This window comes from Sminthopsis crassicaudata, chromosome 6 (assembly GCF_048593235.1).
Source record: "Sminthopsis crassicaudata isolate SCR6 chromosome 6, ASM4859323v1, whole genome shotgun sequence".
NCBI classification, from domain to species: Eukaryota; Metazoa; Chordata; class Mammalia; order Dasyuromorphia; family Dasyuridae; genus Sminthopsis; species Sminthopsis crassicaudata.
Window position 1 is genome coordinate 146,683,814 of NC_133622.1, and position 266,619 is coordinate 146,950,432.

The 266,619-nt window shown below is 35.7% G+C and overlaps 2 protein-coding genes and 2 long non-coding RNA genes across 9 annotated transcripts; 3 read left to right on the plus strand and 1 right to left on the minus strand.

Moving 5' to 3' along the window:
- The first annotated feature begins 19,490 nt into the window (after positions 1-19,490).
- On the plus strand, positions 19,491-167,446 carry LOC141547081 (uncharacterized). 3 transcript variants are annotated; one of them, XR_012483502.1, is made up of 5 exons: positions 19,491-19,638; positions 152,679-152,816; positions 152,895-153,046; positions 158,118-158,199; positions 163,333-167,446. It is a non-coding gene; the product is annotated as an uncharacterized LOC141547081 (long non-coding RNA). The 3 variants fall into 3 exon arrangements; XR_012483501.1 differs by having other exon boundaries at positions 152,895-153,010; XR_012483503.1 differs by lacking the exon at positions 152,895-153,046.
- Positions 167,447-178,068: 10,622 nt separating this feature from the next.
- Positions 178,069-219,207, minus strand: EIF4E (eukaryotic translation initiation factor 4E). Of its 4 annotated transcripts, XM_074275427.1 has the most exons (9): positions 219,193-219,207; positions 218,621-218,819; positions 217,629-217,675; positions 191,156-191,262; positions 188,330-188,425; positions 181,662-181,725; positions 181,136-181,249; positions 180,349-180,488; positions 178,069-179,469 (listed from the first exon to the last, which is right to left on the minus strand). In XM_074275427.1, exons 3-9 carry the CDS (start codon positions 217,644-217,646, stop codon positions 179,355-179,357), a joined length of 654 nt encoding a protein of 217 aa, XP_074131528.1. In that variant the 5' UTR covers positions 217,647-217,675; positions 218,621-218,819; positions 219,193-219,207; the 3' UTR covers positions 178,069-179,354. The 4 variants fall into 4 exon arrangements, with proteins under 4 accessions (XP_074131528.1, XP_074131527.1, XP_074131530.1 ...); XM_074275426.1 differs by lacking the exon at positions 219,193-219,207 and having other exon boundaries at positions 218,621-219,152; XM_074275429.1 differs by lacking the exons at positions 218,621-218,819; positions 219,193-219,207 and adding an exon at positions 218,120-218,559.
- On the plus strand, positions 218,772-219,645 carry LOC141547080 (uncharacterized). The gene is made up of 2 exons (XR_012483500.1): positions 218,772-218,876; positions 219,558-219,645. It is a non-coding gene; the product is annotated as an uncharacterized LOC141547080 (long non-coding RNA).
- Positions 219,646-225,255: 5,610 nt separating this feature from the next.
- LOC141547079 (malignant T-cell-amplified sequence 1) lies at positions 225,256-226,756 on the plus strand. Its single transcript, XM_074275430.1, has one exon. It carries the CDS (start codon positions 225,553-225,555, stop codon positions 226,096-226,098), a length of 546 nt encoding a protein of 181 aa, XP_074131531.1. The 5' UTR covers positions 225,256-225,552; the 3' UTR covers positions 226,099-226,756.
- Positions 226,757-266,619: the final 39,863 nt, after the last annotated feature.

Here is a 266,619-nt window from a genome sequence, read left to right on the forward strand (position 1 = left end):
CAAAGACAGAGTGGATAAAGAAATCAAATCATTGAGAAACAAGATTAGTGAGCTGGAAAAGGTAAACAACTCCAAGGAAAACAGGATTAGTGAGCTGGAAAAGGTAAACAACTCCAAGGAAAACAGGATTAGTGAGCTGGAAAAGGTAAACAACTCCAAGGAAAACAGGATTAGAGAGCTGGAAAAAGAAATCAGCTCTCTAAAAAATAAAATGGATAAAATGGAAAAAAATTCCATAGAAGATAAAAACTCAATTGAACAATTACAAAGAGATATAAAAAAAGTGAGTGAAGAAAATACATCATTGAAAATTAGACTGGAACAAGTAGAAATGAATGACTCAAGGAGAAACCAAGAGGGAGTCAAGCAAAACCAGAGAAATGAAACAATTGAAAAGACTGTCAAGTACCTTACCAGAAAGACAACAGACCTGGAAAACAGATCCAGGAGAGACAATTTGAGAATAATCGGACTCCCTGAAAAATGGGAGGAAAAAAAGAGCTTGGACACCATTTTCGAGGAAATTATCAAAGAGAACTGCCCAGACGTTTTGGAAACAGAGGGTAAAATAGACATTGAGAAAATTCATCGATCACCTACTGAAAGGGACCCTAAAATCAAAACGCCAAGAAATATAGTGGCCAAGTTCAAGAACCATCAGACAAAGGAAAAGATATTGGAAGCTGCTAGAAAAAAACAATTCAGATATGGAGGATCCACAATAAGGATAACACAGTATCTAGCAGCATCCACATTAAAAGAACGCAGGGCCTGGAACATGATATTCCGAAAGGCTAAGGAACTTGGTATGCAGCCAAGAATAACTTACCCAGCAAGAATGAGCATCGTTTTCCAGGGAAGAAGATGGACATTTAACGAAATAAATGAATTCCATCTATTTTTGATGAAAAAACCAGACCTACATAAGAGGTTTGATCTTCAAATACAGAACTCAAGAGACTTCTAAAAAAGGTAAAAAGAAATCTTGAGAACTATACTTCTGTCAAAAAAATATGTAAAGAACATATGTACAATTTGTCTTAGAAACTAGAGGTGGAAAGGAGATTATATCATAAAAAAGTATAAAGTGGTGGTACTACATCTCATGAAGAGGCAAAGGTAACCTATTATATCTGAGAGAAAGAAAGGAGGGAGATGAACATAGCGTGTATCAATAGACATATTCAATTTATGGTGAAACTTCTTCCACTTCATTGAAAAGTGAAAGGGAAGGAGTAAGCTAAGGGGAAGGGAATACAGTAATTTAGAGGAAAAGGGGTAAAATAAGGGGAGGATCTTTAAGGTGGGGGAGGGATCCTAAAAAGGGAGGGCTGTGAAAAGCAAGTGGTGTTTACCAGTTTAATACTGGATAGGAGGGTAAAAGGGAAGGAAAGGGGAAAAGCATAAGCAGGGGTTAATAGGATGGCAAGCAATATAGAATTAGTCCTTCTAACCATAAATGTGAATGGGGCAAACTGCCTCATAAAGAGGAAGCAGTTAGCAGACTGGATTAAAAGTCAGAATCCTACTATATGTTGTTTACAGGAAACACACCTGAAACAGGATGAGACATTCAAACTAAAAGTAAAAGGGTGGAGCAGAATCTATTATGCTTCAGGCAAAACCAAAAAAGCAGGAGTAGCCATCCTCATCTCAGATCAAGCAAAAACAAAAATTGATCTAATTAAAAGAGATAAGGAAGGGCATTATATCCTGCTAAAGGGCAGCATCAATAGTGAAGCAGTATCAATATTAAACATGTATGCACCAAGTGGTGCAGCATCTAAATTCTTAAAAGAGAAATTAAGAGAGCTGCAAGAGGAAATAGATAGCAAAACTATAATAGCGGGAGATCTCAACCTTGCACTATCAGAATTAGATAAATCAAACCACAAAATAAATAAGAAAGAAGTCAAAGAGGTAAATAGAATACTAGAAAAGTTTGATATGATAGATCTTTGGCGAAAGCTAAATGGAGACAGAAAGGAATATACTTTCTTCTCAGCAGTTCATGGAACCTATACAAAAATTGATCATATACTAGGGCATAAAAACCTCAAAATCAAATGCAGTAAGGCAGAAATAGTAAATGCATCCTTTTCAGACCATAATGCAATCAAAATAACATTTAATAAAAAACCAGGGGAAAATAGACCAAAAAATAATTGGAAACTAAATAATCTTATACTAAAGAATGATTGGGTAAAACAGCAAATCATAGACATAATTAATAACTTCACCCAAGAAAATGACAATAATGAGACATCATACCAAAATGTGTGGGATACAGCCAAAGCAGTAATTAGGGGAAGTTTTATATCTCTACAGGCCTACCTGCATAAAATAGAGAAAGAGAGGGCCAACGAATTGGGTTTACAACTAAAATTGCTAGAAAAGGAACAAATTAAAAACCCCCAGACAAACACAAAACTTGAAATTCAAAAAATAAAAGGTGAGATTAATAAAATTGAAAGTAAAAAAACTATTGAATTAATTAATAAAACTAAGAGTTGGTTTTATGAAAAAACCAACAAAATAGACAAACCCTTAGTAAACCTGATTAAAAAAAGGAAAGAGAAAAAGCAAATTGATAGTCTTGAAAATGAAAAGGGTGAACTCACCACTAATGAAGAGGAAATTAGAACAATAGTTAGGAGCTAGTTTGCTTAACTTTATGCCAATAAATTCAATAACTTAAATGAAATGGAAGAATACCTTCAAAAAAATAGCTTGCCCAGATTAACAGAGGAAGAAGTAAGTAGTCTAAATAGTCCCATCTCAGAAAAAGAAATAGACCAAGCTATTAACCAACTTCCTAAGAAAAAGTCCCCAGGACCAGATGGATTTACAGGTGAATTCTACCAAACATTTAAAGAACAACTAACTCCAATGCTATGTAAACTATTTGAAAAATTAGGGATTGAAGGAGTCCTACCAAATTCCTTCTATGACACAGACATGGTACTGATACCTAAACCAGGTAGATCGAAAACTGAGAAAGAAAACTATAGACCAATTTCCTTAATGAATATTGATGCTAAAATCTTAAATAAGATATTAGCAAATAGACTTCAGAAAATCATCCCCAGGATAATACACTATGACCAAGTGGGATTTATACCAGGAATGCAGGGATGGTTTAATATTAGGAAAACTATTAGTATAATTGACCATATTAATAATCAAATTAATAAAAACCATATGATCATCTCAATAGATGCAGAAAAGGCATTTGATAAAATCCAACATCCATTCCTACTAAAAACGCTTGAGAGTATAGGAATAAATGGACTATTCCTTAAAATAATAAGGAGCATATATTTAAAACCTTCAGTAAACATTATATGTAATGGCGATAAACTAGAACCTTTCCCTGTAAGATCAGGAGTGAAACAAGGTTGCCCACTATCACCATTACTATTCAATATAGTACTAGAAACTCTAGCCTTGGCAATAAGAGCCGAGAAAGAGATCCAAGGAATTAGAGTAGGAAATGAAGAAATCAAATTGTCACTTTTCGCAGATGACATGATGGTATACTTAGAGAACCCCAAAGACTCTGCTAAAAAGCTATTAGAAATAATTCAGAATTTTAGCAAAGTCGCAGGATACAAAATAAATCCACATAAATCCTCAGGATTTTTATACATTACCAACACAATCCAACAGCAAGAGATACAAAGAGAAATTCCATTCAAAATAACAGTCGATAATATCAAATATTTGGGAATATATCTACCAAAGGAGAGTCAGGAATTATATGAGCAAAATTACAAAACACTTGCCACAAAAATAAAGTCAGATTTAAATAATTGGAAAGACATTCAATGTTCTTGGATAGGCCGAGCGAATATAATAAAGATGACAATACTCCCCAAACTAATCTATTTATTTAGTGCTATACCAATCAGACTCCCAAGAAACTATTTTAATGACCTAGAAAAAATAACAACAAAATTCATATGGAAGAATAAAAGGTCAAGAATTGCAAGGGAACTAATGAAAAAAAAGTCAGAGGAAGGTGGTCTAAGTGTACCTGATTTAAAGCTATATTATAAAGCAACAGTCACCAAAACCATTTGGTATTGGCTAAGAAATAGACTAGTTGATCAGTGGCATAGGTTAGGTTCACAGGACAAGATAGTGAATAAAAATAGCAATCTAATCTTTGACAAACCCAAAGATCCCAAATTTTGGGATAAGAATTCATTATTTGACAAAAACTGCTGGGAAAACTGGAAATTAGTATGGCAGAAACTAGGCATGGACCCACATTTAACACCACATACTAAGATTAGATCAAAATGGGTCCAAGATTTAGGCATAAAGAACGAAATCATAAATAAATTGGAGGAACATGGGATGGTTTACCTCTCAGACTTGTGGAGGAGGAAGGAGTTTGTGTCCAAGGGAGAACTAGAGACCATTATTGATCACAAAATAGAACATTTTGATTACACCAAATTAAAAAGTTTCTGCACAAACAAAACTAATGCAAACAAGATTAGAAGGGAAGTAACAAATTGGGAAAAAAATTTTACAGTTAAAGGTTCTGACAAAGGCCTCATCTCCAAAATATACAGAGAATTGACTTTAATTTATAAGAAATCAAGCCATTCTCCAATTGATAAATGGTCAAAGGATATGAACAGACAATTTTCAGATGATGAAATTAAAAACTATTTCCACTCATATGAAAGAGTGTTCCAAATCACTATTGATCAGAGAAATGCAAATTAAGACAACTCTGAGGTATCATTACACACCTGTCAGATTGGCTAAGATGACAGGAACAAATAACGATGAATGTTGGAGGGGCTGTGGGAAAACTGGGACACTGATGCATTGTTGGTGGAGTTGTGAAAGAATCCAACCATTCTGGAGAGCAATCTGGAATTATGCCCAAAAAGTTATCAAAATGTGCATACCCTTTGACCCAGCCATACTACTACTGGGCTTATACCCCAAGGAACTAATAGAGAAGGGAAAGGGTCCTGTATGTGCCAAAATGTTTGTGGCAGCCCTTTTCATAGTGGCTAGAAGCTGGAAGATGAATGGATGTCCATCAATTGGAGAATGGTTGGGTAAACTATGGTATATGAATGTTATGGAATATTATTGTTCCATAAGAAATGACCAACAGGAGAAATACAGAGAGGCTTGGAGAGACTTACATCAACTGATGCTGAGTGAAACGAGCAGAACCAGAAGATCATTATACACTTCAACAATGATACTGTACGAGGATGTATGCTGATGGAAGTGGATTTCTTCAACATAGAGAAGAACTAATCCAATTCCAATCGATTAATGATGGACAGAACCAGCTACATCCAGAAAAGGAACACTGGGAAATGAATGTAAACTGTTATTTTTACCTTCTCAATCCAATTCTTCCTGTGCAACAAAAAATTCGGTTCTACACACATATATTGTATCTAAATTATACTGTAATATATTTAACATATATAAGACTGCTTGCCATCTGGGGGAGGGGATTGGGGGAGGAAGGGAAAAAATCTGAATAGAAGTAAGTGCAAGGGATAATGTTGTAAAAAAATTACCCATGCATATGTACTGTCAAAAAATGTTATAATTATAAAATAAAATAAAAAATTTAAAAAAAAAAAAAAGATCACAGGGTCATAGATAGATCTAGGAAAACCTTAGAGGTCACTGATTCCAAAAATTTCCTTTTAGGTATTGGGGAAACTAAGTCTCACAGAAGTGAAGTGATTTTTTTGAGGATCCCAAAGCAAGTGACCGAAATGGGATTTTAATTCCTGTCTTTGTAAATTCAGTGCTCTATCAGGATGTTATACTATGAAAAAAAAAAAAAAAAAAAAAAAAGAAGGAAATGGCAAACCATTCCAGTATCTTTGCTAAGAAAACCGCATATGGAATCTCAAAGAATTGGACATGCTGAAATAACAGCAGCGATGTAATAGGCCCTGTACCAAGCACTGTAGATATAAAGACAAAAGATAAGCTCTATCTTTAAAGGAGCTCACAATCTAATGGAAGAGTAACATACAAACAACTATATGTGAACAAAATATATGCTGTATAAGTTGGAAATAATGAACATAGGGAAGGGACTGGAATTTTAAAGGGGAATGGGAAAGGCTTGCCTGTAGAAGCTGGATTTTGGGCTGGGATTTGGAAGCCAGAAAATTCAGGAGGCAGAGATGTCCAGGAGGAGAGAATATGAGATGTGCAACCATGCAATACTATCCCCAGCAGGACTTTGAAGAAAGGCCTTTCTCCAGATCATAGAGCAATTTGAAATCAGCAAATGACAAGAACTTTTAAAAAAGCTTTGTTTCGGGATCTGAAAATAAAGATATTAATTTTATTTCAACTGAACACTGATTTGGTGAATATTAAAGGCTCCTAGTGAAGGACTCCTTCTACCAAAGTTGATTAGCACCTTCTCTGAAATTTACAGTAGTAGAGAATTGCCTGTGTCATTGAGAATTCAAGTGACTTGTTCAAGATCATGCCTTGTCTAGGACATTACATGTCTGAAGTAAGATTTGAATCTAGCTCTTCTTAACTCCCAATCTAACTCTTTAACACTACTCTGTGCTACTTTGCCTCATGTCAATATTATACCAATTTTAAGGATTTTTTTTTACATAAAGCTGTCTTCTAGTGCCTTCCAATTATAATGGGATACTTAACTCTTTGTCAAACAACAGAGACCATAATTGTTTTTCAAATTATTAGGATCCTGTGAAAATGGAACGTTTAATGACTTTTCTAATCACCTTGATTTACTTAAACTCCCTTACTGTCCAGAAGAGACTGCATTGACCCAGGAATCATAACCAGCTGAGCAAGAGATAAAACTGAGCATTTCTTAAGCTGGATGTGTGACAGAAAACCAATTTAGACTGATTCATGTCATTTAACAGTTCTGAAAATTAATCCAATCCAGGGATGATCTGATAAGACCCCTTCCCCCATCCTCTATTTCTCCCTCCTCCCCTACTCTTATCTACCCCATGACTTTTGTTTTCTATTGTCTATGGTCACGCCAAGCTCAGTTCTAACTATGGTTCCATGTATAATCATACTTTCATACTTAGGAATAAATCCACAGATACAAATTAAATGTTTTGTCTTTCTGAACTAAAAAAAGAAAAAAAAAAAAAAAAAAAAGGTTGACAATCCTCATGGCAAGAAGAGCAAAAATTTCTGCTCAAAGTGCATTCTGTGTGTTTGTGTGTGTGTATTTTACTGGAGTATTTCTCTATGAGTCAGTTAGTGCTAAATTATGTTCAGTCCTTGTCTAAAAACAGTCATAATCTTCAGTAACATAAGGTCAGAGCCTGTAGTTGAAATAACTTCTATGACATTTGGGAAGCTCTAATTCTGTCCGTCATTTTCTGTTCTTTTATCAAGTTTTTCAAAGGGAAAAGTTGTTTCCCTGCATGTGAGAACATTCTCTCCTATCTAATGCTGTTCAATTGTCTTCTCTATTAGCACTGAGGAAAATACCTGGGCATTCCAGAGAACTCAAAGTTAGCTGTCAAAGGGTCTCATTGTAGATTTTCATGTAGCTGTTGGTCAGGAGACCAAAGATTTGTCTTTCATGAACATAAATCATCTTCAGCAATATGACTATAGAATTTAAATGAAGAGAACTAACAAGTTATATATATTTAGCATTATATTTGCATATTATGGGTCAGGACTGTGAAAGTCAAATAGAAATTGGTCCACTAAACTATAGGTTAGGATCCCTACGGACCACATATTGACTTAGTTTCAAATTTATTTTGTTAAATATTTGCCAGTTATATTTTGTGAGGGGCCTATTTGGAAGTGTGGGATATATGTCTGATGCCTTTGCTCTAGAGGCTAATAATGGCTTGGTTTTGATATATAGTCTAATACCTCTTCTCTCCCACATTTTTTCTTTGAAGCCTACGATGTTTTGAATAAATTTTGTACTTAGGAAACATTAGGGATGGTGAGTAGAGTTAGGATAATGATGTATAGAGCTTTGGCTCAACTTACCAAGAAATGTCCAAAAATAAATTAGATCATTTAAGTGGAGAATGGGACAAAAAATACATTTGTCAGTATAAATGTCTATACAAAGGTGGAAAAAAATGAAATGTTTCTCCAATGCCTCATCCTAACATGGAGATGGTTCTTAAAGGTCATATAACAGTTGTACCAAGCTATAAGAACTTCCATTCATATATATAATACATATAATGTATTATATAAATTATTATATAAATATTATATATTATATATATTATAATATATATAAATATTATATATATGTTATATATAATATTTATATATATTAAATATAATAATTAATTAAATAATATTATATATAATATAAATAAAATTAAATAATAAAAAATAATTAAATATAATATATATTATATATAATAATATATATAAATATTATATTTTATATATATTATATAAATAAAATTCATATATATAATACATATAATGAACTGATTGTCAGTCTCTATATTATGATCTATCCCATTAGACTACATATGAAGTACTAAACTTAGTGTATGTCTAGCAGTTATAGTTTAGAAGGATGCCAATAAGTGGAGGGCATGTAGAATAGGGTAATCAAGATGGCAAAGGGCTTTTGAGTTCATGCCAGATGAGGGCCAGTTGAAGGAAATAGAGATGGTTAGCTGGGAAAAGACTCAAAGAGTACAAAATAGCTGTCTCTAAGTATGTGAAGATAGTATATCACAGAATCTGGCCTTCTAGCCAAAGAAAAATTTCAAGGTACCAACCTCAAAAGTTTCTTTAAGAGTATTCCCAAGTTTCAAAGATCATGACTCAAATCCTCAGAGAGAAAAGGTGTTTTCTGATGTGTTTTGGAGAAAATTAGGGAATAATTGGTAAAGGTTAAAGCCATGCCATTAAGAGATGGGAAAGGAGGGATGTGAGAGCTGATCATGAATTGTCAAGGGATCTCATGTGGAAGAGGAATTTGCTGTCTTTGGTCCAGAGAGAAAAGGCCAGAAACAATAAGGAGAAGTTGGCTGAGAGGCAAGTTTAGGTTTGATGTAACTGGTTAACAATGAAAATGAGGGGCAAAGCCAAGGTGGCAGAGAAGGCACACGTGACATTCTGAGCTCCTCTCATACCCTCACTACTAATTATTAAATTCAGCCTCAAAAATAGTGCTTGACTAGTAAAAGACTGGAAGTACAACAACTTATTAGTCAAAGATAATCTGGAAGATTGCCAGAAAAGGTTTGTCCTGAGTGGCAGGAGCAGGCTAGCGCAAGCAGGGAGATAGGAAAGGCTAGCATACGGAGGGCCCCGGGCAGGGGTGGTCTCCATGGCTGGAAAATTTACAGGGAGGACTCTACCACAGGTTGGCTGCTCTGCTTTGGTTGCAAAGCAGTAGATCAGTAGAGAAATTAAAGCCAAAGGTAGAGGGTATTCCAAAAAACTCCAAAACCTAACAGGATCTGGCTATACACATCAAAAACCAGAAGTGAGTGACTCAGCACAAACCACAGTACAGCTGTGCAACTGCATTCTGCAGCACGGGGATTTTACCTGGGGCAGTCATAAATCTGTACAGCCAGGCAGCCTATAATCTGCACAGTGGGGGTAAAGCCTGGGGCAATAGAATTTTAGCAGTTGGACTGTGCTTCCCTGGGAAGAGACACTTCTGGTGGCCTGCAGGGTTATTCACAGGGTAACTGCTAATACCCATAAGCCTGTGATAGTGACACTTTTACTGCTCAGCCTCTAGCCCCAGGGCAAGCTCTAATCCTCACAGTAGGGCTCTTCTCAGAGCACTTCCATAGCTTGGCCATACTACCCAGGCCTGAGTCACTTCCAGTGCAGAGCTTTTCCCAGAGTACTTCTGCAGCTTGGCCACTCTTTGCAGCCCATTGGTAGGATAGCTATTCTCCATATACCTATCCCTGCTCTGCAGAGGAAGCTGGTAACCTCCTTGCTCTGAAGGCAGACCCTAAGGGCTTTTAAAAAAAAAATGAGTCAAAAAGCCAAACAGACCATTGATAGCTTCTATACAGAGAAAGAGAGAAAGATGGTTTTTCAACCCTGAGGAGACTAATAGCAGACAGTCTCCAGACAAAACCCCAAAGGGGGATTAACTTGGTCCCTAGAAGGCTCTCCTAGAAGAAATTATAAAAAATATTAAAAGAGAACTAGAAGAAAAATGGGGAAAGGAAAGAGAAGCTATGCAAGAGAGTAACAATTTCCTGAAATGTGAATTGGAAAAGGTAAAGAACTCCCAGGAAAGTAGGATTTGTGCATTGGAAAAGATAAAGAACTCCCAAGAAAGTAGGATTTGTGAATTGGAAAAAGAAAATAACTCTGTAAAAAAAAAAAAATTTTTTAAATAGTGAAATGGAAAAAAAAAAAAAAAAAAAACCCTCCACAGAGCAAAACAACTCATTTAAAAACTCAATTGGACATATACAAAAAGAAGTAAAAAAAAAAAAAAAAAAAAAAAGAAGAAGAAGCTAATGAAGAAAATTAACTCATTAAAAATCAGAACTGAACAAGTAGAAATGAATGATTCATTGAGACACCAAGAATTAGTCAAGCAAAACCAAGAAAAATTAAAATTAGAAAAAAAAATGTTAAATATCTACTTGGAAAAACAGCACACCTGGAAAATAGATCTAGGATCTATTAATCTAAGTATTATTGGACTTCCTTAAAATTATGATGAAAAAATCATCAAAAAGAACTGCCCAGATGTAATAGAATCAGAAGGTAAAATAGGCATTGAAAGAATTCACCAAACACCTTCTGAAAAAGACTTAAAATAAAAACTCCAAAGAATGTTGTGGCTAAATTTAAGAACTATCAGACTAAGGAAAAAATATTACAAGCAGCCAGAAAAAACAATTCAAATACTGAGAAGCCACAATAAGGAACACTTAAGATCTAGCTGCTTCCACATTAAAAGATCAAGGGCCCGGAATCTGATATTCTGAAAGGCAAAAGAACTTGCAATGCAGTCAAGAATAAACTACCCAGCTAAGCTGAGCATTTTCTTCCAGGAAAGAGGATGGACATTTAATGAAATAGATGAATTCCATTTGTTTCTAAGGAAAAAAACAGAACTAAATAAAAAATTTGACCTCCAACCATAGGACTCAAGAAAAGCAAAAAAAAGGTAAAAATAACTCTTGAGAACTCTATTTCTGTTATGGATATATATGTGTGTGTGTGTGTGTGTGTGTGTGTGTGTGTGTGTGTGTGTGTGTGTGTATGTGTGTGTGTGTGTGTGTGTGTGTATAATTTGATTTTACTGATATAACATAAAAAAGGGAAGTAGAAATGGAAAGGGAAAGGGATTAAAAAAGGGAAAAGGGGAGATAAAAAGACGGAAACTACATCCCACAAAGAGGCAAAGGAAACCTATCATATCTGAGGGAATTTAGAGAGGGAGAGGAACATTGTGTGAATCTTACTCTCATCAGAGTTGACTCAAAGAGAAAATAATTGACATATTTAGTTTACAGAGAAACTTCTTTCACCTCATTAAAAAGTGGGAGAGGAAAATGGAAAAGGAAAGAAATAAAAAGGAAAAGATAGAAGAAAGGGGAAGGGATTCAAAGGGGGGTGAGAGGGATCCTAAAGAGGGAGAGCTACATGAGGCAAGTGGTGCCCATAAGTTTAATACTGGGAAAGTAAGGGGGAGGCAAGAAAAAGAAAAGCATAATCTGGGGATAATAAGATGGCAAGAAATACAGAATTAGTAATTTTAACCATAAATGTGAATGGGATGAGCTCTCCCATAAAGCAGAGGTGGTTAGCAGACTGATCAAAAGTCAGAATCCTACAATATGTTGTTTACTGGAAACACATTTAAAGCAGGGGGATACATACAAAGTAGAGGTAAAGGGCTGGAGCAGAATCTATTATACTTCAGGTGAAGTCAAAAAAGCAGGGGTAACCATCCTTATCTCAGATCAAACAAAAGCAAAAATTGATCTAATTAAAAGAGATAAGAAAGGAAACTATATCTTGCTAAAGGGTAGCATAGACAATGAACCAAAAGCAATACTAAACATATATGCACCAAGAGGTATAGTATTTAACTTCCTAAAGGAGAAGTTAAGAGAGTTGGAAAAAGAAATAGACAGTAAAACTATAATAGTGGAAGTTCTCAACCTTGCACTCTCAGATTTAGATAAATCAAACCACAAAACAAATAAGAAAGAAATTAAAGAGGTAAATTAGAAAAATTATGTATGATAGATCTTTGGAGAAAACTGAATGGTGACAGAAAGGAGTAGACTTTCTTCTCAGCAAGTCATGGAGCCTATACAAAAATTGACCATATATTATGACAAAAAGACTTCAAAATTAAATGCAGGAAGGCAGAAATAGTAAATACTTTCTTTTCAGATCACGATACAATAAAAATTACATTCAACAAAAGTAGGGGCAAATAGACCAAAAAGTAATTGGAAACTAAATAATCTCATCTTAAAGAATGATTGGGTGAAACAGCAAATTATAGACATAATAAATAATTTCACCCAAGATAATGCCAACGATGAGACATCATACCAAAATTTGTGGAATGCAGCCAAAGCAGTAATAAGAGGAAATATCTTTATATCTTTAGAGGCCTACTTGAATAAAGTAGAGAAAGAGAAGATCAATTGGGCTTGCAACTTAAAAAGCTAGAAAAAGACCAAATTAAAATCCCCCAATCAAATACTAAACTTGAAATTCTAAAATTAAAAGGAGAAATTAATAATCTTGAAAGTAAAAATTTCTATTTTGAATTAATTCATTGAATTATTGAATTAATTCTATTGAATTAATAAATAAAACTAAGAGTTGGTTTTATGGAAAAAAACAATAAAATAGATAACCCTTTGGCAAATCTGATGAGAAAAAAGAAAGAAGAAAATAAAATTGTTAGTTTTAAAAATGAAAATGAAGAACTTTCCATCAATGAAGAGGAAATTAGAGTAATAATGAATTACTTTGCCCAACTTTATGCCAATAAATTTGATAACCTAAGTGAAATGGATGACTACCTCCAAAAATATAGGCTTCCCAGATTAACAGAGGAGGAAGTAAATTGCTTAAATAGTCCCATTTCAGGGGAAAAAATAGAATAAGCTATTAATCAGCTCCCTAAGAAAAAATCCCCAGGACCAGTTGGATTTTCATGTGAATTCTACCAAACATTTAAAAAACAATTAACCCCAATGCTATATAAACTATTTGAAAAAAAAAAAAGGGAACGAAGGAGTCCTACTAAATTCCTTTTATGACATGGACATGGTACTGATACCTAAACCAGGTAGATTGAAAACAGAGAAGGAAACTTACAGACCAATCTCCCTAATGAATATTGATGCTAAAATCTTAAATAAAATATGAGCAAAAAGACTACAGAAAATCATCCCCAGGATAATACACCATGACCAAGTAGGATTTGTGCCAGGAATGCAGGGCTGGTTCAATATTAGGAAAACTATTAGTATAATTGACCATATCAATAACCAAATTAACAAAAACCATATGACCATCTCAAAAGATGCAGAAAAAAGCATTTGATAAAATCCAACATCCATTCCTATTAAAAACACGTGAGAGTATAGGAATAAATGGACTTTTCCTTAAAATAATCAGTAGCATCTATTTAAAACCATTAGTAAGCATCATATGTAATGGGGACAAACTGGAACCATTCCAATAAAATCAAGAGTGAAACAAGGTTGCCTACTATCACCATTACTATTCAATATTGTATTAGAAATGCTAGCTTCAGCAATAAGAGTTGAGAAAGAGATTAAAGGAATTAGAGTAGGTAATGAGGAAACCAAATTATCGCTCTTTGCTGATGCTGATGATATGATGGTATACTTAGAGAACCCCAGAGATAATCCTCACCTTTAGCAAAGTTGCAGGATACAAAATAAATCCCCATAAGTCATCAGCATTCTTATATATCACTAACAAAATCCAACAGTTAGAGTCACAAAGAGAAATTCCATTTAAAGTAACTACCAATAGTATAAAATACTTGGGAATCTATCTGCCAAGGGAAAATCAGGAACTATAAGAACAAACTACAAAACACTTTCCACACAAATAAAGCCAGATCTAACCAATTGGAAAAATATTAAATGCTCTTGGATAGGGCAAGTGAATATAATAAAAATGACAGTATTACCTAAACTAATCTATTTATTTAGTGCTATACCAATCACATCCCCAAAAAACTATTTTAATGACCTAGAAAAAATAACAACAAAGTTCATATGGAAAAACAAGAGGTCAAGAATTTCAAGGGAACTCATGAAAAAAAAAAATCAAATGAAGGTGGCTTAGCTGTACCAGATAAGGTCAAAATGAGTTCATGAATTAGGCATAAAGAATGAGATTATAAATAAAATAGAAGAATATAGGATAGTTTACCTCTCAGACCTGTGGAAGAGGAAGGAATCTATGACCAAAGAAGAATTAGAGATCATTATTGATCACAAAATAGAAAATTTTGATTATATCAAATTGAAAAGTGTTTGTATAAAACTAATGCAGATAAAAGGGAAGCAATAAATTTTTACATTTTTACAGTCAAAGGTTCTGATAAAGGCCTACTTTCCAAAATATAGAGAGAATTGACTAATTTATATGAAATCAAGTCATTCTCCAATTGATAAATAGTCAAAGGATATGAATAGACAATTCTCAGACAAAGAAATTGAAACTATTTCTAGCCATATGAAAAGATGCTCCAAGTCATTATTAATCAGAGAAATACAAATTAAGATAACTCTAAGATACCAGTACACACCTGTCAGATTGGCTAGAATGACAGGGAAAGATAATGCAGAATGTTGGGGGGGGGGGTGGGAAAACTGGGACACTGATACATTGTTGGTGGAATTGTGAGAATACATCCAGCCATTCTGGAGAGCCATTTGGAACTATGCTCAAAGAGTGATCAAATTGTGCATACCTTTTGATCCAGCAGTGTTACTACTGGGCTTATATCCCAAAGAGATCTTAAAAAAAGGAAAGGGACATGTATGTGCAAGAATGTTTGTGGCAGCCCTCTTTGTAGTGGCCAGAAACTGGAGACTTAGTGGATGCCCCTCAATTGGAGAATGGCTGAATAAATTGTGGAATATGAATGTTATGGAATATTATTGTTCTGTAACAAATGACCAGCAGAATGATTTCAGAAAACCTGGAGAGACTTACATGAGCTGATGCTGAGTGAAATGAGCAGGACCAGGAGATCATTGTATACTTCAACAACAACACTATATGAAGATCAATTCTGATGGATGTGGCCCTCTCCAACAATGAGATGAACCAAATCAATTCCAATAGAGCAGTAATGAATTGAACCAGCTACATACCCAGTGAAAGAATTCGGGAAAATGATATGAAGCACTACACAGAATTCCCAATCCCTCTATTTTTGTCTGCCTGCATTTTTTATTTCCTTCACAAGTTAATTGTACACCATTTCAAAGTCCAATTCTTTTTTGTACAGCAAAATAATTGTATGGACATGTTTATATATATTGTATTTAACTTATACTTTAACATATTTAACTTGTATTGGTGAACCTGCCATCTGGGAGAGGGGGTGGGAGGAAAGAGAGGAAAAATTGGAATAGAAGGTTTTGTAATTGTCAATCCTGGAAAATTACCTATGCATATATCTTGTAAATAAAAAGCTATAATAATAAAAAATAATTAAAAAAAACAATGAAAATGATATTTGAAAGCAGATTGGGGGGAGCCAAGAAATAGCAAATTCCCCTTAATTGGAAATCTTTAAGGAAAGTCAGATATGGTGCAAAAAATAATGTTGTTTGTTTTATTGGTTTGACCACTGAAGTCCCTTCCACAGCCCTAAACTTTTGTGATTTCACTCTAGTGATGGATCATCTATCAATAGAGTATTGACACTATTTCAAAGTCCAATTCTTTTTGTACAGCAAAATAACCATTTGGACATGTATACATATATTGTATTTAATTTATACTTTAAAATATTTAACATGTATTACTCAACCTGCCATCTGGGGGAGGGAGTGGGGGGAAGAAGGGAAAAAATTGGAACAACAGGTTTGGCAATTGTCAGTGCTGTAAAATTGCACATGCATATATATGGTAAACAAAAACTATAATTAAAAAAAATTAAAAATAAAATAATTGTTAAAAAATAGAGTATTGAAAGACATTTGGGATGGAACTACTTATTTGAGATTAAGACAAGTTTGCTTTGTCTCACATAGAGAAGAGAAAGGAAGGAATAAACAAATATTTGTATAGCATCTACTATGTGCTGTCTTTTTTAAAACAAGTATTATCTAATTTAATCTTCCCAATTTGAAAGGTAAGTATTATTATTATTCTTATTTTAGAATTAAAAAAATTGAAACAGAGCTTAAGTGACTTATGTAGGTCACAGAGCTAGCTAGTAATATCTAAGGTCAGATTTAAGCTCAGATCTTTTTTACATTCATTCTAAACCATCAATACCTCAACTTGTAGAGGCTTGATCTAGAACTATTGAAGCCATTCAACAGAAAGTGAAAGTGATTTAGATTTAAAGGCTTAATTAAGCAGCTCCATTTAAAACACAATGGGCTTTTTTAAAAGGCCTGCTTTTCAGAGATATAAAAAAGTATTATAAAATAGATTATTATAGCTAGTGTTTAGGTTTCTACAAATTGAATAATGTGCCCCACATGCTCTCAAGGTAATAAATGTATTTTGCCTACAGGATAGCTGGTTTTCCTGCCTCACAAAAAAGTAGAAGAAACAAAAGGGACCTTTAAACAGATACAGAAAACACTTGAAGCTCTTGCAGTAGTTTCCTTGGAGGAGATTGAACTAGAGCTTGCCAACAGGTCAATATTACAAGATTCTGGTGAATCCTTAACCCTCACACAAGATTCTACACAGTCTTTCCCAGTTCTATAAAGGCAGCTAGATCACTTAGTGAATAAAATGTTGAACCTGAAGTGGAGAAGAACTGAATTAAAATTTGACTTTACTTGCTTATTAGCTGAGTGATAATAACAGTACCTACCTTTCAGGGTTGTTGTAAGAATTAAATGACATAATAAGTGTAAAGTGTTCAGCACAATATCTGGCATACATTAAGCATTATGTAAAATTTTTAATCATCATTATTATCCTGTGTTTTGGATTTTCCACACCTCTTTCATCTTCCAAAGAGAAATACACTTTGGGCCTGTTACATGGTCACCAGTTAAACTTGAACTGTCTAAATAACTCCCTGTGAAAGCCCCTCCTGTCTTTCCAGTCTTCTACTATCTATTCTCTGTGATCTTAGATCAGCAACATTGGTCCCCTTGTTCTCCACTTCTCTCCACTTCTTGACCCTGCGCATTTTCTCTGGCTGTTCCCCATAACTGGAATGCTCTTCTTCCTCATCTTTTTGTACTAACTTCCCCAACATCTTTTAAGTGCCAACTAAAATCCTATCCTCTATAGGAAGACTTTCCCATTTCCTTAATTCTAGTATTCCCCCCCCCATTTAAATGTAGTTTGTTTACACATACATATTTGTTAGCTTGTTGTCTTCTTCATTAGGTTATAAGCAACTTGAGGGTAGGAACTATTTTTTTCTTTGGTTGTTTTTTCTATTCCCAGTGCTTAGCACAGCACCTAATATAAATTAGGTGCTTAATAAGGTTTATTAATTGAATAACAGATAGCAAAGGAATGTGATCTAATGGAGTTCTGGAGTGCAGTCAGACTCTCCCCATATGGGCCAAAGACCAGGCCTTTGTTGAAATCATTTTGTTAGGGTTTTATTCACCCCACCATACCTACTCCTCATCCCTCTTGACCTGACTTTAATCTTTATTGTTCTTCCTCTCTCCTAAAGATAAATTGTTCAGAAAATCTTTATTTTCTTCCTGAAGGTTTGGTTCAACAACTCTCAAATTTGAGAGTAACTCTCAAGGAAATCTCCAAATTGAAATTGGTATTGTATAACAAATCTTTCTCTGATTATAAGGTTAGATTCTGGATTTAAGTTACTTAGGACATCCAAACGCTTCCTCTTCTATTCAGGAGGTGGGAGCTCAACAACATTATACATGAATTCCCTCCTTGGGCCACGTGGGTCAACATGTAAATATTTCTGCTACATATTTCGGCTGGAATGTTATCATTGGGCTGCTGCCTTCTGAAAGGGGAAGCAGAAAGCAGATGGTGAGAAGCTGGATGTCCAGGAATTCCTTTTGTGAGCCACTTTGTCAAGCACCTGACCAGATAGTGTAAGGTTCAAATTCTGGTTCTATTATTTACTAGCTCTGTGACTTTAGGTAGCTAACAACTTCTCAGGAATTCATCTGTAAGATGGGAGAAGAGGGAATCAATTAAATGGTCTCTGGGGTCCCTTCTAATTCTACCACTGTAGTTTGGTGATTCTTTGTGTTTCATTGTGTATCATTGATTAGTTATTCCTGGAGTGGAGAAGGGAAAAAAATGCCCTCCCTTTTCAGAACTCTGGAAGAAGGGAAAAGTTAATGAACATAATGGGGACGTAAGAGGAGGGACAAAGACAAAAGAGGGCCCAGAGTGGTCTGTGACTCTGTTTTAGTCCAGCGCTGAAGGGTAACTCCTTAAACGATATTCTATCCTCCGCAATATTTTAGCCAAATAACATCTTAACAATCTTAAAGGGGGAGACGTACTCTCACCAAATTAATGATGTTGTTGTTCAGTTGCATCTAACACTTTGTGACCCCTTTTAGGGTTTTCTTGGCAAAGGTACTGCAGTGGTTTTCCATTTCCTTCTCCAGTTCATTTTACAGATGAGAAAACTGAGTCAAACAAGATTAAATGATGACTTTTCTAGGGTCACACAGGTAATAAGTTCTGAGGTTGCATTTGAACTTCCTGACTCCAAATTTCCACAATAGTTTCTAAATACTTATCCATTTTCCAGAATGTTGTCCTGAGTTGAGAGGAGACTTAAAAGTAAGTAGTAGGTTAAAAATAATAGATTTAGAATCAAGGGATTCAGGGTTCAAATCCCTTCTCTGCCACCTATTATGTGTATAACCTGGGCAAATTAATTAACTTCAATGAGTCTCAATTTCTCCATCCTTAAAAATAATATCAGATTGGATTATCTTTAAAGTTTCTTTCAACTCTAGCTCTGTTTGTGTGACCCTGAACTAGTCATCTACTTTCCACACCTATAAAATGAAGTGGTTGGATTGAATTATTTCCAAGGTCCCTTCTAGGTCTGGATCTTATGAGTGCCTGTCTTGGTTTCTCTCTACCTTAGTTCTCATTCCAATGATGCAACGAGATTGCAAAATACTGCATCCCTGAAATGCTTTGAGAAAAGTGGCAGCCAGGAGCCCAGGAATAGAACAAGATTTATTTTGTTGTGTTTCACAACAAGGCCAAGTTTCTCTTAAGTGGATGGTTCAGGCAAAAATAAGATGCTGATTGCAAAGTGCCTTAGGGAACAGAGAACATCAAACACTTCATGTCAAGCTCATGAACAAAGGTGAGGGAAAGTAATGACTACTGCATTGGCTTGTCCCTGAACTAAACAAGGGGACAATATTGAGGCCTCCTTTAGGATCTGAGGCTACCTACGAGCAGGTGAGTCTACAAGGGTCCCCATCAGTTTTGTATAACTGCCAACATCAATCAGCTTTACAAAATACTTCTGCCAAGGGCATGCTGGAGTCAGCTCAAATGGGGAGAGCCTTCCATTTTTAATATGAACATTGCTGCTTCAGAAATTGGTAAATAGTATGAATCAGGGTTTTGAATTATTGTTTTGTCAATTGTTTTCACTTAAGAAATGACAGCAAAAATGTTAATTATACATATTAAATTTAAAAGTTTGTCTTGTTTACATTTTTATTTCCAGAGGGTTGTTAAATATTGGTGGAAAGATCCCCCTTTTCATTTGTAAGACTATCAATTTGATTTTCCTCTTTCTTTTTTTTGATCAAATTTACCAAAGGTTTATCTATTTTATTGGCTTTTTCATAAAACCAACTCTTGGTTTTATTTATTAATTCAATAGTTTTTTTACTTTCAATTTTATTGATTTCTCCTTTTAATTTTTGTATTTCGAGTTTAATTTTTGGTTGGGGGTTTATAATTTGGTCTTTTTCTAGCCTTTTAAGTTGTAAGCCCAATTCGTTAATCTTCTCTTTCTCAATTTTCTTCAAATAAGCCTCTAAAGATATAAAATTTCCCCTTATTACCGCTTTAGCTGCATCCCAAAGATTTTGATATGATGTCTCATCATTATCATTATCTTGGGTGAAATTGTTAATTGTTTCTATAATTTGCTCTTTCACCCAGTCATTCTTTAAGATGAGATTATTCAGTTTCCAATTACTTTTTGGTCTATTTACCCCTAACTTTTTACTGAATGTAGCTTTTATTGCATTGTGATCTGAGAAGAAGGCATTTATTATTTCTGCCTTCCTACATTTAATTTTGAGATCTTTATGTCCTAGTATATGGTCAATTTTTGTATAGGATCCATGAACTGCTGAGAAGAAAGTATATTCCTTCCTATTGCCATTCAGTTTTCTCCAAAGGTCTATCATACCTAGTTTTTCTAATGTTCTATTTACTTTTTTAATTTCTTTCTTGTTTGTTTTGTGGTTTGATTTGTCTAAATCTGAGAGTGCAAGGTTGAGATCTCCCACTATTATAGTTTTACTGTCTATTTCTTCTTGCAGTTCTCTTAACTTTTCCTTTAGAAAGTTAGATGCTATACCACTTGGTGCATATATGTTTAGTATTGATATGGCTTCATTATTTATGCTACCTTTCAGCAGGATATAGTTTCCTTCCTTATCTTTTTTAACGAGATCTACTTCTGCTTTTGCTTGATCTGAGATAAGGATAGCTACCCCTGCTTTTTTGGCTTTACCTGAAGCATAATAGGCTCTGTTCCAACCTTTTACCTTTACTCTGTATGTATCTCCCTGCTTTAAGTGTGTTTCCTGTAGGCAACATATTGTAGGGTTCTGCTTTTTGATCCAATCTACTATCCGTCTCCGTTTGATGGGATCGTTCATCCCATTTACATTTACAGTTAAAATTACTAATTCTGTATTTCCTGCCATCGTATTATCCCCAGATTATGCTTTTTTCCCTTGACCCCCCTGATCCCCCTCCCCGATATTTAATTTACAGACCCCCCTTGTGACGCGCAACCCTCCCTCTTTTTTTTTTTTTTTTTAGGATCCCTCCCCCCTCCCTCCAAGTCCCTTCACTTATTCCCCTTTTCCTTTTCCCTTTTCCTCTCCCCCCTTTTAATGAGGTGAGAGAAAATTCTCTGAAAAACAAATATGTTAATTATTTACTCTTTGAGCCTCTTCTGATGAGAGTAAGATTCACACAATGATTCTCCCCCTCACTAAGTTCCCTCAGATATGGTGTATTTTCTATGTCTCTTCCTGGGATGTAGTTTCCCTCTTTTTATCACTCCATCCCCTTTTTCTGAACCGACCTCCTTCCCTTTACTACACCCCCCTTTTTTTCTTTTATATCAGTAAAATCAAATTATCCTTGAGTATTTTTTATATACCCACAACAGAGTTACAGTTCTCAAGGGTTCTGTGTACCTTTTTCTGTTTCTCTTCAGTCTTGTGGATGTAGATCAAATTTTTTGTTTAAGTCTGGTTTTTTTCTTAGAAACATATAGAATTCCTCTGTTTCATTGAATGACCATCTTCTTCCGTGGAAAAAGATGCTAAACTTAGCTGGGTAGTTCATTCTTGGTTGCAGTCCTTGATCTTTTGCCTTACGGAATATCAGGTTCCAGGCCCTTCTATCTTTTAATGTGGAGGCAGCCAGATCTTGGGTGACCCTTATTGTGGCACCTTGGTATTTAAATTGTTTTTTTCTAGCTGCTTGCAGGATTTTCTCCTTTGTGTGGTAATTCTGCAGCTTAGCCACAATATTCCGTGGTGTTCTTTTTTTAGGGTCTATTTCAGAAGGAGTTCGATGAATTCTTTCCACATCTACTTTCCCTTCTGTTTCTATTATCTCTGGACAGTTCTCTTTGATAATTTCCTGTAAAATAGAATCTAGGCTCTTTTTTTGGTCATAGTTTTCTGGAAGTCCAATAATCCGCAGATTATCTCTCCTAGATCTATTTTCCAGGTCTATAGATTTTCCCAGTAAGTATTTGACGTTGTTCTCCAGCTTCTCATTTTTTTTGTTTTGTTTGACTGATTCTTGGGTTCTCTGTGAATCATTCATTTCTATTTGTTCCATCCTGACTTTTAAGGAGTTATTTTCTTCTTTCACAGTTTTTAGTTCTTTTTGTAAATGCCCAATTTCGTTTTTAAATGAATTATTTTGCTCTATTGAATTTTTTTCCATTTCCCTAATTTTTTTTTTTTGAGAATTATTTTCTTTTTCCAATTCAGAAATTCTATTTTCTTGAGACTTTTTTATCTTTTCCAATTCAGAAATCCTACTTTCCTGTGTTTTTTTAACCTTTTCTAATTCACTAATTTTGTTTCCCTGCATCTCCTGTGAATTCTTTATTTTTTCCAACTCCAATTTCAGGACGTTGTTATTCTCTATCATAACTTCCCTTTCCTTGCCCCATTTTTCTTCGATCTCCCTCAATTTTTTAAGCGTTTCTTCTAGGAGAGAGTTATGTGATGGGGGGCAGGAATCGTTCCCCTTTAGGTTGTTATCTTCTGAATCTTTGCTGTTAACTTCCTCGGGGTTGGGTACCCGCTCTTTCTCTGTATAGAAGGAATCTATAGTTTTTCTAGCTTTTTTGCTCATACTTAAAAAATGTTTTGGGGTCTGTCCCTGGGGTAGGAAATTATTTACTTCTTTACCAGCTTCCTCCCAGACGGGATGGATGCAGCGGCTCCTGAGCCGGAGCTAAGAGAGAGCTCTGGGAGAGAGTTCCCCACCCCCTCCCTGGAAGTGCCTCAGAGGTGATTAGCACTGCTGTGCTTTGAGGGCGTAGAATAGTGAAGACAGCAAGAAGCTCAGCCTATGTGTCCGGGTGGGGAGTGGATGTCTGCAGCAGGTGACGTGAGAAGCCCCTGCGCTCAAACTGGAAGTGTCTGCCAGAAACCGCGGTCCCTAGTTCAAAGGTTCCGCTTCTCTGGGACTTCCTGGAGCTGAGTTCCACTCCCTCCAGCTAAGCTAGGCAGGGTGTGTTGCCTTGGGCCGTATCCACCCACTTGTCAGTCTCTTAACTATTCTCAGGAGGTAGCTGAGGCCACACCCCCTGGTGAGTCACCCCCAGGATCGGGGAAAATCTAATTTGAGTTTTAAAATATTTTGGCTTTCTCTTCTGAACTGCTAAATAATTAGCAGAGAAGAGCTAACAGCCTGTGCCAGATTCCTTTACCTCAGTGGCTTCTCTGATCCCAGAGCCCTTCCCAGCGCAATGGGCGCAGTGTGCCCCTAGAGGGTTGTTAAATATTAATCAGTATACCTTTGCTATATCAAATACTTCATACATAGCAGATATTTAATATGTTTGTTGAATGGCTGATGTGCAAAATGGATTCGAGAAAATAGGCCTAGTCTGAACAAGTTGTGGTATGTGATTGAGATGGAAGACTCTAAGAAATGACAAGTTAGGATGCTTTCAAAAAAACTTAGGAAGACTTATGTGAGTTGATATAAAGTGAAATAAGCAGAACTAGACCATTGTATACAGTAACAGAAATATTGTACAATAATAAATTATGAATGACTTAGCAACTTTCAACAATATAATGATCCACGACAAATGTAAAGGACATATGAAAAATGCTATCAACCTCCTGAGAAAAAACCTAATAAAGTCTGAATGCAGATCAAAGCATACTTTTAAAACTTTATTTTTCTTGTTTATTTTTCTTTTTTGGTTCATTGTTTGGTTGATTTAATTTGGGTTGTCTTTTGCATTATGGTTAATATGGAAATATGTTTTTCATGATTGTACATGTATAACTTACAGTGCTTCTCAAGAATTGGGGAAGGGATGGAGGAGGAAAATACTTAAAATTCAAAAATTATTTTTAAAATGTTAAACATTGTTTTTACATGTAATTAAAAAAAATAAAATTAAAAATGGCTAAGAGTTAAAGATATTAAATACAAAGAATTCATAGACATATAATTTCTTACATTTCATGCTAACATTTATAATAAAAGGATCTCAATATACTTTTAAAAAAATGTTATGTATCCTAAATGTGCTAAATATTCTGTTAAAATATTTGTTTCAAAATAGTTGTTGAGCTTAATTAAAAGTATAATTTAAAAAAGAAACCCCAATGGTCCCAGGAGCTTTAGAGAAAAGAGAAGCTCCTTATTGGTCCATTGGCCATATTCCCAGGTGTGGATGACAGATCTTTTTTTTCTGATTCTCAGCTCCTCATCATTTTTCTTCCTTCCCTGAACCCTGATGGTACACACTGCCAAAGTTATTGCCTTTCAGGGTCACCATTCATGTCTGGATTAAAAGATATATAGTCCAATGCTGTCCTTAATTCATGGGCACTTTTTTGAGGCTAAAAGGCACTGATGAAGTATGAAATGATACATATCTTACAAAAGCCTGACCTAATTTCAGTCCATAAAATTGTTGGACTCATTATTTATGTGGATTATACCCTCATTATAAATCTTCAGTTCTCATTTCATGTTCATCTTGTGTTATTAGTTCAAATTCTTAGTTGCTTCAAAAATAAAATTGCTTCTAAAGAAAGTCTTGTGGGTGAACCTACCAATGGGAGTTGGGAGAGTGAACCTTAAAGGGGTATTACCCAGACCTAAGCCAAACTGGGTTTATTATTTGTGACACATGTCATCAACTGTTCATGGATCTAATATGTATTCCTGCTCTTTTTCATATCTTAAAGTCTCTACTCTTCCTCAAATCATGATCTCACTTCTATAGGAAACTCAGTGATTTTTTTCTTTATTTGGGATCAATCCTCAAACACATCCACATTCACTCTTGCAGGGGCACTTCAAATGAAGCTAAGCATGCACTTAGGTTCTTTCCCATATTTTATGCTTTGGGATACTTCTAATGACAGGTATGTACTGGACTTTTGCTGAAGAGCATGTGAAAAGAGAGTCCTGATTGGTCCATTAGCCATATGACAGAAGGGCCATGACAAAGAGAATTGGCCACTGAGCAAAGATTCCTATGTATAGATACTCTGTCTCTGTCTTTCTCTCTCTCAGGGAGATATGATCAATGACAGTGAAAGTGGGGAGAGGAGAGAAGGGAGAATAAACTAGCGCCATGGCCTTGCTTTCTAGAAATTACAGACTTCCAGAGAATAACTCAGATTATGCAGAAAAAAAATGTAAGTAAAATAAATTCCTGCCTCTTCAACAGTCCAAGCATGGCCCTATTTGCTATCCAGTCTCTGAAGTTTCAGAATAGGTGGAAGTCCTTATTCTGAGTTTTAGTAGATGAACATATGGCTCACTAGAGCTCTGGGAAGGAATTTACATTAGTTTTGTGATCCCTGGTAGCATTTAATTTTTAATTTTTTAATTTAATAGTATTTTAATAGCAATTATGTAAAACATATTTCCACATTAGTTATATTGTGAAAGAAGAAACAGAACAAAAGGGAAAAAAATGAAAAGTGAAAATACTATTCTTTGATCTGTATTCAGATTCCATCAGTTTTGTCCCTGAATGTCAACCGCATTTTCCTTCATGAGTCTTTTAGAATTGGCTTAGATTATTGCATTGCTGAGAAGAGCTAAGCCATTCATAGCTGATCTTCATACAATGTGGCTGTTACTTTGTACCATGTTCTCCTTTCTGCTCACTTCACTCAGCATCAGTTAAGTCTTTCCAGGTTTGTTTGAAATCCTCCCAGCATCCCGGTTCTCTAACTCATTGTTAATTTCCTCTGCCTTTTTTTTTTTTTTTTTCATTTTAAAAAAGCTTGATTGTTTGTGTGGCTTTATCTCAGTAGTGAGAATAATATTTTATGTTTTTATGTGACCTTTTCTCTCAAGACAAGCGTTTCAAGTTTTTAAGTGTCACTTATTGCCCATCCCTCCAACCCCACCCCTGTATAACAGGAGGAAAGAATCTGCTATGTGCATTTAAGATTCTTATAGGTTAAGTATCTCTTTTTTGCTGTTGGAGGAAATAGCTGCCTTATACCTAATCTATTTTGGACATTGAGAGCTATTTTTAGAAGGGACTGTGTTAATCCTTTTGAGAAAGATTCTAAATATAAACAAACTCGCCATAAGGAATTTTTCCTGGGGTGCAAGGGAGAAATATAATGAGCCAGAGTGGGAGAAGGCTTGGTGCCCAATTAAATGGGCTTCCTTCTGCATCAGTATGATAGTCCAATGCTAAGTCCTCTTACGCAGAAAGGATACCCTATTCCTGAACCAGATGCCTATTATATTTTTATTTTTTATGTAATTTGTATGTGCTTATGTGTGCTGTATGTGCTTATTTATTGCTTCCTCTGGTAGAACATAAGCTCTTTAAAGGTAGATTTGTTTTTGATCTCCAGCACTCAAAACAGTGCTTTGGCATTTAGTGCTTAATAAAGGATTGCTGACTATTTATTGAAGTTAGAATGTGCCTAGTTAGGGAAGAGGGGTGGGTTTGCCCTTGAGCAAATTTTGTATTTTCATATTTAAAACATTATAGATGGTCTTTTATAGGAATGCTCACTAGAGAAGCATTTTCCTTCAAGTATCTCCTTCCCTGGATGCCATTCAAAAGTTATTCTTTTTGGATTAAGCAATTCCTCTTTAATCATATGTCTCTAGAGAGAAGTAGCTCATACTACAGGGGAGAGAGTGCTGGGTCTAGAGTCAAGGAGATGAATTCAAATCTATCCTCAGACTTTTGCTAGTTGTGTGATCCTGGGCAAGTCACTTTAAAAAAAAATCTGTTTGCCTCAGTTTCCTTATTTGTAAAATGGAGTTAATAATAACATTATTATTATATTATATTCCTCACAAGGTTGCTTTGAGGATCAATAAGGTAATATTGGGGAAAAAAAGTGCTTAGCACAATGCCTGGCACATACTAGGTAATATATAAATGCTTATTCTCTCCCTTCCTTAAAATTTCACTGTCTTTTGGGAGAAGTAGAATATGGTTATTATCACCTTCATCTAAAAAAGATCTTTCATTAATAAAGACAGCAGGAGAGTTTTGTGTGTGTGTGTGTGTGTGTGTGTTGAAGAAGGGGTAATGACTGGAGAAAAAAAGAAACTGCCTTACAACTTTGTCGAGGGTCAATCCTGTGTTTTGCTATTCAATCACCATTTTGCCAATTCAAGATATGGGGAAAATCGGAGTCTCAAAAGATGAATATGTGTATGGCTGAAGTTTTCTGAGTTCCAATTAATCTTGTGCTCCCCTTGGCAGCACTTTAACAGAGTTGGATAAGTCATTGTTAGTTTCCTCTGCTTTTATCTCATTTTAAAATGCTTTATTGTTTGTGTTGCCTTATCTCAAGTGATGTGAATGCTTTACTGTTTGCCAGGAATGAAAGAGCTGGAAGCCCCATATGCCCCTGCATATGTGCTGAAATGTTAGGCTTGGGCCACCTGCTTATGCTGTTATTTTCTATGCCAAAAATGTGATTGTATGCCGTTGTACACACATGACTTTGTATCTCTGTTATTTTCCAATTGCTTAAAAAGTTAGTGTTTGTATTAACTTTAACAAGGCAGTAATAGTCATCTTATTTATGTAATGTGACTTTTATTGTTGTTGAATGTTTTCTTTATTTATATAACTGAAGTCAGTGTATACAGAAGAGCTGCATCTTACTGGGGTTCGATTCTAAAATCAGCATTTAATGAGGAAATCACGCTGTTAAAATTGCCTTTGAAAGTCCCTTAAATTGCTGTGAAATATAGTACAATATCTTAAAACAGTTATAGCTGGAAGTGCCCTAGAGACCTTTAAAAGAAGGCAGCCTGAATTAGTCATTCAGAAATCAATAAGTATTTATTAAGTGCTTATGTGCCAAGCAGTGTGTTAAGCTAGAGGAATAGAAAGGAAGGCAAAAACAAGGAGCCTTGCCCTATATTTAATGGGAGAGACAAAGATGAAAATAGCTAGGTGCATATAAGATACACCTAAGAGTAGAAGGAAAATAAGTCTTGAGAGGAGCGAGCACTAACAGCTGCTACATAAGTTAAAGGCCACCTTAAGAAAGGGAAACTTGAGCTGAGTTTCCTGAAGGCAGCCAGAGAAGCTAAAAGATGAAGATGAGGAGAGATAGCATTCCAGGTATGGGGGACAGTGATGGGAAGAGAAGCAAATCTGTCTATCAGAGAGCAGCTGGATCTGAAGTGGTTGCTATGGAAACAATTGAATATACATTTTGTTTTCCTCAATAGCCAGGATCTATTGATCAGGAGGAAAGCAAAAACTTACATTTCTATTCAAATTTTTAACAATACATACATAAACTATCAGAAGGTTTGTCTTCAATACAACCAGTTACATTAAAAATTAGCATTAGTGACTCCATTTTGCTTTTATCCACCATTTTGTGAAATTTCAATTCCATTTAAGTCATCTGATTTAGAAAGTTTTCAAGAGTGCTTCCCCTCCCCACTGATTTATAGACTGTCATAAGAATATCCCTCTCCTTTTCACTTTAGTGTCTCACACACACACACACACACACACACACACACACACACACACACACACACACACACCAGTAAGAAACTAAATGTCTCAATCCCCATCACCCTTTGTTTCCTGTTTTCCACTCCTCCAAATTAAATTTTAATTGTGAAAAACCACACTTCTGGATCTTGACTACTAAGAGCCTTGGTCCTGGTTTGTTTTGCAATCAAACCTTTGTTTTCCACCATAACAATCTATTTTGCCCCCTTCATCTATCTCAATAATCCCTCATTCTGCCCTCTCCCTTCTTTGGTCTCCTTCAAGTCAGCCTCTTGGGGCAGTTATGCCTGGACTGTAACCTAATAATCTGATGCTGCGAATCTATCAAGTCTCCACACCTTGCCCCTCAGATTACCTCAAGGTAACTTTAGGTCTCTCTCAGGGAGCTGACTCTATGCCCCAAGGCAGTGGTGAGGACCCTGATATTCCATTTTTCAGTGGAAAAGAGTGAACTGACAGCAAAAGCTGAGTAGATGTGGATGGATTGCTGTATGTATTGCAGATCTCATTACATTACCTTTCCAAAAACCCTATTCCTTTTAGTTTATGTATTTCCCCGGAGGGCACGGCCATCTTTCCCAATATCTAGGATCTCAACCTTCTCATTATCTTTGACTGCTCTTTTAAATGAAGCTTCTTTCTTACATGTTACCAATGATCTCTTAGTTACCAAATATAATCTTTTCTATAGCAAGCTCATTCTCCCAGAACAAAGTCAACTGTGTCTTTCTTTCAGGTTAAAGGTGTACTTCTGAGGGGTTGGAAAGGAGAAAGCATGTATATAGCTCCTACTACATACCAGGCTCTGTGCTAAGCACTTAATAAATATTATCTCATTTGATCTTCACAACAACCATTCAGAGTAGGTTCCTGCAAAGATGAAGAAATGCTTTTAGAGCAATTCAGAGGTAAGCTGATAAATATGAATAACTGAGCTTTACTAAAGAAAAAAGTATGCACACTTTTAAAAGTTTTATTTGTGTTAGTAACATTTTCTTGAGTATGGATAATCAATAAAATAATAATAATTTAAGCTTTGGTTTGTAGTGATTGCCATTTCTGAAGTGAAAATGCTCTTACTGAAAATTGAAGAATCAAACAAGGAATTAGAATGGGCTTTAGCCCACCCCTCTTATAATGATGGCTCTCTTTTCACTCTGGAATAACCCAAGGTGGGCATGATGAGTGTGTGGTGTAAGATATGGTGAAGAACTTACAGATTAAGCACATATTGATCAGAGACTGTTAAGTCAGACCTATATGCCCCAGTCATGCAGGCCTAGGCTGCATTCCATTGTCCAAATAGGGCATTCAGTGACCAAAGGTTGTATGTCACCTTTTCCACTGCATTCCACTGACCAAATAGGGGAATAAAGGTTTATGGGACCAATCATAACCTATGGAGGGTGGGATTTTGGAGGTTCTTTGTCTGAAATGTATAAAAGCTGTGAACATTTTCAAGGGAGTGGCTCTCTGCTGCTGTGAATTTGGCTCACAGACCAGGATGGGGTTCGCTTCTCGAGATTCTAATAAATAATTCTGCTTTTCTATGAGTGATCTCTGAGTAGTAATTTTTGGATAGGATTTTCTATCCCTCACATGAGGTTCGGTGCAGGGCAGAGAATTGTGGGACCCCTTCTGGTCAGTGGAGGTCCTTCATAAAAGAATTTGTGAACCTGAAAAATTAGACTGGCAAAAAGAAGTTTATTGGCACTGGGAAGTTGGCTTTTGCTAGGGAGACTGACTTACTTTGTGTCAAGATCCTGACAGAGAGAGAGAGAGAGAGAGAGAGAGAGAGAGAGAGAGAGAGAGAGAGAAAGAGAGAGAGACAGAGAGACAGAGAGAGAGAAAGAGAGAGAGAGAGAGAAAGAGAAAGAGAGAGAGAAAGAGAGAGAGAAAGAGAGAGAGAGAGAAAGAGAAAGAGAGAGAGAAAGAGAGAAAGAGAGAGAGAAAGAGAGAAAGAGAAAGAGAGAGAAAGAGAAAGAGAGAGAGAAAGAGAGAGAGAGAGAGAGAGAGAGAGAGAAAGAGAGAGAGAGAGAGAGAGAGAGAGAGAGAGAGAGAGAGAGAGAGAGAGAGAGAGAGAGAGAGAGTTAGAGTTCTTAGCAAAGAAATCTCCATCAGAGAAATCACTACAGAGAGGTAAGGAGGGGTGCAGTCCTGTTAGGGAAATAGAGTCTGGCACTGAGAAGAGAATGCCTTCTCACCGGGCAGGGTCCTAGCAAATCACTTGGGGCTCTGCTAGGAGTGAGTCCAGAAACTGCCCTTTAAAAGCAGTCTTGAGGCTTCAGGACTCAGGTTCTCAGGCTTAGATACTTATCAGTATCCAGCCCAGATCTCCTTTTGGAATTAACAACACTTCCAAGAGGTGCTTTTTGACCAGGATTTCTAATTGAATCAAAGCGTCTAGCATTCCCAAAAGATAACTTATCTGGGGGATATGCCTTCCCCAGGAGGAGCTGAGACACCAAAAGGGATCACAGATCATAAAGGAACACGGTTTCAGAGTGATACTCTTAAAAGGGAACACAGCTTCAGGAAAGAGAACAGTTTCCCTCCCACTTCAGGCAGAAGATGAAGCAAGAGAAGGAAGAGGTAATGGCCTTTTTAATGAACACCCAGTTTGGGTTTTTCAGTGAATCAAAGAGGCTTCTCTTGACTACTTGGTTAGTAGACCAAAACCAGAGCATGCTCTAAAATCCAGCAAGGGAGAATGTCAGCCTAGCAACCACTTTGTGCATCTGGCTTATTGGCCAATTCTCTATTACATCTGAATCCTTACTTTTCTTGACTTCTATGATGTATTTAACAATTTTAATTATCCTCTTCTTTTTCACACTTAACTGTCTCTTCCCTGGGTTGCTAAAAATGATGTTAAGGTGTTGTTATTAAAAGCTCCCTGTAAATTTTATTTTAAGTTGGGAATAAAATTTTCTTATTTTTAAAAATTAGCTAATTTTTTAATAAGCAAAAAATTCCCCTCATTTCCCTCCCACCTTCTCTACTCTTATGTAACTTTTCCTTCACTTTTATTGGATCTACATTTAGATTCCATCTGGAAGGTATGGGGAAGGAAGTAGTGCAATCAACAATAATAGGGAAGATGGGTTGAGGGGTGGTTTGGATGTAAAGAAAAGGAGTTTTATTTTGGAAATGTTGACTTTGAGATCTTTATGGAATTCAAAATGTACAAAAGTTTAGATGGTGTAGGATTTAGGAGAGATTTGAACACAGGACCAGATATATAGCTTGGGAATCATCCACAAAGGGAATCATTCACAAAGCTCCTATGGGAGCTAATAAGGTTGCTTCTAACTCGGCAGGTATAGGAAAAGAGAAATTTTAAAAACAACATTGATAAAGTCCCATACCACTCACCTTGGACCTGGGCCACGAGAATTTGAAACAAGGAAGTGTTCCTTATCATCATTTCCATAACTAGAGAAGAAATACCTTTCATTCCTCAGGGGATTCTATATTGTTTGGTATTAGCTACATGGCATTATGTATATAGGATGTTAACTGCTTGGGAAGTGTTTCCATTTATCCTCACCCACAAAAACCCACAGAGTCTTTGCTGAGAGCAATCTGCAAAAATACTGACTATTTGGAGCTCATGATACCTCTGCACTCCATAACTTCCTTTGGATGGCCCAAATGGGACTGAGGCTTTAGGAAATGCTCTAGGCTCCCTTCTACATTGCTGTTGTTCAGTGGTGGATCACTTTTCATGACCCCTTCTTTTGGGGGGCAAAGATACTGGAGCTATTTGCCATTTCCTTCTCCAGCTCATTTTATGATAAGGAAACTGAGACAAACAGGGTTAACAGAGTCACACAGCTAGTAAGTGTCTGAGGCCAGATTTGAATTCAGGCCTGGCACTCTATCCACCGTACCCCCTAGCTGCCTTGATTTAAATGGGATTAAAGGACTCCTAGTATCTTTGTTTTGGATTTCATAATAGAGATTTATTCATAAGACCCCCATAAGTTGGCTATCAAGTACTTGTTCAACTTTGTCTTTCAAGAGTCATACCTAAGAGAGGAGTTGTCTTCCCAATCTCCAGAGCAGCAGACACTCTTCCTCTTCCCACCACTGTTCCCAGAGAGTCTATTTGCCTGGACAGCCCAAGGCACTATTGCCCCAATAGTTCCCCTCATATTTCACTAATCAATCAGCCAGAAGCTCTATGATTATATAGTGGAGGCGACTAATAGCTAAAATTATTCTGAATAGAGTTCTACCCAGTAAGTGGGATCTAACCACTGGAGTTAGTCTAGTCTGGTCACAAAGTGTGGCAAGGGTATATGGGGAAAGAGAGGTTAGTGAATATATACAATCTACCAAACCCATTTCCTTTAGAAACTTATACCACACACTCATCTTTATGGGACCAGATACATGTATAGGGACAAAAGTCAGTTTTCATGTGGAGCAGGGTGGGCAATGTCTGGCCAATGGGCATAAGACCTACGAAATAATTTGATTTGCTAAGGCAACTGCAGGCAATGGTGAGCTAAAAGTTAGCTACAACAAACTCGCACTGCTTGAGTTCTCTAAGTTGATAATTTAAATTATGGCCCACAAATGATGTTAAAAATATCCAAATGGTCCTTGGCAGAAAAAAAATTTCCCCACCCCTGACATAGAATGGATTATTGATTCAACTAGCCTTATAATAGTCCTCAGAGAGTTCCTCAAGTCAATGGAACAATGGTTAAAAGAATCTCTGCCTTGGTTTCCACTGGACTGCACTTCTCCAGCGTTTTGTCAGATTTACTTCTTCGTGATGAAAGCCCACCAACTCCCTTCTTTCTTGGTGGAAGAAATCGCTCTCTTCCTGGAATAAGTCCAGGGTTTTTTGCCATGGATTTCCAAGTCTTCTCTTCACTCTCACTCTCATTCTTCTGTCTTATGCCTCTGTTCTCAGACGCAGAAAAAAAAGCGCAAATTTAGAGATGTAATTCTCACAAAAGATCCATGATGCAGCCTGTTGCTCTTGACTTCCCTTCACTTGCACTGTTACCAGCTCCATTAGCTAATTCACAGCCTTCATTGAACAGTCCTTAAAATCTGATAACTCTGCTTCCAGTATGCTGGGCCAGCTTATTTTCAGTCTCATCATGCTACCAATCCAATTTATGCAGGAGAGTTAGCAATAAACAGGGAATTCTGAACCTAATACTTGGTTTATCCTTCCTGGCAAGATCCTTTAAAATATATATATATAGATATAGACATATCTACAGATATATACATATCTATAGATATATCTATAAATATATAGATATATATAGCTTGTTATTGACAGAACATATTCATGGGTAATTTTTCAACATTGTCCCTTGCACTCACTTCTGTCCCAAATTTTCCCTTCCCTCCAGCCCCTTCCCTAGATGGCAGGCAGTCTTATATATGTCAAACATGTTAAAGTATATCTTAGATACAGTATATGTGTGCAGATCCATACAGTTCTCTTGTTCTGACAACATCCTTATACCCATTAAGCTAAGTGCTCCATGAAAATGGAGGCTTTCTCTCTGTTCCATTGAAAGAATTTTATAAATCACAAGAAGAGCCTTTGCCATAGAGTACTACAATAACTCTGATCAATCTTGCCCTCCCCCACTTAGCAACCTTCCCCACTTAAACCATAATGTGAGCCTTCTATGGTTGTATGATGGAGGAGACTAACAGCTAAAGCTATTCTGGTAGGGTTCCATCTAGAAGGTGGTCTCTAAGTGCTCTTGAGCTAGTCTTTATCCCAATTACCAAATATCATTATGCTAAGAGTGAGTCTGACTCAAGCCCATATCTGTCAATTCAAGTTCAATGTTGGAATGAAATTAAATATGAAGTACTCCTAGCACATTTAGTAGATAAAAAAAAGGTTTAACTATCCATACTGTAAAAATTATCTTCCACAAGAATTCTCTAGCACTAATTTGGGTAGATGCAGTCCCTCTGTCTCTGTGGAAATGTGTCTGGTCAGCAAGGCAGGAAATGGTGATTCACATGGTCTCAGGACATCCACCAATTTGAAGGGCCCCAATTCCACATGGGTAGACTCATTTATGCTTTTACTTGACCAGGAAGCCACATCAATATGATTAAAATGACCAGAAATCTGTTTAAGGGAAACATAACTTGAGTCTTAGGGGACAGCTTTGCCACCTTTCACGATAAAATTGACCTAACTCATGTTGTGGAGGAGGGAGGCACTTAAGTTGGATTAGGACCTCCAGGCTCCTGATTGATTCCACATCCATTATATCCTGCAATTTTATTTACTTTCATTCTGTTAAGCAAAGATTTCAGTCTAGGAACTGTCTTAATATTACAAATTCAGCATTAATGAGGTCCTTCAGTTGGAATATATTGTCAGGTGTGTGACATAAGAGCTAAGAAACTATCAGTTTTCTAAAGTTTATACTTTTTAGACCATGATTAGTGTTGAGTTCAGTTTAGGTCTCTGAGTTTTCTAAGTGATAGCAAGAAACTGGAAAAGAGCCAGAGAAAGGCAATAGAAATAATGAAGGATGTAGAAAATAACGCCTCTAAGAAAGGTTAAGAAAGTTCTATTTGTTTATACCAGAACAACACTGATTTAACGAATGTCTTCAAATATATGGAAGATTATTTTGAGAAGTGTTGGCAGCCTGGCTTCCCTCCATCTCTGGAGAAATGGAAACCAGGACAAATAGGATCAAAATGCATCAGGAGAGCTTCATTAGACTGAGGACAGAATTTTTTGGCTTCTAAATCAGTGACATTCCCATTGGAGATCTTTTAAAATAGAATCAACAAACATCTATTAGAGCAGGAAAGTGAAGATGGTGAACTTTTCAGGTCTGTGAATTTGGCATTTTGCAGATTCTCAAAACCAATGTTAAGACAACCATGTAAACAGAAAGGGTAAAAAACAAAAAAAACGAAAAACAAAAAAACAACCCAACAACAACTATAAACTGAAAGCTATATAATGAACAAGACCAGTCCTGAAGAATATTGAGAAAATGAACCTCCTCCCTTCTTTGTAAACATGGAGGAGTGTGGGTATTAAATACTGCATATGCTGTTATTTTTGCTGAGTGGATGTTTTTCCTTTTTCGATTGATCTATGGGTAGGAGATAAGAGAGGGAGACATTTAGATATAAAGGTAATATTTTTTAAAATGAATAACTTTTTTGCAGTATATTATTATACTTTAATGATATATCACTTGACATATATATATGTATATATATATATATATATACACACACATATATGTATATAAAGATGATATCAAACATTGTTGGCCTTTAGCAATAAATGGATGTGAGTCTTAATGAGATTTCTCCAAAAATGCTTTGCAGTATACCTCATGCCTTGCTCACATACAGTCTCAAAATTAGTGTTTTCCATAATATGATTCTTCAATAATAAGTTGTTTCTGTGGATCATAGCTTCCAAGAAGTTCAATTTTAGCTTTGCAGTTTTTTACTTGATTAACTTTTCTATTCAAATCTCTCAGATTGCTTTCAATTATATATAGTGTTTAATCAAAGGTGAGGAAAGCTTTCATAATCTGCTTGGCAATATGATTCATAATAATGCCATATTTCTTGATGAGAGTCAGCCCTTGATAATAATCAGGATTTTCTTATTCCTTGTGTAGATATTGCCCCACTGTGTAGCTTCCATTTATCTGAAATATTTTGATCATTTTCAAGTTTCCTAAAAACTGCTTCTTTTATCAACGAGCAACAAATACTAGCCAGGCATATAAACAGCACAGAACTTGTTCCTCCTAGGCTCATTTTTCATTTCTACTTAAATAGTTTTTTAAAGAACCAGTGTAAGTACTTGCTATCTGACAAAGATTGATGGGACATCTAGATAATAATCTGGCAGAAATTAGGTTTCTGTCAAACCTCACACTATTCACACTATTTTTGAAAATATACTCCAAATGGATACCTAGATATAAAATGTCACATCATAATCAAATCAGAGAAGCAAGAAAGAAATTACTTTTTAGAGCTACAGATATGGGAAGAATGACTAAATAAAAGACAAGAGAGGATCAAACAAAAGACAGTGGACAATTTCTATAATATAAAATTTAAGTTTCAGCAAAAACAACTAATATAGCTAAAATTAGAGGGAAAATAGGTAACTGGAGGAAACAATTTTTGTAGCAAGTTTCTCTGATAATGGTCTCACATCTAAGATAACTAAGGAAATTTATGAGATTAAGACCCATTCCCAGTAGACAAAAGGTCAAAGGACATGACTAGGCAATTTTCAAAGGAAGAAATCTAAGCCAAGACCAACTATATGATAAAGTTTCTAAAAATTAGGGGAATGAAAATTAAAGCATATATAAGGTTCTATGTCACATCCACCAGAATAGCAAATTTTTTTCAAAAAAGGAAAATGAAAAATGTTGAACAGGTTATAGAAAAAAAGGTCAATTTTTAGTGCAGCTATGAATTGGTGCAGTCTGCAAAGTAATTTAGAACTATATCCCAAAAGTTATTAAGCCATATATCTTTGACCCTGCTATATCATGGCATATAGATGATTCTTAATTTTTTCTTCTCCTTGACTTGTTTTGCAGTCAGTTGTTTTTGCTATGAAATACTTTATATTTTCTCCTACTTTTTCAGTCTTTTGACTTTGTTTTAATAATTTATTGTGTCTCTGGAGTCATTGGCTTCTATTTGATTCATTCCAATCATCAGAGAATTTACTGTTTTGTTAAGATTTTCTACCTCTTATGCCAAAGTATTAATTCCCTTTCCAATTCTTTCTTCCATAGATTTCATTTCTTTTCCATTTTTCCCCTCAAGTGCTTTCATTTCATTTATAAGAAAAAAACAAAAAACATTCTGACCTTTTTTTTCCCTTTAGCTATCAAGGGCTCTACCATCCTAATCCTCTAGGCTTGCAATTTAGGTGTTATTCTTGATTCCTCACTATTCTTCAATCACCATATCCAATCTATTGCCAAAGCCTATGGATTTCACCTTTGCAACATCTCTTGAATATGTCCCCTATTTTTTTCTGATAATGCTACTCTGGTGCAGATCCTCATCATCTTACATCTGGACTTTTGCAATAGCCTGCTGGTGAGTCTGCTTGCCATGTCTCTCCCAATTGTACTCCATCTTTTATTCAGCTTCCAATGTGACTTTCTTAAAAGTACAGGTCCAATCATGTCAACCCTCCCCCCACATACACACTTCAATGACTCTTTTTTCCTTTTAGGATCAAATATAAAATCCTTGATTTGGCCTTCATTACCTAATTTCTCTCCCCCTCACCCCTTTCTAGTTATCTCATACCTTAAACCACCACATCCCATCAGATATTCTTTGATCCATTTACACTGAATAAAATAACTTCTTGGCCCCACTTCCCTAACTCTTACCTTTCAAGGAGGTCCTTTTGGCAATTGCCTGATTAATGCTTAGCAACATGTTCTGTGATAGTTGTTGGTGTGTTTTGATTTTGATTTTGTAAGATCTTGTTATTTTTGTCTTTGCAAAATTCCAGGGCATTTGCTTCAGTATATGGCTGTGAATCATAGAATTCCTAGACTTCTAAAAGAATTGTGATATTAGCTCTATGGTCAAATTCCTGGGTTCAAATCTTATCTCCAATATTAACTATGGGATCTGGTCTTTCTGTTCCTCAGTTTTCTAAATTGTAAAAGGAGATTAAACTAGATGGCCTCTTAGGTCTATCCCACATCTAGATCTATGATGCTGTGAAAATGGTGTGTGCCAAAATTATACATTTTGAGCTAAAAGGGAACTTACAGGCCTTTAACTTTCTGGGGCCCTGAGCTAGGATCATCCAGGCAGTGTGTCAAGACAGGCTGTGAACTCAGGAATTCTATATGTTATGACTGATTCAAGAATTGGAAGCTTCATGGCACAGATAAGGGGTCTAGACATTGAATTCAAATCTGGCGAAGAAGATGGGCAGATCACACTTAACTGCTGTCTGCCTCGATTTCCTCACCTGAAAAATGGAGATAATAATAGTAATTACCTCCTGGAATTTTTGTGAAGATTAAATAAGAATATCTGTAATATGTATAACAAAGCCCTATGTAAAAGTTAATTATTGTTATTATTATTATTAAAATTTCAAAGAAACTCTCAGAAAAGGGGGTGGGCCAATTGTAAAGGTCTCTAAGAAAAGAGTATTATAAAGATTGTTAGAAATATGCTACAAAGATAAAAAGGATTCAAGAGTGTATGAAGTAAGTTGGTTTATTTACAATTCTTGCAAGAAATGGGTGATCCCTAGACAGTCCCTGGACAGGGGCAGTCCCTAGACAGATCCATATTTATAGATGGAATGAGCTTTTTAATATTTATCCTGAAGCACAAGATCCCTCCCTCATCATCCCAAATGGCTGAGGAGGAGGAAATTAACAGACTTTTTTGGTCCTCTCATTGCATGTTACTCTGACATGTTCCCCCTGCCTCATCATATAATCCATGTTCAAAAACAGCAAAAAAATTTGGGGGAGAAGTTAATATTAACTCATTATTCATGAAAACAATGCCTACAATTACCTTTTACCCACTTCTTGTTTTGGGGTGATTTTTATTAGTTTATCAATTCATTGACTCAATAGCTTGTTTTATATAACTCAGTCAGCTGACATGACCTTTCTTTAAGTCTTTGTCCCAATATGGAAATAGAACTCTATAGGTTGCTCACAAGATCAAATTAGATAGGTTTTGCAACCTGAAAACTCTGTTATTATGGTTTTAGTTATTGTTATTATTATTAGTCTCCCAACTCTACTGCAGAGAGCTCAACTCCCTTGGGCTGGTCACATTGTTTAAATGTCAAATGTATGTTTGCTAAAAAGGCTATTTTATGGAGAACTCAAACAGTGCTTGCGTGGTCAGAAAAAAAGTGATACAAGGACACTCTCATGATCTCTCTGAAGAAGTTTAGAATTGATTGTATGACATGGGAGACATTGGCGGAGGACCACCCAACATGGCGTGTCTCATCAGAGAAAATGCTGCCTTCTGTGAGCAAAACAGAATTAAATTAGTGCAGAAGAAACTGGAGATGCACAAAGTTAGGTGATCCACTCCAAGTGTTGATATGGACTATTTGTGTCTGATCCTGCAGAGCGTTCCGAGCATTATTGGTCTGATTAGCTATAATCAGACACATTGTAACTCGACTCTAACATAGTAATATCCTTTTGGTCCTCGTTAAATATGATGGACAATGATGATAACCACTGTACCCTGTGAGCATGACTTTGCTTCCACTGCAATCCTGCTGAGCTTAAGCAAGGGTTCTACAGCAATGTGCTAGCCTGGGGGTGAAGACTTTTAAAATTTAATATGTGTTATTTACACATCTTTAAATCAACAAAACAATAAATCAAGCACAGACTTCTAAAGAATAAACGCTCACACTGCAAATTTAACAATAAGCTTTGCAGGCTTAGTAGAGCCAGCTCCAGTACTACTGATGTGGTTAGTGGCAGTACAGAGAGTTGAGGTGTGAGAATTCCCTTCTGATTAGCACAGGTTCAACGTGAAAGAATTCACAAACCCGAAATATTAGTGGCAAAAGAGGAAGTTCTATTGTTGGCATTGCAAAAGCCAGCTTTGCTAGGAAGACTGACTTCCTCAGTGGCAAAGTCCTGGTAGGGAAATAGAAGTCCTTGCAGAGAATAAAAAGGGGTTATTGCTGAGAAGAAAATGTCTTCATAGAGGGCAGGAGTCCTGGTAGGCAGCTCTGCCAAGGAGAGATGTTCCTTGACAAGGCATAATCCTGCTTCAGACAGTCTGCAAGGAAATGAGTTTAAAATTGCCCTTTAATAGGAAATCTGAGACTGAAGTTTCAATTGAATGAGATTCCTTCAATGTTGTCACTACTCCCCAGGCCTAGATTTTCAGTTGAATAAAACCACTTAAGTTCCAGCAACTAGGGTGGTCCTGGACCACCATTTTCAGCTCAATAAAGGGTGTAGCTACTCAATAGAAATATCAGATCCAGATCTCCACCTGAATGAGACCATGTAAGTTCAAGCTAAGTAGGGAATGGTCCTGGACTAATCTTAAGGAAACCACTTAACTGCCCTGAAGGGATGCTTCCCCCCTGAGTCAGAGAGGACAGTTTCAGGTATCCCTCAGCCTCCCCCCACTACACACACACACACACACACACACACACACACACACACACACACACACAGATGTGTACATACTCTAAGGGATAACAGTCTGCCAGAGTAACCTGGTAACCATAGAAAATTAAGACTTAACAAATTGGGTAAATCCTCAGTGGAAGATATGTGGGAGGTCATAGACCAGAATAGCACAGGATGAGAAGGCACCTCATGGATGGTAATCTGCATTGAGGGAGGTTTGAGGGGAAAAAAATCAGATTTTTATATCTTTTCTTTTTTTTAAGAGCCCTAACACTCTCCATCGTCCCAGTTGTTCATTTCTCAGAGCCAAGTCCAAAGGCTTAATCCTGCTATGTTAACGGAACAGGAAACATGCTAGTGGTGAGGAATATGTCATTTGTGATCAGGGCTCTTTGGGGAACTGGGGAAATTTTGGTCCCAGAAGTTTATACCTCATGGCTTTGAGCCTCTCTTTAATCCTGTCTCTCTTCCATCCCGGCTTTCTGGGTTTTAATTTCCAGATTCTAACTCCAACAGGGCTTTATCTATTTTCCCCAAGGCTTTTTTAAGCCAAATGCATTTCCCCTTCCTTTTCTCACAGAGAATTCCATCAAAGAACTGCAGCCCAGAAGGAAAAAAGTAACAATAAAAGAAATCCCAAAAGGAGTGAGATTTGCTTTGTAGGCCCCTTGCCAGCCCTCTAAGTGGAGGTGGATGCCTCTCCTCCATCCCTCCCCTTCCCACACCCCTCTGCCTCCACCTTCCCCTCCCAAGCCAGCTTGCCACAGATGTTCTCTCTCCGCTGAGTTTCTTCCTGCCTCTCCGTGTGACTCCATTCCCTTGACTTCCAGGGGGCTTATGTAAATTTCCTCTGGGTCTCAGCTGCTCTCGACTCCTCAGATCCCTTTATCCAACGCCAACACAAAATCTTAATCCCGTTCTGAATCTTTGCCACTCTGCTCGGGAGGAGGCTGCCTCCCAGACTCAGAACTTTCATCCAAGTCCCCTCCTGGAGAGGCCATTTACCTGTTTGTTTTTGTCTTTTCTCGAGAGACCATGGTCAGGGGTCTAGCCTCTCCAATTCTTCTTTGGCTTGGAGAGTTGTTTTGCTGTGTTTACTAGAACAGAAATTCTGGATCCATCATCTTCACTTCTTCCTTTTCCAATAAGTGAATAGAGTTTTTTTTCTCAGGATTTGCTCATTTCCAGTGCTTTTGACAATTGTTGGAACAAAAAGCTCAGAAAGCAAATCAGTGTGCTCTTTCTCTAAACAGGCTGAATTCCTGTTTCCTCAATAGCTATCTCAAGTCAGAAGACCTTGACTTTAGAATTAGAGGGACCTTAGAAATTAATAATCCAACTTCTCCCTTCCCTGAGACCAAGACTCAAGTTGAGTCATCCTAAAATCACACAGGCCGTGAATTACCAAATTGGGATTAGAATCCAAGTCTTCTGACCTTAAATTTAAGCAGTAAACTCTTCTATTTACTTGTAGCACCTGGAGCTACCCCATAACATGTACATGGGTTCTGAGACAAGGCTACTCCAGGTTCAAATTGCGCTTTGTTTCTGCTTCATTTCAATATTGTGACTTATAGGCTGCCATGATGTCTTTACTTTTACTAGTCATCTCTCAAGTATAATTCATTCAAAAACATATAATAAAATATCACGATAAAATAAGTACCTAGAATATTTCCTCTTGTAATCAGAGACAAGTGATCCTCACTGGGCTCCTAAAATGATCAATACTGATTCTATATAATTTTATTTTATTTTATTTTTTGTATTTTGGCAAGGCAATTAGAATTAAAGGAGTTGCCCTAGGTCACACAGTCGGTATTAATTGTCTGAGGCTGGATTTGAAATCAAGTCCTCCTGACTCCAAGATCAGTTCTCTATTCACTGTGCTATCTAGCTGCCCCTCCATATCATTATATTGGTCCTATTTGTGGTTAATTGACTTTGGTCCTGTAATTTCTTAAGCCATGGCTCTAGTTGGGGCTAGGTTCAGAAATTCAGTTCTATTGCTTATCACTATTCTTTCTTGCCTCAAAAAATTTTGCTAACTTTGGGGGATGCATGTGAATCCAGGAGAGTTCTAATATTTTTACACTTTCAAGTTATCCTTCAAGAATGTCTGGTTTATCGTCCAAGATGTCTAGACTACTATCTTGCAGGATACTCAAATAATGAACACTTCTTAGTCATTGGGAAGAAGGAGGGGTCATTGCTAGGCCCCCATCATCAGATTTCCAATCAATCATGTTGTTCCCCATGCCTTAGCTCTGTAACAATCATATTACTCCCGGAGCCTTAGTTATGCCATGATGTTACCTACCCTGTTCTGTTCTTTATGCTGTACTCTCCCAAATCTATAAAAGAAAATTGTCCTCCTCATTGGGAGGGAGGAGGAGGTCCTCAGCTTCCCATTTATTGGTAAATGTGTACTTTACCGACAAATGAATGATGCCCAGAACTTTTGTACCTCAGTTTACCTTATTTCAACTGTTACTACACATACCATCAATCTGAAAAGTGGCTACATTTAGCGTAAGCCAGGGGAGATGCTGCTCATGTCTCCGACATTGTCTTCAGGTGATTTGTTATGTTGCTCCTGCTCTCACCAGATTTCTGCTTAGCAATACTCCATTAATCCTGTAGTTGCTGTTGGTCAGCTTCCAAGTGTGGCTCCATTGAGCATCTAGTTTTGAAGTTTTTCTTGTTTTCCAGATGCTGACCTCAGATAGGACGCTCTTTACCTCATGGAGGTTAAGTAGACTCTACCATAGTCTTTTAATTTAAGCCCTAATGTTTTCTCTATATAATTCTTTGGGAAATAAAGTTTTCTCAAAATAACTCCTTAGAAAAATTGAAGTCATTGGACTTGATTGGAAAAAGGGTGTGTGTGTGGGGGGGGGGGAATCTTTTTAAAGAAAATCCTTTCTACCTGTTTCTTTTAGCGCATTGGGCTTTCCTTTCCAGGAGAGTTTTTGCAGAAAGTATCTCTTAGTTTCCTGGCTTTCTTCAAGATTCAACTCAAATCCTACTTTGTGGAGAAAGCCTTCCCTGGTTACCCTCCCTCACCCTCCATTCTCTTACAGTGACTTCACCTCGGACATTATCTTTTCTCTACTCGGTCTACATCCGGTTCGTGCTTAGTAATTTACATATCGTCTCTCTCATTTTAAAGTGAGATTCTTGAGGGCAAGGACTTTTGCCTTTCTTAGCATCTCCATTGCTTAGCCCAGGGCCTGACCCATAGTAAGCACTTAATAAATACTTGTTGACTGACTGATGATTTGGGTCATAGAATTGAGTCAGTCCCATATAACTGGTTCCTTTTGACTTATTTCTATTTTTGAACTATAATTTCTGCTTACAGAGACCTATAAATCTCTGCCAGAGACCCATTCCTTCATTCCCCTCCCCTTATAGCTTAGAGCTAGAAAGTCTATGGGGTTCACTGTTTAATTCCTAATTGGGAATCCTGTGCCCTCAAACTCATTGAAGCTGATCATTATTAAAGAAATTCCACAGAGCTCTATGGGTCTGATCCTCTGATGTATCTTTGAGAATTTAATTAAAAATAAATCTCATTTGCTTTTTAATGAATCTAGATAACAGCAAAAGCCCAGGAGGCAAGGTCAAAGTCCATTTCCTCCAACTTTGTCAAGTCAGGTAATAAATATTTATTAAATAGGTACCTACTAAGTGTCAAACATTATACTAAACACTGAAAATACAAACAAAGGCAAAAGACAGTTCCTGTCCTCAAGGAGCTCATAACATAATAAGACAGGTATTAGGTAGGGGATAGGTATCGCTTGGGGACTGATGAAGTTCTGAGAAGTACAGCTCAGTGGGAAATTAAGAGACAGATGCCCTGAGCCCTGGCCTCTATTAATGGAAGATCTAAGAGGAGTTCTTTGTTTTCCATGAACCAACCTCTCCAATCAGAGGATGATGACTGATCTTGCAATGTCTATCTATCTATCCATCTTTCATATGTTATTTTATATATGTAGAAATATATACATACACATGATACATGTATTTATCGTGTGTGTGTGTGTGTGTATATATATATATATATATATATATATATATATATATATATATATATATATATATATATATATAAAGAGAGAGCGAGTAGTAATGCCCATTTAGGCTTTGAATCCCATTTATCCTGCCTGAATGACTTAAACTTTATTATTTATTTAATTTTTAGTTTGATTTTGATTATTTAATTTTTCTTAATTTTATTTTTCTCACCTGAAAAACAAGTGATGGAAAAGATCATAGATTTAGACTTGGAAAAAACCTCAAAATCATCCCATCATTTTATTTTATTTTAAAAATGTATTTATTTAAAACTTAAATACAAAATAGTTTTCTATTTTGAAGATAGAAAAAAACAGAAAAAGAAAAAAAAAACCGTCATGTGCACAGCAAAACATAAGAGAGGATTCAAAATATGTAACAATAAATTTCCATTTCAAGAAAGCATATATAATAATGGAGTACATGGTATTTAGAATTGTCCTTCCCTTCTTTGCTTCCTTGGAGTTTTTCTTTTGTTCTCAGCTGTGTACTTTATTCTTTTCCACCCTTCTCTCTTCACAACCTCCCCCAAGCAGGCTACAGTTAAATAGATATATTTATGCACATATCTACAAACATACATATGTAGACATGCACATATACACACATGCATATTTACTCATATACACTATACACAAATACCTTCATATGTGTGTGTATGTGTGTGTGTGTGTATATAAGGTTATACTATGCTTATTTGTGCTGTTTCTCTAGTAATGGATAACAGCCTCCTTTTTAGATTCAAATCTTTCCATATTTTTCTAAATTTACCAACTCATCATTTCCTATGCCACAGCAATATTCCAACCTTATACTATTTTCAATAGCCTAAAACAATATTTATAAGGCTGATATAGTTTCTCTATTTTCCTCATTTGATTGAAACTATGTTAACTTTAACTTTGAGATCAATGATTATCACTCCTGCCTTTTTCTTCCTAATAAATTCTACTCCTGATAACTATTATTATGTTTGTATGTATTTCTTGTTTCCTATCCTTGCTAAGTCTTCTACTCTTTCTGGCTAGTTTACCTTGCTATTACTTAACCTTCCCACATCTTCCACTTCCATCCCAGAAAGGATCCCTCCTCCCTTATCCTTCTCTCCCTACTTTTCTCCTCCCTCTTTATCCCATTCCCATTAATCTGCATAGCTCCTTCATTTTTAAAGCAAGGAAACTGAGGTCTAAATAGGGAAGTCATTTATTCAAGGTCACATAGATATAGTACACCAGCTCTAAATTCTATGTCTTATAACTTATCTTCTCTACTAGTTTTATTTAACCTTTTTTTTGGGGGGGGACAATAAATAAAATAATAAAACATTCAAAATTAAATGCTGTAAAATTATAATGATGAAGCCTTGCCTCTGTGTGGGACAAGACCACCAGCTCAAATAAATTAAATAAATTAAGGAGATTTCTCAAGGCAAAAGCAGACAGGAATTTTATTACGCTCTTTCGAGAAAGGGCATCTCCCTCCCCACAAATAGGCAAGGAGAGACAAGGCCCAATTAACATTCAAGAATTATATAGGGCCCTGATTAACCAGGACAAATGACCTCACATTCTAAGTCATAAATGAAGAAAAGCTTTCAACCCAATTACATTATTAGGATTACTAAATTATATGGGATTTTCAATGCCTAGGTGGCCCCAACTTAGTCTCACAAAAAAAAGATCCTGAGGGGGATGTGAAACTGTGTTCCCTTTAATCTGTAAAATTAATCACTCTGAAATTGTGTCCCCTTTTGATGGGGGCAGGTCCCTCGTGAAAGAATTCATGAACCAAAAAGTGGCAAAAAGGAAAGTTTATTGTTGCATGAAAAGCCAGCTTTGCTAGAAAGACTGACTTCTTCAGTAGCAGAGTCCTGGCAGAAAAATAACAAAAGGGGTTTTTTTTGCTGAGAAGAGGGTCTCTCTATAGTGGGCAGACGTCCTGGCAGGCTTTGGACATTATGCAAAGAAGTGAGTTTAAAATTGCCCTTTAATAGGTTATCTTGAAGCTCAGGTTTCCGGTTGAAAAGAAAGCCAAAGTCCCCAGGCCTAGATCTCCAATTGAATGGAAATCACTTTGAAGGCTTCTGGAATTTGGAATTTCCTGAAAAGGGTCTGCAGCCCCAAAAATCAGTGGGGTGATTTGCCTTAGAAAAGCCCAGCCAAGTCTCTCTCTCTCATAGATTCTCTGGAGTCTAGGAGACCCCAATCTCTCTTTTTTTTTGCAGATCAAAAGGGGACACAATTTCAGAGTGACTAATTTTGCAGATTAAAGGGAATACAGTTTCATACTACCTTCAATCCCATTCCTTGTAAACTATGTGATTTCTGGAGAAAGAAACCTGGCCCTGGGGGAAGTTGACCTTCACTCTTTAGAACACTTGTCTCCATCTTGTGAGACAGCTTTCATAGTTCACTTCACCTCCAAAGGAGGAACATCACAAGATACCTTCACTTGTCTTTAATGAAGGACTATGATTATGGAATACTATATATAATGTCAGACTTTTTTGATATTACTAAAAAATTTTTCTCTTTTTTAATTCTTTATTAAAGAAATAGCTCCCTAGGAAGAGGAAAGAATATACTGGGAAGTGTAGGAAATGTAAAAACAAAAGATATTTTAAATTATTTTTTAAATGGTTCTATGAGCCAGAGGTGGCAAGTGAAAATGAAAATAAAATTATCCCTTCCACATCATGACTTTCCCCATTATAGTTTCAATATATCTCAGACTGACATAATTAAATGGGAATTTTGAGCTTTGTGGAAGTTGCAGACAACACACAAAGGTCAACAAATGACACACAAAAAAGTTTAGCAACTCAGAAATACATAAAATGTATGTATATTATTGTATAACAGCAACATATTTTATCTTTTAATACCCATAATAATTCAGACTTCTCTGGTATGGAGAACTAAAAAATTTTATGTGGATTTTCCAAATCATGGGGACATACCTCTAACCCCAATGCTGTAAAAGAGATAATTATTTTGGAAAATGACTGTAACACAAAAAAACTCAATAAGCATAAATAAAGCATTAAAAAAATAAGTAAATCCTTTGTCCTAAATCCAATGCTTTTTCCATTAGATCAAGCTGCCTTCAGAAGATAAATTTACTTTGGTGATTTTCTCTGAGCCTGAGAACTAATGGAGCCAACTTACTTCCTCTAAATCAGCTGAACAATTTGCTGACGGGAACAGTTATTTTCTTGATAGGGTGGGGATGTTAGGACACCTGCTGTTCCTTTTCATTCTTTCCAGAGAATGTTCCCACTCCCCATGGATCTCCTCTGTTGGCCTCTTGTCTGTTTGTGCCCTCCCTTGGCCTGCTGACTCACCACATGAAAGGTCAGCACAGCTGGACAAACACTAAGTGACCAAGTTACAGTAACAAAAAAAGGCCTTTTTCACCTGAGTCTTCACGTTTATTTATGATTAGGGATGGGGTCTCAAAAGCAAACAGTGCCGTGGAGTCTGGAATCATCTGCTGAATTGTCTTTCCTGCAGGCAGATAGACTGCGATCTGTGACCAAAACATGGCACAGAGGGCTTTGTAAATGATATTCAGCTGGTAATGAGGCATTCCAGGGCTGTTGGGCTACCTTAGAGCTGAGAAATGAGGAGTAGATTGGTAACTGAATGAATGGCTAATTTACAAAATTATGAAACAGGGACACACATTCTTGGTTCTGGAGGTACTTGCCAAAAAAGACCACTATTGGCAGCAGGAAATGGGAAGGCAATCACACTTTAATTGAACACAGGTGGTATAGGGACAATAACCGCCCAGAAAGGCAGAGATAAGTGGTAAAAAGTGGTACAGAGACAGATGACAGTGTGGGGACAGGAAACCGGATGATGAAGGAAGGCAATGAGGAGAAAAAGATGGGAAGGGGAGAAGTAGAGAATATCCCATGTTCTAGAGTTGGGATCAACTTGAAAGAATGATGGGGCAGCAGGAAGTTGGAGGGTGGCAAGGGTTTTTGTGGGAATTTATTTTTAAAAATTAAATCAAATTATAATAAATTATAAAGGAATTAAATTAAAGCTCTCTGGGAAGAAGGAAGAATATACTGGGAAGTATAGATGTAAAACAAAAGATATTTAAAAATTATTCTATGGACCAGGGATAGCTAGTAAAAAGGAAAATAGTTATCCCTTCCATATCATGACTTTCCCCATTATAGTTTCAATATATCTCTTATCTGTGCTATGTTGGGGATTAGTTCATTAACATAAACGTCAAAATTGTCATCCCAAAGTTATTACCAGGATTTTGATGTTCTATTGGTCTGGATTTTGTCTGGAATTTATATATCATAGGACCAAGTAGCACCTTGATGTTTTCTTCTAATTTGGCACATGTTACCAGGATGTGAATTTTGGTTAATGTATGATACTATTTGTAAATCATGCTCCTTTGATCTTTGGGGTGGTTTATATATGACTTCCAGGTTCCTCTTTGTAATTTGATTTCCTGCTATTGTCCTTTTATGCTGACTGCCTATATATTTATTATACTAACTAGAAGCAGGCAGGGCAAGAAGTTGTGGTCAGGGATTAAAATAAGATTTAATTTTAACAGAAAAACAGTAGTAAGCAAAACAAATACCTTTCCAAAAAGTGGAGGAATGGAGTAGGGCTATCACTGCCTACTACCAGAATACTGCCCCTAGTTGGTCTAGCCTAGTTTTGTGGATAAAATCTATGTATGCTTGACTTTCCTGCCATAGATAGAATTGAATCCTCCTTGGGAGAGCCTCCAGTCTAGATGATCTTACTTAATCTGTCTCTTTAGGTTTGTTCTTGAATCTATTCTTCATCAAGTCATTCATTCATTCCACAAATACTTGTTAAGGGCAAACCATGGACCAAACACTGTGCTGGGTTCTTACATTTTGTTGGGGCTTAGGGGGGGTGAGGATAGAACAACATGCACAAAAATAAGTAAATACAAATGTGCACAAACTAAACCAGCAACTGGGTTGATCAGAATAGGCTTCTTCTAAGAAGTTATTTTTGAAGTAATCCTTAAAGGAAGAGGAGTATTCTAAAAGAATGAGAATATACAAGGGACAACCTTTGGAAGGGTGCAAAGGTGGGAAATGGAAGCCTTTGGATACAGTTTGTTGTTTTTTTTTTTTTTCTGGAACAGGGTACATGAATAAGAGCAATGCATAATATGGCTGAAAAGGTAAATTAAAGCCATATTCTGAAGAATTTCAACTATGAAACAAGAGTTTATTTTGTATCCTGACTGTAGTGGAGTTTCCTGAGCAGGGGCATAGTATGGTTAGAGTCACTCCCCTGCTAAGAATGACATGTATTTTAGGAAATTACTTTAGCAGCTATATAAAGAATAGTTAGAGATGGAAAAGGCTTGAATAACAAAGAAAAATTAAGGGGCTATTGCAATAATCCAGCAAGAGAACTCAAATGGTGACTATGAAAGGAAGAAGTAAATGAGACAGAAGTTATGGGAGCAGAATTGACATGATGTGGCAATTAGTTGTATGGTCAGAGTATAAGGGAAAAGATAAATTTCACTCTAAGGCTTCTTATCTGGGCTATGAAGATAGTACCCCTGACAAAAACAGAAAAGTTTGGATATAGGGTTGTAATGTTCTTGCCAAAATGAAATGTTCTCTTGGTGGGTTTTCTTGGGGTCTCTGAGAGCAGCCTTCATTTCAGTTCAGTAATCACCATACAAGTAGCCAGGGATTAAAGTCCAAATCCTTTATTGTCTCCTTTCCTGGGGCCCAGTTAGCTTTCTTAGAGGCCTATCTCTCTCCTTGGTTCTGAAAGCTTAAGCTCCTGCCACCAGTCCTTTGTCTTCTCTGCTTCTGCTAGTTTCTTGAGGTCCTCCTGAATTTGTCTTGGTTTCTGTGGGGGAGGCAGGAGGACCACTACCACAATCTCTGTCTTCCAGTTCTGATTCTGGCTGAGTTTGTTCCAACTTATATCCTCTCTTATCATAGGTGTGAATCTTGTGGAACTATATTGAGTACTAAGTACATTTACTGAATTAGAGAACTGTTAAGCACCATGCTAAATAACCATTGTCTCTATCAATTCCACTGACTTAGCCCCTTGTTTCAAGTTCTGGCCCATGACTTCTCCCTCTTTCTTTTGTTTTTAGAACATAGGTGGTTACTCTCCCTGACTTCTCAAGGAGGTGAGAACTCCAAAGAAGGAGGTGATCCCTGGTTGCTCAAAAAAGGGGTGAAAATACCATAAAAAGAGGTGATCACCCCCTCCATCTCAGAAAGGGAAATGAAAACATCAAAGGAAATGAGAAATCAAACCAGATTAGCAGGCTTCTGAAGGGTCTTACTCTTGAAACAGGTATACATAAATCCATCAATATGGGAGGTGTTGGTAATGCACATAATTATATAAATTACACAAGCACATAGTAACACAGATTAGTAGTGATGTGACAAATAATATGAATCAACATGAGGAATTATGCATTTCCATAAGGACTAGAAATAGTCCAAAACCAATCTATTGTCCATTAGTTCATGTGCCAGGAATCCAATAATTCCTGCAAGTTTTGAAGTCCTGCAATAGTCTCATCTTGTGTTAAGGCATCCAATGATTCCTGCAAATTTAAAGTTCTGCATCAGTCTTTATCATGTCTCAGAAAATCCAATGATTCCTGCTGGTTCTGAAGTCCTGATTCTCTCAGTGTCAAATGTTTCTTAGGCCTTCTCCTTTATTTCAAGGCTTTTGTCCTTTTCTGTCTCTCTCCAGGTGTTCATTGGCACCCATCTGATTCCTTCTCCATCTGTAGAAATACAAGTAAACCCTTTCTCCCAAGCAGGCAGCCTATCTAGTCCCTTCAATTTACCACTTTCTAGATTTCTCCTCATCACCTGGCAATTACATTGGAGCTACTCGGACTGGACACTGCCCTTCTGTTGGGTTAAAAAGACTGTATTCTTCCCAGTTGTAATCCCTTTCTGCCATGTGATTGCTTTTCTGGTGATTGATCACTTCTAAAGATTCTCTAGGTGTAACCTTGGCTGCCATCATGCCCCACCTGATATCTTGAAGCTGGGCCCCGCCTCGGTTGCATTTTGGACATAGGGTTTTAGGTCTTTTCTCACCCTGTCTTCTCACTCTATCTCTTTGCCTATATTGAGCTCTCAGATGTTTTTCCACACTCAATGAGTTTCTCTGAAATTCCCTTGCCAAGAGGAACCCTTTCTTTCCATGTTCATCATAGTCTGCGTATAATAAGCATTTGTGCCCACTGTGGCACAGCATCTTATGATCTCCTCTAAAGGAGCATCTTTGTGTAGTCACCATATAATTCTTCTGCAAACCTCATTGGCATTTTCCTTAGCCAGATGTCTGGTCATTGTTTCTATAGCTGCATTTTCTCCAATCGTTCTTGTGACAGCTGTCTGCAACCATCCCACAAAATCCGCAAAGGGTTCATTGGGACCTTGCTCTATTTTTGTGAAGGCTTTACCTCCATCTTTCCCTGGGAGGGAGCCCCAAGCTTTTGTAGCAGCAGTAGCAATTTGTTCATAAGCTGCTATGGGACAATTAGTCTGTGCTGAATTATCTGTGTACTGACCTTCGCCTGCTAGTTGTTCAAAGGTGACTTGTATATTAACTCCAGTTTGCTTATTTCATTGGGCTTGTATCTACATAATTCATGATACTCCGAAAGCCACAACAAGTTTTGTCCAGGTTCTAAACATGTCCTTGCTATGGATTTCCAATCACTAGGGGTTAAGCCAAATTCTCTAGTAACATCTTAACATAAGATGATGCAGCCCCATAAAGAGTGTAACCCTTTTTCAAATCCTTAATTTTTTCTTGATCAAAAGGAGTATATCTTCTCCTTTGTTGACCTGAAGAGTCAAGCTCTTCAATTATAGGGTATGAATTTATTAAATCAGATATATCCTGTCCTTCTTTTTCAGCCTTAACCAGTGCCTTTTGTAATGTTGTTATCGGCTTCTTCATAGGTGGTGTTAATTGTGTTACTGCCTCTCTCCCTCCTCCTTCTCCCTCCATCCCTGCAGGATTAATTGAGGGAGGGAGGTCAGGGGATGGGGAATGCCCTAATTTCTCCTTCTGTGAAGCACCACACTCAGAATTGTACTTAACTCCATTCTTATTTGATTCTTCATCCTTTTCACCTTGTTTATCTGGATCCTCCCCCTCCGCTCTTTCTTCTTTTTTCTTGTTCTAATACTTATATAATTTCTTAAAGTCAGTTGTATTCAATTATATGTATAAAGTGTTTCTTTGGAAATTGAGTCAGGTCCTTAATCATTGTAGTATTGACATAGTTACTCTCCTACTAATTTCCACTCGTCTGGATTTAATTCTTTTTCCTTAAAGAACCAAGGGGATGTGTACTGTACAGTTTCTAAAAGATCAATGATCTACTCCCAAGTTATAATCAAACCTTGTTTTTTCATAAGTCTGACAATGCTCTCTACACATTTTCCTTGAACTGGAAAAGAAGGCTGTTTTCTAAATATCTGTCCCATTTTAATTGAAACACTACATTAGCCCTTTAACAAAGTTTCCTTGTCTATTTTTGTACTCATCCTAATTTCTGGGTCGAGGAGACTTTTCCGCCGAACTCAGGATCGTGTCAGTCCCACGTTCGGAGGCCAAAATGTGTCGTTCTCTCTAAAATATAATGTTCTCTTGTTGGGTTTTCTTGGGGTCTCTGGGAGCAGCCTTCATTTCAGTTCAGTAATCACCACTCAAGTAGCCAGGGATTAAAGTCCAAATCCTTTATTGTCTCCTTTCCTTGGGCCCAGTTAGCTTTCTTAAAAGCCTATCTCTCTCCTTGGTTCTGAGAGCTTAAGTTCTGCCACCAGTACTTTGTCTTCTCTGCTTCTGCCAGCTTCTTGAAGTCCTCCTGAATTGTCTTGGTTTCTGTGGGGGAGGCAGGAGAACCACCACCATGGTCTCTATCTTGCAGTTCTGATTCTGGCTGAGTTTATTCAAGCTTATATCCTCTCTTATCAAAAGTGTGAATCTTGTAGAACTATATTAAGTGCTAAGTACATGTATTGAGCTAGAGAACTGTTAAGCACCATGTTAAACAACTATCAATTCCTCTGACTTAGCACCTTGTTTCAAGTTATGGCCCATAACCTAGGGTTGTTTTTGGGAAAAGATAATGAATTCTGTTATGGATAGGATGAGTTTGAGATATCCCTGGAATATCTGGTATGAAACATCCAAAAAGCAGCTGTGGATGTGGGCCTGCAGCTCAGGAGAGATATTAGGGATAGATAAATGTAAAGGCTGCCTGATTAACTTTATTCAGCTCTATCCCACATAAAATAAAGACGTTCAATTAGTGAATTATAGGGTGAAAAGTCCTTTAAATTGTAGTGACATTGGACAAGAGCTGTGCAGATAGTTCAAGAAAATGCTTTATTCTTACCATATCATTTTAGTTCTTACCAGATCATTTTACTGAAATGGACAGTGTTAGCAAATGATAAAAAGAGAGAGGAAAAAATGTAAATAGAACATTACAAATGAAAAAGAAGATGCTGTCACAATCACAAAAAGAATTTAAGAACATCATGAGGGAATGCTAAGAACAACTAGAGCCTAAAAAATTTAAGAACTTAAAGGAAATAGGTGACTATCTATGAAAATATAAATAATCTGAAACTGACACAGCAGGAAATTAATAATTTAAATACAAGAATCTGGGAGGAAGAAATCAGACAACTCATCAATTAATTATCCCACCCCCAAAAAATCCATCTGGCACAGATGGATTCACAAATTAATTCTTTTAAATCTTTCAAGAATAAAAAAAAACATAATAATATATAAATTTATTTATAAATATAGAGAAAAAAAATGGAATGCTGCCTGTACCTTCTGCAGTTCTTTTTAATCCCCTCTGCCAAGGATGCTAGTTTAGCTAGTAATAAATGTTTTTTTCCCTCAAGATGAAAATTCTCCTATTATGGCCCATGGCCTAAAGTGGAGTTTTGACTTAAAAGGATATTGTTATTTTTCTCCTCGTCTGGAGAAGATATCAATACAGCTAATGTGTACCAAATCACAAGGATGGGCAAGGGTTGCATACTCAGTTTTAGAAGAAGAAAGAGAGGGATGCACAGGAGGAAAGAAACTTGAAGAGTGACATGGAAGTGACTGGTTGACGCAGATTGAATTTGAGTAGCTGCCTGTGATGTTGCTTTAGTTACCACTATTGCCACTGCTTATTGAGACAGTGAAGATAAGTATGTCCGGAATAGACAGATCCTAGGGAAACTATTCTCTTCTGGGATCTGATAAAGATGATGAGGTACCTGATTCTAGTTTCCTCTCTCCCTTTCCCATTCTTGCTTCCTGAGAAGGCTGATGTTATATCTAAATTTTTCCCTACTCTCTAAAGCTAAATTTATAATTTCTGTTTTAATTAGTATTCATGCCAACTTCCTCTAAATAAAGCTATGGTAAATCATTAGTGTACTTTATTATTTATGATTGGAGAATTGTAAAATAAAAAGGGGAGAATGACAAGGGGAGGGAAAAGGAGGAAAAGGGAAAGGGAGAGAGCAGAAGCAGGAGTTAAAAAAAGACACAGAGAGACAGAGACAAAGGCATGATAGAGGCAAAGAGAGAAAGAGGGAAGGCAGAAACAGAGGCAGAGACACAGAAAGAGACAGAGACATACAGACAGAGAGAGAGAAACAGTGAGAGAGAGAGAGAAGAGAGAGAGAGAGAGAGAGAGAGAGAGAGAGAGAGAGAGAGAGAGAGAGAGAGAGAGAGAGAGAGAGAGAAGGGAGGGAGGGAGGAGGAGGAGATAGAGAGACAGAGACAGAGACAGAGACAGAGAGAGAGAGACTTTGCCTCTTTTCCTGAAATGTTGGGCTGGAAATTTTTTTTTTGTTCTCTCCCCAAATGGGGATTCAAAAGCTCTAAGAAAGAGAATCTTATATTTTTTAAACTTTTCCATAGCAGAGAGAGATCAAGTAATGTGGAGCCAGTTCTTTTCCCCCTAGGCTAAAATGGATAAGCATAAAGCATACACTTTAAAATACCAGTATTACCATCTGGTGGGGCTGGGGCTGGCCAATCAGTTGGTTATCTTGCCTTTCTCCCACTGTTTCTTTTCACTCATGCTCTCAAACACCCTTTACAGATGGTATGGACAGTGGCCAAATAGTAGATCATCTGGTGAAAGAATGCCTGGAAAAAGAAGGAAACAAGTGGTATTTATTAAGCACCTACTATGTGCTAGGCACTTTTCAAATATTATCTCATTTGGTCCTCACAATAACCCTGGGAAGCAGCTGTAATCATTGTCCCCATTTTACAGTTGAAGAAACGGAAGCTGACAGAAGTTAGTCCCCTGTTCATGATGGCAGAACACCTGAGGCTACTCATTCACTATGCCACCTAGCTCCCTCTAGGAGCAGTGACCCTCACAGTCTAAGGCTGGAGGCCCGCCAAGGAGTAGAGAGCTTTTCTTCTGAGCTTCTGCAACTGGCACACTGCCACACCTTCTATTCTTCTCTGAGATAATATGGTGTTGTCTTTAAAATTTGGCAAAGATAACACTAAAAATAAAATTATAGTTCTCTATCCATAATGATGCAAAGATATCGAAATGGGAAAGTAGGTAGACAGCATCCATGTGCTTCCTAGGAAGTAACTAGGGGTGTAGGTACTCAGGGGCATCTCTGTGTGAACCATCAAGTGGTACTCCAAGTCTGTAGCACCTTAATATTTACTCACTATGAGCCAATGGAAATTAGTGGGGAAACTGACCTTACTTCTCTTCCGCCAGGCTGTTTGAATTCCTGTATATTAAGTGTGGTTCTAACTCATCTCATTTAGTCTAAGGTTGAAAGTACAAAGAGCATCATCTTTAATTTACAGTTTATGAAAATAACTCATTCCCCATTCTCATTAAGATTTGCATCTAAGTTACTTCCCCATCTCATCCCTGCCCTAAAAAACAAAACAAAACAAAACAAAAAAAAAAAAAAACCGCCAACACTTATTTTCTTACATTATAGGTGTATTATTAAATGGAACAAAGTTAAAAGCTACAGTATTTAAAACTCTCGAGGGGGTAGAAGCCACTTCCAGAAAGGGCTCAACTTGGATTACTGCCCCTTCCTTTTAATATCTGAGTTCCTTATTTCACCTTCACCAAGGGAACAGCAGCTTCCAGAGGGTGTCCAGCATTATCTAGTATCTCCTGCAATCGTGTCCACTTCATACCAAAGTCACAAAGGAGAACAGAGAACAATCTCATCCTATGGTGAATGGCACAGTACCACCCCTCATCTCCCACTCACTACTACGAGGATATATATTTCCTGGCCAGAGTCCTTTGACATTTCTAACAGCATCATGTGCTGTATCATAAATTCATTCTGTAGCATCTACATCTTGTCCCTCTCTATCAAGTCCATAGGTAACATGTCCCACTCTAGTCCATTCTTAGAATGTTTTTCATGAAGCAGACACTTTAGGTAGCTTTTGGGTGCCTACTGTATATTATTGAATGACTTTGTTAAATTATTTTTTTTTAATTTTCAATTCCAAATTTTTTCTTTCCTCTATCCCTTCTCCCAACCTATTGAGATAGCAAGAAATATAATATACATTGCATGATTTTTTGACAGCTTTATTAATGTTAGTACCCTGAAGCTATACAAGCTACACATTTCCCACACTTTGTTTTCAGGATGCAAGGGAATACTAAAGAAAATAAAATTCAAGCTGTTTCAAATATAGGTTATGCTCAAACATTTTCAAAGACAATAGAATGAAATGACATTTTTCTAAAAGGTATTATATCAAAAAAATTTTACAGTAAATTTTCCTGTTTCTCAGATTTATAGGGAACTGCATGAAAATTATAAAAATAAGAGCCATTCGTCGACTGACAAATGGACAAAGGATATAAACAAGCAGTTTTCAGAAGAAGGAAAGAAAACTGAAATCATGTGAAAAAAATGATCTAAATTACTGTTGATTAAAAAAATGCACATGCTACTTTAACATATTTAACATGTATTGGTCTACCTGCCATTTAGGGGAGAAGGTGGAGGGAAGGAGGGGAAAAGTTGGAACAGAAGGTTTTGCAAGGGTCAATGCTGAAAAATTACCTATGTATATATCTTGTAAATAAAAATCTATAATAAAAAATTTTAAATACATATTAAAACAACTCTGAGGCACTACCTTACACCTATCAAATTGGCTAATGTGATGGAAAAGGAAAATGACACATATTGGATGAGATGTGGAGAAACAGAAACACTAATTCACTGCTGGTAGAGTTGTGAACTGATCTAACTACTATGGAGAACAATTTGGAACTATGCCCAAAAGACTACAAGCTTTTTTTGACCCAGCAATATCACTACCAGTTCCATACCTCAAAGAGATCGGTGAAAAAGGGGAGGGGGGACTTATACATTTAAAAATATATCAGCTTTTTTGTGGTGGCAAAGAATTGGAAATTGAGGGTTTACCCATTAATTGAGAAATGGCCCAATAAGTTGTGATATGTGATTGTGAGGTAATACTATTATGCTATAAGAAATGATGAGCAGGATGGTTTCAGAAAAAAAAAAAAAAACAACAACCCAGGAAGACTTTTATGAATTAATGCAAAGTGAAGAGAGCAGAACTAGATCATTGTACACTAACAGCAATATTGTAACTATGACTTAGCTATTCATAAATCTTTTTAGTATTTATGGAGCCTGTTTGTTTTTGGCCTACGCTGCCTGATTCTTCAGAGCCTAAAACTGTTTGAATTCCCAGAGCCTCTTATTCCTTGGACTAAGATTTGATCAATTTATAAAATTTTAATATTTTTTTAGATTAACCATGATGGTGCTGGGAACTTCCATAAATGGAAATATCTAAAGGTAATCCCCAAATCTTACTTTGGCAACCAGGTTCCAGTTCACCTTTATTCTCAGGGTTTAAGGCTTTCTCCATTTTAGTTCCAACCTAATTTGTCACTTTGCTATCAACTATTATTTTTACTCTGATTCCCAGCCAAATTGGACTCTTTCCCAAATTTGATCCATCTTTTTTTGCTTTATTTCGTTGTGTTAATGTTTATTGCGACAAAAATTCACCTGTATTTTTGAGATGTTTAAGGTTTAAAAAAAAAATAGCTACTCTAGTCAACCCAGTGGTCTAAAACAATTCTAAAGGAACCAGGATGAAAAAGTGCTATCCACCTCCAAAAAGAAAAATGATGAACTTAGTGTAGATTGAAACATATTTACATACTATTTTTCTTTATTTTTCTTGCTTTAAAAAAATAACTGCTAATATGGAAATATATTTTGTAAGACTTCATTTGTATAATTGGTATATCGCTTGTCTTCCCAAAGCATGGGGGAAAGACTAAAGAGAGGGAAAGAATTTGGAAAGCAAAATGTAAAAAAAAAAAAAAAAAAAAAAGTTTAAAAAATGAAATTCTAACTGGGGCTCAATGAGTTCCAGAAGGTACAATGTGTTAATTGTGACCGTCTTGTTAATTGTAGATAGTGAGGTGGGAGGCAAGTTGATATAGATGGGAGTAAGAAGTAGGAGTTGGGAATAGGGATTTGAATTCAGCCACAGGTTCTGAATCTCAGGTTAGGAAGTAGATAAGGAGGTCTGAGGGTGCTACTCATTAAGGAATAAATCCAGGTAGATTAGTGGTTGCAGAGATCCACTGAAGGAGGCAGATTCCTCCCTACAGGTTCAACCTTGATATGTCCCAGGAGGCCCTAGGAGACTTACCTAGGAGACTGTCAGAGTGGAGAAGATGGTGAGAAGGTCCAGGAAATCAGAGAACTCAGTCATGAGAAGAGTGGCTCATATGGTACCACACAAGCTGCCTGGGTCTGGTGCAGGAGACATCCCAGGGGGAGAGGACTTTGAGGAGCTTTAAAGGTGAATTTGAAATACGTCAGTGACTACCTTTAGATAGGCAGTTTTAGCATTTTCTGTGTCTTCCAGATGCTGCACTAAATAAAGAAAATACAGGTCAGAGATAACTTAAATGATTTATAATATGGAAAGGGAGCATAAAAACCACAAGATCCTCTTTCTACAAAATGAGAGGGGTAGATTAGTTGACCTCTACGAGTCTCTCCCTGCTCTATATCTATTACTCCAGTCCTGGGCTAGCTGGGCCCACTTCAGCTGATGCTGTTGACATGTATCAATCCATGTCCATTATCTGCCATCTCAATTTGTCCTATATTCATTCTCTGGGATTCTCTGATTTCTCAATAAGGAAATAAGGTTCAGCCAAGCTTCATTCTACCCCCACTTCATATTTCTGAGAAGTCATTTCACCTTTGATGAGGGTTGGAAGGCAGTGGGGAAAAGTAAAGGAATTATTCAGTATAAACATGAATTGGCTATAAAACAGGTCCTTTTACCTCCTCAGAGAAACAATGATAGCCATAAAGACCTCAGTGCCCATTAAAGACCATTAGAACCTAATTCAATAAGCTGGGTTATCTTTCCTAAAACACTCAGCTCAGAGGCAAATCCTTATGCCTAATTGGCTGTTTGCAAGTCTTCTAATTGCTAAGGCTGCATTGACATTGTCTAAATATATGACTTAATGTTTTAACTCTTCTGGACAAGTTTCTAAGGGGAGAAAAGAGATTCATTTCTTTTATTTTTTTTTATTAAATTGTCTTGCATCTATTAGGTAATTATCAGGCAAGTACAGGAGACTAAAAAAAAGTAGTCTAGTATTTTATGTACTGCCACTTCATTGTCCAAAAAGACAACATCAGTGTAATCAAGAAAAAGATTCCTGTCATTTTGCAGTTGCAGTGCAGATTTGTGACTCCACATTTACTTCCCTCTTTCCATTACATTTCTCCTGATTTTCTCTTCTCTTCCAACAACACATCCCCCAACTTCAAGAGTTTATGCCATGTGACCACTGTTCCAACAAATGCACTGGTCCTGAAACAAGGATGGTTTCTCCTTATTGCACCTGTAATAATAAAAGAGGGATGATATTCATCTCTTTTTTCACATGCAATAAGCACAAATTATCATGATTATGGTGATGGTATTACAACTCTTTAGGATTCCTCATTGGTTTGATTTGGCATAGGAACCTATTTCTTCCTCATTCAAATGAGAGTGATAAATTGGGTGATCTCTAAGGTTCTTTCAAGCCCTGAAATATTGTGCCTATCTCATAGTGACACCCCCTTTGGGAGTGCCCAATTGGCATTCTAGTTGTAAGAAACAAAATATTTTACCAGGACCACTGACTCACTCATGAGTACAGGAAAGAAATAGTTTATTTTACATTTTTGTATGAATGCAAAGGTACCTAGGTTATTAGACACATTTTTGAAACCACAAAGACAGTATTTTATTTCTATATCCTGAAGCACAAGTCCCTCCCCTGATTCCCCACTAATTGGATATTACAGAAATTACAGAATGTGAATCTTCACTTCTCATTACATAGCCAGTCCCTAAAGAGCTTACATTATTTTGGGGGAAGATCACTATAAAGGGGAAGGGGGCAAAGTCCAGAGTGTTCCTTTTCAAATCTACGACCACCATCTTCTGATTACAAAAGCTAGATCCTGTCTTCAAGGAGCTTCCATTCTTTAATTTCCTTGTGCGTCTCAGTCTCCCATTTCTTAGGTTTCAATTTTCTAACTTAAGTTAAATTTCTCTGATTTAATTTTTCATAATTCTGTGGAAACCAAATCATCATCTGGTTCTCCCATAGTCAAGGTCATGAACTTTCCCCATCCTAAGAAAATGCTGAGATATCTTCTAATTGCTTCTTATACTCTTTGATAATTTAGGGGGTTGCATTTATTAAGCAGCTACTGTTGTTCTAGGTTCCCGGAATAAATACAAAGACAAAAATGAAACTGTTAGTTGACCTTAAGTAATTGTATTGTAAAGGTAAGACAGCTTATCCATGGATAAGTATATATGAAAGGTACATTTGTAGGTGAGCTTGTTTTTGGCCAACTTCCTAGCCCAGGAAGTCTTACAATGTAATCACAGGTTATGAATGAGGCATTAAACTAACTGCAAAAATATGGCCAAAGCTGGTGAGACCTTTATGAGGTTTGATCACCTGATCACCTCTCTGACTGAGTCAAGAAAGGAACACCAAATTGGCTGAGCAAAGTAATTAGTCACACATCTAGGGATTTTAAATAGCTAAACCCCGCAAGAATTATAGCGATTTGATAGTAGAAGGCAGCAAAAGCTCAGGAATGCCATTAGGAGCCCCCAATAAGGGAAGAGGAGGGGATTTCTTGTTCTTGACCCTCCTGATGGTCTTGGTTTCTAGCTGTGACTTGCTCAAAGAGACTTTCTATGTAGCCATTTAGGGATATAAGTTAGGGGAGTAGCCATTAGAAGTGATACATATGCAAAATATGTCTATATAGAGTATTTGTGTCCAACCTGTGGCAGAGCATTCTGAGCTCACATTGATCTGATCAGCTACAGCTGGACACACAATAACTCAACTCTAACACAGTGATCTCATTTTGGTCCTCTTCCAGAATGGAGCTCAACAATTATATGCAAAATAGTTAGACTGGTGCTATGATTTCATTGATATAGCAAGCTTCTTCCCTCCCACCTCCAAGAAATTCTCTACTGATACAGGTATAAAAAATGTATGGAAAGTACAAAATAAATACAAAATAAGGTTCTAGCAGGTAGGGAATTTGGGAAAGACCTCATGTAGAAAGTAGCATATGAACAGAACAATGAAGGAAATGAAAGATTAGAGGAGGTAGAGGATTCCAGGCAAGGGTGGACATCCCATCCAAAGGTATGGATACCTTCATTGTCTCAAAGGTCCTATAGTAGGCACCACAAGACAGATCCAAACTAATTAATCCACATTTCTGAAGTACCATTTGCCAAGACTTAATTAGAATTGTCTTTTTTTAAAATAGCTTTTTATTTTTCCAAATACATGCAAAGATAGTTTTTAACATTCATCTTTGCAAAATCTTGAGTTCTAAATTTTTTTCCCTCCTTCTCCTCCACTCCCCTTCCCTAGATATCAAGCAATCCAATAGAGGTTAAACATATGCAATTCTTCTAAGCATATTTCCATATTTGTCATGCTGCTCAAGAAAAATCGGATCAAAAAGGAAAAAAATGAGAAAGAAAAAAACAACAAGCAATCAACAACAACAAAAGGTGAAAATACTATGCTTTGATCCACATTCAGTCTCCATCGTTCTCTTGGGATGTGATAGGCATTTTCCATCCCAAGTCTATTGGAATTGCCTGAAATCACCGCTTTGTTGGGAAGAGCTGAATCCATCATTGATCATCATATAATCTTCTTGTTACTCTATATAATGTTCTCTTGGTTCTGCTCACTTTACTCAGCATTAGTCATTTAAGTCTTTCCAAGCTTTTGAGGTAGCTAGATGGTATAATAAAGTGCCAGGCCTAGAGTCAGGAAGATCTAAATTCAAATTCTGTCTCAAATACTAAGTACAGGATTCTGGACAAATCCCATAATCTCTGCTTTCTCAGATTCCTCACCTACAAAATGGGAATCATAATAGCACCCACCTCCAAAGATTGTTGTGAAGATCAAATGAGAAAAACATTTGTAAAGAGCTTAGCACGCTGCCTGGTACATAGTAAGTGCTTAATAAATGTGGGTTCCCTTCTTCTTCCCCAGACTTACTGTGTGACGCTGGGTACTCTGAGCCTGTCTCCTCATCTGCAAAATAAAGGATCTTTAAGATCCCTTTTAAGTTTAAATTAGTGACCCTGTGATATTTATTATTCATCAAGAAACTAAAACATTCAAAAAGTAGCAAAAGAAAGACAAAACAAACACAAAATCTCTCCAATCTCCTTTCTTCTCTTTAAGGATCCTTGAATTTTCTTTCCTTGAAAATATTGCATTTAATCAACAATTATATGCAAGAGATGATATAGTATTATCCTCATTAAGATGGGTCATCAGAGTGTCGCTTTCCACTGTAGCAAATTCAATAAACTAGATCTAAACAGGCTTGAAACAATAGCATCTTATGACCTTGATTTTTAAAAGAATCCTTCATGCTACAATGGACCAATAACAACCACAGGGTGCTTTTCTCCCTCTGGGGTGTTTGGTACTAAAATAGCATGCTAAACATATAATGACAGAAGCTTAATAGATACCTGTTGTAGCCCATTCTCTGACTCGTGATTAAGAGGCCAGGAAACTCCAAGAAGAATCATAGACTGAGCCAGAAGGTCCAACCCCTTCATTTTATACTTTATTTATATATTTTGTTATATATGCAGGAAAGCTGAAGCTCATAAATGACTAGTAATTGTCAGAACCTCATCTTCAATCTAGGGGAAATACCCGGGAATACTCCAGGGATGTTTGCACTACCCTACCAGCATTCCTGTGTAAATTTATTGTTCATTTGTTTCCGTGATGTCTAACTCTTTGGGAACCCATTTGGTGTTTTCTTGATACTGGAATAGTTTGTCATTTCCTTCTTCAGCTCATTTTACAGATGAGGAAACTGAGGTTAAATAGGGTTAAGTGACTTGTTGAGCAACACAGAGCAAGTAGTGTCTGAAGCTGAATTTGTACTCAGATCCTTCCAATTCCAGGCCCTCTTCATTACCTAGCTGCCCTGTGAAATACTGCCATTTCTTCTCTCTGTACTAGTGATGCCGACCTACAACTTTAGAATTTTGCATGAATTTCTTAGAAAAATGTAAGCAGATCTGCTCTAATTCATCAGTTCTGTATTTAACCCAAACTATAGATTGACCTGGATTGAGTAGAGATGGGGTCAAGGATATTTAAGCCAGATAATTGGCCAGAGGATATGCAGGCAAAGGAATATAATTCAAGTTAACCTAACTAAATAAATATTAGAAGTCTCTAGTTCAAGAGAGAGAAAGCATGGTTTGAAATGTCAACATATCTGAAATTAAATTGTGCTGGAGGTTGATCCCAGTCCAATGCAATCAAACATACTTATTAAGCACTTTACTATGTTCCAAGCATTGTACTAGGAATTAGGGATGCAAAGATAATAGAAATCAGTCATTATTCTCAAGTTTCTTATATTCTTTTTTGGGAGAAGTGTTATATGCACAGGCAAGTATATATCATAATCAGGGGAGAAGGGGTTGAATATCAACACCTAAAGAAATCAGGAATGCCCTGATGGGAATACACGAAGGGGAGCACAGAAGTGTGGAAAGAGAACTGGAGATAGACTTTTGCATCTGAGTCTAAGATCTCATTCTGAACAGCATGCTCCAACAACCCAGCTCTGATTTCGTCCCCACCATGACATGACACCATGAGTCTGTGTTATTGTTTTGATGGAGAGTTGGAGTATTCCCAGATCACCCAACAAGGAGGCACCTTGCTCTGCTGTGTTCCCCCACCACCGTGGATAGTCTTTCTATAGCACAGGGGACAGTGAACAGAATTAGGAAGGAAGTGGGACACTTTCTATTTTCTTCTCTTTTAGGGCTCAGTCTGGAGATATTTGTTTCTGTTCTGTTTCCTTTATCCTCAGTTTCCAGGAGCAGCCAGCAAACCTTATCAGGCCTGCTCAAATCAACCTTGGAGGAGGGAGCAAATGCATCCTTGGAAGAGGTGAATATTTGGAGGATCCAGGATATCGGGTAGAATATTGACGCCAGCTACTGGCAGAGAATCCCAGAGAAGCCAGGGACTCAAGGATGAAGGGAAAGGACTTGGACTTTAGTCCTGTGCTCTATAGGAACCAAGCTAAGCTGGGTACTAGTCCCCATCCTCTTTTCAGTAACTGAGGTGGTATGGGGATGTAGGGCAATTATTGTGGATAAAATCAAACAAAATCAGTTCTTAATTCCCCACCTCCATCAAACCCTGAATTTTCTTTCTCCCAAGCCTTAGTCATGTGGCCATGACTCCTTACATGCACAAATAAAATATATTTAACTGCATGTAGCAGTTTACTTGGGGTAGAATTAATAACAATAAATATCAATGCCAAATAATGTAATAGCAGGCTGGTTCAGGGAGCCAGAGAGCTTTCTCCTCCTAGGGCGTACCAGTTTGGGGCTCATATAAGGACTAAGGTCAGTGTTTGGGGAGCAAGAGGGGATTTATGCTCTTTTCTCATGGTCTTGGTTGAAGACATATTTTGAGACTTAGGGGAAAATATTTGACTTGATCTTGGATGAATATTCAGAAAGGTATTCAATGTACAATGTAGACCAGTACAGTACAGCTATTTTATTTCCTCCATGCAAAAGAAATGCTTACACACACACACACACACACACACACACACACACACACACACACACACATCAAAACATGAAAAAGTAACCTATAATTTGAATTTTTCCAGGAGATTGATACTTAAATCATGAAAACAATGGAACGGTTGAATATGCATTTTGCTTTCACCTCAGCTCTGTATCGTCCAAAATACTGTTATTCACAAACCCTTCTGGAAGAGCAGGCCATGGTTTAAGGTCATCATCCTATCATTTTCTCCAAGAAAGTTATCAGTAAAGAAAATTCCTCCTGCTGATAATCAGTTCAGTAGCTCCCAACCTTTTTAGCTCATAAAGCTATAATTACACATCCCAGGATTTCCAAAAGCACCCTGAAGCTCGTGGTTAGGTTCACCTAAGGAGAACCTAAGGAGCACATGGGCTTTCTGCCCCATGTAACCAGCTGCTGTAGCTGCCAGGGAATTACATGTTCCCCAGCACCTTCCTTTCCACCAAGAAGTTCAAGAAAAAGATCCACATGCTCCCTAAATAGGGAGAGAGAGAAAGTAGAAGTTGTCTCTCCCATTAAAGTCTTTTGAGTAGATGGCCCTTCTTGGTTCAGTGGCCAGTCTTTTACATAACACCTTCTTCCTTCCTCCTCCTTGTGTGGAGTAAGATATGGGGAAGAACTTACAGATTAAGCACACATTGATCAAAGAATGCTAGCTAACGTAAACCAGACCTATAGGCCCCAGTCATGTGAAGGCCTAGGCTGCATTCCATTGTCCAAAGAAGAGATTGGGAACATACGTGTGGTCGAAGAGGCTGTAAATCACCTTGTCGGCTGCATTCCACTGACCAAATAGGGGGGTGCAGACTTGTATGACCAATCACAACCTATGGAGGGTGGGATTTTGGAGGTTCTTTGTCTGAAATGTATAAAAGCTGTGAACATTTTCAAGGGAGTGGCTCTCTCCTGCTGTGAATCTGGCTCACAGACCAGGATGGGGTCCACTTCTAGAGATTCTAATAAATAATTCTGCTTTTCTATGAGTGATCTCTGAGTAGTCATTTTTGGATAGGATTTTCTATCCTTCACATCCTCATGTTTCTCTTCCTCTTCATCTTCCTCTTCTTCTTCTTCCTTCTCTTTTTTTTCCTCCACCTCCTTCTCCTTCTCCCCTGTAATTGGGGGAGGGCAGGGGAATGGTACTGGTGGTGGTGGTAGAATAAAGTTATTATATCTCAAAAAGTAGGTTCGAACCAGATTATGACAGGCTTTACTAGTGTAAGTAATGCTTAATTATTCATAATTCAGTAATCAGTATATTCATAACATGGTTTAAATAATTCCCTCAGAAATTTTGTCAGATGTGACTCTCTTCAACAATGAGATGATTCAGGCCAGTTCCAATGATCTTGTGATGAAGAGACATTACACCCAGAGAGATGACTGTGAGAACTGAGTGTGGATCACAATATAGCATTTTTATTCTTTTTGTTGTTGTTCACTTGCATTTTGTTTTCTTTCTCAGTTTTTTCCTTTTTGATCTGGTTTTTCTCATGCAGCATGATATTTGTGGGAATATGTATAGAAGAATTGCACATGTTTAACCTATTTTGGATTACCTGCTGTCTAGGGGAGGAAGAGGGAAGAAGGGAGGGAAAAAATTTTTTTGCAAGGATGAATGTTGAAAATTATCCATGCATATGTTTTGAAAATTAAAAGCTTCAATTTAATTTTATTTATTTAACAAAAAAAAATTTACAAATGAAAAAAATTTATCAGAAATATCATAAAATAGCATTTTTCATAGAATAATAATACACAAACAACACTTTTACAACATACTTCATCTGCTGCTTTTATTTTATAACAGTCTACAAAAAGAAAGAAAACAAGACAGAAAGAAAAACAAAATTTAAAAGTACCTCTCAAATCACAGAACTTAAAACACAATGAATGACCCTGCACCATCTATTGGCTAGAATGATACATTATTTTAAAATAACACTTCAACGAATATGTTTGAACTTTCCTCGTCTACATATTACAGAAGGCCACAGCTGTCTCATGGAAAATTAAAACTTCTCATTTGAACTACCCAGCTTTGCAAAATTTTAATAAACAATGAAAATTATAGACCTCCTTCCATACATTGATTGACAAGGATGTAAATAGGGAATTGGGAAAGCAACAATGTGGTTCATGAATTTGACTAAATGAATGACTGTTAGGCAAAGATATACCATATAATTATTTGTAAACCTAAAGAAGGTGACTCTGTGATCAAGTGCAAGTATGGCAGGTGGATATATTGTATTTTAAAAATATCTGTAGCCGTTGTAATATGATAAGAAAAAATATGTGATTTCTATTGGGGACAGCAGTTTGTTGTTTATATTCATAATTTAAAGAGATGCTAAATTTCAGTTACAACTTAGTGAAGAAAAACATGTGATTTTTCCTCATCTAAGTTTATATACCCCCTAAATTTTATCCATGATCTCCAGGTCTGAGCTCTATCTTTACGTGCTCTATCTTGACACTCAGTCTCTTTCTGTCCGTCTGTCTCTCTTTCTCTCTGTCTCTCTCTGCTTCTCTCTGTCTCTGTCTCTGTCTCTCTCTCTGTCTCTCTGTGTGTCTCTGTCTCTTGTCTCTCTCTTTATCTTTCTCTCTTTCCCTTTCTACCTAGCTTCCATATCATTTATATGCAAATAACTTACAAATTTAATTGTTAGGTCCTCTTCTCTCTTCTGAGCTCCAAGCCAGCACCTTTACCTTGTGTTAAGGCTTCTGCCAGTTATGGGCAATTGGTTGCTGTTCCATTTCATAAAAACAAGACTCCTCGACACATTAATACTGAATGTTTTCTTGTTCATGTTTACCTATGTCATGCTTTAAAGCAGGGATGCTTATCCTAGAGAATCTGTGGCTGTGTTTTTAATATGTCAATAACTATATTTCAGTATAACTGGTTTCCTTTGAAATCTTTTTTTGGGGGGATGGGCAATTGAGATTAAGTGACTTACTCAGGTTCACACAAGTAGGGAGTGTCAAATGTTTGAGGTTGAATTTGAACTCAGGTCTCCAGAGCCTGTGCTCTGCACATCAAGCTGCCCCTGAAATCATTTTTTTAAATCTTATACATTTAAAAACATGATTCTGAGAAGAGGTCTGTAGGTATCATTGGCCTTCCAAAAGGGTCTATAACTAAAAAGCAAAAAAAAAAAAAATTAAGAAACTTTGCTTTACACTGTGGAAGCTGGTTTGGGGAGAGGTAAGAGTTAAGCCAGAAATTCAGACCATGAACAAACTTTGGCACCTTTGTTCTTTGTATGAGCTCATAACTATCTTGTAAGGGAACATTTCTCTGAGGTCCAGCCAAGGTCAAGAAGAATAGGCTCCTATCTTTATGAGAACAAGCACAAAGCTAGCTTAGAATGTCAGGCTCTTTCTCCTGTTGCCTTTCTCTCCACTTTGACCCTTGAACCAATAACAGTGCTTAAAAATCTCCTGGTTTGGTAGTGCAGCTAAGAGATAACACCTTGTTTCCCAGAATCAGTCACTATTCTGGAACCTTCAAAAAGGGAAGGAATATTCCTGACACTTGTATAAATGGAGAACTTCATCTATAAAAAAGGGAGGGCCTCAGCTGCTCCAACAGCACTGCAAATTGCACACAGCTAGAAGAAATGCAATCTCCTTCCCTGGATTTTCTTTTCCTCTTCCTAATTTAGGAGATGCTGGATTAGTACCTAACCACTCATTAGGAGAGATCTTTGCACTCCTGTGCCAGAAGTGGGTGGGAGAAACTGATCATATTTCCTTTTCATTTTAAAACTACTAGATCTCACACAAATAGTGTACATGCAAACTGTAGCAGTGAGTAACGCATTTCACACCTGGACGTTCCATAGGATGCTCTCTTTCTTTCTGAATCTGTGTGTGTGTCTCTGTCTTTGTGTGTGTTTGTCTCTGTCTTTCTCTCTCCTTTCTCTTCCCCTTCCCTTTCCCTCTCACTTTCTTTTTCCCCTTCCCCTTCTCCTTTATTCCCTCCCTTTCTCTGTCTTTCTCTGTCTCACTTTCTCTGTCTCTGTCTCTCTCTCCTCTTTCCCTCTCTCTCTCCTTCTCTCTTCCTATCCATCTCTCTCTTCTCTCTTCTCTATTCTCTATTCTCTCTCTCTCTTCTTTCTCTTCTCTCTTCTCTCTTCTTTCTCTCTTCTCTCTCTCCTCTCTTCTCTCTCTCTTCTCTCTTCTCTCTCTCTTCTCTCTCTCCTCTCTTCTCTCTCTCTTCTCTCTTCTCTCTCTCTTCTCTCTTCTCTCTCTCTTCTCTCTCCTCTCTCTCTTCTCTCTTTCCCTCTCTCTCTCCTTCTCTCTTCCTATCCATCTCTCTCTTCTCTATTCTCTATTCTCTCTCTCTCTTCTTTCTCTTCTCTCTTCTCTCTTCTTTCTCTCTTCTCTCTCTCTCCTCTCTTCTCTCTCTCTTCTCTCTTCTCTCTCTCTTCTCTCTCTCTCCTCTCTTCTCTCTTCTCTCTCTCTTCTCTCTTCTCTCTCTCTTTCTCTTCTCTCTCTCTTCTCTCTTTCTCTTCTCTCTCTCTCCTCTCTTCTCTCTCTCTCTCTCCTCTCTTCTCTCTCTCTTCTCTCTTCTTTCTCTCTTCTCTCTTCTCTCTCTCTTCTCTCTTCTCGCTCTTATTTCTCTCCTCTCTTTCTCTCCTCTCTCTCTTCTCTCTTTCTCTTCTCTCTCTCTTCTCTCTTCTCTTTCTCTCTCTCTCTTTCTCTCTCGGTCCTCACCTTTCTCTCTATCTGTCCAATCAGGGTACTTGCCCAGGATCCTACAATAGACTCTGGGACCAATGCTCTATCCACTGTGCCACCTCACATCTCAAACTTGTTTAAAACATACCTTCTCCTAGTTTATCTGTTCCTAAGACACACACCATCATTCTTTTGCTCACCTATGGTTACAACCCAGAATTCATTCTCAATTCTTTGCTCTCCCCATCCCCATATATGATCAGTTGCCAAGACTTATTCATTCTTCATCTATTACATCTCTCCCATTCATCTTCTCTCAAGCTATCACCTTAATTCGGTCCCTCATTACCTGTCACTTGAGCTATTGTAATTACCTCCTAATAGGTCTCCCTGAGTCTTGTTCTCCTCATTCCAACCCATCATTCACACACAGTTATAAATGGCTAATCAATAAGCAATCGATCAATAAACAGTTATTATGCATCTACTACCCAAGTCCTGGGTGCATGAAGACAGAAATGAAACAGTTTCTGCCCTCAAGCAACTTACATTCTGTATAGAGATAAGAAGTACAAATATAAGCATATGTGGAATAAATGCAAAATAATTACAGGGTAGTTGAGGATGCAGTTGAGGAAATCATGAATTTTTACCTAGAAGATGGCATCTAGGCTGAACTTTGAAGCAAGTAGGGATCCTATGGCAGTGGGTGGAGAAAGAACATAGGCATTAAAAATAAAAGGGATGGCCAATACAAAGACACTGATTGAATCAAGTGATGGAATGTTTTGTGTAAGGAAGAAAAGACTCGTTTGACTAGACTATAAAAGGTAATGATGTACAATGATTCTGGAAAGATAACTTAGAACCAAATTGTAAAGGACTTTAAAACAGGTGATAGGCTTAGAGGACAGATTTATATAGAAATTTGGGATATATAGAGATAGAGATATATCTACCCCCATATATTTATTGTTCTGACTTTTTGTATTCCCATTTAGGATTTTCTTGGCAACAATACTGGAGTGGTTTTGTGCTTTGCCATTTCCTTTTCCAGCTCATTTTACAGATGAGGAAACTGAGGCAAACTGGATTAAGTGATTTGTACTTACATACATAGTGAGTGTGAGGCCAGAAGAGAAGCCTTTCCTGACTCCAAGCTTGGCACTTTATCTACTGCACCATTTAGCTATGGATGTGTTTATAGCTATATCTAATTTAACCTATATACCTATCTAGTTCTAGTTATACATATATATATATGCATAGATATAATGGAGAAATTTATTGTGTTCAACTATACATATACATATTTGAAATGGTTTTGTTTTTCTTTTGTTCTTAATGGGGGATATACAGGGAGAAGTGCCGATTTTTAATGATTGAAAAAAATTTAGTTAATTTAGTTAAAACAATTTAAGAATTAAAATTAACATGTTCTCAAATACAATAATAACAAAAACGATCCTTGGGAACAAAAAGTATTTCACTTTTTTTTGTATCTCCAGTACCTCGAGGGCACCTGGCACAGAGTAGGCACTTAATGAAAACTTTGTGAATGGCATTTTAGAAAGCCAAGTAGCATTTCTATTTCATCCTAGAAGAAACAGGGAATTATTAGAATTTATTGAGCTGAGGAATGACATCTACACTTTACAGATCTACACTTTTAACAATTGTTCAAAGGGATAGGATTGTACAAAAGAAAGAGATTTGAGTCAGAGTGACCAATCAGGAGACAAACACAATATTCTTTCTAGTCAATGGGAAATGAAATGGTTGATATGTGAGCATGTCTAGCAAGGGTAATTGTTCATCCTTTGTTCTTGGTGAGGACCAATGATATCATGACCATGATGTCTTGATTTGCTTATGGTTGGAGTTGAGTGAGACAGCTGCACAAAGTTGTTAACCTTGCTCTCCCCTCCAGAATCATTGGAATCCAGTAGCAAGACAAAGGTCAAGATCATGAGCAGGGGGAGAGAGATGTAGACAGTGGCAACTGATAAAATGTAGGAGGTGAAAGACAGTAAAAATGCTCAGAATAACATCCAAGTTATGATCCTGCATTTGGAAGAGAGATGGATCTTAGAGTTACATTTAGCCTATTTAATACTGTTCTGGAACACTGAGTGTGAGATGCTTACAGGACCCGTAGTTTAGAAAAGAGAAACCGAGGACAAGGAGTTGGGGCATATCCCTACTTAGGGAATGAGACATGATAACACAACAAAGGGGCAATCAGGTAGGTTGGAGAAGAATTAGTAAAGAGTGTGTTCTTCAAAAACTCCAGAGAAGAGAGAATATTTAAAAGGAGAGGGTGTTAAATGCTACAAAGTCAAGAAGCATGAGGATTGAAAAAAACATCATTTTCCAGCAATTCTTAAATCATTGGTAACTTTTTATTTGTTTTTTTTTTTGATATTTTAATTGAAGCTTTTTATTTTCAAAACATATGCAAGGATTTTTCAGCATTGACCCTTGCAAAACCTTATGTTCCGATTTTTCCCTCCCTTCCCCAAACCACCTCCCCTAGATGACAAGTAATCCAATATATGTTAAACATGGTAAAAAATATATATTTTAGATTCAATACAGGCATGCATATTTATGAAATTATCTTGCTGCCCCCCAAAAAAAATCAGATCAAAAAGGGAGGAGGAAGAAAATAAAATTTACATTGGTGACTTTTTAGAGAACAAGAGAACAATTTCAGCTGAGTGATGTGGCTGGAAACCAGATTGCAAAGGGCTGAAGACTAAAATGAAAGAAGTAATGGAAAAAGTGAGAGTAAATAACTTTTCCCAGGAGTGTGGATAAGAAAAACAAAAGGAGAAATATAAGACAATAGATTGTGTGTATTGGTAGAGTATAATTAAGGGTTTTTGTTTGTTTAGGATGGGGAAGACTTGACCATATTTGTGTGTGGCAGGGAAGGAATCAGTAGATTTAAGTTTAAGAATTGGGAAAGATATGAAGAAGCAACCTGCTGGAAAAGACAGGATGGGGTGGATCCAAAGTCTTAGCCAGAAGGGCCATTATCAACAATTAGAAATAAAGAAGATAGGATAGGGGAGGATGAAGAGCTTTTTCGTGATCAGAAAGGAAAAGGGGAGAGTAAACAGCTTCTATTTTCTCAGCTAACTAGGAGATGACATTCTCAGCTGAAAGAATGGGAAGAGTGGGAGGTGGAGAGGTTTGAGATATGAGAAGCTTTGGAACAGCCTCTCTAGGAAGTGAGGTAGAGAATCAATTATAAAGGGGTCAACTGATTGCCTTGCAGCAGTGAGGGTCTGATTAAGGTTAAATAAAATTCAAATTCCTCTGTGCTTTTCACAACCTTGACTCCAAATTATTTTCCAAGGTGATTACACATTCTTTTTCTGGGTAAATGTTATTTTTTCTTAATAGAACATAAATTTCTTGGGGCTATTTTTATCTTTGTATACTCAGTTCCTACCACATTATACACTGATAGCTACAAAACTGAATTGAATTGAGTCTATAGTTCACCTCCTTTTAGATCAGATTTTGTGGCCTCTTTCAACTTTTCCTTATTCAGTGATATTTTTGATCAGTTATTGTAGTAGATTTTCTTGACATTGGGGGAAGTGGTGGGAGAAGCAAAAGAGGTCAGAGGGTAAAATGCATTAGTAACATTGAGCTCTGTCCTTGAGTATACAATCTAGTAGCTAAAATCCAATTTCAAGCTATTTAAAGAACATCTCTGTGTGATGTATTAAGACAGCCTTTATCTTAGATGTATGGAAGATGATGAGTGCATTATCTTAATGTGGGGCCGATTTCATCAGCAAGGCAAAGAAATGTACTTTGTGGAGAAAATAGATTTTGTATTCAGTCCCAGGCACCACAGTTAAGGAAGCACTTTGATAGCTAGTTTGCCTTTCTTCTAACAGGTGTGTAATTATAGTCCTAAAATGCAGATTGAAACACGGCATTCCCTAGCCTCAGTAGTCCCATGTTGCCTCCAGGATAAAATCCTACCTCTTCTGGCATTAAAGCCCTTTACACCCAATCTTTAGTCAATTTTCTTAGTTTTTCTTTTTTTTTTTTTTTTTACTTTCTCCTTTACTGATCTTCTTGTAGTTACTCTTACACGATCATCTATCTCCTGCCTACTTTCTTGCCTTTGCATGGGCAGTTCCTCCTGCCAAGAATGCCATCACTTTTCACCTCTACCTCTTAGGAAATCTACTTTCCTTCAATGTCAAACTCAAGTGCTATTCTCCTATGAGATTCCTCTTGTGCCCCCCCCAATCAATTAGTACATTCCCCCCAAATAACCTTTCTCTCTCTCTCTTCCCCTCTCCTTCTCTCTCCCCCTCTCTTTCTCCCCTTCCATATATATGTAAAATGCATATATGTACACATGCATGCATACATATATACATGTACACACATATGTTGTGTGTGTGTTTAATTTTTACATGTAATTTCCTCTGATAGTGATGCAGTCAGGGAACCTAATGATGCAGTTAGTGGCAATGCAGAGAGTTGACATGTGAGAATCCCCTTCTGGTCAGCACAGGTCCAACCTGAAAGAATTCACAAACCCAAACTATTAGACTGGCAAGAGGAAGTTTATTGTTGGCACTGCAGGGAGACTGACTTCTGAGTGACAAAGTCCTGGCAGAGAGATAAAAGTCCTAGAAGAGAAATCCTGGCAGAGAGATACATAGAAGTGTTAATACTGAGAAGAGAAAGTCTTCACAGGGGGCAGGGGTCCTGACAGGCAGCTATGCCAAGGAGAGAGAGACCTTGACAAAGTGTAGTCCTGCTTTGGGCCTCTGCAAAGAAATGAGCCCAAAGTTGTCCTTTAATAGGAAATCTGAGACTGAAGTTTCAATTGTATGAAATTATAAAAGCGCCATTCTACATTAGGCAGTTAGTCAATAAACATTTATTATGCACCTACTGTGTGTCAGGTACTAAGTAAAAAAGACAAAAGATAGTCTCTGATTTTAAAAACTTCACAGCATAAGGAGGGGAGACAACTTGCAAACGAAGGATAAATTAGAAATAACAGTTGGAAGGCACTGGAACTAAAGGTGATCGAGAAAGGCTTTCTGCAGAAGGTAAGATTTTAATTGAGATTGGAAGGAAATCAGGAAAGTCAGGAGGAAGAAGTGAAGAGGGAGAATATTTCAAGCTAGGGGGACAGTCTGAGAAAATGAGAGGATGGAAGGTCAATGTCACTTCATTGCAGAATGTCTGTCTGTCAGCAGGTGGGGGGAGGAACTAAGTATAAGAACCCTGGAAAGATCAGGAGAGCCAGGTTACAAAGGGCCAAGTGAAATATTATAAAGGGAAAAGAGAAGGGAGCCCAGGAGAGATTCTGGGGGACACTCCTAGTTAATTAGTAAAATCTGGATGAAGATTCAGATAAGGAGAGTGAGAAGTCAGAGGGGAAGAGAAGAAACAGGAGAGAGCAGTGTCACAAAGAGAAGAAGATGGTTTTTAAAAAAGGATAAAGATTATTAGATTTGTCTATTATTTTCCATAAGAGATTAGTTGCACGTGTTTTGAAAATAAAAAGTTATTTTTAAAAAAATTTTAAATAAAAATAAATATTAAAAATATAAAATAAAATATAAAAATAAAAAATAAAAATAAAAATAAAAATTTTAAATAAAAAGTAGATCATGAGTGAATGAGACTGATTGAATGAAGTATTACTCAGTATTGTTCCCAGAGCTGGGACCCTGGAGGAGTCACATGATATCTGGAGGGATGGACTTTGAACCCTGGGATACAGGAAATTAGTGAAGTTGCAGGAAGTGATGTGACCTGTGGGAGGCAGCCAACCTTGGTGACCATTGGTCAAGGATGGTTATGTCCTTTTAGTCTATCCAATGAGAAGGCTCGAATCTTTGCTTTTAAGTCCTGGACTTGGGGAAGCTGGCCAGGTTCACAAGAGCATGGTGGGAGCTGGGATGGCTCCCAGCTGTGTCTGGGCCTCTCCCTGCAAGGACTAAATAAATGCTTTCTCTTTGTACCTGATGATGTCTCTGATTAGTTAAGTTGGGGAAGGGGGTCTGGCACCCATCCCACATATTAGTAACTCAGGAGAGAGAAGTTTGATGAATTGATGAGTCGAAAGCCAGACTGTTGAGAGTTAAGAAGAGCATGTGAGGAAAGGAAGTGAAGGCTCCTATCAGAGGGGATCTTCTCGAGGAGTTTAGTCACAAAAGTCAGGAACAATATGGAATGAGCTAGAAGAGATGGATGGATAAAACAAGAGCTTTTGAGCATGAGGGAGACATTTGTGGGCAGAACAGAACAATAAAGAAGCAAAGATTGATGAATAGTGGTGATGAAAGTTGTGACATTTAAAAAGTTAGAGATAATTGCTGCGTAGTCATTTTATTAATAATACCAATATTTTAATAAAGAGGTCAATGGCACTGTCAAATACCAAGCCGGATGACGGCTATGGACTCATGGCCGACGCACCCTTGGAATGAGGGTGGCAATCAAAGCTGGTTAACAATTAGTGAGATAATGGATATTACCATGCAGGTCTGGGCTACTCTAACGAATTACTTCTAAATTACCCTTAGCCTTGGGCAATCTAATCAAAGAGTTTATCCCCACCCAAACCTGAGCAGAAGACAATGAGCTGGGAGTTTTCCTTAAATTCTTTGCAAGGCTGAGTTGGAGTCTTACCAAGATTGAAGGGAGCTTATTGGATCTCATGATCAGTAATGTCCCCCCAAGAAATTAAACTTTGAAATGAAGACTTGGAAAAAAGGAGAAACTCTGGATCTTTCAAAATCTTTGGTTATTAATAGTTATTTCTCTCAGAGAAGGGGTAATGTGCTGGAGAAGACAGGATGCAATGGAATCACTCGTGCATGTAGAAGTGTTTGCGTTGGCATTTGATTATGTGATACAGGAGTGAAGGAGAAGATAGAATGAACAAGAAATGTTTAGCTTGGAGAATAAATGACTGAAGGGGTGGATGGGAGCAGTCATCAAGTGTAGGAAGACGGAGCTTCATTTATTTTGTTTGGCAAAAGAGGGCAGGACCAGAAACCAAGGGCTGGTGTTGGAGAAGGAAATTAAGGCTTGATGCTTTGCTATAAAATCTTTTTACTACTAGCCACTAGAGCTGGTCCAGAAATAAATGAGCTACCTAAGGAAATGATTGGTTCCATTCCATTTGAAGCCTTCAAGTAGATGTTGGATGTCGATTGCATTGTCATATTAACAATGGTAATAACAATGGCTAACATTGATATCATGCTTACTATGGGCTAGGCACTATGCTAATTGCTATACAATTATTTGCTCCTCACAGCAACCCTGGGAGGTAAGTGCTATTATTAATCCTTACTTTGCAGATGAGGAAATTGAGAGTCAAACAGGTTATGAGATTTGCCCAGAGTCATACAGCTAGTAAAATGTCTGAGGTCTGCACTCGAGTCTTCCTGCGCTGGGCAGCCAGGGAGTGCAGTGGATAGAGCACATGGTAACCACTTAATAAACCCTTGCTCCTTCCTGTTCTCCCTTTACATTGTTGTACTATTAGGCCAGACTTGGAGGCAGCTAGGTGATTCAGTAAATAGAGCCTTGGGGCTGGAGTCAGAAACGTTCTAGGTTCAACTCCAGCCTCAGACACTAACTTGGACAAGTCACTTAGCCTTGTTTACCTCTGTTTCCTCATCTGTAAAATGAAGGAAATAACAAACCATTCCGGGATCTTGGAAGACCCCAAGTGGTGTCGTGAAGAGTGGGACAGTAGAATGAAGAAAAACAATTTACTGACTTGAAGTCACCTACCCCAACTAGCTGTGTTTTATTAGGGTTTTACTTTTCAGAGATCGGTTGCACAGGATAAAAGGGGCTAGAATTCTGATTTTTTGACTTGATTTTCAGTGGCTCTTGCCGCCCCCACCATCCCTCTCAGCACTATTCTGTGATGCTCTGAACACTTCATAGCTTAAGTCTGGAGCACAATGAATTTCCTTTTGAAAGAAACAAGGACGATGACTAATACAATTCTGAGTTTACTCAGACTTATGGGTGGTACCAGAAAAGGCCTAACCCGCCTCAAGCAGTACTGAGTCTCTAACAAAATTTTGCAAGCAACTGGGTTCAGCCAAACTACTCCCCTGCCCATAAACTGCATGAGTCATTCCCATGGCACCCTATCAATTACAGGCCAGGGAAGCAGGCAGGTTCCCCTCACCATCTCCCAGCTTTGCAGAGTCAGCTGCACAGGAAAGAAATCATCTCTGCCTTTTTTCTCTCCAGCAAGTTTTCACAAGTGTTTGAGGTGGCCATACAGAAATCTGAAGGAGCTCAGAAGATGATTGGGCCAGAAAGAAACTGCCTTCTAGGAGTAGTTGGAAGATCAGGAGCGCACAACTCTCTCCCAAGGAACCTGAAATTCTTCCATTAAAAGGTCATTTCTTTGGGTTTAGAACACCTTTCTGCTCTCTGAATAAAAATCCTGGGAGAGATCAAAAGTTGAGAGCTAGAAAAGATCTTAGAAGCCATCCATGATTGACCTGGAATTGTTAAATAATTCAACCAAGATCACACAAATAAGTAACAGAGGCAAGACCTGGATGCTCTGGTTCTGGTGTAAAAAGGCCTGAGTTCTATCTCTGACTCTGTGACCTTGCATATATCACCGGGTCTGCTTTCCCATTTATAAAATACAGAGGCTGAATTAAATGTCTTCTGAGGGTCCTTCTAATTCTCTAGGTCTGATCCTGTAACTTGAGAAATGATCAGTGAATGCACTGCTAGGAATTCTAGATCTTAATGGAATAGGATCACAGAATTTTAGACCCAGAATGGACTTTAGTCTGGACTTCTTATTTTACTTTATAGGCTAAGAAACTGAGGCTCTGAGATTCCCACCATCAGACAGCAAAGTCATCGACAGAACCAGGTCTAGGAAATAAGTTTGCTTTGGGGCTGAGGGATGGAGGCAAGCGGCTGGGAGGAAGCCCAAAAGTAATTTCATAATGTTTATAACTTGTTCACCACTAACCAGGGACATACGTGGACATCTTGTTCTCCTTGCCTTGATACTTTATTATTAAAAGCTTCTTTAATGAGAAGAGGGTTTTATAGGCCTTTCTGAGACTGTAGAAATTCTCAAAACAAATGATTTCCTAGGAAGTGAGCCACAAAATTGAGTTTTCAAAGTTATAATCTCCCTATCTCTGGAGACACAGGGAAATAACATTAAGAAAGAGTCTACCGCTTGTTGTCTAGTCATGTCCAAGTCTTTGTGACCCTGTGGTCACCAGCATGCCAGTGGGGTTTTCTTGGCAAAGATACTGGAGAAGTTTGCCATTTCTTTCTCCAGTGGATTAAGGTAAACAGAGGCTAACTGACACAAGGTCTGAGGCTGGATTTGCATTTAGATTCTTCCTGACTTCAGGTCAGTTCTCTGTCTACTGAACCACCTAACTGCTTCCAAGTCTACAACAATATAAATGAAGAGGAAAGGAACAAATATTTATTAAGTGCATACTATGTTCCAGGTACTATACTAAATGCTTTACAAATATTATCTCATGTGATCCTTACAACAACCCTGAGAGATTATTCCCATTTTATAGTTGAGGAAACTGAGGTAGATTCACTATTACTGCTGCTGCTGCTTAGCTAACACTTATATAATCCTTAATTTGTGACAGGCACTTTGCTAAGCATTTTACAATTATTACTTTATTTTATCCTCATAACTACCCTAGGATGTAGGTTCTTTTATTAAATGTACTTCACTAATGAAGAGGTTAGGTCACTTGGGCAAGGTCACACAGCTAGTAAGCTCTTGAGAACCAGCACTGTAGATCTAGCATTCTATCTACTATGTCAGCTAGCTGCCTCTAAGCAAAAATTCATAGTATCATAAGTTTTAGAGCTAAAATTTTAGCTATCACCTAATCCAACTTCTTCATTTTACAGGTAATGTTCATGGATAACTTGAAGGCAGGAAGACCTAAGTTGAAATAGTGCCTCAGATATTTACCAGCTGTGTGATCATAATTATACTGCCTCTCAGGTTGTTGTGAGGATCATATGAGTTAATAATAATACAGGTATTTCCAAACCTTAAAGAGCTATGTAAATGCTAGCTATCATTGATTGAAGGATAGAAAATTGACTTGCCTAATATATTTGGTAGCTGAGGTGGAATTCAGATGTAGTCCTCTGACTCTAATTCCAGGGAGCTTTCCCATCACACCTTGCTGCCGTTGTTCAGTCATGTCTAAATCTTCCTGACCCCATCTGGGGTTTTCTTGGCAGAGATACTAGTGGTTTGCCATTTCCTGCTCCAGCTAATTTTACAGATGAGGAAACAGATAAATATGGTGAAGTGTCTCAGGCAGGATTTGAACTCATAAGTATGAATCTTTTTGATTCCAAACCCAGTGCTCTATGCACTGTGCTACCTGCCCCCACCACAGTGCTCTCAAACAATTAGTGCTAGACCACAATGGAGTAGGCTGCCTTTTGAGGTAATGTTTCCCATTAATGGAAGTATTCAAGTTGAAGTTAATAGCCACTTGGGGATAAATTGTGAGTGTTAATACATATATAATAGTTTCAAACAATCAAGACGTATTACACAAGTGTAAGACACATCCTTCAGAACCTTACAAAAAGTAGCATATAGTCAGTCGAGGGTTAGTCTTAGAGTCAAAAAAAACCTCAGCTCCACTACTTACTAACTAAGTGATCATGGAAAAATGACAATCTTCCTGCATCTCAGTTGCATCATTTGTAAAATAAAAATGTCGGGCCTACCTTCTAGAGTTGTGTGGATCAAACAAGGAAATAGAGAAAGAGCTTCACAAACCTTAAAAATACTCTAGAAGTTTGTTGAGTGTTATTGTTGCTGTTGTTTTTTTTTTTTTTTTTTTTTTTTTATCATTACCTACCCCCTCTAGGCTTTTACGAATAAAAAACTTTGTAAATTTTTAAATAGTAGATAAATGTGAGTTATTTTTAACCTGGATTTTCTAACCATATGGACTATACAAGGTTATTACCAGAAAACTGTCATTTTTAGACACTTTTAGAAAAGCAACCAATTCTACATTTGGAAATTTGAAAATTCTAAAACATGAAATAAGAAAGGATTTGCAGGTTGCTGATTCCCTCCCCCCCTTACCTATGGTTTCATTGTCTTAGAAATTCCCAGAAAGGAAGTTTTCTATCAGGATTGATCATTACTCTAGAGTGTTAGAATAGTCTAAGACACTGAGAAATTGACTTATTCAAGATCATTCAGTGTGTTTTAAAGACAAGACTTTAACTCATGTTTTCTTGACTCTGAATGCAGTTCTCTATCACATACATCATCTTGAACAACTTACTCATTTCTCTAAGGCAAGATTTGGTAATCCGGTATTTAGCATTTCCTTTCATTATGAATACAGGTTAAAAAAAAGTGTATTACATTTCCCTAAACTGGGAAAGAATCCATGAGACCAAAAAAAAAAAAAAAAAAGTTAACAACTCCTGTTCTTTTTTTAAATTGTATTTTATTTTTTTCCAATTACATGTAAAGCAATTTTTAACATTCATTTTTATAAAATTTAATGAATTTTTATAACTATATAAATATATATTTGATATATATTTATATAAATATAATTTATATACATTTTAATAAATTTATATATAATATGCTTATATATAAAATTATGAATAAAATTATTTATAAATTTATAAAAATGTATAAAATTATAAAATTTAGGGAGGGTTCCCCTCCCTAAAATAGTTAACCAAATTGATATAGGTTATATTTTATGTACAATTACATAAAACATATTTCTATTTTAATCATATTGCAAAAAAAATGGAAAAACTAAAATGAAAATTATATGCTCTCATATGCATTCAGACTTCATTAGTTCTTTCTGTGGAAGTGGATAGCATTTTCCATCATGAGTCCTTTGGACCTTGGATGATTGTGTTGCTGAGAAAAGCTAAGTGATTCATGACTGATCATCGCATAATATTGTTATTTCTATTACAATATGCTCATTTCATTTTGCATTAGTTAACATAAGTCTTTCCAGGACAATCACTATTCTAAGGTTGACTGATAAAGATAAATAACTGTCCTTCTCACCAGGTGTCTGCAAAACAGAAGAGTCAATAGCAAAAGGATGGCCAATGATACCAATAGTTAAACAAAAGAAAAGCCAAGATAGCTATATATCTTTCCTTTTTTTTTAAATTAAGACTTTTTATTTTCAAAACATACATGGATAATTTTCCAACATTGACTCTTCCAAAACCTTGTCTTCCAAATTTCCCCCCCTCTTCCCTCCACCCCCTTCCCTAGATGGCAAAAAATCCAATATGTGCTAAACATGGTAAAAATACCATATATCTTTTAAAGAGCTTTTAGAATCTGGTCCTGACATGGCATCAACATTCAAATCAGTCTGAAAATCTATACAGCATTTGGTAAACAATGCTACCTCCCTACCTTTCTATTCTTCTGATACTGTAAACTCCCCAAAGACTGTGATGGCCAGTGATACTGACTTTCTTGCTCCATCTCCAGACTCCATGAATTTTCTATGGTTAGCTTCTTTGTCTGGAATGCTCTCTCTTCATTTAAGCCATTTGGTTTCTCTACTTCCTCCAGGTTCCAGCTAAAATCATACTTTCTTCAAAAAACCTTTTCTTTATCACTTTTAATTCTAGCATCTTTCCTCTAGTGATTCTGCCCAGTTTGTCCATCTATATATTGTGTATGCATAGTTGTTTACATGTTGTCTCCCTTATTAGACTGAGCTCCTGGAAAGCTAGGGTTTTTCTTTCTATTCCCAGTACTTAGAATAGTAGCTAGCACATAGTAGGCCTTAACATGTTTACTGACTGACCGATTTTAAAAGCATTGGACAAAGAATCAAAAGACTTGGACTCTAGTACCACCTTTGCTATCAACTAATTGGGTGAGGTTGGATAGAACATTTTAACTAATCTGAACTTGTTTCTATATTTGTAAAATGAGAAGCTCTTGAAAATCCCTTTTCTGCCTTTCTTCTCTCCTTCCCTCCTTCCTTTTTTCCCCTTCCTTCTTTCCTCTTTCCCTTCTCCCCTCCTCCCTTCTTTTCTTCTTCCCTCTATCTTTTCTTTCCTCCTTCCTTCCTTCACTCCTTCCTTTATTTCTTCCTTCCTTCCTTCTCTCCTTTTTTCCTTCTTTCTTTCAAGACAAATTGAGGTTAAATGACTTGTCCAGGTTCATACAGTAAATAAGTGTCTGAAGTCAAACTCAGGTCCTCCTGATTCCAGTCCTAGAACTCTATCCACTGTACCACATATTATTTTATAAACTCAATTTATTTTATTTCATTTTCAGTGATATAATTGTTTAATCATTTATCAAATAATCAAATATTAAAAATTAGATCCAGTTCTAGTAATAATAAAAATGAAAATAATAACTAGTATTTATAAAGTATTTTAAGGATTAAGAAGCACTTTATGTTTTTTCATTTCATCCTTATATCATGAAGTAAATGTGATTATCATTCCCATTTGACAGATGAGAAAACTGAGAATGACAGAGGTTAACTACCTCGCACAGGATCAGACAGTTAGTAAATGTCAGAGACAAGGATTTAATGAAGTTTCCTATCTCCGTGTCTAGCAGAAATAGGCAGACTTATAATGTGTATATGTGTGTGTGTGCATGTATGCACAAAAGAGAGAATTTTATAATATATTCAACTCTTGATGTAAAAGGCAACTTAATTAGCAGAAAACAGCAAGATAGATAAGAACTAGCCTTAGAGTGAGGAAGACCTGGGTCCTACCTCAGCACCCGGGCAACTCTTTCAGACTAAACATTGCAGAGGAAGTGCCATCCTAAATTAGTAGGAATCTCTTCCCTAGGATTTCCCTATACCAGAATGGGAATCCTCTTATTAAGCACTTACTATGTGGTAGGCTCTGTTCTAAGCACATAAAAAATATTATCTCATCTGAGAGTCCTAATTCTGGGAAGAAAATGATATGCTATTATTATTCCCATTTGACAGTTGAGAAAACTGAGGCAAAGATTAAATTACTCATACTTTCCACACAGCTAGTAAGAATGTCTGAGGACAGATTTGAATTCAGTTCTTCCTGAGTCCAGGCCTACCATTCTGTTCACTTGTACCCCCATATGCCTCTAAGAAAACAACTGGTACAAAGCAAAATAATAATAACAAGAATGTTTTCAGTGAGTTGACAGAACAGCTGGTATCCAATGTTTTTGTTCAGCTACAAAAACCAATCATCCATCCAAGCCACTGTTTTCTCATTTATAAAATGGAGAAGGCTAGAATAGATGACCTTTGAAATCCTTTCCAGCTCTTATTCTATATTTTCTAATATTAAGTAGAAAAGAATAAGAAAGAGACAATAACCAGTCTCAGGATCATTTCTCTAGGAGCTCCATTGGGGGGAAAAAAAGAGAGAGAAAGAGAGAGAATGAAATAATATCAAAACTTCAGTGTAATAACACATTCCTGTGGTGCTTTAGGATCATCAAATTTTATAGCCATATGAGATGTACTTTTTGAGTTCTAAAACAATAAAAATTAGTCTCTTGTTGAAATAATAATAATATTGGTGACAGATGCCAGTAAAAAGAATAGCAAAATTTCAAATTCTTTAAATGCATGAACCACTTCTTGTCTTAACATAATGAGCTCCTACTCAGCATCCAGAGAGCTATGAAGCAATTGAAGTCTAGAGCTAGGGTGTGTGGAAGGAAGGAGGGTTATCTAGTTGACTGAAGGGCATGTAACCTGTTAAAACATCTAGGAATCTAGGACTTATGAATTCTAATTTCCTAATTAGAATCTGCAACTTAATAATAAACTGTCTATCAACTCCCCACCCTGCCTTTCATAACACAATAAACATTTTTGCAAAATTTTGGGCCAAAACTCAGCACATGTACAAAGTATATGTGTAATGTCTTTGTAGGTTATACATATTTTCACATGAGTTTGCCTAAATGTGGCTCTCAGGGAAGAATGAATAAATATCTCTATAATCTCACCCATATTGAACCAAGGAAGGAAGATTTTTATTTCTGCTTGGGGGAAAATAGGAGATTGGGGCCATGAGGTGAACTACTCTGTTCTTCTTGAAAAAGAAATACTGGATGAGAATTATTTCTACCAGGTCTCCTGAATATTGCCAATCTAGGGGAAATTATTTTTAGATCCAAACTGCTCACCTGGTTGCTTTCCTTTAAGGGGGAAGGAATAGTCCAAGTAATATCCAAAGGCTTAACTCATTCTTACCAAATTCTTCTCTTGTTTTGTCCTTCATTCTTGACAAGGACCATGACATCAGGGAGTTTTTTGCCATGACATGCAAGTGGATTGGATTTAAGTGAGTGAGGGCTGTGCAAGATCACCTGCCTCACTTTCTTCTCCAGAGCCATCTGCATCCAATGGCAAGATCTAAATCAGGACAGTTGGAGATAGCTCTTACTTATTACTAGTTATACAAAAACTATCATACATCATAAAGAACAAATAAAATCATTTATGCAAGCTCAAGAGCAAACAGAATCAGAGAAATCATAAAGAGTAGAATACATCAGAAAATACACAGTGAATGAGCTTCCCCAGGAGGGAGTAAGATATCTCACTTTAACATAGAGACAGAGACAGAGAGAGTTAGAGACAGAAACATATTCCCATGTTTCCCCAACTCACTAAAGAGGAAAATTTCCCAAAGTCTTTAGCAGCAATTTGGAAACAGGTCCAAAGGACAAGCTTTTTTCCTCCTTCCAAAAGCTCTCCCTAAAGAGAACCTGGAACATCATATTTCCCCTCTCTAAACAGAAAAAAAGAAGCAGCTCTTTTTTTCCATGCTCTCATCAACTTTTCCCATCATGCAACTATGGTCCAACAATAAATCTCCCACCAATGAAGAGAGCAAATGTTCAAGCTTGGCCCCAAGTTATATGCACATGTGTAATACATATATATGTATGAACATTAACATAATCATCTATATTAAACAGGAAATCTAACTTAAAAGGCTTGTCATAGTTTGGTCTCCACTGAATAGTAAATCCATGTTAGTCTAATGCTTATTATAGGAAATACTACTTGGGCTTCAATCCAGCCACATGTAAAACTTGGAACATTGGTCAATGGTTGTTAGTCTACTTGTCAATAAAAGCATGCTTTTGTCCAATTTGACTCTTTGGAGTCATTGCATTCTAGAGAATGCAAATTGTCATGTGCATATGATTTTCACAGGACCAATTTTGCTTGGTTAGTTATTGAGGCCAAGGTCATTATTCAGATCTCCGTGATTGCAAGAGGCATAGAAAACTATGTCCCATGACAACAGATTGCTTTCCTTGCTCAGGAACCTCACATGAGTATTTTCTAGGTCACAAGAGAGAATGGGTGAGTGTGGAGATGAATCAGCACAATTCATTCCCTATATTAAAAAAGCAACTCAAACTACATATCCACCTGACATGGGACAGTTGCATAAGCTCCACAGGCAATGGGCAACACATTTTCTGGCAATTCTGAAAGTGATGTGTCACCAGCACAGTCAGGGTTTACAGGGGCAACAGTCAGGATACCCAAGCAGAGGCAGAACTATAAGGAAATCATGTTTGAGTTGGGCAAGAAGAGGACCTAGTAAAAGTCGGCAAGCTCAGAAGTTTCTGCTAATCACAGAGCTAAGTCTGTAAATATGAAATTTATTCTGTGGTAAGTGTTCAGAGCACGCCATATGAAATCATCAAAAGACAACATTAACTTCTTTTTGTTCTTTAGACTTTAACTCCTACATCTTGTAAAGTTGTCCTTCTTATTCTGCCTTGAACTTTAATTCCTGAGAATGCCCAGTTTTTCCCTGATGTTTCAAGTAACCAAGAGTAGGAGTAGGAAAATTTTGTAATTTTGAAAGCAAGATGAATTGAATTAAATTAAATTAAATTGAATTTGGAGTTTTAGTAGGTCACAAGCTTACCATGAGTTAGTACTGTGAAATGACCAAAAAAGCTAATGGAGTCTTGGGCTGTATGAAGAAAATCATTAACTTACAACTAGGAACAAGATGATCCTAAAATATTTGTTGATGGATTGGTTAATTAATACTCCCATTTTAATCCTTCCTAGTCAAACTGTGTATGGAGTACTGAGCTGAATTCTAGGCACCATATTTTTGGAAGATTATTGCTAAACTGAAGTATGTTCAAAAGAAGGTAACCAGGGTAGTGAGAAGACTGAGAACATACCATGTGAGGATCAACTGAAGTATCCTGATGTGCTTATTTGGAAAAGGAAAGACTTGGGGAATACAAAATGTTTGTCATTGAGTCATTTCAATCATATCCAAATTTTTGTGATCCCATTTGGAATTTTCAAGGCAAAGATATTGGAGTGGTTTGCTATTTCCTTCTCCAGCCCATTTTACAGATGAGGAAACTGAGGCAAACAGGATTAAATGACTTGCCCAGAGCCACACAGCTACTGTCTGAAGCCAGATTTGAATTTAGGAAGATGCCTGAGTTCAGGCCAAACCTCTTATCCACTGTGCTCTCTAGCTGATTCTAGTCTTCAAGTCCTTTCAAGGACTTGTGGAAAAGAGACCCAAAGTGTGCGGAACAGGTATAGTCATATTTCAAACAATTAAAGTTATCCAAAAGAGAGAGCTTAGCATAACCTCCCAACTCCTGTGCCATCCTGTGCAGGCTGCCTTAGATGAGGGTGGGATAGAGGGGAGAAATTTGAAATATAGAGACTGGCACTTGGGCACAACACCAAGTAGAGGGGCCACGGTCAAGGCTTTCTTTTCTCCTAAATATATTATAGTTGGGAGAAGGTGACAGAATTCAAAGCTAATAATCCTGGACAAGAATTAGTTAAATTAGACTAAAGTTTGGGAAGTTAAGGTTGGGCCAACCAGAATGCCCCAGCTAAAGGGGCACTAATCCTGGAATCAGGAAGATCCGAGTTCAAATGTGAACTTAAGCACTGACTAGCAAGTTGTTTAACTTCTGACTGCCTCAATTACTTTAACTATAAAATGGAGATAATAAAAGAATCTTTTTCAGGGTGATTGGGAGAACCAAATAAAAAAGAATTTGTAAAGCATTTAGCACACAGCAGGCACTAAAATGCTTATTCCTTTCCTCCCACCTTGACCTTTATTTAACTCTAGCATAGGCATTCTGATTAGGTTGCAGTTATGCATGCTATGTGTTGATCTAAGTCCTAATATTGAATTGGGACAATAAGGAATATAGAGAAAGTGCCCAAAGGGGTAAGGCACTAAGCATTTATTAAGTGCAACAGGATCCCCATGTCAAGTCCATCACTCTCTTTTTACTCCTCTCTTTTTTACAGCCTGTTTTCCAAAGCTAAGGTCCAGCAAGCAAGCAGTCCTTGGTGCTCACACTCTACATGATCTCAGCCACAGCAAAATCCCAGAACTGTTTCATACCAGTTTCAGATGGTCCCTGAATTTGAACAAGCACCTGTAATACCCACGAAGTCCTGATATGAATCAGATTTGTCTCATTGTTGCTGTTACCCCTCATTGTTGGCCTACAGCTCACCACATGTCCACTAATATTTGTATAAAGATTTGCCCCCATTAATGGGGGTCCCTTACTGAGATGTGGGAGAGAGAATGTGTCTAGTTTCCCTCTTCCAATAGAATAAAGAAAGCTTTTTTGCTTATGACCACTGTTATCTCTTTGGTGTTATTTTATATTTTTTTAATTTTATTTTTCAGAGTTAACTTTGGTTGTGATAACCTGTGTGAGTTCTTTGAGTTTTATAGAATTAACAGCATCTGAAGAACCGCTGTGGTTCTTTGATTATTCACTGGATTGATAATTGCTTACTATGTGCCAGGCACTGGGCTAAGCACTGAATTCAACATAAATAGAATATAAAGAAAGAAACTTGTTAAACACAGCTCTCCTTTTTTTCCCCCTTAATTTCCTTAATTTTTTTCTCTATTTTTTTCATCTTGTGATTTCATCACCCTAGAGAGTTCCTCCATGTTGAATCTCTTCCTACCAGTGGAAGTCGACACCTGCTTTGTAATTTATTGTCCCAAAGAGTTGTCTGAGATGTGAAGAACTTAGGTGTCTTAACCAGGGTAATGCAGTCAACGTGTGTCAGCAGCAAGATCTGAATCCAGGTTGAGTAACCCAGAGACGAGCTCATAGAATTGGAGCTGGAAGGGAAATTTGAGATTATTGAGTTCATCTTCCGCTGTTTTTCATATGAAGCAACCAAGACATAGACAGTGTAAGTGACTTGGCAACAGTCACCTAGACTGCAAAAAGAATTCGAATTCAGGTCCTCCTGATTTCAAGTCTTGTGACTTATCCCCTAGGCCAATGTTGCCTCTCCTTAAACCCACTTCACGTTCTGCTCAGTTTGTGGAACACGACTTGGCGTTGTTCTCTAGCTTGGATGATTTCTGACAATGGTTCTTTCACAAGGACACAAGCCAGGTTTCCAGTTCTTTCAGGAATTCTCTGGCACAGGTTGTCCATCATGAGTCACACGCTGATTCCAAGACGAGATCTGGAGCAGCTGCAGCTGGCCTACATCCTTGTGCCATTGGCAGTTTTATGCCAAGTAAAGACTCATATATCCCTCAGTTCTAATCAGGATGATTCCATTTGCAATTCGTGACTTCAAGAATTTCACAGTATATATTTTTCTGGGTTGGGAACTAGAGGCCTCTCTCTGTGGAGGATTCTTTTAAAGGTTATTTGGTTCATAATCCTCAGAGTGTAAGAAAGGAAACTCCAGAAATGAACAGCTGCTCCCCTGTCTTAGCAGAGTTGAAAACTGCCACTGAAGCAAAACCGCCAATATCCAAGAGAGTAAGGCTGAAAGTCTCAAAGGGGAACTCTGATGGCAATGTGTCTTGGGAGATGTAGACCCCCATGTTCTTAACTCAGAAGAAGATGGAAGGTATTACAATGTGTAAAATAGCAGAAAGATTTGAGAAATTAATTGTGAAATTTGAAGGTCGACAACAAAAGGGATGCAGCAGAACAGAAGCAAAAGCATAGAGAGCATGGAAGGGGTTGAGAGGGAGTTGTAATCCAGGTGTCGGCTGCATAAACCGAATACAGCCAGAAGCTTCATCCACTGGAAGAATGGTGTTCTGCAGGATTTGTACTAAGAAGTATCCCCCCCCAAGGGGTAGAAAGGTTCAGGCAGAGAGTACACCATTCTCTTTCCCTTCTCCTTCTCCTCCATACTTTTACAGATAGGAAAAATACTCATTTCCTATCTTCCTAAATTCGGCACCCCCCTCACTGATAATGGTATTTGAAAACCAAATTCTCTTTTTTTAGAAAAGAATTTGTTCACATAATCTGAAGATATGCCATTACTTATAGTCAGAGCGTGCAATGAGGAAAACCCTGAAGGGGTCTCTCCAGCGTGTTAGCCTCCTGTTGGAGAAGCCATATGCTCCCCACTTCACTCCTACCGGAATTTACCAGTGAACAGTTTACTTTTATGAATGACTCTAGAATGCTTCCAACAAGCAGAATCTTAAAGCTTGAATTTGGGCAATCACTTTAATTTCCCATTAGAAGAATGAAGTGGTTGCAATCAGGAGGTGTCTGAGAGGAATATTGATTAAGAAGGGTTCACTCCAGTCTGGTCCCTGTTGTTGTGATGTGTGAAGATTCTGACCCCAAGGCCTTTTTGGTTCTGATAAGGGGAATGAAATGAGCATATACTGTTCTATGCATTCCACAGTCTTTCAGTTCATTGGTTATTCTTTTTCCCCCATTCATTCAGGATTATACTGAGTTTTGCTGGATATGTTATTTTTGGTTTTTTGCTCTTTGAAATATTATGTTACAAGACTTTGGGTCTTTCAATGTAGAAGTGGCTAGGTCTTAAGTGATCCTGATTGTATCAAAAAAATTTTTTTTTCTTGTGGTTTTCAGTATTTTCTTCTTAATTATGGAGCTTTGAAACTTGTCCATGATATTCCTCTAAGTTTTCATCCTGATATCTTTTTCAGTTGGTTATCAGTGGATTTTTAAAAATATTTGTACTTTACCCTCTCTTTTTAAACTTCAGGGCAATTTTCCTTAATGATTTCTTGTAATATTGTATCAAGTTTCTTTTTATGGTCCTAACTTTCAGGTAATACAATAATTCTTATATTTTCTCTCCTTAATCTGTTCTCTTGATTAGTTGTTTTTCTAGTAAAATGTTTCATATTCTTTTCTATTTTTTCATTCTTTTGACTTATTATTTCTTGATGAATTATAATACTATTAGTTTCCTGTTGCCCCAATTTTTATTTTCTTTGTTTTTCCATATTAGTTATATTGTGAAAGAAAACATAGACCAAAATAAAAACCCAAGGCAAAAAAGAAATTAAAAAAAGTTATGCCTCATTTTTCATCATAAATCTTTCATAGTTATCTTGGATTGCATTGTTGAGAATAGCCAAGTCATTCATATTTGATCATCCCACAATATTGCTGTTACTGTGTACAGTCTTCTCTTGGTTCTCTTCATTTTATTTTGCATCTGCTTATGTAAATCTTTTCTGGTTTTTCTTGAAAGCATCTAGTTCATCATTTCTTATAGTACAATAATATTCCATCACAATCATATACCACAAATTGTTTAGCCATTCCCCAAGTAATGGATATCCCCTCAATTTCCAATTCTTTGCCACTAGAAAAGAGCTGTTATAAATATTTTGGCATACTCTCCTTCTTAATGGTTCAATCAGTTCACATGTCCCCAACAATGCATCAGTGTTATAATTTTCCCACATTCTCTCCAACATTTGTCATTTTCCTTTTATTTTTGTCCTATTAACTATTATAATAAATATGAGGTAGTACCTCAGAATTGTTTTAATTTACATTTCTCCAATCAAAAATGATATAGCATGTTTTTGTATGGCTATAGACAGCTTTGATTATTTCATCTTAAAACTGTTAATTTTTTTAATCATTTGTCAATTGGGGAAGAACTTTTATTTTTATGAATTTGACTCATTTTTCTATATATTTGAGAGATGAGGCCTTTTATCAGAAAAATTTCCTTCAAAATTTTTTCCCACAGGTATGATTGCTAACTGTATTTCCTTCCATTCTATTGCCTCCACTTATTTATTTTATTCTTTCTCTCCTTTCATTCTGTCCCTCTCAAAAGTGTTTTGCTTCTGATTACTGTCTCATCTAATCCATCCCTGTCCTTTTATAAGCAATCCCCTTTATCTTCTTCCCCTTCTACTTTCCTGCAGGGTAAGATCGATTTCTATACTCAATTGAGTGTGTATGTTATTCCCTCTTTAAACCAATTCTGACGAAAGCAAGATTCAAGCATTCTTGCCATTTCCCTCATCTTTCTCTCCACTATAAAAGCTTTTTTCTTTTAAATGTGAGATAATTTACCCCATCCTATCTCTCTTTCCCTTCTCCCAGTGCATTCCTATTTCTCACCCCTTAACTTTATTTTTTTTAGAAACCATGACATCATATTCGACTCATATCTGTTATTCTCTGATTTTATACATATATATATATATATATATATATACACACACACACACAAACACACACACACACACACACACACACACACACACACACACACACACACACACATATATATGTATTTCTTCTAAGTGCCCTAACAATGAGAAAGTTCTTATGAATTACAAGTGCCATCTTCCTATGGAGGAATGTAAACAATTTAGCCTTATTAAGTCCTTATAATTTCACTTTGCTGATTACCTTTTTATGTTTGTCTTGAATCTTCTCTTTGAAAATCCAATTTTCTATTTAGTTGTGGCCTTTTCATCAGAAAATACATGCATGTCCTCTATTTCATTGAATACCCATTTTCTACCTGGAGGATTGTATTTAGTTTTTCTGGGTAGGTGAGTTTGGAATACTTCACTCTCAATACTTTGGAATATCATATTCCAAGTCTTCTGATCCTTTATTCTAGAAGCTGCTAAATTTAGTTTTATCCTGACTGTGCTTCCATACCACTTGAATTGTTTCTTTCTGGATGCTTGCAATATTTTTTTCTTGACCTCGAGAGTATGGAATTTGATTATATTTCTGGGATCTCATTCAGGATGTGATGATTGCTAGATTCTTCCAATTTCTATTCTACTCTCCAGTCCTAGAATAACAGGGTAGTTTTCCTTAATAATTTCCTAAAAGATGATGTCTAGGCTCTTTTTTTTGATCATGGCATTCAGGAAGTCCAATAATTTTGAAATTATCTTCCCTGGATATATTTTTCAGGGTAGTTGTTTCTCTAATGAAATATTTTATATTGTCATCTATTTTTCATTCTTTTTATTTTATTGTTTCCTGATGTCACATAGACTTATTTGCTTCCACTTGCTCAATTCTAATTTTTAAGGAATTTTCTTCAGTGAGGTTTTGTACCTCCTTTTCAATTTGTCCAGTTTCATTTTTTAAGTTCTTTTCTTCAATGAACTTTTGTGCCTATTTTTTCATTTGGAAATTCAGCTTCCTAAATTCTTTTCAATGATTTTTGAGTATCTTTCTCCATTTGGCCACTTCTGCTTTTCAGAGAATTTTTCTCCTCATTGGATTTTTGTACCTCTTTTGCCATTTGGCCTATTCTAATTTTTATTTATTTATTTATTTATTTTTGCTGAGGCAGTTGGAGTCAAGTGACTTGCCCAGGGTCACACAGCTAGAAAATGTTAAGTGTTTGAGGTCATATTTGAACTCAGGTCCTCCTGACTTCTGAGCTGGTACTCTATCTACTACACTACCTAGATGCCCCCCCCCCATTCTATTTTTTTAAGGTTTTATTTTCTTCAGTATTTTTGTTCCTGTTTTACTAAGCTATTGACTCATTTTTCATGCTTTTTCTTGAACCATTCTCATTTGTCTTCCCAATTTTTCCTCTCTTTCTCTTATTTGATTTTCAAATTCCTTTTTGAGCTTTCCCATGACTTGAGACCAGTTCATATTTTTCTTTAAGGCTTTGCATGTAAGAATTTTGATCTTGTTTTCTCCTTCTGAATTTGTGCTTTGATCTTCCTTGTCACCATAATAATTTTCTGTGGTCAGAATTTTTTTTTCTGTTGATTGCTCATTTTTTCCATGAAAGGCTCTGCTTCCAGGGAAGAAGCCTCATTATCCTAAGCTGCAGGAGTTTTATATAGTTATTTTTATAGAGACTTGTAAATTTTCAATTCTTCCAAGGTGGATGTGTTTATTACTGCCTTGTCTGTGTTCGGGTCTATGAACTAATACAGACATTTTTTTTCTGCCTTGGAACTATGGGGAACTATGCATAGGAATGCACTGGGAGAAGGGAAAGAGAGATGGGATGGGGTAAATTATCTCACATTAAAAAAAAAAAAAAAAAGCTTTTATAGTGGAGAGAAAGATGAGGGAAATGGCAAGAATGCTTGAATCTTGCTTTCGTCAGAATTGGTTTAAAGAGGGAATAACATACATACTCAATTGAGTATAGAAATTAATCTTACCCCACAGTTTAGTGGCTGCAGACTCTGGTATGCAACTGTTACTCTTATACTGGAGCTGACAACTAGGACTGCAACTTATCCAAGTACAGACAAAGCAACAGAATCCTGCTCCCAATGCAAGAAAGAGAACCCTGTAATCTCCTGACCAGTTGTTTGACCCCCTTACTATGTGTTAGCTGAGAGCTCTGGAAGTACCCACTACCACCACGATTCAGTAGCTCTCAAAGCCTACTCCAGGGCATGGTCTATGCTGGTTCGGCCTGCACTGAATGTACACTCATCCTGGTGAGACAGACCTTTCCTGCTGACCTTCCAAATTGCTTTTTGTAAGTTCTGTAGTCCCATAATTAATTTTAGGGCATTACTTAAAGAGTTTTTGAAGAGTTTGAAGGAGAATTCAGGCAAGTCCCTGCCTTTTCTCTGTCATATGGATTTCAATTCTAGTTTTCAGAATTACTTTCTTCATCAAATTTTTTGGTCTCTTTTTTTCCAATTAGTTGAGTTTCTCCTTATAATTTTCTTGATTTTCCTGGACTGCTCTTATTTTTTTCTAAATCTCTCTTATTTGGTTTTTGAAATGTTTTTTAAGTTCTTCCAAAAACTGTTTTTGAGTCTGTGACCATTTGATGTTTTTCTTTGCATTGGGAGTGACTTTTTTAATTTCACTATCTTCCTTTGAATATGAACCCAGATCTTCTGTATCCCCATAACAGTTGCCTATGGTCAGGCTATTTCTCCTTTGCTTTGTAATAAAAGAAAAGCCAAAGAGAAAGAATTTCTGAGTAATTAATGATCAATGTATTAATTAGTCTAGCAAATAATCAATTGATTGATGATCAGTGAGTCTCTGTAACCAAAGACAAAAGCATGGAGATCCTTGAATGTTAAATATATTTGGAAAAGGAGATGTCCTTGACAAGTAAAAATTAATCCTGATTGGTGAACAGTTAATGAGTGGGTGGACTTTTTCTAATGAAAGGGTAAGCTGAAAGTTTTCCACCCCTTCTATTAAGGATGTGGCTTGATCATAGGGCTCAGGCAGTCTTCAATACTCTGGACAAAGGAATCTATCTACCCACACCACTTCCATTAAGCAATGGGAAGGAATGGGATTAGGGTGTCCCAGGATGTAAGTCAAATACTTTTAGGGCCAAAATTTGCCAGATTAGATTCTCTTTATGAAAAGTTATCTGTACAATCTCATCTATCAGAAATATTTTTTAGTGACTGGTCACAGAGACTGGGCTTTGAATAGGAAAGTAAAACCAACAAACAAACAAACAAAAAAAAACAGGGAAGTAAAAACAAAAATCCTAATACTAATAATTGGTTATTAGTATGATTAGAATTATTTTTCTCAGTTTGTTCATTTTTATTTTGTTTTGTTTTATTTTAAGCCTTTTACTGTAATTGGCTCTAGTGTCAAGATATGGGAAATAGTACTTCAGACTTCAGGATTATTTTACTATTATTTTCTGATCTGTCTGGGGGTCCAATCTTGGGCATTCCTCTCCACCCCCAAGTCATTGCAAGGACTCCTAGCCACACTGTCCCCCAAATGTGCTCCCTCTGACAGTTGCAAATTTCAGCTTTCCCCTCTGTCCTGGAACTGAAATTAGGGACTCTGCTCTCTTGCAAATGCCCAGAGTCTCTGCCCCTCTGCTACCACACTTAGTGTATGTGTGCTTGATATTTCTGACCCACAGCTGCAGCCTGGGACAGGATCTTGTCAGCAAAGTTGTGTCTGGTATCCCAAGATAGCAAGAAAGGAGAGAGTCCTTCAATCTTTTCCTGCTCAGCTGTTTGACCCCCAAACTTTCCATAAGGAAAAAGTTCCAGAGGCCCAACCTAGGTTCCTCAGGCCTTGCTGTTTGTTGTTTTAACAGGGTCTGCTTAAAGGGACTTTTTCATTCTGGCAGATCCTCTGCCCCTGGAAAAAGGTCTTTTTTTGAGAACCTCTCAATTGTTTTAGAAGGACAACTGCTTTACTTTTATTCTATATTCTATGCCATTCTATGTTCCCTTTGAGATGATATTCTATCTTTTTAGTAGAAGAAATATGGAGAGCCTGGAATTTTCTGACTTATTCTGCAAACTTCTCAGAATCTTCTTTTGGATCACTGTTTAGTAGCTAAGTTTTTCACAACTGATCATCTTTACAATATTGATGTTGTTATATACAATATTCCTCTGGTCATACTTTACTTTGCATCAATTCATATGTCTTTCCAGGTTTTTCTGAAACTTGTCATTTCTTATGGCACAATAGTGACATATATATGACACATATATAAGTGCTGAGGCAGTAGGCAGAGATACTGCTAACTGTGGGCACTTGAAGAAGGGGGAGCTTTTCATTTGGGGTTTCAGGTCAGAGGGAAAAACTGAAGTGATGCTAGAGGCATCATCTTCCCATCCCCCAATTAAAGGTGCTTACCCTAATAGTTCTCATTTTTTAAAAAATTAGTTGGCAAAGAAGAAAGACTCCAGTTATAGAAACTTACTATAGGAATAGGGAAGACATGGTTCATCTTAAGAGGAGGACAATGAAGTTCTACCCCAAAGAGAAACATTAAATGGCTCCCTGCTCAGAGAGAATTTATAAAAGAATTCAAAAATAATTTAAAAATCAAATGAGAGATATTGAGTAAAAATTAATAAAGACTATCCAAGGAAAATAATAAAATTGTGGAAAAAAGATTATTTAACTAAAAAAGGAGATACAAAGTCTTAAAGACAAACATAACTCTTTGAAAATTAGAATTGGGCAAGAGGAAGTCAGTGAAGCTATGAGAGACCAAGAAATAACTAAACAGAATATCAAGAATGGAATGTGAATGTGAAATATCTTATAAGAAAAACAACAGATTTGGAGAATAGATCAAAAAATATAAGAATAATTGGACTACCTGAAAACTATGACCAAAAACAAACAAACAACAACAACAAAAAAAAAAACCCTTGACCCAATGATGCAAGAAATAACCCAAGAAAATTATCTTGGATAGAACATGAGGAGAAAATAGAAATAGAAAAATCTGACCAATAACCACCTCAAAGAGATCCTTTGCGAAAAACACATAGGAACATTCTTTCCAAGTTTCAAACCTCCCAAAGAGAAAATTTTTCAAGAAACAAGAAAAAAACATAACAATTCAAATATGCTGGAACTACAGTTAGAATTGTACAGGACTTGTCAACAGCCACAATAAAAGAACATAGGTCCCAGAATCATATCTACCAGCAATCAAAAGAATTAGACTTGCAGCCAAAAAATCATATCTAGCAAAAATTATTCAAATGGACATTCAACAAACTTATAAATTTTCAGGACTTTCTTTCAATCAAACCTGAACTCAATAGAAAATTTAACATATAAGAAAGAATCAGTATCAAAGATCAATTTTGAGGAAGTTCACATGAGCAATGTTTTTTTTTACATTGATATTAGCAATAGGGTAGCTCAAAAAAAAGATTGGGGCAGAGTTAAAGTAAAAATAGTAATAATATTATGCAAATGAGGTATAGACATGGAGGCATTAGAGAAAAGGAAAGCTTGGAGTTCTGAAAACCTACTCACATTAGAAATGGGTTAAGTAGACAACACTACAAGACTACAAGTATAGCACCCTCCAAAATCTATAAAGAAATAAAAGGATGGGTAGAGGGAAAAGCAAAGGGTGGGAGAAGAAGACAAAGGAGGGATGTACGTGGGAAGTTAAGTAATAACAAGGCAAGTTAGGGAGCAGAATTAAAGCAAAGAGTTAGCGGACATAAAAAAGATATGTAGAGGAGAGGTAGGTGGTAAGGGGTGTATATATGTGTATGTGTGTGTGTATGTTTATATATATATATATATATATATATATATACACATAAATATATCAGTGCTTAACTATAAAATGCAGGGAGGAGATGAGAATGGGAGAGGAAGAAAAGGAAAAAAAGAATAAAGTAAATAAAACGCACAGCAGAGAACAAAAGAATAAAGGAAGCAAAGAAAAGATGGACACTCATGAATGTAATTTCTTCAACTATTATATATCCTTTCTTGAAATGGTAATTTATTGTTATATAATTTGAATCCTCCCTGATGTTCTGTTTTGTTTTGTTTTCCTTTTCTGTTTTATTTTTCTAAATAAAATAACTTTTTAAGAAATTTCTTTTATTTTTTCCATCAAAATTTGCCATTTGTTAGCAAGAGTAATTCCTTGATTTCCATAAACGCCTACACAAGTATCAGAGTGGAAGTACAACCCAGGTTCTTAGATTCTCAATTCTGTTTTCTGTCTTCCATCATCAAAGATTAAATTCATTTACTCAATTCAATACATTCAATATAAAGGTAGAAAAATAAACTCAGATATTTTAGGAAGATTTTTATCTTTTTTGTCATTCTACATCATTTGACATTTGAATAACAACTGCTTCTGAAAATGCTTTCTTGCCTTGGTTTCCAAGACATTGCTCTCTTCTGGTTCTTTTTTTTCCTCTTAGTCTCTTTTAGTGGTCCATTTTCCTCCTCTAGCAAGAAAAATATGGGTGTCTCAGTTTTCTCATCTTGTCTCTTTTCTTTCCTTCTTTCCTTTTTTCTCCTCTGCTTTCCTTCCTTCTCCCTATCCCTCCTCTGTCCTCTGCCTAGGATCTCATATTTCCCCTTAAACCTAATTTTCTCTCCTCCAAACGTCACTATTTTCTGTTGTTAATACCTTCATTTCCGCAGATACCAAGACTGGAAACTTCAGCTTTCATTGATTCTCTCCTTTAGTATCCAATTAGTTTCCAAATCCTGACTAGTTTATCTCTACAACATCTCTTCCATTCATGGCTTTCTCTTAGGCTTCATGAGCTCCTTATTCCAGTTCAGGTAGACATCATCTCTAACTTGGATTCCCGTAGTAATCTCCCTCTGATAAAATATAACCTCTTTGAAGAAAAAATTTTTAATTTTTGCCTCTGTATTTCTGGTTCCCAGCACAGTGCTTGGTAAATTATGAATGCTTAATAAATGCTTATTAACTGATAGGTTAATCAATTAGTTTCTCTGACTTCAGTCTCTTCCCTCTCTAAACCCTCCCTCATATTGCTATTAAATAACCTTCCCTACTACTATACAGTTCTGCAGGCCTGAACTTATCATTCCTTTACCTTAAAAAGATAGAAATAAAAGTAGTTTTTTTTAAATTTTTATTAACTTGTAGGTATTTACCTTGAACCATCCATTTTCTGCACATTCTAAGGAGTTGAGAAGCAATAATTGCATCATGTTAGCTTCTATGGAATCTCTCTTAATTTTTTTTAGGGAAGAGAGTGGGATAGGAAGGGGAGGGAGGAGGGAAATGGAGAAAACTAATAAGAGAACATCTAGGGTATAATGCTTTATTCCTTTCTCTGCCAAAGCTGTCTCCAGGGCCACCAAATTTACATATCAGTGTTCAATGCAAATTGTATCATGGTCATAGTAATTTCAACTTCTAATCAATTCTTCTGCTTCAAAGTAATAATGCAAGATCTGAAATAATAAATTAGAATATACTCAGACCAGCCAAATAGAGGTAAATGTATCCATGAACCAAAATCTTTGAATAACTTCAACATTACCCATTAATAATAAGAGTAATTTTCCTCAATCTTTCCCTGGAGAAAAAAGCCTACTGCTGAATATAAATATGGAAGCTTTAACACAGCAGGGAACATTTTTAAGCTTAATTAAAGTGATTGGAGAAGGCATTGAGAGTTAGGGTATTGCAAGAAACTGTCAAAAATATTATAATAGTATTTTCTACCATGAATCCACATGCATAGTATGTGATTTAATAAAATGGACTATGGGAGGATGAATGCCACTTTACTTTTAAAATTCATGTAACATGAACCATGTGACAGACAAACCATTTTCAAGTCCTAATGTTAATAGAAAGGGAAGTTGGAGGAAGAGGAAATGTTTCACTTCATAAATGATAGATTCTAAAAACAAACTAAAAAACTGCCCTCACCTGAGTTCTTTTCTTCCAAACAGAGGCCACAGGAGCAAAAGAATTTTAGCATTCTATCAAGTTTAGTCAATAGCTACTGATGGAAATGGGGGAAAAAATTGAATAGTACTTTTGCCATCCTCTCTCTTCTATAAACTTTCTTTCAAGTGATTTTTATACTTGACTTTTACATGAACACCGACATGAACACAAGCCAGCAGTTGAAAGAAAAAGAAATGGTCCCTTCCCTTCTGATTGTTGTACATCCCAATGGTGGCCAATGGGACAACAACAACAAAATCATAGATTTTCTGAATTTCTGGGCTGGAAGATGCTTTTGTTCATATTTCACAGATGTGAGTGAAGCTGGTATAATTAACTATTGTCTTCTTCTAAGCACTCCTTACCTCTCTCTCTCTCTCTCTCTCTCTCTCTCTCTCTCTCTCTCTCTCTCTCTCTCTCTCTCTCTCTCTCTCTCTCATTATCTCGCCAAAGATGTTCTGTTAAAGGGTACAGTGGGGAGAAAAATAATGGAGTTTCACAGGCTTCATGCCCTCACAGGCAGAGTTGTGGAACAGAGGAAAGCCTGACAGCCCAAAGAGGCTTGAGGGGGAGTCTCAAGAGTGAGCCATCATGTCAATACAACTCTGGGGATAGTAACCTGAACACTATGAATCAAAACATTTATCATAGAAAGGAAGATCACTTTCCCAATGACACAGAACAAATCCCCAATTGTCTGTACTCTGGAATGAAATACAGTTCATCCTCTACCTGTTTTCCATTTCTTCTTCCCAAGACCAATATTGTCCACAAATACCTATGGCTACAAAATAATCATCAAGGGAGTGATGTAAGAAGAGAAGAAAAATAGGTCTTTGTTGAGAATTTTTTTAAACATAACTCATTTGTAGTTGATGTTAGCTAATAGAAGACATATGACTGCCCTCAGGCATTCTTCAATGAGATGTCTAATATGTAGCTTGTGTAACACTCATAAAATCAGCATGGAATAAAATGTTTCCATTTTGTTATTTCTGGAATACCTTGTGGTAAAATGGTAGTCGTGACCTGAATGATATTATAAAAAGAGATGATGGAAAGTAAGTTTTTTGTGCAAGTACATGGAAGTAGGCCAACAACTGGTTAATGAATTCTCTTATGAGGTATATGAAGGGGCTCATGAATATTTGTTGATTATGATGATTTATGAGCATATAGAAAACATGAATATAAACATTTAGGCATTCATATTAACTGATAGAAAGTAAGGACCAGGAAAACAACAACTACAATGATAACATAAAAAAAATCAACAGTAACAATGCCTCCAGTCTCACCCCTTCTTACCCAGAATCCCAACAGTTAATGGAGCTCTCCACACTAACCCCACCCATATCCTGTTCAACATTTATAAGCATCTTTCTTTCCCAGTGATTTTGGACCAGGCCATAGTGGAGAAATGAACATGACTACTAATAACCATTGCTACCTGCCCAGTGCTGCACCCAAAGGACCACAGAGTCCTTCCATACACACTGAAGCTCAATGACTTTTTACGCATTATCTCCCTCTATTAGAATGTTACCTCAGAGAGCAGTGACTATCAATTTTTTATTTGAATGACAGTCCTTGGCACAGGATAATATAATAAAGGCTTTTCTATGCTTTCTGTTCCAGCAATAAGAGCAACAAAAATCTAAACTGAATGTAATTATAGTGACCAAGATTGAACCCAAAAAAAGGGATTCAAAAAGGCATTTCCTTCTAAATCTGCAGAGGTGGGAGACTGCATATGGAATATGGCTTATACTATCAGATTCAACTAATGTGTTAGTTTTGTTAACCTTTTTTTTTTTCTTCTTTACTATAAGATAGGGAGGCAGACATATAATAGAAAATGGAGGGAATACATCCAAAGAGAAATTTGATGGAGTCTGAATGCAGATCAAAGCATACTATTTTCTCTTTTTAAAAATATATTTTAAAATCTTTTGATCTGTTTCTTCTTTCACAACTATGACTAATATGGAAATATGTTTTGCATAATTATACATATATATAACCTATATCAAACTGCTTATTATTTTAGGAAAGGGGAAGAAAGGAAGAGAGGGGAAAATTGGAACTCAAAATTTTGTAAAAATTAATGCTAAAAATTGTCTTTACACATAATTGGGAAAATATTATTTAAAAAATAGAAAATCAAAATATATTGCTAAAAATAAAAAGAAATTGATCAGAGATTTTAGAGTATATTTCACATTTATCTTATATGATGGGTATGGTACCTTGGAAGTGATTAGAAGATACAACAGAAAGAAAAGACCATTTCCTGACCTCAAGAAGCTTACAAGAAATCTAATAAGGAACTAGAAAGACAAAAGTTTACAAATAAAACTTTGAATCTCAGAGGTCAAGTTCAAGTTATCTTTCCATTTCTTCCTTCATTTTATATATAATTTGATACTGGCCAATAAGCCCATTCCTTAGATTATACACAATTTATGCAGTTTCTTATGTGAAAGAGGCTGGGTGGCCTACATCTAGAAGAATTGTGATAATTTGTAATAGAAATACCTTGAAAAGACTTGGAACATGTGCAGAAGATCTAAAACTTACTACTGATCACTAAGTGAATGGAACTTCTTTCATTTATATATATATATATAGTATGTATAGCAGGAACTGAGAGTACATTCAAAAGGCTGTTGGTGTTGTTTCTCTTTGTGTGACTTCTTCCAGATATATAGCCTTTCAGGGAGAAAAATGAGACAGTGCTATGAAAAGAGGTCCTTGAGCCTCCTCTTCTGATGTTGATATGGCCTACCAATAAAGGCCTTGGTTTTTGTCTCAACATTTTACTTTAGGTAAAGGAGAATAGCTGTTCTGGTCTTACGAGTTTGAAAAGCAAATCACCAAGAGTTCCAAGAAAACTGGGTTTGAGGTCATCTGGTCCAGTTTTGAGGCCCTAAGGATCAAAAAGTAACCTTTGATATGAGGGCTCATCTGTCAGTAATTCCAGTTTTGAAAGTGAATTTAATGTGACCAATGTTATATAGAAACTGCATTATTTTGTTTCTTTATTAAAGCTTTTTATTTTTAAAAACATATGCGTGAACAATTCTTTAACATTAGTCCTTGAAAAATCTTGTGTTCCAAATTTTTCCCTCCTTCCCCCCGTGTTCTTCCCTAAATGGCAAGTAGTCCAATATATGTTTAACATGGTAGAAATATACATTAAATCCAAAATAAGCATATTTATATAATTATCATGCTGCACAAGAAAAATAAAATCAAACCAGCTAAAAAACAAGAAACAAAAATAAAATTCAAGCAAACAACAACAAAAAGAGTAAAAATGCTATGTTGTGAACCACACTCAGTTCCCACAGTTCTCTCTTTGGGTGTAGCTGGCTCTCTTCAACACTAAACAATTGGAATTAGTTTGAATCATCTCATTGTTGAAGAGAGCCAAGTCCATCAGAATTGATGATTGTATAATCTTGTTGTTGACATGTAATGATGATCTGGTTCTGCTCATTTCACTTAACATCAGTTCGTGTAAGTCTCTCCAGGACCCTCTGAAATCATCCTGCTTTCTTACGGAACAGTATAACTCCATAACATTAATATGCCATAATTTATTCGGCCATTCTCCAATTGATGGGTATTCATCCAGATTCCAGTTTCTAGCCACTACAAAAAGGGCTGCCACAAACATTTTTGCACATGTGAGTCCCTTTCCCTCTTTTAAGATCTCTTTGGGATACAGACCCAATGAGACTGCTGGATCAAAGAGCATAGATAGTTTGATAACTTTTTGAGCATAGTTCCAAAATACTCTCCAGAATGGTTGGATCCATTCACAGAAACTGCATTAAATTTGAGATCATTCTCCCAAGAGATTGAGATGGCACAGAGAAGAGTGTGCCCCAAAGTGTTTGGGAAGAAATATGCTTCTGTTCTTACCATATTGTTGAAGTAAATATTTCTTTTTAAGTGTTAATTGCTATTAATTGTCTAAATGGATTGTGTTCACCCTTTATACTCAAAGAAGACCAATGACATCACAATGTTGGGGTTAGGGTGCAGTGCATTTAACTGTGGCTGACACAAAAACCTCATTTGAGCATTTGGGATGGAGATATCTCTAAATTTGCACATCTCACATTTCCTTTGTGCTCATAAAGCATGTACCTTCTTAGAAGCAGGTCCACCATATTGGGTGGCTTTGTGCTTACATCTCCCATGTCTCACAATAGATTTCAAAGTTCTTCAGAGAGACTTTGTACTGTTTCTTTTAACCTCCATATGAGTAATTGCCTTGTTTGATTTCTCCATAAAATAGTCTTTTAGATAAATGTATATTTGGCATTTGGGCTATTTGGCTGTGCCATCAGAGTTGTAAGTAGATTGAGTATTGGTAGAATTCATATAGTTCTTACCAGGTTTTTCTGATACATCTCCTTCATTATTTCTTGTAAAACAATAATATTCCATCCCATTCATCTACTATAACTTATTCAGATATTCCCTAATTGATGGGCATCCTTTTAATTTCCAATTCTTCGCAACCTCTAAAAAAAGCTGCCATAAATATGGCCTTTTTCTTTTTTTTGATGGTCTTGTGGTGCAAACCTGGTAATGGTATTTCTGGATCAAAAAATATGCAATTTTATATTATTGGATTAGTTTACAATTCCATCAATGGTGAATTAGTGTACCTATTTTCCCACATCCCCTTTAACATTTGTCTTTTTTTTTCTGTCAACTTAGCTGACCTGAGGAGTGTGAAGTACCTTAGGATTGTTTTAATTTGTATTTCTCTAATTATTAGTGACTTAGAGAATTTTACAGTACTATGGATAGCTTTTATGTCTGAAAACTGTCTGCTCATATCTTTTGACTACTTATCAATTGGGGAATTTCCCACTATTTTTAAAAGAAAAATTAGGGCAAACTAGGGCAAAAAATTAGGGAGTGAAATTTTGGTTTTTAGTGAAGTACTAGAAATTTAGAAAGGAATAAAAAGTATGTTACTAAGCAATAATTGTGAAAAGCTTTTTTTCCTATCTATGCTCTTTGAACATGTTTAAATCTGTGCACATATAAATTCTATCTGTGCAACTAAAAATATTAACATTATTCTCTCAAAGTTGTCAGCAATTTCTTCCTCTAATTTGGTAAATCATCACTGACCAAGTTGGGAATCTGCAGCTAGTGCCACTTTTTTTTTAAAGTTATACTTTAGATTTTGTTGACTTTGTTTTGGTTTGGTTTTTTACTTCTTATACAATGAACAAAAGATATTTTCTATTTTGAAACTTGAAAGAAGAAGAATATTTAACTTTTAGTATTTCCTTCTTTCCTTTTTTGTTTCTTCATCCTCTCCAAAGAGTCATGAACCTCAAATTAATCTGGAGATTCAGTTGATCCTGGAAACTGCAACTTGGAGGAAAAGAATTGAACATCTAAGATGAGTCACTAGAAGCAATTGATCAATTTAAATTATATGTTCCTCATACATTGCTCAGCCTTCTTATTTAGGAAGTGTTTTATAAGTTTTTTACTTATGAAAGTATTTATCTCTCCAAATTTACTAATGGTCTCTTATTTGTCAAATCTTATCTCAGTTCTCATCATTCTTGACTTCTCTACAGTCTTGACACTATCAGCCACATTCTTCCCTCTAGGCTTTCCTGTTACTGCTCTTTCCTGGTTCTCCTTATTTGACTAAAGCTCTTGGATATCCTTTACTAGATCTTCATCTAGCTTAACCCTGTTAATGTTCAGTGATTCCCGAGACTCAGCCTTAAGCACATTTCGCTTCTCCTTCTATACTATTTCACTTGGTGATCTCATCAGTTTCTTGGATTTAATTACCACTTCTGCAGATCATACTCTGAACTATTTACCTAGTCGTAATCCTTCTGATTTCTAGTCTCAGATCTCCAACTGCCTATTAAACATCTCAAACTAGATGTAACACAGACAACTTAAATTCAATACTTTTGATAAAGAACTCATCTCCTCCTACCCCAATCTCTTAGCTTTCCTATTACTGTGAAGCATACCTCTATACTCCCAGTCACTCAGCTTCACAACATGGATGTCATCCTCTATCCTCATTCTCTCTCAATCTCCATTTCTAATCTATTGCCAAGTCTTGCTAATTCTTCCTTCATGATATTTTTCAAATATACTCCTGTTGCTTCTCTGACACTGTCATCACCCTGAACCTCATCCTTATCCCTTCACCGATGAACTATTGCAATAGTCTGCTGGTTGGTCATCTTGCAAAGAGTCCCTCCCCATTTCAATCTATCCTTCACTCTGCTAACAAAGTGATCTTCCTAAAGCAAGGTCTGATCATGTGACATCTCCCTCCTCAACCCATCAATAAACTTTTATTTACTGACTCCATGATCAAATATAAAATCCTCTTGATTTTAAAGCTCTTCATTAACGTAGCTCTGCACTCTTTCCAGTTTTGCTACATTTTAATCCCTTTCAGGCACTCTGAAATCCAGTGGTACTAGTCACCTTGCTAATCCTCACAAAAGATGCTTCATCTTCAGACTGTGGGCTCCCTCATTGTCCATCCTCCTTGCCTTGGACACTCTTCCTCTTCTTCTCCACATCCTGGCTTCCTTTAAGACTCAACATAATTCACCTTCAGCAAAAAGCCTTCCTCTAGTTCCCCAGAGATTACCTCCCAATTGTATATTTGTTGTATATGCATAATTGTTTGTATGTTGTCTTCCTCACTAAAGTATGAGGTCTTCATAAAACAGGGGCCATGTTTTTGCTTTTTTGTGTGCCCATAGCAATTAGCACAGTTCCAGGCACATAGTCAGCATTTAATAAATGCTTGCTGACTAATAGATTGATATTCTTTCTCTCTCTTTTGTTTTTTTGGCTAAGGCAATTGGGGTTAAATGACTTGTCTAGAGTCAGACAGCTAGAAAGTGTTAAGTGTCTGAGGTCAAATTTGAACTCAGGTCCTCCTTGACTTCAGGGCTGGTGCTCTATCCACTGCGCCACCTAGCTGCCCCTAATAGATTGATATTATACAGAGATTCTTTGTCCAGATATGGTTTAGACTAGATGATTTCTATGAGTCTGCGATTTTAAGAAGGAAAGGCTAACTAATTGATGGCAGGTCTCTTTCCTTAGCAGAGATATGGTGGGATTGGGGGAAGGAGGGAATAGGGTTTCAGAATGAAACCTGCATTTCTAGATAAGTCTAGTATTGATTTCTTTTGCCTACTAATTATTTGTATCTGAATTAATTTACATATTTACCACTTACATGAGCTATTTATTTTTGTAAAGGTAGGAATTGAAAAGAAGAGTCACTGAGAGGTGTCAGCAATGTAAAAAAGATTAGTACTAATATATATACATTTTTTTAAAAGAAAAGGCTCATGAAAGTATTCTCCAAGGAATGGATAAGGCACTCCTTCTCCTTTTAAACTATTAAGTCTACTTCACATATAAAAATGTATATAGCTACTGGTTTTGTGATGGCAAAATATTAGAAATTAAAGGGATGCTCATCAATTGGGGAAAGGCTAACCAAGTTGTGGCATATGAATGGGAATGGGACTGATCGAATGAAGAATTTCTCTGTATTGAGATTGGGCCTGGGTCACCTGATCCCTACACTTAGAGTGGGAGAATGGGGTCTCAGGTTTCAGGAAGTCACATGATCCCTATTCCCAAGACTTGAACTCTGGGTTGCAGGAGGTGACAGGAATTTGCAGAAAGTGGCCAATGGGGGGGCAGACAACATTGGTGACCATTGGTCAAGGATGGTTATGTCCTTTTGGTCTATCCAGTGAAAAGGCTTGAGTCTTTTCCTATTTAACCGGCTGTTCTACGGGCCAGGTTCAGGAGCACATGGAGGGAGTGGGGATGGCTCCCAGGTGTAGGTCTGGGCCTCTCCCTGCAGGGATTAAATAAATGCTTTCTCTTTGAACCTGAAGATGTCTCTGATTAGTTAATTAGAGAAAGGGGGTCTAGCACTCGTCCCATACAAATATATTGGGATACTATTATGCTACAAGAAATGACAAGCAGGTGGATTTTAGAAAAACCTGGAAAGACTTACATGAACTGATAATGAATGAAGTGAGCAGAGCCAGCAGAAGATTGTACACATTATCAGCAACATTGTGCAGTGGTCAACTATAACTTCTTTAGTTCTTTTCAGCAAAACAATGATCCGAGGCAATTCTGAAATCTCATGATGGGAACTGCTGTCTCTATCCGGAGAAAGAATTGATGTAGCCTGAATACAGATCAAAGCATACTATTTTTCACTTTATTTTTTTTTCATGTTTTTTTTTCCTTTTGTTCTTTCACAACATGACTAACATGGAGATAGGTTTTACATGATTGAACATATACAACTTATATCAACTTGCTTATCGTCTTAGGGAAGAGGAGAGGGAAAAAATTGTAACTAAAAATCTTATATAAAATAAATCTTTAAAAATATCTTCACATGTAGAATTAGAAAAAATACTATTTAAAAGAACAAAATAAACTATTGTCTATAGGTTCTAATATCTCTAAAGCAGAACTTAATCTCCTTGATTTCTCTGGGATGTCCTAATAATGGGTCTTATTATCTCCAGGAGTTTTTTCTTTTGTCTCAGCTGTAAGATAGGTTCATCAGGGAAATCCCAGATGAATTTTGGGAATTCTTCAGGCTACTTGATTAGATAGCAGAGCCTTGAGCGTTTGTTTAAAATCCTCTGGGAATAAGACTTATTCCTGGAATGCAGGCATATGTCCTGGCATCTGGCCAGGAGGATTCAGAAAATTCTTAAAGATTAATTGTTTGAAAAATCAGATAGAAAGACTCTTGCCATAGAAACCATTCTTCCTCATGACCTAAAAAAAGGAAGATAAACTATCATCTTATTTTTCTCTTTCACTCCAACCTTCTCTTTATCTTTTTCTATCTTTTGCTTTCCTTAAGACTTCCCCTTACCTTTTCTTTTATACTCTTTTCCTTGAGATTCTAGCACTGTTGTTCCCCCCCCAAATGAATTATCATGATTTTTGTCTGGTTCTATAAAATAGTGTGTCCCTTCACCCTTTGACTTACAATTTTATTGATATTGCATTAAATCTGTAAACTACTCTAGCTAAGATTATATTTTTCATTACTTTGATGTAGCCCAACATGATTAGTAAATATTGAGAAGGAAGAGATTTGGGATTTATTAGGCAACATAATCTTGCAATCTAGACTTTTATTCAGAGATGGGAAATAAAGTTCCCTACTTTGGGCATTTAGATCTTGATCCTGACTTGCTGGATCAGGGATTCTTGTTTTGTTTTGTTTATTTTTAGCATTCATTTTTAAAAATTTAAGTTTCAGGTTTCTCTCTCTGCTTCTAAGCCTCCTCTACCCACTTAGAAAGTAGGAATGTAATATCAATTATGCTGTGATATCATGGAAAACATTTTCATATTAGTCATATTCCAAAAATAAATAAATAAATAAAGTGGGAAAAGTAGGCTTTAATCTGCACTCATAGTTCTTCAGTTTTGTCTCTGAAGGTAGATAACATTTTTCATCCTTTGGAGTTGTTTTAGATTGGAGCAGCTAAGTCACAATTAATCACTATTACATTGTAATATTTTTTATTGTGTACAATGTTCTCCTGGTTCTATTCACTTCACTTTGCATTAATTCATTGTCTTCCCAGATTTTTCTGAAACCATCTTGCTTTTCACTTCTCATGGCTCTATAGTGTTCCCTCACAATAATATACCATAACTTGTTTAGCTATTCCCCAATTGATGAGTATCCCATCAATGTCCAATTCTTTGCCACCACAAAAAGAGTTGATATCAATACTTTTCTGTGTATGGGTTCTTTTCCTTGTTCTTTGATGTCTTTGTGGTAGACCCCTAATAATGGCACATTTTTGTTTCTTTTAGTAAATATTTTCCAATTTAATCTCATACAGTTACATCCTGAGTATAGCAAGATATGGCAAGATATATAGCAAGATTGGATATTTGATACTTCTGCCTTATACTACTTTTCTTTCATTTCCCTCTTAAAAGTCTAAAAAACTACATGTTAATTATCATATTAATGAGTCTTGATGCTATAGTCAACACATTGTCCCCCAGAAGGACTCTTGACTTAAAAACAAACAAACAAAAAAAATACATGAGAAGCTTCATGCTAAATGTACTTTTTCCTTCCTAGAGTTTGGACAACAAATCAACTATTAAAACTTAAGTCTTTATTTATAAAGTGTGGGAAGCTAAAGTCAGAGTGACAGTCAATAATGCTTACAAGAAATAATTACAGTTTCTTGCTGTTCAGAGCTGACATGTTAATCGGAACTTATACTTCACTCCTTTTTCTCAGAAACTTGAGGGGGTGAGTCATATTCTACTGTTAAGCTGTCCAAGAAGATTAATATTGAAACCTCATTCAAAAAAAAGACAAAGAAAAATGAAGGGATGGGGAAATTCACATAAATATGTACCCTTTGAACTCTTTTTGTAGAAGGCCCTTCTTGTTCATGATAGAAGAACTATTGTGCTGTTGATGCTAAAATGTAATAATGAATGCATTATCATATGAAAAAAAGTAACAGAAATGTAAACTTAATTCAATTCAACCACAAACATTTATAATGATGACAATATAGTTTAAAAGGGAATATTCTATTATTGGTATCAATATGGTAATAGTAAGGATGACTAAGTGAAGAAACTTTTGACCAGTTATTTGTGAAAAATGTGAAATAGCTCTCAGGTCCTTTCTTCATCTTTGGGAATAGTGGTAAGAGAAGAAAAGGAGGCAAAGAGATCTAGGAATTCCTTTATTTTCTTTCCTTCTCCACAGATCTGAGAGGTAGACTATCCCTTATTCTCCCAATTTACTTATAGTATCACCCTTTATATCTAAGTCATGAACCCATTTTGACCTTATCTTAATATATGGTGTTAAATGTTCATTAGTGCCTAATTTATGCCACACTATTTTCCAGTTTTCTCATCAATTCTTGTCAAATATTGAGTTCTTATCCTAGAAGCAGGAGTCTTTTTATCAAATGCTGGATTACTAAAGTCACTGAACCTAACCTTTTCTACTAATCTACTACTCTTTTTCTTAGTCATTACCAAATGGTCTGATGACTGCTGCTTTATAATATATTTTTAGGTTGCTAGGTCACCTTCTTTTGTACTTTTTTAGTTAATTTTTTTGAAATTCTTGACCTTTTTTACTTCCAGATGAATTTTGTTATTTTTTTTCTAGATCTATAAAGTAATTTTTTTGCAGTTTGATTAGTATGGCACTGAATATGTAGATTACTTTAGGTAGTATTGCCATTTTTATTATATTAGCTCAGCCTACACATGAGCACTTGATATTCCTCCAATTGTTTAGATTTGACTTTATTTGTGGGAAAAGTATTTTATAATTATATTTATACAGTTCATGGCTTTGTCTTGTCAGGTAGACTCCTAAATATTTTATATTATCTATAGTTAGTAAATGTCCCTTTTTAAGGCTAATTGGTCACATGATATTAGGCTGTTTTTCATTGATTGAATGATATGGAGAATGGGAAGGGAACTCACTATGTTTTTTTTCAACAAGTTTGAGTTCAACCTCAAAACATATTACACTCCAGATAAATGAAAACAAAAGACAAAAGGAAATAGAAGCTAATTTGGAGGATGATCCCTAGGTTCTCCTTGAAAGGGTAAATGATGGAGTAGATTTTATTGTGCATCCCAAATCAATCAGAAATATCATTCATTTCATGTCACACATGGTCAGCTCATTATGTGAAGCTCATGTGCTTCAATGCAAAAAGTCAGTGCTAAAATTATCTCAACTTTGGGGCCAGGATCTATTATGAAGGATAAGAAGGTAATAAAATACCATGATGAACTTGATTAGAAGCTCCACCATTATGAGTAATATCTTAACTTCTCCCTCCCTGCAAGTTAGGCTAGTTTTTCCTTACAAGATATTGAGACATTCATCAAGACTTGGTTGACTCAAGAAATTCAGATTACTGACATCCCTTTCTCATCTGTAAAATGTGAATAATCATAGCGCCTACTTCCCAGGAATGTTGTGAGGATCAAAAAATGAGATTATAATTATAAAACACATAGCACAATGTCTGGCATATAGTAATCACAATAAAAATCTTAGCTATTATTTTAAATATTATTATCACAGAGCACAAAGTAACCCCAAGGAGTACCAGAAACTCAGATGATTGGCAACTGGATCATGATGAGAGCTTCATGCAGATGATCAACTCCTCAATAACTATCCTCATTGAATGTTCTACTAGGCAAAATTAATCTCTTTTTATATACTGTAGAATGACTTAAGTATCTCATTTTGTCCCAATATTGAACTACCAAGAGACTGACCTGAGTTAAGCCTTGCCCCAAATACAAATTTAATGAATTTACAATTTTATACATGATGATATCAATATAAAGCTGATGTATATATCAATGGATAGGTGATTATAGAAACAAAACATATTGGAAAGTATAGTTCAAGAATAAGGAATGTGAAAGATTTAAAGATTATACAGAAGCCTTGCACATATGCATAATAAATATTTTCTTTAAAAAATGAATTAGAATAGAGTTCTGGTTAAAGATGGTGACATGAAAACTCCCTGAAGAGTCAGAACCCTAAGATAAATAGCAAGAAGTTTCTTTATGCAGTAAACTGCTGGAATCCTGTAGGTGTTGGGTTTTTTAAATTTATTTTACCATAGAATAAAACAACCATTTCCAAAACACAGTACAATAAAAAATAATCTCAGGAAAAAAGTGCTATTACTATCCTTCTTTTACAGATGAGAAAAAGAGGGAGATAGAGATTAAGTGACTTGCTCAGAATCACAAATCTATTAAATGTCTGAAACTGGATTTAACTCAGGTCTTCCTGATTCAATATTTCAGGAAAACATAAACAAAAAATTCTAAACTATATTAGAATTAGAAGGCAAAATGAAAATCAAAAGAATCCACTTGTTACTTCTTAAGGAAAAAAAACGCAAAACAAAAACTACCAGGAATACCATAGCTAAAAATCCAGAGCTTTCTGATCAAAGGAAAAATACTACAAATAATTAGAAAGGAAGAATTCAACTAAGGAACTATAGAGTCAGGATAACCCAAGACTTAGCAGCTGTCATCATAAATTACATCATAATGTCATCATAAATTTGACATGATATGTTAAAAGGCAAAAATTAAATATTTACAATCAAGAATTACCCTACAAATATCAGAATAATCTTATAAGGGGGAAAATGGACTTAAATAGGAGGAAGAAATTTCAAACTTTTTATGAATGCTCAAGTAAAAGTTTTGAGTAAAAGTAAAAGTTTTGAAATTAAAACATGACTCAAGAGAAGAAAAATAAAAAAAAAATTTGAGCACCTGGAAGGATAGCATAGTCTATAGATATAGGAAAGTTAACCAGATTCTATGGAAAAATGTAGAAGAGAACTATAATAGTAAGTAAACTTATATGTGCCTTTTTCATACCTAAACAAATCTAACAAAAAGTTAAGCATTTAAAACCCTAACTAGAATTTTATAAAAGTTAAACATAATAGATGTCTGTTAACTTTTTAATAAGAACAGAAAGGAGTTTAATTATTCTCAGAATTCTTGGCATTTTTTCAAATATTATCTATGTATCAGGGCACAAAAATGTCACAACTGTAGAAAAACAAATATTAAATGTTACTGGCCACAGTGAAATAAAATCATATTCATCAAAGTATTACAAGATTATTATAAGAGCTACAGGGTCTTCAAATGCCATCTTGTTGAAGCTCCTCAAGGTCTTTGAAGAAAGGATTTGGAAGTCAAATGCACACTAAATGATTTATTGCTCAATAATTAACAGGTCAGAGAACAAATCATAAAAAGACCTATAATTTCATCAAAGAAAATTACTAAAATAAGGCAACATATCAAAACTTCTGGACTACTTAATGATGAAATACATAGATATAGATAAACGCAAGCATATATACATGTACATAAATATTTCCTACATACATAAATATAAATAAAAAGTATTTCCTCAATTAAAGAAAAAAGAACAAAAAATAATTGAACTTGTAACTAAAAAAGAAAAAACCTCTAGATAGAAAATCACCAAATCAAAAAACTCAAATTAAACAACAAAGTAGAAATTCTAAAAATCAAAGAAGACATTAACAAAATCAAAAGTCAAACCCCATTGAACTGATAAATAAAACTAGGATTTGGTTTTAAAAAATAAATTATCAAATAATCAGCTAGGCTGATTAACAGAAAGAAGAAATAGATTGTTAGTATCAAAAAGTGGGAAAAAAGAATTCACAATTTAAGAGTAAATAATTAAAACTATCAGCAATTACATTGTCCAATTCTAGGACAGCAAAACTAATACCTTAGATTAAATGATTGAATATTTTTTTAAAATATAAAGTAGCCATATTAACAGATCAAGAAATATAAAGAATTTAAATAGCCCAAACTTAGAAAAAAGAAATTAAACAAGTCATAAATTAATTTCTAAAGAGGGAAGGAATAAGAGCCTGGACCAGATGAATTTCCTGGTGAATCTTATAAAAATTAAAAATACAATTAATTTAAATATTCCATAAACTGTTTGCAAAAATGAAGGAGGGAGTGAGAGACAGAGGGAGATGGATTTTTCCCAATTTCCTTATAATATACAAATATGTTCTTGATACTTAAACCAGGGAAAAACAAAGAAGAGAAAAACAACTATGGGTATAAGGATATTGCCTATGAATATCAACACAAAAATATTAAATAAGATATTAACAAGAAAGCTACAATAACATTTTAAAAGAGTATACACTGTGATCAAACTAGAATTATACAATAAATATGCTTGATTCAATATTAGGAAAACTGAACATAATAAATCATATCAATTACAAAAATAATAAAGTTCATATAATGATAGCAATATATATTGAAAAGGTTTTTGGCAAAATTCAACACTCATTAAATGCACACCACACACACACATACATAAGAATAAATAGACCTTTCTCTAAACTAGTGAATATTAAATATCTAAAATGAAGAAGCCTGAGGAGATTCCATTGTAATCAACAACAAAGTAAGGATGTTCATTATTACTATTATTATATATTATAGTGATAGAAATGCTATTTTTATTAGTAAGACAAGGAAAACTCTATGGAATAAGCATAGGAAAAAGAAAATATGTCAATATGGGAAAGCTAATGTCATACCTTAGTAGTGGGTTTTGAGGACCAAATTGTATGTGTATTTTAGATACTTTTGCATAATTTCAAATTATTTCTACTGACTTGATTTTTTCAAATGTAAAAATTCTAAATTTAAATATCAAATAAAATGAATATTTTTATAAAGTGAACAATATATATATGTATATATTTAAAATCATGAATCTGTAACATTCTAATCTATAATCTATGATTTTAAATTATGTAATATTTTATTCATGTAATAGTGTATATAATTAATACTTATAAAATAAATTCAACATGTAGCTCTCAAAACTAACCTGCTTACTTGTGTTTCTTTGTTTTTCATTCTTTTATTCTCCAGTAAGATACAGTAATGTAGAATGTTGGATTTAGAATCAGAAAGATATAAATTCAAATCCTGCCTCATATGCTTAATAGCTACTAACCATAGTCAAATCACTTAATCTCTGTGAGTCTCAGTTTTCTCATCTGTAAAATAGGGATACAAACACTTCGCAGTGCTATTATAAGAACTGGATGAGATAATATGTGAAAAGGGCTTCACAAACTTTAAAACTCAATATAAATGCTGGAAACAATTCAACAACCCTCTTTTCTTTCTAATAATGTAGCTCCTTTAGTGGGTGATGGCACTTCAACTGGATCTTGAAGGGAACTAGTTATACCAAGAGAAAGAAGGAGGGAGAGCATTCCAAATACTATAAGATAAGGGAAGATCATATTATTTTTTTAAATAGTTTTTATTTACCAGATATATGCATGGGTAATTTTACAACATTGACAATTGCCAAACCCCTTGTTCCAATTTTTCACTTCCTTCCCCCCTCCCCAGATGGCAGGTTGACCAATACATGGTAAATATGTTAAAGTATAAATTAAATACAATATATGTATACATGTCCAAACAGTTGTTTTGCTGTACAAAAAGAATCGGACTTTGAAATAGTGTACAATTAGCCTGTGAAGGAAATCTAAAATGCAGGTGGACAAAAATAGAGGGATTGGGAATTCTATGTAGCGGTTCATAGTCATCTCCCAGAGTTCTTTCACTGGGTGTAGCTGGTTCAGTTCATTACTGTTCTATTGGAATTGATTTGGTTTATCTCATTGTTGAAAAAGGCCACATCCATCAGAATTGATCATCATATAGTATTGTTGCTGAAATGTATAATGATCTCCTGGTTCTGCTCATTTCACTCAGGATCAGTTCATGTAAGTCTCTCTAGGCCTTTCTGAAATCATCCTGCTGGTCATTTCTTATAGAACAATAATAGGGAAGATCATGTTCTATGAAAAGGCAATGATATGGAAAATAGATTGTGGTGCATTTTTTGTTTGTTCAGTCATTTTTCAGCCATACCCAACTCTGTGACTCCATTTGGGATTTTCTTGGCAAAGATATTGGAGTAGTTTGCCATTTTCTTTACTAGTTCATTTTACAGATAAGGAAACTGAGGAAAAACAGAAGCAAGTGATTTGCCTAGGGTCACACAACTAGTAAGTGTCTGAGGCCAGATGTAAACTATTCACTGCACCATCTAGCTGAAATTTCACCACTTAGCTGCCCCTTACTACATAATGCATGAGGAATAGAAAATAGCTTGATTGGTATGTAGAATGTATGAGAAGGAATAATGTAAAATTCTCATAGAAAAATAGACAAATTGAGGAAGGATTTAAATGCCAGCGGCTGATATGTTTGATCCTAGAGGCAATTGGGAGCCATTGATGTTTCTTAAGCAGAGGAGTAGCATAGTTAGACTTGTGTTTTAAAAATGTCAGTTTTAAGGACTAAAGTCCTTAGGACTAAACTCTGATCAAAGCAATAATAAGTTACAACTCCAAAAGAATGAAGGTGAAACATGCTAGTTTCCAAGAGGCACACAATTTTTACATAGTCAATATAGGATTTTGTTTTGCCAACATCTAAAACTATATATTAGGGATGTGAGTGTGTGTGTGTGTGTGTGTGTGTGTTCACTTAATGATTAATGGGAAAGAGATAATTATTTTTTAAAACAGTTAAAAAGAGACTAAAGGTAGGGATAGCTAGGTGGTGCAATGGATAGAGAGCCAGCCCTGAAATCTGGAAGACCTGAGTTCAAATCTGGTTATCAGACACTTAACACTTTCTAATTGTGTGATTCTGGACAAGTCACAATCCCCATTGCCTCAGCAAAAAAAAAAAAAAGACTAAAGGTAACAGGATTTTTCAAAGTAAGCTGGATACAAGATAAATAAGACACTGCTTAAAGTTAGGTTTTAGGTTTATTTGTTATATTATGATAGTAGTAATAATAATAATAATAGCTAACATTTATATAATAACACTTATATTAGGCAGTGTGCTAAATACTTTACAATTATTGCATTTGATCCTAACAACGATCCTGGGAGTATGTACTATTATCCCCATTATACAGTTGAAACCACTTAAGTGATTTGCCATAGTATCTGATGCTAGATTTGAATTCAAATCTTTCTTATTCCAGGCACAGCAAATTTAGTAATATTTGAAATTAATTTTTTGGCTTTTGTAAATTTTTACTCGAATTTCTTAAAATTTAAGAAAAATTTTTAAAGTTCAGCAAAAAAAGAAAAATTAGCATTCTATGGCTTATAATTTAACAGGAAATCTGGCCAAAAATAAATGGAACTCTCAAAACAAAATATAGACAATTTCCATAAGGAAGAAAAGCGGAGTAGACTAAAGAGAGATGCCCTGGGAATTTATCAAATAATTTATATTTTAAGAGCATATATATATAAAAGGTCACATAATGGAGTAGGATTACAAAATTATGACACAGTATTTTAAGAATCATGTTGGAAACAAATTATGTTATGTGAATGCAATTGAAATACGATAGTATTATGCCATAAAAAAATGAATGAGATGAAAGAGACAGGTTCAGAGAATGTTGGTAAGGCTTGTATGAACTGATTCAGAGTGAAGTAAGCAGAACCAAGCAATCAATTTATAATCAAACAGCAACACTGTAAAAAAAAGAATAACTTTTAAAGACTTAAGAATCTTGATCAACCCTGATTCCAGAAAACCTAAGAAGAATCCTACCTATCTCCTGAAAGAGAAGGGATAGACTATTGTGAAGAATGAGATACACATTTTTGAACATGTCCAGTGGAAAAATTTGTTTTGCTTGACTATGCATATTCGGTACCCAAATTTTCTTTTTCTTTTTTCCCCAGTGAAGATAGGCAGCTATGAAGGAGAAAAAAAATAAATAGTTGACTATTGAAAAAATTAACTTAAATATATAAATTTACTTGATCAAGCTTTTTTTAAAATTTCTTTTGAGATGTAGACCTAGTAGTGGTATTGTTGGGTCAAAGGGTATGCATAGTTTCTTAAGCATAATTCCAAATTGTTCTACATAATGGTTGAATCCATTTTAATTTGACCAAGTGAGGAATAGATGGAGGACTGGGGGTTTTCTTTAATCCCCACAACCTCTCCAATCTCTTCATAACAGAAATTACATAGCAAAAATAAAACAACATCAGCTATCTCCATGGTCTAGGACAACAAGAATGCAAAAGATATTTTAAAACAACTCATGAACAGAGAATTCACATTCCCTGAGTTCACTCAGCACCCTTCTTTCACCTCCCACACCCCTGGGAATGAGGTTGCACTGGCAGACCCTAGGACTGAATACAGGTTAACAATATAACTCATTAAGACACTCTGATCTCCACTTTGAGGATTGAGAAATTTACCCTGGTTGTGACAGTCAGCCATAGCCCTTCAAGAATAAAAGTCTGTTGAACCCCACAACCCTGTAGTACTAGCATAGCAAAGTTCCTGTCAGTGATAGAGTGGGCAACTCTGTAGCACCAGCACAGCAGGAAAAAGAACTAAATGACAGAAGGAGCAGGACAAGGCTTTAGGACAGAACACTGTAAAAGGGGTGAGGGGGATTCTGTGGGAAACGATGAGGGGAAAGAGCATAGCATCCATTCAGAGTCAGTTCTGAACACCCAAAATTCAACTAGGCAGAAACCTAAAATGGAGAAACATTAAATGCTCAGCATAGGAAGAGACCAAGATGCTTTGAGATCCAGCCCTGAAAGAAAAGAAGAAAATTTTTTTTAAAATGAGTATTAGGGAAAATAAGAAGGAGGGGGAAGATAATGAAATGATCAAAGATTTCAAGAAGAAGAAAATTCAAAGAACTTGAATATAAACATATAAATCAACAGGAAAAACTGTGACAATGGAAGAAAATATGACTTCCAAATTTAGTAAATTGGGCATCCATGAATAAATCCCACAAAACAAAGGATCCAGCACTTGAAGATACAGAGGGCCTTGGGGAATTTAAGGTGAACAAGATATTCCTAAAAAGTTAAATGGCAAATGAGAATTATGAAAGCAGAATTTGTGTTCTGCACAGCAAAAATAATGGGCAGAATTTTTAAATAAAAGCTAGAATCTGTGATGGCAAATTTCATTAAGGAAACAAAAGAAAACATTTAATAATAGTGTTTCAAATGTATTTAGAAAGAAAATTAGAACTGAAGAGATCACTTGTTTCTCAAGCAAGGACAGGCAAGGATAATACTAACAGAGTAACATTATAGACTAGTAAGAGACGCTACAAGTGCATAAGGGGACAAGGTCAAAGGCAGAAGTCTAATAGAAATAACAGTGAAGAGGTAAACGGGGGCAATGCCCTTCCTACAAGTGTTTCAATGCTTTTTTAAATAACAGGACTACGTTATAATATTGGAGGCTACATAAAAATGGGGAGGGGAATAGGGGGTGGAGAGGAGTGTATGATATGATAGGATCAAATCAAGGATTAGTGTAGTCTCAGAAAGAATAGAGCTTATAGAAGAGTGATTAAGGAGGAGAAGGTGAAGTTTAAAAAGAGGAGAAAAAGAAAAGGTCTTATTTGGTGGTGGGAGAGAGTTCTGCTGAAGAATGCTCCTGTGAATAAAGATAAATAGTCTGTGAAAGGAGATGGGGACCTTACACTGGGTATATCATGGGGAATTTGGGGCTTGAAAAGTCTAGTCTTTCTATCTTGGAGTTGGAGATGGGAGCAAGTAACAAATGGGGATATGGGAGATCATGAACCCAGGGAAGAGATTTTGAGGTAAGGGGGGAAAGAAAACTAGAGGAGGGTATACCTCAGTGATGAGCTGTATAATTAAAGACACAGTGAGGGAGAGACCCTATAATGGAACATTGTCCTCTCTGACACCTGCAATCATTGACATTATTCTAAGTGTGAGACATAATGGAAAAGAGGAATTCATGGGACTAGAGGGGAAAGACTAGAATGGATATGTTGGAAGCTTTGATTGCATGAGGAATACAGAGAAAAAAGAGACCATATAACTACAGAGGTCATAAGTTATCGAATGAGGGTCTAGGGTAGACAGAAAGAAGGGATGAACAATGAAGAGATTGAGAGAAATCATTTTTGGAAAGGGGAACAAAAAAGGGAAATTTTAAAAAAATGAACACCATGCATTGAAGAGGATGTTAGAAAGAAAAATCCTCTTGACTAATAGAAAGAGAAAAAGTGGAGGAACAATTACATCATCAGATAAAAGCAAGAGAGAAAAAAGAATTAATAAACAAAACTCCAAAAAGAAAGAGGTATCACATTAAAGGAGGGAATTGATGTCTAGGGGAGGAAGGAGGAGAAATAAAGGAAGAAAAAATTTGGAACATAAGGTTTTGCAAGGGTAAATGTTGAAAACTATCTTTGAATGTATTTTGAAAAATAAAAAATTATTATCATTTAAATAAAGAAATCAAGTAAGTAAGGGAACATAATATTCTGGTTAAAGAAGAGGAAAATTATAATTGAAAAAGCTCAATATTAAAGACAGAGGAAAATATAAAACTATTAAAATATTAATTTGATAGCTGTGTGAAGTAGACTATAGAGAGGAAAGACCATAATGTAATAGATACAACATTGGACTTGGAGTCCAGTTGACTTAGGTTTGAATTCCATCTAAGATACTTATTAGCTATGTTCTTTTGGGCAAATCATTTTAAAGAAACTCAGTCTCATCATCTCTAAATTGGGTAATAATAATACCAACTTCATGCCTTATTTGTAGGAATTAACTGATGTTAAACACTTTACAGACCTTAAAGCTATAAATAAAATGAGTTATTATTAAGGAGAACCATTAGGAAGTAATTTTGATGTCTTCATGATAGGTGATAAGGATGGAGATCAAGTGCATGGAAATAAGATAACAGATAACAAAGTTATTTTGGAGGTAAAAATTAATAAGACTTCACAGTTAATTAGATATGACTGGCAAGGGAGAATTAAGAGATCAGGATAACAACTGAGGTTTTTACTGTGTTGGGGGAATAATGTAAATGCCTTAATAGAAAAAGGGAAGTTAGAGAAAGAGTGCTTTCAAGTAAATGAAATAATTTCTGTTTTGGAGATGTTGAATTTGAGAAGCTTGTGGGACATTCAAGTGAAGGTATCTAGCAGGCAGTTTTTGATGTGGGATTGGAACTCAGGAGATAATTGAAGATTGTGTATGTAGATTTGGACATCATCTGCACAAAAATCACAATTGAAACTATTGGAACTAATATAATCACTTGAGAGGAAACAACAAAGAGGAAGGAAGAGATGTATAAATATATACTTATACAATAAAACATCATATAGAGAATTCTCTAATATATTTATGATTATTTGGAGAAATTTTTGGTACCATATGAAATGTAGGCTAGCAAAGAAAATTAATTACATAAATTCCTGAAAACATGTTTGACCTACCTAAAAAAAAAGCTAAATGAATAGATTTTAGAAAAACTAAAATTTTCACAATTAATTCATTAATTACAAAACATACCTATCAATTCCTGCATTGTTCATGTTCTGTTAGCTTAGATATTTTATTTGGCTACTTAAATGTAAAAATCTTTCCTGTAAACTGCTCTATATTTAGGTTTTTTATTCATTCAAACTAGCCTTCCCATCGATCAGTGAGAATTTGGCTGTTCAAAGAAGTTTCAGACATTCCAAGGCTCCTAATATTGCTTTTCATTTCAGAACGGATAGTGCCATGTCAGACATGTTCCCACAATCAATGGAATGAGGTAGGTTTTATTGTGAGAAAACTGGAATATCATCCTACCTTTTCTATGTTTGAAGTTTCAACAAAGAACACAGAACTAAATCACTGTCAGAGTTCTGTCATGTTCAAAAAGGAAGGGATATAATAATATTTAACATTCCTAAATAAGTTAGTATTTGAGCTAATTAGCATTTGTACTCACCTCGCACCTTTCATCCACAGTTCAGAGAATGTTTTGAAAAGTGTTATTAGACAAATCAGCAGGATGACAAGGTGAAATTTTTTGGCCTTGCAACACAATTGCTATAGAGACTTGCCTCAGTGAGCTAGAATTATGCATGGAACAAAAGATCACATTTTTACTTTCAAAGTCTTTAATTTCTCAAAGGGTTGTGAACTTAAGACTCAAATAATGGGGTGAAATTTAAGAGAAAAAAATTGACACCAACATTCAAAAATAATCATTGTACCAGTATAGGTTTGAGAATAGTTGTCTTAATAGTGCCAAAGGGAAATAACTGGAAGTTTGGTTTTATTTTAAGTTTAAAAGGAGCCAAAGCGATTGTACAGCTATTTTAAAAGTTAATGTAATCTTAGCTTTTGTAGCCAATGAAGAATTGAGTTAATCTGGAAGGAAGCTACATTATAGCTAAGGTGCTATTCACACAAACTAGTCACTCACAATAATGATACTTTTAGAACTTAGATTCTTTTTGAACTTAACAATACACAAGAAATAATAATAGCATCACAACTACTCATATTTCAAAGCAAATACACTAATAATAAAATATTTCATACTACACACAAGAATCTGAGTCACATACTTCCTCTCATATCCAGAAACCTGACAAGGAGGCACATGGGTGAGGAAAACTTGTATGCTCAGAATTAGTCACAACTTAGGAACTATAAACTTGTGTTTTATTTAGATCTCAGGAAGAGTCCATAAAAAATGCCTTAATAAAAATAGCTTCTATATTGAATAAGTGCTTCCACTGCTAGTCTGAGTTGATCTAAGCTGTGTTTGACTAACAAATCAGTAATCATGGCATCTGAGTCAAGCTATTGACTACCAAGAGACTCCTCTCATTCTGATTCACTGTTACTCTGTTCAATTAGACATTCCTCAACCTAGCTCTAAGCTTAACTAATTTAAATTTATTGTTATTAATCAAATTTTAATATTTTATCCAAATCCAAAAAATTATATTTGTTCCATAATCCTATAATAGTTCTATTGTTCTTAACTTTCCAGTAAAATCTGCCATTCAAAACTCACCAACAATAACAATTTGTCAGAAAGTAACTGCTTCAATATTTTTTTCTTATACAATTCTGAGCAAACTTAGCTCATCAACAAACTATAAAGTGATAATAATAGCTAAATTTTGTATAATAATTACTATGTTTCCAACACTGTGCTAAGTGTTTTCCAGTTACTGTTTCATATGATTTTCATAACAACCCTAGGAATTAGATGCTGTTTTACAGAGTGGGAAACTTAAACAAACTGAGGTTAATTTACTTGCCCGGGGTCTCAGAGCTGGTAAATATCTGATACCACATTTGAACTCAAGTTTTCCTGACTAAATACTCAGTGTTTTATCCACTGTACCACCTAGTTGTCCCTAAACTATACTAAGATGCTATGTTGTTTGCTACATAGCCATAAATAGACCTGATATCAAAGGCATCTACCCAAACAGCCAATGGAGGTCTACCTCAAGACACAAACCTGAAAAATTACAGAATCCCCAGTTTTCAGCCTGCTTGAGTTTTGTTCAGCTCTAAAGAATATCCTTCTGTAAATCTCCCTTTGAGATATATAGATAGAGAGAGATCTCTATATAGATCTCTCTATATATCTATCTAGAAATATATATCATCTCAACCTCTGCCATTTCCTTTTCCCTTTGCCTTCAATCTTTCCCAACATTAGGGTGTGTGTGTATATATATAAAGAGAGAGAAAGAGAGCGAGACAGAGACAGAGAGACAGAGAGATACAGAGAGATAGACACACACACACACACATACACAGAGGGTTTTGTACATAAACTTTCCTTCCTTCAGATGGCTGGCGATTTATTTATTTATTTATTTTTTAGTAATAGCCTTTTATTTTCAAAATATATTTTTTGTTTTTTTTTCTTGCTGAGGCAATTGGCATTAAGTGACTTGCTCAAGGTCACAGTTAGGAAGTGTTAAGTATCTGAGACCAGATTTGAACTGAGGTCCTCCTGACTTCAAAGATAGTTTTCAACATTCACTCTTGCAAAACCTTGTGTTCCAAATTTTTTCTCCCTCCCTTCTCCCCAACCCCTCCCCCAGGCAGCAAGTAATTCAATATATGTTTAACATGTGTGATTCTTCTATATATTTTTCCATATTTATCATGCTGCACAAGAAAAATCAGATCAAGAAGGGAGGAAAATGATAAAGAAAACAAAAAGCAAGCAAACAACAAAAAAAGTGAAAATACTATGTTGTGGTCCACATTCAGTTCCCACAGTCCTCTCTCTCAATGCAGATGGCTCTCTTCATCACAAGACCATTAGAACTGGACTGAATCACCTTATTGTTGAAAAAGCTCATGTCCATTAGAATTGGATCATCACATATTCTTCTTGTTGGAATCTACAAGGTTCTCTTGGTTCTACTTACTTTACTTTGCATCAGTTCAAGCAAGTTTCTCCAGTCCTTTCTGAAATCATCCTGTTGATCGTTTTTTATAGAACAATAATATTCCATAACATTCATATACTACAACTTATTCATCCATTCTCCAACTGATGGGTATTCACTCAGTTTCCAGTTCCTTATGGCTACTTATTTAGCAGAAAAAAATCATTATATAAATATTTACTGCTAAATGTAGAAAATAGTGCAATTAGAAGAGATTGATCACTTCTTTCAAATTATCCCTGGGGACCTAGAAAAGCACATTTTAAAAATTTACTAAAAATACAATTAAAAGGAAGAAATTAGACTTCTTTAATTGTAGAATATCTCTCATGCTGTAACTATTAGCTTTCTCACAGAAGAAAGCATTATTTCTTTTATTGCAGAAAAATATGATACCTAAGTTAATAATAATGATAATTAAATAATAATAATAACAATTATATAGCAGTTTAAGGTTTGCAAAGTACTTCACAAATATTATCTCATTTTGTCCTCATGGTAATTGAGTGGTAGGTGCTATTATTGTTGTTGTTCAATTTGTTTGGTCATGTTCAGCTCTTCCTAACTCTATGGACAATAGCACACCAGAGCCTTCTATCCTCCACTATCTCTTAAAGTCTGTTCAAGTTCATGTTCATTGTTTCCATTGACACTATCTATCTCAACCTCTGCCTCTTCCTTTTGCCTTCAATCTTTCCCAACATTAGGATCTTTTCCAATGAGTCCTATCTTCTCGTTAGGGGCTGTTATTCAGAGTAAGTGCCATTATTATCATTCTTTTTGAGATAAGGAAACTGAAGCAAGCAGACATTAAGTTATTTGCCCAAAATCACAGAGTGAGGAAGTATCTGAGGAAGGATTACCTGAAATTTTCCATATTCCAATCCACACACTCTCTACTTTGTTACTTGATTGTTAGGACTCATAATTCAATCTCAAATCCAAATTTGAAAAGAAGTACAGTAGAAAACAGTGGCCAAAGGAATGTTAACAAAAAAACAAAGCTAAAGGGAATCATAGCCAGTTGCCAGAACTTCCAAATTCTTCAATATTTGAGGAATTTCAGTTGGTTAATGAAATAAATATCAAGCAGAGAAAACATATAGAACCAAATAGCAGGTTCCCTACCTTTACAACTGCATGGTGACAAAGAAGGTCCCTCTTTTGACATGATTAATGCCATTTAATGAGCCTCAATTTCAGAAATCACATTTAACCTTTATTATTATTATTATTGTTGTTATTATTTTGCTTTCTTCTACTTTATTCTTGTACACGATCAGTCTCAAGATAAACAAAATCTACCTGGTCACAGAGCCCAACGCTAATGACAGATTAGTAGATTAGGGAATCTCTCTGTCATCCTTTTGAACACAACAAACTGACCTCAAGGTATATGTTGTCTGTATTCTATAAAAGCCTGTCAGAACAGGCTCATATTCTTCTCCACAGAGGTTTTTCTTCTTGTTTATTTCAGACAGATGTTAGGAAATTCTGCCACCACCAAGAGTGCCTTTCCATACTTTATTTGAACCCTACCCTAGTCCCATGTTGTTCAAAGATAAGAGACCGAAGCTCTGGACAGTGGGAAGTCCTAACACCGTTGGGGATACCCTTCTTCCTTTGACTCCTACACCTGACCCTTCCTTCAGATCCAGGATGTCACAATACCAACTGGGGAAGACTAGATGTCAGAAAGATTCATAGTACTGGGGGCACCTTCTACCCTTGACTTCTATCTTCACTCCCTCCCTTGGTCAGGACCCCCCCCCAACTCATCAGAGCTATTTGACTGCTATCATTGATTTAAATGCTAGTACTATTTTGATGTGACAAGAGTCACTTACTATATTCATATCAGTGAGCAGAATTGCCAGTTTTTATCCTCTGTCCTTCCACTGCCTCCCAAGATCCTCAAAGCCCTAACATTTGATCTATTTCAGTACCCTTCAGATTTCTGAGTCCCTCGTGGGACCTCTGAACTTCCCCTTCACACCCATTCTACAGCTAATTTTTTATATGTATATTGTTTCCCCTTATTAAAGGGTCAACTCCTTAAGAATAGGAATTATCTTGATTTTTCTATTTATATCTCCAAGGCTTAGCAGATAATATGTGCTTTATAAATGCTTTTTTTTGTTCACTTTATCCATGCTAAGTTTGTAATTTGATTAAATAGTTGTTGTTTTTTTAAATTGACTTTTGTCCTAAATTGTAAATTGTGGATCTTTTTTTTTTTTTTATAACAACATCATGAGATTTGTTCTGTCAATGAGAAGTTCAAACACACCTTTAAGACCAACTGTTTTTAGACATGCAACTCATATCAAAAGCATTCTCTCTAGAAGCTTTCTGTGGTAAGGTAACATGTTCTTTCAAGTGGTTCCTTTTCCTTAGATATTAGGAACTTACTTCTTTATCTAGGCTAGAAGAGATTTCAAAGATAAAAATTTCAGAAGCAATTATCAAAAATTAGGTGACTTGGAAAAAGCAGAGTTGCTAAAATAATAGTGAGCCATTATAAAAAAAATTTTTTTTTCTTGAAGAGAACCATGTCATGTGTTTCAAAGCTAAGTCCAGGGAGAAAGTTCTTAACCAAATAAGAGGGAGAGGCAAGAGAAAAATAGATGATTTTGACAAGGAGAAATTGAAAAGCTTTAGCAAGAACCATATGGCCAGGATGAAAGAGGCTATGGATTAAGAAAAAAATCTTCACATTAAATAGGTATGAAATCCAAAAGGTATATGTATGTGTGTGTGTGTGTGTAGACATTTGTTGTATTATTTGTGTGTGTGTGTGTGTGTGTGTGTGTGTGTGTGTGTGTGTGTGTGTGTGTATGCTTCATCATGTACATAGGTTCAGGGATCTCCTAAGTGCTGATTTAGTTACCTTTGGTGGTGAAGATTCTAAGAGAGATGGCCACCTTCTCTTGTGCTGTGGACGGCTTTAATAGTAAAGGTGTATACCAGTGTAAGCAGAAATCTGTCAGAGACCTTGTGACTATGATTTGTTGGGCTAGCAGCAGGCCCTCGGGGATTTCTGCCCAATTCTCTGGCTGCAGCTCAGGGAACACAGCCACACTGAACCTCTCTGGGCTGATCTGGGCTGATCTGGGCTGTGAAGTGTGACATAATAATGCTTCCTCAGGCCCTTTTCTCTGGTCTCCCCTCACTGCCCTTTTGCCTGGGTGATCTCTTTTTTCCCCTCTAAGTCTCCTTTCCTGTCTCTCACCTCCTCCATCTCTCTACTCCAGGTGCTCCCCTCTCATTTCTTGGGCTCTGTCACCTCCCCTCCTACCCCGAGCCCAATTCAGCTTCTCCTCAGCTTTGGCCAATTCAGGTGGAGCTCTGGACCCAGATCCTCCTGAACCTTTTTCTATCTTCAGGTTAGGAAGGCCTTTACACCCAGTCCAGGACAATGAGACCTCAGGATGAATTCTTCCTCCAATGCCACTTGCAACACCAAGATTTTCCATTTTTTGTTTGGGGAAAAATTATTGGATGGTCTCAATCTCCTGACTTCAATGGGAAAAAAGGACCAGGAAACATATATATATATTTGTATATACATATGTACTGTGTGTACATATCTTAGTCTTATGCATTTGCATTAAAAATGCAAATACTTCTAACACCAAGGATCTTTCCCCACTGGATATATGGTCAAACAATAGGAGCAAACATTTCTCAAAAGAATTGCCAACTACCAACAAGTGTATGGCCACATCATTAATAATCAAATCAAAACAACTTTTGCTTCACAATGAGCAACCTGGTAACACTGAGAAAAAGTAAAAATGGTCAATATTGGATAGCAGAAAGACAGATCATTCATAATGATGTTATGAATTGTTCCAACTAATTTGGAAAGAAATATGGAAAAATACAAAGAAAGCAAAAGAAAAGCAATTGACCCCCAGATCTAACTGATAGTTATCTATCCCAAGAGTAGATAGACCAAAATAGTTTATATATTACAAAATATTCAGAGAAGCACCTTTGGAGACAGGCTAAATATTTTGGAACATTCATGTAATAGCATATTAATTTGCAATAAAAATCCATGAATATGAAGAATGTAAAGAGATATGGGGAGAAATGTAAACTGTTGCCATGTGAAGTAAGTACAACCAGTTACAACAATGCAAATTGAAAGACTAAAAAGAAAATGAAACTAAATGCTCTCATTGTAATGAACAAGTTTGGCTTGGAAAAAAAAATAATAATAAAATTGATCTCTCTTGGAAAGGTGGGGAATATGGATATAAAGCATGCAGATGTTGTCAGACATGGTCAATGCGTTGGTTGGTTTTAACATTTAGTTTCTCATTTTCTTTCTTTTTCTCATTTTTTAAAATAAAGGATGACTTTCTGGGTGGGAGAGAGGAGAGATATTATTTAGAAAGAAAAATAATACATAAATAAGAGATATCAATTTTTAAAACCCTTTCCTGCCTCATTTTTTGCTATTCTTTTTGGGGAAGTAGTGGACTTGACCCTTCCCTAAATTATAACCTTACCAGGAAATCAGTGTACTGTTTCCAGAGAGCCCTCTCCTCTAAACTGTTTGTGAATTTTGCTTTCATCTATTTAAAGCTGCCTTGTTTCCTGCACTGGTTAATGTCACACCATGTCATCATGCCCCTAAGGACTCTCACATTTCTATGCACACAATACTGGGAAACTATTCTCTGCCCCCACACATACAAATACTTATATAATCCTCTGAGCTGTGACAAGGTTTAGATAAAGCTTAGAACTCAGTCACATCCTGGGGACTGAAAAAAAAAATGTTCTGAATGAAGACACTTGGCCATTCTCTTTCATTTTCTTTAGGATGGCCAAGAATATTTTATGAGAATTCAATTCACTAAACATTTATTAAGCTTCTTTTAAGCAAACCATTTTTTTCCATGAAAAACTTCAATCATTCTGTAAACTCATTTTTCCTCCTCCCCTCCAACACACACACACACACACACACACACACACACACACACACCAAGGGAAGATGAAAAGGAAATTACAAAAAAACACATTCTTTTTTTTATGGAGGAACCAAATACTTAAATTGTAATAACCCCATCCAACAAACACACTGAGCTCTCACTCTGTATACAAATGTTTCTGTACATGGGGCATTTTACAAAAATTAGTCAGAGAAAAGTCCTCTGTTTTCATAAAATGAATATTCTAAGAGGAATACATTGACAATTTTAACTCAGATAAAATAACTAGACAGTGATATGATCAATCTGGTTATTTCAGTCCCTTTAGCATCCAATTTGAATCTCCCTGTCATTAATCTATTCTGTTAAATATGAAAAGGTTGTTAATACAAGTGAAAAAAACATAATGCAATATATCATGGCCAATTTATAGACTGAATATAGACATCTTTAAGGACACAACCAAATGAGAACAAAATAGCAACAGAGGTTGAAGCAACAAAGAACAACAAAAGATCTCATTTTTATCAAATGTGACAAAATTCCTCCAATGGGTTTGGAAAAAAAAAAAAAGTAAAGCCACCTGGTTTTCAAATCTTGCCACTCTTAATAATACTAATTATGGATAGTTCTTAATTATATGAAAATGGAATTGAGTGATTTTTACCCAATCAAGTTGTCCTATCCCCACTAAAAATGATGAGATATTCAATCAATTAATTTCGATCAAAGAATTATATACTATGTGTGAAAAATCTTTGAAAGCCATTGGATGAAATGAGATGATATCAAAGAGGAATTCTGTTCCAACTGTCTGAGGGATTTCACCATAAAACTATAGTTATTTGAAATAGAATTATCCTAACTAGTGGCAAGTAAGAATCGGGAAGGAGGGGAGGGAAGGAGAGAGAGGGGAAAAGGGGAGGGAGGGTGGAGAAGAAGAAGGAAGAGAGAGAGAGAGAGAGAGAGAGAGAGAGAGAGAGAGAGAGAGAGAGAGAGAGAGAGAGAGAGAGAGAGAGAGAGAAGAGAGAGAGAGAGAGAGAGAGAGAGAGAGAGAGAGAGAGAGAAGAGAGAGAGAGAGAGAGAGAGAGAGAGAGAGAGAGAGAGAGAGAGAGAGAGAGAGAGACGTGACAGAGAGACATAGAAAGACAGAAAAAGAAACAGAGAGACAGAGACAGATTCAGAGACAGAGAGACACAGAGAGACAGAGAGAGAATTTCAGTAACTCCTAAGATGGAAATGCCTGAGGGGTAGGAGAAAACTTTACTATCTTTACTATCTATACTAAAATCTACACTATTCTTTACTATCATCTTCCTCTTTTATCCTAACTCTGACTGGTAGAGGACATTTATAAAACATATTCATGGGTAATTTTTCAACATTGATCCTTGCAAAACCTTCTTTTCCAAATTATCTCCTCCTTACCACCAGCTCCTCCCCTAGATGGCAGGTAGTCCAATACATGCTAAATATGTTAAAATATATGTTAAATCCAATATATGGGTACACATTTATACAGCTATCTTGCTGCACAAGAAAAATTGGATGAAAAAGGAAAAAAACTGAGAAAGAAAACAAAATGCAAGCAAATAACAACAGAAAGAGTGAGAATGCTATGTTATGGTCCACACTCAGTTCCCACAGGCCTCTCTCTGGGTATAGATGGTTCTCTTTATTATTGAACAATTAGAACTGGTCTGAATCCTCTCATTGTTGAAAAGAGCCACGCTGATCAGAATTGATCATTGTATAGTCTTCTTATTGCCGTGTATAATGATCTCCTGGCTCTGCTCATTTCACTCAGCATCACTTCATGTAAGTCTCTCCAGGCTTCTCTGTATTCTCCTGCTGGTCATTTCTTACAGAACAATAATATTCATAACATTCATATACCACAGTTTATTCAGCCATTCTCCAATTGAGGGGCATCCACTCAGTTTCTAGTTTTTAACCACTACGAAAAGAGCTGCCACAAACATTTTGGCACATACAGGTCCCTTTTCCTCCTTTAAGATTTCTTTGGGATATAAACCCAGTAGTAACACTGCTGGGTCAAAAGGTATGCAGAGTTTGATATTTTTTTTGAGCATATTTCCAAATTGCTCTCCAGAATGGTTGGATCTGTTCACAGTTTGGTGGAAGACATTTTGAGCTTCCAAAATTTGGAGGAATTTTTACTTCTCATTTGCTCATTAGTATCCTAATATTGTCTCCTTAAAACAGTAGTGGTTTCAGCATATCCATCAAGAGTCAAGGACACATGCTTAAAAGAATTTTTTGTGCTCATCTGGAAGAAAGGGATTTCTAAGCATGTGCCTAATAATGCTCACAACAACATGTATATAATGTTTACTATATGCCAGGAATTATGCTAAGTACTTTATACAATTATTATCTCATTTAATCTCTGCAACCACCCAATTTACAATAGGTAAGAGATATTTATTATCCCCATTTTACAGTTAAGTGACTTCTTGAGGATCATATAGTGTTTAAGATCAGATTTGAACTCAAGTATTCCTGACTCCAGGCCCAGTACTATTGCTGTTGTCCCACCAACCTACTTACAAGTTGAAGACTATTTTCATGTGGATTTTATATGTATTTGTGAGTACAGCACAGACTTGAGTCAAGGAGTAATGTTTTGTGTTTAATGTTCTTAGTCTAACACCTTAGTAAATATGCCTTTCAAAAAATATTTAAATATAACATATCTGATTGCTTACTGTCTCAGGGAGGGGGAATGGTAGAATTTGGGAGCTCAAAACTAAAAAAAAAAAAATAACAAAAAAAACAAACTCAAATGTCAAAAATTTGCTTTAACTTGTAATTAGAGAAAGTAAAATATTATATGTTAAAGAATGGAGAAAAAAGATATTTAAAACTGGCTGACTAAATTGATTCTCAAGTAATAATCTTGAGAAGAAGTACACCAGTAGAGGCTTGAGCCAATGGTATTAGATAATCACTCCCAAATGCATAGCAGGTATGTCTAAAACCCTTGTGAAAAGATATAGCAATGCTTTGGGACCTAAATCATCTGAGAGAGAGTTGAGATAAGGATACTCTGCTTCTAGGGGTTACATTTGCAAGAGTAGAAGGAATTAGATCTTTTCCAAGAAAACACATATGCTGTCAGCATGGATTTACACAAGAGGACTTTGAGAAGCCACAGAATTCATGCTATTTAGCAATAATTGTCTGCAAGTTACACATAGATGGGCTCCTGATGTGACAAAGCTCTTAACCAGTGGTTGATGTGGGATGGCCTGCCAGGGAAGGTTAAGTAATGAGTCTTACACTGCTGGTCACAACATCTGCAAGGAAAGATGCACAACTTCACCAGGGTGCAAATTAACTATAGCACTAGCACCAGACTGTATACCATAACAGGATCCTGAGAGTTCTGACAAATGTATGAAAACACCTGCTAACTGACCAGCCCACAATGATGGTCACCATAGAAAACTTGAAGCTATGAGATAACCTTTTCTCAGAAGTAGGATAACAAGAATCAGGGCTTCCAGTTCCAGAGAGTGGAGTAGGGGTCAAGGCTAGCTTCAAAAGCCTCAGGAAGTTTTCTCCCTTTCTTTTAGTAGGCTGGCACATAGCTCAGCCACTTATTGCCAATGTCTAGGCTTCTCAGTGAGAAGGCAGGCTGTAAAGGAAACAATAAAATGAGACTTTTTTCTCTTCTTTTTTGGAGCAAAAGCTCTTTCTGCCAGCGTCCCATTGAAAAGATATGACACAATCCAAAACTTAAGAGATCCAGGGAGCTTACATTATGTTGAAAAAAGAAGACACATATAGAAAAAAAAGTAAAATAACAATCTGACAGTTTATCATTTTCAGTCATTTTCAGTCATGCCTGATCTCCGTAGCTCCATTTGGGGTTTTCTGGGCAAGATAGTCGAGTGGTTTGCCAATTTTTTACTTGAGTCCATTTTATAGATGAGGAAACTGAGGGTTAAATGACTTTCCCAGAGTTACACAACTAGCAAGTTTCTGAGACTGGATTTGAACTTAGGAAAATTAGTCTTCTTGACTCCAGATCTAGAAGTCCACTGCACCCTAGTTGACATAGTCATCAAAGATGAATTAGAATTTTCTGATGAATTAGCTGATGAAGAGAATTATAGCACCACTGACAAAAACAGGACAAGAAGGAAAGCTCATTTGGGAGAGAACATAATTCATGTTATGGAAATTTTGAGCTTAATGTAACAGTAGGACATCACAGAGGCAAGATCCAGTGCATGCTTGTAGATACAGGATCAGAGCTAAGAAGAGACATAAAACTAGACTGAACTGAGGGGTAACCAGGGTGTCAACAAAGGAAACAGAGAAGTGGCTGAGAGGGTATAATGAGAGAACCAGGATGATGGTAGTGAAGTATCTCATGGTTTTAAAACAGAATGTAGAATCATTCAGAGAAGTCAGTGTTGATTTACCTGAAAAGGATGAAGATTGAGAAAAATTCACAGGATTGTCCATTGTAATCATTGGTGACCTTAGACAGTAAAATTTCAGTAAAGACATGTTGGTATTAGTTAAGAAATGGGTGATAAGGAATTGGAAATAATTGGAGTAGACTTTTTTTTTTAGTAATTTGCCCAGGGTCTAGATTTTGTAATGTTCTGTTGTCTCTAAATCGTAATCATTCTCTTGGAGCAGGTTTCTTGGGGGGCTTCTGGAGGCTTGGCTTTAGTTCCTGTCAGAATGTCTCCGGCCAGCTTCAGTCTCTAGCTCCCTCTGAATCCAAAGCCTCCAGCCAGCACATAGAAGTGGGAGTGAATCAGACTCTGCCTCCAAAAGTGTGGGATTGTGGGCTTCTGTATGCTTGGCCCTGAGAGTTTCTTGCTTTTATGGTGCACACTGAGTATACAGCAATCATTTCATCACTAGGAAACCATTATTTGTTGTAGGATTAAATCAATGCTAAATTGGATTTAATCATTGTCTCCTCAATTCCACTCAGTACTTTGTTTCAAGTTCTGGCTCATAACATCTCCTTGTAGGATCAAATCAATTGTCTCTATTCATTCCAGTGACTTAGCACCTTGTAAAAATCCTAACATCTCCCCCTTTCTTTTGATTTAGAACGTAGGGTGGCCATGACCTCCCTGACTTCTCAAGGAGGTAAAAACATCAAAGGAAATGGGAAATCAAATCAGATTAATGGGTTTCTGAAGGGGCTCACTTGAAACAGGAATACATAAATCCATCAATATGGGAAGTATTACACATAATTACATAAATTACATAAACACAGAGTATCATAACACATGCTAGAAGTGATGTAACAAATAACATGATCAAATAATCATAAATTGAGAATTTATACATGTTCATAAGTCCTAGAAATAGTCCAAAAGGAATCTATTGTCCATTAGTTTTTGTGCCTGGAATCCAATAATTCCTGCAAGTTTTGAAGTCCTTCAATAATCTCATCAACAATTTTTCATCTCAAGGAATCCAATGATCCCTGCTAGTTTCCAAGTATGTTAGGGAATCCTGCAGATTTTGTTCTTATGTTTTCTCCTTTGTTTCCAGATTTTTCTCTTTTTCTGTCTCTCTCCAGGTGCTTGTTGCCACCCATCTGTTTCTTTCTCCATCTGTTTCCTTCTCTTGTCTGTAAAAAATACAAGCAAACCTTCTCTCCCAGGCAGCTAACCTATCTAATTCCCTTCTGTTTAGCACTGTTTAAATCTCTTCTCATCATCTGGTAATTACATTGGTGCTGTTTGCACTAAACACTGCCTTGTAAAATGCTTGTATTCTCCCCAACTGTAATCCCTTTCTGCTCTCTGATTGTTTTTCTGCTGGTTGATCACATCAGAGTCCTGACCTTCTAAAGGCTCTTTGGGTGTAACCTCAGTTGCCATCATGCCCCACCTATATTTTGATTGATATCTTGGAGCTGGGCTCCGCCTCTCATTTCCCTGGATCAGTCTGCATTCTGAGGCCCAGTGGAAGCCCTTGTGACTTTTTGGACATGGAGTTTTAGGTCTTCTCTCATCCTGTCTTCTCACTCCATATCTACACTGAGCTCTTAAATGTCCAACTTTTCCACATTGAAAACATCGATGAGTTTCTCTAGAAGCCAGGAGGGACTCTGTCTTTCCATGTTCATCATAGTCTGGGTATAATAAGGATTGGTGCCCACTGTAGCACAGTGTCTTATGATCTCCTCTAAAGAAGCATCTTTGTGTAGTTCCCATATAATTCTTTTGCAAGCCTCATTGGCATTTTCCATAGCCAAATGTCTGGTCATTATTTCCAAAGCTGAATTCTCTCCAATAGTTCTTGTGACAACAGTTTGCAGACATCCCACAAAATCCACAAAAGGTTCATTGGGACCTTACTCTATTTTTGTGAAAGCCTCCACTTGATCTTTCTGTCCGGGGAGGGAACCCCAAGTTTTTATTGCAGCCTTAGAAATTTGCTCATACACTGTTATGGGGATAATAAATCTGTTCTGAATTCTCACCATATTGACCTTCACCTGCTAGTTGGTCAAAAGTAAATTGTGTGTTAACTCCTGTTTCCCTATTGCGTCTGACTTGAATCCTGCATAATTCATGATATTCCGAAAGCTACAAGTTTTGTCCTTGTTCTAAACATGTCCTAGCTATGGATTTCCAACCATTTGGGGTTAGGATTTTGTAAAACAAATTATCTAGTAATATCTTATCATAAGATGATATAGCCCCCTAAATAGTGCAATCTTTTTTCAAATCCTTAATTTTATCCCAAATTAAAAGGAGTATATCTTCTCTTTTTTTGACCTGAAGAGTCAAACTCTTCAATCACAGGATATGCATTTATAAAATCACTTACATCCTGTCCTTCTCTCTTAAACTTAACCAATGCTTTTTCTAATCTTGTCACAGGTTGCTTCACAGGTGATTCTGTTTGTGTCACTGCCTCTTCCCCTCTTCCTGAAGGATTGAGGGAGGAAATGGGAAATGCTCCTGTTGCTCAGAATTGTACTTAACTCCATTATTATCTGATTCATCCTTTTCACCTAGTTTAGTTGGATCCTCCCCCTCTTGCTCTTTCTTCTTTTTCTTTAGTCTAATACTTTTTAAAGCCACTTGGATTAAATTGTATGTATGAAGTGTATCTTTGGAAATTAAGTTTGGTTTGGAATTGTAGTGTTCTCCTACTTGCTCTCCTACTAATTTCCACTCATCTATATCCAATTCTTTTTCCTTGGAGAACCAAGGAGATGTGTGCTCTATAGTTTTTAAAAGTACAGTGATCTCCTCCAAAATTATAATCAATCCTTGACTTTTCATAACCTTGACAATGCTCTCTAAACATTTTCCTTGAATAGAAACAGAAGATTATTTTCTAAAAATTTGTCCTATTTCAGTGAAATTCTGCTTTAGCTTTTTAACAACATTTCCTTGTTTTACTCACTCTTTTTACTGGGTCAGAGAGACTTTTCCACTGAGATCTGGATCTTGTCTGTCTCACGTTCAGGCGCCAAAATGTGAAGTTCTATTTTCTCTAAATCATAATCATTCTCTTGGGAGCAGGTTTCTTGGAGAACTTTTGGAGACAGCCTTCCTTTTAGTTCTGTATTGTGTCCTTCAAAGTCTTGAATCTTTTCCTGTCAGAATGTTTCCAGCCAGCTTCAATCTCTAGCTCCCTCTGAATCCAAAGCCTCCAGTCAGCACATAGAAGTGGAGTGAATCAGACTCTGCCTCCAAAAGTGTGGGATTGTGGGCTTCTGTATGTTTGGCCCTGAGAGTTTCTTGCTTATATGGTGCACACTGAGTATACAGCAATCATTTCATCACTAGGAAACCATTATTTGTTGTAGGATTAAATCAATGCTAAATTATATTGAATCATTGTCTCCTCAATTCCACTCAGTACCTTGTTCCAAGTTCTGGCTCATAACATCTCCTTGTAGGATCAAATCAATTGTCTCTATTCATTCCTGTGACTTAGCACCTTGTAAAAATACTAACAAAATTTGAATTCAGGTTCCTCCTGACTCCTAGGCTGGTACTCTAACCACTGTGCCAACCACTGCTGCTCAAGTAGATCACTTTTAAAAATTCTTAGTGATTGACGAGATATAATGGATAAAGGAATGGCATGAGGACCAGAAAAACTTTGGTTGAAATCCACTTTTGACTTAGCTGACACATCAGTTCCGCGGCAGTGGGCAAGTTAATCTCTCTCAGTGTACTGGATTTCAGATTCTTGGGGTTTGGATCCCCTACATGGGATTTCTTAACTGAATGTTGGGGTCATAAAATTGTTATTTATTATCAGTTTGTTTTGTATATCTATTTTATATATCTATATACTTGGGGTCACATAAAAATTTCTCAAGTGAAAAGGGATTGTGAGTAGAAAATATTTAATTTAAGAAGTCCTGTTCTAGACAACTCTCTGAGATAACAAAAAGAAAAGAAGTTATTAACTTGCAATGGGAAAAAGCATTTCCTTGCCAAGGAGTACCCTATCTCAATGAAATCACAAGTCTAATCCCTATCCCTTGTTTAACTAATAAACTGAGAAGTTTGACTGGGAAAAGGTGAACAATTGTGCAGTAGCTGGGGGAATAAAGGAGGAAGATGTCACAGGATCAAACTTTTGGATTTTTTTATTTTTGTTTTTTTATAATTTGCCCCTCTCCACCTTTCCAGTCTTATACCTTACTCATTCTCACTAATTTTGCCATCCAGTGATGTCTCCTTTCTGTTCTGTGCACAAAACATACTAAGTTCTGACTCTAGGCATTTTCATTGGCATTGAATCTGCCTGGAATTCTCTCCCTCCTCATGTTGACTTTCTGGCCTCCTCAAAGTCTATGATTCCACATTCTATAAGAAGCTTTTTTCTGACAATGTCTTCTCTCCAATGATTATCTCCAATTTACCCTTTCTATTATCTTATTTGTACATATTCATTTGCATGTTGTCTCTGTCATTAAAATGAGATTCTTGAGAGAAGCCTTTCTTTGCTTCCCCAGCACAGTGTCTAACACATAGTAGGCCCTTAATAAATGATTGTTGATTAGATTTTATTTCTATATCTGTTCTTGAGCTCCAGTGGAATCCTTATTGCATTTTACATTTCTTGTGGAATGAAATAAAGTGGCTCTATATCTAATTTGCATTTCTTCCTTTGATCCTTATGTAGGATCTAGGAACCTTGTCATTCACATTTGCGGGAATACACCCATACACACCCATTTTATATATCTATATCTATCTCTAAATGTAAGTCTATGTGTGCATAAATGTGTATGTTTTCATATATTTGTACATAAATATATATATGTGTGTGTGTGCATATATATACATACATACATTTACATATGCAGATACATGAGAGACAAGAGCTATTTTAGAGATGAGCCAAAGAGAGAAATTGATGCTCCTGGAAACACCTGTGATTGGGCCTGTTTCATAAGAGTCAGTATCTTGAAGGGCTCTGAGTGACAGATGATTCAAAGAAGACCAGAAAAGTTCACCCTTTTAGAGTGCTTTAAGGCTGACAAGTCATATTAACCCTGTGAGGTAACACTTTCATGATTTTACAGATGAAGAAACTGAGATTTAAGAGGTGGGATTTGCCTAAGATCACACAGCTCAGGTCATGATGTATCAGAAAAAAAAGAATTTGAACTTTGGTCTCTTGAGTCCTAGGCCAGCATGCATGGCTACCCTTTCTATCACTTTCTGAAGATCCCTGAGAAAATGTTTGAAGCAATTTATGTAAACTTTGGCCGAGCTACTGTAATGGAAGATGGAAGAAAGGTAAGGATAGTACTTCATGATGTCATAGACCCCATACTCTATGCTGAGTAATGGGGTAAGAGTTAAGAAGATCCCATTTCCAATGCTTGATAAAAGTGTAATGCTGCGCTGTTTTCTTGGACTCAGTTCCTTATCTACAAAAGTCCCTGCCAGCTCTAAATCTCTGATCCTATCAAAGATTTTTTCCTTCAAAAAACAAAACAACAACAACAACAACAACAAGAAAAACAAAAAACCTCAGTGAGAGGTATTGGTTTCAGCATTATTCAATGGGAGATGTAATTTTCTCTGGCTATTACACTCAAATTTAGAATGCTCTCCCTCCACTTCTTCCTCCGTTTCTTCTCAGCTCCAGTTAAAACTTGTCTTCTAACAGGAAGCATTTATCAACCCCTCTTAATTCTAATCTTTCCTCTTTTATTTCTCATTTATTCTAAATATAATCTGTTTTTGCAAATTTGTTTGCCTCTTGTCTCCTCCATTAGACTGTAAGTTCTTTGAGGGTAAGGATTGTCTTTTATTTCTTTTTTTGTATTTCCAGCACTTAACACAGTGCCAACCTGACACATAGTAGGTGCTTAATAAGTGCTTATTAAATATTAAAATTTTATTATAGTTAATTTTACTAATTAATTATTAATAAGTGGTATGAGCAGGAGGTCAATCCTGCTTAGGTAAATATTGGGGAAAGAAAGGAAGAAGGTAAATAGCTATTGAGTCACATTGAATCAACTCATTAATGTAAAAAGAAGGAGCCATTTGGCTGTCCATGAGTCATTGCCATAGCTACCTGAAGATGCCCTACATGAAGGATGTAGCTACAGAACCTATGAATAAAGCAGCAAAAGGTTTAAAAAGATGGAAGCCCTGAATAACCCAGAAGTGAGAAAGAACTGTAACACTGTCTGCAGGAAGTTTCAGGGCAGTTCCCTGTTTGCCAATGGTTTTGATGGGAAAGAAAGTAATTGGTACCATCTACTGGAGGAAACTTGAACAATGAGAAGCAACAAGACCAGCCTTCAGATAATGACATTGCTAAGGACTCATGATGATAAGGACTCATGTGACAAATCACAGTCCAAAAGAATGAAAATCATAGTTTTTTTCTCTTTTTGTTCTAATTTTTTCTTTCACAACATGACAGATATGGAAAAAAATATTTTAAATGATTGTACATACATAACCTATATCAAATTGCTTGCTATCTTGGGGAGAGGGGAATTAAAGAAGGGAAGAAAAAATTTGGAACTCAAAATCTTACAAAAATGAATGTTGATATGTAAGTGGAAAAAATAAATACTATTAAGAAGGAAAAAAAATAAAAATTCAAAAGAATGAGAATTAAACATGCTTCTTGGGTACCATTGGGGAAGTGATACACTTAAAATGAAGAAAGAAGGGTATATTACTTAGACACAATTAATCAATTAAAGGCTACCTGCTGGCTGACTATCCTTGAAATCTCCCACTTTGTCCTTGTGAATCTGCCCAGATATAAGGGCAGAGACTCAGAGATCTTGGCTCTTAATTGGGGAATTCATTGTACTATTCACTCACTATGAAGCCATAGGGCTGAGAAGCCACATACTTATATCTGTTTGTAACTTCTTATCCTTTAAGAGTTTGTGCTCCTTCTTGGTATCTCATCCATGATACCCCCACAAAATTTTATTTCATTGGTTCGCCTTTCTTAGTTGCTAAATTTGGAGGTGAGGGCAGTGGGAGGAACAGGTTAAGAAAAGACAAAGGATATTTATGCTATGAAATAACACATTTATTTAATATAACACTGTTGAGTTGTGTGTGGCCAGAACCACACTGCAAATAAATAAAAGGATGAAAAGATACCACCTCATTTTTCTTCTAAATATATACATATATGTATATATATTTGATTCACCAGACATGATCAGAGTTTTCTTGACTCAGTGCCTTTGAGTTCTCTGACTTGCTCTCCTCAAGTAATCTGATTAGAAGCCAGTTCCTTGATGTAATTTCCTAACCTGAGGGCATAAAAGATCCTACTTAAAAGTGGTCATGTCTTTCAGAATTAGTGATAGTCTGAAACCACTTGAGTTGCTATTCCCTAATAAATGACTGACCAGACCTAAGCTAAGTGCCACTGTGGTATTGAAGTGTTTGGGCAAGATAAACCTTCTTTGTTCAAAGACTTATGAATGCATCATTTCATCCCAACATCAAAACTGAATGAAATTAATAGATTATTTCTTTTTTGAAAGTCTAAAAAAAATGCACAGGCTTTAATATGGATCATTTTTAAATCTTATTACTAAGTGATATGTTGTGTAATAAATTAATTTTTAAATTATAATTTTCAGGAGCAGAGGATAGAGATAGTGATTTAAAAAAAAAAAAAAAGCCTAATGAACTCTGATTTAAATAAAGGGTAGTGAGAAAAAGAGCACTTAAGGAAAGAGGATTACTGACAGAAATAAAACAAAACACAAAACATAGCTATGGAAATAAATCTCGGCCTTGTTCCTTACTAAAATCCTATTCAAGGAAATACTCTAAGTCATAGAAACTGTCCAAGTCCCTAAAAGGAAGGGTGCAAGAACTCCACCCTCCAACAGACAAAAGTCCTTTCTTTGTCCTTTATTGTATATTCCCATGTTTTCAAACCTTGTGAGTTTGAGAACTTATAAAGTGAGCTGGTAGCCATCCTTGGAGAACTACCAAATGCCAAAGTTGCTGGATTCCACATGGGCAAGTACAATGAGCCAGAAAAAGTATAGGTACCCAAAATAAAAATCAAATATGAGGGGCAGCTAGGTGGCGCAGTAGATAGAGCACCAACCCTGAATTCAGGAGGACCCGAGTTCAAATCTGCTCTCAGACACTTAATACTTTCTAGCTGTGTGACCCTGGGCAAGTCACTTAACCCCAGCCTCAGGGGGAAAAAAAATCAAATATGAGAGATCAAGGAAAAAATAGGGGGAAAAAATAAGAACAAATCCAATAAAATCAAGAAAATTATGAAAACCAACTAGAGTTAAAGAATCAAAAACTTCAGGAAAAAGTAATTCCTTGAAAACTACAACTGAGCACGGGGGAAGCTAATGACATTTTAAGAGACCAAGATAAAAATCAAAAGAATGAAAAGATAGTTGTTGTTGTTGTTGTTGTTCTTTTTTTCTGAGTTAATTGGGGTTAAGTGACTTTCCCAGGATCATACAGCTAGGAAGCATTAAGTGGCTGGGATCAGATTTTAACTCAGGTCCTCCTGACTTCAGGACTAGTGCTCTAACTATTGCACCACTTAGCTGCCCCAAGAATGAAAAAATAGAAGAGAAAGTGAAACAGCTCATCAGATAAATATTTGATCTTGAGACTATATCAAGGAAAAGTAATATAAGAATAGCTGGAATACTGGAAACTTATGATTAAAAAAGAATTTTGATACAATATTACAATAATCAAAGAAAATTTCCCTGAACTTATAGAACAAGAAGGAAAAGTAGAAATAGAAAAAAATCTAACAATCACCACCCGAAAGATATCTGAGTAGGAAACCTACAGGAATATTATAGCTAAATTTCAAAGTTCTGAAATTAAGGAGAAAATATTGGAAGAAACAAGAAAAAAAAAACAATTTAAATTGTTACGATAAGAGCTACAATAAGAATTATACAAGATTTAACAGCTACTACTTGAAAGACAATAAATCTTGGAATACTATATTCCATAGAATAAAAGAGTTGGGTTTACAAGCAAGATAATTTACATATCTAAGCCAAGTATAATCCTGTGTGAAAAATAAATGGATATTTAATAAACTCAAAAGACTTTCAGATTTTTGTGACAACTGCCTCCCCAAAAACTTAAGGGAAAATCTAACATATAACATCCAGGAGAATTATAAGGTCAACATTAAAGACCAATTATAAGAAACTCAATAAATTCAAATTACTTCATATATAAAAAAAATATTAGCAGTACTCTTGTACTGTCATTATTATTTGGGTAGTTTGAAAGACATAGTGTGAGCTTAGTGTGATGAGATGTTTCTAAAAATATAAAACTGAAGGGAGAGATTAAAAGAAGTAATTATCTTATAAAAATGTGGTATAAAATATTAAAAAAACAGTAGGGGGAGGGCAGGTTATACTAGAATCTTTCATTGGAAAAGTTATAAAGAGAGCAATATATGTGTATTATATATGTGTATATACATATATATATATATATATGCATGTGTCTACACACACATATATACATATATATGAATATAAGTTTTCTAAATTCAGAAAGAGACAAGATAGCAAAGGAATAGGATGGGGGAAATGAGAAAAGGACTCTTAGAAAGGTGTGAAAGTTAAGGAATAGTAGGGCAAGTTAATGGGCAGAGAAGTGAGAAAGGATAGGATAAATAGAGTGAAAAGGATAATGAGGAAAAATAGAAAGGAGGAAAATAAATAATTGTAACTTTGAATGAGACAATTTTACCCATAAAATGGAAATGGATAGCAAATTAAAATTTTGAATTCAACAATATATTGCTGGAGCAGCTAGATTGCACAGCAGGGAGAAAAGCAGCTCTGGAGTCAGGAGGATCTGATTTCAAATCCGACCTCAGATACTTAATACTTCCTAGCTGTGGAACCCTGGACAACTTATTTAACCATAATTGCCTTGCCAAAAACAAAAACAACATGTTACATTCAGGAAACATAAAAATGAGAGATACACACAAAGATAAAGGGCAGGAGTAGAATTTAGTATGTAAAAAAAGCAGGGATAGTAATTATGATCTTAGAAAAATTTAAAATAGATTTAATCAAAAGTGAAAAAATAGAAAAACTAAAATCTCTATCAGCAATGTCATTCAATATTGTTTTAGATCATTTAAAATACCTAGATAGTATAAAATACTTTATCACATACCTGCCAAAAATGACACAAGAGCTACATGAACATAAATTTAAAACACTTTTTATACAAATAAACTCAAATCTAAATAATTGAAGTAATATTTATTGTTCATGGGTAAGTAAAGCCAATATAATTTTTAAATGACAATTTTACGTGATATTTTTATTTAAAGTCATCCCAATTGATTTATTAAAAAATTGTTTTACTGAATCAGAAAAAAAATTAATAAAGTTCATTTGGAAGAAAAAAAGGTCAGGAACTTCAAAGAAACCAGGAGGAAAAGATGTTAAGGAAGTAGATTCAGCTATCAGACCTTAAACTATAAGATGAGAACATTGTTGAAGTATAAAAAGGATAATTTTTATTAAATTAAAAATTTCTTGCAATTAATAAAACCAATGTAGCCAAGAATAAAAGGAAGGCAAAAAATTGGGGAAAATATTTTGACTAGATTGGAATATTGCTGTGGCATAGGAAATGATGAGCTCATTGATTTAGAAAACCATGTAAAGACTTGGACTTATGAAGGAAGATGCTGTCCATATTCAGAGAAACAGATGCTAGGAGGAAATAAGCATATTATAGTTACATATGTGTATGTGTTTGTGTGTGTATGTGTATATATGTGTATATGCGTATGTTTATAGATATTTATGTATATGTACATATATATCCACACTTAATTGTAATTTTCTTTAAGGTAAGAGGGAGGAGGAATCATAAATGTACACAACAGAGAATAAAAGAAAACCCATAGGGAAGCAAAGGAAAGCTAGGCAGCTTTGAAAACAACATACGGTATTTCTTATATAGGTTTTCTATATAATGAAAATTTTAAATTTACTATTTTATATTAAATCCTTTCTTGTGGTCTATTGTGTACATGACATTTTCTTTTTACTCATTTTCTCATTTTGTGATCATATTTAAAATAAATAATTTTTTAAAAAGGAATTAGAAATAGAATTCTGAAATTAGCCCTAAATGCTAATCTCTTGGTGAAGAAAAATTGGTGAGCCACCAACTTTCCAAATTTCCATGTGATTAGTCTAATATTCATTACAAGAACACAAGTGTGTTAGATATATATATATGATAAAATTTTCCTATGTATATCTAGAAAAGTTTAAGTCCGTGACTGTAAGACAGTATCTAAGAAAGAAAGAAAGGGATAATACCATTTGATATTAAAGATGCAGATAAAATTTTAAATCTCTATGGGATTACCTGATAGAATTGCAACATTCATATCCATTTCTCTTTCATCAAAAGTGATGATATTAGAAGAATTTGAGTGCTAGTGTATCAAATATCCCAATGATGGTGGTTTTTTGAGGTAGGATTGAGGAGAATGTGGGTTTGGTCCTGAGCAAATCTTTCAGTACTCTAGGAAACTGCCTAAGATTAAAAACAGCAGAGCAATAATAGGCAGCAAGTCAGTAAACTTCAAGGATAGTTGGGTTCAAGTCTTAGCTGTGACACATACTGCCATTATCCTTAGAACCATAACTTAACCTCCAGGAAAAGCTTTCAAAGGCAAACTAGGTGGGTGCAATGGGTTTTGGACCTGGAATCAGAAAGACCTGAATTCCAATCCTACCTTAGAAACTTACTAGCTGTATAATCTTGGGAAACTCACTTAACCTGTTAATAGCACCTACCTTCCAATAATGTTTTGATGATCAAGTGGGATGATATTTGTAAAATGTTTAACACAAAACTTGGAATACAGTAGGTGCTTTGTAAATGTTAGCTGTTATTATTAGTATAAATCATAGAGCAGATGTCAATCATCATTGGTAGTAGGAGCTTCTCCAGTTGAAGGGCTTCCTGAAGCAGCTTTCAACAAAGCCAAGATTAAAACAGAATTTTAAAATCTTCCCCAAATCCAGTAGAGACTCTCCTCGATACAATCAGAAGACCTATAGGAACGTTGAAAAATGGGGAGTCACATGGACAACTATTTTTGTTAGGAATATATTTTCTATTAGAAATAAATCCCTCTTGGCATATATCTCTTTGCCAACATTCCCCAGCAGCCTCATTTTCTGCCAATGATGAAGGCATGCTGCATTTTCTGGGGCTAAATTACTGAAACAGAGGATGACCCCATTGAAGTAATCACAAGCTTAATCACATGAACCTCTGGGCTGCATCAGCACGAATGGAAGACAAGGAAGAGACAAAAGAATCAAAGCGTCACATGTGCTTTTTTTGTTTTCCAGAAGAAGAAAGCTGTGATTACAGAAAAAGAACAATGGGAACCTGGAGTCGGCATTAATTGCATATGGATATTTTTCTGCTGAAATTTCCTTGTCTCTATTGTCTAGAATTGCTACTGGGCCAGGAAAGTCCAGAGATGATACATGCTCTTGTTTTCGGCCAAAAGGCCCTTCTCAGCTCTGGATTCTTGCACATTGTGTATGAGGAGATTAAATTCAAATGGGAGAGGTGAAGCTCCTTTTCTCACACTCTTTGGCTCTTTACATCCATGCACCTGATCCCACCTCTCTCTCCCCACCTTACACTTCACCTTGGATCTGCATTGGCTAACTCATAGTAGATATTTTCTAGCAAGCCAAGCCAGGAATCAGGTTACATTTTACAAGTATAGTGGGATAGTTGTCAAGGGCTTCTTCCCAGGTGCAGCCAACATGACTGAGAACCCAAGATCACCAGTCAAATTCATGGGATCATCTCCAAGCTTGAATATGTGCATTTCAAGATCAGTGTTTAGGATCAGGCAAAGAACACAAAATAAAAGAGATAGTCAGAGGTTCAGGCTAAAGTTCTCTCAGTTGAGCTCCCCTGCCCTAGCCGCCATAGGGAAAAACTCAAATATGTTATGGGAAAAGGAGAAGGGTCAATCCTCTACCACACCACCCAAAAAATCCCAAGGTTACAAGATGCTATTTGGAGGGTGGAAGGAAAAGAGACATAGGGGTGGAATTATTCCTTTTTTTTTTTTGAAGTCTACTGAGTAATTGGCTCTTCCTTCTCCATGGCCAATAAAAGACCTGAATCATTATCCCTATAGTACCTGAGCTAGCACATGGTGAGCCAGAAGCAGCAAGAGTAGTTCTTGGCATACTCTATTACAAGTGCACTGGCTGATTGGATATTTGTGAAGTATGAAGCTTCTCCAACAATATGAGAAGGCTTAAAGCTAAATGATATAGCAGATCTACACTTTAGGAAAATTATTTTGGCAGCTTCATGGAAGATGGATTGGAGATGAGTCAGGGAGATCAATAATTAGGAAACTACTGCAATAGAACAGATAAAAGATGTTGAAGACCTGACTTAAAGAGGTGTCTATGTAAGAAGAGAGAAGGGTATGGATGTGAGAGATATTAGTGAGATAGAATTGACAAAATTGGAAATGGATAGGTGGGGTGAGGAAGAATAAGTAGTCAGGGATGACTCTGAAGTTGCAAACCTGAATGACTAGAAGGATGCTTTTAACAGAAATAAAATAATTCAGAAGAGGAGAGGGTGTGGGAAGAAAGATGAGTTCTGTTTGTAAACATGCTGAGTTTAACATTTTGATTGAAATATCCAGTAAGGAGTCGATGATATAGGATTGTAGCTCAGAAGAGAGTAATAGGCTGATTAATTGGGAGTCATCTGCATAGAGATGATTAAAAAAAAACCAAAAAACAAAAAAAGGCATGGAATCTGATACCAAAGGGTCTACCCCTCCAACCCACATCTCAGTAAAACCCAATGGATTGGCATTCACCTAGCTTAGATTCTTTTTACTGTTAATAGGGAATTAAGCTTCCCCAGGTATGTGGGATCTGAACAAGATTAGGAAAATGTTAAGTTGCATTATTAGGACTTTCTCCTAAGAAGCTTATTTGACCTAGTAGAGAATAAGGAAACATGAAGGTTAAAAAAAAAAAAAAAAAAAAAGAACCTGGATTCCCTGATAGTAATTGATTATTAATATAATTTCTCTCATATTTATTCAATAAATGCTTGTTGACTGACTGATTGATTCTATGTTCTCACTAAACTGAATTGTTCATAGAATTCAACATCCCATTTGACATGCATTTGTGTAAACTGCTCCCCCTGCCCTTTCTCCTCATCTTTGTTTCTCTAAAATCTGGTCTTCCTGCAAGGCTCAGTTTAAATATTCCCCTAATCTGTGAAGTCTAAATCAATGTTGAACATTCAAAAATTTTCCTCTACTAACTGACTCTTTTTTTTGGCCCAGGTTACTTTCATCCCACAAACTGTAACTTCATAAGATACATTTCTGGAAGGTGACACATTCTCAACATGTTGCTTGAGGTCACCTCATTTTGGCACACTACCTGAAAAAGGCTCAAAGAAGGAAAGAAAAGGGATGGTGGAAATGGGATATATTTAGGATGTATCCTAAAATACATAAAGCCCAAATATAATCTTTAGGATGCTTTTTCAGAGGGTCTCTGCAGTTCCTTAACTAAAATCAGATCCCACTGCCTCTAGGGGGCTAGTGGCACTGGCTTTCAGCTTCCAATGTTCTCTGAAGATGGATGGAACAAGTGTCTTCTTACATGTATTCAGGCTTCACTTAGTACTCATAGTTTGTGTTTTCATGGCTCAACGTAAGTATAAATGCAGTTATTTCTGTTCTAGTCAGAAACTCTGAAGGTCTTCCCTTCCCAGACAGATTCTTTTGTGGAATCAAACTAGACCAATTTTTTTTACCTCAATTTTTACCCAACTTTTAATCACTAAATTGAGTGTTGTCTTAGACAAACAGACCTGTGAAGGAACTTAGCTTAAAAAAGCTAAGGTCTCTCATTACATCCTGGGCCATCACCAGTTGTCCTGACTTGTGAGTTGCCATTAGACACTAGAGGAGAGAGTGAGGCTTTCTACAGCTCTGCCTCACTTAAATCCAATTTACTTCCAAGTCAAAACTTCACCTTCCTGATGTCATTGGTCCTCTTTGAGAAAGGATAAACGGCAAAAAACTTTTATTTTACATTCTTAGCCAGCCACCAGTTAGGCAAGGGTTTCAGAGAAAGAACAGTTCTATTTATTGTGAATCCTATCCATTAAGCACCCAAGGAGGTCTTTTCTTTATGGCAATCAGACCAGAATCACTTTCTGATATTGCTTCCCTACTCTGGCCCTAAAAGTCGTGGCCCAGGAAAAATACAGAAAGATAATTCCAAGTTCAATAGCAGGTGCTCAGAGTGAATTGGAGTGTTTTCGTATTCAAATGAGTATAAAAATAAACTTAACAGTGAAGGTTAGCAGGTGTGAAAATAATATTTTTAATTTGCAAATGCTGTGCAAATGATTACTCATCAAATTAGATGAAAACGTTGAATGAGGAAACTAATTTGTTATTAAAGAGGCTATGCCACTTTGACAAACCAACCTTTTTTCCCAATAGTTTTCCCATCACAATGAAAACATGAATATATATATATATAATATATATATATATATATATATATATATATATATATATATATATATATATATATATATATATATTCATTCTTACTAGATTTCCTGGTGTGAAGATAAAGTATCTCAGTAAAAACCTGCTAATGAATGAATGTTCCAAACTGATCAGAGCATGCATAATAATTAATACTTGCTAACAAGCAAAATATACATAAGATAGTAATCACAGTGAATGTACAAGATAGACCATTGGTAACTGGTATTTTTTTTTTAGTACATTGCTTCAAGCATCAATTTTGTACCAATACAATTTCCATTTGGGAGTTAATTTTTAAAATTATTATTTAAGGGACAGCTGGATGGCACAGTGGATAGAGCACCACCCTGGCATTAGGAGGACTTCAATTAAAATCTAACCTCTAAAAATCACTAACTGGGTGACCCTGTATATAAGCCACTTCATTCCAATTACTTCCAAAATAATAATAATTACTTTAAAAAAGGAAATTAAGAGTGTATTAATAATGGGTTGGCAACATGGTATAATGGGAAAAGAGCCCTGTGGAGCCAATGGAACTGGATTCAATTTCTGTTTCAGCTACTTACTACCTGACCCTAAGCAAAGCACTTAATTTTTCTAGACCTCTCAGAAAAATGAGAATGCCAGACCAGGTATACTAATGAACTGCCAACTAGATGATACTTTCTTATATGAAATTGATGAGAATAATCTATATGTGCACTAAGGGCATCCTTAGAAGGATATAAAAGGGATCCAACATCTTCGGCTTTTATTTTCTTTTTTATTGTGAACTTAATTACCATAAAGAAACACAAATATTTCAATATTTTAAAAAGCAAAAACAAAAGAGGGTTGAATTTGAAATGGTGAGCTTGTATAGTTTATTTTTTCAAGTTACATATTAAATTTATCAAAACTAACAAAAATGTCCTTTTTTAAAAATTTATTTCAGTTGTGTCCAATTTTCTATGACTCTATTTGGGGTTTTCTTACCATTTTCTTCTCCAACTCTTTTTACAGATGAGGAAGTGAGGAAAACAGAATTTCACAGAGAAAGTATCTCAGGCTAGATTTGAACTCAGGAAGATGAGTTTTTCTAACTCCAGTCTGGCACTTTAACCACTGTGTCACAGAAGATACATCTTTGCAATTGGATGGGTAATGTAAAAATACAATGTTACACTAGTGGCTTGTTTGCTGATTCTGCCCTAACTCTCCTCTGGACTTACTCCCCAGAAGGAACCTTGGCTGGCAGGTTGGAGTTCCTCCGAAGAGCAGCTGCTACAACTACTCTCAGAATTATGGGAATAACCATTGTGACTACTCCTACTGTAGTTCCTGAGCAGTCACTGGTGAGCTTCCCATCAACAATTAGCCAGCTGTCTCAAGTAATTCTTTTTTTTTTCCTTTTAAAAATTTTTAACATTTTATTGTTCCTGTTACATGTAAAAACAATTTTTAACATTCATTTTAAATGTTAAAAAATATTCTCTCCCTTTCTCCGCCTCGCATATAGAAAACAAGCAGTTTGACATAGTTTATACATGTGTAGTCATGCAAAACATTTCCATATTAGTCATGTTGTGAAAGAAAACATAGACAAAAACCCTTCAAGAAAAATAAAAAAGCGTGCTTCAGTCTGTATTCAGACCAATGATTCTTTCTCTGGGTATGGAAAGCATTTTTCATCATAAATCCTTCAGAGTTGTCTTGGATTATTATATTGCTGAGAATAGCTAAATCATTTACAGCTGATCTTCTTAAAATATTGCTGTTACTTTGTACACAATACTTTGTATCAGCTCATGGAAGTCTTTCCAGATTTTTCTGAAAGCAACATGCTCATCATTTCTTGTAAGCACAATGGTACTCCATCATAATCATATAACATATTTTGTTCATTCATTCCCCAAATTGATGGGCATCCCCTCAGTTTCCAATTCTTTGCCCTTGAAAAGAGCTGCTATAAATATTTTGGATATAGAGATCCTTTTTCTTATTGTTTTTTATCTCTTTTGGAATATAGACCTAGTAGTGATATCACTAGGTCAAAGGGTATATGCATAGTTTTATAATTCCTTGGGTATAATTCCAAATTGCTCTACACAATGGCTGAATCAGTTTGTAACTCTACCAATAGTGCATCAATGTATCATTTTCTCTATATCACCTCTGTTTTGTCCCATTTTCCTTTTCTATCCTATTAGCCAATCTAATGTATGAGATAGTATTTCCAAATTGTTTTGATTTGCATTTCTTCAATCAATAGTGAGTTAGAGCATTTTTTCATATAAGTTTTGCTTATTTCATCCAAAAATTATTCTTTTTACTTTTTCGATACCACATGAATGACAGAGGTGTTGAGCCAAATTTAATGTTCCTATTGTCACTGGTGGCAAAAATAATTTGCTATAGAATTGTTGGCAGCTCTGGTCTTGGTTTCATTTTTGTATTGTCTTCTTTTCACTTTTAAAAGCTTTTAGGATGGTCAGGTTTAGTTGAATTTCACATCAAGTTATTAATAGATTCATTTTCTTTATCATAGCTTTTTGCCATTTAGGAAGAGAGTATCAATAATAATTAACTTGATAATTCTAAATATGTTTGCCATATTTTCTCCTTATCAAAGAGATATTATAATATCTCTTTGAAAGAGAAGTGAAGAAGATGGTTTCTTGGGCATCTTCTTGTGTATGTATGTATATATATACATACATACACATATACATATACATATACACCAAATTCTTTTTTTTTTATTCATTTTTCCAAATTATCCCCTCCCTCCCTCTACTCCCTCCCCCCCTGGCAGGTAATCCCATACATTTTACATGTGTTACAATATAACCTAGATACAATATATGTGTGTAAATACATTTTCTTGTTGCACATTAATTATTAGCTTCCGAAGGTATAAGTAACCTGGGTAGATAGACAGTAGTGCTAACAATTTACATTCGCTTCCCAGTTACACCAAATTCTTATAGGATGTGGTAATATCAGAGTCAATGTCTTTTTCTTTACCTATGTCCCATTTTTCAGCATCAATAGTTTGTTTAAATAGGGTAAGCTGAAACTAATGTAACTGCACCTAATATATGTTTAACTTTTCTTCAAATTCTTGACCCTTGATCGAACCAGTTAATGATCTAACTACACAAAACTGATTCAGAAATGCCACTTTTTAAACTAGTCATTTCTTGCTTTAAAGTATAGGGTTGTTTTTTTTTTTTTTTTTTTTTTTTTTTGGCCATGTAAATCTTACTCCTTGTAACATGGAATTGATCCCTGGAGTTTTCATGGCTATGCCAGAAATCCTCAAGTTCTTATAGGTTCTACCAAGTTTGAATGACACTATTCTTGTAATAGACTGCCTATAATCTGAAGACTACTATAACCAGTATCTTGACACTTCTTTGCCCATGATAATCCATTAAATGAAGGGAGAAAAAAGCTTCACTTATACATTATGTAACTTTTGTCAGATCATACAAATGTCTCAATACCTTAGCAGTAATTTAATTATAAAAACTCCATTTTTTTCTAAGAATTAGCAACAATAATAATACCCTTTCCTCAGGGTAGCAAGGTAGCACTGTGGATAAAGTGAAAGACTTCCTGAATTCAAATCTAGCCTGAGACTTCCCATTTATGTGATCCTGTGCAAGTCACTTAACCATGTTTGCCTCAGTTTCCTCATTTTAAAAATAAGCTGGAGAAGGAAATGGCAAACTACTCCAGTTATCTTTACAAGAAAACCCCAAATGAGATCACAAAAAGTTAGATGTACCTGAACAATAACTGCAAGACCTTTCCTGATAAGCAGCATGATGATATCATTAAATTTGAGCTCCTTAGGGGGAAGCTAGGTGGTGCAGTGGATAGAGTACCAGCCTGAAATCAAGAGGACCGAGTTCAAATCTGGTTTCAGATACTCAACACTTCGTAGCTGCACGACAAAAATAAATAAATAAATAAAAGTAATAAGCTCCCTTAAGGGCAGAGACTATCTTTTGCTGCTTCTTGTATCCCCAGCACTTAGCATAGTGCCTGACACATAATAGGAGCTTATAAGTTTATAGATTGATTGTAAAGGACTAGTTTTAGAGTCAGGATGGGTTATCCCAGGCAATTCTCTAAAACAAAGGATTGCCATTCTGCCCTGGTGGAAGAAGTTTCTATAGCAGTACTTTTCCACACCAATAAAATCACAGGTCTCAACCATCCCTTCTTACCCTCTGCCTTGCCCACTCCACTTCTGAAAAAGGGTATTCATGAATTTTTTTTTGCTTAAGAAACTTATGGATCTTCTCAGGCACCCTCTTCAGTAGTACCTCAAGATAATAAAGTTGTCAAGTCATTTATATTATCTTTAAAGGACTTGGAAGTTATTTTTAAAAGTCTGTCATAGAATTGGGGTTTTTATTACAAGAAATTAACTCTTCCTCTTAAATAGGGGTTACCAGTTGTCAAGCAACAATAATATATAAATGCTCTTTTAAAAAAAGTCAAGCATGCATATACTTAGGAGGATGGAGAAGTTGTGCAGTAGTGGATGACATGGAAAAGTTTCTTTCTTGACACATGTTACTGCCATTCACAACATAAGATTTTATCTCAGGGACTGTTGCTTCATTACATGCTGAGGTGGCTAAAGATCCACTTTCAGTGACTGAATGGCTGCCAGCTTGAACATTCTGTATGAGGGACTAATCTGGGTATACATCTGACAACTGATCTACAGAACCTAGAACATTACATACCCTTCCCCATTCTGCCTGCCCAGGCTGCACAGACCATGTGAGACAGTAGGAGTATCATCCTCTTCTCCCTTTCATTTTACCTTCCCTTCCCCACTCCAATGACCTAGGAAGTCCAGCCCCCACTAGCTCTATGATTATTTGTATACCCTCCATCATGCACAGAATGTATGCCTTTCATGTTTTTATTGAAATTCTCATCTTCCTTCCAAGGCTCAAGTTCATGTTATTTCATCCATAAAAATATCCCAAATCCCAAAAAGCTAAAAGTAATTCCCACTTCCCCTTGCCCAGAATCATGCCATTGATTGAGATGTTCATGCAATTCATATTATTCTAATGGACTTCAAATGGTTTATTCCAAATGGATATTCTCTGGATTGATACAAATTTGAATCCATTCACAGCTTCACACAAAACTATCACTATTTGCAAATGATATAATATATTTAGAGAATCAACTAAAAACTACTTGAAACAATTAACAGCTTAAAATATAAAATAAGTCCATAAAAATCATCAGCATTTCCATATATGATTTCAAGTTGTTTCCAAAGAAAACTGGGGAGAGCTCAGGCAACTTCCAGGCTTCTCTCTGCCATCTTCTGTTTTTCAAGAATTTTAAAAAATCATGACACCCATAGCAAAAATATGCTTGGTCAGTAGGCTACATCATATTAACAAAGATGATTTGCATATGAGAATTATCATCAAAGATAAGACCAGAAAGGGAAGAAAACCTACCATGTTGTAGATGGTGACTGATTTAGTAGGTTTAGAATGAATGGGCAAAAATAAGTGGCAATGAATACAAGTGAAAGGAATACTTTTCTTGATTAGAACCCAAAGACTCATTGAAAAATTGAAGACTAGGGGCAGCTAGGTGGCGCAGTGGATAGAGCACCAGCCTTGAATTCAGGAGGACCTGAGTTCAAATATGGTCTCAGACACTTAACACTTCCTAGCTGTGTGACCCTGGGCAAGTCACCCCAGCCTCAGAAAAAGGGAAAAAAAAAGAAAACTTGAAGACTGTCTCTAGCACTTAGAGCTCATACATGTTTGATTTGTTCATTCTCAAAGCAGATCAAAATCCCATCACTCTGTTGGGTTCAATGTGTCTGATTGTGGCTCATCAGACCAATATCAGTTCAGAAGGCTTTAAAAAGCACAAAGTCTATATAAACATTTGGAAGGAAGATGCCTCCAAATCTGAGTACTTTATGTATCTTTTGAGCTACTACAATTCTGCTTTGCTCATAGAACACAACATATTCTTTGATGCAGGCACACTATGCTAAGCATCCTTTGCCAGTGTCTCCTATGTCTCACAGTCAATTCCAAAATTCTTCAGAGACCAGGAGAGTATCCTTGTATCACTTCTTCTGACCTCTAGGTGAGTTTTTGCCTTGTATAAGATCTCCATAAAATAGTCTTGTAGGTAAACGTACAATTGGCATTTGAATAATGTGGCCTCTTTGCAGTTAAGTTTGAATACTTGGCAATTCAACTTAAGAAAGGATCTTGCTAGGAGATCTTCAGAATCCTCCTAAGACAATTCAAATGGAAGAGAGTCCGTTTCCTGTCATGATTATTAGTATATTATCCACATTTCATAGGTATACCACAGTAAGGTGATCACAACACTTGTTTGGTTTGATAGGCAGCCTTAACTCTTCTTTTCTCTTTCACAACTTCACAGCTTCCCAAATACTCAGCCAGCTCTGACTGCATGTATCAACTTCATCATCTATGTGGACATCCCTGGAAAGTATACTGCTAATGTAAGTGAATTTATCCACAGCATTCAAAACTTTTCCATTTGCTGTGACCATGGTTCCATGTATGGATTGACAGTGCTAGTTCACGGAGAGTATCTATTTTCTTGGTGTTAATTATTGGGCCAAAATTAGCCCAAGTGATAGAGAATTAATCAATATTATGTTGCATGTCAACCTTAGTGGCTGCATTGAGTGCTTAAAATCTGAGAATAGAAAGTCACACACCAACTTCTTCACTTTAGTCTTGGCTTGTAGCCTTTTCAAGTTAAACAATTTATCATCAGTACAGAGCTGACCTTGATGCTGCTTTTGTCCTCTTTGAAGGCATCTGAACAACATTGTTAAAAAACATATCAAAACGCATGAGAACATTCTTAACAATGAGGTGATTCAGGCCAGTTCCAATGATCTTAAGATGAAGAGAACCATTTGCACCCAGAGAGAGGACTGTGGGAACTGAGTGTGGACCACAATATAGTATTTTCACTTTGTTGTTTGCTTGCATTTTGTTTTAATTTTTTTTTTTCCTTTTTGACTTGATATTTTTTGTGCAGCATGATAATGGTGGAAATCTGCATAGAAGAATTGCACATGTTTAACATATATTGAATTACTTGCCATCTAGGGGAGGTAAGAGGAAGGGAGGGAAAAAATTATGGAACACAAGGTTTTGTAAGGGTGAATGTTGAAAATTATCCATTTGTTTTGAAAATAAAAAGCTTTAATTAAAAAAAAATTGTTCCACCATTCAAAAATAAAAAATAAAAAAGCATGAGAGCAAGCACTATTTCACTCCATTGGTGACGAAAATGCATGACAGCAACATCCATTATCCAGAACCTGTGCTTGTATGCCTTCATGAAATGATGTATATAAACTCCGGGCAATCAAATTTTGCCATATTCTCAAACCTCACAAATCACAATATCAAAGGCCTTGGTCAGATCAGTGAATGTTGTTTACAGACGTCCGTTCCTGGTATTTCTCTTAGAGCTATTGAACAATAGATATCCTCCACTATTTCTCTGCTTTTTCTGAAGTCACACTAGTTCTCAGTACATGGTCATCAAACTCTTCGTATACAGAGAAGCTCTCTAACCTATTGACAGTAGGTCTTCTGATAGTAACCACTTTTGTTGAAAGCAAATGGTTAGCTTGGAGAGGACATCTATGATTCTCTTACCAGTGCCTCCCACAACACCTTCATCATTGTTCTCTCTCCTTATAATGACATAGTCTATTAATACCATGAAATTTTATTGCATTTAAGTGAACAGAAGACCATCTTAGTGACGGAAAGGTCATGACATGCACAAGTCTACAGTAGAAGTGAACACCTACTGAGTTCTTGCAATAAGAGCTGTTTGTCTTTTAGGCCTAATGAATTTCATGTTGTCCGTAAGCATTTTATCATGAGTGAAATTATCTTCACAAAAATTTGTGTAATTTTGTGTTTTTTTCACCTGTGAGGAAGCAAACCAGTGTTAGTAGGTGAAGCAGACAAGTTTTAGGGCTCCTTTTCTAGCTCCTTCAAGGCTGCTCAGATATCCAGGTAGTTGCTGAATCCTACCGCTGCTTCAATGCAGTGAGACCACCCTATGGCCTAGGCCACCCATGTATAAAGTTATGATTAAGTGTGGCTTCACACTTGCTAGTGCATTCATTACTTGCCCACAGCCACACAAGTCTGAAGCAGGTAAAAATGGTAAAATGGTATGGGTGATGTCTAGTGCATATATTGGATTTAGATAAAGCTGCACTTCAATGGCCTATCTCAGACTCTTTGGAGTCTAGAGGCAGGACAAAAATTAGCATCTTCCATAGCTAACCAAGCTCTAAGGTTAGATATGTCCTAACTCTGATAGATTTGAGATCTGCCAGTTACTCTCAACCTGGTTTAGAATACCTGCTGAAATGATTTTCTCTGAAACTTCTTGAAGTCACAGGTGATAGTTGTATAGCAGGTAGACACAAAAGATAGAAAGCAGACCTGAAAAAGACTCAGCAACCCTCACAATAGAGGTACTGAATTTTTAAACTTCATTTTTCTTGAAAATTTTTATTTTCATTAGGATGGGAGATCTATGTTTTTTCTTACAACTTGACTTTTATGGAAATGTTTTGCATAATGTCACAAGTGGTTTCTCCATTGTGGGTGGGGATAAAGGAGAATACTGAGAACTCAAAAATTTTTTAAATAAATTTTTAAAAAGTTGTTTTCAATGTACTCAAAAGGCAAATGTAAAAAAAAATTGTTTTCAGTGTAATTGGGAAAAATATTAAGTAAACAAAACATAGAATTTTTTAAAATGTTGAATACAATATTCCAGATGTAATTTTACCAGAACAGAAAATGAAAGAGAGATCATGACCCTAGTCTTGGATATTATACCTCTCAAAGATGGTGAAGATTATTTTAACTGTCATATTATATTGCTGATTCACATTGAGATTGTAGATTACTAAAACTATCAGGTCTTTTATAAAAAAAATTGCTATCTGTCCAAGTTTCTGCAACTTGGTTTTGGGAAATCAATTTTTAAAACCCAAACGCTTGCATTTATTCCTATTACATTTTAATTTATTAAACTCCATATTCTAGTTTGTTGACAGTGTTTTCAGGCTTTAAGGTTGAATCCTCACTTTGCTCCCTGAACTTGCCTGCTGATCTACCTCTAATTCCTCAATATGGGTAAATAATAGCTGTTTATTGTGCCTGTATACCACATCTTAAAGTCTAGAGATTGTCTTAGGCTACTTAAGTGAAATTGGGGCCATCAAAAAACAAAAATGTCTTGCTTTTCTTGTCATTTGTCATCCATGCTTCTGGGAATATGAAGATAACAAAATATCTCAAAGTCCAGGGTCATTAGAAAAGGCCTCAATATCTTTATGTGATGAATAAAAAAATTCATAAAACCAATCAGAGGGACTTATGTATTCCTGTCCTATAGTCCTTAATCTCCTTTACCTCCTCAACTAGTTGTAATGCTCAAAGATCCCAAAACATAATCTGGAGAATGGGAACAGGTAACACCTAGTTTCACCATCATCAGTTAAAAGAGGTAGCATGGGAAAGCAAAACAACAACAAAATCTATTTGTCAAACTCAATAGTCAAGGTTAATAACACATTATTAAAGTTAAAGCACACACCCTTTCTTTGATTAGTTACAAAAGTGAAAAGAGATACCAATCAATCTTGATAAAATTGGAGGAACAAAAATTCTAGGATTTCAGGGGAAATACAAAATGAAGGGAAAAATAGAAATGAAAGGGTACTATTATCACATCTCATATTATAAAACAGTAATCATAAAAATTATTTGGCAATAATTTTTTTGGTAACAGAAAAATAGATGAGCAAAAATTAAAAACAAACAAACAAATAAACACATTTGTGTAGTTCATTTGGTAAACTTAGAAATATCCTGTCTGAAGATTAGAAGGGAAGCAATAAACTGGGAAAATATTTTTACAGTTAAAGGTTCTGATAAAGGCCTCATTTCCAAAATATATAGAGAACTGACTCTAAATTATAAGAAATCAAGCCATTCTCTAATTGATAAAGGATCAAAGGATATGAACAATTTTCAGATGGAGAAATTGAAACTATTTCTAGTTACATAAAAAGGTGTTCCAAATCATTATTGATTACAGAAATGCAAATTAAGACAACTCTGAGATACCACTGTCAGATTGGCTAGGATGACAGGAAAAGATAATGCTGAATGTTGGAGGGGATTTGGGGAAACTGGTACACTGATACATTGTTGGTGGAATTGTGAATGCATCCAACCATTCTGGAGAATGATTTGGAACTATGCTTAAAAAAGTTATCAAACTCTGCATACCCTTTGATCCAGCAGTGTTACTACTGGGCTTATATCCCAAAGAGATTTTAAAGAAGGGGAAGGGACCTATATGTGCAAAAATGTTTGTGGCAGCCCTTTGTGGCTAGAAACTGGAAATTCAAAGGATGTCCATCAATTGAGAATGACTGAATAAGTTGTGGTATATGAATGTTATGGAATATTATTCTTTTGTAAGAAATGATCAACAGGATGATTTCAGAAAGGCTTGGAGAGAGTTACATGAACAGATGCTGAGTGAAATGAGCAGGACCAGGAGATGATTATATACTTCAACAACAATACTATATGATGATCAATTCTCATGGACATGGCTCTCTTCAACAATGAGATGAACCAAATTAGTTTCATTTGTTCAATAATGAAGAGAACCAGCTAAAAGAACTATGGGAAACCACAACATAGCATTTCCATTCTGTTTTTGTCTGCTTGCATTTTTTATTTCTTTCTCAGGTTATTTTTACCTTATTTCTAAGTCTAATTTTTCTTGTGCAGCAAAATAACTGTATAGATATGCATACATATATTGTACTTAACATATACTTTAACATATTTAACATGTATTGGTCTATCTAAGAGGAGGGGGTGGGGGGAAGAAGGGGAAAAGTTGGAACAGAAGGTTTCGCAAGGGTCAATGCTGAAAAATTACCCATGCATATATCTTGTAAATAAAAAGCTATAATAAAAAGTATTTTAAAAAAAGAAATATCCTGTCGGCCATAATAAGCTTTAATAGAACTATGATCTAAATATAAAATAGCACATTAAAAAAAAATAGAAGATGACAGAAAAAGTACCATTCAGATCAATGGCTAGAAGAATTCTTAATGAAGCAAGGAATAATGATAATCACAAAAGGTAAAACAGAAAGTTTGATTTCATAAAATTAAAAAAACTTTCTACAAGCAAAATCAATGAAACTCTAATAAGAAAAATGAGCTAGAGGGAGAAAATTTTTTTTTAAATTTTCAATAGTATTTTATTTTTTCCAAATACATGTAAAGATAGCTTTCAACATTTATTTTTATAAGGCTTGGTGTTCCAAATTTTTCTCCCTCCTTTCTTTACCTCTCCCTCCTCCCCCAAACAGCAAGTAATCTGATATTGGTTAAATATGTAGAATGCTTTTAAACATATTTCCATATTTGTCATATTGTACAAAAAAAAAATCAAACCAAAAGGGGAAAAAAATGACAATTAAGAAAACAAAAAGGTAAAAATATTATGTTTCAATTCACATTCAGTCTTCATAATTCTCTCTTTAGACGCAGATGGCATTGCATTGAATCACCATAATGTTGAGGAGAGCCAAGACCATCACAGTTGATCAATGTTCTTAGTTCTGCTCTTTTCACTCAGCAGCAGTTTATTTAAGTCTTTCCAGCATCAGTTTATATTTTTCTGCACTTTTCTGAAATGATCTTGCTCATCATTTTTTATAGAACAATAATATTCCATTACATTTATATATCATCTTTTATTCAGCCATTCTCCAACTGAGGACATCCATTCAATTTTCAGTTCTTTGCCACTTCAAAAAGGGCTGCTACAAACATTTTTGTACATGTGAGTCTTTTCCCCTCTTCTTTTACGATCTATTTGGGATATGACACAACTAGCCCTTTGGACAAGCAAATTGCTCAAGGGAGAAAATTTTTACATCAATTATCTCTGATTAAAGTCTGATATCCAAGAATTGACACAAATATATAAGATCAATAGCTATGTTTCAAAGAATATAAATTCTTTTTTATTAATTCATCATTTTTCATGTGTTTTTAAAAAATTAATATATTCTTTCTCACCAATACCACTATTACCATTCCCATTGAGCACTTATTTTCTAGATATTCAGTGTGCTTTATTCTTCACTCTTTTGGATCTATCACTACATTGAATAATGTCTTTCAAAGTTATTTTTTCCCCTATATTATTGTATTGTTCTCCTAGTTCTGTTCATTTTACTCTGCATCAGTTCATAATGGTCTTCCCAATTAATTTTGACGTTGTGTACTTCATAATTTCTTGTAGCACAATATGTTGCTACATTTATATCCATAATTTTAGTCATTCACCAATAGGACATTCCTTAGTTTCCAACTTTTGACTACCATGAAAAAATAGTTTATATTTTTGCATATTTACATACTTTTCCATTTTCATTTCTTTGGGGTAGATAGGTCTATAGGTCTAGCTTCATCAAAGGGTAGAGAGTAGGAAAGGGAAGAGAATATTTATTAAGCTACTTTGCGTTGAGTGCTATACAAATATTATCTTTATAACTCTATGAAGTAGGTGCTATTATGATCCTCATTTTTCAATTGAGAAAAGACAGAGGTTAAATGGCTTGGTCATGATCACTTGCCCAGAGACATATTAAGTGTCAGAGGCTGCAAAGTTTTGTCAATTTTCTGGACATGAATAATTCTCTCAGATGAACAAATGAAAACATTTAACAACTACATGAGGCCAAAATTAGCCCAAGTAATAGAGAATTAGAATTAATCCATACTTTGTTACATCTCAGCTTCAGGGGCTGCATTGAGCAATCATCTGTAAACAACAACAACAACAACAACAAAAAAAATCACTCTTTCCACTTTAGTTTTCCTCTTTAGCTTTTTGGAGTTGAAGAATTTACCATTGGCGCATAGTTGACTTTGATGCCATTATATGTGACCTTTTCTCACTACCCCTTTTTCCAAGCTTGAGTAGAACATAATGAGCAGAATTCATCTAGACTAAAATCCCTTTCCCTATTGATCAGATCTTTTCCCAGTTGGGTAGGGTCTGAACAAGATTGAAGAGAATGTTAAATATAATCTTATCAGCCCTATTCTTCAGATGCTGATTCAACTTAATAGAGAATATAGAAACAGAATGGGAAAATGCATACACCAATAGTAATTGGTTATTTAATAAAAAGAAATAATACATTCTCAAGGTGAAACTCCTTCCAGCCATCCAGGGGACCTTAGGGATGAAGGACTTGTCTTTCTGGATATGACAATATCTTTCGATTCTTGGGTTCCATATGTATTAGCCATAGTAGCCTTTCCCTTCCCTAGGGGACCACATTGAAGCTAAAGGACAGGCTGCTACTTTGTGCCTCTTCCTCTGATCTTAAGTGGGTTAATGGTGATACTAAGATAGATGTTCCATCCTTGACAGCAGCCTGGTTTTGTTTCAGAAACTCTTAGGTCCCTCAAAGTTGATTGTCCAGAGGAGCTTCTTCATTAAAGACTTATGATCTGTATTTTACATATTTAACATGTCCTGTACTATGTGCCATCCAAGGGAGGAGGGAAAAATTTGGAACAGAAAGTTTTGTAAAAGTCAGTGTTGAAAATATTATCCATGCATGTTTTGTAAATAAAAAGCTTTAATAGTAATAATAAAATATGATCACTAATAGTCCAAACTCAATACTAGTTGCCAGATCCCTTTGAAGAGGCCTAAACCAATACTGTGGTTAACAGTAGCAGAGTAGGAAACATCGAGAACAATATTTATTCCTGGGAAAAGTAACAACAGTAATACTGAAGTCCCAGCAAGGAGAAGTGGCAATAGTCCCCAGCAAAAGAAGCGGAGCAGTCAGATCCATTGCAGCTCATTTCTTAATGTAAAATGGACCCATTCATCACATTATTGCTTATGGTCCTTTGTCACCAAGGTGTGAAAGAACATAAGATCTCTTGCAGTAGGTAAGGTTTTGATTTTTCCCCCCTAAAAAGCAATAAAACTATCTTTGAGATTTAGTCCAGGAGTGGGATTAAACCAACATTTACCTACTTTTCCCTCCCAACTTCCCAAATGTTTTTCCCCTAAAAGACCTCATTGGCCTGGGGCATATCAAGATTAGGGCCACATTGTTGATGCAGCCATATCAATCAACATGGATTTCTGGCCACCTAAAGGACATAAAAGATAAGAGGCAAGCAGAAATCCAAAGTAATTTGTAATTAAGGTAGCACTTTATCCTGTTTATTCCTATATTGTCCTCCTTTTACAGAAATATAGGGAAATTGAGACGTCCAAAATTCCACAGCTAGATTTACTTATACAGTAGCTCCTAGCTCCCAACACTCAGTCCAACATTCTCCCAAAGCACATAATCCTTTACATCCAAACAAACAGGTATTCAGGAACAATTTTCAATAATAAATCCAATATTACCCACTTCTAAATATTTATATTGGGTTACTAATACCTCTTTTGCCAACTGATTCTCAATTTGTAGGTGATTCTTTTGAACTCGATGAGAAAAATCATTGTCCAATAAATAATTTTATTAAAGCCTATAATGTGTGTATGTGTATGAAAAACACATTGTGCTGAGAGATGGAGATACAAAGTTCAAATGACTTTCTCAATAACCTTCATGGAGATTATGGAATATTATTGCTCTGTAAGAAATGACCAGCAAATGACAGAGAGGCTTGGAGAGACATCAACTGATGCTGAGTGAAATGAATAGAACCAGAAGATCGCTGTACACCTCAGTGCTGTATGAAGCTATATTCTGATGGACATGAATATCTTCAACATAAAGAAGATCCAACTCACTTCCAGTTGATCAATGATAGACAGAAACAACTACACCCAGAGAAGGAACACTGGGAAGTGAATGTAAATTGTTAGCACTACTGTCTATCTACCCAGGTTACTTATACCTTCGGAATCTAATACTTAATGTGCAACAAAAAAATGGTATTTACACACATATATTGTATCTAGGTTATACTGTAACATATGTAAAATGTATGGGATTGCCTGTCATCAAGGGGAGGGAGTAGGGATAATTTGGAAAAATGAATACAAGGGATAATGTTTAAAAAAAATTACTCATGCATATATACTGTCAAAAAAATATATACAAATAAAATTTTAAAAAAATAAAAAATAAAATAACCTTCATGGAACACTACATAAAAGAAATGCCTAGTTTCTTTTATTTAAAAGAAGAAAAAGATGACCTATATAAACCTAGGAGTAAAAAGGGGGAAGGAGAGCATGGAAAGTGGCCTACAAACTCCTTAATGGTGAGGACCTAAAACTAAATTTTTTTTCTTCTTTTAAATATATTAACTAGTTAATTATTTCTATGCCTGGTTGCTACCAATTCACTTTAGCAAAAGAAAAAAAAGTGTGGGAAGAAATGGAATAGGTAATATTTCAGGCAATTTGCTTTTGAGCAACTGTGAAATCACTGAACTACAGTATTCAGACTCATCTGAAAATGTAGTTTGCTTTCATTACATTTCCATCTAAAAATTAGTTCACAGTTGTAGTCTAGATACAGTCATTTTTAATCTAAAAATATATTTACCAATACTAACATGATGCAAAAAAAAAAAAAAAAAAAAAAAAAAAAAAAAAAAAAAGGGGGGGGTTGGAGTGGAGGTATTTGGATTGTAAGATATCACAGAAATTGAGATTACCTTCACTTGGCAGCAAAAATAGCAAAGGGGAAAATGAACCTGAACAAAGATCCAATTGGGACAGATTAACCCAAATTTATTTTTTAAAATGAAATTAGGGCAAGCAAAACGAAACTCATTTGTCAGTTTTGCTATAGTAATCTCTTCACACCATTGGTAAAAAGAGAATACCTCTTTAACAACCTAAATACACATGCCAGCCTTTCCTAATTTCCCCTAACCAGTGGTGCTCTTCCTCTTCATAGCATGCAAGGTTCTTAAAAATATGGTAACTTTGGGGATTTTGATGAAGGGGTTGGGGGGCACTCAACATCTTAAGTGTCCTGCATATAGAAATTAATTGCATAATCAATTAATGCTTGCTGGTTTTGAAAGATGAAGAGGTATTTGGTATTAAGAAAATTTAATCTGAGGTTAAAGATTGAGAGCCAGAGATAGATGACTTCTGAGGTCACCTAATCTACAAAATCTTCTTTAAATAATTAAGAAAAAATAAATAAATTCAGGCACAAACTTGCTAAAGAACACATACCAAGGAGTTAGCAAATCACTCCAATATAGTTTGTCAAGAAAACCTCAAATGGAGTCATGAAGAGTCAGACATAACAAAAAGTGAACAAAAAAAGTGGGAAAAAAAGAAAAAAAAAGGCATTCATGATTGACAAGCTACTTTAAAGAAATTTCAAAAGAATGAGAAATGTTAAAATGGGATCTACTGTCCCCTTAGTTAACAGTGGGTTCCCTTCCAGAAATTACTCTGCATAGTATAATTAGTTTCCCATGTACATGTAGTTTTTTCCCCTCCTCCATTAGAAGATTGAAATAGACTATTCTAAGGGCTAGGACTTTTTTTGTCTTTGGTTAAATGAGATTTGTAAACTGCTTAGTACACTGCCTGACACATAGCAGGCACTTAATGCTTGTTTCCTTCTCTCATCTTTTTATAATCCACTGCCCAGCTAATAGAGAATCTGGTACAGAAGTCTGTTAGAACAATGAATGAACTGAAAAAAAGCAATATCAATCTATGTGCCTACTATGAGGGGGAGGGGATAGAACTCGTTTTATTCTTTTAACAAATTTTATTTTTTTTTTTTACTTTACATCACATTGATTCCCAAAAAATCATACTTCCCTCTTCCCTAACCAGCAAGTCTTCCCCACTTAACAAGATTTGAGAAAAACCACAATTTAGCAAAAACATGCAACATTCCACAGCCATAGTTCACCAGCTCTTCAGCCAAAAGGTGCATTTTTTCATCTTTTCTCTGGGTCCAAGCTTAACCATCATAAACAAATAATGTTTATTTTTTAAAATTGTTCTTTCCATTTACAATTGTTAAAGTCATTGGGCAATAGCCCCCCTGGGTTTGCTGACTTTATTATCCATCAGTTCATTGTCTTCCCATGCTTTTCTGAATGTTTCATGTTGTTTCTTACAGTGCAATAGTATTCCATTACATTCATGTAACACATTTGTTTAGCAATCCTTTCTTATCTATATAAAAATCCATGAACATAATGGATTCTTGAAAAACATTGACCAGAATACAGGCAGTTTTGGACAAACAGTTCCCTTTAGCAGACTATATCTTCAGCCACACAACTGATTTATGAAAAGATACTCCTCTTTATTCTTTGATAATTTTAATTAAAAAAAATTTGATTCAGTAGAGGAAAACAATAAGGCCCTTTTTAAAAACATGGTGTCTTCCCATGTTAAAGGCATACAAGATTCCTTCTCGATATACACAGCATAAATATCAGATGTAATCTAGGAGACACTAAAGATGTTTCAGCAGTGTCATGGTCCTGCACGGTCCAAATGCAACAGGAATTCCCTCCTAAAGACGAGGCTAAGTGTTGCTGTTTGTGGGGAACAGTGAATACAAAAAACAGCGCAGGGACTCCTCAATGAGACATAGTCATTTTCATAAAACTGACTGAAAAATTATACCAAAAAAACAAACAAACAAACAAAAAAAACCAAGTGAATGAATACTGTCAGAATCTGATATGACATTTGTATCACTACAGAATACAAATGGGAAAGTATCTTGGGTCCAAACTGAATAGGAATGTGGACAACATTGCATTTTAGAAACTGTACAGAAATGCCAATAATACCCAGCTAGTTCCCTTCCTTGCTATGAAAGGTATGATACACTATGACTTCAGAAAAATCAAAATGTAGTTTAAAAATGTACTGGAAAGATATGCAAGGTATCAAGAGTTTATAGCAGACCAATAATTTATTTGCAAGTAGCATAGAACAAACATATGCATGGATAATTAACTAGAGTCAGTTGTATCAAAAGTGGGAAATAAAATATGATTAACACAGTCCAAGGGTTTTGTTGATAACTAAGAAATGTTAAAAAAAAAAACTCAGATAATGGTCTCCAGTATTTTTCTTATATCCTATTTGAAGGATTTATTTAAGTTCATAGGAAATCTTATTCCAGTGTTTCATCATGGATATTTAATTCAGCAAAAGCTAAAGCCAGTGGACTGCCAGTTAAATAATGGATTCAAGTATGGTTCTAGAAAAGATCTGTGTCTGTGTTTTCCAGGGACTAGCCTAACACCCCCCCCAAAAAAAAATATATATATATATATATTTAAAGTCACCTGTGTGCAGTGACAGAGGTAGAATGAGGGAAAAGGGGAGAAAGGATCCAAAAATCAACCTCTAAATATAAACTTTAACTTTGTCATCAGTATTCTAAATATGCAATTCTTATCCAAGAAAATTACTGGAGGAACTGAATCAAACATGCAAAACCAAAACCACCATGAAACTAGTAAGTCAGAATCTTTTGAAGAAGGTAAAATCAAAATGGAGTAATAAGAAATACATTCTAGTTTAATACAACCCCCTCCACAAAGATCTAAAAATGTATTAGACTTGAGTCGTGATTAGGTGATCTCAGGAAAAAGAATTCTGACTCAGTCAAGCCCAGGTCAGCATAAAGAGAGCAGCAGAAATTGATAGACATGGAGGAAGGGGTCTGGACAGAAGCACCTCCAGAGAATTTTAGCACCAAGGGAATGATTATGATAAAACTATGCATTGGGGCCATAAGAGGCCCTAGAGGTTAATGCACAGTATAGAAATGGGTGCCAAATGACTTCTCTTCTAGGTCACAGATCTAGAGCAGATTTCAGAGGAAGTCTGTATGTGATCCGTGATAGGGCTTAAATTGTACTGAACAAGAAACAAGTTCAAAGACAAGCCATAGCTGTGGTCCCAAGGTCAGAGTAGAGACTCAGTTCCAGTCTCCAGGTCAGGCTATAGGACTCAGAACAATTACCAAGATTGGGAATCCCAACCCACAGGAAAGCCTCAAGTTCAGCCACTCTGAAACCAGAGTTCCCCAGTTGGCTAATATGAACTGAGTCTAGCAGACATCTACTGGAACTTCTTTACAAGTATAAGCACACAAGTATACAGCTCAAATACAAACATGGTTCAGTATAAAGAGCTCTCTGTGAACTAAATCACAACCCTTTGAGAGTAAAGCTTGCAGATCCCCCAGCCCAAACTGTCCCTAAGACACAGGAGTAACACCCAAAGAAAGCAGAAGAGGACAAAATTTCAGGTCAGATATTTTCCCCAAGTTCAGAGAGTATATCCCTACCAAGAATTCTGAAGTCAGAAAATAGGTTGGAATAATGAGCAAGAATCCCATTATAAAGAGCTATTATGATGAAAAAGGCACACAATATAAATCCAGATGACCAGATGATCAAGAAAGCCTCAAAGAAAGAATAGCTTGAATATAGATTCAACCAAAAACCTGCAAGAGATTACGTAAGACTTTAAAAAAACTACAAAAATTTGTGTCAAAATCTTAAGCATAAATCCTTGAAATCTGAAAATTAACCAAATAGAAGTCAGTAACTTGAGAATACATCAAGAAATTTCAAGATATATTCAAAAAAGTGAAAACAAAACAAAATGTAAGGTGCATCTCAGGAAAAAACAACTAAAAACTTGATAACAGATAACAAGAATCAGACTACCTGAAAACAACGACCAAGAGAGTATAGACATCACATTACAAGAAATAAAACCAAAGGCCAAAAAAAGGGAATCTACCAATTACCTCCTTAAAAAAAAAAACAAAAAAAAAAAAAAACCTCAATTTGAAAATTCTCAAGTTGATATCCTAAATACAGAACTTTCTGCTCAAAGAAAACATAAAGGAAACAACTTGATTTAGCAACTGCCAAAATAAAGGAGCAAGGAATATGCTAGAAGATGGCAAAAAAATCTAGGCCTATAGCCAAATAACTTACCAGCAAAAATGAAAATCCTATGGGGGAAAAATTAATCTTAATGAAATAGAGGACTACCAAGGATTCCTGAAAAAGACTCAAATAGCACAGAACATTTTCAAACACAAATACAAGAGATCCAAAAAAGCAAAGAAGGTAAACAAGAAGCTAACTTAAGAATAAACTGCTTACCCTATTCTATGAGATGTCCCACAAAACATTATGAGTCATGGAGAAGTCTTAATAAGACAGAAGGACTGATCTATTCTGATAATCTTAAAAATAATAAAAAGTAAAGAGAAATATACAGTACTAGTAGTGAGGGGAGGGGAGGAATGAAGAAGTGGGAGGAAATTATCTTATAAAATTGAGGTTTCCAGGTAGACAGCCATATAGCAAGGAGGGGTAGAGTACAGATGACCAAACCTCACTTTTACATAAATAAAAAGTAGGAAAAAAACACACGCATAGACATATGCATACAGATTTCCCTATACATATGTAGTTGAGTGCAGAAATATATTTCAGTCAACATGGCAACAGCAAAGAGTGATAAAAGAAAGACAGTGTAGTTATTAAGGCAAGGATTAGTGAGAAAGGAAAACAAACTGAAAGAGGGACCAGGAAACAAAGAGAAGTTTAAGAGAATAGGATAAAGGAAAAGATTAAAAAAAAAAAAAAAAAAAAAAAAAAAAGAGGGTAGCAGAACAATCTTCTGATTGTTCCAACAATGTTATTTACCAAATCATTTAGCCCCAATTGCCCCAGTTAAATAAATACAATTTTTTAAACAAAAATTTTAAATAAAATTTTTAAAAAGAAAAATCAAATCTATTATGCTTAGGCTGAAGTAAAAAAAGGCACAGGTTGAAATCATCAAAGCAACAGCAAAAATAAACCTAATTGAAATAAGAGAAAAACAGGAATGCTATCTTCTGCTAAAAAGTATCATAGACAACAGCAATATAAATATTAAATACTACACATAAGTTCCAAATGGCAAAATATCTAAATCTCAAAAGAATGCATTAGAGATAATGACAGTGGGATCTCAATTCACTCCTTTAAGACAATCGAACCCAAAAAATAAGCACCCCCCAAAATTATGAAGTTAGTTATAATATTTCCTGGAGAATGCTGAATGGGAACATAAAAATAATACCTATTTCTTAGCTGTCACACAAACTGTTTATCAGAACAAAAACATCTAATGAATGCAGAAAAACAGAACTAATGCATCTTTAACAAATCAAAAGACAGATTATATTTAAGGGCCTTAAAAGCAAAAATTAAAAATCAATTGTTTTAAACTTAATTCTAAGAGAAATGAATCAAAGTACAAATCACAGAAACGATTATTTCATTAAAGATAAGTCTCACATACCAAATTTTGAGGTTCCATCTTTAAACACTTTCTTAAAAAAAAAAAGACCAATTAAGCATGCAACTACATATTTTTAAAATAAAAACACACTTTAAAATTTTATAAATAACATTGTAAGAACGCTTCAAATTATTTTAACATAAGAGTTATTATTATGTAACTTCAACACAATGGTGTGGTTAAATGAAAAGAATATCAAAAAATGTTGGGGGAAAATGGATCAAGACTAAGAAATGTGAGAATTCAAAGATCTATAGACTATCTATATAGAAGCCTCATGTCCAAGTCACAAACACTTTCTTCAAGAAGAATGAGCAATGCAACAACTAACCACAATTCCAGAAGTTCAATAAAACATGCTACTCATTTGACAGAGACGATAAACTCAGGATTCAGTCTGAATCATTTTTGGACAAAATGAATGCAACAGTCTTGTTTAGCTTAATTATAAATAGACATTTTTCCCAATGGAGGGATATAAGGGGGGAAAAAATGAATTTGTTAATTATACTAAAAACAAAAACGAACCATTAACCTCTCTCCTCCAACCCAAACCTTTTTGCACAGAGTATGATTTGTGGCTAATGAAAGTGAGATTCGTTTCCAAATCAGCTACATACAAAACACTTAAAATAAGAATCAAAGTAAGTTTCACACTAGAAAGAAAAGATGAGAAGACAATGAATTAAAGAAACTTCAACCTAACTGATTTAAATAAACAGTTGAAAGGAGAAATATGCATGAGACTATTGAGAGATATTTTCTGAGGAAATGTGAAATTCTAGAAACCAAATGAGGCAGCAAATACAATCTGTCAAATGGTAAAATATGACAGACTAGGCCACATCAGTATAAAATACACATTTTTTTTTAAAGTAGTAGTCAAATAAATTTAGAGCTAAATAATTGGAAGAATATCAAGTGCTCATGAGTAGGCAGAGCTAATAGAATAAAAATGACAATTCAACCCAAGTTAATCTACTTATTCAGTGCCATATCAAACTGCCAATAAATTAGAGAGCTAGAAAAATATCAAAGTAAAAATAGTATCATTTCATAAATGAGAAAGAAAACAAAGGACATGGAGGGAAAATCAAGTTTTCAATAGGCTTAAAGATGTCAATAAACAAAAATCATCTCAAGAGCATTTAACTGGAAGAACAGGAAAAACAGAAAAGATCTGTAAATATTTAGCTCTTTACCCATCAATGACAATAGAACTACATGTATTAAAGCACTAAAGGAAGAAAAATATGAGAAAAGCACCTTATCTTCTAAAGTATATATAAAGGCTCAGTGGTGATGACCAGAATTGAAATCAAGAGTTGTTACATTTGGAGGTAGAGGATACTAGTACAAATTCTATCCTTTCAAGCCATACCACTCAATATCTTTAAGCCTATGTCCTCATTTTCAAAATAAAGGTATTGGATTAGATGACTAAGATCTTTTTTCAAGTTGAAAATTTGTGATCCAAGTCTGTAATTAAAAAGGCATAGGGGGAAAAAACCATAATAATAATATAAACAGCCTACATATGTATTTCCTAAGGGAAAATACTCTACATGTGCATGTGTGGAGGGTATCATGAAGGTAAGAATAAGTCAAAAGTAAGGGTTTTTTTGTTTTGTTTTGTTTTTTGCTGAGGCAATTGGGGTTAAGTGACTTGCCCAGGGTCACAAAGCTAGGAATTGTTAAGTGTCTGAGGCCAGATTTGAACTCAGGTCCTTCTGACTTCAGGGCTGGTGCTCTATGCACTGTGCCATATAATTGCCCCAAAGGTAGGTTTTTATAAGCATTATTCTCTGGTAGAATACACATAAAGGTGAAAGAATTTGCTCATTATTTGAACTAAAAGATATGGTATTTCTAAAGGCTTTTCAAAAAAGTTGTCTCCCATGCCTAAGTTAAAAATCAGATTCCTAGAAAGATGCAACAATGGTAAATAATAAGCTTAGCCATAAAATAGATGTGTGTAACCAAAAGAGTTTCCTATTGCTAGAGTGGGGCTAGAGCAAAGTACAAATAGTCTCTAGACTATCCTGGCTGAAAATGATTTTGTATTAACTACAAGACTGGAAACACAAATGAGTCTCCTAAATGAGGCCCATAATAATTCAAAATTTTGGGGGGAGGAGAGGAAGGGGACAGAGCACCTACCTAACTATTCATATAGGAAAAATGAAGGGAACAAAGAATGTTATGAAGTTTTACAACTGGACAAACGTAGTAAGAGATTGACCTAGGTCCCAAATCGAATATTAGGCAAATTTGAAAAAAATGTACAATTCTTTTAACGCTTCCCACCTTCTCCCTAAAATAAAGGCTTATCACCAATACTTTTCCCAATGCTAGTATATTATCACTGTGTTATGAATTAAAATCGAAGCTTAGCCAAAAGACAATAATAGAGGTTTACATGGGCCTTTTATCATTACCAATTAAGAACTAAGAGAAACAAGATATAACCAAAAGTTCAGGCAGCCAGTAGTCAAGAGGGATCATATTACTGCACAACTTGCATACAACTATTGGTATCCATGAAAATATCAGGTCCATAGGCCCATAAAACACAAAGTAGAACTCTGTAGTAAATTCACAATGGAGTGTGGATAAGTTACTCATGCCACCATGGGTAGGATGAGCTTTTTTTGATGAGTTGTAAGTTACATTGTTCGATCTACAAGATCTGAGATTCATCAAAATAATGAAGAATCAACACTAATTTTTCTGCAACCCAAGTACAGCTATGAAAAATAAAAACTTAATTTCATCTCAGTCTAATGGATGTTTTCATTCTTAGTGGTATTTGTGGATGAAAAAGCACCTTATTAAGTTCAATGGTATATATTTATGTTCACATTTAAAAAAAAAGTGTCATCATGGTAGAGTCAATTCAACATGGTTGTAACTTAAAAGTGACTAGTTTCAGAAGATTTAAGAAATGGAATTTAGCCATCCACTTCCTAATCCCAATACTCTATAGCAGAAAGGAAATGCTATCTTTACATTAAAAAGTATTGTCCTAAGTTATCTGTCTGAAATACTGCTGGACTTGATGATAAGAGACATAAAAAGTAATTAAACACTGAGCAACAATTCCAGTAAGTTTTAATTTTACAGCTACTTCTGACAAGGTACTTGTCATCTCATTTTCAAAAAGTAAAATGTGCAATCCTTACAAATTCCCCTCATTTATCAACTCAAATCAAATGCTTCTTTTTAAATTCAATTGTTCTTTTAACATTATGTTACAACTGTTTTTAAACTGTATCAACTTAAAAGTCTATTTCTACTTTATATCTTGGGACATAAGATAATTCGACACATGGCTAAATACATCTGAATTGTATATAAAAAAAACTTAACTTATACTTCTTGTCAAAGTGCATATCTAACCAGCTATTAAACTATTTAATCAATTGCTAGTAGATAAATACATTTCTATCCACTTAAGTGGCTGGAACCTAGATGAGGTTCCACCAGCAGTAGGTACAGTTATTTAATAATTCCCCTTCTCCTCCCCTTTCCCCTATCCCACTTGCAATACTGTGTCAATAGCTGCCACTACAAATGTTGCTTCTCACTTTACCTTAAAAAAAAAAAAAAAAAAAATCACTTCAAGTAATAACTGAGCACAAGTATTTTGTGACATTGAACTTTCAGTTATTCTAACAATATGGATAGATACATTTAACCTAACCTTTTAAACAACTTACTCCGAATTTCCAAAATATCATATTTAAAGCATGGATGAATAAGCTAACAAGATCTCACCTATGACTCTGAGGGACATAGTCCATAATAAGCTTCAATGGTAGCAGATATTTAATTAAATTATACATATAAAAGAATATAGGGAAGTAGAACTGGAAGAACCTCAGAAGTCATCAAGTCCAATTCCTTTATTTTATGGATGAAGAAACACAAGCCTAGAGGTTAAATGAGTTGTCATGGTGTCATGGGCAGGAAAGGAAAGCCATGATTTTGATTCAGGCCTTCTGCCTTGAGATGCGATGCTCTTCCTATTGAACTATGCAGGTCCAGAATACAAAGTAAATTTGAGGCACTGCATAATTCTTTTAGCAGACTTCAGACCCATGGTCTCAAGTTGTATATCTGACTTAATTATAGAATACTCATGCATTTATGCTACCACTGTTTGTTTCTTATAATTCTTAAAAATTGTATAATTTTTAAAATTACATGTTAGTGTGAACAAGGGGGTGCAAACTGTAATGACCCTGGATGTGAGATCCCTAATTCAAAGTATTCTTTAAAATCTTGAAACATTTTTAAAAATTTTAAATGTTACCATTCCAATAATTCTGTATGAGTTTCAAGAGTATAAGAAATCTATAAGCAATTATGATTTTCATCAATTTAGGTTATAAATTATATTTAAAGGAATATAAATTTTTTCTCATTTCAATTTTATAAAGTTTATATTCTCATCTCTAGCAATCATATTCAATTTCATAGGCTCCAAAATAATTACATTATAACTGTCTTAAACAGTGTCATGCCATTTTCCTAAGCTTAATATTTATTTTTACAGATACTTTAAAAGTTTTCAAAGTATATAAGAACTTTAAGATACTTCATGTCATCTTTTTAAAAAACCCAAAATACTTACACCTATTTATACCAAACTTGGAGTGAAAAATAAACAAAATATATTCTTAGAGGATGTCTCCATTTTCACTAAATTCCTGTTATCACCATTCAGCAGTTAGCCATTTTATAACAGCTAACTATTGCCTTAAATCTAACAATGATGCATTTAAGAGTCAAAATAGTCATACAAATTAAATGGTAAATAAGTAGCATCAAAAATATACTGAGTTAATATGAAAATTACCTTCGTTTAAAAAAAAAAAGCCACATCAATTTAATTCCATATATATGGTACTACCTATTCAATTTATTAAAAATTTTAATAAACATAATAATCAAACTAGAGCTCCAAACTTATGCTGTTTTTTTTTTTTTAAAGACACTACAACAGAAGACACAGTAAACACTGCCTTATAACAAAAAATACAAATACTGGCTGTAAAGATGGAGAAATAAGAGGACAAATCTAGTTGTCTAAAAGACAATTCACTGTACACATTTTATTTACAGTTTTGTACACTGTCTTAATATGAATGGGACCGCTTTTCTATTTGAGCCATTTTTTAACCAAAGCAAAATATAACCTAAGTAATACAAAGTGTTAAAATACAGCATAAGATACAAAAACAGACATACTATTATATCTAGTTAGGAATGTAATTATGATGTTACATTTTTTAAAAATCCACAATTATGTTTAGGAAATCACACAAACATAGATCACTGATTTGACTGAAATGCATAAATTTGTAGCAAAGCTCTAATGTTACAAAAAAACAAAAAAATTACCAAAGAATGCACAAAATTAATGTTTATTCCACCTTTATGTCATATTCCCAGATCCTTCACCAATGTTACATGAGCAAAAAAAACTACAACAAAAAAATAAAATAAAACCAAAAGGAAAAAAAAGAAAAGAAAAAAAAAAATCAAAAAAGAAAAAAAGAAAAAGAAAAAAACAAACCAAAAAACCAAATGAAATCAGAATCACTAATGTTATCAAGTAGGGAAACAAATAAATTAAATCTAGCAGCCATCAGCATAGATTACAGCAAAAAATAATGCTGTAAAAAAAAAAAAGAAAAAAGAAAAAAAAAAAAAAAGAAACAAAGAAAATTGCTAGAAAATGGTATGCATCATACTCTTCCAAACCAGTAAAATATGTTACTGCATACAATGCAATGTACACCAGAAGTAATTCTCTGTAAGGTAAAGAAATGCAAGTTCTTTTCTGAATATTGTGGATAGATAAATGTTTTTGTAATAGTAATGCTTCCACTAAGCTATTACAGAGTGGGCCAGGAAAACATTTATGGATTCTGGGGATGATGTGTACTGTAATTCTTTGATTGGGATAATAGTTACTCTAGTCAAAATAGAAAAAAATTTGAACACAGAAGTACAAGACAAAGGCGAATGAGACTTCTCATATATCTTAGCAACATTTAGATGGAAATCAAATTTAAATGCAGTCCACTCTGCTTTTGAAGAGGCTTTGGTTCAGCTCCCAAATCTCGATTGCTTGACGCAGTCTCCTATGAAAGAATACTCAGAAGGTGTCTTCTTAAACAACAAACCTATTTTTAGTGGTGGAGCCGCTCTTAGTAGCTGTGTCTGCATGGGACTGATAACCAATCACTATCTTTGGAGGAAGTCCTAACCTTTCCTTGTATACCTTCCTGAAAAGGGGGGAAAAAAAGAAAAGAATGCCATTACTTTTGTACTCACAGAAAAATATTTTATGTTATCTATTTTTCTAGGCAAGAAAATATATTACAGAGAATAAAACAGACAAAATGCATGCATTTTCTTTTTCCATTTATTGATATTTACATGTTAGTTTCTCATGCTGATTATTTCTAATCAGTTTCACATCTGCTCAATTTTAAGAATAGATAACTAATAAAATAACAATGTACCTAAAGATTTAGAAAGTGCTTTCCTCAATTATCTTGTAAACCAGGCTAAATTTTGATTGCCTCTATTTCACAGAAGGGGAAAACACAGAAGGGAAAAACAAGGCAGCTAATAACACAATTTGAACCCAGTCTCTTCTGTCTCCAAAACTAATGCTATAACAAACATCAGCAGCGTAAGCAAAATTCAAGACAAGAATAATAATTTTCTATGAAAGTGATCTACGGGGAAAATTTCACCCCTTTTTAAATATCCCAGAATTAAGATTCATGTTTTGGCTATGTTTTAATGTATGGCATGACTTTTTTAAGAGTATCAAGAGTCAATGATAGAATTGATACTAAAATAAGGGGAAGTGCTAGTGAACAAAGTTTTGTTATAATAGTTTTCTACACAATGGCAGAATATTTAAGTATTTTGATTAACTATTTTATTACTAGACTCAAAAACACCGTGAGACAGAATAAATCAAATGTAAGAAGAGGAATCATGTGACTAATAAAACAAGAATGTAAATTCTTGAGAATTTGTAAGAATGCAAATGAAGTTTTCATGGAAAGCACTCTCAAGCTATAAATAAAAATATGCTTCCTCATCTTTTAATACTCTAATATTGATAAATATTTTGAAATGCAGCTTACCCTATATGTGTAACAGCATCTCTGTTTTCACACTCAGTAGTCCATATTGCTATCTTATCGCCTTTAGCTCTAACATTAACAACAGCTCCACACACATCATCACTGTAGTCATCAAATGACTCCCCAATAAGGCACAGCAGCTAACAAAGAAAAAACTTTCATTAGATTACACATATTTATGTATTTACATATATGCAGTTCTTCATTTGATAGTCTTTCTGCTTTATATTAAGTCATTTAGTATAATTCTTCAGACATCTGAGGAACAGATGAAATTTAACTTGCATAAAAACCAGCTATAAATAAATTTTTACTAGGTTTACAAATTAACATAAAAATAAACTATTACTATGATGTTGAAAATATAATAAAATTATTAAAAATAATTTTAAACTGCCTTCAACTGATAGCCTCTTGGCTATCTCAACTATGTAATAAAAAAAGTTATTAAGACTATGAAGTAAAAAGTTAAGATCAAAACTTACAAATTCACTGATTATGACCCCTAACTACATCTCTTTTAAAAAATAATAATTTAAAGGCAAAATACTTCTTTTGCTTAGGATACTTAAGGTGATTCATTAATCAAATATCCTTTGTATTAAACAATATATTGGTATATAAGCAATTACTCACATTTTCCCAAATAGATGTTTCTTATTATCTTTTCAAACAAGGGAAAGATATTATTTAATGAAACATTGTTTCCAAAGGATTGGAATATCATCAAGAGACAATACTCTTAAACTGCCTATTGGAAAAATTATTTATAATTTAAAAATCTTACTGTCTCTAGCCAAAAGCGATCAAGGTCACTTCGTCTCTGCTGTTTGTTTAATGTAATTAGCCATCGTCCTCCTCGTTTGTTTTTTTCATCTTCCCACATAGGCTCGATCCCATCCTATACAATAAATGGGCAAATTATCAGGGATAACTGTTTTGAAAACTGATTACTAAAGTTCAAATCAAAAATATCAATTCCCTGTCATGCAATTTTACAAATAAAAAATCCCTTTGCCTCAATAATGTCCACAAATAATCATACTGAATATGAATTTAAATTAATCCATTAATGCACAGTCCTTGAAACTATAGCATCATTGTATATTACATTTACAATAAAGATACTAGTAGTTCCTTAATTCAAAATATAGCTATAAAAACCATTTGACAATGCATATATGCATATATATGCACAATATTTGCATACTGTTAAGTCATGTTTCAAGTAAATATTATGACAAGATTTCTTAGCTTAAATAAATAATTCATGTCCATTTTGTTTTAAAATCAGCAACTGTTAACAGTCATACCTTAAAAAGTGAGTAGTCACAGCCAGGCATTAAATTACTAGACAGCTGGATATGGTTGTATAAACTATGTAAAAGAAAATGACAGTTATGAACAAGAGAAAATGGGGCAAAATTAAGATCTTTAAGTACCGCTTTTACTATGATGAAAACACAGAAGACAAAATTAACATATTTAAAATTCATGCTTATCAATCTAAATGGATTTATTAATCAGATTTTCATTCATGAATGAAGTTCAAGAATTTTCTTCTGATATTGAGAATTGTTTTTGATGTAAAATGCCTAATGTTTCTGTAATGTCAAACATCAGTTTGTCATATCTGATCCAACTTCACTTATTTAATATAGTAGGAACAGTAAGGGTATATGTATATACTTTTTGACCACAAAAGTTTAAAAGATTTAAGTAAAATGAATTATTTAGCCTGGAGCAGAAAAGAGTTTTTTTTTTTTAAACTGTTTAACTGAATGCTGTAGAATCACAAACTCAACAGGTGAAAGGGATCTCAGAGTCCACTTAGTTCATAGATGGATGGCTAGAAACCCCTTCTACAACAACCCTAACAAGTGGTCATCCAGACTTTGGAAATCACTTCTTTGAGGCAGCTAGATTGTGTACCAGAACTGAGTTCAAATCTGGCCTCAAACTTCATCCTAGCTATGTAGCCCTGGGTAAGTCAGTTAAACCCCAATTGCCTCAACAACAAAAAAAAAAAAAAAAAAAAAAAGAAAAAGAAAAAGAAAATCACCCCTGATTACCGACCCCCTCTCCACACTGCCTAAACATCATCTCATTTGACCCTTGAGTAGTCCTAACAGTCAAGTTTTCCCTTTAAATTAAGGGGTTGTGTTTCTGCAACACTCACAAATTGTTCTTAGATCTTTTCTGATGCCTAAACAAATCTGTCCACAATCTCTGTTCATATGGCAGTCTATTATTTCCAGGCCAAACTTTTTCTACTTCAGGCTAAATGTCTTCAGATTCTTTCACTGATCCTTTATATAGAATAATCTCTAAGTCTCCCTCGGGCCCCCAATCATCATTCTCAATCTGTTCTAAATGCTCTCTAGGTTCTGTCAATGTATATCCCAAGTTACGTCACAAAAACAGTAAAAATGACCATTGCTAAATAGGGGACAAAATGGAACTATAATCAGTGGTATTCTGGACATCATGCCCTTCTCTATGTAGCCTAAGTTTACAATTCTTTTTTTGGTTGCCATGCAATACTGCTGGGATAAGGTTAGCTTTACAGGAGGATGCTTAGTAATAATTTAGTAATAATTAAATGTTGGGGGAAAGCACAAGAAATAAAACATGAAATGATATATTTTCATGAATACAAGGAAAATTATCTTGAACAGAGTGCAGTAAGAACACTGAAACAGTACTCAATTCCCAAAGATATTGAAGACCAGAACAGAGAGTAGCCATCTGGGATGATGTAGGTACTCACTTCACTGGAAAAAGGGGGCTGGACTAGTTGACCTCTTGATGTCCCCCTTTCAGCTATATGATCCTGTCAATGAATTATGGACTCCCTATATGACAGTTTTGGGGAGGACATATTTCATACAGATTAAAAATACAAGCTATGCAGAAATGATGAATATAAAAGTAGATTCATAATTTGATCCTAATGTGGAAGTTCTACATAAAGTTTTCAAATACTTAAATTACCTAATATTTTATTAGTTGCGCTCCCTCTTCCACCGACACAAACCGAACATGGCTGCTATGGCTTTAAATCATTCTTTGGTAAAATTAGCAATGCATTTTCCTACCCCTAGATAGGCTAGTCCATGAATGAGGGACAGAAATGGTCTGTCACCAGACCTATATTTTCCACCTTTATGGAATCTGTTGGAGCTTTCCCATTGCTTGAGCTAAATCAAAGTTACTTCTATGTGAGGATGAGCCAGCATTAAAGAATAAATCTCAGGTGGTCTTCCTTCAAAAATCCTTCAAAGAATGGAATACAAACACTGCTCTATTTCTCCAGACAATTTATATAAATCTAAGACTATTTATGGATGTGTCATTATTTTTGGTTCATATGATACTCACTTTTGGATGAGACATTGTTCTGGAAGTAAAGGGGACCCTTGTAACTATGATAGATATAAATAAATACTGCTACACTTCCTAAACAACCTATATTCCCTTTCCCCTGCCACATGAACTGAATAAAAATTAAAATATTAAGGGATTCTGTATCAGAATTAATGTTATACCTTTCTAATTTGAGGGAAACCTTCAATCGCACCCTTATTAACCCTTTTAACTGCATAGTCCCAACAATGTAAGGCCCTATTAGCATACTTGCTGGCCTTTCCAGAAAGCAGCTGGAAGTAAACTATGTGATTAACAGATAAGTGATAAAAAGGCATAAAAGGTTCCAAAAATGACAATACAAATGATTAATAGCCATATTATTTAAAAATGCTTCAAGTCTACTACAAATTATTAAAACCATTCTTTGTTACCACCTCATATCTATCAAATGATAAAAAAAACGATAAAGTGCAGAAATAGTCAATGAGGAAGGACCAAGGGAAGACATGCATTTAATAAATACACTGTTAGTGCAACTTCGGTTTGGTCCCATAGCTCTCCATCCTAGGTGCATATCCTAAAGAAGATCACAAACTAAAAGAAAGATTCCCATAAAAACCAACATATTTGTAGCAGCATTTTTGTGACACAGAGCAAAAAACAAAACAAGACAAAACAATACAAAAAAAATAAATAAAAATAAAAAAAACCCAAAAACCCATATAAACCCAATAAATGGAAGAAAGTGAACACAAAGGAACACCATCATAAAAAAATCCTCTAGTGGCTTAACTCCTCCAAGAAGACCCATTCCCTTTCCTCTCCTTTTCCTAATTTTCTGCAGTCTAGCTCCTGATTTCATCATTCAACTGAAACTTCTCCCTCCAAAATTATCAATGATCATTTGCTAACAAATTAATAATCTTTTCTCAAGCCTCATTACCCTCTCTTCCCTAGGTTTTTTTATTTGTTTTTGTGGAGGTTTTTTTAGATACTGTTCTACCCTTTCTTCAAGGCACAGCTACGAATAGTGAATGTCCCCTTAGGACTCTGTTCTGGGGTCTCATCTTCCTCCATATTATTTTACTTGGGTGATCCCATCAGCTTCCATGAATTCAACTATTATTTCTGTTCAGGTGATTTTCAAATCTACTTGAAGTCCTAAATCTGATCAAAATTTCCAGTTTCTCATCTCCAAAAATCCATTAAACATATCCAATTGGAAGTCCCATAGACATTCTAAATTCTCCTTGTGTTCAAAACTAAACTTATCTTTCTCATCTCCCAACTTCTTTATTACTTTTGAGAACACTATTTTATCAGTCATCCAGACTCAAAATCGGGGTATCATCTTTGACTCTCTCATTTTTATTCCTCATATCCAATCAGCCTTTAAATCATCAATTCCACTTTCACAACATCTCTTCTATATGCCCTCATCTTTCTTTCACCCTGTCACCAACCTGGCATAGGTCCTCAACAGCCTGAAACTAATCTAACAGGTTACTGGATATTCTCTCCTGAATGCTAGTCTCCTTGATCTTAAATCCATCCTCTACTCAGTCGAAGTTTAACTATGTCATATTCAAAAAACTCCAATAGTTCCCTACAACTTCCTGGCTTAAATGTAAAATATTAGGGTTAGCATTCAAACTTCTTCAAAACCTGGCTGCCTCCTACCTTTCTAGCCTTCTTAAGATTTATTCCAAGTATGTGTACTTGGTGTTTTGGTGTCACTGAATCCTTCCTGTTCCTCAAAAGAAGCACTTCATTTTCCTTGTATTTTCAATAGCTGTCCAAAGACATGAAATGTTCTTCTCCCTCTAAACCCTAGCTAAAAACCACACTCTATAGGAAGCTTCCTAATCACCCCCCCACTTCTAATGCTTTCCTTCTGTTTTTGAATTTATCTTGTATATATCTTGTTCATATATAGTTGTTTCCATGTTTTCTCCTCCATTAAACTGTGAGCTTCTTGAAAGCAGGAATTGTCTTTTGTCTTTTTAGTATTTTAAGACAGTATCTGACATATATTAGGCATTTAATAATGCTCGTAGTACAAGGGAGAGTTACTGGAATGGATTTGAGAGATAAAGATATAATAAAATTTAGTTTACATTCTAAAGAAAAAAATGATAAATAGTTCATTTTCAAAATTGTTTCCTAAGTAGATAGGAATCTGGGGAAAGCTTTAGTTTATAACTTCAGGAAATTTTTATACTTGTACTGAACAGGTTAATATATGAAAATAGCATTAATGGCTCCTATTTATAGTCCTTAATAGCTTACAAAGATTTTCTTCACAACAATTCAGTGAAATATTTGGGGAAAGCATTCAAAACTCAAAAAGGGCATTTTTGCCTAGTCAAACAGGTAATAGAGCAGGCGCCAGGTCTTCTAACTTCTGTACTTTTCCCATTATGCCATAATGAGAAAGAAGGAATAGTAAAGATTAAAAAAAACAAAAAACAAAAAACAACCTGAAGTTTATTTGGAACAAATCTATAATGGTAACAAGCAATGGAGAAAATAGCAGGGAACTATTCAAACTTTTTTTACACTTGTTTCTACTACATAAACAGAAATAAGACTTTCATGCTATAAAAGAGAAAATACAAATAAATGGTTAACAGAAAAATGAAAATCAAAACAGCTGAGAAAATGTTAGACCATATATAGCTGCTCTCAGTTTAAGTTACCAGGCACAGTGGGAACATCTCAGGGGTACTACTGAAGAACTGGCATTGATTTCTGAGAAATTAGTAAAAGGTTAAGGTGCCACACTGTATCAGATATGAGCAAATGTCCTTGTTTTCAAAAAGAGGTGGATACTTCAAACAATAGAGTGGTGAGATCCTTCTTTTGTCTTACTATATGTCAGGCTCAATGTATCACTAAAGATACAAATAAAAAGAAAAGATTCCTATTCACAAGTAGCTTAAAGTCCAAAGGGAAAGAAAAGTACATATATATTTATGTGTGTGTGCGCACATGCAATATAAATAAAAGGTGAATACAGATATAAATAATGCAGAAAGAGGCTTCACACCAGCAACTGGTAGAATCAGAGAAAAGGCTTCATTTAGAATGTGATCCTTTTGAGCTTTGTTTTCAAGGGAAAAGAGTAAAAAAGATAATCTACAGAGGGAAAGTATTCCAGACAATTCGTATGAAGGTAAGAAATTAAATTAGTATGGGAGAAGAAAAAAGGTGAGTATTTCTGGATTATTTAGTTTAAGAGGGGAAGTGATGTCAAATAAGGCTGAGAAGACAGTTGATAGCCACTTATAAAGGGTTTCTAAACAGGAGTTTTTATTTGATACCAGAAGCAATAAGGATTGTTGATAAGTTGCTGATAAACTATAATTACAGAAAATCACTATGGAGATAGTGTGTAGCATATAAGAGACAGATGCAGTAAAAAGCTTGAGATAATTAAGAGGCTGTTCCAATAACTTAGGGCCTGAGGTTAGAATAGTTGCACTGAGTAAATATGGGGTTCAAATAGGAGAGTCTAGATTCTAGACTTTGTGAACATTTGAAAGAGAATAGATAATCTCAACAGATCTTAATAAAGTTGATTAATTTCTTATTTTTATTATCAAAAATTAATAAAACCTCCCCCGAGGACATACTATCTCTGGATTTCCTCAAAACACACACACACACACACACACACACACACACACACACACACACACACACACACGATTATTAGTAGTAGAAGAGAAAGGAAAAGGAGGAGGAAAGGGAGAAGGATAGGGAAAGGAGAAAAAAGTATACTAGATAGTAAAATGGTCAGTTGGATTAAGAATTACATAACTGATGAGATACAAACATACAAATTTTGACCTCTCAAAATAGAGGAAGTTTAAACAAAAAACTGAAATGCCCTGGAGTATCGGTGGACACAGATGGGGTAGATTCTGGATCTGAGTATCTATTAAAATTGTATGTCCAGACACGTACTTTCCAACACTGGGTTCCTGGAGTCTATATACAAAATTGATGGTAAATTCTCTTGATGTATTAATGAAACTAACATCCCATTCCAATTTTTTTATGGTCAGTTGTTTTGCTCAGAGTAAAAAAGAAACAACAATGTATAACCAACTTTGCTAAAAGTTACTCCCAAGTGAAAAAATTATGACCATTAATTTAGGCACTCTTACAAATTTAGTCAGCATTTTTCACTGATATTACAAACACTAGGCATACATAAAAAAGAACTCAGATTGAGGGCAGCAGCACATGAGAAGGATCATAAGGGTGATTGAAACCAAAAAGTATCTCTCTCTCTCCTCCTCTCCTCCTTTCCCCAAAATTCCTAGTCATGATCCAATATAGTGAGGGGTTTTAATTACCAATGTCAAATACTTTTAGGAGCAGGAAGGAAAATGTCAGAAGCTGAAAGGCTGCTGAGAAGAGAAGATTCCCACAACTTCCATGTCTAATTCTTAGGAAGTTTTAATGTTCATATTATTCAGACCACAGAATGAATTTACAAGACTGATTTAACTAATGGCTAATGACCCCAAATTGCATGAACATGACCATTATCATAAAAGCAAACTAGAGTTTAAAAACAAACCCCAAATAAAAGATTACTTACGCCCAGAAGTCCTCAACAGTATCAAACTTAGAGATCAGACGAAGGTTTGCTTGCCAAGTTTTGCTCTTATCATTTTTAAAAAACCAGAGCGCCCATCTAAAAATTAAAAGAGATAACTGACATTAGAGGTAAATACAATAAGGAACATATGCTTTTATTAAATGAAACTAATAGAGAAACTTTCTATAAGAGGTTAAATAAAATAGGAAGTTGACTTACACTGGAGAGAACTATGAATTCTAACCTATTCTACAAATACTTGCAATTTCTCAAATTTCATATATATTAAATGTTTGTGTAACCACATTACATAGTATAAATGTAAACTTACCTCGTTGGACTAATTTGCAAAGAAATGAAGGAGTCTGAATTAATGAATTTTCCATTTCATATTCTTAACTCAGGTGCCAAAACTTTTAAAGGGAGTACATCAAACTATTATGATTATCAAAAATTCAAACTGTAATACAGCAATATTTGACAATTCACAATTGATTCCCTCAACATAAAGAATCACAGCATAAAAGGAGTTTCTCATTAATGTCATCGAGACTACTCTGGCAGATTAAGATCTTGTTAAAATCTTATGGTAATCATGCTCAAGTATGTCAAAGTACATACACTTGGATTCGAATGTCATTCCTTATATTTCCAATTATAAGTGGCTGGCCAAGTCTCTTCACTTGTTTCCTCATCTAGAAAATGGGGATAATATGATCTCTTTTCGAAAGAAAAGCCTCTTCATAATGAGGTACAATATAGTATATATGCAATTTATTAAAACAATTATCTGATCCACAAATGTAAACTCCTCATTCTCTGACAATGCTAAAGAAGTTGGGGAGGGAGAAGTTACTATATAATAAAATGATGACATTACTCTGAGGCCTACACTTCGCAAAAAAAAGTATGTAAAAGTAACTACACTGGAAATAATCCCTCTATACTACCCTTCAGCAAATTATCAAGGATTCAAATCTCACACATATATACACACACATACACACACACACCATTAGAGGATATTAATGCTTGCTGATTTATTTTACTTACACACACTCTCTAGTCCTCCCAAATAACTAATTCACTTCTGGATCAAAGGAGATAATACTTTAAAAACATATTTAGCACAAGCATGATAAGTGTGTAAATGTTTAGAAGAAATGCACGTTTAACCTATACTGTATTACTGTAATAAGGGAGGGAGAAAAATTTGGAACACAAGGTTTTGCAAGGATGAATGTTGAAAACTATCTTTGCATGTATTTTGAAAAATTAAAAAGTTATTATTATATTTTTAAAAATTTGCACAGTTCCTGACACACAGCAGATGTTTAAACCATATTGCTTTCCCTGGATGATCCTTTGGCCATAAGCTGTATGCTTATTTTTTTGTTGTTATCACCATATGGCATTTTTATTTGAATACCACCACCCACTGTAATGATGCTCATTTAAAGACAAAATCACTATATTCTTTTTAATATTTTTATTCCTAATATCCAACAAACTGACAAAGATAAAAAATGCAAAGAGTCAATAGAATTGATCAACATTGGAAAGTATGTGGAAAGACATCACTAACATACTGTTGTTAGAGCTGCTAACTTGTAAAACACATTCTAGAAAGCAATTTGGAATAATGCCAATAAAAGTCCTTTGACTCAGAACACAGTAGGCATATATCTCAAAGAGATCATTGACAAAAAGCTCCATATACATATCAAAATACGCATAGCAGCACATTTTGGGATAGCTCAGAATTGTAAACAAAGTAAGATAGTGGCTGAGAAACTGCAAAGCAAATCATGATACCCAAGTATAGTAAAATATATAACGAAGTAAAGTGAAATAAGCAGTCATGAAAACCATACATACACACAGACTAAAGAATAAGCAAAAAAACAAATCAAACTGAATGCTATGAAACTATGAAAAACAAGCATAGCCCCAAAGATAACATCTATGGAGATAGCTCCCCCCGCCCACTTCCTCCAACTTACAGAGGAGGCCTTCGGTTTGCAACATGAGTAAAAAAAAAAAAAAAAAAAAAAAGGCAGCTAAGTGATACAATGGATAGAGCACTGACCCTGAAGTCAGGAGGACCTGAGTTCAAATCTAGTATCAGACATTTAACACTTCCTAGCTGTGTGACCCTGGGCAAGTCACTTAACTCCAATTACCTGAGGGAAAGGGGAGAATACACTTATACACACAAATAAAAAAACTAGTGAGCTGTCATGGTCCAAAAAACAAACAAAAACCACCACAACCCCACAACTTTGTTCTAAGAAATTACTATATAAAAAACATAGCAATAAAACTTTATTCTAAAAAAATTTTTATTTCTAGTGCCCAGCAGATACATAATTCAACTCAAAACCTGATATACTACTTAAAGTTAACCATTTAATAATGCATTCAAGTTATACATGGGTCGTGTAGAATGTCCTTTACTGTAGTCAGTGCTGCTTAATAAAGTTCATAATTACATGAACTATATGATCCCAATAATGTACATGAATTATTTATGGAATAAAAGGGAGATAAGAATAAAGGGTCACAGGCACAACAGATTAAGGACTAAAGGACTGCATAAGATTTTTAGTGATTATAAACTTCTAAAAGGCATACAAGTATAATAAAGCTTTTTGAAGCCAGAAAGACTTAAGTCCAAGTCTTTCTTCTGAAATAGTCTTTGTAATTCTCTAAAACCATAAATTACAGATAAATGGATGAAGTTGCCACAGCAGGTCTTTTCTATACAGATGAAGTCTGGAATTCTGTACGAATAAATCAAACCTAGGATATGTTCAAAAGGCTTACCTGTTCTGTAGTGGATGTTTAACGTAGTGTTCAGGGTTAGCAACCTCCTGATTGGTTTCAGTTTTTTCTTCTTCTGCAGGTGGGGGATTAGGAGTGGTGGTGGTTTCCTATCAAAAAAATAACCAAATATTATATGGTTAAAATCTGGTCTATTAAAAAGTAAGCTTCATTTAACTCCAACCTTTAAATATCAACTCCATTTTACAAGAAAGGATATAGATAATAAATGTCTCATATAATTATTAAAAATATTTGCATTCTTTTTTTTTTTTTTTTTGAGTTCCAAATTCTCTATCCCTCTCTCTCTTCCTCACCCACTGAGAAGGCAAGCAATCATTATTCATCAACTTAGGCAAAACATTTCTGCATTAGCAATGTTGCTCCTCTCCCTCTCAAATGAGACATGAAGAACAATATGCTTCAATTTGCATTCAGAATTTATCAGTTTGCTCTCTCTGGAGGTGGACAGCATTTTTCATCATGAGTCCTTTGGAATTCTCTTGGATCGTCGTATTGATAAGAATAAGCTAGGTCTTTCAGTTAAATCATTGTTATTGCTACTACTTATACAATGTTCTCTAGTTTCTGCTCACTTCACTTTTTTTCCATCAGTAAGTCATCCCAGGTTTTTTCTAAAGTCATCTCCTCCTTCATTTTACATAGCACAATAATACTGTGGCACAATCACATAAAAAAACGTTTCCAGCCAAATTCCCCAATTGAGCAGCATTTCCTCAATTTCCCAGTTCTTTGAAATAGCTCTTATTTCATTTCAAAATGCAAAGTGGCATGTTAAGACATTTACAAGTAAAATGTTACTCTAAATTCAACAGACATTTATGAAACAGCTGGGAAAATGTTTTTCTGAACTTAACTCCAGCATATGAATATCCCTAAACACTAATCATCAGAAAGAAATCTACTAACTCTGAAGCCTACAATACATATAGTTTCCCCTCTTCTTCCAAGACAGACTTCACAGGCATCTATCATAGAAGAATGTAACAGAATTATGTGGGTATTAGTTACTGTTGCAAGGAGTTTTTCATTTAACTACAAAGCTCAAACTGGGGAGAGCTGGCCAAAGCAAGACCTCCTGGCCTAAAAGGAAACCCAAGGGGTAGCCATACTAGAGTTTCTGAGAGACAAAGCCTATGTAAAAGCATGTTGAAATTGGATTTGTGTATTTGTTCTAATTGGTTAGGGACCTGACTTCAAATAAAAAACTGAATCTGAAATTTCTTTCTTATCAGTAGTCTTTCCTACCCTTTTAAGACATGTTCAATTTCCTTTTCCATGATATTCAATGGTTTTTCTATTCTATACTTCCAAATTCTCAGAAAGTACTATTACTTAAAATCTCATGTTTTTGAATCAATTACTGATCCCTGGGCCTCTTTCATTTCTTTATAACTAACCCTATTTCCCAAAATTATGTTCAATGTTCATTGAAGTCACGAAATACCAAGCTGTGTTGGAAGATCTTGTTTACATCTTCATAGAGCTTCTGAACTACCTTAAACCTAAAGATGTTACTGCATAGTTACCTACATGGTATTTACTAAGTAAGTATATTTGTAATTTACTTAAAAGGGAGATGATCAAATTTCAAAAGAGAAGCTGTTTCTTACAGTCTCTGGGTATACAATGAAACCAAATTTGCCATTTAACTTTATTTGCCTTTCATTAACCTCCCATTCATCTGCAATTTGTGTATTTAATTTCACTCAAAAATATTTTCCAAAGGCTAATATTGATAATAACTTTTAATGTTTTAAGATGCCAGAGCTCACTTCTGCTAGTAAAAACACCCATTCTAAGTTTTACTTTACTTTCCTTAAAGAAAGATCAAGGCAATAAGCCAATTATTAGTTGTTAATATTTTGACAAACTCAGAATTAAACATGTTTATTAATTGAGACAGAATTTACAAGATGCCAAAAACATTAAGGACTAAGACTTAATTATCAGAATTTTACTCCAGTTCTAACATAGTAGCTTACTAATCTTTTCCCTAATTTCTGCTTATCTAAATATTATTTGGACAAAATGACAAAAATATAGCTAAAGAGCTGGCTAGTGTTTGTGTACTTTAGGGGGTCAGAAATAGGTATGATTACCCCTCAATGAAGGTATGAAATTCCCCAAAAGGTTTTTTTTTAAACTCAAGTTTCAAAAAGTTCAACTTCTCTAAAACAGAAATACAATTACTTCTTTGTATTATACATTTCCCATGACAGAGGGTACTAATCATCTCTCTGAAGTCTTCAAACATGATCACTTGAAAAGAGATGAATAAGGATTTCTTTCACATATAAATTGAACTAAATGAACACTCAAGTCCCCAGCAAATCTCAAATTCTATGAATGCTATCTATATAACATGTAATTGTGCTCACTTTAACATTATGCTATTAATAATAAAAATAAAATACCACAGGAAACATTCCCCTCCCCCTCCCCCCATTTTACAGGGATTATTTCCCTGATTTACCTGAGAACATATTCTAATAAAGTTAACTGTCTACACTTGGTGTCACATAGCTTATTAAGGACAGGATTGGAATTTGAACCTAGGTTGTTTTTTTTTTTTGTTTGTTTTAAATAAGTTCAAAATTCTTTCCATTTAGATAGACTACTTACTTATTCTTGTCTCTGTCCCCCTTTTAAATGCTATTTAAAAAGAATAAAAATATGTTCGAATCTGACATTTTCTATTATTCCTTAAAGTCAACTTTTGTTGACTCTAAAAAAGCTAAAAAAACGAAGTTTTCCTTCATTTTTATGAAGCTCTAATCACTGTACAGTGAAACTTGCTTAGGAGAACATCCACAAACTCAAATTTAAATATAGCTTCAGGTACTTACCAGTTATATGATTTAGCTAAGTCATTTAACATTGTTACAATCTCAATTTCTCCATTTGTTAAAAGATGAGGCTAATATCACTTACATGCCAAAGTAGTAGGAAGGATAAACCGAGATAATATTTGTAAAAAGTGCTTTGCAAAATTATTTAGGGAGATGATTAAATAGTGCCTTAGTATTCTGACTGATACCATAAAGGTTAAGAATGCATTAGAATAGAATTTTATAAACTTGGTTATTGGGGGAAAAAATAAAGGGACTATTTCACAAATTCTAAAAAATTTCTTTACAACAGAATTTTCTCTAAAGGCAATTAGTTATCAGTCTAATTTTTCCATTAGTTTATGATCTTTTAAAAATTAAGTAAAACCTCAATCTGACTTCCAAATGAACTATTCTTTTAAGAAAGAAACAAAATTAGGGAAATCAGTAGACTTCAGGAATAATCTTTTATCCTTCTGGCTTCTACAATATTAGGATCATTTAGAAATTAGATCTGAAAGGGACTTAAGTGACAATTTATCTTGAGGCCATAGATTGTGAGTTGGAAAGAAATCGAAAGTTTTTGTTTTTTTTTGCTGAGGCTATTTGGAGTTAAGTGACTTGCCCAGGGTCACACAACTAAGAAATGTTTAGTGTTTGAGACCAGATTCAGGTCCTCTTGACTTCAGGGCTGATGCTAATATCCACTGTGCCACCTAGCTGCAAGTTTTTAAATTTATTTAAAATGGTGTGCAAATTATTTTGGACAAGCAGTATCTTTGAAATGGTTTGATTTTGTGATCAAAATGTCATACACATAGATCTATCTGCTTCTGCTGCTGCTGACACAAGACTGACTCAGAAAAGTTGACTTTAACCAGATGAAAACATACTAAGTTAATTTTTCCAACTTTGCTTAGTTCTCTGTCAAATGAGTACTGGATTTTATGCTACACATATTTATGTCACTGCTCTTAATTTTTGGAGGGTTTTTTTTTTTTTTTTTTTTTTGTGAATGGCTATTCCAAGGAATTACTGCAAAAGCTGTAGCTTTAAAGAGCACACTTTAATAACCATTAAGATAATGCAGTCATAGTATTGAGATATATCCCCCCCCCCCCCTGGGGTTAAGTGACTTGCTCAGGGTCACACAGCTAGAAAGTGTTAAGTGTCTGAGATCAGATTTGAACTCAGGTCCTCCTGAATTCAGGGCTGGAGCTCTATCTACTGCCACCTAACTACCCCCGATATTGAGATATTTCAAGGCATATTGAAGCCCACTTAACAAAAATCCATGAGATTATTTAAACTCAAGCTCAAAGGAAAACTAGATTTAAAAAAAAAAAAAAAAAGCCAAAAATTGATAAGCTATTACTGGAAAATAATTGTTCCTGAGAAAATTAAACAAATACCTTCAAAGGAATTTGAAAGCTGGAACAACTTTTGATTACTTTTATAATAGACTTCTAGAAATTGGAATAATACACTTCAACAACAATACTGTATGAGGATGTATTCTGATAGAAGTGGATATCTTCAACATAGAGAAGATCTAATTCAGTTCCAATTGATAAATGAGGGATAGAATCAGCTACACCCAGAGAAGGAACACTGGGAAATGAGTGTAAATTGTTTGCATTTTTGTTTTTCTTTCCAGGTTATTTAGAAATTGGAATAATAGTGAAATGATCAATCAAAAACAGCTTCCAGGCCAGGTAATGCAAATTAATATTATCTTTTTCCCAGGGAAGCTGAGACCAATGGATTTCCCCCAAGTCAAGTCTCCAGTAGTAGAGAGCCAAAAGGTCTGCTAAGGAAGGGTAAAGGAGTTGGAGCTAGAAAAAGAAAAGCTCAAAGCTTCTGGGCCAATCAATTGGGCCAGGGAGTGGCTGCTATGTTTCTAGTCTTGGTGGGGTAGGGAAGGAAACCTGGCCACAAGCATATAGCTGCTAACTGATGCTAGTCAAATTTTCATTCAAGGTTACCCCCAAACTGCTGGCAGTAAAAATGGTAAGATCTTGGCACATTCACTAACATTCTAACATAAAACATGATTTGAAGATTTTTCATCAGAAAGTTTTTTTCAACGAGGAAATGAATAACTAATAAAGAGATATAATGAAAAATAGAATTCTGGAATCACAGAAATTCCCAAATGGAGATGAAATACTGCAACATGATCATGTATATTATTCCACAGGTCACAAAAAGTTAAGAGATGTATCTGAAAGATTTTAATGGCTTGGGAACTTGTTTGATTTTAACTGTTGAGCATCTGTGGGGGCCAGACTTGGAAAATGAACTGTTCCTCCAAGGTCACTAATTCAATTATATGAGATCAAAGAATTGAAATCCAGGTTCTCCTGGTTTTAAGGTTGATTCTTTTTACCATGTTGCCTCTCTGCCTCTCAAAATAAAAGAGTATTCAGTGATCGCTCAGAGACATCTTCAAAGAAAGATTATTTTTCAATATATAGAGCAACAATAGCTCCTATGTATTAAATTATTACCTCTATGCAAATACTTGTATTTATTAGACCTTACTTCTTTCCAGTTTCCCATTTCCCAATTCCCAATACCTACTGGACATCTCAAACTAGGATGCCCCAAGTCCTCTTAATATTGTCACCACCAAAATCCTTACCAGCTCAAGCATGAAATAATCCAACAATCTACTGGTTGTTCTCCCTTAAGTTTATCCCCATTCCAGTCCATACTCCATTCTAATATCTAGAATGCTCTCCATCTTGCTCTCGTGACTTGCCCAGCTTTCTTCAAGTCCGAACTAAAACCCCATCTTCATTGTAAAAGAAAACCTTATCTGTTTTTTTCCTCTATTTGGTAATTTTCAATTTATCCTATATAAATTTGTTTAAATAGTTATTTGTGTGTTGTCTTCCCTTGTCAAATAAAACAAATATAGCCAAGATCAGAAAGAAAGCAAAAATTTCAGGGAAAAATTTTTATACAGAGATTCTCAGATAAAGGTCTCATTTCAAATATACAAAGAACTTTGTCAAATTATCATTCTTTGCAGATGACATGATGCTACATTTAGAAAATCCTAGAGAATCAATTTAAAAACTACTAGAAACAATTAACTTTAACAAAGCTGCAAGATATAAACTCACATAAATCTCAGGCATTTTTAATGTTACCAACAAAGCTCAGCAGTAATAGATATGAGAAATCCCACTTAAAATAACTATAGACAAAATACTTGGGAGTCTGCCTAGCAAAACAACGCCAAGAATTACATGAACACAATAAGAAAACACTTTTCATACAAATAAAAGTTACATCTAAACAATTGGAAAAATATCAATTGCTCACAGACAGGCCAATATTGCAATAAAAATGACAATTCTATCCAAATCTACTTATTCAGTGCCATATCAAACTGCCAAAAAATTACCTTTTGGAGAAAAAATTCACAAAATTCAACAAAAAATGTCAAGGGACTGAATTGGGGGAAGGGGGGAAAGAGAGGCAAAGTAAGGTGGCCTGGACACAATAGACCTAAAACTATAAGTGGCAGTCATCAAAACCATTTGGTACTGACTAAGAAATGAGTGAATCAGAAGAATACTATAGGGACACAAGACCCAATAGTCAATATCTAATATCTATCTATCAAATTTGTTTATAACAAGTGATAGCAGGCTGATTTCAGAAAAGCCTGGAAAGACCTATGTGCACTGATGATGAGTAAAGTGAGCAGAACCAGAACACCATATACAGTAACAAGATGATTAAGTGATGATCAACTGGGATGAACTTCCAAAAAAATTTGGGATGGAAAATACCAATCACATTAGGAGAACTATGGAGACTGAATGTGGATCAAAGCATAGTATTTTTTGGTTTTCTTCTTTATTGGGGTTTTGTTTTGTTTTGTTTTATCCTTTTGGTCTGGTTTTTCTTGAAAAAAAAAAAAAGAGAGAAATATAGAAATATGCTTAAATGTATAGCAAATATTTAATCAATATCAGATTGCTTGCTCTTGGGGAGAAATAAGGAATGGAGAAAAAAACTGAATATAAATTTTTACAAAAATGAATGTTGAAAAATCTTATATTAGTATTTTATAGTATTGTAAAAAAAAATTAAACTTATATTTAGCATCTTACAATACTAAACTCTAGCTCTATAGTATTTTATAAAAATCCCTTAAAAAAAAAAAAAAAAACTCCCTCCCCTTTTCTAATTGAGAGAAAATGAAAAGGAAGGAATTAAACCCTGTGATCTTCCTCCCAAAGTCAGAAAAGTGTAAGGTAAAAAAGAGTCATCTCTTTGAACCTGATTTAAATCACAATCTCTGAGCACTACAAATACTGTCTTGTTATAGTCCTGACAAGTAATTATCCAGGATCTGCTTCATTGCTTCCTATGAAAGGAGCAACCCCAAGTCCTCTCAAATTATCATTCTGTCTCAAGTTTCATAACTTTGTTCCTGATTCGGTCCTCTGGAGCAATATGATCCTCATAGCTCTGCAAGGTAGATGCTATTATCCCCATTTTATAGCCTTTGATAGATAACCTTTGAGTCTCCTTATTTGTAAAATAAGGATAATAACAGCATTTACACCTCACAGAGGAGAAATTGGCTCAAATAGTATAACAAAGTTTAGAAATGGAAACATTCATATCATCCAGCAATTTTACTGGGCAGGGGTAACTGAGGGATTTCCTTTCCAGGTCCAAATCATATGGCATACACAATAGGTTACTGTAAATTTTGATTGCAAAAGCAATATAAATTTCAAAGAACCTTGTATAATGATACAGTAGCATGATACAGTAGAAAGAAAACCCAACTTGAAATCAGAAGATTTAGGTTTGTTTGATGGCTCTGACACCAATTGTGAGATTTGAACAAGTCACCCTACCCCAATTCTTAGTCTATTTTGAAGCTATTATTTGTACTATACCTCTTCTAATAGGGCTATTGTGAATAAAGAGCTTTACAAATCAATAAACTGTTTCTTTATTCTTTAACATATTCTTTAAAATATGTTAAAAGTGATCCTGTTACTTTCATAAGTTTCCAATCCTAAAGATGCACTGAGTAACATAGTAACTAATTTTAATTACAACATTTCAAGTGTTACTGGCATATGCTGCCTAACATCTCTAACTGGTTCCATGGGGGAAAAAATTGGTATTAGATAAAAAAAAATACATAACACAGTAAACATAGGAACAAGACTCAAAAATGGAAAGATCAAGTGTTGTTAACAAAAGTTATTTTTTAGAGGAGGTATGAATTACTACGAACTGTGTTATGACAGATATGCCTGCTCAAGTGTCAAGAAATGGTGATTATGTCACAGAAAGAAAAAACTTCCTTAAAGCCAAAACCTTACTGGCTCCCAGAATTCAGGTTCATAATTAGTACCATAATACAGCTACATAAGAAACTAAATATAAAACAGGCAGACTAGGTTAGGATTTTACCAGCTACTTAAAATTCTCTTTCTTTGAGGAAATGCATTAGAGTAGACAAAGTCTAAGATATGGAGTCAGAGGAACTGGGTTCAAATATATATAGTCAGGGAAGGGTTGAGGCAAAGAGGTTACTTTACTTCTCTTAAGACCTCAGTTTCCTCACTTGTAAAATCAAGGTAGTTAAGATTATATGACCTCTGTCACATCCCTTTCAGGCCACCAAATTTTAACTTGTGAACTGCCTCCATACTTCATGTCAATTCATTATCAATTCCCAAACAAGTTGAACAGAGAAGAGCATTTAAAACTGAGACAATTATGTGGAAATAAGATTTTTCCCTAAGTAAGATTTGAATAGGCAAAGTGGACTTTCATAGTTGGATGACAATGGAAGGAATAAAACAGCCAAATCCAAACCATCTTAAGAGTTTTTACTTTGCCATAACACTCTATTACAGGTTGTACCTAATCAACCATACTGCAAATATCACAAATCACAAAAAGAAGCCTGGATGAAACAAACCAATTAAAAACAAAAATCCATAATTATAACTTTTTAAAAACTAGTCTTACTAATGATGTGTACGAGTTCAACATGATGGACCATTAGCTCAACTGTATATTTTAGAAAACCCTTCAAAAGTACTAAGCATGGTTAGTTGATATTTATAAATATTTGCTTTCTGGGGAATCATGGCGCTATGAAAAGAATAATGAATTTAAAGTAAGAGAATTTGAATTCAAATGTTAACTTTCATGCATATCAGATGTATGACCTCAAATTATGCACAAAATAGGGCTATAAGAATTATTTAAGAGGGAAAGGTAAAATAATACAATTTTTAAATGATATAATACAAACTTGTATGGCTTATATAATACAACTAAGTGAATATAAATCTAATCTATTTTTTCTGAAAACAATAAGGAACTGTGGGGAAAAGCCCCTTTCCCAATATCCCTAGAGTCAGGATTTTAACTTAGTTATTTTCTCTCTCTCTCTCTCTCTCTCTCTCTCTCTCTCTCTCTCTCTCTCTCTCTCTCTCTCTCTCTCTCTCTCTCTCTCTCTCTCTCTCTCACACACACACACACACACACACACACACACACACACACACACACACACACACACACACACACACACAACTAAGAGCATATATTTTAGAAAAGTGGTATAGAGTGCTTATGCCAAGAGCATTCTTTTTGTAAATGAAATCCCTGGATCCAGTTCAAAAATAAAAATGTGTGTGCATGTATGTGTATACATCTCTAATCACAATTCCTCCAATTTCTGGGGGGGAGGGGGCATTTTATACCACAGGATTAGCTAGGTAATGTAGTGGATAGAACACAAGGCCTAAAATCAGAAAGATTTCTCTTCCTGAGATCAAATCTGGCCTCAGACATTAGTTGTATGACCATGGGCAAGTCATTTAACACCCTGTTTGTCTCAGTTTCCTCATCTGTCAAATGAAGAAGGAAATGACAAATTTCTTTGTCTTTGCAAAGAAAAACCTCAAAAGGAGTCACAGAGTTGGACATGACTGAAATGACTAAATATCTTATCACTAATTCAGGGTCACATTTTGTACCTATCTAGCAAAAATGGGAAGCTAGAGGATTTGTACCCAATGTGTTAAGATTCAAGTTTTAATGACTCTAAACCCAGTATACCATGGTTATACCATGCTATACTGACTCTTATGTTTACCCATATTATGGTAGCATTTATCTCTTTCCTTAGATTTTAACTTCCCTTGATAGGAAATTTTTTGTGCTTCTGTGCCCAAGTGCCCAGTACATAGTAAGCACTTTATAAGTGCTTGTTAATTGATTGCTCTCCAAGATTTGTTTGCTACTCACCAATCTATACTACCTCATATGAGGTTCATGCAATGTAAAGCTGGAATTCAGGTCAATTTAGCAAATGCATTAAATACCTACCACAGTATGAGAGCAAGCATGGTATACTGCCTTTAGAGTCATTAAAATCTAGATGTAGTATATGTTTGAGGAAGAGAAGGAAGGCCAATTTGGATAGAGGGAGGCAAAAGAAGGCTGTTGGCAGGTTCAGAAGGGCTTTAAAATTAAAAAGAAGAATTTATTTGATGTTAGGGGAAATGAGCATTGAAATGGATTGAGTTGAAAAACTGACTTGACATTTCAAGCTTTGTCTCTGACATTAGTTTTGTATGATTCTGAGGCAAGTCTCAAGCTCCAGTCTAGACAGCTCTCTAAGACTAGAAATTGCAAGGAAGAAAAAAATCTTGTAGTTTCCTCATCAAGGAAGAGTTCCCTGTATCAATAAAAATCACAAGTCCAAATCTTATTCCTTATATTGCATTGCTATTACTTGAACCTTCCTCAAAGTGTAAAAGCTTATTATACTACCCCCAGAGCAGACACACTGCTTGGCAAACAATAATACAGAATCTCAGGGAAAAGAACTTAGGATACTAGCCTTGTCTGGCTAGAATCTTAATAAAAATGTCCTATATCATCCCTGACAACTCTCACCTAGCCTTTACTTGAAGACTTCTAGTGAGAAGGAACATGATCTTTCTGTTTTTGGATAATTGCTGTTTTGGTTTGTTAGCCAAAACCTAAATCTCTACTGTATATACTTAGTTAATGTTTACTAAACTGGGCGAGAAATAATTTTGAGATTTGAATATAAGAATATTTTTAAAAATTCTAAATGTTATTTATTTTTGTGGCTTCCTTTAAAATTAAATTTTGAAACATGAAATAATTAAAACCAATGGCTGGGACAACTATGTTCTCTTATCATAGATGTGGCTAAAATTAAACATGTTTTAACAGCAAGTTTAATAACTGCAAATAAATTTCACAAAATAGTCTAGTAATTTTTCATTAAGTCCAAAGTCCAGAAATAATTAAACAAAATGTAAAATTCTTCAAAGTGAAGTGACATTATTTCAGTAGTCTCATTTGCAGCTTACTTGTATATATAATATCATTAAGAACATGGCAGAACTTCAATTCTCTCCTTCATTCTCATAAGCGTATAGTTTTAACTATATAGAAAAAGTTCACTCTTATCTTTACTGTATCTCTGTAAAAAAACTAGACTGGTATCTCCATTTTTTTTTTTTTTTTACATATGAGAAAATAAAGAGATTCACATAAACTGACTTATCCAAAGTTACACATTATCAATGTGGGAGGAGTCAACACATAGCATATCACTTCTCCAATGGAAAGACCAAGAACAAATTACCTCCTAAATAAATACTTTTTTATTTAGGATATTAGGGGGAAAATGCCTTCTTAGAAGGGGAAAATTTTAATTTAAATTAACCCCAATATAGTAGTAGATGTCTCAGAACCTGTCACTGTCCACTGGATAAGACCAATAAAAACGATACTTTGGAAAGCACCTGCAATTTAGAACTTGGCCTTATGGAAAACAAAGAACATTGATTTACCAGAAATCAACATTATTCTCATTCTGCCACTAACTAGCCATGTGATCTTAGCCAAGTCTATCCAAGCCTCAGTTTCCTCATTTGTAAAATATAGAGGTGTTTTAGCTAAAATTCATTAAGATCCCTTTTCTTGTTCTAAAATTATCAGTTTTAGTTGGTCTTATTTCCTAGGTATCCCTTCTCCAGCAAACTTCCAATACAAACAAACTTCTAATAAGCTTTAACAGCAAGTTAAATTCCAATCAACATTTAGAATCCTTGCAAAATATAAATACCCCTAAAGGGGTGCCTATCAATCAGAAAATGGCTGAATGAATTAATAGTATATGAATGCAATGTAATAGCATTATTATGCTGATAAGAAATGATCATAGAGGTACATTCAGAGAAATATGGAAATTTTTCTTTGAATTGATAGAAATTGCAAAATAGTATTACAAATACAATAGTATTGCAAAATTTTGCAATAGACCAATTTTCTGCGGTCATAAAGCTAAAAGATGCAAAGAATACAAAAATCTCACTGTGTTCATTGTTTAAAATCTATTTTAAGAATCCCAACATGTGAAAATCTCTGTCCCAATAAGTGATTTCCTAAGCACTTGTTCAAAAACTCCATATAAAATTCCTTAAAAGACAATGGAAAATAATATCCATCATGGTTAAAAATAATGTGCATTCACTAAAAGACTATCTTTATGGAGAATGTCCAATATATAAATCAAATCAAAGAATTCCCTATAGATTGAAATCTTGCAGATACTCCCACTTTAATGACATTGTGCCAGTTGCATCCAGTTTTAGAATTTTAAAAGCCTCCCAAATAGATTCGTAATCACTTAAAAGTTTGGCTTAAGTTATTTACATCAGAAAAATCAAATGATATAGAAAATCTATCATCTAGATTTATAATAAGCAACTAGACAAATAACTCAAGAGTGGTATTTACTTTGCAAAACAGAGTCTGGAGATACAAATGGAAAATTGCTTTCTATGCTATCTAATGAGAGGGAGCCACTACACATTAAATTTCAAATGAACTTCAAAACAAATGTAAAGGTCCAGGTCTTTAAGGTATAGTTAGTAGCTAAGTATGAAATAATATTTTCTAATTTGTCTAATCATTTCTACTAATACCAATTTTCTTTTGTTGGACTAGAGTCAAGGATCTCCCCTCACCCCCACCCCCTCGCTTTTCAGTTGCTGTTTTTGCTGAAAAGATGAGGGGGGTAGTTTTGCACTGAGAAATATATCATTCCTGTATAATAGTTGAAGGGAAGGGGGGCGGAGAGGAGGGAGATAGAAGTTGATACTCAGTAGGGCTCTCAGGTTTACCATGAGTAGCAACTAATAAGCAATTTTGGAAGTAGTGGTCAAGATGGAGGAAACTTTCTTCAAAGATTGCTTCACTGAATCATGACATAACTGACCAGTCTGGTGTAGCATTGGTTCTTGGTAGCACAGCTATTCTCTGGGCAGGCAGAAGACTGCAGACTGGATTTTCTTACATAATTCAAGAGTCTCATATAGAGGTCTATCTTTTCAAATTTTTTGAGGCCTATCTTTTTAATATTAACATTTTGTTGGATTTGCTATTATGAAAGATGCAGAATCTCTCTAAAAAATTAAATATGAATATCATGCAAGCAAGAGAATCTAAGGACTTCTTGCCTAGATGAATGCTACTCCCACATACTTACCACTGAAGCAAAACTCAAGTTCACTTCACAATGGATTGAATAATGGTCAACAAATTTATCCAATGAGAAATTATTAAGCGATTTCTCCAACCACAAACTATTAAAAAAAAAAAAAAAAAATCAGCCAGGCTCTCCAGCAAAGCCAAAGCTAGTCCCAAGCCATGCAGACCACAAACTTGATGCAGCCTCATAAGATTCAGTGGCTTGAGGCAAATAATAAAGAATTCCCAAAAAAACCAAAGAATGGGAACCTTAAGTAAAACCTCTAGCCACAGAGATAACAGCCAATCAATCTATACTAAAATTTCTTTAAGGAGTTAAACTTGGCTCAGGTTAAGAGCTCCAAATCCTTAGGAACTAAATAAAGCCAGAAAGATTTTAAGTAACAATAATTAGTACAAATCATTAAGGCCTCAAAAAGATTTAAATCTGTAAAAACTGCAATTAAAGAGGGAAAACTGAATTTTCCACAAGAGGCATATCTAAAAGAAATTAAGCAAGAGATAAAATCTAAACTAAAAACTCAGATTTAGAAGTGGAAAAGGAAACTAATCCAGCTAATCCTGAAAACTAGAACAAAATAGAAAACCAATCCATGAAACTTTAATAATTAGAACAAATTCAATTTCATTAACATTATCTGGAGCTCCTACGTCAAATAAAAATACTTTTAAGCATCCAGAAAGCAGTAGTTCCAACATCAAGAACTAGTCGGGATTGTCAAAGGCCTAATAACTACTACTTAAAAATACAATATCTCAAAAATAGGTAAAAGTTATAGCCCTGCAAAAATGGGTAATTGAACCATTAATAGGATTATATACTTTCTAAAATTTTTCAAGAAAAGTCCAGAGTCAAATGGGAACCTAGAAAAGTAAATTTATTTGAGGAATTGTAATGATGATGTATTCCACAAGGTGCTAACATTTTAATGGAGGAAACAAAATAAATATACCACTAAAACCTTTAGAGAGTAGTAAAGGGAGTTAAATAAGAAAAACAGATTCTACTGGTTGGTTCTATTCTATGGGTTTGAAGAGGGAGAGGGACAAGAAACAAAAGGTAAGAGACATTAGAAAAGGAGATGGGACTTGCTATTTCTTTAAATAGGTAGCATGAGAAAATTATGCAAAAATAGGGGGAAAGGAAGGGAAATTTGACTTCAACTGAACATTCTTATTGGTAATGGACAAAGAGGATCAAATACACAGTTTGATGTAGAAATGTTAAATTCAACAGAGGAAAAAAGGAGGAAATAAGGGAAAGTGACTATCCTGAAAGAGAATACTAAGAAAGGTATAGTCAAAACAAAGACCAAAAGAAACTTCCTGATGCTGAAGGGGAAAAGGAAAAGAGAGAGGTACAGAGAGGGGAGAAAAAAAAAGCAAGGAACTACAAACTTAACTTAAAGGTGACTCAAGCTGTCTCTTCCAACAACTGAGTAATGTACAAACAGTGGTAGAAGAATGTAATGCAGTATTACCGTGCCATAAGAAATGTCAAGAGATAATTTTAGGAAATCCTGGATAAAATGAAGCAGAAACAGAACTCTTTAAAGACAACAACATTGCAAAGAAAAACATTTTTGAAAGAATGAAGCATCCTGTGTATGTACGTCCCTTGCTATTATTCACTCAACTGCCACCTGATGCAGTAAATTATCACTTCACTGGTTTTTCAGCTTTAAGTCTTTCCCTACTTCAGTCCATCTTCTACTCAATTGCCAGAGTGATCTTAAAAAGCACAAGTCTGACCATGTCACCATTCTACTCAATAAACTCCACTAATTCCCTATTTTCCACAGCATCGAATATAATGAAACCTGTTTGGCCTTTAAATTCCTTCATAATGTGACACTCCCCCCCCCTTATTCCACCTACTCTCAAACATACCCTACAATTCAAAAACCCTGGCCTTTCCTTTCAACAATAAGGTACTCAAACAAGATCCTTCATTCCTACCTTTCAGAGAGTTCTTATTCTTTACAACCACCCCTTCCACTTACCTGGAAAAAAAAAATAGAATAACCTCCATGCCATTCCTCAAATTCTCCATTCTCCTAAGCTCTAAATATTCTCCCTCCCATCTTCTTTAAGACTCAGCTCAATTCCTACCTTCATCAAAAGGCCTTTTTCCTAGTTCCTGCTCCTGCATGGCTCCACTGATAGCTTAAGATTACTTTGTATTTACTCTACATAATTTTAACCATACATCTTGTGCTCTCATGGTCACCTCCATTAGAATGAATGTGTACTCCTGGAAGATAGGAATCCAGCTTTTCCCATTCTTCCCTTTCTGGGTACTTAATACATATTAAGTATTAGGCCATATATTAAGATATATAATTAACATATAATAGATGGTTCCTAAGCACCAGCTTTAGATAAGTCTTCCAGAAAACTCTGATGAAGCCTCACTGACATAAGGGATAGAGAAGGCCACCATGTAGGTTTTGCTTGGTTTTACTTGTTATAAAAGAGTTGGTTTTTTTAAAAACTCTTTTCTCTCAATTTCTATTTGCATTTCTGAGAGGTTATAGAGAGATATATAAAAAGAAAGACCACTACCAATTTTAATTGAACAAAAGTCAAAAGGAAGTAGCTCAAGGGAGAAAAGATTTTGAAATGAACATGGGTCAGTATGAAATAGATTTAAGTTTCATATAGAATCCTTTTTTCTTCATTGTGTATGGAAATGCCTTATTTAAGTGGAAGAATTTTTAATTAAAAAAAAAAATCAATGGAAATAATGGGCAAAAATAGCCTACAAAACATCACTGAAGATCTCCAAAGTAGAAATAAAGAATATTTCTACTTTGGGGTTTGGAATAAAGAATATTAATTTCAAAACTGTGTTTACCTTTTTTCCTTGAAATGCTTTTTTGAATTAAATTAAATCCATTTGAATTAAAAATCTAATAAAAAGCTTATAATTTTCCCCAAAGACACACAGAATATTCAATCAAAATCATGATTTTTCAGATTACTCTCTCAAGAGGAAGGACCTAGATGATAAAACTTCAGAGACAGCTTGGTAAAAATACATTTGTGTCCTGGAACCCAAATCTTCCTCCAGGAAAGCAAAAATCCTTAATCAACACTCTTCTGATATAACATAAATCTTTGCATGTGGATAACTTTATACTTTTCTATTTACTTTTACCTATCACAAACCTCATTTGACCTAAGCTTCTAGCTTACCTCATAAAAAATTAGCCCTATAAATAATAAAAATTTTAGATAAGTTTATTCAATACCAAGTAATGGCACACAGAAAAAAAATAAAATTTAAATCAAATGGGTACATTAAAAGAGGGAAAAGACAGTTTTTGCTGTGGCTAACAATGACCTAATCAAAACATCACAATCCTTACTGCTTGGGAAGAACAGATATATTAGAGAAGCTCTATAATAACCTAAAAATTAAGGCTGAAGGAATATTAAGAAATGCATTTATTTATAATACAATATCAGTTTTACTTTTCTTGTCTAAATTGAGTAATAAATTTAAAAACTATGGTATACATAGGATTTTAAGAGTTCAAACTTCAAAAATTGAATAGTTCAGTTGGCAAAAAATTCAACACAAGTTTTGCAAATAAAAATACAAATCAAATCACCAATAAATATTGTTCTTGTAGAATCTGGGATATACCATTAAACTTAAGCATTATTTAGCAACACATAAATTATCTAAATACATTATTAAAACCACATCTCAATTCTAATTCAAGTCCATAGAGATTTCCTAATGTCTTTAAATAGATCCTTTTGAGCAATATCAACTTTATTCCTAAGATTGGAGTTCTCATTTTATGCATAAATCCTTCCCCATCCACTACCTACTTGATATTAAAGCACTGACAAAAAAAAAAAAAAAAATGTAACTAAAGACTTTTTTAGTTGTGATCACCATTTTCCTATTATTGCTTATGAAACCAGTAAATAACAATGAAAGATATAGAATTTGTTCCATATTCCACTTTTTTTTTTTGACCTTTCTTTTAAATATAGCCACCTGGTTAATTGCCACTGATTGTAGTGTAGTCAAGTATTGAATTTAAAAATTATAACTTCCTGCAAATATACACAGCTAATTTTGGTTTTAAAGATTTAAATTTTTTTTCACATGAAATTGCAAATCTATTATGTGCAACCCTGCTTTTCCTTTTAAACATGTAGCTTTCTTCCCCCCCCCCCCCCCCCCCCCGGCCATGGATACAATTATGTGCTTGTGTCCATGCTAGATATATTTCTATTTATCAGTTCTTTGGATGCTATCTGCATCCAGATTTTATAAGGACTTTATTTCTTGGGTTCTTCTTTATTGTTTAAAAAAATCATTTATTACCAAATATAGGCCAATAGAGTAACTTTAGAAATACACTTAAGTGGATTTAAATATCCCAAATGTTAATATTAAATACCAACTTAATCAGTACTTGTAAAAAGTGCCACCCAATAGCACATTCACTCAAATAAGAAATATGAAGGAGTTACATGTTGGGAACAGAGGAAATACATGAATTACAAACAGTTTATCATTCCAACAGTTCATTTGTAGAATACCAACAAATGCAGAAAAAGCTCTTGTCAAAAGGCAGCACTCCTTAGGTTACTAAAAAAAAGTAGAGGAATAAAATGAATGTTAATAAGATAAATATTTATGGGATTGGTTTGTTAGATTGTATTCAAGTGATTTCTTTAGTATTAGGCACTCCAAATAAAGAAATCCCACAGCTAATACAGATTAGCCCCTTACTGTTCCTTAATTTGAAATTGATTAGGGTAGAAAGATTAAATTACTGGCCCAGGATCATATAGCCAGTATGTCTAATTTGAATACAGGTCTCTTCCACATCTGTTTTATTCACTATCCTCAGTAGAATTTTGAACTGTCTAACCCAAACCCCTAAACTATCATTTAAAGGAGAAATACTAGAAAATTTTCCAAGAACATCAGAGATAAAGCAAAGATATCTATCTAAAGCAAACTATTATTTCACATAATACTAGATCTATAGCAATAAGACAGAAGAATAAAGAAAATAATCATAGGCAAAAAAACCCCAATTACCAATTATTTCCTATTTAGATCATATCAAGTTAAGAGAATTCACAGTGATTCAATAAAAAATAACTATATATATTTTTAAAAACAAGATTTAAATGTGCCCATAGAATCATCAGCATATAAAACAAACACAAAATTCGAAAGGGAAAAGAAAAAGAAATTCCTTTAAAAATAACTACAAAATGCATAAAATACATTGGAATTAATGTACCAAAAAAATCCTTATCTCCATTAACTACAAAACTGTTAACAATACTCAAGAAAAATTCAATTGCTTATTTTGCCAATATATATATTTTAAATGACTAACTTTAAAGTTAATATGCTACCAAATAATTAAAGAAATACTTTACAGAAAAAAAATTTTTTAAATGAAGTGTCTAAACAATCAGAAAAGATAGGTTTTTTCAAAAAAAAAAAAATCAATGCAGCTAGAATAAGTGAAGTTGTGCTGAGAAAATTATAGCAAATATTCAAATTAATTCAAAAGCATTGATTTTTTCAAGCATGAAAATGCTTGAAGATAAAAATATTTCAAAACATTAAAAGATCCTACTCTCAATGGGCCTACATTCTATTAGACGAAGGAAAAGAAGGAAAGGATAGGAGAGGACACAACATAAATTTTAATAAATAAATACAAAACATAAGCCAAATATTTGAGGAAGTACTTATGTGCCAGGTGCTGTACTAAGTGCTGTGACATAAACAAAAGTGCAATTCCTGCCCTCGTGAATCTACACAGTATATGTATGGTGTTCATGTACAAGGAAAAATGGCTGGATCTTGAGCAATAACCAAAAAAAGGGAATGCTTTCCAAAAATAATACAAAGGATTAGAGAAATGGGAAATGAGATGATGTATGTAAGGAATAGTAAAGTCAATATAAAATATCTACAAAAATTAAACCAGGAAAGGGGACTGTGTGGGGAGGCATTCAATAGTAACTGGGGAAATCAGGAGCAGCCTATACAAGGGACAGAGGAAGAGATATGATGGACTATGGTGGTCAGTTGGCTGGCAAATAAGAATACATGGCAAGAGCAATGTAAAAATCAATGTAAAAAGATAGCTTGGAGCCAGATTGTGAAAGGCTTGAAATGCCAGAGATAAGGGTTTGTATTTTATCCTAGATGCAATCAGAGAGGCACTGAAATGTTTTAATCATGAGTATTAATTTAGTCAGACCTGTCTTTTAAGAAAGGCAATCAAGAGCACTAGCCCTGAAGTCAGGAAGATCTGAGTTCAAATTTGACCTCAGACACTTTTAACACTTTCTAGCTGTGTGACTGACCCTGGGCAAGTTCACATAATCCCAATTGCCTCAGCAAAAAAGAAAAAAAGAAAAATCAATCTAGCAGTTGTATAGAGATTAATGATTCAGAAAAGCCCAGAAGTGATAGCTTAGTAACTTAGTAGCTTAGTAACTAAAGGGGAGATTAACATAAGAGATGTTTGTAGAAGTAAAAATGACAAGGAAAAAATGGTTGGACATTCAGAATGAAAGAGTGAAGAGCAGAGAATGATTATGGTTTTAAGCCTGGGTATCTGGAAGGATTGTAGCATTCTTAACATGACAAAGGGAAGGAGATGTTGAGAATGGAGAAATTAGGAGTGTGAGAGGGGATGTAAAATTTTGTAAAATTGAAGCCTATGGGGGGGGGCAGCTAAGACATGCTCAACAGAGGGTTTATGACAAGAGAATGATGCTCAGGAAAGTGATGAGAGCTTGATATGTGATACTAAACAGAATCCAAGCATCACCAACTTACAGACCTGATGCAAACAGGCAGTGAATTATCAACAATCATGTAAATGACCCAAATCACTAATAAAGTAGACTTGAATTGGATCTGTGATTACTTTGGTACAGGAAAAATCTCAGATGAGCAAATTTGCTCAATCTATGCAAGTTAACACCTTCCTCGCAACCAAAGAATCTTAAAAGAACTGCTTACAGCACACACCAAGACAAAGTGACTTGACCAGGGTCACAGCTACTATTATTATAATAATGTAAGGACTTGAATCCAGATCTTCCCAACTTGGGAGACCAGGTCTATATACACTACCAAAAATAAACAAGTAAATAAATAAATAAAGGTTTGGGAGTTTCATCAGTTATACAAACAAAAGTGACATTGAAGGGATGGTTAGAAAGACATGTGGTAGGGGCAGTTAGGTGGCGAAATGGATAGAGCACCAGCCTTGAATTCAGGAGGACCTCAGACACTTAACACTTCCTAGCTGTGTGACCCTGGGCAAGTCACTTAATCCCAGCCTCAGGAAAAAAAACAAAAACAAAAAGACATGTGGTTAGAATACCACTCCTTTGGTGGACCTGAGTTCAAATTTGGCCTCAAACACTCAACACTTTCTAGCTGTGTGACCCTGGGCAAGTCACTTAATCCCAATTGCTTGGGGGGGGGGAGGGAAATAGGAGACATGTCTTAAAGCTACTGAAGAAGCTATTAAATGATTCTAGGAAGTCTTTTTTTTTTTTTTTTTTTTGGTGGTACCATTTCCTTCTCTAGCTCATTTGACAGATGAGGTTAAGTGACTTGCTTAAGGTAACACAGCTAGAAAGTATGTGAGATATGAACTTCCAAAGATGAGTCTTCCTTACTACTGGCCCAGCACTCTATTTCACCACTTAGTTGCCCCTGTGAACTGGTTCACAGTTCAATATTCTAGAAGTCAACAGGAAACCATACTATATTATATATAATATAATTATATCCTATTATAATACTATATATATAAGAACATCACACTATTCAAGATTTATCCCATTGCAGATCAAAGACAGAAGGAAAAGTACTATATACAAAGTATGTATGTAAAACAGCAGTTTTTACTTAGTAGCAAAAAAATGGAAACAAAAGAAGAATCCATGAACTGAGGAATTGTTAAACTGTGGCATTTGAAGACAGGTAGGTGGCACAGTATAAAGAGCAATGGACAAGAAATTAGGAAGATCCAAGTTCAAGTTCTGTTTCAGGCATTATATGTACAATCACTTAACCTCTTAAATGAAGTGCCTAGTTATCTGTAATCCCAAATAATCATAATCATAGTACCTACCTATTAGTCTGTGAGGATCAAAGGAAAAAATATTTGTAAAGTACTTCACAAACATTAAAATACTAGGTAAATAGTGTTAAATAATAACACTATTTACCTAGCACTTTAATGTTTGTGAAGTACTTATTTATTTATTATTATTTGTTATTATTTAATAGAATATTACCATTCTTTCAAGTAAGTATTTTGAAGTCCCAGAAACAGCAGGAAAGAAAGAAGGTAGCATGAGAAGATGAGAGAGAGGGATCAGAAGACCTAGATTCAAATCCCTTCTCTATTTAAGTGCCCTAGTACAAATCACTTAAACTTGATGGGCTTCAATAGTTTCATCAATAAAAGAGATTTAAAAAAAGAGGTAAAACTGGAAGGACTCTGAGGCCCTTCCATTTTTTTTTTGTTGGCCCTTCTATTTTTAATTTATTACCCCATGATAGGAAGTAAATTATAAAAGGATTATATCTAATTCAAAGTCACCCATTTTAATAGATGGGGTTGTTGGCTAAAATTTTCTATTCTGCACAAATCCAACAAAGGTATGATTTCACTTTATTTAGCAGGTATTCCCTTTAATCATTTTGAGATTTAAAAAAATTTGAATTTTTTATATGCCGTTTTCTTTAAAACAAGAATGCCTATTAAAAAACTTGCATAAAAGTATGCCAATCAACCAACATCCATTACCCATAGTTAGAATTAAACTACGCATACATCTCCTAGTAAATAAACCTGTAAGGAATCTTAAAAGTGACTTTTCTAAATATTACCCACAAAAAACGAAGAGATCAAACAAAAGTTTCTATAAGTAACAGGTTCACAGGATACTTAACATAGTTAGGGCTGAAAAACACCTAAAGTAAGAATAAATAGCCAATTCAACTCAAAAATCAATTCAAAAATAACCATACCATTTTTAAGTTCCTTAACTGTACAAGTCCCATCTGAGAAGTCCAAAGTTCTATTTACCAATCATTTATTAAGCACCTACAATGTATTGTACTTTGTTAGGCACTTAGCATTTCAATCAAAAAGAACAATAAAAACTACATTCAATGGCTGATATTAAATATTATGTTATATAAATTATTATATACCATATACTATTATACATATTATACTACATACTAATGTATATGTACTATTAAATAATACAGAAATAAGAAAAAAATCTCATAAGAAAAATTAAATTCAAATAAATTTATAAGCTGTACCAGGTAACATTTGGTTGTGGCCTTGCTAAGAGGTAACTAAAAGGACAAAAGAGTAAAGTTAATGTTTTTACCTCAAATAATTCATTCGACAGAAAATTCTCAAGAAGTGAGAAAATTAAGTGTTCTCTTTCCCCAAAGGAAAACTGAAAAATAAAAGTATCACACATTCTGTGTTCATAGGGTAGGTGTTCTTTGCCTCAGGAGAAGCTAAATCATGAAGAATTTATTTTACACGTACATAAAATCCTAGTTTAAGACTTAATTACGATGAAATTTCTTGAAGATTTATATATAAAAGTTTTCCTTTAAAATATTATAATGAAGTATTGACAACCTCTACTAATGCTAAAATTTTCAAATTACAATTTTGTATACAGAGATAAAGAATGGAGGTTATCGCTTAGGGAGCATTGTCACCAAACTAAATTGAAAGCATAAGTGAACATATTTATTTGGAAATCTTTTTAAAAATTATTGCCTGGCAGTCTATGGGAAAGACATTTACGGTTTGAATTTAAGTTTAAAGCATATGAATCAGAATAAAGTAACATATTTTAATGACACATGAATTTTCATAAGATTAAGTGTTACAAAAGCAGTATCAAAATTCAAATGATTCATTATTTGGTGTAATCCAAATACATAGACGTTTTCTAAAAGCCTACTTGAAAAGAGGATAGGTAGAAAGAAGTCATGGTAATAAATGTTCATTGTAAGACAATCAATCTACCTAAATCAGTCTCTCACATGCAAGTTTTTCAAATCATAGGTTCAGATAGAAGAAAATAGAAATTTTCATAAAATTCTATTCAGTTAAGCATTTCCTCAAAATTGGGTGTTTTACAGTGAACATTCTTTTAAAATTAAGTAATCCAAAAAGCTTGTAATAACAGGGAAAAAAATTATGTTGGTTTTTTTTAATGACTTTGGGGGGAATCAACTAGTGGAGGAGCTCAATTCTTCAAGGGACCCATAAGCTTGCTTGGGGGAATAACAACTTTTCACTAAATAAAATGTAACATTTACTTAAAAAAAAAAAAAAAAAATCAACCACACTATTCTCAAAAAGGGCCTATAGATTTCACCAGAATGTCAAAAGAGTCCAAATGACACAAAAAGATTAAAAATTGTAGTTCTTAAAGGCTCTTTGCAAATCATATCTTTTAACATGTAAAATAGGCACAGAGGATTTTTTCACTTAGTAACACTTTTAAAATACTTTTTAAATATTTAAAAGCCCATAAATATGGAGAGAAAATAATCTAAGTACAATTTTATACATATTTTGAATACTACACTACCCAAGTTTTAATATATACATATACACACATATATACATGTGTATACACGCAATTATTTGCCTAGGTCTGAGGACTACCATCTAGATAAAGTGCACATGCAACAGAATCTTTCAAGAATTGATTAAATTTATTAAAAGGCCAAAGGATATTGTTTAGTGCAACTTTACAACCAACAGAAGTGTTCCTCCAGAGTGCTCGACTATCAATATGTACTGAACAATGGATTCTCTGAACTAGTACTCTTTATGTGATAACCAAAGCAATAGAATAACTTTGAAAAGCACAAAAAGAAATCCTAAATATTAAAAATTCTTCATGGAATTAGATTATTATTTTAAAAGTTAGTTACTTTACTCAAGGTAACTACTACTGCTAATTTGGTTTCATGCAAAATCTTCTACAATGGATGCTACACCAAGTCCAATTTGAACATGCAAATATTTGAAAAGTTATTGGCTCATAAAGTAATATTATTCTATTTTTGTTTGTAAAACTTAAGTGTTCTAATTACACTCACTAATCCCTTATCAAAATTCATCAACCTCGTTTAGCAATTAAGAGTACTCAAAAAAACCTATTCTACACAGGCCTGAGGGAAATAGTAAGGTCCAGAATAAAGTAACAACAACAGGAAAAATACTGAATTTGTAGTACCTAAATGAAAACTTTGGCTCAGAGACATATTATGAGACATCTTTTTAACCTCCCTGGACCCCAGTTTTCCCATATATAAAAATGAATTCTATTTAATTTGCATATACGTGTGTATTAAAAAACAAAGCAACTGTAATGTTAGTTACAGGCTGGGTAAGGGCTTTTCTTCAATCACAAGAAAACCAGTATGTTCAATGACAAAGTATTTTTCACGACAGAAATTTATGGCCCCTATAGAACACAACCCTGGGGTGGAGACTAGGAAAGTATTCCTCAACACGGAGAAAACTTGATACCTGGAAAGGAAAAAAGTTCTGAAGGAATTATTAAGATTTTAAATTATTTACTATAAGACTGATAGTTCAATTATCACTGAAGTGCTTTAGTGTCTCTGTTATATGGATTTAAAACTGCCACGTAGGGGCTTTAAGAGGTTTCAGCCAATAGGGCAGATGGCAAGCTCCACATTGTGACACAAGTTTCAATCTCCCTTTGGGGGGATAGGGGGAGAATGCAGTACATTTCCTACCCTAGATCAGTTTTCTCACAATCTAAAATGAGGCCTGATTGAAATAGATTTGGGAGGAGAGGGAGAGACTAAGATTGAGAAGGAACCGGCAAGAAATAAAAGACCCAATATTATAATAAGTTCCGCCCTCCCCAGCCCAAAAGGGCAAATTTCTCAATCCATCTGGACTCGGAGGAATCTAAGATTCCGTCCTCCTCACTCCTCCCAAGGCATGCGCAATGCGCAGAACGGGGGCCAAGGATGAATGAATGGAGGGCAGTCGAAATCCTGAAGCTTAAGCCGGCCCCGGCGGCACGTCAAGTAGGCCCAGTAAAGGCATCGACTGCCCCCCCCCTTCTCCATAGTTTCTCTGTGACAGCCCGGGCTTTAACGCTGGGGGGCAAAGATAATGTGTTACTGGGAGTCCCAGCTCTCACATTCTCCTTTCCCCCAAAAAGCTACTTTCGCGAAACGCGATTAGGAGCCGCTCCCCCTTCTGGCCCCCCCCCCCCCCCCAGTCCTTGGCCCCACGCGCCGCCAACCCCGGCCAGCGGCTCTCGCGCGCTCCCCGAGCCCTGGCGCCCGCCCCTTCTCCCGGCGGCCGGCGCGGTCCAGGCCATCCGCGCGTGCCGCCGCCCTCCCCACCAACCCCCGACACCTCGCGGATACCCAGCGCAAGCCCCGACAGCAGCTGGTGACCGGCTTCCCCGAAGCCTTGCCACCAACCTCCCCCTTCATCTCGACCCCCGTCACAAGCGAGCTTCATGCGCTCGCCCCTAGCCCGCCAACCCCGATTAGAGACCCGATCTCACCGCCGCCCCCCAGCTAGGGCCCCCAAGCCCCGCGTCCCACAACTTCCCCACCCGGGCCTTAGCCGTACCCCTCCCCCCCTCCGCCCATCCGGGCACCTCGCGCTCCCACCACCGCGGCCTCCCCGCCGCCCCTCCCCCACCTCTCCTCTCGTCTCGCCAGCCCCCACTAGAATGTGTGCGCTACACGCCGCCGCCGCCGCCGCCACCTCCCGGCGCCCCCAGCCGCCGCCGCCGCCACCAGGGGGTCAGCACCCGACAGAGGGGGAGGGGGTGGCGAGGATTTGCGTGCGCGCTGGGAGCGCCGTCCCGCGGAGTCTCCCGGGCCCCAGGGGAACCGGGCGCGGGGACCCGGTAGGGGGTGGGGGGGGGCCGAAGGCAACACTCACCGGTTCCACAGTCGCCATCTTAGATCGATCTGATCAGACAACCGCTCCTGAAGGGGGGGTGAGAGTAAAAAAATGAAATTCAAACCGGATTGGCCGGTCCCCCCCACGTGACGAACGTGTCCGTTTGGCCCGGGCAGCGCCTGCGCAAGGTGGCGGGTGCGTGGGTAACCGAGGGCTTCTGGGAAGTGGAGTCTTTTTTTTTTTTTTTTTTCCTCTCCCTTCCCTCCCCTCCCCTCCTCTCCAGTGAGGAGGAAGGCTGGGAAGAGAAGGGCTGATCACGTGGCTACGGAAACGGTGCGGCGCTGCGCTGCGGGCGGGTGAGTGGGGTTAGGAAGGTGAGGCAGGGGTGGGGCTCGGTCCGGCTGCGAAAATGAGACTGCTGCGGGAGGGGGTTTCCTCCGTCTTGCGTTCTTCCTCTGCCTCACAGCTGCCCGTGCGCCACCGGCCCCCGGCTCCCCCGGCTTCCCATCGTCCCCGTGGGCTCAGCTCACAGGAAGAAACCTCATTGGCTGGGCGCCTCTGCAAGGCTCCCTGGGGCCGCCTTCACTTGGAGTCGTTCGTTCCTCCCGCCACCCTGGTCCTCACTGCCGCCTTCATTCTCTTTTTTTATTTATTAGTGAACTGAAAGAAGCAGCGGGGACGTGCGGCCGGCGCGGCGCGGGGCGGGCGCGACTAGCGCCGGCGCCTCCCGGCCATGCCTGCGCGGGGGCGGGGACGACCTGCCCTGAGCGGGCTCTAGCAGCGGGGGCGGCAGTCGGGCTTCGGAGGCCCGTAGCTCGGTGCTCGCAGTCCGGCCGCGTCAGGCGCCTGAGGTCAGTCCCCCCCCCCGGAGCAGCACCCGGCGGCCCTGGTCACCCAGCGCCGGACTGACGGCCCGGGGTGGCGGGGCCTGGCTAACAATGACCCCGGACCTTGACTCACGCTCCTTCGGCGAGTGACTGCCTTGCAGGGACCTCCGCTTTTTCACCGCCTGTGGCCCAAAGATGACTTACCTCACAAGGGCGCGCGGCGGCCCGGCCGGTCCCAGCGGGTCCCAGGCTGTGAGGAGCCCCCGGCCGGAGAAATGCCGCTTCCGAGGAAGCAGCCGCGGCCTCTCGAGGAAGCGCCGGGGTCCTCGCCCCTGCTGCTTTGTCAAACTACCTGTTGGATTTTTTTTCCCTCTTTTTGTTGACTATGTAATCATGAATTTCCCTAATAATTAAAAAAAAAAAAAAGAGGTTTCAACGCCTAATCTCCCTCTCCCCCCAGGTAAGTTCACCTTCAGCAAAAGGTTACTTTCAGTGAAATAGATTGTGAGATTTTAAAGAATGTTAGCAACTTGAAATATGCCCACAACCCCAGGTTAATCTCTCATCCTTCATCCCCTCCCCTGGCTGGTAACTTTCGGTACCTATAATTTTCCAGGTTGGTGCTATTGCACATGGTCTGTTTATTAATAAAACAGGCACAGAAAAAGAAATCTAATGTGCTATCAAGAGGGCCTTTTGAGGAACAACCCTCCTCACCACTATTTCCCATGATTTTAAGAATATAGTCTCAGAAAATTATAAACTATAGTATATACCTGTCTGCTGTTACTGAAGCTGATGTCCAAGGCTGTGTCATATTACCTATTGTTGAGTGCATAATGGAAGTTGAATTGGCTTACACATAATTGGGGCTTTCCATGAGCCCCAAAGTCATAATCTTTTAATATATAGATTGACCTTGAGTGTCAGAGATAATATATCGAGCTTCCACTTTGTATAGATATATTTCACAAAGGTTGTGAGAAAATAAAAAGATTATTGTTGGTATGAGATACAATTCTTGTTTAAAATGTTCAAAGCAGTAACTTGATTTTAACTGATGCTTTCTTTTTGATAGTATCAAACTATCTTCTTGCAAAACACATAAGGCTATTTTTCATAATACCAGACTTTATTATAGGAACCAGAGGAAGAGTCTGAAGCAAAAATGGAAATTTTCTACTGCCCGAAAAATTTAACTCAGTTCATGTAATAAAGCTTTTTACAAAGACTTTGGTGTTAATCATATCCTTTATTGAATCCAGATCCTCTTTCCATTGGGGAAGGGGCGGGGCTCGGCTCACATTTCTTGACAAAAAGATCAGTTTCTAGTCACTACACCATCTTCCTGGTATTTATGTCTATAGCAAGCTCTTTACAACTGGATTTATTGAATTTGAGTGTTTTCTTGAATGTATTTTTAGTTTTGTATTTAGTATATTAAAAGTAATTTCAGTGTATTATAAAGTTTGTCAAAAAGCAGTTGATACCTGTTCCTTTTGTTCCCATTGTAGCATCTTATCTCAGAAAGATTGGCTATTAAATACATATGTTGATTTATCAATTCTTTTTTGATAACCTCCAGACAAAACCAAGGTCATAAAAGGTTATATTCCTAGTTACCTTGACTTAACTGTTTACAGTTTGATGGACTGTATCTGCTACTGTGTTGCTCTTTAAACATACTGCTTATTTTAGAAGTAATTTCCAAAAATTTCCTAAGGGAATATCTTGCATTTCTTACTAAATCTCATTTCCTCAGTTACTCAGATAACTGAGTCCTCTTATATAATAGTTGTGAACAATTTCAGAAACATAAAAGAGCAGTTAGAATGTTGAAGCTGAAAGGAACCTACGATCATTTGCCTAGCTCAGTTTCCTAAATTATTTCAAGCATCTTAAAATTCATCTAGAAGGAAGAGTGACCCCAGAGAGTCATCATAGCATCATCAAAAACAGGTCATGCCAAACTAAGCTCATTTCCTATTTTTAAATCAAGTTTATTAAGCTATTAAAATGGTAGCTATAGTTTATGTAGGTTTTAACAAAGGATTTGGCCTGCTATTCTTATGGAAAAGATGGAGAGAGATGTAACCATATGACAAAATGAAGAATTTATAGATGGTTAATAGCTGAACCCAAGGAGTCAGCATTAATGGCTTTATGTCATTTTAGGAGGAAATCTTCAGTGTTATCCCCCAAGAATTTCATCAGCAGGTTGGCATATTTGTCAAACAAATGGCTGACCCAGAGATGGTAGGAATAGTTAATTGGGACTGGATGTTAATCAGTATTCCAAAAAACTTGGATGGGCTAGAACACTGGGTTGAATCTTAATAAATGTGAAGTCTAATATGGGTAGAAAAAATACAAATAGAAGATATGGGGAGGAATGGCCAAGCAGTATTTCATGTGGGGACAGGGGGAGGGGAAACTAGGGGACTTATTTAACTGGAAATTCAATTAATAGGATTTAACAGTGCCATATCCCAGCCAAGAAGTGAAATCATTCTTGAGAGATGTATGACAAAAGACACATGAATAAGTAGATAATTGTCCCATTGTGTTCTGCCCTGTTAAAGTATCTGTAGAGATGGTATTTCATTCTGGACATGACATTTTAGGAAGAAGGACATAGGATAAGGTCAAACATAAGAGCTGGGAGATAGATGAAGATGAATTAGTCTTATTTTACAAATGAAGATCAGAGAGAAATTACTTTCCCAATATCACAGGGAATAATAAATAACCAGCAGAGCTAAGAGTTTAACCCAGGATCTCTTGACAGTCTTTTTTCACCTTTTATCACTTTATCTGCATTAAACTGTTGAGGGATTGGAAAAGGGGCAGCTTAAGATAGTAAAGGCCATTTGAAAAATATTTTCTTGGAAAAGAGAAGACAGTAAGGGCATGGCAATTACCTAAGTATTTGAAAGCCTGTCATATAGATGGTTTAAGTTTGTTCTGAGAACTGGGAGCAGCGCATGGGTATTGTAAAAAAGGTTAGGTTTTTATGCAGAAAAACTTCTGACAATGAGAGCAAAGCAAAAGTGGAAAGGACTGCTTTGGGAGATAAAAGCTCATTATTCCTGTTTTCTCCTACCTTAACCTGAGGACTGCAAACAAAATTTGAATGGCCCCCAGTCAGATATGTTCTATAAAGGATTTTTTTTTTTTTAATTCTGATATAGGTTATATTAGTGGTGACTAAGATTTAAAGACCTTTCCAGTGGCTTTGAATTCAACACTTAACAAATGACACATGAATTATCCTAAGCAGTGACAAGAAACAAAATGTTAACTTCACTTGAAAATCTATTCATTTAGAGACAGTCCATTTGAGAGTTATAGGGAGATATATACTCATTGGCTCTCTAGCCCAGTTCACACACCAAAGAAACTCAACATTAATTAAATAAAAATAGAATGATGTGGGAGAGAACACTTAGCAACTAGAGGTCTCAGAAGAGGCTTTTGCACAACAAATACCAGACGTGAGGAGGAATGATATTCTAACTTGTCCAAAGGTTTAAGAACAGACCTGGAATATAAAGTTTGGAGTAGAATTGGACAGTTTATAAAGGGAGTAACATGAAATAAGGCTGGGGGAGAGGGAGGAGAGTGAGGTTATATAGCCCAGTAGAAGAGACTAGGGTAGCACAATATTGAAGATCATAGAGCAGGAAGAAACAGATTACTTTTGCTACCTATGAAGTAAATAGGAAAGGAGGAAGACTGACTAGGAGACCAAAAAGGGGCCTGTTGTAATAATACATTAGGCAGGAGTTGAAGTCCTGAATGAGATCCATGGCCATGTTAAGTGAAAAGATGGAATGGATTCAAGGATGTGACAGAGGAATCAGAAGAGTCATGGATGACTGAAGTGATTAAAAACATTTTGATGACCTCAACAGAAATAAAAAAGTTTGGAGGAGGAAGAGTTTAAAAGAAAATTTTAAAATTAGAATTCTAAATTATTTTTGACAGTTATTTGCCCAAACACTTATGGACTTTTTTGAGATAGGCTGAAGAGAAATATCTGATTCAAAGCTTTTTAACCTAGAAAATATAATTTGAATATAAACATTTTTCTTTAATCATAATTATACTACAGTATATTCAGCAAGAAACAGAATTTCAGATTGGAAGGAATTGTGGCGACCAATCTAAACATGAAAGGAATCCCCACTAAAACATATCCAAGAAGGAAGTTATACAGCCCTTACTGGAAGATCTGCAATAATGGGCATCTTATGACCTTCAGAGACAACCCATTCTACTTTTGGACAGCTAATTGTCAGAAAATCTTTCCTAATGTCAAGTCTTTATTAGATTCTTTCCAATTTTCACCCATTCCTCCTGATTTGACACTGAAACCAAATGATAAATTTGATACCTCTGATCATTCGACAATCCTTCAGATACTTGAACAACTATCATATACCTCAAATCTTCCAGGCCAGATAATGCCCCATTTCCTTCAGCTAACCCTCATATAATAACATAAATCTTTCACTGTTATGTCTATTCTCATTTTGACATTCTCCTGCTTGATGACCAGAACTGACTAAAATATTACAGTTGATGTCTGAGTTAAGTAGAGCTAGTAGTACCTCTACTCCTGGAAGCTGTGCCTTCCTTAGTCGACTACTATATCACATAAGTTTGCAGGCCAAATTTAAAGAGAATGCCACCTATATCTTTATTCTAGTTATTAATATATACATATGTATTAAGCAGCACAAAACCAAAGCTATCCCTGGAGTACTTCACTGGATACCTTCTGCTGTACTCTTTCCATCATACAATCAGTTTTGAATTCTTCTCATTGTATTATAGTTTATTTCAAATTTCTCTTGTCCATAAGAATAATATTAGATGTTTTATCAAAAGTTTTGCTATAGATCTAGGTAAGCTGCAAATAAAATTTAAAAGCATTTCCCTTATCTAGAATGGAAATGGGATTAGTCTTCTTGATGAAGCCATCATAATCACCATTTTCTAAATATTTGATAACTATCTCTTTAATGATCATTTCGAGAATTTTCTCAGGAAATTTGATGTCAAGCTCACCAGCCAATAGATTACATATACCTTTTTGAAAAGTGGCATACTTACTCCTCCACTTTTGAAGGACTTTTTCCATTTTTCATCTTTCATATATATCACTGGCAGTGACTGTTCACTAGTCATATCTATGGTTCATTTGGGACAGGTACTTTGAATTCATGTGCAGCTATATGCAGTTCTTACTCTCCTTATTTTGTGGATCAGCTCCCTATGTCATTTTCTATAATTTCCAGTGCAAGCATTATTCTTCCTAGCACTGAAAACAAAATAGGAATGGAATATTTCTCCTTACTCTTACATGTTAACACTTCATGCATCCCAAGCAAAAGTTCTGGTTTTAGTCTCTTTTTCCAATATAGTTTTGAAAAAAGAAAAGGAAAAAAATCAATTGTCCTTAAGCAGTTTCACTAGGTCATTCTGAGCTTCAGCATTTTTCCAGATTGTGCTACACACTCCTGTACCTATCTTTGTTTCCATCTTTTGTACATTTCTTATTTAAGTCTTAAGTTGGTTGGTGAGTTTCCTGTGCATCCACCTGTCTCTTGAGATATCCTTTTTTTTTTTTTTTTTTTCCCTGGAATTTATTTCCTTTGTGTCTTTTGAATTTCATTCTTAAGCATTTCCTATTCTACCTAGTAGTAGCATTTTGCTGCATGGAATACTATGTTTCCTCTGGATCCTTTGAAATCTGCTTTCCCAGAACTTTGGAGTTCCTGCCAGATTATGTCCAGAGTTTGTCTTCTTTAAACATAATCGGGTAAGGAGTGATCATTTCCCTTCTTGAGGGTTTCCATCAATGATTGAAGCCTTGGATTTCACTACTGGCCTTATTCTGGGTTTTTGTCATTTTCACAATAGAAGAAAGTCTTCCCTGTTTGTAATTATTCCCTTTAGTATTTCACTTGGGTGTATAACCTTTTTAGGTTAATGGATGTTGGATAGTCTTATAGGCACTCCGATGCTTTCCATTTAAATCCATTTGTATCAAAGTGGCTTTTTTTTTTCTTTTTGGCTGAGGCAATGGGGTTAGGTGACTTGCCCAGGGCCATACAAACTAAAACGTGTTAGGTGTCTGAGGTCACATTTGAACTCAGATCCTTCTGATCCTTCTGATCCTTCTGATCCTTTCAGGGCTGGTGCTCTATCCACTGCGCCACTGCGCCACCTCGAGTCTCCCAACTGGCTTTCTTAAAGTACAGGTGGGATCACATCATCTACATATTAAATCTATATTAACATAAAAATTGACATTTAAAGTTTTTCTCAACTAGGCATCTTTTTGCATTTTCAAGCTTATTTGACTTTCTTCCCTGATAGTCTGAAATCCAGCCACACTGTATATATTTTCTGCACAGGATTCTCCCTCTCTTTTCCCCTACTTTTACTCGGGCTGGTTTCCCTCTCCACCCTTCCACTCTTTAGGATTCTGGGACTGGAAGCCTGCTTCTACAAAAAAACTTTCCTGTTCATGGACTTTCTTCGCATACCGCCCCCTCGTGGCTTGCTGGGCTAGTCGTTGACCTCTTCGATTGAGCTACCGCAAATACTGTTTGGCCCAAAATAAACATCTAATAACTGCTTGCTGACTGACTAACATCAAGAAGAAAAACTCGTTTGGGTTTGTCTTTTTAAATTGAGAACAAAATATTTCGTGTAATCTCTCGACTACGGTGGCCGGTCTCCAGAAAGATTGAAAGTGAAAGTGCGCAGGCGCAAGACAGCAGTAGCAGTACGCTCGCGTGCAGGGCTTAAAGTCGTAAAGGACTTCTTTACGTACGCCCAGGCTGTGAACAGAGCCGTAAAGCACGTTTCTGCACGCCGGCTGAGGAAGCGGTGGGCTGACGAGCGGGAGAGCGTGGTAGTCGGATCTCAGCTCAGACTAGGCCTGGCAGAGGACATAACCTAATGTGGGCAGCCTGACAGACGGACCGAGGAGGCCGCCATCGCTCGTGGACCTTCCCACTGTGAGTGACTCGACTAGATCTCCGTGTGCCTCGGCCCCGGCCGCGCTCTCGCATTTCCGCCTCTCCCGCGCTCCTTAGCCCGAATCCGACCCGCGTGTGACCATGTTTAAGAAATTTGACGAGAAAGAAAACGTGTCCAACTGCATCCAGCTGAAGACATCAGTCATCAAGGGCATCAAGAACCAGTTGCTCGATCAGTTCCCGGGCATCGAGCCGTGGCTCAACCAGATCATGCCCAAGAAGGACCCGGTCAAGATCGTGCGCTGCCATGAGCACATCGAGATTCTCACAGTCAACGGGGAATTGCTCTTCTTCCGACAGCGGGAGGGCCCCTTCTACCCGACTCTGCGGCTGCTGCACAAGTACCCCTTCATTTTGCCTCACCAGCGAGTAGATAAAGGCGCCATCAAATTCGTACTCAGCGGGGCGAACATCATGTGCCCCGGCCTGACCTCCCCGGGGGCCCAGCTGTACCCCGCGGCCGCGGACACGGTGGTGGCTATCATGGCTGAAGGCAAGCAGCACGCCCTCTGCGTGGGAGTCATGAAGATGTCTGCGGAAGACATCGAGAGAGTCAACAAAGGGATTGGTATCGAAAATATTCATTATTTAAATGATGGCCTTTGGCACATGAAGACTTATAAGTAAGCTGCTAGGGGGATGTACTTAGTCTTAACCTTATAAGGTTCTCCTGTTCTTGCCAGTGACTCAAGTAAAAATTAATGTTCTATGTCTTTATTGAATAAATTAGATGCTTAAAAAATTAATAAATAAGATATGTTAATACGGCAGAAGAATACCTGTATTTTAATCCTTCCTGGTTGGCTAAGAAATGTTATAGAATCAAGGAGAGCTACGAAGGGCTTTGCAGATCATACAGGCCACGACTTTTTTCATATGAGAGAAGTGAGGCTCTGAAAGGTTGTGCCTTGCCTAGAATTACACAAATACAGTCTGTGGCAGTTTGATGGGGAAGCTGTGTTACTGACCCTGGGTAAATCACTTCTGTCTGCCTCCATTTCCTCATCTGAACAACAGGGATGATAAGCATAGGGTTGTCTGTGAAGATGAAATGGGATAACTTTGCAGCTTTGCCAACCTTAAAGCACTATTTTATTTCCACCCTTGGAAAGAGTGAAGATCTTACTCTCTGACTCTAAATCCAGTGTTCCTTCTATTACACCAAGCTGTTTACCTTGTAACTCATTTTTTACTGTAGAGATAAAAGTTAATGTTTCTGATGTCAAATCTGAATTTTGAATTTGATTATTACTGATAAAATATGAATTTGCTCTCTTCTCAAGTATTTTCATGTTGTCAATAGTCTTCTTGTGAAATTGACAAAAGAGATCCACCGAAATACTGGTAAAATATCTCACATACCTATATAGGTTTTTGTTAAGCAACAGTTATGGGTGTTAGCAGGGCAGTAGTGTTGAAAAAAGATATGGCTGTCTATATGACCTTTCCTTATCCTCTTGAAGCTTACATTCTAGTGAGAAGACAAGAATAGGTATTTTAGTAGCAATGAATGGAAATAAATGTTTAAATCTCATGTAATATAAGTGCTCCAAGAATGTATGAAAAGAGATCAGTATAGGGGCAGCTAGTTGTTTTAGTGGATAGAGCACAACCTTGAATTCAGGAGGACCTGAATTCAAATCTGGCCTGAGGTACTTAAAGGGTCCTGGCTGTGTGACCCTGGGCAAGTCACTTAACCCCAATTGCTGCAGCAAAAAAAAGAGATCAATATAGATTAGATTCTACTTTGAAGAAATGTACTCACAAAGGTATTGGGACTTGATTTGAACCTTGAAGAATGGATGCTATATGGATGGGGAAAGAAAGACATTCTGGAGTTCCAATAAAGGCAGGAACTTCAAAAGCAGAAATTTGGTATGCAATTTCAGAATAGAAAACTGATAAATACATACACATATATATGTGCCTATGTGTGTGTATATAAATATATATGTGAATATTATGTGGTATATATAAAGTATTATATGTAATATTTTTTTCTGCTATTAAGAATCAGCCCAGGAAATATCACTGCAGGAAAGAAATTCCAAAGGTTTGCTATTTAATTAAGACAACTCTGAGATACCACTGCACATCTCTCACATTGGCTAAGATGACAGAAAAAGATAAGGATAAATGTTGGAGGGGATATGGGAAAACTGGGACACTAAACATTGTTGATGGAGTTGTGAATGGATCCAACCATTCTGGAGAGCAGAAAACTATGTTCAAAAAGTTATCAAAGGTTTGCTATTTAAAACTTTTATTAAGGCAATCTTTCAGAATAATCTAGATTTCTGTGAAACATAAACTCAACTCATATATGGCTCTGTGATCTAAAATCTAGAGGTATTTTTTTCCCCTAGCAATGCAGATTATAATTTATCCTGAATGAGTCTTGACCATATGCTCCCATAATTTCACTGCAGAGTGCAATCTCCTATCTCCCTCTCTTATGAAAGTTTGAAGAAATTAATAGTCTGTCCAATAAATACTTGCTCAAACATGATCACCCCATCTTTATTTGGTCTTAAAATCATAGAATTAAAACTGGAAGGAGCCTTAGAAATCATCAAGTCTAGGTCCTTTTAGAAGAAACATTCTCAAAGAGACTATGTAACTTTTGTAGAACTATACAGCTGGTAATTATCTGAGGTAGGGTCTGGATCCAGTCTTCCAGATTCCCATTTACTACACCATGTTACCTTAAATCATTTTCTTGGGTCAGGGCCCATCACATCTCTTATTATCTTTTGGGTAGGTTTTAATATTATTTCTTCAGAGTGTATCATGTTCCATGACTTGCAGCCATGTCACACCAGGAGAATATTAATATTAAAAGGATAGGTTTTTGCTTCAGGGAGAAGTTTTGTGTCCTTAAAAGAACTTTGCATCTTCCCAAAGTTAATTTAACCAGTTCTCTTTACCTTAGGTTTTAGACCTAATTTAATATCTGTTTACACTATTTAAGACAGAGACTGATGAACAAATTAATAAACATAAGCTATTATATGTCTGAATGATAGATATGCTTTGTCCATCTGATTTTTCTTGTGAGAATTTTTAAGCCAAACTTTTTAAGAGCAATGGTGGTTCTCTTTCATGAGGCCATGCAGTTTTGGAAGCTTTGTACCAACTTCGAGTAGTCATCTACAAATCAGCATCTAGATAAGAGTAGGGAATGTCTGGCTCATGGGCCCTTTGAAGTCTTGAGATTTGCTAAGGCAAGTGATGATGAGCTGAAAGGTACAACAATCTCATCTGTTTGAATTCTAATTATCAACAAACTTGATAATTTTGTATAGCCCAAGAATTATGTTATAAATATCCAAAAGGCCAATGGCAAATAAAAGGTTCCCTACCTTTGACCTAGATGAATAATGACAAAACTTTCTAACAGAATTATTTCTGCTAAATCTTTCAAGGAATCTTACATAATTTTGATATATTCAAAGGATGTACCTCTTACTTGGAGAAAAGCCTTTAAGATAGAAGTTCTGAAAATAGTGGTTTTTCTTTAAAAAAAGTTTTGATAACTGAATTTCAATATAATTGGTTTACTTTATAATTTTGTGTATTTAAATACATTATCATGTATTATATATACATGTAAATATGTATATCAAAGTTCTTAGACTTTGCAAAAGAGTCCATGATACAAAAAAGATATTATGTTGTCAGTCAAGATTTATAAATTTGGTGTTTTTGAAAGATAGGATTTCAGTTTTGGATGGGGGGGGGGGGTGGCAAATGATCTAAAAGTCAAAAAGGCATAAAGGACTTTTTTGAAAAATATTTTAACAATCTACCAAGAGTTCTTAAGACATCTATTGGGTGCCAGATAGTGAATCAAGCTCTGCATGAATGAAAAGATAAAAGTAAATGTGACTTATTGCCCTCTTCCAGAAATCTTCATTGAGACTTATTCATGGCTCTCAGAAGCTCCTAAACCCCCAAACTTTGAGTTCAAAGAATTTCCATAAAGCAAACTTACTAAAAGCATATAAAGGTAAGCCTTTACCCATACTTCAATGAGAAAATATAAGGCAATCCTCAATGGACAGGTCTGGGCAGTATTGCCTGGGAGTATTTTGTAGTACTAGAACTTTATAAAATTTCCTGATCAAGGATCCTACTTTTCCTATCCCTTTCCCTAATCATCCTTTTATTGTTCTTTGCTTATGTCTTTCCCAGACAATAAAGGTGAATGAGTCCCATGGCTTGGAATCCTTCAATTTTCTTTTTTAAATAACTTTTTATTAGTCTTTTGGGTTGGTTTTTTTTTTTTACATTATCATTGTTCCTCCACCTCATAACCTTCCCTTTCCCCTTCCAGACATTTCAAATAACAAATAATGTTTTTAAAATCCCTTTCTCTGGGGAAAAAAAAAAATAGTATAAGTGTAAAATACTTTTATATTGAAAATATACTTTGAAAAAGTTTTGTTTTGTTTTTCCTTTTTGCTGAGGCAATTGGGTTTAAGTGACTTGCCCAGGGTCACACAGCTAGGAAGTATTAAGATCTGAGGCTAGATTTGAACTCAGGTCCTCCTAACTTCAGGGTTGGCACTCTCCACTGCACCACCCAGCTGCCCCTGAAAAAGTCTAAAATTGCATATAAATGTGCAAAACTTGTCGGCCTCCCATGAGGCTTGGAAATATTCTCTCATCTCTTTACTTGGGTTATGCTTGATCTTTATAATTGTGTTATATTCATTTTTGATTTGTATATATGGTTGTTCTTTACATTTACATTGTTGTAGAGTCATTGTGTACATCGTTTTCTTGACTCTGCTTATTCTACCCTGTATCAATTCAAATTGATCTTGTGTATGTATTACTCTGCGTTTAAAACATATACCATTTCTCACAGCACAGTAATATTCTGTTACATTCAGGTGCCACAATTTAGTCATTCCCCAGTCAGTAGATATCTACCTAGTTTCCAAATCTTTGTGTCACAAGAAGTGCTTCTATAAATAATTTTACATATATAAGGAGCTTTGTTCTTCTTTGGGGCATAAGCCCAGTTATAGAGTCTCTAATTCAAAAGGTATAAACATTTTAAACACTTTATTTGCATAATTGCTTTCCAAAATGGTTGTACTATTTCAGAGCTCCTCCCACAATGTATTTATTGTGCCTAAATCATCCCCCATCAGTCCCTCCAATATTATCAACCATTTTTGTCAACTTTGAAAATTTTAGAGGGCATGAGAGAAAAACTCAGGTTTCTTTTAATTTACACTTTTCTTGTTATTTTTGATTTGTAGTGTCTTTCATGCAATTGTGAATACTTTGCAATTCTTTTGAGATCTGGTTTCCTGTTCAGAACTTCTGGAAATTTGTTCCCCCACTTTTTCATATGTTTGGATATTTGCAGCATCTAACAACATAGTTTCTAAAATGTCATGCAATACTAAATAAGTTTGAGGCTTTAATTCAGTAAAACAAATAACTTTTTAAATAAACAATAATTTAAGTCTAAAATTCTTTAATACTTAAAACTTTATGGATTCATGGAAAGAAAAAAATTGCAAGGTAAATCTCAGTGCTTCAGTGATTCTCTGCTCTTCTCATTTTGGATATTATAACAATGCAGATCACTAACTATCCTATTCTATGCAACTTTTTTTCTTCCTCTCAAAAAATCTACCATAAAGACACTTAAATTTCTAGAAGCCTTCCTTATATTCCCCTGATATTGCATGGATACCAATAAAGAATTTTGGTTATTTCTTTAAAACTTTAGAAAATAAATTTGTATGTTAAATGACACTAGACCTGAAAATATTAAGATTCATTTGTTATCCTAGTTGTCTATAATGTTTTATAAATTAATATAGGTACAATTTTACTGTATTGTATTCTTCAAAATATGTACTTTTTTCTCCATAAAATTCAGATCCCAAATTACATTTTCTCATTCTCTTTATATAGATTAAGTCATTTGTGTTACACAGATCATATTTAGCTAGTTTCTATAAATTATTTTGAGTCAATACTAATTTTTGATATTCTTTAGATTTTGAGAATTACATTAGTAATTTCCCCAATTAGTCTACTACTCAGGATTTCAAAATTCTGATAGTTATAAAACTAGAACTTTAACAAAGTAGAATTGAGGTCTTTATATCTCTACAGATGACACTCATCGCCACTCTGAGAGAATTGGAATTTCTTGCTAAAATTCACAGGAATATCTTGGTATTCTAGTAGTTAAAGTAATGGTATTATATAAAATGAGTTAGAGAATTTAATCTAATTTGGTATATACAGATATTAAGAAAGAATGTTTTTACCAATTAACCAGTAAAGCACATTTTCACTAGATCATTCATGGTTAAATGTGGAAATGTATGTATTAGTGGTATCAAATTCAAATGGAAAGATGAAAGATCTCTGTAGGCTAAATATTGACTTAGTTTTTAAAAATGTAATTTTATCTGTATTTTAGTATAGTTTCACTTATTTGTTAAATATTTCCCAATTATACTTTAATTTCATTTGGGGTGCATTCTGGAATATTAATGATTGTATTTTTGATATCTCCGGTCTAGCTCACACACTTACTGGATGGGTATGGAAAGCAATACTAAGGATGATAACTAACTCATATAGCGCCCTGCTTCACTGAGATCACCAACATAACATTCCTCAACTCCCTTCTTCACATTTGAATATCATCTCATAAGTATACAATCACAAAAGGAGAAAATCTCCATTTCTCCCTTAGGCCAATCCCTTTGCTTACAACCTTGATCTTCACCTAACTAAAAGCCTAGCTTTCCCCAATTTTTCTTAATTCTAGTGCCTTCCCTCTCATAGATTTTCTGTTTAGATTCTGTTGGATAAATAGCTTGTTTGTACATATTTGTTTGCTTGTTATTTATCCCAGTAGATTGTGATTCCTTGAGGGCAGGCACTGACTTTTGCCTCTTTTTGTATCCTTACTCTTAATACAGTGCTTCAAACATAGTAGGTGCTTATTAAATGTTTACTGACTGAATACCTGCCTGCTTATTATAGGAACTTTATTTCTCTCATCATAAGATTATAAATTTAAAACTGGAAACAACCTTAGAAGTCATTCAGTACAAGCCCCTTATGTTAGAAATGAGAAAACTGAGTATCAATTTTAAATCATAATAGCTTCTATAAAGTTCCTGTAGTAAGCAGAACTATCCAATCCAAAAAGAAAGTTTTTTATATTATCTTGAACCTGACAACAAATATGAATTTTTTTTGTTCAAGGGACAGAAAAAGGATTGTACGTGACATTGTATATTGCATACTATTTGGATTTTTTTAATGTTTATATATATATATATATATATAATATATATATATATATATGCATATATGTATATATGTTAAATCTAACTCAGTTTCAACAGTTTCCTGTTGTTGTCTCCTTTTGATTAAAGGTGTACTTCCCCTGTGTATGATGTGGGTTGTGCTCCCTTTAAGAAACTAATCCTTTCAGACTGATTATTCCTTTCTGATTCCCAGCTCCTTCTAGCTGATGCATTATCAATTCAAGAAGCTAGGGCCTTTGATTCACAAATCCTGTCAAAAGCACCCTTTTGAATTCCAGTAGGAGATCTGGGCTTTCACAACCCCCACCCAGATCTGAGCTAACTTGGGACATCACCCACAGACCCCTTTGGCTAAATCTCTCATTATAAAAGAGCCAAGCTGAAGCTCTCTCTCTTTGCAGAGGTTTCTAACATGGCAGCCTTATGCCTGGCTACCAAGGATCTCTGTCCACTGGAATCCTATTTCTGGTACCCTTTTATCTCTACTTTCACCTTTTACTAACTAGACTTTAACTTTACTTCCAAACCCCTACAATAAACCTTTTTTTTTATCAATCTAGGTTTTTGGGCCTGTAAATTCCTTTACAGGGGACTCTACACTGTCACTAGACTGTATTTAACTGTATCCTTGCACCAAACCAAAAGGGGTGACCCTTTACTTAACTCTCTTCATGTACTACCCTCCCATGACACTCTACATTCCTTTCCCCAAAAAAAGAAACTCACCCTTGTAACAAATAAGTATTGATCCTATCTGAAATATATATCTCATTTTACATCCCTGGTCCACTATTTCTCTTCCAAAAGGTGTAAGGAATGCTTTTTAATTTGTATTCTGAATTCATGAGATTGGTCATTGCATTGATCATAGTTTTGAAGTTGTTTACAGTTGTTTTCCTTTACAATGTTGTAGTTGCATATATTGCAGCCTTGGTTCTTCTCCATTTACTCTGCATTGGTATGTGCAAGTCCTCCTAGATTTCTCTAAATTCTCTCTTTTTGTCATTTCATAATCACAACATTTCATTATATTCTCATACCATAATTTCTTTGATCTCTCCACAAATGACAAGTACCCACTTTGTTGCCAATTCTTTGCTACAACAAAAAGTGGTGCTATAATTATTTTTGTATTAATGTATCCTTTCCCTTCTCCTTTGATCTTTTGGGGGTACAGGCTTAGTAGGTTAGTGACTTTTGGTTAGAGTTGGAAACTATTTTTCAGAATGCCTATTTCATAGTTTTTTTATCGGTAGTGTGCCTGTAGGTTTTCAATGGAATCTCTAAACCAAACCCTTCAAAAGATAATGGCACAGTTTAAAAAAAAAAAAAAAAAAAAGTGATAAATGTTGGAGGGAACAGCCAAGATACTAATACACTGTTGATGAAGTTGTGAACTGATCCAACCATTTAGTTTAGTTTTGTTTTGTTTTTGCTGAGGCAATTGGGGTTAAGTGACTTGCTCAGGGTCACACAGGTAGGAAGTGTTAAGTGTCTGAGATCAGATTTAAACTCAGGTCTCCAGACTTCAGGGCTGGTGCTTTATTCACTGTGCCACCTAGCTGCCCGCATCCAACCATTTTGGAGAGTAATTTGGAACCATGCCCAAAGAGATATCAAACTGCATACTCTTTGATCCTGCACTGTCTCTACAGAGTCTCTATCCCAAGGAAATCATAAAACTGGCAAAAGGACCTATAAGTACAAAAATGTTTGTAGTAGTCCTTTTTATAGTGGCAAGGAATTGGAAACTGAATGGATAACCATCAGCTGGGGAATGGTTGAATAAATTATGGCATAAGAAGGTAATGGAATATTATTGTTCTATAAGAAATGATGAGCAAGCTAATTTCAGAAAAGCCTGTACTTACATGAACTGAAGCTAAGTGAAGTGAGTAGAACCAAGAGAATATTGTACAGAACTACAAGATTGTGTGATGATCAACTGGGATGTTCTTGGCTCTTTTCAACAATGAGGTAATTCAAAGCAATTCCAAAGACTTGTGATGGAAAGTGCCAATTGCATACAGAGAGAGCTATGGGGACTGAATATGGATCAAAGCATAGTATTTTCATCTTTTTGTTGTTGTTTGTTTGCTTGGGTTTTTTTCTTCCTCATGTTTCCCCCCTTCCCCTTTTTTATCTTATTTTTCTTGAATAGCATGATGTACATGGAAATATGTTTAGAAGAATTGCAAATATTTAACCTGTATTGGATTACTTTCTGGGAAGTGAGGGGAGGGAGCAAAATTTGGAATACAAGGTTTTGCAAAAGTAAATGTTGAAAACTATGTTTGCATGTATTTGGAAAAATAAAAAGCTATTATAAAAAAAATAAAAAGAAATCTTTAAGCTCTTCATCCTATTTATGGGGATACTGGGCTACAGGATAATTAACATATAGTTAATTCAGAAGACCCTAGTTTCCTATCTGCCTACCTACTAACTAAGGTTTCTCTAGTCTTTTTTTCCTTTATTTTACTTTTTTATTATGGATTTAAACATAAACACCAATAAACATTTAACATGTCAATATACAAATAATAATAAAAAAAAAAAAGGTATTATATTTTGATGGGAACTTCACAACTGTTAAAAATTTAGGTTTTTCCCCCATTCTGTAATTTGCATTTTTAAATATAATTCAAACTTAACAGTGTAGTTCCAGTACTTCCTGGCTTGTCTCTGTCCTCTTCTGTTTTATTTGGCTTATTTTTAAATGATTTTGTTGAGGGCGGTAGCCCCTTTGGTATTCTTTGTTTGATCTCCAACTTCTTTTGGGACTTGGACCTTTGATGCAAGATCTGGTCAAACTAGTTTGGGCTATCTGAGATGGCCAGGGTTTTACAGCCCCCCATTCTAATTTGCTCAGATAGACCAAATGGCATCAGGAAATTCCTTTTGGGAAGAGACTTCTGTCTGTCCCCAAAAGATAACAAGAGAATCCTTATCTTAATTTACATCACTCTCAGGAACCTCCCTACATCACTGCATAAAAAGAGAGAACGGGAATCTTCTCTTTGCAAATGGCCTTGTACCATGCAGCCATTTTGCCCACAGGCTCCGGTGTTTCCATTCTAATCAATAAAGACTATGTTTCCATACAGCATTAAGTAGCAAATTCCTTTGCTGCCGAACCCGCCATTGGTTACTTTGGGGAAGGAAAGAGAGAGAGAAAACGAATTGACCCATCTCGGTTTACTCATCATTTACTACTCATCAATTTGACATTTTTATTCTTTTTTTTTTAAAGTATATTTATCACTACTATTCCTAACTCTTCTCTTCCCTCCCCCAAAGAAGAAAAAAGAAAAGCTTTTCTTTGTAACAAGCATTCTGAAACTCAAAAATGTTAAATGACTTGCCTCTTACCGAGCAAGATTTGAAGCATGAGATAAATCCAGTTCTCTTCACTGTTCCTCGCTTAGAACATACTTAGAAGCCTACTAAAGTTTCCCTAGTCTTGGTAATAAATTTTGCTTGACCCTTCTGGGTCACCTAGCACCTGTTCCATATCTCTCCTGTCTTTTTCAGCAAACTTCTGGGAGGAAAAATTGTCCATCTCTAATGCCTCCAATTATTCTCTACTCACTTCCTACTCATTTCCTTGTAGCAAACTTCTATCTCCACAACTCTTTTAAAACTATTCTCAAAAAAGATCATCAGTAACCTAGTTGCCAGATAAAATGGCCTTGTTCCAGTTGTTAACTGCCTTAATCTACTCTCTGTAGCATTTAGCACTTGTTTACACCTGCTTCTGGAGAATCTTCCCTGGGCGTTAGACACACAATATTGTCCCAGTTTCTTCCAAACGCTTGAACTGCTGCACCTCATCTTATTCCAAGGTTTTTTAACGTGAGTCTTCTACAAGATTTAAATCTTTGCTGTCTTCTCTTTCTTGCTTCTTTGAAATTCTCATTTACTTCCATATTTTCAACTACCACTTTTATGCAAATAATTCCCATTCCATTTCTTAAGGTCTTATTTCTGTTCTAAATTGCAAATATCTTTTAACTGCATGTAGGACATTTCTACCTGCTAGTACAAATAGCACCTCAAATTAAAACTTAGAGCAGTGATGTCACACTCAAATAAAAATAGGGGCCTCTAAACTGTACATAAATTGAAGGCCACACATTGACTTAGTCCTAAAATGCAATGTTATTTCTGCTTAGGTACTATAGTTTTATTTCTTTTGTTAAATATTTGCCAATTACATTTTAATCTGAAGTGTTACTGACTGACACCTCTGATCTGGTGCACATATCCAATGGATAACTATAGAAGGTGATAATTAGGATAATTATCAATTTAGAGTAGCCTGCTCCTTCAATGACATCATTAACACAAGTTTCCTTAATTTCCTTTCTTAACACTTTCCCCAAGGCCTCCACCCTTGTCCCTATCTGCTTTCTCTTTAATTGCTGATAATAATTCTTCCATTTCATCTCATAATTCCATAAAATTAAATCAGAAAAGAAAAGGTAGCCTTCCTTTTCACTAAGGCTACCCTTCCCCCACTCCCACTCCCTCCATCTCCCCATCACCTTGGGACTTTGGTCATTACCTAACTAAAGAAAAAAAAAAAATTCCCAGCACCTCTTAATTCTGGGGCCTTCTCTTTCTTATTCATTTCCTATGTATTCTGTTTATTTCTTGTTTGTACATATTTGCATGCTTGTTGTCTTCCCCATTAGATTGAGGTTTTGCAAGGGTGAATGTTGAAAACTATCTTTGCATGTATTTTGAAAATAAAAAGCTATTATTTAATGAGTTCTCTTAAAGGCAAGGATTTCATTTACTTTTTTTTTTTTTTTAATCCCAAAAGTGCTTAGCACATAGTGTCTGGCATAGAGTGGGCAATAAATAAATGCTTATTGGCTAAGTGAACCAGTTTATTTTTTCCCCAAACCTTGACCCTTTCTCACTTCATCTATCAATGGAAGGACAGAGAGAAAGAAAGAAAAAGAGACAGAGAGAAGAAAAACTCTCTGACCCCTCTCAAGTTACCAGAGAAGAACTAAGGGTTTGGGTAGGGGGAGAGTGGCCAGAACAGAAGGAAAGAAAGAAGGGTGTCACAAAGCCTAGATTCAAATCCTATCACTGATGCTTATTCTTAGTTTTAATTTTCTCCATTAAAAAAGTTAAACTAGATGGCCTTTGAAGTTCTTTCCATTCTGGGACTATAATCCTATGATCCTTTCCAGCTCTAACTTGTCTGATCCTATGAAAAGTATGTGGAAGAAGGATCATGTTTGCTTTTCTTGGTCATAAAGCTCAGGAGGAGCTTGAAAATTGAAAATTGAAAATTGAAATTGAAGAGTGGCCTGCTTCGGGACCAAGGGATTACCTTCCTAGTCAGATATAGCTCCCACATTAAAAAGACATGCTATGGGGCAGCTTTACATTTGGGGACAAAGTGTCAGCTGCCCAGTATCGGCTTTTTGGTGTGCTAATCTCTCGCAGATTCTCTGATCTGCTTCTGGTTCTCTTACCTGTCTTGGCCCTTCAAATATAGTGCCTTGAAAAAGGGTAGGGACACCAAGAACTAACACAACATGACTTGAATTACTCCTGCTCACCTAACTCAAATTTTGCTTCCCTAACCATAGGCAAAGATTAAATCTTCCCCTCCAATTTGGAGATTTTCTTAATTGCTAGCATAAATTGTTTTGTCTAGGACAGATAGCTTGGATAACACAGTGCCAGACCACCAAGTTAGGTAGTCAGAGATTTTGGCAATAGGACAACCATTGTTCTCAGGCTTCTATTAATCCAGTCAAATTAGTTGCAAAGTTCGATTCAGGACCTGAGGCTACAATTTTCTGGTTTAGGCAATGCTTAGAGGCAGAAGCCCTGGCCCCTGCTAGCATACTATTCACTAAATTTTTTCACAGACTGAATGGAGAATCTCTCAGAGGTTTGGTTCCAATACAACTTTTTTATGGACCCACAATCTCTGGGATTCTCTGTTGGCCCGAAAAAAATTGCATTTGTGCATTCATGCTTAGTGGAGGTACTTTCTATCTCATAGAATTATGTGAAAGATATGAAAAGGTTTCTCCAGGAATTGAAGGAGATTTTTTTACATCCTTCCATAGAAGTGAACTTGCTAACTTTCCCAAGTCTCTTCCAGAATATTTTGGCTTTACTTTAGAGTTTTCACAAAAATGAGATCTCTTATCTGACAAAGCAATAGACATCTTACCATATGGTCCCATCTATAAAAGCAAAGGTCCAGGGGTTAAAATTATATCTCACAGAATTGAAAAAAAAGGGCAAAGATAATAAGGGAAGGATACAAGAAGAGGAATCACTAGAATTTTCAGCGCAATGGTATTCAGGACAAAGTAGAGGAAGAAAAGGGGTCAGTAATGGTCTAAGGAATGACTTTGGACTAGCCTTATCTAGCTCTTCCAGCTCTCAATTTTTTCTCCTAATTGTTAAATGGGATGGCCCTGGTCATTGTGCCTTATAGATCAGGGCAACTTGCTAAGTAATGCAAGCAATGAACCCTCAATTTTATATGGGCTTAGAAGGATGGGTTCAGGTTCAACTAATTAGCTCCCCCTCTCTAACATCACAAGAACATAGATGTGGAATGTTGGCAATGAACAACTGGAGAGAACAAACACAGGCTTACTAAAGTTTACCTCAACTGACACTAATATTAGGAGATGTATTCAGAAGTCAAGGACAAAAGTAGGTCTCAGCCCCTCCAAAAAACTAAAGCCCCCACCTTTTTTTTTTTTTTTTTAAACCAACACACTAACAAATTCATTCATTTCAGCCAGGAAAAGGGAAGATTATGGAGTATTCTTTCACATTTTAACTGCCCAAACGTTTCATTCTAGTTTGGATATGGTACTGTCTTGCCTCTGAGCTGGGTTTTCTCTAGCTGTTATCTGGGATTTTTCTAGAAATTTATGTTCATCATGACTGAAAAAGTCATTGTATGTTTCTTTATAGCCCCATTTGGGGTTTTCTTGGCCAAAGTGCTGTAGTGGTCCACCTCATTAAAAATGAGGAAACCAAGACAGTATTAAATGACTTGTCCAGGGTTGTGCATGTAGTATATGTCTGAGGATGAATTTGAACTCAAGAATGTAATGTTCTCTAGTGGGTTTCCTTGAGGTTCTCTGGGAGCAGCCTTCGTTTCAGTTCAGTAATCACCACAAGTACAGCCAGGTGTTAAAGTCCAAATCCTGTATTATCTCTTTCAAAGTCTTGTCTCCTTTCCTAGGACTGGGTTAGCTTTCTTAGAAGCCTCTCTCTCTCCTTGGTTCTGAGAGCTTGAGCTACTGTCTCCTTCTATGCCCTCTGAATCTCTCCGAATCTGCAAAGATTTGTACTTCAGCCTCCAGTCACCACAAAGGTGGCTGATGGAATGAATCTGTCTCAGCCTCTGAGACGCTTGTCTTTTCTGGCCCTGAGAGCTTCTTGCTTAATATGTTCTACACTGAGTATAAACCAATCATTATATCACTAGGAAACCATTATTTATTGTAGAATTAAATCAATGCTAAACTAGATTTAACCACTTTCTCCTCAATTCCATTTAGTATCTTGTTTCAAGTTCTGGCCCATAACATCTCCTGCTTTCTTTTGTTTTTAGAATACAGGGGGGTCATGCTCTCCCTGACTTCTCAAGGAGGTGAGAACCCCAAAAAGAGAGGTGATCATGCCCTCCCTGACATCTCAGAAAGGGAAATGAAAACACCAAAGGAAATGGGAAATCAAATCAGATTAGTGGGTTTCTGAAGGGTCTCTTGAAACAGGCATACATAAATCCATCAATATGGGAGGTATTACACATTATTACATAAATTACATAAGCACACAGTAACACAGGCTAGTAGTGATATGACAAATAACATGCATCATATCTGTAAGTCCTAGAAACAGTCCAAAAGGAATTTATTGTCCAATGATTCATGTGCCAGGAATCCAATAATTACAGCAAGTTTTGAAGTTCTGCAACAGTCTTATGAACAATTTTTCATCTTAGGGAACCCAATGATTCCTGCAGATTTTGAAGTTCTGTAACAGTCTCATTATCAGCCATGCTCTTTCAATGTTAGATGTTTCTAGGTCTTCTCCTTTGTTTTGAGGTTTTTCACTGTTTTCTGTCTCTCTCTGATGGATAAGGCGGATACAGCTCGTTGGCACCCATCCGGTTCTTTCTCCATCTGTAGAGATACAAACAAACCCTCTCCCCCAAGCAGTTAACCTATCTGGTCCCTTCCATTCACCACTTTCTGGATCTTTCCACATTACCTGGAGATTACCTAAGATAGAGGAGCTGCTCGAACTGGACACTGCCCTTCTGTTGGGTTATAAAATCTGTCTGTCAGAGCCAGTGTATTTTTATCAAAAATTAAAAAATTAATGGTATAGAGAGCTAAATTTAGAAGTTCTCTAGGGTTACCAGTGGCTCCCCCTTTCTTTTGTTTTTGGAGGAGTGTTAGGTTCTTACTAAGTGCTAAGTCAGTATTAACAATTCTTTAGTTCCGGCCTTTCCTGGTAGTTTGACTTGTGAATTCATAAGGAAGAGCTTGCGTGCTTGGGAGGAGCAAGCTCATTGGTTGAAGTGGTTCTTCCCAGAAGCCCTTGCATTATCCCACGCCCATTCTCTGGGAGGATAAAAGAGGACAGCACTCCAGAAAGAGCATTAGTCTCTGTGCTACATCAGGCTTGATGCAGCTCTCTGCAGGAAGGAAAGTCACTTCTCTGGACGACAGTTAACGGCAACTGTCTGGAGACAACGGTTCTCTACGGGAAGAAGAATCTGTCCGAGAGATTTGAGTTGACACAGCAGATCTCTTCCCAGAGAGTCATCGGCAGCGTCTGGAGACAACAGCACGCTACAATTGGCGCCCAACGTGGGGCCAGGACTTTTCCTTATCCTGACAAGGACTTATTCTGAGCCCTTCAGAGGAGCTAGACTGGACCATAGCAATTTAGCACCCGAACAGGACGCTACAGAGGAGTGTCTTAATGTCTCTGTTTCTCCTCTCTGCTATTGCCTGTCCTTGAGGAGTAAAGGGTATGCCATTGGTGTGTAAAATCTTATACTGGGCACAAAAGTGTGCAAAATGTTTTGAAGTATATGCAGGTTCATCATCTTTTTTTTACTGCTTGTGGCACACCCATAATTGCAAATGCTTGTATAAGAAATTCAGTGACCACTCAGGCTGTCTCTTTTGCTGCTGATATTGCAAAAGTGAATCATGAAAAGGTATCTACTACAACGTGAATAAAAGACAGATGACCAAAAGATTTATAATGGGTCACATCCATTTGCCAGATTTCAGTGGGTCTCAAACCATGAGGGTTCTTCCCTGGAGGGAGCATAGGAGCATGGAATGGAAGGCAAGGAATATTTACTATGCTCCTAGCTTCCTATTTAATTATCCCAAATTGTAAACATAAAGCTCAAGCAGCCTGATGATATTTAGAATGAGATTCTTAGGCTGCCTGAAATAAAGGAGTACTGGCTAACATAGTTAAAAGGCTATCTGCCTTTAAATTTCCATCAAAAGTAGAACCTGAAAGTCTACTATGTGAGTAGACATGCAAGATATAAATTTTACCTACATGCTTTCTCACTTGCTCTTGAAGTTCCTTAAAGAGCTGATATATATTTGAAGCTACAATTTTTATTTGGGCTGTGGCAATTCTTTGTACCACACCTACTGAATAGGCCAAATCAGATATCAAATTTATATCTCCTGAATAATAAGTAAGAGCTAGAATGATTGCATACAATTCATTCTGCTGAGTGGACTGAAAAGGAGTTCTGACTACTCTCATCATAGTTAAATCATAAGAGTATACAGCATAAATAATATGTTTGGATGCATCTATAAAGATAGTTGGTCTTTTAAGAAGAACCTTAGAAACCTTTTCTTCAAAAATCCATTGCCAATTATGTAATAGCCAGGTTATCTTTAATGGAGACCTGTGTGTAAAATGTGAAGCTATGGCCAGTAAAATTTGCCACTCTGGGATGGTTTCACAGCATATATTAATTGTGCATTAGGGGGCAGCTAGGTGGCACAGTGGATAGAGCACCAGCCTTGAATTCAGGAGGACTGGAGTTCAAATTTGGTCTCAGACACTTAACACTTCCTAGCTGTGTGACCCTGGGCAAGTCACTTAACCCCAGCCTCAGGGGGGAGAAAAAATGTTAAAAAAATAATAATAAAATTGTGCATTGGTATAAAATGTGTATATTTTGTCAGATCTTATCCCAGATAATTGTACTGCTTGCTTAATAGCCTTTAATAAAATTCACCTACCCTATCACACTATCTCCTTGATGAAGGACTGCTGTGGGTGCCTCTTTTAATAGCAAAAACTGATATTTCCAAGGGTTTTTGAATGACTCTTTCAACCACATTGGATAAAGCCAGTTCAACTTGTTTCAAAGCCTCTTGAGCTTCTTTTGTAAGCTGGCATGGTGAGTGTCTCCCCTTAAAATGTCATACAAAGGTTGCAATTGATTGGTAGTTAAGCCTAACTGGATGCATCCATTGGATATCTATTAATTTTTGGAAATCATTTAAGGTGTTCAACTTCTCTGTTCTTAAAGAAAGCTTTTGTACTGTAAGCACCTTATGATATACTTTATATCCTAAATATTGAAAAGGAGCATGCCTTTGAATTTTTTCTGTAGCTAATGCAATTTGTAGTTTTTTAGTGTTTCTATGGTCTTTTGTAAACATGCTTCTAACATTTGTTCCTCAGGTGCATACCCCAAAATAATATCCATATAATGTAACAGTATTGCTTTTGGAAATGCTTTTCTTACTGGAGTAAGAGCAGTAGCAACATACATTTGGCATATAGTAGAGCTATTTTTCATTCCCTGTGGCAAAACTGTCCATTTATATCTTTTATTAGGCTTAACTAAATTAATGTTGGGCACTAAAAAAGCAACTCTTTTCATATCCTCCTTATCTAGAGGGATAGAATAGAAACAATCCTTAATGTCTATAACCCAAAGAGGCCATTCTCTAGGCAATTGGGTAGGAGATGGAAGTCCAGACTGAAGAGTTCCCATAGTTTCCATCTGTTCATTTACTCTTCTTAAATCAGTCAACATCCTCCATTTTCCAGATTTCTTTTTTTACAACAAATACAGGGGAATTCCAAGGACTTAGAGAAGGATGTAAGTGTCATTGGTCAAGTTGCTTTTGCATTATATCTACTAAGGCCTGAATTTTATCGCTTGTTAAGAGCTGCTGTTCTACCCACACTGGTGTATCAGTTTTCCACTGAATAGGAACAGGGGAGAGTGTAGGCAGGCCTTTAACAGCAGCCCTACCTAAAAAGCCTAAGTACTCAATTGTAATCCTATCTTATGTAAAATGTCTCTTCCCCACAGACTGATGGGGATTTTTTTCAACTATAAAAGGAGTAAAAATTCCTGTTTCATTTTCAAATGGCCATCTCATAGGGGTAGCACTAACTTCTGCTGCTATTGATCCTCCTACACCAGACATGTAGGTGTCTGCCTTAATCTTTGGCCAGTGATTGGGCCAGCTGGCACGTATAATGATTATATGATCTGCACCCATGTCTATCAATCCTTCTAATGGTATGCTATTTATATAGATAGTGAGCATAGGTTGATCAGTTGTCACAGCTGCAATCCAGAATATTCTTGGATGCTGTTGCTTGTAGTCAGAATCTGGGCAACTACCGTGTTTCCCCGATAATAAGACCTATCCTGAAAATAAGACACCCACATACTCTTTAATATTCCGCTAAAATAAGCCCTCCCCCGAAAATAAGCCCTATCGAACTTACTATGAAAACGGTCATCATGGTGATCCCCTGCGCTATATGCTGCGTAGCGGTACCTTCAGTAAGCAGCGCCGCCCTCCCCTCCCGGGTGAAACGCACGTCGCGCTCCGAGCTGCATCCAATCAGAGCTGCAGCAGTGAGCGCGTCATCCTCTTCTTCCCTGGTGATTTGCTTGCTGGCGCTACTGAGAGCAGCGCCGCGGAGTAGAGCTGAGACAGGACCATCTAAAAACTCGGTAAGTTCAGTAAGCGATGGAGAATAAAATAAGCACTCAGGGGGCATGATGGAGGCTAAAAGGGGCATGATGGAGGCTAAAATGGGCATGATGGAGGATAAAAAGGGCATGATGGAGGCTAAAATGGGCATGATGGAGGATAAAAGGGGCATGATGGAGGATAAAATAAGCCCTCCCCTGAAAATAAGCCCTCTGGTGTTTTTTAGTCCCAAAAAAATAATAAGACAGTGTCTTATTATCGGGGAAACACGGTATCTTCAGATTGCCTATTAAGAGTATGTAATAGTAAACCTAATGCTACTATTTCTCCTGGTTGATAAGTCACACATTGTCTACCTGTATTAGTGACTGGGATATTAGCTACACATTCTCTAGTTTCCCACATCAGTGTATGAATGAACACTGTTTTGTAAGCACTCTCAGGAGGTGAAATGGTCAAGTCTACTATGCCTGGAGGCAAAGGATCCATAGTCCAGACAGGAACAGATTTCACTTCTCCAGGAGGTATCTCAGTAGTCCCTACTGCATACAACTCTATTTTCCCCAATTGCAATCCCTTTTTCCCCCTCTGATTGTTTCTTGGCTGATAGATCATGTAATCCCTTTCTGCCATCTGATTGCCTTTTGGCTGATTGATCATATCTTAATATTGAATTTCTAAAGACTTTCTGGGTGTAACCTCATCATGCCCCATTTAGGGCCCTGAAGCTTGGCTCTGCCTCTCATTTCCCTGGGTCAGTCTACATTCTGAGGCCCAGTGGAAACCTCGATTGCATTTTGGACATAGGGTTTTGGGTCTTATTCTCTCACCCTGTCCTCTCATTCTCTTTCTATATCTACACTGAGCTCTCAGATGTTTGATTTATCCACACAGAAAGCATCGGTGAGTTTCTTTAGAAATCTCTTGCCAAGAGGGACCCTGTCTTCCCCCTTCTTCATAGTCTGGGTATAATAAGCACTTACACCCACTGTGGCACAGCATCTTATGATCTCCTTTAAAGGAGCTTCTTTGTGTAGTCCCCATATAATTCTGCAAACCTCATTAGTATTTTCCTTAGCCAGTTGTCTGACCACTATTTTTGTAGCTCCATTTTCTCCAATAGTTCTTGTGACAGCTGACTTCTCCAATAGTTCTTGTGACAGCTGTCTGCAGACATCCCACAAAATCAGCAAAAGGTTCATTGGGGCCTTGCTCTATTTTTGTGAAGGCTTCCCCTCGATCTTTCCCTGGGAGGGAACTCTAAGCTTTTATAGCAGCAGTAGGAATTTGCTCATATGCTGATATGGCGTGATTAGTCTACGTTGAATTGTCTGTATATTGACCTTTATATGCTAGTTGGTCAAAGGTAATTTGTATGTTAATTCCAGTTTGCCTATTTCCTTGGGCTTGTATCCTGCATAATTCACTATACTCTGAAAGCCACAAAAAGCTTTTTCCAGGTTCTAAACATATTGTTGCTATGGATTTCCAATCACTAGGGATTAAGATTTCATAAGTCAAACTCTCTAGTAACATCTTAACAAAAGATGATGTAGCCCCATAAAGAGTGCAACCCTTTAAATTATGGTGTATGAATGTTATGGAATATTATTGCTCTGTAAGAAATGACCAGCAGGATGAAAACAGAGAGGTTTGGAGAGACTCACATGAATTGATGCTGAGTGAAAAGAGCAGAACCAGAAGATCACTATACACTTCAACAACAATACTGTATGAAGATATATTTTGATGGAATATCTTCAACATAAAGAAGATCCAACTCACTTCCAGTTGATCAATGATGGACAGAAACAACTACACCCAGAGAAGGAATACTGGGAATTGAATGTAAACTGTTAGCACTATTGTCTTTCTACCCAGGTTACTTATACCTTCGGAATCCAATTCTTAACGTGCAACAAGAAAATTGGATTTACACACATATATTGTATCTAGGTTATACTGTAACACATTTAATATGTATGGGATTGCCTGTCATCTAGGGGAGGGCGTAGAGGGAGGGAGGGGAAAATTTGGAAAAATGAATACAAGGGATAATATTATTAAAAAAAATACTCATGCATATATACTGTCAAAAAATTTTATAATTATAAAATTAATAAAAAAAAGAAAATAATTCATCTTACTATACAAGGATAAATATACCATATAATAGAAGAAAAAAAAAGAGTGCAACCCTTTTTTAAATCCTTGATTTTTTCCAAATCAAAAGGAATGTATCTTCTCCTGGCTTGACCTGAAGAGTCAAGCTCTTCAATAACAGGGTATGCATTTATTTTTAAATCAGATATATCCTGTCCTTTTTTAGCCTTAACCAAGGCCTTTTGTAATCTTGTCATAGGCTGCTTCATAGATGGTACTGATTGTGTTACTGCTTCTTCCCTTCCTCCTCCTTCTCCCTCCATCCAAGAAGTGTTAATTGAGGGAGAGAGGTCAGAGGATGGGGAATGACCTAATTTCTCCTGCTGTGAAGCACCACACTCAGAATTGTACTTAACTCCACTCTTATCTAATTTTTCATCCTTTTCAGTAGTTTGTCTGGATCCTCCCTTTCCTACTCTTTGTTCTTTTTCCTTTTTCTATAACTTATGTAATTTCCTAAAGCCAGTTGTATTAAATTATATATATAAAGTGTTTCTTTGGAAATTGAGTCAGGTCTATTATCATTGTAGTATTCACATAGTTGCTCTCCTACTAATTTCCACTAGTCTGGATTGAATTATTTTTTAAGATTACAAAGAGAGAAGAGCCAAGGAAAGAAGGATTAAAAACATTAAAAGTATTCTAAAGAGGACAAGGAATCAGCCAAGAAGACTAGGGAAGATTTGAGAGGTACAATAAACAAAGACATGTTTTTGAAAGTGTGGTGTCTCTGAGGCCAAGGAAGAAAAGTATTCGAGACAATAATGGTCATAGAACAATATCTACCTCACATAGGCCAACCTATAAGCATTTATTAAGTGCCTATTATGTGTGAGACATTGTGCTAAGTATGGAGATATATGGAAAAGCATAAGATAATTCCTGACCTTGAGGACTTCACAGTCTAATAGAGGAGACAATAAGCAAATATATGCAAACAAGCTATATGAAGAATAAATAAGAAAAAAATCAACAGAAGGAAGGTATTCGAATTAAGAGGGATTAAGAAAGACTTCCTTTTGAAGGTGAGATGTTGGCTGGTATTTACTAGGAAGCTAGGAGGTAGAGATGAAGAAGATTTCAGGCATGGAAGAAAGCCAAGGAAAATGTCCAAAGTTCAGAGATGATGTTCATGGAACAAGAAAGAGATCAGTTATTACTGGATTGAAGGGCACATGGGGGTGAATGGGCAAGGTAAAGTTTTAAAAAAATTGGAAAGGCAGAGAGAGGCTATGTAACTGAGGACTTTTAATGCCAAACAGAGGATTTTTGTATTTGATCTTGGAAATGAAAGGAAGTCAATATTTATTGAGTGTATGTGGGTGTATGTGTGGGTGTATATGCATGGTTGGGAAAATCAATTTGGTTGCTGAATGGAAGACAGACTGAAATGGAGAAAGATTTGTGGTAGATAGACCAACTAGCAGACTATTATAGTCATCCAGGCATGAACTGATGAAGGTACAAAGGTGAGAACAGTGTCAGGGGAGAGAAAGAAGTATAATAGAGAGAAGTTGCAAAGCTGAAATTGACAGACTTTGACGGAAGGTTGGATATGAGAGGGAACTGAAATATGGTGAGAAATTGAAGCTGACCGAGGTGGCAAGCCTTGGGGCCTGGAAGGATGGTCGGCCTTAATAGTCACAAAGAAATTTGGAAGGGGGAGTTTGGAGAAGAAAAAGAGAGTGTGTAGTTTTAGATATATAGAGTTTAAGATGTCCATCGGACTGATGTTTGAAAGGCTGCAAATAGGTTAGGGCTAGATAGGCCGATGTGAAAATCATCAACATACAAATGGATTAAATCCATGGGAATTAACGAGATGACCAAATAAATAAATAGAGAGGGGGAAAAACATAATCTGAGGCTGAAGTAAATGAATTTGTGTTCAGATAGGTAGGAAGAGAATAAGAGAATGATGTCCCACAAACTTAAGAGGAAAATATTGGAAAGTGATAATAGTGTCAGAGGTTACAGAGAGACCAAGGAGAATGAGGATTGAGAAAAGTCCATTGGATTTGCCAACTAAAAGGTCATAGATAATTTTGGAAAGAGCTCCAGTGGGATGATGAGAGTGGAAGCTGGCCTCTTAGTGGGTAAGAAGAGAAAAGGAGGAAAGTGTAGAGTTTTAAGGAGACTGACCACAAATGGCTGAATAGATAAAGAATAACAGTGAGGTGGAAGAATCAAGTGAGGGTGTGTTCAAGATGAGGAAGATATGATAGTGGGGAAGGAGTAAGTGGACACAGAGAGACTGAACATAAGCAAAAGAGTGAGGATAACAAAAGGGAAAATCTTTTGGAGAAGACAGGGTGGGATCACTTGTGTTGGTAAGAGTTTGCTTTGAAGCCAGAGAGAGGACTGTGGGAACTGAATGTGGATCACAATATAACTTTCTCACTCTTTTTGTTGCTGTTCACTTGTATTTTGTTTTCTTACTCACTTTTTTTTATCTGATTTCTCTTATGCAGCAAGATAATTATATAAATATGTTTATACATATTAGAGTTAACATATTTCAACATGTTTAACCTATATTGAATTGCTTAATCTAGGGGAGAGGGTGGGAGAAAGGAGGAGAAAATCTGAAACACAAGTTCTATGCAAGGGTCAATGTTGTCAAATTAGCCATGCATATGTTTTGAAAATAAAAAGCTTTAGGAAAATAAATAAATAAAGATAAATAGAAACTTTTTTTAGGTGAAAAAAAAAAAAAAAGCTATGAGGGGAAAACATCTTCACCTAAATTGATTTAAAAAAAAAGTTTACTTTGGCAAAAAGTTGAGTCTTTTCATGTGAAGCAAGGGTGGAGGAGGGGATCCCTGTAGCAGGAGGAATCTGAGTGATATGAACAAGTGGGGAGGAGGTCTTGAAGAATGGCCTCAATTTTTTCCTGTAAAATATGAAGCAAGGTTCTCAGATGAGATGATGGGAGAAAAGGGAGCTAAGTTTGGAGAGATTAAAAGGTTTGGAAAAGCTGCTGGGAAAGTGGGTAAGTTGATGAAGGAGTTGTAGAAGGATTACCTAGCAGCAGTGACAGTTGTATAACATAAATTTATATAGGACCCAATGATTTTCTCTACCATCAGCAGCACATGAATAGGAGTAAAGGTAGTAGATGGTGGGAGTAATCCAAAGATGAAGCTTGGCAAGGCACAATCAGTAATATAAAAGGTCCAGAGATGTGAAAGAAGACTACATGATGAACTGGTTCACCAAGTGAAGATGAGGAAAAGAGGAAAGTAGCTTAGTGCAGAAGTGATGGCATGCAAGAGAATGCCTGCTTAGAAATTTTAAAGAAAAAAGCAAAACAAACAAAAACAAAAACAAAAAAACCCTTAAAGATATTATGTTGAATGACGTTAGGTTTCTTATTGAAATAATACTATAGCAATTATGAAGTCTAGAGATACAGTTGAGTGCTTGAAGAGAGAAAAAAATATTTGAAACAACAGCTATTATAAAAGTAGGACTAGTGTGCAATAGTAAGAGCCTACATGAGACTGGGTATCACACAATTTGGATGAAGTGAGATAAGCTTGATTTTGTTATTTTCTCCAGGAAAACCCAATAGATTCTGGTATGGAAAAATTACCTCATGAAAACTACCCAAGAATAACAGAATAGAGAAGAAGTAAGAGACTCAAAGATGGTAGCTAGCAAAATATTAAAGTGGTAAACAGCGGGGGTTTGGCACACCAGTGAAGCCAGAGAGAACAGGAATGGATCAAGAAGAAGTCATGATATGAGTATATTTCATATTGGTTTAGAAAATTAATATAGTGTGAAAGAAAAATAATGAGAGGTGGTAGTCAAACACTTTCTACTAGAGAGTTTTTCATTTATATGTAGCAGTCTGTTTATGTCCCCATGTTCCTTTCGATTATTCTCCCTGTGTAATGTTCACCTTGGTTATTCAAAGGCAGTGGTGTTCTACACTTTTTTCCATAGGACAACAGAGGTAAAATGTTAGTATTGAAAAGATGGGCCTTTGCTTTCATGGGTATTAGGATCATGAAAGAAACTTTACAACTTACTGGAAACAATCCAGCTCACAATCCTTTTCTATTCAACTCTGGGACTAGCTTAATGTTCATCTGTACTGTGTGTCCCCAATAAAGATCCTGTTAGATAAACTTTTCATCAAGATTTTTAACTTTTTTGCATCACAAACTCCTCTGACAGTGTGGTAAGGCCCATGGAATCTTTCTTAAAAATTTTTTTCAATTTAGTATTTTATTTTCCCCCAGTTCACATAAAAACAATTTTTAACATTGTTTTTTTAAAACTGGAATTTCTCTCTTTTCTTCCCTTCACAGTGAGATAATTTATCTCATTCTATTTTCCCTTTACCTTGATCCTACTATATTCCTCTCTTATCTCTTAATTTTATTTTTTTAGATATCATCCTTTCATATTCAACTCACAACTGTGTCCTCTGTTTATATATACTCCTAAATGTCCTAATGAGAAAGTTCTTATGAGTTACAAGTATTATTTTCCCATGTAGCCTTAAAAAATTAAGCAAAGTTTAAACTTTAAAGTTTAGCCTTATTAACAATTTGTCTTTCCTATTTACTCTTTTATGCAAAGTTAAATTAAATTAATAAAAAATTAAAAATTAAAAAAAAATAAAAAAATAAATTAAATTAAATTAAAGTTAAGTTCTTCAAGAATGCTTGAAAGTCCTCAATTTCATTGCATGTCCATTTTTTTCTTCTGAGCAATAATTTTAACTCAGATTTAGCTGGGTAGATGATTCTTGATTATAATCCTAGCTTCTTTGGCCTTCAGAATATCAGAATAAATTAGAAGTTGATAAACTTTGTGTTGTTCTGACTATGGTTTCGTGATACTTGAATTTTTTTTGGATGCCTGCAGTTTTTTCTCCTTGATCTGAGAAGTTTGGAATATATCTGGCAGTTTTTTTTGTGATCTCTTTCAGGAGGTAATGGATAAATTCTTGCAATTTCTATTCTATCCTATGATTCTAGAATATCAGGACAGTTTTCTTGATTGTTTCTTGATAGATAATGTCTAGGCTCTTCTTTTTTGATCACGACTTTTGGGAAGTACATTAATTTTAAAATTATTTCTTATGGACCTATTTTCCAAGTCAGTTATTTTTCTATTGAGATATTTTACACTGTCTTCTATTTTTTTTCATTTTTTAGTTTTGCTTTATTATTTCTTGGTTTCTAATAAAATGAATAGTTTCCATTTGCTCAATTTTAATTTTTGAAGGAATTTTCTTCAGTGAGCTTTTGTTCCCCTTTTCCATTTGGCTAAATATGTTTTTTAAGGTGTAATTTTTCTTCATTATTTTTTGTGCCTCCTTTACCAAGGTGTTGACTTGTTTTTCATGCTTTTCTTACAATTTCATTTTTCTTCCCAACTTTTCCTCCACCTTTCCTACTTGATTTTCATAATCCTTTTTGAGCTCTTCCATAGCCTGAGACCAATTCACATTTTTCTTAGAGGCTTTGAATGTAGGAATTATGACTTTATCTTCTAAGTGTGTTTTGATCTTGTCACCATAGTAACTTTCAATTGTAAGGATTTCTTTTCTTTTTTTAATTAATTTTTTCCCAGCCTATTTCTTAACTTTTCTTTTCTTTTTTTTTTTCCTGAGGATAGGGTTAAGTGACTTGCCCAGCGTCCAACAGCTAGGAAGTGTTAAGTGTCTGAGACCACATTTGAACTCAGGTCCTCCTGAATTCAAGGCTGCTCTATCCAAAGCTGGTGCTGCCCCTTAAAATCATCTTTTTTTTTTTTTTTTTTTTTTCCTGTATTTCTTAACTTTTAATTCTTCGTTAAAGTTTCCAGGCCAAAGAGCTCACTGTATCAGACTTCAGGGGTTTAATGCAACTATTTTTAGAGATCTTTCTAGGGACCTATAAGTTTTCTGTTCTTCCAAGGTGGTATGATCTAAGGAGAGATATGTTTATTACTCTCCTGCCTTTGCTGTTTGTAAGCAACCACACTCTTTTCTGCCCTAGAACTGCAAAGAGAGCCCCTGCTCCATTGTGGCCACAAGCTCTAGTATGTTAGTGCTCCATCTCATCCTGGGACCGACACCAAGAACTGTAACCCAAATTGAACAAATCTCCTTGTGACCAGTTGTCAGATCCTTTTACCAGCTGCTGCCACTGCTGATTCAGTGGCTCCCAAGGTCTGCTCCTGTTTTTCTGGAGCTGAATCTGTGTTGGTATGGCCTGCACTCAACTGCATTCCACTCTCACACTGGTGAAACAGACTTTTCCTGCTGACCCTCTGGAAAATTATATTCTCATCTTTTGTGGGTCTGCTGTTTCAGGAATTATTTTATATTATTTAAAGATGTTCAGAGCTCAGCTGAGTCTCTACCTTTCCTTTACCATCTTGATTCCACCCTATCTAAAGTCAACTTCATCTCTTGCTCCTTCCATCTTCTGGCATATACTAAAACATGGCTCTTTCCAGATGTCGCTGACTACTTGGCCATCCTTTCCATCATACCTACAAATCACTGGTCCTGGTGGGGGAATCTCATTGTTTCCCTTAATCACTACAGGAATCCTCTTTCTACTGCCTTCATTCAGCATCCTCTCCTCTAAATGATCAAGAAGAGAATCCTAAAGTACTTGAATACAAAGAAATATAAACAAATAAATAAATATAGAAATAAAGGAGATGAAAAGAAAACCAAAACAACTAAAAGAAGTGTACATGTTAATTCATTTGAAAGTCTTGATAAAATAAGAGATTCTTGGTTAAATGTATAATCCTCTTTTGAATTATGTATATGAAAACTGTTGCTTTATTTGATGTTAATTTTAGAATAAAATAATAAAAGTGTAATTAATAGACTAAGTTAAAAAAAAGTCTTGATAAAATAACTAAACACTGTATTGAACAATTATATAAGGTAGCAGAGCTTATTTTTTATGAGCAAAACAAAAAACCAGTCTATAACCACACAAAAGTTCTAACAACTACTGCAATATGTAATGAAGTTACCTCCTTAACTAAGAAGTTTCCTTATTATATTTTAAAGGCAGTTAGTTGGGGTTAAGTGACTTGCCTAGTGTCATAATCTAATAAGTGGTAAGTGGTAAGTGTGGGAGACCAGATTTGAACTAAAGATCGTTCTAACTTCAGGGCTGATGCTCTATTCACTGTGCCATTTAGCTGCCCAGTAATTCATGTTTTTTGAAAAATTTGAGGCCATTCATCAAGACCTCCCTCTTTTCATTTTATTTCCCATCACTCTTCTTCATTCTACTCCTCTGAGATTTGATTGATTCTGGGGTCTTGGGTTCAGGAATCTATCACTTGAATACAAAGTATGGAGTATGGCTGAGGAGCTCCAGCTTTTAAAGTTTTGGAGTGAACTCCCAGTGGTATAACCAACACCAGAATTGAATTAGCCCAGGGATAGAGTTTAACATAATTTACCTGCTATAGCTAAGTAAATTCTGGGCTAAACGTTCTAAGTGGGTCATTTCGTTCCAATCTCAAACCTAAACTACTTAGGGGACTGGTTAGGAAAGGCAGGCCCCATTGGAATTAATTATGTCTTGACCTCAAGACCTATTTTTTGCTTTTTCTTTATATCTGAAGTGTTTATTTAACACAGCCCTTGGAATATAATGCTATTTTTTTTTAATGTGTGGAATAAGTAAAATCCACTGAATTTATTAATGCCTTTCGGTGTTATACACTAGTCATTTCCCAATATAATTTCTACCACTGAACCCTCTACTATAACAAGAACAACAAAAACATAAACAAAACCATCAACAAAAGACCCCATCATATAGCATATACAACATTCTCTATCAGTGTATCTAAGATAATATGCTTAAGATGAAGAGACATCAATTACATATGCATATATATTTATTTAATGAAGATTCAGGTAAGACTTTTTGCATATGTCCATAGGTACTTTGAAATATTTAATTTAACATAACTTTTTCACTTGTACATCAAACTGAATAACATTTAAATTAGAATATGTTATGGTATGTTTATTAAATGGAGTAAGATATTGGCTTGAATATTTTTGTTTGTAAAATTAGGATTCCTTAAGAATTTTTTTCCCAAATGTGCTTAAGAAGACACATTACTATGGCAACATGGTATTATAGAAATGTTAATTGAATTGAAAATGTTTGGTGGAGATTTATCAATTCCCCCTATATATCATAAGCAAAAATATTTGCTACTGTTGTAAATCTATCACATTTGAAAGCTAAAGAAAAGATTGGGATTATAATACATACGTAAGAATCCAACACATGAAATTTATGGTTGAAACTTACATGTGCTTCTTGCCCAGGATTCTTTTGATTAATTAGTCATTCAGCTAAAACAAATAGCAAAAAAATATTTTTTTTTTTCTGACATTATCTGGAAATTCACATTTGAAAATCAAAGCATTTGAACCAAGATCAAGCTATCTTCTCAAAGTAGGTCAGGCAATTCAAATCTGCAGGTCAGACATTGGCTCTGCATGTAACATTTTGATCATTCCTCCTGTCCTTTTATAGCCGAGCCTCTTGCAATCTCTAGACTTTGAAAGTTTCTAATATTTTCAGAAAACAACAAAATGGTCAGTGATGGTTTGAAATCTGTTTTGATAGTGTCCTGATTTTGTATTTTACCTAAGATCATAGGATCATAGGTTTGAGCTGGAAGTTACCTTGGGAAGTCATCTTTTACAAGACTTTTGTTTTTACAGACAAGGAATTTGAGACCTAGAGAAATTAAATTATATGTCTAGGGTTACACAGTAAGTAGAAGAGCCAGGATTAAAACCCGGGTCCACTGATTCTAGATATATCATGCTATCAACTGTGTTATGAGAAACCTTTATTAGGACTCTGAAAAGTAACTGCTGGGCATTTAAAATCCAGGTCAGATTACTTACTTTAGACATATGTATAGTTGCCTTCTAATTATAAAGATAACTTGGCTCATGCATGGCTTGGACAGACATCTGATCTGGGATCAGGTTCACTCCTTCCAAGGAAGATTTCAATTTCCTACTATGGGAAATAGGAGGAGGACCAGTGGCTGAGATACTCAACACTTCTCACCTATTTTCAAGAGGGAGATTGGGATAAAATTGTTAACTATCCATCAAACTTTAACTAATTTGAAGAAGATACTAGCAATTATGGCAAGATTGTGAAAAATCACAGAAGATGTTACTTGAACTTGAAGGAAAAGAAAGACTCTATGAGACAGTGAAGGACTTCCAAGCATATGGGAAAGCCAGAGCTCAGAAATGGGAGATAAAGTGATTTAAAGAAGGACAACTTGCCTAGATTATAGAATAGAGGTAGGGAATCAATGTCCAATGAAGCTGGAAAGCCAAGTTGTGCAGGGATTTAAAAGTCAAACACAGGTTTGCCAGCACACTGATGGCTTAAAATAAAGTAGAAATTGTGATAAAATGTTGTCTATAAGAGATGAGGAAATAGTTGTTTTCAATTGATTGAATACATGGATAAGGGAGAATGAGGAGTTGAGGTAATCTCAGGATTATGAACCTGAGAGACTGGAAAGATGGTTTTTGACAAAAGTATGGAAGTTTGGAATAAGGGAGCATTTGGGGGAAAGAGAAGTTCAGTTTTATATATGTCAAATTTGAAATAATCTTATCTCTCCCAAATCTCCCATATGAAGTGTTCATTATATTTCAGTTATCTCTCTCTACATGTTCCCTTCTGTATTCTCACATGGCCACCAACTTAGTTCAGGCCCTCAGTACCTCCTACCTAGATTATTGCATCATAGTCTCCTAATTGGACTCAGTACTTCCAGTATCTCCCTCTCCAATTCTTGTTCCAAAATCATTTGGAATAAGTAATGTGTACCACATGTGCTTGATTTCTATTTTTGAAATGTGAAAAGAAATTAAAGGTTCTCAAATTGGGTGGACTCCTTGTGGAAATTTTTATAGGATGCAGACTAGAGTTGCATAGGATGACTTAACATTGCCAACAGACCAACAAATACTAAGTGAAATCTGACTTTGAAATCACTCTCCCTAGTTCTCCCAGTCATAGTTAGTCATGAAAAGTAGAAAGATTCTTGGGATGCAAGATACCAAATTCTGCAAGTGCATATGTATCACACCAACAATTTCCCAGTCACTGTTATTTATGGAAGATAAAAAGAAGTACCAGATGACCCCTTGTCATCCTCAGGAATTAACTGTGGTATTAGAAACATACTTTTGACACTGAAAATGAGATGTCAAGGAGAATTTATGAAAAAAGAATTTGAATGAACGTTTCTGACCAGACCTCTTTGGGAAGAGGGAGTCCTGAACACATAAGTGAGAGGAGCTTTATACTTGTTAGCTTAGCATAACCCCTCCCTTCAGAGAAGGAAGTGGTCCAGTCCCTTCTAGGCTACAATCTTTTTGATACATCTGCTATAGGTTTCCCCCTAAATATGTATAAGCATGTCCCCCCTCCTTCATCACACATATACATGTACAAAAATGGAAAATTCCTCTTAAAGGTGTATTGTTTAGCATTCAATTAGCTTATTAAAAATGTGCAATAGTCAAATTACTGACCCTAACTAGTTTGAGCTGGATGGCTATTATCTTAAGCTTGTGGTTTTGTGAAAACCACAAGACTCTTTCTGATTGGCTGAATCCATCTGTGCCTTCCTAGTTATCAAATTCCTTGTTTGCTCAGCTTCTGATAGATTGAAACTTAATTGTTCTATGGAATCTTAACTTTCCTTAACATTCTGAAAACCTAGTGGTCAGTGGCACCTACTATCCTGGACTATCTTGAAGCTTGCAACATTGTGGAAAGCCAACTTTTCAGCATTTTTCACATTGGGAATACAAGGGTAACACATAAAATGATCAACAACATGATGGCACATATATTTATGTAATAATTCGTGATGGACTTAAGACTGCTTTTGGAATTCTATAAAAGGCTTATGCTAGGGGGCAGTTAGGTGGCGCAGTGGGTAGAGCACCAGCCTTGAATTCAGGAGGACCCGAGTTCAAATCTAGTCTCAGACACTTAACACTTCCTAGCTGTGTGACCCTGGGCAAGTCACTTAACCCCAGCCTCAGAAAAAGAAAAAAAAAAAAAAGGCTTATGCTATTCTTTGTACAAAAGTGCTTGGTATCAGTATAAACATATGCTTTTAGATGATCCTCTGGGAGTGATGAGAAGTTGCCCTGAGTAATGCACAACATTGGTGGATCCTAGAGCTTTCAGCATTTTCCAATGAATTTAGCATTTTCAGCATTCAGTCCAAGCAATTCCTTTTGCACTATAACTAACTACATAGTATGCACACTCTTCTGCAATGTTCCCTCTCTTCATCTTTGCTTTTGGAATTGTTAGATCCCTTCAAGGCTCAGGTAAAAGCCACATCCTACAAGAGTATGTCCTGATTTCCCTGTGGTTAGTGCCTTTCCTCAATAAACTTGAATATGTAACTTGAATATGTAACATTTAGAGCTAGCCCCAAAGTGGATTTTGTTGCCTCAAAAGAGAGGCTCCTAGTAAGATCACAGATTTAGGGCTGGAAGTTACTTTAAAGTTGTGCAAGGAGCACTGTCCTAACACCTCCTCTTAAGCAGCTTCAGCTAGGTTTTCCTTTAAAGATACTGAGACATTCCTTAAGACTCTTTGGGTCAGAAAATGTAGAAGGCTGAAATTCTGAATAGGTGTACTTGAATCAGAAAATGGAGCACTTAAGGCTAATTACCTATTCCACATGAGACAATTACTCTATTAGCATATGTTTGGATAAATGGCTCTTCTCACTGTTTGGTGCTGGGTGAATGTTTGATATTAAAATAATATTAGGCAAGAATTAGAGGAGTAGGGGACAGAGGCCAAAGTCACTTTGCAGCAGCAGCAGGAGGAGAGAAATTGGTGACTTTGGACTTGAGAATCCAGGATACATCTTTGGCGAGTCTTGTGGCAGTTTGCCTGCTTCTTTCATTTCTCCCTGACCAAGGACTTTTACTTATTCTGACTCTGGCTGATTCTAAAGCCTCCAGGGAGCTAACCTGGACTTTATAAGAAAACTCTTGATGCTTTTCAGAATTATCCCAATTAGAGAATAGTCACAAAGAGTTTGTGGATTTTTGAGAGGTTTAACTAGTGGGTCATGGAAGGTAACATAAAGAAGCTTAGCTTAGTTAAATCAAGTTAACATCTCAGTGCCTATTCTAGTTGAATATTTTTCTCTTCTATAGATAAATCTCTTTTTGCTTATTGTTGAATGACTTACAAGTGTCACATTTTTGTTTTAATATTGAACTTAAACCACTGGGACTGGCCTAGTAGCATGCTAGAGACATCTTGTACTGAATTTCAAAAGTTGATTAAACAATGAGTTAAATCAATGTATCACTCTGTAAATAACTTAAAAATCAGCAAACACCACAAATCAGGGCTTGATTTAATGTTTTGTTGATTGCATAGACTTAAGAAAATGTTAATAATGCAGGTTAAACTTAAAAGTATGTTATATGTACATTTTCTTTTTGGAAAACAGGTCATTAAATATTTATCTACACAGCCTTGGATTGGCTTGAGTCACACATAGCTCAGAAACTATCAAGTTGATCTCCCTCATTTTACAAATGAAAAAACTGAGGTCCATAAAAGTTCAGAAACTTTCCTGGGGCCATACAGGTATGTGGCTAAGGCAGAATTGGAATTCAGTTTCTTGTCAAGTTCAGTGCCTTATTCATGGCCCTACACTATTTCTTCACTAAAGATCTTTAAATTAAAACACTTGAGCTGAATGTTTGGTGGACTCTCAAGGGCAGAAGTGAAGAAGGAGAGCAACCTATGCAAGTGTTCTTAACACATTTGACAGGTGTGTTGCAGAAAAAAATTCTGTTCAGGGATTGAAGTCAAATTTTGAGGCTTAGCATGTGAGTCGGAGGTAAGGAAGTGGAAAAATAAATATAGGCAGATTTCTTGTGGCTTTTGATAGCAAGGGGAGGAGAATAATAATAGGACTGTCATTTAAGGAGATGGAGTGTTCAAGAGAAGGTTTTTTGCTGTTTAAAAATGGAGGATAAATGAGCAAATTTGGGAAGATTTGTGTAGAAATCAAAAGAAAACACCTAGTAGCTAATAAATTGAAAGTCAGCGGAGAAGGATGACTAAAAAAGCAAGCTTCAAGAGATGGAGATGGAATCAGAAGGCCAGAAGTAGAAGGATCATTCTTGATATAGAGAAAGGATAAAAATGAGGAGTGATATTGAGGAGATTTGAGGCACAGAAATGGGGAGGCGAGGAAGCTCATGGTGGATCACTTCAAATTTTCCTTTTGAAATAAGAGAGAGTAGATGGGGTATAGTGGTTTAAAAAGAAAGTTTGGAATAGACAATGTAGGGAGTCAATAAGGGAAGAACAAAAACATTTCCTTTTAGCAGTAAGGGCCCAGCCAAGATTAAATAACAAGTTTGTAGTAATCAGTATGTGTAATGTGACTTCCTAGAGGGGTGTTTAATACCACCAAAATAGGAATGGAAAAAATGAATGATTGAAGAAATCTAACATTGGCATTGAGAAAGGACTGAGAAACAATCTGGTGCAACTTGAGCCTTTTGCCTGTAGTTAGGAAGACTCATTTTCATGATTTCAAATCTGGCTTTAGATACTTACTAGCTGTGGGACTCCTGGATAAATCACTTCACTCTGCCTCAGTTTTCTCATCTGTAAAATGAGCCAGAGAAGGAAATAGAGAACTACTCTATTATCTTTGCCAACAAAACCCTAAAACGGGTCATGAAAATAGTTGAATATGACTGGAAACAACAAAATACTGAGCAAGGATAGGACAGGGACAAGAGATTCAAAGAGAGACATTATAAAACAGAATATTCCAACTTTATCAGGATTTCAGGAAGGGAAGCCAAAGAATAAATCTAATTCTTCATTCTACATGACAATGCTTCAAATACTTAGAATTTAATTCAGAATCAGAAGGCCTGAGTTTGAATCCACTCTGCAACTTTGGGCAAGTTGTTTGGGGCCTCCATTTTCTCATCTGTAATTTAAAGATATCGAATTAGACGATCTCTTTCTAAGATCTAGTTCCTGTGATTTTTTCTTGAACACAGCTGTGGCACTGTCCTCAAGTTACTCCTCTCTAGGATAAATATCCAATCAATCAGTTAATCAATAAACATTTATCAATCATCTACTATATGTCTGACATTGTGCTAAACACAGGGAATACAAAAAGAGGCAAAAAATAGTCTCTACCCTCAAAGCCCCATATTATTCTGATCATCCTTTTCTGGACATATTCAGTTCCTTTTGGACAATATGCCTCTTTTACTGGAGGCAGCTGGAGGCACAATGGATAGAGAAAAGCTTTTTAAACTATGGATCATAACTCCACATGGGGTCAAGTAGCTGAATGAGCGTCACAAAAATTTGGCAGCAGTAAAATGTATCAAATATTCTACTGATTTAATTATTTATGAAAAGTAAACAAGTACATCCATCTCACTAGCATGCGAATTTGCTTTTAATAAATGGTAAAATTATATGTATACCAAATAATTGTTCTAAAATAAAATTCTTCATGACTTATCAGTAAATATTTCTTTTGTATACATATTTTATATACCTATATATCTAGGTTGTATAAAAATTTCTAGGGTGAAAAGGGATCACAAGTGGAAAAAATTTAATAAGCCGTGGGATAGAGCACTAACCCTTGATAACTACCTAGCTATGTGACTATGTGACTCTGGATTAGTTGTCAATCATTGTCTGCTTCAGTTTTCTATTCTGCAAAATGGAGATCATAATAGCAGCTATGTCCTAGCATTGTTGTGAGGATGAGATGAGACAGTATTTGCAAAGCATTTTGCTAATCTTCATAATCTATATAAATGCTATAGCACTTTTATTAATGGAAGATAAAGTACAATGGATAAAACACTGCACTTGGAAATAGGAAAACTCCTTTTCCTGAGTTCTCATCTGGCCTCAGTTACTTGCTAGCTGTGAGCCTGGGCAAATTATTTCTATTTGTCTCACTTGTCTCAACTGTCAAATGATCTGGAAAAAGAAAAAGCAAACCACTCCTGTAACTTTGCCAAGAAAATCTCAAATGGGATCATGGAAAATCAGACATAACTGAACAATAACAAAAAAATTATATTATCTTGTTTGCTGTGTCATGCTTAGGATCCTTAAGAACAAGGCTTCTTAAACTTTTTCCCTTGTGACCCCTTTTCACCCTAGAAATTTTTAAGTAATCCCAGGAACATAGGTATATAAAATAGGTATACAAATAAAACATTTATTGATAATAAACCATAATTTTATGACCCCCACATTCAGTTGGGTTGTGAACCATAGTTTAAGAAGTTTTGCTTATCCATACCTGATTTTTTTTTCACATGAACTACATTGTCGATCCTTGCCTCTATTATCCTGTCCTTGTGGGTTCTGCTAAAGTGTTGAACTTAAAATAAGAAAACCTGAGTTCAAATCCTGCCTCATTTTTTATTATTTATATAATTTCAGGCAAGCCACTTAATTTCTCTTAGTCTTAATTTTCTCCTCTGTAAAATGGCAATGGCAAGAGCACTCAACTAACTCCAGGGTTAATAACATAAAAAAGTAAAGCCCTTGCAAAATTGTAAAGCATTCTGTAAATGCTGGTTATTATTTTTGGAAGATCTTTATGAACTTTTACTTTATTATATAGCCTATGATTCTAGATTATCATAATCTTTCTGAATCCTATCTCCATTGTCTAATATATTAGCTATCCCTCTCAGCTTTGCATCATCTATCTAGTTGCTATAATCAACTTTATCCATGGCATTGATAAGATATTCAAGAATCCATGGCCAACAGCACATCCCTAGTTACTTTTACAATTTTTGTCTGGAAGGGATAAGAGAGATCAGCTAGACCAACTTCCTCATTTTATAGTTGAGAAACTAAGGAGGCTTGCCAAAAGCTGTGAGCTTTGACATTGAAGTACTGAGCCAGAATTAAAAAAACTGTCTTTTCCTTTTACTACTCTGCTTCTCCTTCCCCCAACCCTCAAGCAGTCTTGACTACAGACTTTTTGGTAATGTACTTCAGCTCCTATGATCAATATGATCATCTCTTCAACTTTTCTTCAAATATATGAGAAGTTTAACCTTGTATGACTTGTTGACCAATAATATAATAAAACAACATTTATTAAGCATCTCCTATATGCTAAGTACTACATAGGGAACTGGGGCTACAAATGCAAGTGAGGTTTCTAAGAAATTTACATTCTACTGAGATTACAACATACTCATAAATAAGTAAATAAAGCATTTATGTCAAATGAACACCAAGTGTTTTCTGCAAAAGGTAGAATAGTTTCTGACAATTGGAATAATCAAGAAAGACTTCCTGAAGAAGGGAACACTTATTTTGATGCTAACAGTTCCAAAAGACAGGGCTAAAAAGGGAGAACATTCTAGCCATGGGGAACAGCTTGGACAAAGGCATGGTGATGAAAGATGAAATGTGCCATGGGAAATTGTATGTGGGCCAATTTGGCTAGAGTGTGTAATGAGAAGGAGCAATCTTCTTCTGGAAGAATACAGGTCAAAGCAAAATTGTGAAGGACTTTGAAGGCCAAACAAAAGAGTTGATATTTTATTTTATAGGCAAGGGGAAGACACTGAAGCTTCTTGAGTCAAGTCATATGGTCAGTGGTTTGATGAAGTCATATTAGCTCTTAGTGACTGCTTTTCTTTCTAAATGCTCTAAGGTAAAGTAGGTATCCCTAAATGGTCAGTCTTGAAGCTAGTGTCCAAACACTTCACTACTGACATGTGTTCTTTGCCACAATTCATTAGAAGATCCAGTTAGAAGGTCAACCTCACTAATAATTCACCTCCTTTATGGTCCCCAGGCAACTTGTACTTTCATTACACAGACACATATATCACAGATAGTGATTATAATACATGATGAAATCAAGAAATACATTTTGGATTGATATGTTTTTCTGATTCCAAGACCCTTTCTGAAAGGGCAGCATAAAACAAAGAGGAATACTTATAATCTGAACCAACAAATGGGAGATTATAATAATATAATCAATATAATAATAATATATGCTAACCTCTAATGTAACCAGAATATTCACCATCCCACTAACAGGAAAGAACAAATTATCTCTGAAAAGAACTAATTTTAGACATGGTTGGAATGTACATTTTTGCACTTTGATCTTTTTCCTGTTTTATGGGATCCCAGACTAGGATATAGTTGGAAATAATTCTTTTGGAAATCAAATGATATAGCAGAAAAGGCCCTGGATTTATGGTCAAAGGATCTGTATTTGAATCATGGTTTTGTCAGCAATTGAACCATGTCTTCTTTAAGGCTAAGTTGATTTTGTCAAACAACAATAGGAGTTAGAATGACATTCACCCATCAATTGGGGAATGGCTGAACTAGGTGTAGCATATGATTGTAATGGAATATTATTGTGCTATTAGAAATGACAAGCAGGATGATTTCAGAAAAACCTAGAAAAACTTAATAAACTAATACAAAATGAAGTGAATAGAAATATAAGAACACTGCACAGTAACAGCAATACTATATGATGAAAAATTGTAAATGACTTAGCCACTCAGCAATATAATGATCCAAGACAATCACAAAAGATTACAATGAAAAATGCTATCTACTTCCACAAAAAGAACTGATGTTATCTGAATAAACTAAAAAATATCGTTTTTCTTTCCTTCCTTCTCTTTTTTCTCTCTTCTTTTTCCTTCCTTAAAAATACACATACACACACACACACACACACACACACACACACACACACACACACAAAACCACAACTAACTTTATAGCCACAAGGACTCTTTTCTTTTCCCCTATAGTTGAGTCAAACTAGACTGATCACCAAACATACTTTTTATTTTCCTGACTCTGTTATTTCAGCTTCAGATTAGATTGTGAAGAAGTTGAGTTTAGATGTAATTTGGTAGTAATGCATAGCGAGAGAGGCAGTGTGCAACACTGAGTATAAAGTTCAGAATTCTTCTCCCAAAAAATTCTGAGAACTACTGTCCCAACCAATGGACAAACTAATTGTAAGGAATTCCCTAATCAAGGGAACTCTTGAGTCTCCTCCCCATCCAAGGGACAAGCTTCATACCAAAGAAAAAGGCTGGGAGTTCCATGATGATTAGAAAAGTCCTTTAGATTATGCCCAAAAAGTTATCAAACTGTGCATACCCTTAGTATGTATGGGAATGCCTGACATCTAGGGGAGGGGGTGGAAGGAAGGAGGGGAAAATTCGGAACAGGAGGGAGTACAAGGGATAAAGTTGTAAAAAATTACCTATGCATATGTACTGTCAAAAATGTTATAATTACAAAATTAATAAAAAAAAAAGTCCTTTAGTAAAAATCTGGGTTATTTATATAGGGGCTGTCTGGGGTGGCAGCCAGATGATTTAATGTTTTTGTATACCTGCCATTGTTAGGTCCAGATCTCCCCAACCAAAGGAAGCTACCCACAACCAAGGGGCAATTTTGCAGTCTGAGGCAGTGACCACACTATTCAGTGGATCCTGCAAAGACCCTGAAAAAAATCTCACGATATTATAGAAATCAGACAAAGGGAGGAGGAACTTATAGAGCATCATGCCTACATTAATATGGTTCAGCTAATGTTTTGATTTACTACTTGGGAACTGGGCTTGATTCCCAGGACCTGGGCATCTGGCCAGGACTGGTAGTTATATGTCGAGACACTCAAGGCCATGTACTGATCAGTTTGAGTAAGTTCTCAAACACCCACAAGGTTATAGCTGGATGCTCTTTGTAATGGCTCACTCCTTTGTATAGTTGTCACCAATTGACATCTCACACACCCCAACAGACTGGCCCATATTCCATTCCTGAAGCCCTCATAGTGAGCTAGATGGAGTCAGGAAGACTTGGGGTCAAATCCTTCCTCTGGCATATTCAGGCTACCTTTACAAGTTAAAGAAGTATTTCGAATCTGCTTTGTTTCTTCACCTTGTTGCAATTATATTTTTAAAAAATATAGAGAAACCAAAAGGTTTGAAGAGAGGAGAGAACATGATCAGAGCTATACTGAAGGAAGCCTAATTTGGTGGTGTCCTATAGAATTAAAGAAATTAAAGAACTAGTCAATTAAGGAATAAAAGGAGATAATATTTGTAATGTACCATATAAATGCTAAATATCATTATTAAATCCCTAATGTGTGGGACAGGTGGGGCCCAAGACCCCCTTCCCAATCCAATTAACTAATTGGAGACATCATCAGGTACAAAGAGAAAACATTTATTTAACTCCTGCAGGGAGAGGCTCAGACACATCTGAGAGCTATATCATGCTCCACCATGTACTCCTGGAAACTGACCTGCTTCAGGTTTGTCTAGGATTTAAAAGGCAAAAGACTCGAGCTTTCTCATTGGATAGACTAAAAGGACTTAACCATCCTTGACCAATGGTTACCAATGTTGGGTGCCTCCCACAGGTCATGTCACTTCCTGCAACTTCCTGTATCTCAGGCTCAAAGTTCATTCCTCCAAAAAGTAAATGACCTCCCCAAGGTCTCAGTTCTAGAAACAG

Excerpts from the sequence above, each read along its gene's own strand:
- EIF4E (XM_074275425.1), bottom strand. The coding sequence starts at position 214,134 with ATGTGTGATACTTTTATTTTTCAGTTTTCCTTTGGGGAAAGAGAACAC. Across the intron at positions 188,426-191,155 it reads AAACATCCACTACAGAACAG|ATGGGCGCTCTGGTTTTTTA; the intron begins GTAAGCCTTTTG and ends TTTAATTTTTAG. Across the intron at positions 181,250-181,661 it reads GTGACTACTCACTTTTTAAG|GATGGGATCGAGCCTATGTG; the intron begins GTATGACTGTTA and ends TTTATTGTATAG.
- LOC141547079 (XM_074275430.1), top strand. The coding sequence starts at position 225,553 with ATGTTTAAGAAATTTGACGAGAAAGAAAACGTGTCCAACTGCATCCAG.